The 288,358-nt window shown below is 43.6% G+C and overlaps 1 pseudogene; it reads left to right on the forward strand.

Moving 5' to 3' along the window:
• Positions 1–126,154: 126,154 nt before the first annotated feature.
• Positions 126,155–127,187, forward strand: LOC147722997 (armadillo repeat-containing protein 10-like; annotated as a pseudogene).
• The last annotated feature ends 161,171 nt before the right edge of the window (positions 127,188–288,358 follow it).

Here is a 288,358-nt window from a genome sequence, read left to right on the forward strand (position 1 = left end):
ATCACAACCCAGGCCATTACCACAATTAGTGAATATTTTCTGATCCTCAGCTATTGTTGCCTAGCACAGCTTGTGGCTGACTCTAATATGGTAATGATGTAATGAGACTTTGGCAGTCCACGTTGTTTGTGCTCTGGCTTTTGGGACTCTGAGCATATGCTTCTCCTCTAAACATGGCAACAGTGGTGTATACACAACAAGCATCTTTAGTTTACTTATATCTCCCTAGTAATGTGGTCCATGGCTTGTAAAGTCCATGGCTTGTAAATGAAAGGCTACTAGTGGAGCTGCAGTATTGATTATACCACCCACACAATTAGCCTTTCAAGCCTGTCTCAGGACTGCTACTGCATGGCCTGTGTGTGCAGTTCACTGCCACGTTCACTTGTCATTTAAAACCCTTTGCCAAGTTTTGATCTCCCCGTTTATTATACAGTAGTCACCTCTTAGGTTTGCCCTAGGTAATCCACATGGCAGGGTGCTGTGTAACTAAAAGGTAGAACATATGCTTTTAAGTTTGCATGTCCCGGTAGTGACTAACACCTACATTTGTTTTTCGTTACTGCGAGGCCTACTCACCCCAGAGGTTAACAGTGGGAATTCCTTAATGCACTTTTAAACTGTAATTCCTGATCATAAAGTAGTAAATTGTGAATTTTGTAATATACTTTCAAGATTTAATTCCTAAACAGAAAGGAGTAGCTGCATTATGTTTTATATCTTTGAAATGGTAATGATTCATCCTCTTTAATGGTAACGTTAGATTTAACCGTACCTTTTTAGACATGTTACTTTTAGAAAGTGGGCATTTCTCTGCTCGTACTGCCCTGTGCACCTGCAGCCTGTCTCCAATACACAGTCAAGAATCTTTATTTGATTTAGTTAAAAATCATACAAAGAGATAAAAACATTAAAATACAAATAAAGACTATTTACAATATCATACAAATCAGTGCATACAATGGGGTACAGTTCCATTCTATGTATGAAAGGAGCGAGATAATTCATTTTATACAAAATTTGTCTCCAATACACATTTGGGCTGAGTATACACAACTGGCATATTTAGTTTACTTATAAGTCCCTTGTAAACTGGTATACCATATACCCAAGGACTGTAAATGAAATGCCAGCAGTGGGCCTGCAGCATTGATTGTGCAACCCACAAAAGAGGCCTTTTAAACCTATTTCAGGCCTGCCCCTGCAGGTCCTGTGTTCAGTTTACTGCCATTTCGACTTGACATTCAAAACCATTTCATAAGCCTTAAGCTCCACTTTTATTACACATAATTCACCCCTAAGGTAGGCCCAAGGTAGCCAATAGGCAGGGTGCAGGGTAAGTAAAAGTTAGGACATGTACTTTTATGTTTTGCATGTCCTGGTAGCGATTAATACCCAAAAAATAATTTTTCAATATTGTGAGGCCCACTCCTCTCATAGGTTAGCATTGGGAATTCCTTAATGCTCTTTTAAGCTGTAATGTATGTTCAGAAAGGAGTAACTGCTAAGCTGTAATGTATGTTCAGAAAGGAGTAACTGCATCATGTTTTAAACCTATATAATGGCAATGATAAATCATCTTCATTGGTAAAGTTGGATTTAGCCTTAATATTTTAGAAAGGCCACTTTTAGAAAGTGGGCATTTCTGTGCTTTTACTGCCCTGTGTGCCTGCAGCCTGCCTTAAATACATGTTGGGGTGGGTGACATCTACACTTTTTGCATTCCCTCCAAACAGCCAGAAACACTGGAATGGTAGGTATGACAGAGAACTCGTCTGTATTCAGGTGTCATTTCCTGGCCAGGAAGAGAGGGGGGAGCTGACTACCCCTTAATGATAGTTTAGAGCCAGGGCAGGCATGAAAGGGTTGGTGTGCACTTCAAAGTCCCTTCTTTAAAGTCACCCACTTCAAAGGCGCAAGTGGGTATAAGTACTGGATCTCTGACACTAGCAAGACAGTACACTACTGGACTTTTGAAGAACTCTGCCAGAAGTATAGACTGCTGGCTACAAGGATTGCCAGTCTGCTTGACTACTGTTCTGGTAAAACTGCTTTTCTGCTTTGCTTTGCTGTGCTGCCCTGCTGATCTCTGCCCTGCCGATCTCTGCCCTGCTGAGGACAAGGACTAGACTCACCTCACTTGAACCCAGAGTGACTCAAAGGGATTGCTAACTTGCACCCTGTTCTGAAGTCCCAGGGCAATCAAATTATTATTTTTATTATTTTTACATTTATATGGCGCTGAGCTACCCGGAGCACTACAAGGAGAAAAAAAGGGGCCAAAAGCTCTTATGATTAAAAAGCCATGTTTTTAAATCTTTACGGAATTCGTGGCAACTCGTTTCTTGACGTAATAGAAACGGGAGTGAGTTCCATAGGGAAGGAGCCAGATAGGCAAATGAACGGCCGCCTATTCGAGCTCGTTTGATCCTAGGAATTTGGAATTTCAACTGGTTAGAGGATCGTAGGAGATGTGAGGGAATGTAAGGCTGTACCAAAGCACCAAGCTAGTGTGGCGCTAAGCCCATCTGAATCCTATGCATGTAACAAAGGACTTTAAATTTAGCACAATTATCTATCCTCAACCAATGAAGGTCACAAAGTGGACCTGTAATGGAGGCCATTCTGGTTAGTTGGCATAGAAGTCTGGGTGCAGAGTTCTGGACCACTTGCAGCTTTCGAAGCACCTCCTTACTTGCGCCCAGATACAGCACGTTGCTGTAGTCCAATCTGGACACGGTCGATGCCTGGGTGACAGTTTTTTGCGTGGAGGGTGGAAGCATCCAGGGAATTTTTCTGAGCTATTTTAAAATAGTAAAGCAAGTAGAGGCGACCTTAACAACTTGCTGCTTCATAGACAGCTGGTCGTCAATGACTATGCCGAGGTTGCGAGCTGATTGTGAAGGGATGGGAAGATCACCCGTTTGAGGAGGCCAATGTTGGGGGCCCCAGAAAGTTTTGTTTCCACCGTAAATGAGGAGTTCTTCTTTCCCACCATTTAACTTCAAATTTTTTTGTGCATCCATTCATCTATCTGTTTTAGCCCCAGCTGGAGAGATGATCCCTTTGAAGTCTCTTTGGAAGATAGAGAGAAAATAAGCTAGGTGTCATCCGCATAAGAATATATTGTTCAGCCCAGCTTCCTCTGCTATGAGACAGGGGGCTAACATAAATGTCAAAGAGAAATGGGCTGAGTATAGAACACTGAGGGACTCCATATGGTGAAGCACAGATCTGAGAACTAGTAATTGAAGAAGAGACCTTAAAGGTCCTGTTAGACAAAAAGTTGGACAGCCACTTATGTACTGGGCCAAAAATGCCCCTCAAATGTAAGATTTGTAAAAGAGACGTATGGGATACAGTGTCAAACGCAGCACTCACCTGCAGCAAAATGAGTGTCACAGTGTCTCCTATGTCGACATATTGGAGAATACTTTCTGTAACTCCCAGAAGTGTGGATTTTGTAGAAAAGCCTGCTCTAAATCCCAATTGAGAAGGATGTAAGATGTTCTGTGAATCAACAAACTTCGTCAGCTGAAGGTTAATGTATTTTTCCAGAATTTTAGTGAAAACTTGAAGTAGGGAAATAGGACAAAAGTTAGATAAAACCTCTGGATCAGCAAGGAAAGGACCATAGCATGTTTCCAGGTCGCTGGAACCTTCACTTTGCATAACGAAGCATTGAGGAGTTCCATAATGATACTAAGTAGTGGTAAGTCCAGCTTTTGTAGCACGGAAGTGGGAACTGGATCCTTAGGAGAACCAGATTTAATGCTGGTTAAAATACTACAAAAGGAAGAAATGTCAAGGTGTGTCCTTTTATCAAGCAAAATTGTCTTGCGGTCATGAAAATCCTCCTGTGATAGAACCAAGGAGATGCCATCACGTTGTACGGCAAAATTCTTAGGGTTACAACTCTTCATTTGTAGTAATATTATTGAATTCTGAATAAATGTTTTCAATTTTGTCGGCAAAAAGTTCAACCAGGTCTTCACAATGCTTAGAGTCAAGTCACAATGGTTCTGGTTGACAAGCAGCGCCTGACAATCCTCTTACCACTTTAAACACAACATTAGGGCAGTTTTGTGACAGTTAAATAGTGTGATTAGCGTGCTCAGCCCAAGCAGCGTTACACAGTACATGATAGCCGTTCAAAGCTAATTTATACATAGATTTAGCTGTTGGCTCATAATTTTTTTTTCTACTACATCTTTCAAAGACTTCCTTCAACCCTGTAACAGCAACTAGACTCTACCATTTGTGACTCCTGCCCTGCCAAGAAGTGCTCATTTAGTCTGGGGCCCTTGAAAATTAATTTCTGCTGTGGTGATCCATCAAAACGAACGCATCAACGACTTTGCGGGGATCAGAACCGAAGCATCACCGCTCGACACAGATGCAGCTGCCATTAGATGACATTGCTTCATCGGACTGCATGGCTCGACGATGACTGATTGCGTGACTCAACGATGTCACATTGCCTGCATCATACAGGGGTTAGTCGACAAAGCCTACATCAACTGCGTACATTGGAGCCGATGCATCACTGTATCCATGGGATCCAAGGGATCCTCAGCAAAGCATCACCTTCTCTGCTCCTCACATCGAATCTTCAACTTCGATGCTACCTCCATCCATGGTACTTTCTCAGCGGGTCCTGGCTGAGTCCTGTAGCCATCCTGTCCTCCATTGCAATTGGTCTGGTGTATGGATTTACCCCGGTCTAGCGTGATCAGATGTCCCTGGTTGGTGCCTTATAACTCCAGCACTGTATTTTGATCACAAAATCATTCCTCTGGTTTTACAGATTGAATTTTTGTCACTTTGGTCATGTTTTTATGGTGTTTTCCTTTGTTTCTGTGTGTGTGTGTGTGTACAACACAAAATCTTTAAAAATGACTCTTAGACAAGCCTGACTGCTCTGTGCCAATCTACCAGAGGGTGAGCACAAGTTATATCTTAGTATGTATCTAGCTTAACTTGACTAGAGTGGTGGTTCCTGCTTGTACAGGGTGCATACTCTGACAACCAGAAACCCCACTTCTAACAGGTGTTTCCTTGGTTCAGTCCCAAGCCATCAAAATATCCCTGGAGGATGGTCTGGTGCATGTAAAGCACGTCTATTGCCTGTTTTTTGTTCTGCTGCTTGCTCTTCCTTCCTAAAGTCTTATGAGGAGCACCTGATAGTATTTAGCAAGATTAGCACTAACAAACAAAAACAAAGAAACACATTCCAAATGTGTTTCCGAAGGAGACCAAAAGGCGTACTTACACTTTCTTCACTGGTAAATAAATATACCCAATCACCCCACTGAGCAGGTCCAAATGAGAAAGGAAGACAGGAAAAGTAGGTTTTCATAGGGAAGACTGAGCCTCGGACTAATGAACTTTACAAGTAAGTAAGCTGGTAATAAACTACTCATCCATCTTTCTCTTCTCAGCCATTATGAAATGATGATATACCCAAAGGGACACATCCCCAAACAGAAGGAACCAAAATAGTCCCAAAAAAATGGCCACAACCTTTTCCCTAGAGCCGACAGTTAGTCTGCAAGTTGGAATAGAGTTCTTAGTGCTTACCATGCTATAGCGTTTCTTCAATGGGTGTCTGAATGAAATATGCTGATACTGTGTGACATACATTTTCAATGAGTTAGTTGGCTGGCATCCTTTTGGAAAATATGTTGGTAATCGTAGTTAAGACTGACAAACACTGCAGGCATCACTATGTTACCTTCAGAAAGAATAGAAATTAACTCTTGAATTTATCGTTGGATATGTTGGAACACTTGTGGCCTGATTCACAAAGGTTACTCACACGTTTAGGGTATTAACATATTTTATAATTAAATATTAAATATGTACTTTTTTATTTGATACTTCAATTATATTTATTTATATTTGAAACTTATTAAATAACTTCATTTACTTTTGCATTATTTCCTACTGGGTTTTATTTCTAATTCCCCACTTTCATTATTTTCAATGGGAGGGTGGTACAGTACCAGTGGTTGCCCGTGTGTGGTGCTATACTTACTACTGTTTTTGTTTTAGGGAGGGCGATCCCTAATCAGAGTTCCACCCACTAGTCACCAGGAAGGGGGGAGCGGCCCCTTGGCCAAGGGCCTTTGTCCCCCCATAAAATGTTGCCAAACATCGTTTCTGCTCCCCCTGGGGGCAGGCAGGGGCAGATGCCCCCGGGGGCAGAAAGCACTCTAGAGGCCAGGGATTTATTTCTATAGGCCAGGGATGGGGGCTACCCAGAAAGGGCATGTCAATGCCCCCACCCTACCCCCCAAAGAAGGCATAAGACTTTCTGCCACCTCAGGAGGCAGATGGGGCAATAGCCCCTGATATGCCCCAAGGGGGGCAGAAAGCCCACTAGGCCCCAGGGAATTTTTTATATATACGTAGGTGTGGGGGCTGCCCAGAATGGGCATGCCATTGCTCCCAACCAAAAGAAAATACTACAGTCTTCTGGCCCCCCGGGAGGTAAATGGGGCAATAACCCCTAGGCACCAGGAATTGAATTCCCTCAAAATTTGGGGCAGGGAATGCCCAGAATGGGCATGCCTATTCTGCCAACCCCCCAAAAAATTCCACCTTATTTTTGCCCCCAGGAGGTCTATGGGGGGGTAGCCCGTGATCTTCCCCCAGGTGGCCAGAAAGCACACTAGGCACCAATGATTTGTTTCTTTATTTATACATAAGGGTGGGGGCTTCCCAGAATGAGCATGTCAATGCCCCTATACCCAAAACATCAAAACAGTCTTTCTGACCCCCCTGGGAGGCAGATGGGGGCAATAGCCCCTTATCTGCACCCTCGGGTAGGAGAAAGCCCCATACACAATACACAATACAAAGGAGCTCTCTACAAATTAACTCACCTCCAGATATAACACCACTATAACGTCCATTATGAACCAAAGAGCCCCCCTGAAGCTAAAAAGAACCAAAAACATACCATCCAGAACATGGTTCAACACAGAAATAAACTCCGAAAGAAGAGAATTAAGAGCAGCAGAAAGACCCATCCACAATCCTACCAACTAAACTCAAATCAAAACGCGGGACATACAAAAAACACATAAAAAATGAAAAAAACTCCTTCTTCTCCAATGCCCTTGCCAATGCAAAAAACAGGCCTGAAGAACTCTTTAATCTTATCAGGCAACAAACCTCAAAGCCCTCTTCGACACCAATGACTGTCTCCGAAGCTCTATGCAATAACTTTCTCAACTTCTTCAATGACAAAATAACCAAGATAGAACGTTCCCTGGACAGACACCACAGTCACCCGGATAAGAAATCACTAACTGGGAAAGTAGTTATCACACCCAAGCGCCCCTCATACGTATGGAATTCCTTAAATCCCGTCACTGAAACTGAGGTCATCAAAATGATTGCCAGCTCCAAACCCTCATCACACGACCTGGATCCCATACCCACCCAACTCGAAAAAAAGCTCAAACTTTCCCTAGCCCCACATTGGACCAAAATTATAAACAGCTCCCTGCACACTTAAATTATCCCAGATTGCCTCAAAATCAGCCAAGTGACACCTCTACTGAAAAAAACAGACTCCGATAAAAACGAACTGAATAACTTCAGACCTGTTTCCAGTCTCCCTCTCCTAGCAAAAATATTAGAAAAATGTGTTCTCCTCTAGCTCGCACAAGACCTTGACGGCATCAGCCTTCTAAACCCTCACCAATCGGGCTTCAGAAAAGGATGTAGCACAGAGACAGAGATCCCAAATGTAATAGATGACATGCACAAATCTCTAGATAAAGGCCAATGCTGCCTACTCATACTTCTGGACCTATCGGCAGCCTTCGACACGGTTGACCACAAACTACTCACCAAGGCACTGCAAGAAAGGGCGGGAAAGGAAGGTGTGGTCCTACAATGGTTCACCTCATTTCTACAGAACCGCACCCAAAGAATGAAAATCAAAAACTTCCTATCAAACCTAACACCCGTCAATCGAGGTGTCTCCCAAGGTTCAGTTATCTCCCCACAACTATTTAACATCTATATGGAACCCCTTGCCGCCATACTCAAAAGATCCAACATTCCCTTCCACCTCTATGCAGCGATACCCTAATCTATCGGGAAACCTCCTCCATTGACGATATTCAGAGACTGAATGACACGGTAAGGGAAATCCAACAATGAATATCCAGCAACCACCTGAAATTATACCAAGACAAAACGGAAATCTTCCTCATCTCACACAAGGAGAAGAACCCCCAAATCACAGAATGGCTAAAAGCTATTGACGCTCTCAATTACTACCCCACAGTAGCTGACTCTGAAATCACTTGAAATCACCCTGGACCCTAAACTAGACATAAAACAAACACATCAAGAACACTGCAAAGAGGGCCTTCAGCAACCTGAAACTACTTAACAAAATAAAACCCTTCATCCCACGGAACAACCTCAAACAAGCCACTCAAGTACTGGTGTTGTCAAGACTGGACTACGGTAATGCAACCCTCATGGGAGCAGCAAAATCACACCTAGCTCCTCTCAGAGCAACGCTTAATGCAGCAGCCAGAATGGTCAGTGGAATAAATAAATACGAACACATTTTGCCTGCTTTCAGCAAACTAAAATGGCTCCCAATCGAAATGCGGGCCAATTTCAGAACTGCTTGCCTCACCCACAAAGCACTGCACACAGGGAAACCTGCCTACTTGGCCTCCAAACTCATGAAAGCCAGACAGACAAGAAGCCTAAGCAGTACCAACACTCTACTCCTCATCCCTCCGAAAACCCACAAACAAAAAACAGCATCTCGATCCTTTCTTGGAAATACACCCAAAATATGGAACTCCATACCAGTCCATATCAGAACCAACCCCTCCTACCTAGAATTCAAAAACAGCTCAAATACCTCCTCATCAACAGATTTTTCACAAATGTACAGTCTTAATCAAACAACCGATTTATGCCCACAGTAGCATGGGCAACCTTAATAACAGGACATCTACCTCTGCCGCCTCATGACCACCTCCTTTTTTACCCCTCTCTGGTCTCATCCCGTCATGAGTCACTGAGCTCTCTACAAAACTGTAATGGAAGCAGCTTGAGTCAATGTACATACCAATGTGATACTATATCTTTCAAGTGACATTTTGTTTTATACAATGGTATTGTTTTATGCATCTTAATTCTCTGTATACTAAAACGTTAATGCTAACCTACAAGTGACAATGTTGTAAAGGGCTCTGATACCTTCGGGTCTGGCGAGCAATATAGAAAAATCCTGAAATAAAGTAAAATAAAAATAAAATAATGCCCCTGATCTGCCCCCCGGGGGGGGGGGGCGCAGAGAGCACACTAGGTGCCAGCGATTATGCTTGTCAGGTTAGAGCGAGTGATACTCTGACTAAAGCTGCTTTTCCCTCCTGAGGCCGAAGCCGGGAGGTCTCCCTCTTTACTTTATGCTAATTGAATCTTTTAGACTTCTGTCATAGCGTTTTGCAGACTTGATTTTAATAAGTGTGCTGAGACTTCTTTAGCGCTCCCTGGCGCTCTGTGTTCATTCCCCCCCTCCCTTCGCCTTCCAAAAGCTCTCGGCTGAGTATTGACGCCGAGGGCTGTATTCTTCGGTTTTGGCCGCCATATTGGGTGTGGGTCGGGCTGGTGATGCGCTCTAGCAACGCTTTAAAAGGGATTGTCAGGTTAGAGTGAGTGATACTCTGACTAAAGCTGCTTTTCCCTCCTGAGACGGAAGCCGGGAGGTCTCCCTCTTTACTTTATGCTAATTGCATCTTTTAGACTTCTGTCATAGCGTTTTGCAGACTTGATTTTAATAAGTGTGCTGAGACTTACTTAGCGCTCCCTGGCGCTCTGTGCTCATTCCCCCCCTCCCTTCGCCTTCCACCAGCTCTCGGCTGAGTATTGACGCCAAGGGCTGTATTCTTCGGTTTTGGCCGCCATATTGGGTGTGGGTTGGGCTGGTGACGCGCTCTAGCAGCGCTTTAAAAACGGACATAGATGACTCCGCGCAGCGGACGCGTACAGCGGACGCGCCGGACCTGCGCCGGAGTCATGCCAGAGTCGTGCCAGAGTCCTGCCCGTCTGCGCCACGGCAGCGGACGGCGCGACGGGGGTGTTGGCTCTAGGCTTACATATACCGCAGCTGAACTACTGTCTCACAGGAAAAGTTTTGACAACTGTCGGTCTGTCTTTCCAGGGCGGTATGAAGGTAAATGTTGTTGTCCTGGATGTGGGTGCCACCCAAATATTTTTTCGGTGCCTGAGGCATCTCGTCCTCTCCCTGCTGTCAACTATAAGTGCCTGTTACTTAATACCCGCTCTTTGGGTAGACATGCTCAGGACATCTTCGAGCTGTTGACAACGGAAAAACCATTATGCTTAATGCTCACCGAAACTTGGCTAAGTGAGTTCTCCAATCCGGATATTGCTACAGCTATCCCGCCGGAATATGTACTCTATAGACAGGACAGATCTATAGGTAGGGGTGGAGGGGTTGCAATTGTGGCCCAAAGATCTGCCACCTGTGTGGTCGTACCATCGACGCCCATTTCAGGTTGTGAATCCCTTGTTTTTTCCTTTGTTTTTTCCCCCATCAATCTTTCTCAGGGCTCTTGATTTACAGACCTCCTGGCCTGCGGGGTCCCTTTTTTGATAAGTTACAGACAGTAATTACAACACTTTGCCTGAAGACAGAACACTGCATAGTGCTAGGGGATTTCAATATACATATGGACGCTGAGATGGACGGTGATGCAATCAAAATCAATGACATCACCGCCCCTCTAGGTCTTACTCCCTATCTGTCGGGCGCGACCCATGACAAGGGCCACACTCTTGATCAAGTGTCTTCCACCATTCCTCTTGTCATGACCTGTCCCGTCCCTGTTCTGTGGTCGGACCATTTTCTGATCTGCTTCCAAATTCAGGGTACGAGCAAATCATCTTGTGTAAACTCTAATCATCTTAGGCACCCCAGTAGGCCATACCACCGTGTCACTCAAGTTTAGCCCAAGCCTGCCTGGAACACCCCTGCATTCTATCAGGTGATTTAGATAGCGACCTTGACACACTACAGAAATGGCTGATTGAGCGACTAGATGAACTTGCTCCACTCTCCACGCCCCGTTCATCTACTAAGCGGAGTTTATTACGAGTTTTCCGAGCCATGGGTCACCTCACTGGCTAACTTCTTTACAACAAAAATTAAACAGATCCAAGACTCCTTTCCCTCCTCTGGCCTTAGCACAGTTTCCAATCTTAGTAACCCATCAACTTTATCTATCGAGTCCAGTCCTATTCTCTCGGAGTTTCCAGCCATGTCTGCTTCCACCTCTCTGAATCTCTTTCTCAAGATCAAGTCAGGCTCCCCTCTGGACCCTTGTCCTGCTACCCTTTTGGCCAGTACCGCGAAGATTTTGAACCCTCTGATCAATCCTGTTCTCAATCTATCGCTGGCGTGTGGCACTGTCCCTCTGGCTTGGAAACAGGCAATGGTTGTTCCACTTCTTAAAAAGCCTGGCCTTGATCCTGAGAATCATGCAAATTATAGGCCAATATCTCTTCTACCGAGTTTGGCAAAGATTGTGGAAAAGCATGTCCATTCTGTGCTCTCCACTTTTCTTGAAAGTCATGGTTTGCTTCACTCCACCCAGTCAGGCTTTCGCTCCAATCTGAGCACTGAGACCGCTCTCTTGGAGGTAAATGAAGCCATCAAGGAAGTACTTGACTCAGGTGGAAGAGCTATGCTGGTGATGTTAGATCTGTCGGCGGCCTTCGACACCGTCCCTCATGAGGGTCTCCTCAGCAGACTCTATGAGGTCGGTCTGAGAGGGACGGTGTTGAGCTGGCTTAGATCTTACCTAGCGGGTCGTCGACAGGTGGTCTGGACCCCCTCGTACTCTGCCAAAGTGCCGCCTTTGGAGGTCGGAGTTCCTCAAGGGTCGGTGCTTAGCCCAACCCTTTTTAACATTTTATGACTTCCTTGGCGGTACTGGCAGAGTCTTTTGGAGCCCAGATCATATCATACGCTGATGACACCCAGCTTCTCTTCACCTGCAGAAAGGATGCTGAGTTTGACGGAGAGAGCATCCGCGGCTGTCTTGGGGCTGTTTTCGACTGGTTTCAGCGAAACAGCCTCAAGTGCAATCCTGATAAATCAGAGGTGCTTTTGTTTGGGTGTCAGGCAGACCCGCCATGGCAGGATTGGTGGCCTGTGAATATGTTTCCTCCCTCATCTTCCTCCTCGGTTGCTAAGAACCTTGGGGTTAAAATTGATAATAATCTATCATTGAAGTCCCAGATCATAGGCCTTACTGGCACCTGCTTCGGTTTCCTGAAAATGTTGCGTAAGTTCCTCCTTCTGCTTCCTCTGGTCCATAGGAAGACAACGGTTCAGGCCTTAATTTGTTCCAGGCTCGATTACTCTAATGTTTTATATTTGGGTCTTCCGGACTACCTATTGCAAAAACTTCAAGTGGTCCAAAACTCGGCTGCGAGGGCCATTTTTGGCCTTCCTCGCCATGCTAGAGCCTCGGATCTGTTACTCTCCCTTCACTGGCTTCCTGTCAGAAAACGTATTATCTTTAAGGCACTTACACTGGCTCACAAGGCACTCCATGCTGTTGGGGCTAAGTACATCCAGAAACGTCTTACCTTTTATAAGCCCACAAGATCTCTCAGATCAGAATCCCTTGGTCTGGCAACTGTCCCTATTATCAGGAAAGCTAGGATAGGGGGACGTTCTTTTAAACATCTCACTCCCAAGCTGTGTAACACCCTCCCCCTGGCACTCGGTGGTACTCCAAACTTGCTGGCCTTTAGGAAAGGTTTGAAGACTTTGCTCTACAGTCAATGATAGGTCTGCTTCTTTTCCTTTTTCCTTCTGTTTTAGCTATGGGTCAGAAAGCGCCGGGACACTCCCTGGAGTAGCCGAGCGCTATATAAGACACCCATAACATTAACATTAACAATTTTTATACATAGGTGTGGGGGCTGCCCAGAACGGGCTTCGCAATGTTCCCACCCACCAAAGAAAATAGCCACAGTCTTTACGCCCTCCTTGGGGGCATATTAGGGCAATAGCCCCTGATTTCCCTCCTCCCCAGGGCGGCAGAAAGCCCACTAGGCACAGACTTTTTTTCGGGATGTGCCTACCTGGTGATTTTGGCTCCTAGCACAGCTGGCACCAAAAGAAACCTAGCAAACCTATACATTTTTTAAAACTAGACACCATGGGGAATCCAGGATGAAGAGACTTGTGTGGCTCTCACTCGGTTCTGTTACCCAGAATCCCTTGCATACCTCAAACTTTATAAAACAATAACACATTTCCACCAAATTTCTATGATTGAAAAATCTGGAATCTGCACAGATCCCCAAACTTCCACCCACCCTGCATTCCCCAAAGTCTTCTAATAAAAATGATACCCCACTTGTGTGGGCAGTCCTAAAGAAACGGCCCAGACAACATCATGGACACACCAATTTTTTTTTTCAAAGTGCCTACTTGTAGATTTTGAACCATAGTTCGGCCGACACCTAGGGAAAACTAGCTAACCTATACATTTTTTTTTAAATAGACATCCAGGGGAATCCATGATCAGATGACTTGTGTGGCTCGCACCAGGTTCTCTTACACAGAATCCTTTGCAAACCTCAAACTTTGTCCAAAAAAGCCACATTTTCCTCAACATTTTTCTCAGGATACTTTGGGAAATGCGTGATGGGTGCAATTTTGTTGATCCACACAAATTCCAGAACTATCCACCACAGAAATGTGAGGAAAATGATTTTTTTAACAAAGTTTGAGGTTTACAAGGGACTCTGGGTAACAGAACCTGGTGACAGCCAGACAAGTTACCCCCGACTGGATTGCTCTAGCGGTCTAGTTATCAAAAATGTATGGTTTCAAAGATTTATTGCATAATTAATTAAAATTATTACAAATTCACATTATAAAATAACAAAGCAAATTGCTAACATTTCTTAAATTGCTACTTCTCAAGATTAAAATGACCTTAAAAGTGATACAAATTAAAAAGCCATAGGAGGAGCTTCCTCTGACATTAATCAGTCTATCTCCGGGTCTCTTTTTCTTTTCCCAGTACGGGACCCTGGAGTTAAGGTTTCCCTGATAGGCTTTCGTCACGATGTTCCCCCTGCTCACATTCTCTTAAGCATTTACTAGCCTCCGCCATAAATTTAACTCCCCGGCAAATCAAAATTGAGGAGGAACCTCCCAACCAGCTTGTAACTGCATGTCTGCATGAGCGAATGTTCATCTCTTTAAAAATGGATTTCAAATGTTGTCGTCTCTGTCCTATCAGTGCCAGACATAAGCAAAAAAGATGGGCTAAAGTTTCATATTTATACCCACAGAGACGACATTGCTCCGACTGATAGGCATGTTTCCAAGAGGGTAATAAGCCTTTTGAGACATGCAAGCCCATCCTATAGTTTGTGAAAGCTTTTTATAAATGGTCATTGAAGTGGGATGTAAGATATGCCTGAGGTTTTAGTATTGTGAAAGAGTTAATAATGGTCCAGCCATGACGACGATTTGCAAGGGAATATTTATCTTCCAAAAAGGATTTCTTTTTCACTGCCCCGTTGGCTAGTCTGCTTAGGGTTGATTTGTCTGTCCCGGCTTTCCAGGCTAGTTCCAGGTTCAGCTTTTCTACGCACAGTTTCAGGTACTTCCCCCATGTATTTCCAGAATCGGTCTCCGCCTGTTGTTTGATTTCTTCCCAGCTCAGCCAGTCCATTGTATCTGGGTCAGCAGATCGAAGTTTGTTACAGATTTTTACGAAGCCACTCATGCTCCGGAAATACTGATTTTGCAGTCCAAATTCCAGCCTGACTTGAGAAACTGAGGTGGATTTTGGGAGATTGAAAACTGCTTTATAGATTTTAATCTGTAGGTCGTTCAGAAAATCGGCCTCCTTACCACACCAAGTAACTAGGCCATAGGATAAGCAGGGCAAAATTTGAGCTGTCATGACTTTTAATAGGTGCTTGTGGTTTGGGCAGTCCATATTTCCTTTTAAAGATCGGTAGGCAAAGATCAAAGATTGGGCTTTTGCTTGAATTGCTGCTTTGTGCTCCTTATGAATTCCACCTTTTGATATTATTATTCCCAGGTGTTTGTATGAATTTTGTTCTTCCACTATGTCCCCCTTCGCCGTCCATTTGTACTTAAGTTTTTGCAGATCTACTAGGCGTACCACTTTTGTTTTGTCTTTATTTAATTCCAGCCGTTCCCGATCCAAGTAAGATGACAATTTAATAATGGCTCTTTGTAGGCTGATAGGTGTTTTACTCAACAGAACTATATCATCTGCATATTGCAAAAAATATATTGGATTGTTAGGTTTGCTAGGTTTCCCTATGTGGTGGTAGAGCTAGGGTTCAAAATCTAATGTTAGGCACTTTGTAAAAAAAAGGTTCAGGTTTCACTGTGAAAATGTGGTGTGCCCAGGTTACCTTTTGGGCCAGTTCCTGTCGTGGGTACTAGGCCTACCCACAAAAGTTAGGTACCATTTTCCTTAAAACACTTTGCTGAATGCTGGGTGGGAAAACATTTGTGAATCCACGCAGATTCCTGAACTTTCCACCACAGAAATGTGAGGAAAATTTGTTTTTTACAAAGTTTAGATGGATTTCTGGGTAACAGAACCTGGTGAGAGCCAGAAAATGTACCCCATCCCATAATCCCTTTGGTGTCTATTTTTGAAAAATGTTTGCTAGATTTTCCTAGGTGCTGGCAGAACTAGGGTTCAAAATCTACAGCTAGGCACTTTGCAAAATAGGGGTCCGTTTTCCCAGTGAAAATGTGGTGTGTCCACATTACGTTTTGGGTCATTTCCTGGCCTGGGCACTAGGCCTACTCACACAAGTGAGGTACCATTTTTCTCAGAAGAGTTTGGGAAATGTGGGGTGCATCGGATTTTGTAGCTCTACGCAAATTCCAGAACTTTCCATCACAGAAATGTGAGAAAAATTTGTTTTTATTGACAAATTTGAGGTTTGCAAGAGATTCTGTGTAACAGAACCTGGTGAGAGCCAGACAAGTAACCCCATCTTGGATTTCCCTGGGTGTCTAGTTTTCAAAAATGTGTAGGTTCGCTAAGTTTTCCTAGGTGTCAGCAGATCTAGGGTTCAAAATCTACAGTTAGGCACTTTGTAAAAAAAGGGTCAATTTTCACTGTAAAAATGTGGTGTGTTCAAGTTGCGTTTTGGGCCGTTTCCTGTCATGGGCACTATCCCTACCCACACCAGTGAGGTACAATTTTTCTCGGAAGACTTTGGAGAATGTGGGGAATGTGGAATTTTTGTGGATCCCCACAGATTCCAGAACTTTCCAGCACAGAAATGTGAGGAAAATGTGTTTTGTTTTACAAAGTTTGAGGTTTGCAAAGGATTCTGGGTAACAGACCCTGGCAAGAGCAAGACAAGTCACTGCATCCTGGATTCCCCTGGGTATCTAGTTTTCAAAAACTTATAGGTTTGCTGGGTTTCCTTAGGTGCAGGCAGAGCTAGAGTTCAAAATCTACAGCTAGGCACTTTGCAAAAAAATGGTCAGTTTTCACTGTAAAAATGCGGTGTGTCCACGTTGCTTTTTGGCCATTTCCTTTCATGGGCACTACACCAACCCGCACATGTGAGGTACCATTTTTATCGGGAGTCTTAGGGGAACACATAATTGTAGATCAACTGTGTTTACCTAATAACTTTCAATGCATTTCTGCCTTCCAAATGTAACATCATGTGTAAATAATAAGTCAATTTGAAAAATGTCGGATAATTCACCTGCTAGTATGGGTACCCACAAGTGCAGAGATATGCAAATAGCTACTATTTCTAAACTCTATATATTGTTTCCATTTCAGAAAAACATAGGTGTCTTTCATACTGATTTTATCCTGTTTATCTTTTCACAAATAAAGTGCTAAATACCCGTTGCACAATAAAAACCGTTGCAAGACACTGCTCAGTTATTGGCTCTGGTTTCCTCTGGTTCTTGTTGAACCTACAAGTCCTATATATATCCACAACCAGAAGTTCCACCGGATGTAATGGTATATTGCTTTCAAACATCTGTCATACTTAATAGAAGTTACAGGGGAAAACGTTGGCACAAATGGCTGTTTTCTTTTAACTATTTTTCAAATGTTCCTATTGTCAACTGGTAGTTTCTATTAGAAAACCTTGAAGGGTCTACACAAATGACCCCTGACTGAATTCAAAATGTTGCCTACTTTTCAGAAATGTTTAGCTTTCCATGATCTATCATTGCTTTCATACACATTTCTACCATTAACTTGAAGGAGGTTGAAAGCACCAAAAATAGGCTATGCCCTAGTAAAATTCCAAAACTGTGTAAAATATTGTGGTTTTCTGACAAAAGTCTGCTTGTCTCTGAAAGCTGGGACCATGGTGATTTCAGCACCACAACCCCTTTGTTGATACCATTTAAAGGGAAAAAATAGACACTTTCATCTGTAGCCCTTTTTTCCCATTTAAACAAAATAAATACATTTTGCTCTATTTTGGCTAATATCTGGGTCCCCTTTAGAGGAATAAAAAAACCTGGGGTACTTTTGAAATCCCTGTGATGCTGGGAGAAAAGGACACAAATTTAGCGAGGATACCTTATTACCTTATGTGCTGAAAATGTTACAGGGCCTTAAGCATGAACTACCCCAAAAGGCCGAGAAAAAAGGCTAAGCACAGAAGAGAGGTCAGCAGCGAAGGGGTTAAAGACTTTGAAAATATTTACAAACAAGTGGAAAGATACTTTTCCTCCGCCTATCATGAAACGGCAACATCTGAGTGACTGCTCTTTCCAAATGGAATATAACCTTTAAAAGTAGTGATTTATTGGCTACATTTGAAAGACTTTTGGATAGATGTTTGATTTATAATGTGTTTCTAAAAAGAAAAAGAAAGGAAAGCAAAAGGTTTTGTTAGATAGCTTTAACAATAGTCACAGCTTGACTACTTTATTGGACACTGTGATTATTCAATCTTTTCTGTTTTTTTATAATATGATTGATACCTGGATTGAACTGTACTCTTTGTATGAACGACCATTGTTTCTGCACGCATAAACCTGCTTTAGGCTAAATTAAAAAAAAGAGCATTAACAATGAAGTAATTTTGCACCACAGGTTTAATTAATACAACTTCAGCTAAAATGTGATCCCAGTCAACGATGAGGGGGGTATTGATGGGTACATTCTGGAACATTCTATTTCCAATCCTTTCATGAGGATCGACAATAATGATCGAAATTCGGGCTGTAACCGAAGGCCAAAATTGATTACCATGCGCCCTCTCCTGGTCTTCATTCTTATTCAGCGATTACTTGTCCCTACTGTACACACGTTTCTGTGTAAATATTTCTATACTTAGTGAAGCAAAAAAACAGGTTTCTTCTTTTTTCCCTCGGTTAGACTAAGATTATTGTTATTTTTCTGTTTCGGCCAAAGCATTGTGGAGGTCAGACAATGAATTCAGTAATCTATAGTGTGACACGATAACATACAGAAAACAAAACAGACACCTGGAGCAGGATGCATTAGCAGAGTTATGCAAGGACAGCCACAAAACCTGTCTCTAATTTGGTCTGTTAGACATGCAGGCATTAAAGATGTAATATCAATAAACCACCTGCCGTGTAATTGCGCGTTTTTATGTTCACTATAAAAGAAATTACAATCAAATGGTCTTTAATGTTGCCTTTAATCCAAATGCAAATGTTCAAGAACACTGGTCCAGAAAGCAGAGCGGGAGATACAAAGATTTACTTTTCAACCAGCAGAGATAATCACATTAAAGAAGGCCTGGTGCATAATGGAGGTGTGCGCACTGCCTGGTATTTCGGTGTTGTTTTTGCCGCTAATCTTGTTATCTGTCTGCGTTTCAGTGTACAAGTGTTTGCTTTTTGTATTGTTCTACCTAATTACTGAACTTTGAAAATACACGATGTGCCTTTACATGTGGTGAAGCTGCATTTCACACTTATTTCTCTTACTGGCCTGTTTCTTTTTTTAGTTAGCTGAAAATAAATTATTTCAAGGTTTGTTTTTTAAGGATAAAATACACATACGATACCATTGCAAGAAACTAATGAAGAAAAGCAATGCATGTGGCAAATTCGCAGCAAAGGTGCCACGGGCCTTAATACAACCAAGGAAAATGGGCCACTCCTTCCCATTTAATGGCAACTACAACTGAGGTGCAGAGGCCACCTCACACAAAAGGCCCCAGTGCAAAGGCACGTGCTACTTTAATGATACCCACACCACTGGCAGGTTCTATCACAAATGCTAAATTTCGAAAATAGTTGGAATAATAATAATTATAATAATAGTATTAATCTTATTAATATTATTATTATTATTATTATTATTATTATTATTATTATTATTATTATTATTATTATTATTATTATTATTGAAATCACATTGTTTTCCTAGATCACTGCGAGTGCTCCCGAATGGCACTTTTGCAAAATAAAAAAAAGTGCTTTTCTTCATTCCACCTCATGCCTCTTTCTTCCCCACTCAACACTGCACAGCTCTGCATCTCTCTTTCTTCAGATTAATCCCTGCTTCCTCCCATTGTCACTAAATTCCTATCTTTCTCTTTCCCTTTCTTTCTCTTTTTTTCTCAGTTGCTGTAAGTTAAAGAGACCTCATCACCATAAATGAAGAGGGTGGATGCAAATAACCAGCAACTACTGGCACAAATTAAGTACTAACTATCCTAAAAAATGTGAGAGACCGAGAAACAACTTAGTCCTTCCGTACAACTGTGTAGTAGCGGCTCCTGGAAGGAGTGCTGCGGGTTGGTGGGGCAGGATGACCATGGTGGGGGTAGTAAACTACGGCATACGGCCGAACTGAGGTAAGTAAACAAATAAACAAATAAAATGAATTTTGTTTTGCGCGCTGCATTGCATTTGGCAATGCGACCCTGAGAGACATCTACTCCTAGGTCTCGACATAGAGAGTTTGTACACCAGCCTGCCTCATAATGAGACACTTAACTTCATAGAAGAAGTCTAACCTATGGGAGTACCAAACACCGGAGAACCTAGTAATAGAATGCATTGCATCAGCCCTAACCAAAAACATTTTCTTGTATGAAAACACACTCTATGTTAAAAAACATGGGACCAGTATGGGGAGCACTTTCGCTCCATCTGGAGAGCAGCAAAATTCTCCATCAGGATAACAATTTCAGGTACAGCATCAGGATCTGGAAGTGATACATTGACGACGTGCTGATTATCTGGGAAGGAGACATTCTGTCAACCAAGCAATTCATAATATGGCTCAACCAGAAGAACCCCTTCCTAAAATTCACCAGCACTATTTCACTGGACCATTTGGTATTTCTGGACCTAAATCTATATCCAGGATGGAGCTTTAAAAACCACCACACATTTCAAACCTACGGCGAAAAACTGTCTGTTGCTTTATGACAGCTTTCACCCGCGTCATCTAAGTGACAATCTCCCGTCTGGACAGTTCCTCCGCCTCCGGCATAGCTGCACTAACCTTACAGACAACAAAAAACAAACCTCTGATCTAAAGACCAATTTGTCTCATAGAAACTATCCCATCCCCATCATAGACAAAGCCATGAAGAGGGCACGCAATAGCAACAGGGAAGCACTTATGGAAGACAAAGTTCCAAAAGATCCAGACGCTAGACCTATCTGCGTGACCACGTATAACACTCATTCCAATAGGATATCAAAAATTCGGAACAAACATTGGAAAATCCTTAACTGTGGAGATCTCAACATAGAAAACCCACTGTTCACACACAAAAGAGGCAAAAACCTCAAAGACATGATTGTCCACACACAGCCACAAGCCGACATAACAATGATTACAAAAACTCCCAGTTTGCAACCTATCCAAGGCCACCACCCATGTGGCAATTGTAGCACTTGCCATCTGACCAGAAAGAGCAGAAGGATCAAGTTCAGGAATGGCAGTGAATGGGAACAGAGGAAGTTTACCAACTGTAATAGTAGCAATGTCGTCTACATGATCACATGCTCCTGTGGGTTGGAATACGTTGGGATGACATCATGACCAGTCAAAGTCCGCATCGGAGAATATAAGAGCAACGTCCGATGTAAAAACAGTACCACGTAGATGGCGACATATTACCTGTCGGAAACCCATGGAGTAAATGACCTTCAATGGACAATCATAGAACAACTACCAACAGACACAGGCCTCCCCGAAAAAGAACAACGTTGGGTATTCATTCTGGGCACTAATACCACAGGTCTCAGCGACAATATTCCCTGGCGTCAGTTCACTTGATCACAACATCACCTTACCCTCTGGATGTTTTTAGCTAACGCCTCACTGACTGACCGATCATTCCCCCTAAGGAACTATCCTTCTGGCAAGAGTTTTCCTCCTTTATTTATATTTTCCTCCTTTTGGTAATTTGTAAACACTTAGCAAGATGCCTAATAATCATACTTGTGAGCACCCCTTTGCACAACTATCGTACTGAACAAGGGGCTTTAAGTGGGTAATGTGCTCCAAACTTTTTTCATTCAGCCGACTATACACTTTAACCTTGTATAACAAGGGACTTGAGATCGATATTTTTTGCGCCAAACACCCCTTGTGCAATATATCGCCCTGTCCAATATTTTTCTTTAGGATTCCATACCTATGACTTTTATTGAGGCTCTACAATTTAATGATAACACTTAAATGATTTTTAGCAGCTTTTAATGTTTTTTTTTCTTTTTTTCTTTTTTCTACCTTTTCACAATGATGGCACTAGTAGCAGTGCAGAGCTGGCACATGCGCATTCCTGGATTGAATGGCAGACTAGTTCTGGCACCACAGGCTACCTTCCGCCTATACCGGAACCACAGCCAATCTATTAGCCAGCGGTCTAGTCTTTACCGTGCTGCTTAAACTCCGCACAGAGTTAGCGCACGCGCATTTCCAGGATTAGGTAGCGGACTAGTTCTGTTACCACTTGCTACCTTCCGCTTATACCGGAACCACATCAAACCAAATAGTCAGTGGTCTAGTCATACCGCTATGCAGTACCCCCTTCCGTTTTCAGACTCTATCGGTCTCTGCTCATAGGGTTTTCTGTGGACATGCTGCCACACATGTACCTAAACTCAATTGGCCAATTAAGGGGAGTATAAAATGTCGACCTTCTCCCGGCTCCACACTATCCACGGAGCCACGGAGGGGACGGTCGGGTGAGGTAGTATCTTCACATATGTAAGTATGGCCCAGCCGCTTGCACGAGACCACTACTGCTCTTACCAAGTAAGTGACGAGTATTCTGCTGAATGCAATTCTTTCTCCTCCCAGAGTGCTTGATAGCACAGAGTCCCCTGCGTTTCTCTGAAGGCTCATGAGGCCTCGGACTTCTAGATAGCAAGTATGCCATATGTTTTCAGATGCTTACATTATTCCTGCCTTTTTAAAAAAGATAGAATTTTAAATGGATTACAGGAATAGTGCAACCTATTGTGTGTGCTTTATGTTACATGTTCGGTATGTCCAGTCTTTGCCCCTTTTTTACAGGAAACTGCACTTACACTATATAGTTTTTCCAGGATTTTATGGACACTGTATGTATCATTTGTACAGGTCATGATCTTCACGCATGCAATAACTTTATCCAGCTAAATGTATCTTTATACTTTTGTGTTTCTTTTCAGGAGGAGATACAGATATTACTTTGTCGCCACATCAATTGAGCATAATAGGCGCATTATACATTTAAATTAACACATAGTATTTCCTATGTTCTGGACGGTATTTTAGTGCCTTTTGTGAGTAGGGCAGGGATCTGTGTAAATGTCCTGAAGAAGAAGCATCTGGCTTCGAAGCATGTTGACACAGACATACACCAGGCATTGTACAATAATACATGAAACCCTCCACCTCACTGTTTTTACCAATACCAGCAGGGAGGTTTATTAAAAATCTTTCTAGTCCTCACTTGCCAGGTATATTTTTAACATTCACTGACTATTATTATTATTATTATAGAGGCTTTTGTAACGCGCTCTGTTACTAAATAGTATAGTATCCTGGCGCGAAGAGAAAAAAGAAGGGGACAGATCACAGTAAATGCCAAGGAGGAACAGTCTTTAGGCATTGGTGTTGAAGAGGTAGGTTTTTAGGCCTTTCCTGAAAGCCATGATGGAGGGGGCTGTTCTCAGTTGCAGAGGCAGGGTATTCCAAGCTCTCGCTGCTCTAACAGAAATGGATTGTCCACCAAGCCTACTATATTTGAACTTTGGTACAGTCATTTGATGAAGATTGCTTGATCTGAGAGGGCGGTTGGGGGCATAGAGAGAGAATCTTTTTCTCAAATAGGTTGGGCCTGTTAGATGGAGTGCTCGGTATGCTAGCACCAGGATCTTGAATAAGATCCTTTGAGCCACTGGGAGCCAGTGAAGGTCTCGGAGTGGTTGGCGGACGCTAGATCTTCTGGGGATGTTAAACAGCAGCCGGACCGCCGCATTTTGGATGACTTGGAGGCGGTGGATCAGATAGGCTGGGAGTCCGCAGTAGAGAGCATTCGCATAATCCAATCTGGATAATATCAGAGCGCGAATGACCGTCTCCTTAGCTGATCGCGGAAGCAATGACTATGCAGTGCTAACCCTACAACTCACACCCTCAATATACATGTTGGTTACATCAAGTGCTACCTCGTATCTGTTGGTTAGCAGCACGCCGGGCTCCGTAGAGGGGTGCAAAGACCCCTATGATGAAGCATGACACCAAGGGTCCTTTGGTGTGTGAGGGTATTTAAAGAACAAAATGTGCTTCCCACCACTGTAGGAAACACATCACCCCCAAGAGCATACATCTTATTTCACTTACTGCCTTGTGGGTGGATTCCATTTGTTTATGAATTTTAGTTAGGGCAGTTTGAATCCACTCCCTGTGTCCCTCCGGACACTTCCTCTCTCCACTTCCTCCTTTGATATTTATGGTAGTTTACTTCCCCCACCTTGCTCCACCCCGCCCAACCTCACAGCCCTGCAGTACTCCCTCCAGGAACCGCTACTGCAAATGTGGAAAGCAACGCCACTTTGTCACAATGAAAAGGATCAGAAAATGTCAGATGTTAGCAGCATGTGTCCAAGTGTAAAAAGGAACATCATAACAAAGGTCTCAGATACCTTTGCTGACCTAATATATGTTTTGATGATAATGACAATCATTAAGATAAATCTGTCAATACAGTAAATTAGAGGTAGACGAGCCTGAAATCTGGCTCTGGCTCAGCTCAAAGTACTGGTTGGAACCTCAAACCCATAACGAGCTAAGCTTTTATAGGGCTTCTTCCAGTCTGCCTACCTCCTAATACGCTGGATGTGACTTTACAGCCAGAGCTGTCAACGTTGGTACTAGCAAACCAGGTGCGCGACTGGGCATCGGCTCAACAGCCAATATCTTTAGGCATATAACTTAATCTCCCTGTGCCTACAAACAATAATCAGTTACCTTTTGTGATTAACTAAGATGTGGCTTTTCTCTGACTTTTATTCAAAACACAATTTTATTGAGTTTTCAAATATCTTAGTGCATACGTAATACGTACTTTGGCAAATAAGGAAACAGTGTGGAGAGGGCAATCCAAAATTCAAATGGTGCAGCCATGTTGTAAGCATAAAGATGGTTCCTTATACATAATGGCTCCAGATGATACAGCGGTCAATGCAATTGAAGATTTTTGAATCGCTCGTATAGATAAACCGCCAAATATTGTAGGATTTGTGTTCTCATAGTATTACAATAAAACAAAAACAAAAACTACCCCCGCCCCCGGTGCTCTGACGTTCTGATTGCATATGACTATAACAGCAGTTAGTACTCGTGTGTGAAATTAGATGTATATACAAAGCATATACATCTATAATTCCCTAGGCATGAGAAAACAATATTATAACATTAAACAGGTTGAGTCAGGTGAGCTAAAAGAGACACGTAAGGTGTGAGTTGGATGAACCTGACCTGAGGTGTCGTAGGATTTAAGGGATCAATGGCTTTAAATGCTTCCAGCATCTGATTCCACTCCATAGAGGTGGGGATCATATACAGTCCAAGAAATTCTTCGTGCCTGATAATTGCATTCTCGGCAGTGCCCCAACGTGTCAGTTCGGTGTGCCAAGAAAGCGCTGTAGGAAGAGAAGCAGATTTCCATCTTATGGTGATGGCACGTTTCGCCAGCAGCACAACCATGTCCGCAATTCTAAACTGAATCTTCTGCCCTTTTAGGCATCTATGCGGCCCCAACAGACAACTGTCTGCCGTCGTCCAGAAGTCCGTGCCAGTAACCTCTTGTACTCTGTAACTGACTGTGTGCCAAAGTACTCGCAGTAGCGGACACTCCCACAACATATGGAGTAGGTCCGTGGTGGCTTTTCTCTGACTTAATAAAGAAGGCTGTACTGGAGGCATACAAGGAAATGGTGTTAAAAGGGATACAGATTGTGAGTTACCAACAGCTGAAAACTCACACTAATCAAGATGTCTTGTTTCATTGTCATCATGCTGGATTACAGTTCCACCAGATTGTCTTTTTGCCCAATGAACAGCAGCAAACTCCATCAGTAAGAACCATTTTGAAGGCAATAGTAGGATTGAAAAGAATAATTTGTTTAAATACAGGTACTCACAATCTGACTTCCATGCCCTCGATTGTGCTTGTTTAGGAAATAATGATGAACCCTTTAGCACTTGCTCAAAATCGAGTGATTTAAACTGGAAGCCAGGCCCACTGTGCAAATTTATAATGAACACCTTGGTTGTTCATGGCCTAGGAAGAATATTAGAGACAAAGGACCTCAACAGGGCTTTATATGATACCAGAATTAAATGTTTCCAGGAGAAGTGGTTGGGGAGAATTACTTATAATAAAATTATTAATTCAGTCACAGAAATCGCCTTCGACTAATCCGTTAGGTTGTCCTTCGGGACAATTGTTAACCTTTGCTTCCACAAGAATATGAAGAGATATAACTACTCTACCCACAAGGTACAATTGGATTTAAGTTAGCCTTACTCATCACTGTACGAATGGGGCTTATTAAAATTTGGTTATAGTAATTAATTTATATATGAATAGACTTAATACATCTAAACATCAGCAAATATTGCTCTTCAAATGGGATTTAACAAAAGTCATGCCATCTTATAAAATAACTTGTGATAAATGACACATTGGTTACTGGGTATACCACCCCTCAAGCAGTCTTTCCAGAATCTGAGTTTCTCCCTCTGATAAAAAGCATTATCACTTACATCCTCCTAGGAAATGCTCTCATAAAATGAAAATGTTGTACTTGACTCTCCAGCCCAAAAACATTTTTTCATGGGAATCAAAAATGTCCAATCAATTCCATTTTTGTACATGCTTGGAACGTTAATTGGTTTTCAGATTTTCAAGCTTTATATGTGGAGGGTAGCCATCATCAACATTTGCATGCAATATTAGACTTCGTAAACTGGAATCAAAGAAGACAAGTTCGCAATCTAGAGATGGGTTTCCCTAAAAGATGGACTACCTGCATTACTGAAGAACAACAACTGATCCTTTCTAACTACCAAGCCAAAAAATAATTTCCTAGCCAAAACCTGACAGACAATAATGTAACAGAGGGTGTTCGAGCTGGCATCATTGGCTTGGGTTTCCCCTGTATTTTGCCTATGTCTCCTGTTTTTTTGCTGTGTGTTGGAGTTTGTTTTTGCTGGTCTAAATTCTTTGGGCACTTTGCCACTGCTGTTAAGTACCAAAGTACAAGTGCTCCCTATGTAAATTGTTCTTATGGATTGGTGATTCCATGATTCCAATATCTGATTTACTAGTAAGTCCCTAGTACAGTGCACTGTGTGTGCCTAGGGCCTGTAAACCTGTAAATCAAATACTGCTACTGGGCCTGCATTACTAATTGTGCCATCCACATGAGCAGCAAGTAAGTGTAACTCAGATCTGCCATTGAACTGTCTGTGCGCAGTTTGGTTCTACCATGTCGACCCGGTACGTCCACCCACTTGCCAGGCCCTAACCTTTCCTTTTCTAAAATGTGAGTCACCCCTAAGGTAGGCCCAAGGTACTCCTGTGGGCAGGGTGCAGTGTATGGGAAAGGTAGGACATGCCCTGATGTGCGTGGCATATCCTGATAGTGAAATACTACCAATTTCATTTTTTTATATTGAAAGGCTATCTGTCAAATAGGATAGAATGGGAGTTTATTTATATTATCTTATAAATATAACTTCCCATTGGGACAAGATAGAATGATCAAGTTTAGTATGCCTGAACTTAGAATATAAAGCTGCACCTTTTAGTGAGGATGATTTTTACAGTCTGTATTTGAAAATACCACTGTTAGAAAGTAGTTATTCTCTTGCTTGGCCATCCTGTGTGTCTCCTCTAGGTTTGTGTATTCACTGTCTGGCTTTAGATTGACAGGGGCTAGAAAATTGCATTCTGTACAGACAGCCACTTGAGGGGCTAAGGTGTGTCCTGCCTTCCAGTGTAAGTCAGGGCTCGACTGAATAGACCTGGGCTGCATTCAGAGTAGGAAGAAGAGATTTTTTACACACCTGAATGGGCCTGATCTGCCTTGGGCAATGTTGTCTCCTCCTCCTGCCAGGCAGCTGCACCAGAGAGGACAGAACTGGGTCTGGCCGGGCAAAGACACTCTGCCTCCAGAGAAAAAATGGTGTGGTACTATAAAAAGTGGGGCCCTGACCCCAGACTTTAGATTACTTCTGGAATTTAAGTAGAACCTTTGCCAAGGAGAAGAACAGAGGAAACTGATAAGAAGTAAGGACAAGGACTTTGCTTTTTGATGTGTCCCCTGCTTGAGGAAGGTGTCCGATGGCTTGAAGTAGAGCTTGCCTCCTGTTCTGAAGTCTCAGGGATTCAAAGACTTCACCCCCAGCTCCCCTGAACTTCCTTGCTGGGAGTTTGGACCTGCCAAGAGGTGCCTGTTCTGGGCCTCTGGAGGCTGTTCCTGCTGTTGGGAGCTGCAAAAGTAATGCAATGATGAGAAGCGCGACTCATCCGCACCTGTTTCTGATGCATCCATGAAGAAACTGACGCAGCGCCTGCCTGCGGGTGGAGAACCCGCCACATGCCACATCGAGTGCACCGATCTACGGAGCCTGAGATCCCTGCACCGATTCAGAGGCAGCCCCTGCTGTTTATTTATTTATTTATTTGGAGTTTTATATAGCGCATAGTTACCCTCGGGCATCCCAGCGCTTATCCAGACGCCAACAGTCAACAAGAGGCCGGTTCAGCAGCATCAAGCAGGAAACAGATGAGTTTTGAGAAGTTTGCGAAACCGAAGACTACAGGTCTCTGAGCGCAACTTCAGGGGAAGCGCGTTCCACAGGGTGGCTGTATTTACCGAAAATCTTCTCCCGCTGGTACGGGCCCTTTTCACTCTGGGAATTTGGAGCAGATGTTTCTGGTCAGAGCACAACGCTCTATTAGCCTTGTAGGGCACAGCTAAATTCCTCAGGATAGGAGGTCCCTTCCCCTGAAGAATTTTATGCGCTGTGCAAAGAGCCTTGAATTTGACCCTTCCCCACACCGGGAGCCAGTGCAGTGCTTTTAAGGCAGGTTTACCTGACTGCATCCATGGCACATTCGTAAGCAGCCTTGCAGCAGCATTTTGCACCTGCTGAAGTTTGTTAAACATTGCTTCAGGGGCACCCAGAAAGATAGCATTGCTATAGTCTAGTCTTGAAATAATAAGCCCCTGAATAAGCAACTTCCTTGATATCGGAGGAAGAAGAGGCAGGACTTTGCAAGCTGAACGGAGAAGACTAAAGCAGACTCCTGCCGTTTTTTTCCGCCTGAGTCCTGAAAGAGAGGTCTTGCTCTAACCAGACCCCCAAGCTCTTAATCTCCTCTTTAGGACTCGGGAGCTCTCCCAGACAGCTAGGCCAGATAGTCGAAGGGAGTGAGGGAATCATGCCCTAGCAACATTATTTCGGTCTTACAACCGTTCAACTTTAGAGCTGATTCACACACCCAGGTGTGAACTTTGGACATACAGGAATGCAGCGAATCAGGATTATCCACCAGTTGGGATAGAGCGACCACCAGCTGAGTATCGTCAGCATAGCTGACGATTTTGATGCAAAATGGGGCCACCACGTCCTCCAGGGGTGCCATATATACATTAAACAATGTAGGGCTGAGGGAAGAGCCCTGTGGCACACCACACTGGAGGGGGATAGATGCCGACCGTTCACTGCCTTCCCAAACCTGGTATGTCCGACCACAGAGAAATGACCGAAGCCACTGCAGAGCCACACCTGTAACCCCTACATCGGACAGTCGTTGAATCAGCACTTGATGGTTCACAGTGTCGAAAGCCGCACTGAAGTCCAAGAGGATCACTGCCACTGACCCTGCTGAATCCAGAATGCTCCTGGCTTCCTCAACGACTGCCAGAAGAGCTGTGTTGGTGCCCTGACCTGGCCGGAATCCAGTTTGTGAGTCTCGTAGCAGGCCATTGGACTCCAGGAAGCCTGACAACAGGCGGTTCACCGACCTTTCAGCGATCTTGCCGAGTCCAGGAAGCAGGGAGATGGGCCTGAAATTTGCCAAATCCGAAGGATCCAGATTTGGCTTCTTCAGGAGAGCCTTTACCGCTGCTCTCTTCCAGCTCGGTGGCACCAAACCCTGGGCAAAGGATGCATTAATTAGGTCCGTAACAGGGACCGCAATAGTAGTTGCTACCTGTTTCAGGAACCTCATAGGGACCGGATCCCTAGGGGAACCGCTCTTCATGGAACCCAATACCTTAAGGACTTCAACCCCTGATACTGGCCCAAAGGTGTCCAGATGGGCAAGAGCTCCTCCTGGCTGACTACCTGTGTCTATTTTCTGGACAGGCTGGGGCAAGGCGCTTAGTATGTTCTCTATTTTCATATGAAAATAGTCCGCCAGCTCCTTGCACTTCTCTCCTGGGCTGTCATGAGTTACCAGGGGCTCGGGAACTTTAAGAAGTTCCTTTACCACTCTGATAGTCTCTATGGAAGAGTTAGAGGAACTTTTTATTCTCTCCTCGAAGAATTGGGCTTTAGCATGAACAAGAGCGGATTTATACGCCTTAATTGCTGAGCGATACTCCTCTGGACTAGCTACCCCCCATTCTTTTCTCCAGGTCCTCTCCAACTTCTTACATCCCTTCCTAAGGATTCGTAACTCGGGGGTATACCTGTTCAGCTACAAGGTCCTATGCAATATGGGACCGTGGCTAAAGAAATCAATGCATGTACTGTTGCTGAATCAAGAACTGACGCATCCCCAATCCTCATGCATCGCACTGGGGTGCCAATTCCACATCAAAGCAGTCAGAAACCAACACATCACCTCACCGCACAATAAGAAACCGAAGCATCGCCTCCCCTTCAGTAAGGAACTGACGCATCACCTCACCTGCATGGCAGTAAGGAGTCAACGCATCACCTCCCCTGGAGTAAGGAACCGACACATCACCTTCCCTTCGTGTAAGGAACCGATGCATTACCTTTGTCTGCATATGTTTTTGTTTACGATTTTGACGCATCCAAGGTACTTTGGGGCATATTACAAAGCAATAGCGATAATTATCGCTATTGCTTGATTAGAGACAAAAATTTACCGCTGAGCTGCGGCGATTTTTATCGCAGATAAACCTTGGTATTACCAAGGTTTATCGCAAATGCGATAAAAATCGGCCGCAATGCATGAATATCGCTGAAAAGTCAGCGATATTCATGCATTAGCGAGCTAATGCTCTTAGCCATGTTATCCACCTCCCATTGGATAACATGGCTAAGAACTACTCAGGGGCAGGTGTTAGCTTTTGGAGATATTTGCGCTTAGCGCAAATATCTCCAAAAGTTGGTAATTGGAGATAGCGATGTTAGCGACTGTTTCCAGTCGCTAACATCTTGGCACGCCCACTTTGCATGTCATTAGTGATAAATATCACTGACATGAAAAGTGGGGCCCAAGACGGTCGCTATCTCCTACTAGCTGTCGCTAACTGGTGTTAGCGACAGCTAGGTAATAGGGAGATAATTTTATCTCCGCTTTCTTGGCTTTTAAAGCCAAAAAAGCAGAGATAAACCCCCTTGATAATATTCCCCTTTGTGTTCAAAGTGTTGCACCTATAGTTCTCTATGGACAGTACTGCTTCTACCTTTTAAAAGACAGATTTTAATGACTGTATTGTGATTTTTTGTCATTTTGATCTTGTTTGGTTTAGATAAAGATTACCTATTTTCTAAACTGATGTGGTGTCCATTTATAGTGTTTTCACTGTATTACCGTATGTGTGCGCAAATGCTTTACACACTGCCTCTGGGATAAGCCTGTCTGTTCGTGCCAAGCTACGAAGGGGTTAAGCAGGGGTTATTTTAGAAGTGTATGCCCCTTACTCTGAAAAGAAAGAAAGGTCCCTATTTGGACAAAGGTGCAGACCATTGCCATTTCTAACAGAGATCTATTCAAATGCAATCTTCAAAGTGGTCCAGTGTTTTAAAGTGTGGTTAAAAGCGTTCATATAAGGATACATTTAAATTGAAGAAAACATTCAAAAGTATGTTTCGGTAGAAACTGTCTACTTAATGAAAACTTGAGAAAAAAAGTGAAATACTAGAAGGGGCACACTGCAAAATGTCTAGCCTTGATAAATAATAGGAGAGAGTATAGAAAATTGCTACAGTGAAGGAAAGATACATTCTATGTAGATTGTTGGATTAATAAACCCATTCCAGAAAGTAGTAGGGCTAGGTCGGGAACCAACTAACAAAATCTCAAATATTTGGTTGAGGAGGAGGCATTGGTGAATTTTCTGGAACAGATATATACAGTCATTTACACCAAACAAGTATGGAAACAAGTAACTTTTGTTACCAAGTTATCACAGCTATTTTCCACTTCAGATGTACATAATAAAAAAAAACACTTTAAAAGGAAGTAAGAACAGTGGGTCCAGATAAGCTCACAGCAATTGGGATTAAAACGATTATAGGTTGGTGGGCCATGCTATTGGTTGTAGTATTCTATGTATCCCAAAAGGTACTCATGACAGAAAAATTTCAGAATCTCTAAAGGGTGCTATAATTAAACTGACATGAAACTGATCCTTTAAAATGTAGACCAAAAATGTAGACCATTTACAATAAAAAAATGCTGTTTAGTAAGTCACCTCGATCTCAAAGCCAAAATGTTCTCCAAAACGCCCAATAAATTGAAGAAATGATCTGTGCTGAGAATAACTTAATACCGAAGCAAGACGGAAGATTTAGATCACTGGCTTAGGCTGTGGCCACAAGTCAATAAAGTTAAGAGGGATTTTCTACTATTTTGTAAAGTTTAGAGCCGCTTTTGACTTGGTAAATTGTAATACATTATGGGTGAGGGTGAATTAGGGCTATTTTATCTCCTAAAAGGACCTTAGAGACAATTGGGCTTGAGTAGAACTTGATAAAGAAGAAGTGATGTTTTCAGGCACATTTGGATTAAAACTGGCCCAAAGCAGAACTGCGTATTTGCACCATTATTACTTAACCTTTTTCTAACAGATCTCCACCCAGTCTTTGCCAATGCATCCTCCTTATAACCAAAATTGGGCAGTACCCATATATCATGCTGGATGTATGCAGAGAGCCTAGTAATAATGGATACGTCCCAGCTTGTTCTACAATGGAATCTTACGACATTGTTTAACAATTGTCTTGAGAAGAAAATTGTAATAAATTAAATTAAAAGAAAAATAATGGTTTTCAGTAAGAAAAAGATAACAGTTTCCTGGCTTATGGGGTGTGCACAACTGGAGGAAGAGGATGTAACAAGTGGTTCCACAAAAGTGTAAGTTGGTCCCATCAAATCAATCAGTGGACACCAAAGCAATAACAACAATGTTGGGCTTAAAGAAGTTTAATAAAAATTATGCAGGCACATCAGAGAGGCCAGTATTGTAGGCATATTTCACAACAATGCAGCCTGAGATTTTGTATGGGGCCAAGATAATTTACAGGGTTACTGGAAATATGCAAGTGTGTGGCTATGATGTTTTTCGCATGATATATATGCTGCATTTACCACATAATTCATTATCTGCAGCATAATCTAAGACTTTACCGAAAAATAATTTTGCTTCTAACTCAAAGGGTCCATAAGTTACCAAAATGCAGTGGTGTGTTGCTACACAATGGAAAGTTGTTTGCACTGCTTGACTATCAATCAATCAATCAATCATGACACTTATAAAGCACACTACATACCCTTGAGGGTCTCAAGGTGCTGGGGGTTGGTGCTACTAGTGCTCGAAAAACCAGGTGTTGAGGAGTCTTCTGAAGGCTAGTAGGTCTTGAGTCTGCCATAGGTTGGTGGGGAGGGTGTTCCAGGTCTTGGCGGCGAGGTGGGAGAAGGATCTGCCGCCGGTGGTCGTTCTTTGGATGCGAGGGACTGTGGCGAGGGTAAGGCTGGCGGAGGGGTGCTGACGGGTGGGGGAGTAGAAGTTGAGTCGTCTGTTGAGGTGTGCTGGGCCGTCCTGTGGAGAGCTTTGTGAGCGTGGATGAGGAGTTTGAAGGTTATCCTCTTGTTGAAGGAGAGCCAGTGCAGGTCTCTCAGGTGGGGTGTGACGTGGCTGTGGCGGGGGATGTCGAGGATCAGACGTGCTGAGGCATTCTGGATGCGTTGCAATCGTCTCAGGAGCTTGGCTGACGTTCCTGCGTAGAGGGCGTTTCCGTAGTCCAGCCGGCTGGTGATGAGGGCCTGGGTGACTGTTCTTCTTGTCTCGGTGGTGATCCACTTGAAGATCCTGCGGAGCATTTCAGAGGGTGTTGAAGCAGGATGAGGAGACGGCGTTGACCTGCTTAGTCATGGAGAGGGTGGAGTCAAGGATGACCCCTTGGTTGCGTTCGTGGTCGGTGGGCGTCGGGGCTGTTCCTAGTGTTGTCGGCCACCAGGAGTCATCCCATTCTGAAGGGGTGGAGCCGAGGATGAGGACCTCCGTCTTGTCCGAGTTCAGCTTCAGTTGGCTGTTCCTCATCCATTCGGTGACGACCTTCATTCCTTCATGGAGGTTGGTTTTGGTGGTTTGAGTGTCTTCGGTGAGGTAGATGATCAGCTGGGTGTCGTCGGCATAGGAGAGGAAGTTAAGGTCGTGCTGTCGGACAACGTGGGTGAGGGGTGCCAGGTAGATGTTAAATAGCGTCGGGCTGAGGGAAGAGCCCTGGGGTACACCGCAGATGATTTTGGTGGTGATGGAACGGAAGGGGGAGGCGGACGCTCTGAGTTCTACCGGATAGGAAGGATGTGGTCCAGTCTAGGGCCTTATCTTGGATCCCAGCGTTGTGTAGGCGTGTTCGTAGTGTGCTACTCACCTTTCTGTTGCTTATTGCTATATTTTGGTACAAATGAGGTGCAACAAATGCCCAGACTGTGTTAACAAGTGTAAAAATATAAAATAATGCAGTATTATTTTCACAAAATGTGCTGTATTATGGTACATAATTTGCTCTTTTCTTGCCACATAATTTACTCAACTCTGATACATAATTTGACACTTCTCTGCCATATAATTCCAGTGGCCCTGATTATATGTCTAGATTCCAGGCCAAACTGAGATAATATTGAGGGCTGCTATTCAGAAAAACTATTTAGAAAAATATTAAACCTGCCAAAAATTTGCATGTTGCAGGTAATAAGAACCAAAGCAAATTTAACAGCTTGGGTATAGTTAATAGAATCACTTAGATCACTGACAGAATATCGACAGTCAAAATATCGACTTGCCAAAATATCGAGGTAAAAATATAGAATGCCAGAATATCGACTTCCTATCTACAAACAGGTAAGTACAAAAATATCGACTCCAAAATATCGATAAGAAAAAATATAGACAGTCAAAATATCGAATTTTTTAAATGTCTTAAAAGTAATTTAAAAGTAATATAATAATATAATTAATTTAAACATACTTAAAATAATTGAATAAACTTAAAATTAATAAATATTTAATGTAACTTTAAAAAAAATATATATTTTTTAAACATATATATATATATATTTATATATATATATATATATACATATTATTACCAAAACATATACAATATTTTTTCTGTAGGATAGCGAGAGGGTTAAATTTACTATTCACACTCCAGAGAGTGCAACAGTACGGAAAGCTTTGGATAGCGTAGGGCTAAAAATTACTATTCCTACTCCAGAGAGCGCAACAGTAGGGAAAGCGTTGGATAGCCTAAGGTTAAAAATTACTATTCCCACTCCAGTGAGCGGAACACTAGGGAAAGCGTTGGATAGCGTAGGGGTAAAAATTACTATTCCCACTCCAGTGAGTGCAACAGTAGAGAACATGTTGGATAGCGTAGGGGTAAAAATTACTATTCCCACTCCAGTGAGTGCAATAGTAGGGAAAGTAATTACTTCATATATAAATATAAATAACATTAATATTAATACCAATTACAAAATAATTAAAATATTTTACAATTTTATATAATATATTAATTAATCAATTAAAATTACAAATAAAAATTAACTAATAATAAAAATTACCTACTAATACTAATTATTTCACAATTACCAATAGATTAATTTACAATATAAAAATAAATAAAAATTAGACACAAAAAATTTTGAAAAATGTAATTACTTACAATTAAATTACTTCCCAAGCTATTCCCCCATAAACACACAACCCACTACAGAAAATAATGTAATAAAAGTAACATATTTATCAATTAATCAATTACAATAAATTACAAATTATATTTGAATTAATTACCAATTAATAAATAATTAACAATTCATTCTAAATAAATAACATTAAATAAAATAACTTATTTAATTAATCATAATTAAATTACTTCCCACCCTATTCCCCTATAAACCCACAAGCCGCTACGGAAAATAAATTACTAAAATTAACATATTTTTCAATTAATAAATTAAAATTAATTACTAATTATATTTTAATTAATTACCAATTAATAATTATTTAACAATTAATTCTAAATAAATAACAATAAATAAAATAACATATTTAATTAATTATAATTAAATCACTTCCCACCCTATTCCCCTATAAACCCACAACCCGCTACAGAATTATATCACACAAAAATTAAAAATTAATATTAACTTACCTTAAATCCGATATTTTTGTTGTCTATATTATGTCTAGTTGACATTATATCCATTCTATATTTTTGATTCGATATTATGTCCATTCTATTCGATATTAACATTTTCTAGTCGATATTTTGGTAGTCTATATTATGTCTAGTCGATATTATGTCTATTCTATATTTTTTACTCGATAATATGTCTAGTCGATAATAAAAACTCGATATTTTGACTTTATACAGAATCACTTATGATCAATTTGGAACATTTCAAAATATTGCCAAGAGGAAATTGTTCATAGAAAAATGTGTTAAGGACAATGGGTAAGGAACAACCCACGGCGGGCAAGGTTAGCTTTGGAATTAGAATTGTCTGTGCCCTCTCTCTTTTTTATCAACAAAAAAATTATGAATCAAAACAACCTTAGAAGTCAAAACCAGTGCCTTCTTTGATATATCCATGGCATGCTCATTAAATTATGAATACCTAGAATATTTGCCAGTTATGAAATTAGACTTGTGCTACTGAGGTTTAGAATAGAATGTGACCTACTCTTTGCAAATACTGAGATAGTGACTGTGATAGTGATCATAAATATATCTGTGGTTTGTTTTAAATGCAATATTCCCCATGTCTTACTTGAATGTTTATTTTTAAAAACAACTAAGAGTAACGTTTTTAAAACTTACATAAGGAATATGAAACCAGAAAGATGCAAGAAAAATACTATTTATGATATAAGCTGTGTGGTGGGTAGGTTTTTAATTGCTATTAATGTAATGAGGTCTAAGGTTTTTAAACTTGAAATTACAACATGGTTGTAAATTGTAACTTGCAATGTTGTTTTAGAATGTAGGAGTATTGCCTTGTTTAATGAACTACGGTCTAATTAAACTAACTTATGATCATGATGTTGTATACATCTTAGGAGGTATATATTGTGACAAACTATCCGAAACTCACAGTTTTAATTCTAATTTCAAGGCTTGTGCCACTGAATAAGTGAGTCTCCAACTTCAATACCTCCACTATCAAGTTATAGCAATTCAGCAGGATTGAGGGATTGTGGAATGATTTTACTCGCTACAGCCTGGGTCAATGACTTAGATGAATAACCACCATACTTTCTGCAAAACAACTTAGGCCACTAGTTGCTGCTTGAATCCTAATCGAGACTGTATGCATGGGAGCTTCACGTTACAGATTTATTGAAAATGTCAAGCCAGAATAATGTATAAGATACCACCTGCTGAAGCTTCTCCTTTGCTAGCCATAATACCAACTTCTAAAATTCTTGGAAAATGTGTATTGGTTTTTATTACCAATAATTAATAATTTATTAGAACCTCTATACTGTTAAAGAAATAGTACACTTCTTTTGTGGGCCTTCTGGACAGCAATCCATAATAAATAAGTCATTAGCATACAAATGATACCATATAAGCTAATTCTACCTTTTTGATGAAAATTATTTTGTCTTAGACAAGTTCTCCTCTAGATTTCCGGATAAAAGGCAAACGAGGCAGAGTAAGGACACGCACCTGCTTTAAATCATTTTCAACACAGGGAGTACACTGACCTCCCCTATTACATTTTACTTGGGCCCAATTAACAGTAAAGCAGTTTCTATCATTTTGCCAATAACCCCAAAGGATTACTCCAGTACTGTAATTTTGTCCACAAAATGTTACTGTCAACCAAACCAAACATGGACCTCAAATCTACATAGAAGCAGCTCAACACACCAACTATCTCAGTAGACTATTGAGCAATTGTCCATAGTGCAAAGCAATGATACTGAGTAGGTGATTTTCTCTAAACTCTCCTCGTTCAGAAGGCACTGTAGCCAACTCCATTGTCTAGTCCAGAAATGACTTCAATACTGTTTCTAAGTATATATTTGCTATAGTATCTAATAAATAATTAAATCTATAATTTCCTGTACCATTACTGTACTTCTAATTGTAGATGGGTTAAATAATCACCCTAACAAGGAATCAAGAATATTACGAGCTTAAATTACTCATTTAACAAGGTCAAAGACTATTCAGTCAGTAGGACTTCGACCAATTTTCTGCTGCTGAAATATTACCCAGCCCACTAGCTCTCAAGGTATTAGTATCCAATACAATCTCACTTATTACCTCAGTTTGGATTATTTCATTAACTCTGTTGAGTTTAAAATACACACAGTCCCGATTGGTTTCAGTAACATTTGTTCTTTCATATAAAAAGGTAAATAAAGCAATCCAAATGTATTCAGTGAGAATATGTTTAAGCGTTTGAGGTATTACCCTTGTATTCTAGTTAACTATAAGCAAACACTCTCTAATGTCATTGTTTTTAATTGCAGGCTTCACCTTCTGTCAGTTAAAGGTATGGTATTCATTTGAATTGTTCTATTTATAGTTCCTAACTTTAAAACATTTTCTTCAGTCTTATTCAAATATTGTAGCCTACAAGTTGTTTTTTATGGTGTTACAAATCCCTTGGTACATGAATACTTTCTGACATTATACACAGCCATTTGTATTGTCTCCATATTGTGGTAGCTTTTGTGAATTACGCTTTGGAATCTTTCTCAAACCAAAACGTTATGTAGGGCCTGTTGAGAATCTTTGTTAAAAAAAGCCATTTAAACAAATCAAATGATAAACCCATTCTCTTTGAATACTGCAAACAAGTCCTGTGTGAATACACTGCTTCTGGGGTATTAATATTCCACTGGTAGTAATTTAGGACTTGGACATTTTTCTATCATCTTATGTAAATCCTCCTCCAATGCTACTAAATTAAGGTCTCTACAATCAGACCCAGTATGTCTATACATTCTAACTAGGTACAATAGTATTCACTTTTGCAAAGCTTAACATGGCGAGCTAACATCCAATCACACTTTGTTACTACATATTCTGAAGAGATCAAATGTAAATGTAAATGTAAATGTAAATGTATTGCAACTTATATAGCGCACGTATCACCCGAAGGCATCAAGGCGCTTGCCTTGGGAGCCCGTCCTGCCTTTTCCCTGTGAGATAACCCCTACTGGGCATCCCCAAGGAGAAAGCCAGGCATCCCGCAGCGGGTGGGCCGCCGTAGTGGAGATTAAGCAGCTATTGCCCACAGTTGCAGCGTGGGACCCCATGATTAGAATAGGCACCGAGGCGAGAATTATCGAGTCCGTGGACATTTTTGGGTTCAGGACCCTGCCGCGTCGGGAATTGAACCCTGGTCCCGGGCCAGACCGCTGCATCAGGGTCTGCCGCTCTAATCAGTGAGCCACACTTCTCCACCTGAGAACATCAAATAAGTGTTAATAGACCAACTCTGCCAAGGCTGGTCCCAAGCCCAGCTGTGAATGTATGGGGCTAACTATCCCACCATGTACAAAAATTATAGCTACAGAGATGTGGACCAAAAAGCATCCTGGCCTTTGGCAAGAGAGGATTCTCCTTCACCAAGAGTTATGATGCCTTTTGGTGAAAGCCAGGGATCCTTGGAAGCCACAAAGCTGATCCACCTGCTTTTGACCAAAACCATCTCAATTGGGACATGGGACGTGGGGATCATGTGCGAGACAGGCAAGGAACCACAAGTGGCAGGGAATATCAAAAGATACAACCTTGCCCTATTTGGCATCAGTGAGATCAGATGGACACAGTCCAGACAGAAAGGACTGGTTCCTGGAGAAATTCTGCTGTGTTCTGGACACAAGGACAAGAAAGCCCAACATAGTCAGGGAGTAGCACTGATGCTAACTCCAGCAGTCAACAGGGTCATGATTGGAAGGGAATCCCACTGTCCCCAAATCATCACAACGCCCTTCTGCACAAAGAAAAAGAGGATCAACATGAATGTTTTCCAGTGCTATGCACCTGCAAATGACAGCAAGGACGAGGAAAACGAACAGTTTAACAATAGACCCCAGTCCATCCTGGAGCAATGCCTTGAGCAAGACATCAGCATACAGCCAAGATGAGATTCAGCAACACTGGGCACAAAGAAGCGACGGAAAGTCATTCTCTTGGTTAAATGAGCAAGAATGGTGAAAGGCTTGCAGATCTCTGTGCCCTGAACAGTTTTGTGATAGGTGGTAGTGTATTGCCACACATAAGAATACACAAGGCAACATGGGTATCACCAGACCATTGGACAGAGAATTAGTTTGACCAAATCTGCATTGCCAAGAAGATCCAGTGGTCCCTGCAGGATGTGAAATGATGCATGGAGTGGACATGGTGTCAGACCATCACCTTATAGTGGCCAGGCTAAATCTCAAACTAAAGAAAGCATAGATGGAACTGACAAATAAGTATGGCGTAAAATCCGTTTCGCGGGCAAATTTGCGGATTTTTGACGATTTCGCGATCCGCGAATCTCGCGAATTCACCCAAAAATCCACAAATTAGCAAGCTACAAATTCTTTTGCTTGGTCACGCTTGAAAAATACAATCTCGCGCGCGGAGTTGTTTTTTTTTGCGTGTGCTGCGCCATTTTCGATCTTGCTGCGTGATTGCGCGAGAGTTTTTCAAACGCAATTATGTTATCGCGGGTTGCCATCTTGCACAGCGAGAGTTTGACAACGAGTGTACGTCATAAAGGCAGTAAACAATGCCGAACACGTAGTTACGGCACGCAGCTGACTTCCGGCGGGAGATTTGAACAGCTCGCGTTCCTGAAATTGCAAAAATTGCAATTCTGCACAAGAAATCCACCGCAGGAAGCATAAACCTTGTGAGAATGATGATTTTGATCAGAATAACTCCTCAGATTGACATTTGGTCGCACTTTTGGGTGCAGGAGTCCATTTTTTGAGGTGGGGTGGGAGGAAGGAAGTGCCCCAGAGTCTCCAACTTCCTGTTCCTGTCCAGCAGGCTCCCCCCAGTGCTTTGTCCATGTCATGGTCACTTTTCATTTGGCTGTGGAGCTGGAAGGATTACTTTTTGTGACTGCTGCTGGATATTTGTATTTGAGGACTTTTTGGACTTTGGAGTTTGGATCACTTTTGGACTTGAGATTTTACAAGTAAGTTGGTGTTGTTTGTTTGGGGCATTGCAGTTGAGGCAACTATAGTTCTAAAACTTTTTTCACAACTTTAACAAAATATATATTGTGGTGGGTAGCCACAGTATCCAGTAGGCCCAGGGTTAGTCATGGGTGCATGATACAACTGTTTCTGTGATTTTTTTAAAACTTAATTCTCATGTATGTCATGGAATTTTAGCTCACTGTTATATGTTGATTTTTTTTAAAAAAATTGGGGTGCCTGTAAAGCCTTACTAGCCAGCAGGCCGAGGTGTAGTGAGTGGTGCATGGGCCTAGTCTTTTTGTGGGGTGTCTTGATTTTAAACATCATTGAGGGCATGGATGGCATGGGATTGTGGTGATTTTTGAGTGTTTTTTTACTTTTTGGGGTGTTGTTGGGGTCTGGCCATGTGGGTGAGGGCCATTTTGAGGCCTGGTACAGGCAGGGCCTGGCCATGTGGTGGGGGTCAAGGGGCCATTTTGAAGCCAGGCAGTGTGCTCAGGCCTGCACCCAGTTTGCCTTGCTTTCAACCATTATGCCCAGGGGTACTCAGTGGTGCATGGGCCTAGTCTTTCTGTGGGGTGTCTTGAATTTAAACATCATTGAGGGCTGGCATGGGATTGTGGTGATTTTTGTGTGTTTTTTTGACTTTTTGGGGTGTATAATTGATGTTCCTCTGGCTTCCATTGCTTTTAGGTGCACAAGAGAACCACCAGTGCCAGGATGAAGTCCTGCAGTGGTGTGTGCAGCACAACGTCACGTGACATCCCGTGTGGTCACAGACAAGACAACTCTGCAACTCGTGCAACTGCGGCCTGCTGTTCTGACATCTCAAGAAGATGGCCCCAGAGAAAGTTGGCCGTTGCGCCTCAGCAAAAAAAGTTGCCACTGCCAGTAAGAAGGAGCAGAAAAAGCAAGTAGCACCACCTTCCAAGGAGACTGGTCTGCCCACTGACACCTTTTTTGGGAAAAAACTACACCTGCAGCAGCAGCGGTGTCCGCCGGGGACCAAGCGAGAAGCAGCACCTCCGCTTCATTGGGCTCAGTGCCACCACGCCAACTTAGGTCCAAAAAAATCAGTGCTGCTGCGGCAGCCACTTTGGTTGTTCAATCACCATCGACCAGTGATCTTGGCTCTTCACAAGAAAGTACCATCCAATCAACGCCGGGTGTAACTCAGCTGACGAGTGTTCAACAGCCACAAACACAGGTGCAACTAGTACAAGCGCAAGTACATGGGCAAGGAGAGGCGCAAGTAGAGCCGCATGGAGAGAAGCAAGTAGAGCCGCAAGGAGAGGCGCAAGTAAAGCCGCAAGGAGAGGTGCAAGTGGAGCCGCAAGGAGAGACGCAAGTAGAGCCGCAAGGAGAGGCGCATGGACAGGTGCATGGAGAGGTGTAACTAGAGGTTCATGGAGCGGCACAACTGCCTACAATGCTTGCTCCTCCAGAAATAGGGGCACATCAGGAAATTGAGGAAGCCACTCCTCCTGATGATGATTATTCATTGTCTTCCAGATGCCCAGCAAGAAAAAGGTCAAGGAGGGACACTACTACTACTACAAGTTCTTCTTCAAGTCCCCTTCATTCTGATGACCTTGATCGTGATTGGAACCCAGCCATGCAGTCTGAGAGTGAGTCACGCCATGAGCCGACAAAGGTAGCTAAGCCTAAAAGGAAGGCTCCCGCAAAGCTTCGACTTATGGGTGATGAAGACGAACAAGAAGTAGTGTCTTCTGCTGCTGATGAACTGTCTGACGACGACCCAGTCATAACAGTCGTCACTCCAGCCCCAGCGGGCATGCAGCAGACACACATTTTGACCCTATCCCGAATGGCTGGTGAGCGGGATATCGGTGGCGTGGCACTGGTACCACCACCGTTAACTACAACACCAACACGACCTACAGCTTCCATCTTTTTTAGTCAGAAGGGCCGGCATGGACCTCCATCCAGCTCAACCTCAAGTAGTGGTGCTGTAAGTGAACAACAGAAACGAATTCAGCCACGCCCATCCTCCACTTCATCTGGCATTGAAAGTCAAAGTAGCACCTCCACCTTTAGCAGACATCAACAGTCCCAAGTTTGGGACTTCTTTACTGTTAGCGCAAAGACGGAAAACATGGTCGTTTGTTCGATTTGTAAAGTATCCGATAGTCGGGGTAAGCTTGGTACCAACTATGGTACCGGAGGCCAGAGAGGTCATCTCAAGCAACACCACACTATCATTTGGGAAGCACACATGAGGAAGATCGAGGAAGGCAAAAGAAAAACAAATCCAAATGTATCCATTGATATTGCATCTGATGATGACGAGAGGCTGATCGTGCAGTGGGGAAGTGAATAAGTGACAGACATTTTTTCTGGTACACCCAGTGCCCCTGGCAGCAGCACTGCAGTGGTATCACCCACACCCTCTACCCCTGCAACATTTATGAGGCACGCTAACAGTGTTGGAGAGACACCAATACGAAAAACTACATCACTGGACCTAACTTGTTTGAAGACGTCATCATCATCATCACGTAGAAAGATCCAGCCCACCATTTGCGGAATGTTGTGGTCGGAGGCGCAATTTGAATGCAACCACCCAACGGTACGTCTGTATAGTGCATGGCTGGCTAAAATGCTAGTGCTGGACCTTCTCCCTTTTTCTTTTGTGGAAGGGGTGGGGTTTCTAGAATTAGTGTCAACAGTCTGCCCTAAATGGAAGGTTCCTAGCCGGTCCTATTTTGCCAGAGTTGCGGTTCCAGCACTACATCAAGATTTGCTGGAGGTGATTGGGGCAGCTTTGCAGAAGAGTGCTGTTCACACTATCCACTTGACAACAGACATGTGGACCAGTTGCCAAGCCCTTGATTACATGTGCATCACTGCACACTGGGTCTCTTTTGCAGGGTCTTTTGCAGGGGTTAGAGACAAGTCAAGTGCAGTTGTTGACCTGGACACAGTTTTTCAAGCTACTCGGAAACATGCAACATTAGCCATGTTTGCCATGGAGAAAGTTCATACTGCAAAAATCATTTTGGAGGAGTTTAACAGTAAGGTCTCTGAATGGCTGCAACCAAGAAATCACATAGTTGGTTATGTTTCCACGGATAATGGCAGTAATATAATAAAGGCCATGCAGGACGGTGAATATTTCGGAGTGCCGTGTTTGGCGCACTGTATAAACCTGGCTGTTCAAGATTTTTTGAAAAATGAAAACCAAGTCAAGAAGTTACTGACCACCTGCCGAAGAATCGGCACACATTTCAGCCATTCTTTTAAGGCCCAGAAGGAGCTGAGGAGTATTCAACATGTATGTAAAGTGCCAGTGAAAGGACTCATCCAGGAGGTGGCAACACGTTGGAACTCAACCTTTTACACGCTTGAGCATCTGTTTGAGCAGTGCATGGTAATCAATGACTATATCTTTAAACTAGGTTCTGCTATGAAAGACATGAGGCTAGAGTTGGAGGAATGGCAGCTAGTTAAAAGCCTGACAGACATGCTTCGTCCTTTTGAGGTCTTCACGCGTGAAGTCAGCAGGGAGGACTGTTCTTTGAGCAAAGCTATCCCATTGTTGGTCATGCTAGAGCACCAACTGAAGGCAGTGTCTTCAACGTTCAGAGATGATGTTTGAAAGCAAGATGCATATCTGTTGGTGGAGAACTTATTAAGCTGCCTAATTGCCAATGAAAGGCTTCAAAACATACATACAGAACAACATTACATTTGTGCCACTATTCTGGATCCACGGTACAAAAAGGCAGTGGCCAGGAAAGCATTCATTCCTTTTGATGAAGCAGATGTTTCAAAGTACAAAGATTGGCTAGCTGTGTCAGCCAGTCAGTGCAAAAAAGATCAGCAGAAAATTCAAGGAGCCGTCAGAAGTCCAACTAAATCAGCAGGCGATCCAGCGTCAAGTTCCACTTCTGAATCTGTGGGCGAAGGGAGTCACTTTCCCTCACAGCCGTTAACGACACCAGCAGCAACCGTATCATCATCCTCACCTGCACCAGGCCCAGCCATAATATAGTCGGAAGAGGATTGGCTAACTCATCAAGGGTTTGCTCATTCCAGTGCTGAGAAGGCCACAGATGGTACGCAAAGTAGAGCAACCATGGAGAACCTTGAGTTGATGGTGCAGGCCTATCTGGATGACCCAACACAGGTCTTTGTTAATACAAACCCATTGCTGTATTGGTACAGGAAAATGGCTCTATGGCCACTGATCACCAACCTGGCTATAAATTATTTATCTTGCCCACTCGCAAGCGTGTCTTCTGAACTTATTTTCAGTGCTGCTGGTGCTATTTTATTTTAAAAAAGGACCCACCTCTCGGCCAAAAATGTGGAGAGGTTAACACTGATCAAGATGAATCAGCACTTGATACCACCAGATTACAAAGTATGTGAATGCACGCAGGAAGAAGAGGACACCGACTTAGGTGACGGAAGTTCTTCTCTGTTACCTGACCTACTCCCGTCTCAATTCATGGAGTTTGAGGACGAGCTCTTCTTCCATGACACCGAGCCCTGAAAATGACTTCCTTTTTTCGTCCTTATTCACTTTTATTCGTGTGTGTCTTTGTTTTGCAACTTTTACCACAACAAAACTCTAATCCCCTAATCACAACAAGTCCATCAGCAGCACTGTCTTCATCTTATATTCTTTATTGATTTGAAGGTGCCGCAGTCTGCAATCCTGAGGTTCACAAGTTCACAACTCAATCATGCTTCTTTATACTCCTCCTCCAGACTCCCCCTATCCATTTCTCTCAAGGCAGATGGATGGATTACGACGAGTCCCCTCAAGTGGGACTGAAATTACTGACTGACTATATGCTTGCTGATTGCTGACAGAGTTACTTCTGATATTGACAGGAGAGGCTGCCCCGTGGGCCCTCACTTTCCGAAGAAGATGCAGAAAAAAAGTAGAACAGGTAATGAATAATTGAGAAGATGGCATGCAGTGGAAGGCAATGGCTGTCTGGCTCAGATGAAACCAATTGCTGTTTGTTTTTTTGTGCATGAAATGATGATTCATATGTCTTGTCTTGGTTATTATTTAATCTTTCACACAGTAATTGTAACTCATGTCAACAACTCTGTTTTTTTACCTTGTTTAATTAAAATTGTACTTCAAATTCAGGGGCCACTATATTAAATTTCACAAAATATGCAAAATGTCCTTGGAGCAGACTCACTTGCCAATATACCATGATGATTGATTAAATAATATATCTTTTTTCTTTACAGTCACTCACTGGGATGGATGGATCATCAGCGTCGGTTTACGGAAGAACTATGGCCAATTCGTGAGTGGCAAACAGGTAAACCAGTCTACAACAACTACTACAGCAGGACTACATGTCTGTCTATTCTTGGTATGTACTGGTCGAGGGCGAGGCAGTGTTCTTTTGTTGTTATGCCAGGCATAGTCCACTCCAGACAGCAGTTCATGTAAAATTGAGGCTATGTGGCTTGCTGCAGACAATTAGATATGCTTTGTCTGTCTGACAAAGAGCCTAGGTATGCTACATCAGGTTGCTTCACTCAGTGGTGCCTGCCTTGACCCTCTGGTTTAAATTGGTATGGTTCACGCTGATTCTAGGGCTCGGGCCCGATGCAGGCTCGTTCATAATGATGTTGGCAATGTTTTAGGGGGGTTTGGTGTTCTTTGGTCTAGAATTGGCAGAATTTTGGTCTTTTTGGGTGTTTTGCGGGTGCGTGTGTTTGGGTGAAAACTAAGTGAAAACTAGTCGTAGACCTTCTCCTTCTTCTTCTTCTTCAAAGAGGGCAGTGGTTCGATTTTGTTCTGCCTTGCTGAGATTCTTGTGAATCGCTGGAACAAGTGACTGTCCAGGTGAGTTTCAAGAGGATCGAAGTAGTTGAAGTGCTAAAAACAGCAATGTTTTGTGAACAGCGCAATTTGCCATGTTTTGAATATACCAGTATTGCATGTTTTTGGGGGGCTGTTTGGGGGTGTTGTAGATTTGTGGGGGAGGGTGTGGGGATCTGGGAGCACTGCTGGAATGGCATAATTTTTATTGGAAGTGATTTGAAGAAAATCCATGGTGGGAAAGAGGAGTTAGGGCCTAACTGCACAGCGCATTTGGACTGAATTCCAGGTAGGCCCGAAATTTGCTAAGTCTCACTTTTTGCGGTTTTGGTTTTTGGCTGTTTGGGGGTGTTAAACTTGTTTCTGCCTGGGTTGACAGGTCTGGGGGCATTGCTGTGAAGGTCTTATACCGGATAAAAGTGGTTTGGAGAAAATCGGAGGCGAAAATGTTTTTCCATTTTCAGGCATTTTGCTCACTTTAGCGTTTTCGGGGGGCTGTTTGGGGGGTTCCTGGTGTTTGTGGGTGGGTTTTGGGGTCTTGGAGCAATGCTGGGTATGTATACTTTTGATTACAAGAGGTTTGAAGAAAATCCATGGTGGCAAAGGGGAGTCAGGGCCTAGCTGCAGAGCGCGCAGCGAGTGACCTGGGAACTATACAGAAATTATTCAAAGTCCCCATTTTTGCTTTTTGCCTGTTTGTGGGGTTAAACTTGTTTTCGCCTGTGTTGACGGGTCTGGGGGCCTTGCTGTGAAGGTCTAATACCAGATAAAAGTGTTTTGGATAAAATCCAAGGTGAAAAAGTTTTTAACTTTTTAGAGTTTTCGCTCACTTTAGCGTTTTTGGGGGCCTGAGTGTGGGGGTTCCTGGAGTTTGTGGAGGATTTTGAGGTCTTGGACCAACGCTGGGTATAGATACTTTTGATTGCAAGTGGTTTAGAGAAAATCCATGGTGGCAAAAGGGAGTTAGGGCCTAGTTGAAGAAAGCGTTTGACACTATTTTTTAACTTAGGGCTCGTTAGGGTTAGCAGTATTGCATGTGTTTGGGGGTGTTCGAGATTTTGGCAACTGGGTCCTGGGGTCTACTCTTGGAGCTCTTGTCGAGAAATGTCTAATTTTAGTTGCAAGTGAAACAACTGCTGGGGGTCCCAAGGGGAACTGCCAGCTTTATAGTGCACGAAGAATTAGGCATTCCCTTTTTATGTGATGCTATAGCACTACGGCCACTAACTTGCTGGTTAAAATGCTGGCTAAATAAACACCGGCCTCTAAATCACCAACTTCTGAGAGAAGCCTTATCCTGGGATAATATGCTTAAAATCCCATCTTTTTAGGCCCAGACTCTATCACTACAGCTGATGTAGAGTTTGTGAGGAAAACTTTCTCCCTCTCACAACACTTGCATCGTGAGGAGGTGAAATTAAATAAATGTAGTGTCCGGAAATATGTTGTCTTGAAAACCATATTAAGTATGGAACCTTATTTGTCCTGGCCGATGTCGGGCTTTAATCGTTTCTTGTTAACTAGGTTCCGTTTGGACCTCTTTCATCTATCGTTAGCTGTTCCAAAAGGTAGCCACCGAGGTCAAGTGCTACCGCCCTGCGGCTGCGACAATGTGTCTCCGCAGGATCTTGTGCACTTTTTATTTATTTGTCCTTTTTATGATATACCTCGGTGGTGTTATCTCAAGCCCCTTCTTAAAAAAACTGAATTTTACTCAGGTTAGACCTGCACTCTGTTACTTGCAGCTGCTAACTCACGAATGCACTTTATTTGTAATTGGCTTTTTAAAATCAGCCCTAAAATTTAGAAATAGTATGGAGGGTTAATTGGTCAGAATTGCTGTTAATACTATACTTGACTAACTGTGACTGTTGCTTTTAGATATGTGGTTTTAGATCTCTTATTTTATCTGTGTTTTTATCAAATGTACTTTTATGGTTGTTTTGTATGAATAACCGAATAAAGATCTTTGAAGTTGAAGTTTGAAGTTGGTTGCAAGTGGTTTGAGGAAAATCCATGGTGGGAAAGGGGGGATTTGGGCCTACTTTACTTTCAAAGTACGTTTTGTCACCATTTTCCACTAGGCCTCAGACAGGTAGCAGTATCGCACTTTTTTTGGGGTCTGATTGGGGGTATTCTACATTTTAGCGTCTGTGTTTAAGGGCCTGGAAGCACTGCTGGGAAGGTCTAACTTTGTTCTAAATTCGTAGTTTGCACCACACCTAGCTTGAGGGGAAAGATCCGCAAAATTCGCCCATACTTATTTATCCTTCAAAAGGAGACTCAGAGTACGCCCTTTCCAATCTATTGTACTGTCGATTCTGAAACTGAAAGTGTGACTTTTTGCACTACACAGGGTACGTACCTTATATTTTTTTCTCAGTGGTGTTTTAATATCACTTCCTGTTTTTCCATCAACATTTACAGGGCGGCTTTCACCCTGTGCAATGGAAAAAAGGATGAAGTCGGGCTTCACATTAGCGACCTGCAATTCAGCATCCGCCAGGCAGGCAGTGGACAGGGTGTCTTCTGGTCACCAACATTGATCGACGGAGCGTCAGATGGAACGGAGGAGTACCGCAAATAGAAAGAATGGCTTGATGCATGCAACTTCCCAAATTCAACAGGACAAGTACAACAACATATAGTAACAGTATCCATTCATTTCTACTTATCTTTGAAGTAGTGTTATTGCTGTGAACTTCTATGAGTGTGACTCTGCATTTCTTTGCTCTCTGCTTCTAAATTCATCCCTCCAGCCATTGTATAGTTTTTCTTTGCTATTTTTCAAACTAATTTAATTAACAAAGTGTTTCTCTGAGTGCAGAGATAGGCAAGTGAAAACGCATAATTACTGCAGCCCTGTACTGTTGCATTCTTTCATTCATTAGAAAGTACTACTTAGTTTAAGTAACCTAACCATCCATTTAGCAATCAACTTCATGCCTGCAGAAGTGCATGCACTTCCTTCATGTCCCTTAAAATATTTATGGATATCTTCGTATCCAAAGATTTGTTTATCTTCATTTGTTGTTTGCCCATGCTGTGTTTTTTTCCTCTCTCAACAAAACTTTCCCAAAAAAAACCATTCCCATCCAATTTCCAAACCCTAACCCTCTCCTCCGGGCTCTGTGGTTTTCATTGACGTGTGAGTAAATGACAGCAATAATTCCACACACTTGCTGGGGAGGATAAGGTCATAGCAACTGAAAATGAATTACATTTCAAGGCTGGTGAAGGAATCAAAGGATATATTCTTACTCAGCTTGACACAGACCCATGACTATTGGCAAATCAAAGCAGATTTTCATGGGTGCCATCAACTGGATTGATCATGTAGAACATCCTCCTCCTACATGTGGCAAATGATTACACTGCTGTGTACTTCACCTTCAGTACTATTTCTTGTAGTAGTAGCCAATGTAAAATTCCACACAAGTAGTAGTTATACTTTCAATACTTTAGCATTTGTAAGGCTACATTTTAGCACAGTTCTAGTGTACTGTCACGTGCTATAGTATCTATTGTACCGTTCTAATGCTCCGCTCAGGCCAATCAAGGTTTCAATTTCTTTTTTTCATATGCTGCAACTGCCACTGTGTACCACCACTAGTACCACTGCAATGATGCCATTTCAACCGCACAGGATTGCCAACCTTAATCGCCATGCAGCCAGCCCTGTGCCTAGCCCTATTTTTAAACATGAATTACAGGTAAGATAAGTGTTTGGGGGGAGGAAGAATAATGGAGTAGTATGAGAGACGAGAGACTGGCGGTAGTACTAGTAAAGTGCTAGGACCATTGAATTCACTAACTCTGTGAGAGGCACTTACTTTTGTAAACATTTGGGCAATTACTTACACAATTTTAATCAAGAAGCCACTTAAGTTTCAGGAAAACAAACTTACAGTTAACCCCCCTCCACCCTCAACTGCAGTAAAAGCACGTATGCTATGTTTAAATTGAAAGTAATAATTATTTATATCCCTAACAAAAATAAACTATCCCCCAAGACCCGACCCACCCCCCTACCTAACCCCAAAGAATGTCCGTGAAATATAATGTCCCCAAAGTCCAAAAAACCCAACTCCCAATTCCCACCCCCCAAAAGTCTTTAAAAAAAGGGGTCAAGGGACAGTCTCTCCTCCTCTAATGCCGACGGCGGTGAATTTTTCGGGCCAGGTGGTCATGCTCCTTGCGGAGGTTCTTGAGCAGGATTCTCAGTGTCTTCTGCTCCTGCTCAAGGTAGGACACCTTGAGGGTTAGGCGGTGCACGGGTGCCTTGCACCTGCTGTGGGGGACAGCTGATTTTTTGGCTGCTTGGCGGTGGTGGGTGGCTGCGGTACCATCGCTCCGTACCTCTGGAGGCCTGCGCTGACTGGCTGACCCAGGGAGCGCGGAGGAGGATACAGCTGTCCCTTTGGATGTTGTGGTGGTCTACGACTGCGTGTCCTCCTCCTCCTGGGCCACCAGCTGCCGGGCCCGTCTAGCCAGCTCCTTCTGTGACAGTTTGGAAGGAGCACCTATATGAAGAAAGAAAAACATAGTCTGTAACCAATACTCTTTAAGATTAACACAAAATAATTCAGCAGAAAGTTATGTCACAGTAGAACTAGCAACTTGCAAGCACAGTACATAACATTTGTGGCCTGTATCTATCTAACCTCCCACTTCTTCAGCCTTGCTCTAACATTAGTGGGAGTTTCAGGAATCAGTTCTATGAGCACTATGGACTCACTACATTAGAGATGCACAGGGTAATTAGCGAAGCCTTCGCTATTGCATCTATACATCATCACTTTTAGGATGCGTTCCTGCGCAGGAACGCACTCCCTTGCGCCGGAACGCCCCCTGATGGCGCAGGGCTTTACAACGTGATGCATCTTCCACCATGGCGCCTCTTTAGCGTTGCCGCTGCGTCACAAAAGTCACGCAACGACAGAGCAAAAGAGCCGCAAGGGACTTGTAAATCTGCCCCTAGAGATTCAAGTCCAGTCCTTCCTTTGTACACCTGCCACTAAGAAGAGATAGTGGTGGTGGATTGATAGTTTGAGTATTTTAATGACTGGTTATGTAGTAGGAAACTTACTTTTCAGTGTTCTCACTGGTCTGCAATCAAGATGGACTTTGTCTGTTACTTCGCGTGCTGCGTGGTGCTGCCTGCCAATCCTAGTCGAACCTTTTTATAGTTGGTTTAGTGAGTTACATAACTTTCCAAGTCGACGGTCCGCGAATCCAGCAATACTAATATCCCAGTAGACCACATCAGATAGGTCAATAAATGTAGTGCAATTGTTGTCTATTTGCTATTTCCCCGAAATAATTTGTTATTGTTCTTTTGAAATGTTTGATTTGGTTAACAACAATCATCCATGTTTGGGTCTTTCTTTCATGTTGTACATCAGCTCCCCCCGGGGCAAGAGGACAGCGGAGGAGGTAGCGGCGCCGGCGGATGAGGACCAGGAAGGCCAGGATCGGTCCGGCGAGGGCTCCTCTGCTGGCCCCAGTAGGTTTTCCTGTTAATAATAATATTTATACTTTTCTATCTTTTACAGCACCTGTAATTTTTTCCAAACGTTCCTCATTCTATTTTTTACTAAATCGTCTTTGATCTTTTTGTAAACTGTTTCTAAATTCTTATCCTGCCTCTATTATGACTCACTGTGGTACTACTAGATTATTATTAGTCTGTCTGTGTAGCTAACTAAGCTTGCACAGTTGGCAAAAGGTGATAAACGAAACTCCCATTCTATTCAGCAATAGCTCTATGCACTGAGTGCAGTCCTCTGAGTTGTCCTTACTGTCCATTGAAGTCTTCTAAATGTTTATGCTTTGACAATTCCCAACAATAAACTGTCAATGACCACCAAGAAAGAATAAGATACTAGTTTAATTTTTGATTGGATAGGAGGACAATCCATACTACTACTGTTGCAGGGACTATTCTGCACAAACAGAACTATGGAAAAGAAATAGGGCATTGGTTATGAATTATAATTGCCGCAGTTAGACTTTCCACATACCTCAGTCATAACGGAAGTTGATTCCCCCAATCTCCTTACTGACTAGCTAGTGTGTCAGAGTCATTATTTGAGCTCCCGAATGCAGCGATGAATGATCCCCCATGATTATACAACCCAGGACATAAGACTATGGAGTCAGAGTCCCGACCACTCAGAGCCACGGACTCATGCTTGCAAATTGATAAACCCTTTCACTCACTCACTCATGACCAAAAACAATAGAGTCTATGTAAGTTTTAAAGCGTTATTAAAAGTAAAAACATTTATTAAAATCAACTTCATCATATAAGATAAACAGTGAAGGATTCAAAACTGAAAAGTGGCTGATTTCACACATTAATTGTGGCAGAGCCCTCACCTGGTTGGAACTTCAAATCTTCTTTGTGGGGATGAATCGTTGCTGACTACAAGTGATGATGATCTGATCTTGCTCTTGTTCTTAGAAAGGAAGCTTCTGTCTGGTATGAGAAAAATGGTGCGTGTTAAAAAGCAAGCATTCATCAGTTGTGCCAAAAAGTGTAGCAAGACATGTTACGACTTAGCATAAAATTAAAAAAAGCCTTCCCTGAAGAAAGGGAAAATTGTAGTTTCGAGACTAGAGAGTCACAAATTATTAAATTTGTTTATGTAGTACTAGTAACTTTTTTTAATTCCTAGAAAAAATAGGGAATGGTGTATATGGCATCTAAGAATATGAAATGTATTTTCTAGGCGGAAAATCACACAACCATCCACTATTACGGGGGCCAGCGCGGAGGTGGGCACTCCTGGGGCGGAGGCGGTGGAACAGCCTTCAGGAACTGCTGTGGGGGATGCCACGGTAGTGGCCGGCAGTGGTAAGCTATTATATTCCTTACTTATTGAGATTGCAGACTGCAGAGTGTGCTCTCTGCACGGGTATATATGTTGTACAGTACAAGTACACTTTACTGTTAAGAAAACGTACTCATTTAGAAGTAAGTTTTTGTCAACCAGGTAGAAGACATTCACCCTTGACTTCGCATGAGCAATAGCATTAGCGGCAGGAGTTGACGAGTAACCAATGGCCTCCTCTAAATTTGACTTCAACTCAGCTGTGAAAGTTTTATCGAGAAGCCAAGTCAGATCAGTGATAAAGTTGATGGATGGGATGAACGAAAAGGGAAAGAAGGGCGTTAGGAAGGACGAGCGAGTTAAAAGTAATGACTGGCAAAGAATGATACATGTTTTTGAATGCTGCCCAAGGTGGCTGGGAATATGATGCATGGCCGGTTGAAGGCTGAAGCAAGGATGGGTGGAAGGAGAAAGGGAAGAGGACTGCCTGGGTGGGTGAAACAGAAACTGTATGTGTGCGCAATATATCCTTTGGTTCAAATTCAAATTCAAGTCAAGCAGGGGTACATGGATGGCGGTTTCCCAAAAAAAAGAAAAAGATTTTTCTGTGAGAAAAACTAAGGTTTGTCCAGTTGAGACATTAAGAAGAATGATTGACATTTAACTTTGAATGGATGGATGCCTAGATCATGGTACTACCTTACTCAAAGATAGCATAGGTGTATGTAGACAGAGTAGACGGTCACTGGATGAAGTGTTACTTTGAAGAGCATTTTAAACCGCACCAGCACGTCCGTTCCAGTCTGGCAAAGGCGAGGAAAAGAAGATGTAATTTATCAGAATACTACCATGACTAGTAACAGTAGTTTGCAAGCACAGCATATATCCTGCCATTACAGGGGCCACTCACTACCTCTGTTAATAGTTTTATTACAACTCTGTAATTCATGTGTGGCCTATCAGTGTTCACTCAATAAAAAACAAAGCATCCCATATGTAAGCAAATATTCTTTGAAGGGAAAGATAATCATATTATTTCTCTTCTTCATTTTCCTTTTCTAGTAGTCATTGGCACTGCAGTGTGAAAGTTAAATTAATCAAGCGCTGGGATGCCACCGGGTAGCCATGCGCTATATAAATGCTTCTCACAATGACAATCACAGTAGCTCTTGTAACAGAGTATGGCCAGTGCCACCCATAATAGAAAAGTAAGAGCTTCACCACCTGCATGTACTAGAGTGGTACAGTAACGCAAGTCTGTGTCATCATGGCTTGCGTCTGTTTTTCTCGGGTGCAAGTTGAATGCCCTGGCATTATGCCGGCCTCCACAAGTTTACGTACCAATTTCGCTAAACGAGAGAAGAAGAAGACTGGTGTACTGTCTGAGTCTAATGTAGTGAGTCAATATAGTGCTATTAGTATTCCTGAAACTCCCACTAATGTTAGAGCAGAGGCCAACGAAGTGGGAGGTTAGATAGATACAGGCCACAAATGTTATGTATTGTGCTTGCAAGTTGCTAGTGCTACTGTGACACAACTTTCTGCTGAATTATTTTGTGTTAATCTTAAAGAGCATTGGTTACAGTATGTTTTTCTTTCTACATATAGATGCTCCTTCCAAACCAAACATGGAAGGAGCTGACTAGACTGGCCCGGCAAAGGAAGCTGGAGGCAATTGTCACCGAATATCGGTGGCTGGTGGCCCAGGAGGAGGAGGACACACAGTTGCAGTCCACAACATCATCCACCACGACAGCTGCATCCTCCTCTGCGCACCCTGAGACAGCCAGTCAGTGCAAGCCTCCAGTGGTACGAGCTGTGGTACCGCAGCCACCCGCCACCACCAAGCAGCCCAAAAAATCAGCTGCCCCCACAGCAGGTGCAAGGCACGCATCCACCGCCTAACCTTTAGGGTGTCCAACCTTGAGCAGGAGATGGAGAGAGTGAAAACCCTGGTCAAGAAGAACCTCAGCAGGGAGCAGCAGGACCACCTGGCCAAAGGACACCGCTGGTGGCAGTAGAGGAGGAGAGACTGTCCCTTGCCCCTTTTTTAAAGACTTTTGGGGGTGGGAATTGGGAGTTGGGTTTTTGGACTTTGGGGACATTTTATATCATGGACATTCTTTTGTGCTAGGGAAGGGGATGGGTCGGGTCTTGCGGGATAGTTTATTTTTGTTAGAGATAAAAATAATTATTTACTTTCAACTTAAACATGGCATACACGTTTTTGCTGTTTTGCGGGGTAGGCAGGGGGGTAACTGAACGTTTGTTTTCCTGAAACTTAACTGGCTGCTTGATTCAAATTGTCTAAGTAATCGCCCAAATGTTTACAAAAGTAAGTGCCACTCACAGAGTTAGTGAATTCAATTGTCCTACTACTTTACTAGTACTACCGTCAGTCTCTCCTCGCTCCTCCTACTCCATTATTCTTCCTCCCCAAACGCTTATCTTACCTGTGTTTCATGTTTGAGAATAGGTCTAGGCACAGGGCTGGCTGTATGGCAAATGGCGATGAAGGTTGGCAATCCTGGGCGGATGAAATGGCATTGTTGTGATGGTAGTAGTGTTGGTTCACAGTGGCAGTAGCAGCATATGAAAAAAACGAAATTGAAACCTTGAGTGGCCTGAGCGGAGCATTAGAACAGTATGATGGATAGCACAGTACACATGAACAGTGCCATAATTTAACCTAACAAATTCTAAAGTATTTAATTCAAAGTATAACTACTAGTTGCGAGGAATATCGATTTGGCTACTACAAGAAATCGTACTGAAGGTGAAGGACACAGCAGCGTAATCATTCGCCACGTGTAGGAGGAGGATGTTCTTGATAATCAATCCAGTTGATGGCGCACATGAAAATCAGATTTGATTTGCAAATAGTCATGGGTGTGTGTCAAGCTGAGTAAGAATATATCCTTGGATTCCTTCACTAGCCTTGAAATTAATTTTCTGTTGCTTTGACCTTATCCTCCCCAGCAAATGTGTAGAATTATTGTTGTCATTTAGTCACACCTTAATGACAGCCACACAGCCCAGGGGAAGAGGGTTAGGGTTTAAAAATTGGATGGGAATTGGGTTTTTGGGGAAAGTGTTGTGGAGAGAGAAAAAAAAACACAGCATGTACAAACAACAAATGAAGATAAACAAATCTTTGAACATGAAGATATCCATAAATCTTTTAAGGGACATAAAGGAAGTGCATGCACTACTGCATGCATGAAGTTGTTTGCTAAATGGATAGGTTACTGAAAAGTAAGGAGTACTTTCTACAATATACTAACTATGAAGAAACAATGTGACTGTACAGGGCTGCAGTAATTATGCAATTTGACTTGCCTATCTACCCCCAGAGAGAAGAGCCACTTAGTACATTAAATTAGTTTAAAAAATAGCAAAGAATAAAGTATACAATGGCTGGAGGGATGAATTGGAGCGGAGAGCAAACAAATGCACAGAGTCACACTCATAAAAGTTCAAAGCAATAAAATTACTTAAAAGATAAGTAGAAATGAAGATAGATACTGTAACTGTATGTTGTTGTAGTTGTCCTGTTGAATTTGGGAAGTTGCATGCATCCAGCCAATCCTCTTTTTCACGGTACTCCTCCATTCCATCTGCAGCTCCGTTGATCAATGTTAGGGACCAGAAGATACCTTGTCCACTGCCTGCCTGGTGGATGCTGAATTGCGGCTCGCTAATGGTAAGCCTGAGTTCATTCTTAAAAGCCGGCCTGTAATTGTTGATGGAAAAACAGGAAGTGATATTAAAACACCACGGGGAAAAAAATATAAGGTACGCTGTGTAGTGCAAAATAACTCTTTCAGTTTCAGAGTGGACAGTATTACAATACATAGAAGCATCATTTCGAAAGTCCGTACTCTGAGTCTCCTTTTCAAGGATAAATAAGTGTGGGCAAAATTTGCGGATATTTCCCCTCAAGCTTGGTGTAAAGTGCAAACTGCGATTTCAGAACATAATTAGACCTTCCCAGCAGTGCCTCCAGAACTCTCAGCCCACCCCCAGAAATGGAGAACACCCCCAAACAACCCCCCAAAAACACGCAGGAGTGCTATCCTCAGCGAGGCCTACCTTTAAATTGCTCCAAACGCACTCTGCAGCTAGGTCCTAACCCCCCTTTTCCACCATGGATTTTCTTCAAACTACTTGCAGTCCAAATTAGACCTTCCCAGCAGTGCTCCCACCCCCAGAAACCTAGAACCCCCCCAAAAACACACAAGTGAGCTAAAAAAGAAAAACTTTATCACCATGGATTTTCTCCAAACCACTTGCATCCAATATTGGACCTTCCCAGCAGTGCCCCAGACCCCTCAACCCACTCCCAAAAAAGTAGAACACCTGCAAACAAGCCAAAAGCAAAAATGGAAAATGCCACACTTAGAAAATCTAGAGGCCTACCTGAAAATCGCTCCAAAGGCGCTCTGCAGCTTGGCCCTAACCCCCCACCCTTTTCCACCATGGATTTGCTGCAAACAAGTTGCATCCAATATTAGACCTTCCCAGCAGTGCCCCCAGACCCCTCAACCCACCACCAAAAAAGTAGAACACCCCCAAACAAGCCAAAAGCAAAAATGGAAAATGCCACACTTAGAAAATCTAGAGGCCTACCTGAAAATCGCTCCAAACGCGCTCTGCAGCTAGGCCCTAACCCCCCCCCCCCTTTCCACCATGGATTTTCTTCAAACCACTTGCAATCAAAATTAGACCTTCCCAGTAGTGCCCCAGACCCCTCAACCCACCCCCAGAAATAGAGAACACCCCCAAACAGCACCCCAAAAACACGCAGGAGTGCTATCCTCAGCGAGGCCTACCTTTAAATCGCTCCAAACGCGCTCGGCAGCTAGGCCCTAACCCCCCTTTTCCACCATGGATTTTCTTCAAACCACTTGCAATCAAAATTAGACCTTCCCAGCAGTGCTCCCAGCCCCCCCAGCACCACCCCCAGAAACCTAGAACCCCCCCAAACTGCCCCCAAAAACATTCAATACTGCTAGACCTCAGTGTAAATTGTTCCGAAACGCTGTCTGCAACTAGGCCCAACCCCCCCTTTTCCACCATGGATTTTCTTCAAACCACTTGCAATCAAAATTAGACCTTCCCAGCACTGCTCCCAGACCCCTTAACCCACTCCCACACATCTAGAATCCCCCCCAAGCAGCCCCCCAAACACATGCAATACTGCTGTCCCCAAAACATGGGAAATCGCAAATCGTGCCTTGACAAAAAGGTGCTGTTTTTAGCACTTCCACTACTTCGATCCTCTTGAAACTTACCAGGACACTTGTTCAAGTGATTCTCAAGAATCTCAGCAAGGTAGAACAAAATTGATCCACTGTAAGGTGTACGACTAGTTCACCCAAACACACTCGCCCGCAAAACTCCCAAAAAGGCCACAATTCGTCCAATTCTGAAAAAACGCCAAACCCCCCTAAAACTCGCCAACATCATTCTGAAAGAGCCTGCATCGGGCCCTGAGCCCTAGACTCCAGGACCCTACCAAATTATTCATTAAACCCAAAAACCCTATAAAACCGCACTGAACCCTAAATCCTAGATATGCTTTGTCTGTCTGTGTCAAAGAGCCTAGGTATGCTACACCAGGTTGCTTCACTCAGTGGTGCGTGCCTTGACTGTCTGCATGGCCCTGCTGCAAGCATGGGCCAAAAACAAAAATCCGTTCCGCTCGCAAAAATGTACTGTTTTTCGGCGGCAAATTCACAATCCGAGAATCTCGCGAAAATGCAGAAAATTCGCAAACGCTTGATCGGAACAGATTTTTGGGCCATGCTTGCAGCAGGGCCATGTAGACGGTCAAGGCAGGCACCACTGAGTGAAGCAACCCGATGTAGCATACCTAGGCTCTTTGACACAGACAGACAAAGCATATCTCATTGTACGCAACAAGCCACATAGCCCCAATTTTACATGAATTGCTGTACTCTGTAATCTGCCTGGCATAACAACACTACACTGCCTCGACCACTCCATACCACTACTAGACAGACATGTAGTTCTGCTGTAGTAGTTGTTGTAGACTGGTTTACCTCTTTGCCACTCACGAACTGGCTATAATTCTTCCCTAAACCGAGGCTGTTGATCCATCCATCCCATTGAGTAACTGTAAAGAAAAAATATATAATATTTAATCAATCATCATGGTATATTCGCAAAGAGTAAGTCCAAGGACATTTGGCATATTCGAAAATGCAACGTAGTGGCCCCTGCAGTTGAAGTACAATTTGAATCAAACAAGGTAAAAAAAAGCAGAGTAGACTTGAGTCACATTTAGTGTGTAAAAGATTAAATAATAACAGAAGACATATGATTCATTTCATGCACAACAAAACAACAGCAATTGCTTTCATCAGAGCCAGACAGCCATTGATGTCCACTGCATGCCATCTTCTTCTCATTATTCATTACCGGTTCCACTTTTTGTCCGCATCTTCTTCTGAAAGTGCGGGACCACAGGACAGCCTCTCCTGTCAATCAATTTCAGAAGTAACTGTCAGCAATCAGCAAGCATGTAGTCAGTATTTCCAGTCCCACTTGAGAGGACTCGTCTACGAGAACGAAGACAAAGTTTCTTCTTTATTCTGGGTAATCCAGCCATCTGCCTTGAGGGAAATGGATAGGGGGAGTCTGGAGGAGGAGCATAGAGGAGCATGATTGAGTTGTGAATTTGTGAACCTCAGGAATGCAGACTGCGCCACCTTCAAATCAATAAGGAAAGAAGATGAAGACAGTGCTGCTGATGGACTTATTGTGATTAGGTGATTAGAGTTTTGTTGTGGTAACAGTTGTAAAACAAAGAAAGACACACAGGAATAAAAGTGAATAAGGACGAAAAAAAGGAAGTCATTTTCAGGCGTCGGTGTCAGGGAAGTAGAGCTCGTCCTCAAACTCTCTGAATTGAGACGGGAGTAGGTAAGCTAACAGAGAAGAACTTCCGTCACCTAAGTTGGTGTCATCTTCTTCCTGTGTGCATTCACGTATTTTGTAATCTGGTGGTATGAAGTGCTGATTCATCTTTATCAGTGTTAACCTCTCCACATTTTTGGTTGAGAGGTGGGTCCTTTTTGAAGTTAGAATGGCACCAGCAGCACTGAAAACACATTCAGCAGACACGCTTGCGAGTGGGCAAGACAAATAATTTAGAGCCAGGTTGGTGACCAGTGGCCATAGAGCCCTTTTCCTATACCAATACAGCAATGGGTTCTGATTAACAAAGACCTCTGTTGGGTCATCCAGATAGGCCTGCACCATTGACTGAAGGTTCTCCAGGGTTGCTCCACTTTGTGTACCATCTGTGGCCTTTGCATCACTGGAACTAGCAAACCCTTGATGAGTTAGCCAATCCGCTTCCGACAATATTATGGCTGGGGCTGGGCCTGGTGCAGCTGAGGATGATGATATGGTTGCTGGTGTCGTTAACGGCTGTGAGAGAAAGTGACTCCCTTCGGCCACAGATTCAGAAGTGGAACTTGACGCTGGATGGCCTGCTGATTCAGTTGTACTTCTGACGGCTTCTTCAATTTTCTGCCACTCTTTTTCAAACCGGGTGGCTGACACAGCTAGCCAATGTTTGTACTTTGAAACATCTGCTTCATCAAAAGGAATGAATGCTTTGCTGGCCACTGCCTTTTTGTACCGTGGATCCAGAATAGTGGCACAAATGTAATGTTGTTCTATATGTATGTTTTGAAGCCTTTCATTGGCAACTAGGCGGCTTAATAACCTCTCCGCCAACTGATATGCGTCTTGCTTTTCAGCATCATCTCAGAACGTTGAAGACACCTCCTTCAGCTGGTGCTCAAGCATGCGCAACAATGGGATAGCTTTGCCCTAAGAACAGTCCTCCCTGCTGACTTCACGCGTGAAGACCTCAAAAGGACGAAGCATGTCTGTCAGGCTTTTAACTAGCTTCCATTCCTCCAACTCTAGCCTCATGTATTTCATAGTAGAACCCAGTTTATAGACATACTCATTTATTACCCCCCACTGCTCAGACAGATGCTCAAACATGTAAAAGGTTGAGTTCTAACTTGTTGGCACCTCCTGGATGAGTCCTTTGACTGGCAGTCTACGTTCATGCTGAATGCTCCTCAGCTCCTTCCGGGCCTTAAAAGAATGGCTGAAATGTGTGCAGATTCTTCGGCAGGTGGTCAGTAACTTGCTAACTGTGTTTTCTTTTTTCAAGAAATCTTACACCACAATGTTAATACTGTGCGCCAAACACAGCACTCTGAAGTATTTACCATCTTGCATGGCCTTAACTATATAACTGCCATTATCCATGGAAACATAACCAATTATGCGATTTCTTGGAGGCAGCCATTCATTGACCTTCCTATCAAACTCCTCCAAAGGGTTAGGTGCAGTATGAGTTTTCTCCATGGCAAACATGGCTATTGTTGCATGTTTCTGAGTAGTTTGAAAAACTGTGTCCGTGTCAACGCCTACTTTGAACTTGTCTTTAACCCCTGCAAAAGAGACCCAGTGTGCAGTGATGCACATGTAATCAAGGGCTTGGCAACTGGTCCACATGTCTGTTGTTAGGTGGATAGTGTGAACAGCACTCTTCTGAATAGCTGCGCCAATCACCTCCAGCACATCTTTATGTAGTGCTGGAACAGCAACCCTGGCAAAATAGGACCGGCTAGGAACCTTCCATTTAGGGCAGACTGTTGCCACAAATTCTAGAAAACCCACCCCTTCCACGAAAGAAAAAGGGAGAAGGTCCAGCGCTAGCATTTTAACCAGCTTTGCATTATACAGACGTACCGTTGGGTTTTTGCGTTCAAATGGCGCATCCGACCAAAACATTCTGCTAATGGTGGTCTGGACCGTTTTACTTGATGATGATGATGCAGACTTCTTCAAACCAGTTAGGCTTATTGATGTACTTTTTTGCATTGGTGTCTCTCCAAGACTTAGTGTGCCTCATACATGTTGCAGGGTTAGAGGGTGTGGGAGCTACCACTGCAGTGCTGCTGCCAGGGGTACTGGGTGTATCAGAAAAAATTTCTATCGCTTTTTCACTTCCCCCCTGCATGATCAGCCCCTCGTCATCATCAGATGCAATATGAATGGATACATTTGGATTTGTTGTACTTTTGGCTCCCTGGATCTTCCTTAGGTGCGCCTCCCAAATGAGAGTGTGGTGTTTTTGGAGAAGACCTCTCTGGCCTCCGGTACCATAGTTGGTACCAAGCTTACCCCGACTAACTACAGTTCTACAAATCGAACAAAAGACCATGTGTTCCGCCTTTGGGCTAACACTAAAGAAGTCCCAAACTGGGGACTGGAATTGTCTGCTGGTGATGGAGGTGCTACTTTCAGTTTCAATGCCAGATGAAGTGGAGGATGGGCGTGGCCGAATTAGACTCTGTTGTGCACTTACAGCACCACTACTTGAGGTAATGGAGGTCAAGCTGGATGGAGGTCCCTGCCGGCCCTTCTGAAGAGAAAATATGGAAGCTGTAGGTCGTTTTGGTGTAGTAGTTAAATGCGTTGTTGGTGGTACCAGTGCCACGCCGCCCACATACCTCTCAGCAGCAATTCGGGATAGGGTAAAAAAGTCTGTCTGCTGCATGCCCGCTGGGGCTGGAGTCATGTCTGTGATGACTGGGTCGTCTCTATCCGTGGAAGATCGATGTGACGATTTATGCGTTTTTTGGAGCAGCACCATCTTGCTGGTCCGCTCATTCCGTGTCTCGAATAAGATATATTTTTACCTATCTTCACATCGCCAAATCTACTCTATTGAAATCAGGAACCCTCTACGATATTATCTATACTAACACAAAAGTCACATTGGCCACATCATCATCAAATCGTTGTACTTTATAAACTACGTTTTAAGAATCCCGATTGAAATATCCTTTTGTGAAAGCAAAAGCTATAAACCAGCTGCCTCTCTTGACAATATCAGCTTTCATGGCAAGAAACTTGCATTTTCATCATTAAAATTTTAGAGGTATCAGCCTTTATCGAGTGGCTCTGACTTTATATATATATTAAGATATCTACGACTGCTAGAATAATACCTCAATATTATCAGCAGAGACTCCTGAAGAAGGCAGTTTTCTGCCGAAACGCGCGTCGAGTTGTCTCACAATTGTATTCCAATGTCATTGAAGTATATGAATGTATTGTTCTCTACCATGTATATGATTTTTAGTAACTGTATTGCATTATGATGTGTGTTGTCTGTTTTTAATGAACTGCATTTTTACTTCATCATATAGTTTGCGTCTCTATATGATTTTTATTTAACCCTTATTAAATATATTTTTGTATACAAGTTGATTTTTTCGTTTTTCCTTCACACCTACTGATTTATGTTAATTGGTCACTCACACTTGCTGATGTCCTAGGTTTTTACCCACATAGATGACTGGGTCGTCGTCAGACTTTTCATCAGCAGCATACACCACTTCTTGCTCGTCATCATCATCAGCCATAAGTGAAAGCCTTGCGTGAACCTTCCTTTTAGGCTTAGCTACCTTTGTCGTCTCATGGCGTGCCTCCCCCTCTGACTGGATTTGTGGGTTCCAATCAAGATCAAGATCATCAGAAGGAAGGGTGCTTGAAGAAGAACTTCTAGTAGTTCTCCTTGACCTTTTTCTTACTGAGGATCTGGAAGACAATGGATCATCCTCAGGAGGAGTAGCTTCCTCGGATGATACCTCCGCTTGAATCTCGATTTCCTGATGTGCCCCTACTTCTGGAGGAACAAGCATTGTGGGCAGTTGTGCCGCTCCATGCGCCTCTCGTTGCGCCTCTCGTTGCGCCTCTCCTTGCGCCTCTCCTTGCACCTCTCCTTGCACCTCTCCTTACGCATGTACTTGCGCCTATCCTTGCGCATGTACTTGCGCTTGTACTAGTTGCACCTGTGGTTGTCGTTGCGGCTGTGGTTGTTGAACACTCAGCTGAGTTACACCCTGCATTGATTGGGTGCTACTTTCTTGCGATGAGCCAACATCACTGGTTGATGGTGATTGAAAAACCAAAGTGGCTGCCTCTGCAGCACTCATGGACTTGGACCTAACTTGGTGTGGTGGCACTGAGCCCAATGAAGCGGAGGTGCTGCTCCCAGCTTGGTCCCCGGCGGACCCCGCTGGTGCAGGCATTGGTTTTTTTCCCAAAAAAAGTGTCTGTAGGCACGCCAGTCTCCTTGGTAAGTGGCACCACTTGCTTCTTCTGCTCCTTCTTACTGGCAGTGGCAACGTTCTTTGTAGAGGAGCTATGGCCACCTTTATTTGGGCCCATCTTCTTAAGATGTCAGAACAGCAGGCCGCAGTTGCACGAGTTGCAGAGTTGTCTGTGGCCACACGTGACGTTGTGCTGCACACACTGCTGAAGGACTTCTTCCTGGCACTGGTGGTTCTCTTGTGCACCTAAAAGCAAAGGAAGCCAGAGGAACATCAGTTAAACACCCCAAAAAGTCAAAAAACACACACAAATCAACACAATCCAATTCCATCTATGCCCTCAATGATGTTTAAATTCAAGAGGCCCCACAGAAAGCCTTGGTTCCCCTGGGCATAATGGGTGAAAGCAGGGCAGGCTGGGTGCAGGCCTATGGCTCAAAGCACACTGCCTGGCTTCAAAATTTCCCCTTGTCCCCCAGCCACATGGCCAGGTCCTGCCTGGACCAGGCCTCAAAATGGCCCTCACCCACATGGTCAGGCCCCAACAGAACCCACAAAAAGTTGAAAAACATACAAAAACACTGCAATCCAATGCCATCAATGCCCTCAATGATGTTTAAATTCAGGAGGCCCCATAGAAAGCCTTGGTCCATGCACCACTCACTACTCCTGGGCATAACGGGTGAAAGCAGGGCAGGCTGGGTGCAGGCCTATGGCTCAAAGCACACTGCCTGTCTTCAAAATGGCACCTTGTCCCCTGGCCACATGGCCAGGCTCTGCCTGAACCAGGCCTCAAAATTGCCCCCACCCACTTGGCCAGGCCCCAACAACACCCAAAAAGTCGAAAAACACACAAAAATCACCACGATCCAATGCCATCCATGCCCTCAATGATGTTTAAATTCAATAGACTCCACAGAAAGACTTGGTCCATGCACCACTGAGTACCTCTGGCATAATGGATGAAGCAAGGCAAACTGGTTTCAGGCCTGAGCACACTGTGTGGCTCCAAAATGGCCCCTTGAGCCTTGACCCCACCACATGGCCAGGCCCTGCATGGACCAGGCCTCAAAATGGCCCCCACCCACATGGCCAGGCCCCAACAACACCCCAAAAAGTCGGAAAAAAACATAAAAATCGCCACAATCCAATGCCATCCATGCCCTCAATGATGTCGAAATTCAAGACACCCCAAAGAAAGACGTGGAACGAACTGGAACGAACTGCCTCAAAATATTAGACTGACCGATACCCTGCTAGAATTTAAAAAGAGTCTAAAGACATGGCTCTTTGTTAAAACCTGAAGACCTACTTTCCGGCTCATTCAAACAGCATTGACTGTCGTTTCCATCTGACACAAACATTTCTGTATTGTGTTTTCCATCTGAATTTTCCTTTCTGGCGCCAGGATACCCGTAGGGTGACAGATGCGCGGTATAAATATTAAATACAATTCAATACAATGCACCACTCACTACCCCTGGGCCTACTGGCTAGTGAGGCTTTATAGGCACCCCAAAATTAAAAAAAACAAAACAACATATAACAGTGAGCTAAAATTCCCTGATATAAATGAGAATTAAATTTAAAAAAAATCACAGAAACAGTTGTATCATGCACCCATGACTAACCCTGGGCCTACTGGATACTGTGGCTACCCACAATATATATATTTTTTAAGTTGTGAAAAAATTTTTACAACTGTAGTTACAGCAACTGCAATGCCCCAAAGAAACAACACCAACTTACTTGTAAAATCTCAAGTCCAAAAGTGATCAAAGTACAAAGTTCAAAAAGTCCTCAAATACAAATATCCAGCAGCAGCCACAAAAATGAATCCTTCCAGCTCCAAATCAAAAGTGACCAGGCCAAGGAAAAAGCACTGGGAAGAGCCTGCTGTACAGGAACAGGAAGTTGAAGACTCTGGGGCACTTCCTTCCTCCGACCACGCCCCCAAAATGGACTCCTTGCACCAAAAAGTACAGCCAAATGTCAATCTGAGGAGTTATTCTGATCAAAATCATCATTTTCGGAAGGTTTATGCTGCCTGCAGTGGATTTCTTGTGCAGAATTGCAATTTTTGCAATTTCGGGAAAGTGAGCTGTTCAAATCTCCCGCCGGAAATCAAAAGTGACCAGGCCAAGGACAAAGTACTGGGAGGAGCCTGCTGGTCAGCAACAGGAAGTTGAAGACTCTGGGGCACTTCCTTCCTCCCACCCCCCCAAAAATGGACTCCTTACACCAAAATGTGCAGCCAAATGTCAATCTTAGGAGTTATTCTGATCAAAATCATCATTTTACGAAGGTTTATGCTGTCTGTGGTGGATTTCTTGTGCAGAATTGCAATTTTTGCAATTTCGGGAAAGCGAGCTGTTTAAATCTCTGGCCGGAAGTCAGCTGCGTGCTGCATCTACATGTTCGGCATAGTTTACTCCCGCGATGCGTGATCGCGGGACCTTATGACGTACTCGCGTTGTCAAACTCTTGCTGTGCAAGATGGCGGGCCGTGATGACGTAATCGTGGTTGAAAAACTCTCTCGCGATCACGCAGCAAGATCCAAAATGGCGCAGCACACGCAAACCGGGAGAAAAACAACTCAGCGAACACAGAATCACGGTGAGTCAATACCGCGCGTGCGATATTGTATTTTTCAAGCGCGACCAAGCAAAAAAAATCTGTCAGCTTGCGAATTTACGGATTTTTGGGCAAATTCGTGGGATTCGCGGCCCGCGAAATTGCCAAAAATCCGCAAATTCGGAAACGAAACGGATTTTACGCCCACGCTTAGTGCCAGTCTCACCCAGATCGTCAACTGCAAGAAACAAGTGGTGGTGTTCGCTTCTCACGCCCTTATAGGAGCAGAGGTAAATTACTCCGTAGTCGAAAAATAAGTGCTTGCATGTGCATGGGCCATCAAACACTTACGCTTCTTTCTGTTTGGCATTCCCTTCACCGTGAAAAACGACCACAAATCCCTCATGTATGCATTCACAACTAAGGGGCCTGAAAATACCACACCCAGGATAGCAAGGTGGATTTTGGGGCTGGAAGGGTACAATTACAATGTTAAGTATATGCCAGGTTCAAAAAAATGTGGTGGTGGATTTCCTCTCTCGCTCACCTATGGATGTTGAAGACAGTTTATCTCATTTTGAAACTGATGATGTAATTTTGAAGGTATCTTGCCTAGAAAAAGAAGAATGGGAAGAGTGTGTACGCAATGATGAGGAAATGAAGATCCTTAAAGGCTTTATTGTTAAAGGGTGGCCCAATGAGAAATGTAAAGTAGCCACTTCATTGAGCAGGTTCTGGGATGTAAAACTGGAATTAAACATCCAAGAGGGGACGGTTTGCAGGAGAGAGAAAATTGTTCCACCTGTAGCACTTAGACAGAAAACTGTGGACCTAGCCTATATTGGTCACCTTGGGCGCAACCTCACAAAAAACAAAATAGGTTGGACTACTGGTGGCCGGGGATGAATACCATGGCGGAGCAAACTGTGAGGGACTGTCTCAAATGTAGCCATTCAGACAAAATACAAAAGACAAGGAAACCTCCCCTATCCCCTGAAGCCAGATAAACCATGGTCCAAATTAGCACTGGACATTATTGGTCCCCTCAACCTTAAGTCCTTGAAAGAACGTTTATCTTTGGTCATGGTGGACTACCACACAGGTGGGTCGGCTACAAGTACGTGCACCAGATTGACACGAAAGTAATGATAAAATTCCTGAGGGGCGTATTTTTTGAGGAGGGGATCCCGGATACTTTGGTAACCGACAATGGGGTACAGTTTACCTCGGAGAACATGTCTGAATTCCTATCTGAAATGGGTATCACCCACCACAAGACTACCCTATATTGTCCCAGGGCCAACAGGTTGGTAGAATGCCTGAATCGCATGGTAAAATTATGCTTGCAGCGTGCTTAGATCTTAGGCATCTCAGCAGAGGCCACCTTGCAAGACAAACTTTGGGCCTATAGTACAACCCCGAACCTGGTCACAGGTGTGTCCCCATGCAGTTCGCTGAAGGGGAGGGTTCCCAAAACCAGACTCTCCCCTCCCCTAATAAGACAGAACACCTGTGCTGTCAATCGTGATAAGATTAGGGAATGTGTTGCCAGTCATCAAGCCAAGTACAAGGTCAGATATGACGCAGCTAAACAAGTGAAGACTCACACAGTTGAAGAAGGGGACTGGGCCTGTGTAGATCTTCCTAAACAATGCAGGAGGGAGGCCACAAGATTCTCAGAACCCATGAAAGCAATCAAGGTGCGAAAAAATTTAGTTATGCTTACCAATGGGCAAACTTGGAGCATGGACATCATTTTTGCTCACAGGGAGGCACCTATCCCCCAAGTAAACGCTCATATGGGGGTAATGCCAATGTGGCTCATTGGAGATCATTAAGACCTACGACTGCGCCTAGGTGGGCAAGAGATTATTGTTTCACATAGTTCTTCATATGTTGGTACTGCAATATAACAAGGTTGGAGTTCCTCTTGACCCACTGCATGTAAATACTGTTGCATCCTGAAAGTGCTTTGTTTTCACCTGGTACCCCTTCCTACCCACTGTGCCTCTTCCCTTCCCTATGTAAGGAGATGTGTTGTAATCTACACTTGGTACGCTCCACCCCCCCATGCACTCCCTCCCCTTGGTATGTGAAAGGCAAGAATGCATGAACCTTCCACAGCTGACTCTACCTGACTGGAACGTGTGATGGATTATAGACGCAATAAAGAAGAATTCTGTAATTACCGTGTGTGTCTCTACTTTGCAACACATGCTATCTCATGTTTGGAAGGATCTGGGAAGAGGAATGGGTTTCATCAAACAGGAAGAAGGGTTATCTGATCAAGATCCACAGGAAAGGTGACCTGACTAACCGCCCAAATTACAGAGAGGTAACACTTTTGTCAACCTCAGGCAATGTGATCAACGGATTTATCCTGCATAGAATGAAATAACAAGTCAGAGCTCTGTTGCAAGACCAGCAAGATAATTTCCACAAACAGAGATCCTGCAGAGACCAGATTGAAACATTATCATTGAGCAGTTGATGGAATGGAACTCCCCCCTGTATTTCAACTTTTTCAACTATGAAAAGCCATTTGACTCTGTGGATAGGGAGACACTTTGGAAACTCCTCCACCGCTAAAGTGTCTGAGGTACACTCATAAGAATAATCAGGAAGTCTTATGATGGAATGACCTAGAAGACAGTCCTTGGAAGACAACTCATGGAAGCCTTCGAAGTGAGTAAAGGAGCCCGCGAGGATTGTTTAGTCTCGCCTTTTCTCTGCCTGCTGGCCATAGACTAGATCATGAAGACATCCACAGCAAGAGGAAGAAAAGGGATCCAGTGGACACCTTGGACGCAGCTCGATGTTCTGGACTTTGTGGACCACCTGGCCCTACTCTCCCATACCCATCTGCAGTTGCAAGAGAAGACAAACAAAGTGGGAGCCACAGCAGGACATCTTGGTCTCAACATCCACTCAGTGGTGTAACAATAGTCTCTGGAGCCCCTGTGGTGTGGGGTCCTTGAGCTTTAAAGATCGCGGCATGGGCGGTGGCTGAGAGATCCTGGCTGGGTCTAGAGTGTGAGGGGCCCACTCTATGTACTTAACAGGGGGGACATCAACTTTCATTACCTCACTGAATCCACAGGGGAAAAAACAAGAGCTTTAAGAATACCATGGCCAGCACAACTGCAGTCACTCTTGCAGGCGAAGTACTGGAAGAGGTTGAGGCTTGCACGTACCTGGTCAGTGTCTCAGACAAGCTGGCTGGCACAGACACTGTTGTTGAGGCAAGAATAGGCAAAGTAAGGCCTGCCTTCATTCAGCTAATGTAGTTTTGGAGCACCAAGGACCCAATGCTGTAAACCAAGATCAGGCTTTTTAACTCTAACGTAAAACTGGACCTTCTTTATGGAGCAGAAAGCAGTGACCACCACCAACATGCTCCAGGCCTTTGTCACACCTGTCTGAGGAGAATACACTACTGCACTCTTGTTTGTACGGTTTTGACATAGTGAAATAGGCTCTTCTTCAGGTAGAGAGTGATATATTAATATTGCTTACTCAACTGAATTTGAACACATTGTGAGGGTTTTAGAGTAATTAATCATTCCTCTGACCAGTTATCCGGTACAAAAAAAAATTGAACATGCATCTGAATGTAATTAAAATGAAAGCACTAATTATCTGTTTTCCATTAAAACTAGTTTAATACATATTCCTCTACCACATTTCACATCAGCCTATTATATTTTGGAATCTCTGCTTAGTACTGGTCCTATTCTGTAACATGGTAAGAATTTTAAAGACATTGAAAAAAAGAGTGTTCAGATACAGAATATGCTTTGGAATTTAAACTCCATTTCCTCTAAATTATTGGTTCTGACTCACTTGCTAATAACTCTACTAGAATAGTCTACAATACTAAGACTGAAGTTTACAATGCAAACTATTTTCCTGCCAGTCACTTGGCCAGAATTATTACTAATGGGTCTCCCATGCAAAATGTTCCTCCTTCAAATTGTAGAGTGGAGGTCAGACTGTAATCCATAAAGGCTCTGTAATGAACTAGGGCACACATCCATAGTATTTACAACATAAATTGCACATCCTACCATGAAACCTTCCCTGGCTCCATTTCCTACGTATACCTCACATTGCCAATAATTGGAACAAAATCGTGGGTGTTCTAAATGTGCTCTAAGTGTGGTTATCATTGTCTCATTGTAAGATGGCAACAGTGGACAAGAATTGAAAAAGACATAAAGCAATGCCTTACATTGGTTCAAAAATATTTGATTAAAATATCAATCAACTTGGACCAGATGCGTTATCTTTCCTGAGATTCATAACTGCCTGCCTGATTAGTGCAATCATGATTTCCCTATTAAAATCTGTTTCTGAGATAAGAAATGTTAGGGCGCTCAATTCAATGCTTCAGTGCAAGGTTTTTGCTCTTTCAGTTAATCCTATTGAAACCTTCTGTCTATAGATTTTCCTATAACAACAAACAAGGCATCTTTAATTTTGCATTATGATAATCTAGATTGTCTTGCCAGTTGAGGAAACCTGAATGTTTCCTTTTTTCTCAGAGAAAAGTAAAGCTAAACAACAGTCAACTCATAGTGACACTATGTCGCACTAGCTATCTATTATATCCAAGATCTTACTGGGCAGGAGACTGGGGGTGCAGAATTCAGCTGACAGGGCTATAATGGGAAAAGCTATATATACAACATATCTTGGATACTCTGTTCTCTTCAGCAGCTAACTTTAGCCTGAGCATACTCACTTCCAAAGCGGGTGAAAAACATTCAGATGTTTAAGGCACTCTGCTCAGAGTTCTTATCAGTTAACATCATCTCCCACCTACCTTAGCAATCCCTAGCTGCAAACACAAAGCCTTATTAAAGGATCCTAAATTATCTACAGCATGTCTTTCCAGTATCAGATCCTGGAACCTCGATGGCAATACCACTAGACATTAGGGGCCTTATTTATGAGGCTTTGCTTCACATTTACGCCCCCGTTGCGTTACTTTTAGTGATGCTGCGGCAACATAATTAATATGCATGTTGTGCCATAATTACGAAGTGACGCATCTAGGCAGATGCGTCACTTCATAAGCCCCTGCGCTACATTATACCTGCATCAGGTATAATGTAGCCTACATTATACCTGCGTCAGGTTTAATGTATACCTGACACAGGTATAATGTATGCTGGGTGGGCGTTCCCCGCAATAAAGGGTTGTAGGAGTGGCGCAGTGAAATCAATGAGATTTCGCTGCACTACTTCAAGAACGCCAAAGCGACAAAACCTTATGCCTGCCTCATGACGCAGGCTCTTTCCCATTGCTGGACTTTCGTCTGTTTTCAGACACACCCTAGCAATGTGCCACTTTTGGGCCGTCAGATATGTCAATCTTACTGACATATCTGTCATTCCTTGCGAAATGATGGGCCATACAGTAAATATGACGCATCATTCGTGTCGCAAGGAGGGCGCACTGAGAAGTGGTGCATTGCTGCTTTGTCGCAGCGATGAAACACTTCTCATAAATGAGGGTCTAGACTTGCAATCTCAACTTCTAGAAAACGCTGAAGACTTGCCTGTTTGGTTAGGTAGCCTTACAAGTTCAGCATCTAGAGACCCTTGTGCATGAGGCATTCTTTGCAAGTGCAGTTAATCAGTCACCAATGTCTGCCCTGGAATCATAAAGAGAATCTCTCCTGCTTTGGTCTCCGAACTCTGCTGGAAGCTGGTACACTTGACAAAAGTAACATTCCCAAACCACAGTGGGATCTACATGGGTCAAAGCAAGATGGGTTCAGCACAGCGCTGAATGCCAGTTTTTACGCACATGCGGAGCAGTGCTTAATTTGAGCTGGTGGTTTTCAGTGCTCCGCACCGCCACTTAATTGGTTTCCAGTGCTCGGTACCCGCACCTAATTCTCAACACCATACATTGAACAGTCTACCACATGGTGGCACTGCTCATCGAATTTAGAGATGAGCAGAAGTATGGTTGTTTAGTAACACAATATAAATTAAAAAATTGCTAGCACCTATCTCCCCATTTATTCCTTTAGCTTTGGGGACCTGGAATAATTTGAACTGTCGCATTGACATGCAAGAGAGATGGTTAGTAGTTGTTTTGGCAGCAATGACAAGGGTGACGGGTGGTGCAAGCTGCAGTTGCCTCTTGGTTAGAGCCCTGGCACTTAATATTTTTCAAATTAAGCACTACTGCAGATAGAAAATTACATCGATTTCACCCCGCTGTTAACCGAGTTAGAGGTACATTTCCAGACAGTACCACTCAGAATCAGTGAGTAGGGATTGACTCCTTCACTTCCTGAGGAGTGCTGTGTAATCATAAAGCACCATCGCAGAGAAATATTGGCCACTGTCGAATTGGTCAGTCATTTTGGTGGTGCGAGCTGACCATCTACAACTGCCTTTTTGGGAGTACTGAGGGGGCAGGGAGGTGTAGCAGCAGACCTGAAAATAGGGTCACTCGGCACCTTGGTTTTTTAGGCCCCAATGTCACAGAAGGAGTAGTGGTAATTACGCCATCTAATGGGTGGCATGGAATAATCTATGCTTACTCTAAATGTTGAACTGGCACTCCCCCGGGGCCAAAAATCATTGAATGTTCTGGAATAATATTTTATTTTCAGGTTCTTGCGACATTCATGGATTGGCTGAAATTGCTATTTCTTTAGGAAGCATGTATCAAGAAATCATGCATGGCTGCTGATACGGTTAAAATATTGATTTCATATTTCTGCCTTCAGACCCCTTAGTAATGCATTTGTAACTTCTGTAAATAGGTAATGTTACTTTATGACAGCTGATTTATTTAGAATGGTGTAATGAGACCCGGCTGTAGTGTATTCTGTTTCAAGCATCACAACCCATGGCTACGGCTCTCAATGAGAAAGATAATGTTTGTTTTATAAATGCATTTAGAGCACCAAAATCAATAATCAGCTATTAATTTCCAGTTTTTCATAGATGTTTTTTTCACCAACTATCTGTCTAGTGGGAGGAATAATTAATGTGCGCTTTGGAATGCCTGATAAGATGGCCTTTGTTGGTGTGCCTTTCTTTATTTTTTGACACTCATCAGTGTAAAGTAAGACCCATAAATATAAACTAAGGGCATGCACTTTACCTTTGTTAGAAGTTGTTCGCTAATATTTCCATAATACTTATTACATTATAAGCCACGGGGAAATATTTGATTGGACTGATTCGTGGTTCGATGATGAAAATAATTATGATTACAAATCCAAAATAAGGTGGCATATTATATAGAATTTAGGTAGAATATTAGCAGAGCATTAAAACCATCATATGTTAATGTTAATGTTAATAAGGATTTATAAAGCGCAAGTACACCGGGTGCCTTCATGGCGCTGCCAGGCTCAGAATGCTGTCACTGAATTACCTAATTGTAGGCTTGCAAAAATAGCCATGTTTTAAGGGACTTTCTAAATTGTAGAAGGTCATATGCCCTATGCCACGTGTATATCTGTAGGAGTTTTGTATTTTTAATAGGAGGACAGATTTTCTGCCTGAGGTTCCCTAAAATTACAAGCACTCTGAAGGTTTTTTAATAGATTTTGCACGTACATCATTAGGTAGAACATTGCCTCATTGCAGAGTTACAGTATGTCTGGATAGTGGCGAGCATTACTCGCCTACATTTGCTGCAAGTGTCTTTAATATCTCTTGGTTTGTGCTAGAAATAACTTGTGTCTTGCGTACTGTAATGGCAGAGTGTCTAAGTTTCTTGGCATTAGTTTTCAGTGGCAGCTCGCAGAGGTAAGAGCGGTGAGCGGTGGGGTGGGCTGGGGGTTGGCGGAAGTCGACAGATGACCGGAAAAGTAATATTACATTTTTTCAAAAAACACTTATTTTGCGGGTGCCGCATCGGCGACGCTGCGATGCGGTGAGCGCAAAGTATGTGTGAATTTGAATACCTTGTTTTTCTAACGCTTTAAAAACCAAATATGATGCACTTCTGTCTTTTTTTGCTGCTAGAGGGGTTCGCTTTCTCTGATGCCGCCTGGGCCGTCTGAGCACTAAGATCACGTCACCGACCACTGGAATTTTTTACACCACTATTTGCGCCGTATCATTGTCTATAAGGGCTTGGTATTGGCTAGTGGGCGGTGCAAATTGAGGTACGAGAGCTACGTCAGACTGGAAAGACGCCCTCTAATGGCTGTAAGCAATAAGGGGGAGGAGTCTGCCACTCCTATTTTAGTATGGCGGCAGTTTGGCCTAAGTCAAGCTGATCTACCTCTGTCCGCGACTTGACCCGACTGCGGCCAAAGCCAGCCATTATGCCAGGTTGGCCCAGACAAAAGCCAAAGAATAGGATGTTTGGCATCTGCATTAACCCCTTCGATGCTTGTGACAAGGTCAACTCGTCATGGGTGTTACCTGCACTGTGCGTTTGACGAGTTGACCTTGTCACAAACAATGGGATTTTAAAAATTGCAGCGCACCACGGGAATATGCTGTAGCACTGATGCGGTTAAAAGGTATGAGGAGGAGTGGATTACAGGGTGTTCCCCTTTCCTCCTTGACTGTGAGGGCCCTATCACTTGTGCTTATTGTAGTCAGAGTTTGCCTCTCGCCACTGACAAGAGTTTCCACACTGGGACTCAAGCTCCGATCCAGTCTGGCTTCAAGGCTGCCTTGATTAATGTGCCTTCTGTACACAATCATGCATTAGACATCTTTAACTTGTTAGAATAGAACACATGGGATGCACTTTTCCTGACAGAAACTTGTATGAATGAGGAGTATTGTCCAAACCTACAGCTAGCCATCTGGGATAACTTAATTTGTTTGGATGTGGACAGGGTGGGCAAGAGAGAGTGGGGTTTGATATCATTTTTAAGAAGTCCTTCAAGTGTAGAACCTTTGGTCTGGAAGAACCTAAGGCGGTTTCATTTCCTGGAAGCCCGGCCCTCTTTTACCCTAAAGCATGTGTAAATGGGCCCGAGCATAAAGCAGATCATGTTGCAGGTGGTTTTATTTCCAATGTAGCGGTACAGGGCCATATGAGGGCTCAGTGGCTCGAAGAACTTCCACCCTGGATCAAAGACTAAGACATTGGAATAAGGTCTCAGTTATGGATCTTAAAAAGGCCCTTGTTGAGTCAAGAACTTTGCTTTCGGGTAACGTAAATGGCTGTGGCCCGCCCACCAGTACCCATGAGGGCTACTAGGAAGGGGCTCAAAGTCGGCTTAACCAGATGGTTTACACAGGATCTGGCCCTGGAGAGAGCGGCTTGTAAAAAGCTTGAGATACTGTAGCATCATCATTACATACAAGAGGATAAAATCTGCCATAAAAGGCCATTGTGTACCACAGGAATATTAAAATAGCACACCAGTCTTTTTATACTCAGCAAATTACAGAAGCTGACAATGATAGCTGGAAATCTTTAAGATTGTCCCTTGTTTTGCTGACCCCAAAGCAAATACCCCCTGTTGGAACTAGGTAGCCTGGCCTAGGGCAAGACTAACATTTAGAGGCACAGTGTAAAGGTTGCAGACCACCCAAAAGTAACTTCACGCAATAGCACTCAAAAAGAAAAACACTACACCAAAATTATATGAAAATACGTACTGCTTTATATAAAAATAATATTCTCTTTGTTGTCAAGTATTCGTAGCTCACATATCAATAGTTCAAAACATTTCAAATCACTTTTAGAATCGGCAGTTACACTTTTGAATTTAATAGCAGATTATCACGTTGTCTTTAAAGCAGTTGCTATACCCTTGAACTCCTACTACACTTGTACATTAGGATAAACTGTGCCTTAGAATCAACCCGGTTATTTATCACTCTGCTAGAACCTTGGGAGGAAAAACCCCAGCGCCACCTAAATACAAGCAGATTACCTTTCGAGATTAAAGCACAAATCTTATTAGTAAGGGAAATTACTAGAGTCCCTGCTAAGGCGCTACTTAAGTCACCAATTTTTACATTATATCACTTGAGGTTCCAGCATTTAACTAGGCATAGTTTTTAAACAGGTTTCAACAAGGTTTATACTTTATAACTAAACTCCGTACTTGCAATAACACCTTTGACCTGTATTACAAGTTATCACCAGCTCTTGTAGTTGATTACCTCTAGATAAGCACTAACAATATCTGGCAGGTGACCCTTGTACCTACTCAGGCCAGTTAAGTACCAGGTGTATTTCTCTTTTGCTCCTCAGAGCTTCGATTCCACTCAAGGAGGGGCAAACTGTCTTGCACTGTCAAGAGCCCTTGAAGTTAGTGCTGCCCTGTGGGGGAAGAAAGCAGACGAACAGGAGGCCTAGTCAGTTCTCCTGCGCCACCCCTCACTCTCCCCAGCTTACTTGGTTGCACAGGCAGCAGGCCAGTCCTTCGCTCTCCTGCCGGGCCCTGAAAACGCTCCTTCCTCGGTGGCTGGCCTCCCCGCCCCCTTTCTCACCAGAGAAGGCTCAGTCACTTAAGCGGCGGCTCCTCATCTGGAGGGATCTGTCCCTCGGCGCGCAATGGAGACGCTTCTCCTCAGCAACGAAGCCCTCGTCTTCCTCCACACGCGAGGCTTCCGCGCATGCGCGAGGGTATAGTGTTCCTGCACTGGGCCTGCTCGGTCTTAGGCCCCTCCTGGGAGATCGAACAACGCGGATTGCTCATGCGCGAAGGCGCCCTTGGGTAGCGGTTCGCCTTGGCTTTTCCCCTGATACCGGGACGCTCCTCCACAGCGCGGCAGAAGCGCGGAAGGCGCCCCTGGGGTCCCGCTCGCAAAAGGGAAGCCTTGCCAGTCTTTCCAGACTCAGTGGATCCCGGGGGGCGCTATTCCATAGAAACTGGCACCCCACACCAGGGCTTCTCAGGACACAATCCTTCCTCAGCACCCAGAAAGGTAGGAACAGCGCTATTTCGCTTTTGCACCCAGTTCCTTCATCGCAAAGTCCTTTTCCTTGCTTAATCTGGTTGGAGACTGGGGTTTAGGGATGAGGGATGTCCTTTCTGAGTCTCTTTCTGCTGGGCAGAGGACTGCGCACCGCAGCACTGCAGTCTCCTTCTCCTCAAACTTCCCCTGTACAGTTTGGACAAGGGGCAAGCTAGGCGCCCAGGGTCTCCAGTAATCCTTCACAGCGGGGTCAGGACAAATAACCCAAAAGGGGGATTTTGAGGTGACAACCCAAGGCAGCGTCCCTATCTAGGAGGTCAACCCTATGTCTAACCTCTCCCACCCGTGGCTACAGCCTGTCCTCCAGCTGACTTCCACAGGTAGACAAAATGGCTGCCCCGCATTCCGCCTTATATAGGCTGCCCTTCAGTGGTCCAGAATGGACCAGAAGGTTCTGGAATGCCCTATGTTAGGCTATGGCCAGGTTCTGTTGGTGACAGTTGGGGCAGTTGGTGGCCACCATTTTAGGTGGTGCCAACTTTCCTGTCAGAACAGGCCTCTGGGCCTAAGGTAAAAGATTATGAGGGGGGAAGAAAACACCTATCCCCCTGACCAACACCTACAAAAAGTCAGTAGACACAAAAATTAACAAGGGTATGAGGGGCAAAAAGGGGACAAAATAAATAATAATTAGGAGGGACTTCGCCAAAAAGCCAGACAGGTCTAACACGCGTCCCCCCCAGCTGAAAGTGGGGAGAACTACCCAACCCCTTGGGAGTCCTCTTCACTAAGGCGGAAATACCTGGAGAGACCGTCTGCATTGGCGTGGTCCACTCCAGGCCGATGTTCCACCCGGAAGTCCATTCCCTGTAGGGAGATGGACCATCTCAACAACTTGGGATTTTCCCCCTTCATTTGCATCAGCCAACGAAGGGGTCGGTGGTCGGTCTGAACCAGGAAGTGCGAGCCAAAGAGGTATGGCCGCAGCTTCTTCAGAGCCCACACCACCGCAAAAGCTTCCCTTTCAATGGCACTCCACTTCTGTTCCCGGGGAAGCAGCCTCCTGGATAAGAAGACTACAGGTTGATCCAGGCCCTCTTCGTTGAGTTGCGATAACACTGCCCCAATGCCATGTTCTGATGCATCCGTTTGGACAATGAACTCCTTGGAGAAGTCTGGGGCCCTCAGGACCGGTGCCGCACACATTGCCTGTTTCAACTTTTCAAAGGCTTGCTGACAAGCCTTTGTCCAAACTACCCGTCGAGGTTGTTTCTTGGAGGTGAGCTCTGTGAGGGGCGCTACAATAGTGCCATACCCCTTCACAAAGTGACGGTAGTATCCTGTGAGGCCCAGGAAAGCTCGGACCTCAGTCTGTGTCTTGGGGGGTTCCCAGGCCATGATTGCCTCAATCTTCGCCTGTAGGGGCTGCACAGTCCCCCTACCCACCAAGTGTCCAAGGTACACAACCGACCCCTGCCCAATCTGGCATTTGCTGGCTTTGATGGTCAATCCAGCTTGTCTCAGGGCCTGGAGAACGGCCTGCAAATGCTGCAGATGGTCCTCCCAGCTGCTACTGAAGACAGCAATGTCATCCAAGTAGGCAGCAGAGAAACTCTCCAATCCAGAGAGGACCTGGTTCACCAGCCGCTGAAATGTGGCAGGGGCGTTCTTGAGCCCAAAGGGCATCACACAGAACTGGTAGTGTCCCTCAGGCGTGGAGAAGGCTGACCTTTCCCTGGCTCCATCTGTCAAGGAGATCTGCCAGTACCCTGAAGTGAGGTCAAAGGTACTCAGATATTGGGCAGCTCCTAGCCGGTCAATCAATTCATCCGCCCTAGGGATCGGATGAGCATCAGTCCTTGTCACTGAATTCAGTCCTCGGTAATCCACACAGAACCTCAGTTCAGGTGTGGTGCCTGGGGGTGCGGCTTTTGGCACGAGCACCACCGGACTGGACCAAGGGCTGTTGGAAGGTTCAATTACTCCCAGCTCTAGCATCTTGGCAACTTCTCCATGTATGCTAGCCTTCACCTTGTCAGACAGCCGGTAGGTCTTGGACTTCACTGGTGGGCTGTCTCCTGTGTCCACATCATGGGTACACAGGTGGGTCCTTCCCGGGACAAGGGAGAACAACGAAGAGTACTGCTCCAGTATCTGGCGGCAGTCTTCCCGCCCAAATTACAGAGAGGTAACACTTTTGTCAACCTCAGGCAATGTGATCAACGGATTTATCCTGCATAGAATGAAATAACAAGTCAGAGCTCTGTTGCAAGACCAGCAAGATAATTTCCACAAACAGAGATCCTGCAGAGACCAGATTGAAACATTATCATTGAGCAGTTGATGGAATGGAACTCCCCCCTGTATTTCAACTTTTTCAACTATGAAAAGCCATTTGACTCTGTGGATAGGGAGACACTTTGGAAACTCCTCCACCGCTAAAGTGTCTGAGGTACACTCATAAGAATAATCAGGAAGTCTTATGATGGAATGACCTAGAAGACAGTCCTTGGAAGACAACTCATGGAAGCCTTCGAAGTGAGTAAAGGAGCCCGCGAGGATTGTTTAGTCTCGCCTTTTCTCTGCCTGCTGGCCATAGACTAGATCATGAAGACATCCACAGCAAGAGGAAGAAAAGGGATCCAGTGGACACCTTGGACGCAGCTCGATGTTCTGGACTTTGTGGACCACCTGGCCCTACTCTCCCATACCCATCTGCAGTTGCAAGAGAAGACAAACAAAGTGGGAGCCACAGCAGGACATCTTGGTCTCAACATCCACTCAGTGGTGTAACAATAGTCTCTGGAGCCCCTGTGGTGTGGGGTCCTTGAGCTTTAAAGATCGCGGCATGGGCGGTGGCTGAGAGATCCTGGCTGGGTCTAGAGTGTGAGGGGCCCACTCTATGTACTTAACAGGGGGGACATCAACTTTCATTACCTCACTGAATCCACAGGGGAAAAAACAAGAGCTTTAAGAATACCATGGCCAGCACAACTGCAGTCACTCTTGCAGGCGAAGTACTGGAAGAGGTTGAGGCTTGCACGTACCTGGTCAGTGTCTCAGACAAGCTGGCTGGCACAGACACTGTTGTTGAGGCAAGAATAGGCAAAGTAAGGCCTGCCTTCATTCAGCTAATGTAGTTTTGGAGCACCAAGGACCCAATGCTGTAAACCAAGATCAGGCTTTTTAACTCTAACGTAAAACTGGACCTTCTTTATGGAGCAGAAAGCAGTGACCACCACCAACATGCTCCAGGCCTTTGTCACACCTGTCTGAGGAGAATACACTACTGCACTCTTGTTTGTACGGTTTTGACATAGTGAAATAGGCTCTTCTTCAGGTAGAGAGTGATATATTAATATTGCTTACTCAACTGAATTTGAACACGTTGTGAGGGTTTTAGAGTAATTAATCATTCCTCTGACCAGTTATCCGGTACAAAAAAAAATTGAACATGCATCTGAATGTAATTAAAATGAAAGCACTAATTATCTGTTTTCCATTAAAACTAGTTTAATACATATTCCTCTACCACATTTCACATCAGCCTATTATATTTTGGAATCTCTGCTTAGTACTGGTCCTATTCTGTAACATGGTAAGAATTTTAAAGACATTGAAAAAAAGAGTGTTCAGATACAGAATATGCTTTGGAATTTAAACTCCATTTCCTCTAAATTATTGGTTCTGACTCACTTGCTAATAACTCTACTAGAATAGTCTACAATACTAAGACTGAAGTTTACAATGCAAACTATTTTCCTGCCAGTCACTTGGCCAGAATTATTACTAATGGGTCTCCCATGCAAAATGTTCCTCCTTCAAATTGTAGAGTGGAGGTCAGACTGTAATCCATAAAGGCTCTGTAATGAACTAGGGCACACATCCATAGTATTTACAACATAAATTGCACATCCTACCATGAAACCTTCCCTGGCTCCATTTCCTACGTATACCTCACATTGCCAATAATTGGAACAAAATCGTGGGTGTTCTAAATGTGCTCTAAGTGTGGTTATCATTGTCTCATTGTAAGATGGCAACAGTGGACAAGAATTGAAAAAGACATAAAGCCATGCCTTACATTGGTTCAAAAATATTTCATTAAAATATCAATCAACTTGGACCAGATGCGTTATCTTTCCTGAGATTCATAACTGCCTGCCTGATTAGTGCAATCATGATTTCCCTATTAAAATCTGTTTCTGAGATAAGAAATGTTAGGGCGCTCAATTCAATGCTTCAGTGCAAGGTTTTTGCTCTTTCAGTTAATCCTATTGAAACCTTCTGTCTATAGATTTTCCTATAACAACAAACAAGGCATCTTGAATTTTGCATTATGATAATCTAGATTGTCTTGCCAGTTGAGGAAACCTGAATGTTTCCTTTTTTCTCAGAGAAAAGTAAAGCTAAACAACAGTCAACTCATAGTGACACTATGTCGCACTAGCTATCTATTATATCCAAGATCTTACTGGGCAGGAGACTGGGGGTGCAGAATTCAGCTGACAGGGCTATAATGGGAAAAGCTATATATACAACATATCTTGGATACTCTGTTCTCTTCAGCAGCTAACTTTAGCCTGAGCATACTCACTTCCAAAGCGGGTGAAAAACATTCAGATGTTTAAGGCACTCTGCTCAGAGTTCTTATCAGTTAACATCATCTCCCACCTACCTTAGCAATCCCTAGCTGCAAACACAAAGCCTTATTAAAGGATCCTAAATTATCTACAGCATGTCTTTCCAGTATCAGATCCTGGAACCTCGATGGCAATACCACTAGACATTAGGGGCCTTATTTATGAGGCTTTGCTTCACATTTACGCCCCCGTTGCGTTACTTTTAGTGATGCTGCGGCAACATAATTAATATGCATGTTGTGCCATAATTACGAAGTGACGCATCTAGGCAGATGCGTCACTTCATAAACCCCTGCGCTACATTATACCTGCATCAGGTATAATGTAGCCTACATTATACCTGCGTCAGGTTTAATGTATACCTGACACAGGTATAATGTATGCTGGGTGGGCGTTCCCCGCAAGAAAGGGTTGTAGGAGTGGCGCAGTGAAATCAATGAGATTTCGCTGCACTACTTCAAGAACGCCAAAGCGACAAAACCTTATGCCTGCCTCATGACACAGGCTCTTTCCCATTGCTGGACTTTCGTCTGTTTTCAGACACACCCTAGCAATGTGCCACTTTTGGGCCGTCAGATATGTCAATCTTACTGACATATCTGTCATTCCTTTGCGAAATGATGGGCCATACAGTAAATATGACGCATCATTCGTGTCGCAAGGAGGGCGCACTGAGAAGTGGTGCATTGCTGCTTTGTCGCAGCGATGAAACACTTCTCATAAATGAGGGTCTAGACTTGCAATCTCAACTTCTAGAAAACGCTGAAGACTTGCCTGTTTGGTTAGGTAGCCTTACAAGTTCAGCATCTAGAGACCCTTGTGCATGAGGCATTCTTTGCAAGTGCAGTTAATCAGTCACCAATGTCTGCCCTGGAATCATAAAGAGAATCTCTCCTGCTTTGGTCTCCGAACTCTGCTGGAAGCTGGTACACTTGACAAAAGTAACATTCCCAAACCACAGTGGGATCTACATGGGTCAAAGCAAGATGGGTTCAGCACAGCGCTGAATGCCAGTTTTTACGCACATGCGGAGCAGTGCTTAATTTGAGCTGGTGGTTTTCAGTGCTCCGCACCGCCACTTAATTGGTTTCCAGTGCTCGGTACCCGCACCTAATTCTCAACACCATACATTGAACAGTCTACCACATGGTGGCACTGCTCATCGAATTTAGAGATGAGCAGAAGTATGGTTGTTTAGTAACACAATATACATTAAAAAATTGCTAACACCTATCTCCCCATTTATTCCTTTAGCTTTGGGGACCTGGAATAATTTGAACTGTCGCATTGACATGCAAGAGAGATGGTTAGTAGTTGTTTTGGCAGCAATGACAAGGGTGACGGGTGGTGCAAGCTGCAGTTGCCTCTTGGTTAGAGCCCTGGCACTTAATATTTTTCAAATTAAGCACTACTGCAGATAGAAAATTACATCGATTTCACCCCGCTGTTAACCGAGTTAGAGGTACATTTCCAGACAGTACCACTCAGAATCAGTGAGTAGGGATTGACTCCTTCACTTCCTGAGGAGTGCTGTGTAATCATAAAGCACCATCGCAGAGAAATATTGGCCACTGTCGAATTGGTCAGTCATTTTGGTGGTGCGAGCTGACCATCTACAACTGCCTTTTTGGGAGTACTGAGGGGGCAGGGAGGTGTAGCAGCAGACCTGAAAATAGGGTCACTCGGCACCTTGGTTTTTTAGGCCCCAATGTCACAGAAGGAGTAGTGGTAATTACGCCATCTAATGGGTGGCATGGAATAATCTATGCTTACTCTAAATGTTGAACTGGCACTCCCCCGGGGCCAAAAATCATTGAATGTTCTGGAATAATATTTTATTTTCAGGTTCTTGCGACATTCATGGATTGGCTGAAATTGCTATTTCTTTAGGAAGCATGTATCAAGAAATCATGCATGGCTGCTGATACGGTTAAAATATTGATTTCATATTTCTGCCTTCAGACCCCTTAGTAATGCATTTGTAACTTCTGTAAATAGGTAATGTTACTTTATGACAGCTGATTTATTTAGAATGGTGTAATGAGACCCGGCTGTAGTGTATTCTGTTTCAAGCATCACAACCCATGGCTACGGCTCTCAATGAGAAAGATAATGTTTGTTTTATAAATGCATTTAGAGCACCAAAATCAATAATCAGCTATTAATTTCCAGTTTTTCATAGATGTTTTTTTCACCAACTATCTGTCTAGTGGGAGGAATAATTAATGTGCGCTTTGGAATGCCTGATAAGATGGCCTTTGTTGGTGTGCCTTTCTTTATTTTTTGACACTCATCAGTGTAAAGTAAGACCCATAAATATAAACTAAGGGCATGCACTTTACCTTTGTTAGAAGTTGTTCGCTAATATTTCCATAATACTTATTACATTATAAGCCACGGGGAAATATTTGATTGGACTGATTCGTGGTTCGATGATGAAAATAATTATGATTACAAATCCAAAATAAGGTGGCATATTATATAGAATTTAGGTAGAATATTAGCAGAGCATTAAAACCATCATATGTTAATGTTAATGTTAATAAGGATTTATAAAGCGCAAGTACACCGGGTGCCTTCATGGCGCTGCCAGGCTCAGAATGCTGTCACTGAATTACCTAATTGTAGGCTTGCAAAAATAGCCATGTTTTAAGGGACTTTCTAAATTGTAGAAGGTCATATGCCCTATGCCACGTGTATATCTGTAGGAGTTTTGTATTTTTAATAGGAGGACAGATTTTCTGCCTGAGGTTCCCTAAAATTACAAGCACTCTGAAGGTTTTTTAATAGATTTTGCACGTACATCATTAGGTAGAACATTGCCTCATTGCAGAGTTACAGTATGTCTGGATAGTGGCGAGCATTACTCGCCTACATTTGCTGCAAGTGTCTTTAATATCTCTTGGTTTGTGCTAGAAATAACTTGTGTCTTGCGTACTGTAATGGCAGAGTGTCTAAGTTTCTTGGCATTAGTTTTCAGTGGCAGCTCGCAGAGGTAAGAGCGGTGAGCGGTGGGGTGGGCTGGGGGTTGGCGGAAGTCGACAGATGACCGGAAAAGTAATATTACATTTTTTCAAAAAACACTTATTTTGCGGGTGCCGCATCGGCGACGCTGCGATGCGGTGAGCGCAAAGTATGTGTGAATTTGAATACCTTGTTTTTCTAACGCTTTAAAAACCAAATATGATGCACTTCTGTCTTTTTTTGCTGCTAGAGGGGTTCGCTTTCTCTGATGCCGCCTGGGCCGTCTGAGCACTAAGATCACGTCACCGACCACTGGAATTTTTTACACCACTATTTGCGCCGTATCATTGTCTATAAGGGCTTGGTATTGGCTAGTGGGCGGTGCAAATTGAGGTACGAGAGCTACGTCAGACTGGAAAGACGCCCTCTAATGGCTGTAAGCAATAAGGGGGAGGAGTCTGCCACTCCTATTTTAGTATGGCGGCAGTTTGGCCTAAGTCAAGCTGATCTACCTCTGTCCGCGACTTGACCCGACTGCGGCCAAAGCCAGCCATTATGCCAGGTTGGCCCAGACAAAAGCCAAAGAATAGGATGTTTGGCATCTGCATTAACCCCTTCGATGCTTGTGACAAGGTCAACTCGTCATGGGTGTTACCTGCACTGTGCGTTTGACGAGTTGACCTTGTCACAAACAATGGGATTTTAAAAATTGCAGCGCACCACGGGAATATGCTGTAGCACTGATGCGGTTAAAAGGTATGAGGAGGAGTGGATTACAGGGTGTTCCCCTTTCCTCCTTGACTGTGAGGGCCCTATCACTTGTGCTTATTGTAGTCAGAGTTTGCCTCTCGCCACTGACAAGAGTTTCCACACTGGGACTCAAGCTCCGATCCAGTCTGGCTTCAAGGCTGCCTTGATTAATGTGCCTTCTGTACACAATCATGCATTAGACATCTTTAACTTGTTAGAATAGAACACATGGGATGCACTTTTCCTGACAGAAACTTGTATGAATGAGGAGTATTGTCCAAACCTACAGCTAGCCATCTGGGATAACTTAATTTGTTTGGATGTGGACAGGGTGGGCAAGAGAGAGTGGGGTTTGATATCATTTTTAAGAAGTCCTTCAAGTGTAGAACCTTTGGTCTGGAAGAACCTAAGGCGGTTTCATTTCCTGGAAGCCCGGCCCTCTTTTACCCTAAAGCATGTGTAAATGGGCCCGAGCATAAAGCAGATCATGTTGCAGGTGGTTTTATTTCCAATGTAGCGGTACAGGGCCATATGAGGGCTCAGTGGCTCGAAGAACTTCCACCCTGGATCAAAGACTAAGACATTGGAATAAGGTCTCAGTTATGGATCTTAAAAAGGCCCTTGTTGAGTCAAGAACTTTGCTTTCGGGTAACGTAAATGGCTGTGGCCCGCCCACCAGTACCCATGAGGGCTACTAGGAAGGGGCTCAAAGTCGGCTTAACCAGATGGTTTACACAGGATCTGGCCCTGGAGAGAGCGGCTTGTAAAAAGCTTGAGATACTGTAGCATCATCATTACATACAAGAGGATAAAATCTGCCATAAAAGGCCATTGTGTACCACAGGAATATTAAAATAGCACACCAGTCTTTTTATACTCAGCAAATTACAGAAGCTGACAATGATAGCTGGAAATCTTTAAGATTGTCCCTTGTTTTGCTGACCCCAAAGCAAATACCCCCTGTTGGAACTAGGTAGCCTGGCCTAGGGCAAGACTAACATTTAGAGGCACAGTGTAAAGGTTGCAGACCACCCAAAAGTAACTTCACGCAATAGCACTCAAAAAGAAAAACACTACACCAAAATTATATGAAAATACGTACTGCTTTATATAAAAATAATATTCTCTTTGTTGTCAAGTATTCGTAGCTCACATATCAATAGTTCAAAACATTTCAAATCACTTTTAGAATCGGCAGTTACACTTTTGAATTTAATAGCAGATTATCACGTTGTCTTTAAAGCAGTTGCTATACCCTTGAACTCCTACTACACTTGTACATTAGGATAAACTGTGCCTTAGAATCAACCCGGTTATTTATCACTCTGCTAGAACCTTGGGAGGAAAAACCCCAGCGCCACCTAAATACAAGCAGATTACCTTTCGAGATTAAAGCACAAATCTTATTAGTAAGGGAAATTACTAGAGTCCCTGCTAAGGCGCTACTTAAGTCACCAACTTTTACATTATATCACTTGAGGTTCCAGCATTTAACTAGGCATAGTTTTTAAACAGGTTTCAACAAGGTTTATACTTTATAACTAAACTCCGTACTTGCAATAACACCTTTGACCTGTATTACAAGTTATCACCAGCTCTTGTAGTTGATTACCTCTAGATAAGCACTAACAATATCTGGCAGGTGACCCTTGTACCTACTCAGGCCAGTTAAGTACCAGGTGTATTTCTCTTTTGCTCCTCAGAGCTTCGATTCCACTCAAGGAGGGGCAAACTGTCTTGCACTGTCAAGAGCCCTTGAAGTTAGTGCTGCCCTGTGGGGGAAGAAAGCAGACGAACAGGAGGCCTAGTCAGTTCTCCTGCGCCACCCCTCACTCTCCCCAGCTTACTTGGTTGCACAGGCAGCAGGCCAGTCCTTCGCTCTCCTGCCGGGCCCTGAAAACGCTCCTTCCTCGGTGGCTGGCCTCCCCGCCCCCTTTCTCACCAGAGAAGGCTCAGTCACTTAAGCGGCGGCTCCTCATCTGGAGGGATCTGTCCCTCGGCGCGCAATGGAGACGCTTCTCCTCAGCAACGAAGCCCTCGTCTTCCTCCACACGCGAGGCTTCCGCGCATGCGCGAGGGTATAGTGTTCCTGCACTGGGCCTGCTCGGTCTTAGGCCCCTCCTGGGAGATCGAACAACGCGGATTGCTCATGCGCGAAGGCGCCCTTGGGTAGCGGTTCGCCTTGGCTTTTCCCCTGATACCGGGACGCTCCTCCACAGCGCGGCAGAAGCGCGGAAGGCGCCCCTGGGGTCCCGCTCGCAAAAGGGAAGCCTTGCCAGTCTTTCCAGACTCAGTGGATCCCGGGGGGCGCTATTCCATAGAAACTGGCACCCCACACCAGGGCTTCTCAGGACACAATCCTTCCTCAGCACCCAGAAAGGTAGGAACAGCGCTATTTCGCTTTTGCACCCAGTTCCTTCATCGCAAAGTCCTTTTCCTTGCTTAATCTGGTTGGAGACTGGGGTTTAGGGATGAGGGATGTCCTTTCTGAGTCTCTTTCTGCTGGGCAGAGGACTGCGCACCGCAGCACTGCAGTCTCCTTCTCCTCAAACTTCCCCTGTACAGTTTGGACAAGGGGCAAGCTAGGCGCCCAGGGTCTCCAGTAATCCTTCACAGCGGGGTCAGGACAAATAACCCAAAAGGGGGATTTTGAGGTGACAACCCAAGGCAGCGTCCCTATCTAGGAGGTCAACCCTATGTCTAACCTCTCCCACCCGTGGCTACAGCCTGTCCTCCAGCTGACTTCCACAGGTAGACAAAATGGCTGCCCCGCATTCCGCCTTATATAGGCTGCCCTTCAGTGGTCCAGAATGGACCAGAAGGTTCTGGAATGCCCTATGTTAGGCTATGGCCAGGTTCTGTTGGTGACAGTTGGGGCAGTTGGTGGCCACCATTTTAGGTGGTGCCAACTTTCCTGTCAGAACAGGCCTCTGGGCCTAAGGTAAAAGATTATGAGGGGGGAAGAAAACACCTATCCCCCTGACCAACACCTACAAAAAGTCAGTAGACACAAAAATTAACAAGGGTATGAGGGGCAAAAAGGGGACAAAATAAATAATAATTAGGAGGGACTTCGCCAAAAAGCCAGACAGGTCTAACACGCGTCCCCCCCAGCTGAAAGTGGGGAGAACTACCCAACCCCTTGGGAGTCCTCTTCACTAAGGCGGAAATACCTGGAGAGACCGTCTGCATTGGCGTGGTCCACTCCAGGCCGATGTTCCACCCGGAAGTCCATTCCCTGTAGGGAGATGGACCATCTCAACAACTTGGGATTTTCCCCCTTCATTTGCATCAGCCAACGAAGGGGTCGGTGGTCGGTCTGAACCAGGAAGTGCGAGCCAAAGAGGTATGGCCGCAGCTTCTTCAGAGCCCACACCACCGCAAAAGCTTCCCTTTCAATGGCACTCCACTTCTGTTCCCGGGGAAGCAGCCTCCTGGATAAGAAGACTACAGGTTGATCCAGGCCCTCTTCGTTGAGTTGCGATAACACTGCCCCAATGCCATGTTCTGATGCATCCGTTTGGACAATGAACTCCTTGGAGAAGTCTGGGGCCCTCAGGACCGGTGCCGCACACATTGCCTGTTTCAACTTTTCAAAGGCTTGCTGACAAGCCTTTGTCCAAACTACCCGTCGAGGTTGTTTCTTGGAGGTGAGCTCTGTGAGGGGCGCTACAATAGTGCCATACCCCTTCACAAAGTGACGGTAGTATCCTGTGAGGCCCAGGAAAGCTCGGACCTCAGTCTGTGTCTTGGGGGGTTCCCAGGCCATGATTGCCTCAATCTTCGCCTGTAGGGGCTGCACAGTCCCCCTACCCACCAAGTGTCCAAGGTACACAACCGACCCCTGCCCAATCTGGCATTTGCTGGCTTTGATGGTCAATCCAGCTTGTCTCAGGGCCTGGAGAACGGCCTGCAAATGCTGCAGATGGTCCTCCCAGCTGCTACTGAAGACAGCAATGTCATCCAAGTAGGCAGCAGAGAAACTCTCCAATCCAGAGAGGACCTGGTTCACCAGCCGCTGAAATGTGGCAGGGGCGTTCTTGAGCCCAAAGGGCATCACACAGAACTGGTAGTGTCCCTCAGGCGTGGAGAAGGCTGACCTTTCCCTGGCTCCATCTGTCAAGGAGATCTGCCAGTACCCTGAAGTGAGGTCAAAGGTACTCAGATATTGGGCAGCTCCTAGCCGGTCAATCAATTCATCCGCCCTAGGGATCGGATGAGCATCAGTCCTTGTCACTGAATTCAGTCCTCGGTAATCCACACAGAACCTCAGTTCAGGTGTGGTGCCTGGGGGTGCGGCTTTTGGCACGAGCACCACCGGACTGGACCAAGGGCTGTTGGAAGGTTCAATTACTCCCAGCTCTAGCATCTTGGCAACTTCTCCATGTATGCTAGCCTTCACCTTGTCAGACAGCCGGTAGGTCTTGGACTTCACTGGTGGGCTGTCTCCTGTGTCCACATCATTGGTACACAGGTGGGTCCTTCCCGGGACAAGGGAGAACAACGAAGAGTACTGCTCCAGTATCTGGCGGCAGTCTTCCCGCCCAAATTACAGAGAGGTAACACTTTTGTCAACCTCAGGCAATGTGATCAACGGATTTATCCTGCATAGAATGAAATAACAAGTCAGAGCTCTGTTGCAAGACCAGCAAGATAATTTCCACAAACAGAGATCCTGCAGAGACCAGATTGAAACATTATCATTGAGCAGTTGATGGAATGGAACTCCCCCCTGTATTTCAACTTTTTCAACTATGAAAAGCCATTTGACTCTGTGGATAGGGAGACACTTTGGAAACTCCTCCACCGCTAAAGTGTCTGAGGTACACTCATAAGAATAATCAGGAAGTCTTATGATGGAATGACCTAGAAGACAGTCCTTGGAAGACAACTCATGGAAGCCTTCGAAGTGAGTAAAGGAGCCCGCGAGGATTGTTTAGTCTCGCCTTTTCTCTGCCTGCTGGCCATAGACTAGATCATGAAGACATCCACAGCAAGAGGAAGAAAAGGGATCCAGTGGACACCTTGGACGCAGCTCGATGTTCTGGACTTTGTGGACCACCTGGCCCTACTCTCCCATACCCATCTGCAGTTGCAAGAGAAGACAAACAAAGTGGGAGCCACAGCAGGACATCTTGGTCTCAACATCCACTCAGTGGTGTAACAATAGTCTCTGGAGCCCCTGTGGTGTGGGGTCCTTGAGCTTTAAAGATCGCGGCATGGGCGGTGGCTGAGAGATCCTGGCTGGGTCTAGAGTGTGAGGGGCCCACTCTATGTACTTAACAGGGGGGACATCAACTTTCATTACCTCACTGAATCCACAGGGGAAAAAACAAGAGCTTTAAGAATACCATGGCCAGCACAACTGCAGTCACTCTTGCAGGCGAAGTACTGGAAGAGGTTGAGGCTTGCACGTACCTGGTCAGTGTCTCAGACAAGCTGGCTGGCACAGACACTGTTGTTGAGGCAAGAATAGGCAAAGTAAGGCCTGCCTTCATTCAGCTAATGTAGTTTTGGAGCACCAAGGACCCAATGCTGTAAACCAAGATCAGGCTTTTTAACTCTAACGTAAAACTGGACCTTCTTTATGGAGCAGAAAGCAGTGACCACCACCAACATGCTCCAGGCCTTTGTCACACCTGTCTGAGGAGAATACACTACTGCACTCTTGTTTGTACGGTTTTGACATAGTGAAATAGGCTCTTCTTCAGGTAGAGAGTGATATATTAATATTGCTTACTCAACTGAATTTGAACACGTTGTGAGGGTTTTAGAGTAATTAATCATTCCTCTGACCAGTTATCCGGTACAAAAAAAAATTGAACATGCATCTGAATGTAATTAAAATGAAAGCACTAATTATCTGTTTTCCATTAAAACTAGTTTAATACATATTCCTCTACCACATTTCACATCAGCCTATTATATTTTGGAATCTCTGCTTAGTACTGGTCCTATTCTGTAACATGGTAAGAATTTTAAAGACATTGAAAAAAAGAGTGTTCAGATACAGAATATGCTTTGGAATTTAAACTCCATTTCCTCTAAATTATTGGTTCTGACTCACTTGCTAATAACTCTACTAGAATAGTCTACAATACTAAGACTGAAGTTTACAATGCAAACTATTTTCCTGCCAGTCACTTGGCCAGAATTATTACTAATGGGTCTCCCATGCAAAATGTTCCTCCTTCAAATTGTAGAGTGGAGGTCAGACTGTAATCCATAAAGGCTCTGTAATGAACTAGGGCACACATCCATAGTATTTACAACATAAATTGCACATCCTACCATGAAACCTTCCCTGGCTCCATTTCCTACGTATACCTCACATTGCCAATAATTGGAACAAAATCGTGGGTGTTCTAAATGTGCTCTAAGTGTGGTTATCATTGTCTCATTGTAAGATGGCAACAGTGGACAAGAATTGAAAAAGACATAAAGCCATGCCTTACATTGGTTCAAAAATATTTCATTAAAATATCAATCAACTTGGACCAGATGCGTTATCTTTCCTGAGATTCATAACTGCCTGCCTGATTAGTGCAATCATGATTTCCCTATTAAAATCTGTTTCTGAGATAAGAAATGTTAGGGCGCTCAATTCAATGCTTCAGTGCAAGGTTTTTGCTCTTTCAGTTAATCCTATTGAAACCTTCTGTCTATAGATTTTCCTATAACAACAAACAAGGCATCTTGAATTTTGCATTATGATAATCTAGATTGTCTTGCCAGTTGAGGAAACCTGAATGTTTCCTTTTTTCTCAGAGAAAAGTAAAGCTAAACAACAGTCAACTCATAGTGACACTATGTCGCACTAGCTATCTATTATATCCAAGATCTTACTGGGCAGGAGACTGGGGGTGCAGAATTCAGCTGACAGGGCTATAATGGGAAAAGCTATATATACAACATATCTTGGATACTCTGTTCTCTTCAGCAGCTAACTTTAGCCTGAGCATACTCACTTCCAAAGCGGGTGAAAAACATTCAGATGTTTAAGGCACTCTGCTCAGAGTTCTTATCAGTTAACATCATCTCCCACCTACCTTAGCAATCCCTAGCTGCAAACACAAAGCCTTATTAAAGGATCCTAAATTATCTACAGCATGTCTTTCCAGTATCAGATCCTGGAACCTCGATGGCAATACCACTAGACATTAGGGGCCTTATTTATGAGGCTTTGCTTCACATTTACGCCCCCGTTGCGTTACTTTTAGTGATGCTGCGGCAACATAATTAATATGCATGTTGTGCCATAATTACGAAGTGACGCATCTAGGCAGATGCGTCACTTCATAAACCCCTGCGCTACATTATACCTGCATCAGGTATAATGTAGCCTACATTATACCTGCGTCAGGTTTAATGTATACCTGACACAGGTATAATGTATGCTGGGTGGGCGTTCCCCGCAAGAAAGGGTTGTAGGAGTGGCGCAGTGAAATCAATGAGATTTCGCTGCACTACTTCAAGAACGCCAAAGCGACAAAACCTTATGCCTGCCTCATGACACAGGCTCTTTCCCATTGCTGGACTTTCGTCTGTTTTCAGACACACCCTAGCAATGTGCCACTTTTGGGCCGTCAGATATGTCAATCTTACTGACATATCTGTCATTCCTTTGCGAAATGATGGGCCATACAGTAAATATGACGCATCATTCGTGTCGCAAGGAGGGCGCACTGAGAAGTGGTGCATTGCTGCTTTGTCGCAGCGATGAAACACTTCTCATAAATGAGGGTCTAGACTTGCAATCTCAACTTCTAGAAAACGCTGAAGACTTGCCTGTTTGGTTAGGTAGCCTTACAAGTTCAGCATCTAGAGACCCTTGTGCATGAGGCATTCTTTGCAAGTGCAGTTAATCAGTCACCAATGTCTGCCCTGGAATCATAAAGAGAATCTCTCCTGCTTTGGTCTCCGAACTCTGCTGGAAGCTGGTACACTTGACAAAAGTAACATTCCCAAACCACAGTGGGATCTACATGGGTCAAAGCAAGATGGGTTCAGCACAGCGCTGAATGCCAGTTTTTACGCACATGCGGAGCAGTGCTTAATTTGAGCTGGTGGTTTTCAGTGCTCCGCACCGCCACTTAATTGGTTTCCAGTGCTCGGTACCCGCACCTAATTCTCAACACCATACATTGAACAGTCTACCACATGGTGGCACTGCTCATCGAATTTAGAGATGAGCAGAAGTATGGTTGTTTAGTAACACAATATACATTAAAAAATTGCTAACACCTATCTCCCCATTTATTCCTTTAGCTTTGGGGACCTGGAATAATTTGAACTGTCGCATTGACATGCAAGAGAGATGGTTAGTAGTTGTTTTGGCAGCAATGACAAGGGTGACGGGTGGTGCAAGCTGCAGTTGCCTCTTGGTTAGAGCCCTGGCACTTAATATTTTTCAAATTAAGCACTACTGCAGATAGAAAATTACATCGATTTCACCCCGCTGTTAACCGAATTAGAGGTACATTTCCAGACAGTACCACTCAGAATCAGTGAGTAGGGATTGACTCCTTCACTTCCTGAGGAGTGCTGTGTAATCATAAAGCACCATCGCAGAGAAATATTGGCCACTGTCGAATTGGTCAGTCATTTTGGTGGTGCGAGCTGACCATCTACAACTGCCTTTTTGGGAGTACTGAGGGGGCAGGGAGGTGTAGCAGCAGACCTGAAAATAGGGTCACTCGGCACCTTGGTTTTTTAGGCCCCAATGTCACAGAAGGAGTAGTGGTAATTACGCCATCTAATGGGTGGCATGGAATAATCTATGCTTACTCTAAATGTTGAACTGGCACTCCCCCGGGGCCAAAAATCATTGAATGTTCTGGAATAATATTTTATTTTCAGGTTCTTGCGACATTCATGGATTGGCTGAAATTGCTATTTCTTTAGGAAGCATGTATCAAGAAATCATGCATGGCTGCTGATACGGTTAAAATATTGATTTCATATTTCTGCCTTCAGACCCCTTAGTAATGCATTTGTAACTTCTGTAAATAGGTAATGTTACTTTATGACAGCTGATTTATTTAGAATGGTGTAATGAGACCCGGCTGTAGTGTATTCTGTTTCAAGCATCACAACCCATGGCTACGGCTCTCAATGAGAAAGATAATGTTTGTTTTATAAATGCATTTAGAGCACCAAAATCAATAATCAGCTATTAATTTCCAGTTTTTCATAGATGTTTTTTTCACCAACTATCTGTCTAGTGGGAGGAATAATTAATGTGCGCTTTGGAATGCCTGATAAGATGGCCTTTGTTGGTGTGCCTTTCTTTATTTTTTGACACTCATCAGTGTAAAGTAAGACCCATAAATATAAACTAAGGGCATGCATTTTACCTTTGTTAGAAGTTGTTCGCTAATATTTCCATAATACTTATTACATTATAAGCCACGGGGAAATATTTGATTGGACTGATTCGTGGTTCGATGATGAAAATAATTATGATTACAAATCCAAAATAAGGTGGCATATTATATAGAATTTAGGTAGAATATTAGCAGAGCATTAAAACCATCATATGTTAATGTTAATGTTAATAAGGATTTATAAAGCGCAAGTACACCGGGTGCCTTCATGGCGCTGCCAGGCTCAGAATGCTGTCACTGAATTACCTAATTGTAGGCTTGCAAAAATAGCCATGTTTTAAGGGACTTTCTAAATTGTAGAAGGTCATATGCCCTATGCCACGTGTATATCTGTAGGAGTTTTGTATTTTTAATAGGAGGACAGATTTTCTGCCTGAGGTTCCCTAAAATTACAAGCACTCTGAAGGTTTTTTAATAGATTTTGCACGTACATCATTAGGTAGAACATTGCCTCATTGCAGAGTTACAGTATGTCTGGATAGTGGCGAGCATTACTCGCCTACATTTGCTGCAAGTGTCTTTAATATCTCTTGGTTTGTGCTAGAAATAACTTGTGTCTTGCGTACTGTAATGGCAGAGTGTCTAAGTTTCTTGGCATTAGTTTTCAGTGGCAGCTCGCAGAGGTAAGAGCGGTGAGCGGTGGGGTGGGCTGGGGGTTGGCGGAAGTCGACAGATGACCGGAAAAGTAATATTACATTTTTTCAAAAAACACTTATTTTGCGGGTGCCGCATCGGCGACGCTGCGATGCGGTGAGCGCAAAGTAAGTGGTTTTACTTCTTAATTGTTTAATATTACTTATCGTCCCCGCCCCACCGCTCTTGCCTGTACGAGCCTCTTCTGTTAGTTTTTTTGATTAATTCTATTATGATGACCGGAGCCATTTTTGTTATTTTGTTTTACTTCTTACTCATCTCTGTTTGTATATCCTGGTCTTTTATCACTATGGCCTCAACTACATGTGCCAACGTGTTGCCCAACGCGCCTGTAATTGGAAATAATGGCTCTAATTGGATTGTGACCTCAAGGGGCATAACAGGGCTTTGTGGTGATTCAGCAGCCAAGATCTGCAGGTGGAACTCCAGGGGGAATTTGAGTTTTACAAAGAGAACCGGAAGCTGAATGACCTTTTCCGTCAGTAATACCTCATCTCTCAGCAGCCCACCAGGTCCCAATTGTAATGCCCAATAATTGTGCCCTCTGGATTTACAGTGAACCACAGTATTGGTAACGCTGGGAGGCTGATTTCTCATCAAACTCTTACGCTCCACCCAATGGTGCCTCCAACAACTTTCTATGTGTAGAATAGAGTCATCTCTGTGGAATACATTTCTATTTTAGGACTGTTTTTCAGGCATGAAACTTCTTACTGGGTATCACTGGCATTTCTATTTTATTGTAACTTTTTTGAGCTTTGTTATCCTGGGCGTGGCATAATCCCTCTGCCATTTATTACAATGCTCTAGTGTTTGCACACTTCCCAACAGACACATTTTGTTAGTTTCTAGTTGCACTACAGTGTTCTAGCACAAGCACTTAACCTTTGTGTGTTCTTTAACGTTGCCATAGAAGGCCTGTCTCCCACGTAAACCACAAATGTAACTGTTCCTTTAGTGAATCATTCCTAGTGGCACTGTAGGAATGCGTTAATTCATCGGATTTCCTTTGTATTATCAGGATGTTGCATGTCACTTCTTTGAAACAGGCGGAGATCACGAACTGTGTATGCCCCCTGAGAAATATTAATTCCCACATATGTTTGTGTACCCGCCCTTTGACGAATTAAGAACTGTTTTTAATATGTACTTCTTGGAATTGCCTGAATTAAATGATATGTGAATTTGAATACCTTGTTTTTCTAACGCTTTAAAAACCAAATATGATGCACTTCTGTCTTTTTTTGCTGCTAGAGGGGTTCGCTTTCTCTGATGCCGCCTGGGCCGTCTGAGCACTAAGATCACGTCACCGACCACTGGAATTTTTTACACCACTATTTGCGCCGTATCATTGTCTATAAGGGCTTGGTATTGGCTAGTGGGCGGTGCAAATTGAGGTACGAGAGCTACGTCAGACTGGAAAGACGCCCTCTAATGGCTGTAAGCAATAAGGGGGAGGAGTCTGCCACTCCTATTTTAGTATGGCGGCAGTTTGGCCTAAGTCAAGCTGATCTACCTCTGTCCGCGACTTGACCCGACTGCGGCCAAAGCCAGCCATTATGCCAGGTTGGCCCAGACAAAAGCCAAAGAATAGGATGTTTGGCATCTGCATTAACCCCTTCGATGCTTGTGACAAGGTCAACTCGTCATGGGTGTTACCTGCACTGTGCGTTTGACGAGTTGACCTTGTCACAAACAATGGGATTTTAAAAATTGCAGCGCACCACGGGAATATGCTGTAGCACTGATGCAGTTAAAAGGTATGAGGAGGAGTGGATTACAGGGTGTTCCCCTTTCCTCCTTGACTGTGAGGGCCCTATCACTTGTGCTTATTGTAGTCAGAGTTTGCCTCTCGCCACTGACAAGAGTTTCCACACTGGGACTCAAGCTCCGATCCAGTCTGGCTTCAAGGCTGCCTTGATTAATGTGCCTTCTGTACACAATCATGCATTAGACATCTTTAACTTGTTAGAATAGAACACATGGGATGCACTTTTCCTGACAGAAACTTGTATGAATGAGGAGTATTGTCCAAACCTACAGCTAGCCATCTGGGATAACTTAATTTGTTTGGATGTGGACAGGGTGGGCAAGAGAGAGTGGGGTTTGATATCATTTTTAAGAAGTCCTTCAAGTGTAGAACCTTTGGTCTGGAAGAACCTAAGGCGGTTTCATTTCCTGGAAGCCCGGCCCTCTTTCACCCTAAAGCATGTGTAAATGGGCCCGAGCATAAAGCAGATCATGTTGCAGGTGGTTTTATTTCCAATGTAGCGGTACAGGGCCATATGAGGGCTCAGTGGCTCGAAGAACTTCCACCCTGGATCAAAGACTAAGACATTGGAATAAGGTCTCAGTTATGGATCTTAAAAAGGCCCTTGTTGAGTCAAGAACTTTGCTTTCGGGTAACGTAAATGGCTGTGGCCCGCCCACCAGTACCCATGAGGGCTACTAGGAAGGGGCTCAAAGTCGGCTTAACCAGATGGTTTACACAGGATCTGGCCCTGGAGAGAGCGGCTTGTAAAAAGCTTGAGATACTGTAGCATCATCATTACATACAAGAGGATAAAATCTGCCATAAAAGGCCATTGTGTACCACAGGAATATTAATATAGCACACGAGTCTTATTATACTCAGCAAATTACAGAAGCTGACAATGATAGCTGGAAATCTTTAAGATTGTCCCTTGTTTTGCTGACCCCAAAGCAAATACCCCCTGTTGGAACTAGGTAGCCTGGCCTAGGGCAAGACTAACATTTAGAGGCACAGTGTAAAGGTTGCAGACCACCCAAAAGTAACTTCACGCAATAGCACTCAAAAAGAAAAACACTACACCAAAATTATATGAAAATACGTACTGCTTTATATAAAAATAATATTCTCTTTGTTGTCAAGTATTCGTAGCTCACATATCAATAGTTCAAAACATTTCAAATCACTTTTAGAATCGGCAGTTACACTTTTGAATTTAATAGCAGATTATCACGTTGTCTTTAAAGCAGTTGCTATACCCTTGAACTCCTACTACACTTGTACATTAGGATAAACTGTGCCTTAGAATCAACCCGGTTATTTATCACTCTGCTAGAACCTTGGGAGGAAAAACCCCAGCGCCACCTAAATACAAGCAGATTACCTTTCGAGATTAAAGCACAAATCTTATTAGTAAGGGAAATTACTAGAGTCCCTGCTAAGGCGCTACTTAAGTCACCAACTTTTACATTATATCACTTGAGGTTCCAGCATTTAACTAGGCATCGTTTTTAAACAGGTTTCAACAAGGTTTATACTTTATAACTAAACTCCGTACTTGCAATAACACCTTTGACCTGTATTACAAGTTATCACCAGCTCTTGTAGTTGATTACCTCTAGATAAGCACTAACAATATCTGGCAGGTGACCCTTGTACCTACTCAGGCCAGTTAAGTACCAGGTGTATTTCTCTTTTGCTCCTCAGAGCTTCGATTCCACTCAAGGAGGGGCAAACTGTCTTGCACTGTCAAGAGCCCTTGAAGTTAGTGCTGCCCTGTGGGGGAAGAAAGCAGACGAACAGGAGGCCTAGTCAGTTCTCCTGCGCCACCCCTCACTCTCCCCAGCTTACTTGGTTGCACAGGCAGCAGGCCAGTCCTTCGCTCTCCTGCCGGGCCCTGAAAACGCTCCTTCCTCGGTGGCTGGCCTCCCCGCCCCCTTTCTCACCAGAGAAGGCTCAGTCACTTAAGCGGCGGCTCCTCATCTGGAGGGATCTGTCCCTCGGCGCGCAATGGAGACGCTTCTCCTCAGCAACGAAGCCCTCGTCTTCCTCCACACGCGAGGCTTCCGCGCATGCGCGAGGGTATAGTGTTCCTGCACTGGGCCTGCTCGGTCTTAGGCCCCTCCTGGGAGATCGAACAACGCGGATTGCTCATGCGCGAAGGCGCCCTTGGGTAGCGGTTCGCCTTGGCTTTTCCCCTGATACCGGGACGCTCCTCCACAGCGCGGCAGAAGCGCGGAAGGCGCCCCTGGGGTCCCGCTCGCAAAAGGGAAGCCTTGCCAGTCTTTCCAGACTCAGTGGATCCCGGGGGGCGCTATTCCATAGAAACTGGCACCCCACACCAGGGCTTCTCAGGACACAATCCTTCCTCAGCACCCAGAAAGGTAGGAACAGCGCTATTTCGCTTTTGCACCCAGTTCCTTCATCGCAAAGTCCTTTTCCTTGCTTAATCTGGTTGGAGACTGGGGTTTAGGGATGAGGGATGTCCTTTCTGAGTCTCTTTCTGCTGGGCAGAGGACTGCGCACCGCAGCACTGCAGTCTCCTTCTCCTCAAACTTCCCCTGTACAGTTTGGACAAGGGGCAAGCTAGGCGCCCAGGGTCTCCAGTAATCCTTCACAGTGGGGTCAGGACAAATAACCCAAAAGGGGGATTTTGAGGTGACAACCCAAGGCAGCGTCCCTATCTAGGAGGTCAACCCTATGTCTAACCTCTCCCACCCTTGGCTACAGCCTGTCCTCCAGCTGACTTCCACAGGTAGACAAAATGGCTGCCCCGCATTCCGCCTTATATAGGCAGCCCTTCAGTGGTCCAGAATGGACCAGAAGGTTCTGGAATGCCCTATGTTAGGCTATGGCCAGGTTCTGTTGGTGACAGTTGGGGCAGTTGGTGGCCACCATTTTAGGTGGTGCCAACTTTCCTGTCGGAACAGGCCTCTGGGCCTAAGGTAAAAGATTATGAGGGGGGGAAGAAAACACCTATCCCCCTGACCAACACCTACAAAAAGTCAGTAGACACAAAAATTAACAAGGGTATGAGGGGCAAAAAGGGGACAAAATAAATAATAATTAGGAGGGACTTCGCCAAAAAGCCAGACAGGTCTAACACGCGTCCCCCCCAGCTGAAAGTGGGGAGAATTACCCAACCCCTTGGGAGTCCTCTTCACTAAGGCGGAAATACCTGGAGAGACCGTCTGCATTGGCGTGGTCCACTCCAGGCCGATGTTCCACCCGGAAGTCCATTCCCTGTAGGGAGATGGACCATCTCAACAACTTGGGATTTTCCCCCTTCATTTGCATCAGCCAACGAAGGGGTCGGTGGTCGGTCTGAACCAGGAAGTGCGAGCCAAAGAGGTATGGCCGCAGCTTCTTCAGAGCCCACACCACCGCAAAAGCTTCCCTTTCAATGGCACTCCACTTCTGTTCCCGGGGAAGCAGCCTCCTGGATAAGAAGACTACAGGTTGATCCAGGCCCTCTTCGTTGAGTTGCGATAACACTGCCCCAATGCCATGTTCTGATGCATCCGTTTGGACAATGAACTCCTTGGAGAAGTCTTGGGCCCTCAGGACCGGTGCCGCACACATTGCCTGTTTCAACTTTTCAAAGGCTTGCTGACAAGCCTTTGTCCAAACTACCCGGCGAGGTTGTTTCTTGGAGGTGAGCTCTGTGAGGGGCGCTACAATAGTGCCATACCCCTTCACAAAGCGACGGTAGTATCCTGTGAGGCCCAGGAAAGCTCGGACCTCAGTCTGTGTCTTGGGGGGTTCCCAGGCCATGATTGCCTCAATCTTCGCCTGTAGGGGCTGCACAGTCCCCCTACCCACCAAGTGTCCAAGGTACACAACCGACGCCTGCCCAATCTGGCATTTGCTGGCTTTGATGGTCAATCCAGCTTGCCTCAGGGCCTGGAGAACGGCCTGCAAATGCTGCAGATGGTCCTCCCAGCTGCTACTGAAGACAGCAATGTCATCCAAGTAGGCAGCAGAGAAACTCTCCAATCCAGAGAGGACCTGGTTCACCAGCCGCTGAAATGTGGCAGGGGCGTTCTTGAGCCCAAAGGGCATCACACAGAACTGGTAGTGTCCCTCAGGCGTGGAGAAGGCTGACCTTTCCCTGGCTCCATCTGTCAAGGAGATCTGCCAGTACCCTGAAGTGAGGTCAAAGGTACTCAGATATTGGGCAGCTCCTAGCCGGTCAATCAATTCATCCGCCCTAGGGATCGGATGAGCATCAGTCCTTGTCACTGAATTCAGTCCTCGGTAATCCACACAGAACCTCAGTTCAGGTGTGGTGCCTGGGGGTGCGGCTTTTGGCACGAGCACCACCGGACTGGACCAAGGGCTGTTGGAAGGTTCAATTACTCCCAGCTCTAGCATCTTGGCAACTTCTCCATGTATGCTAGCCTTCACCTTGTCAGACAGCCGGTAGGTCTTGGACTTCACTGGTGGGCTGTCTCCTGTCTCCACATCATGGGTACACAGGTGGGTCCTTCCCGGGACAAGGGAGAACAACGAAGAGTACTGCTCCAGTATCTGGCGGCAGTCTTCCCGTTGCTCAGGAGTGAGAGTGGGAGAGAGATTCACTCCCTCCACTGACCCATCCTTCTCTTGGGACGAAAAGAGATCTGGGAGAGGATCGCTTTCTGCTTCCTCTCCCCCGTCAGTCACCATCATCAGCATGACTTCGGGCCTCTCATGGTGGGGCTTGGGTCGGTTGGCGTGTAGCACCCGTAGGGGCTGTCGAGGGGTCTTAAGGTCCACCAGGTATGTGGCCTTACCCTTCTTTTCCAACACCTCAAAGGGGCCTGTCCAGCGATCCTGGAGGGCGCTAAGCTCTCCAGGCTCCATCACCCACACTTTCTGTCCAGGCTCCAGTTCCACCTGGTGAGCGTTGTGGTCGTACCACTCCTTCATGACTGCCTGGCTGGCCTCCAAGTTGTCAGAAGCTTGCTTCCACAACTTCGCCATTTGGCTCCTGAAGGCCAGCATGTAGCTCACCACATCCTGGGGGGGTTTCCTGGGAGATTTCTCCCAACCATCCTTCACCAGGCTGAGAGGACCGCGTACAGGGTGCCCATACAGAAGCTCAAAGGGGCTGAAGCCCACTCCCTTCTGGGGCACTTCCCTGTAGGAAAAGAGTAAACAGGGTAGGAGGACATCCCATTTCCTCCGCAGGCTCTCGGGCAGACTTCTGATCATGCCCTTCAAGGTCTTATTGAACCTCTCAACCAGTCCATTTGACTGGGGGTGATAAGGAGTGGTGAACCGGTAGGTCACTCCACACTCCTTCCACATTGCCCGCATGTAAGCTGACAGGCAGTTGGTCCCCCTGTCGGACACAACTTCCTTGGGAAATCCCACTCGGGTAAAGATTCCCATTAGGGCTCTTGCCACTACAGGTGCAGTGACTGTCCTCAGAGGTATTGCCTCTGGGTACCGTGTGGCATGATCCACCAGTACCAGGATAAACCTGTGACCAGCTGCTGTTGGTGGATCCAAAGGCCCTACAATGTCGATGCCCACCCTCTCAAAGGGGGTGCTAACGACTGGAAGTGGTTCCAGGGGAGCTTTTAGCTTCACCCCTGTTTTCCCACTGGCCTGGCAGGTTACACATGTCCTACAGTATGTGTTGGACGCCGCTTTCATCTGAGGCCAGTAAAAGTGGAGAACAAGCCGTGCAAAGGTCTTGTCCTGGCCTAAGTGTCCTGCCAGGGGTATGGCATGAGCCAATTCCAAAAGAAAGGCTCGGTACTGTTGCGGGACTACCAAGGCCCTCGATGAACCAGGCGAGGGTACCTTGGGTTCACTGTAGAGGAGTCCATCCTCCCAGTAAATATGGTAATGTCCCGTAACATCACCTGCTGCTTGGGCTTCAGCCTGTCGCCTCAGTCCCTCAAGGGTGGGGCACTCCCTCTGCCCCTTACAGAATTCCTCTCTGGTAGGACCTCCCTCCACATGCCACTCCGCAGGGATGGGTAAATCCTCCAGAGAGTCTACTTCCCCCTCCACGGACTCCTGGTCCACCACCGCAGGTGGCCGATCTGTCTCATGGGGTGTGGAAGCCGGAGCAGGCTTTCTCTGTCTCCGGGTCTGTCCCTTCTTAGCAGCGGGTTGGGCCATTGTTCCAGGCTCCAACCCAGGCGAACTCCCTCTCCGGGCAGTCGCAGACCGTGTGCTGACACAGGCCCAGTCAGGTGTACCCAGCATCGCAGAATGCGTCCGGTATTCCACCTCTCTCCAAGTGTTGTGTTCCATGTCATTCCCCAACAGACAATCGACTGGCACGGCAGGGCTTACGGCAACTCGAAGTGAACCTGCAACCCCCTCCCACTCAAAGGGAACCTCAGCCACTGGATAGTGGCCCATTCTGCCGTCAGCCATCGCGGCGGGGTGGAGTACATTAGGAACAACCTGCTCTGGGGACACCAGCTGACTTCTCACCATAGTCATGCTGGCTCCTGTATCCCTCAGAGCCTCCCCTCTCTGGCCATTGATGGTAACCCATTGCCCATACTTTGTAGTATTTGGGGGCACCTGGATCTTTGGCACCATCTCCCGCTCTCCCAGGGACACTAAGGTGACACCCGCCCACTCACCCCCCTTATCTAAGGGCATCTCCTCCCCGAGCGCTACACTAGCTACTCCCGGTGACTTTCCTCCGGTGGGAGGGGGTGGTCTCTTTGGGCATCTGACATCTCCCTTATAATGTCCAACACCACCGCATTCAAAACAGTGGAGAACCCTGGGCTGCTGGCTCTGGCCAGGATGAGGGTTCCGGGGCGGGTTTGCCCTAGGGGTGAAACCTGCTCCCTTCCCTTGGAAGTTATTTTGGGGACCTTTAGAGAACTCTTTCTTTTTCTCCCCCCCCTCCTTCTTCTGGGGGGCGCCCTGTCCGGCTTTTTGAGATTCCCCTCCAGTCCCCTTGGTGGACACCCGGGTACTTGTCCAGATGTCCGCCTCCTCTGCAAGCTTCCGGGGATTGGTCAGCTTGCTGTCTACCAGGTGTTGGCGCAGCTCGGGAAAACATTTCTCGAGGAGGTGTTCTCTCAAAAACAGATCGTACAGCCCCTCATAATCCTTTACCTCACTGCCCTTGACCCAACCCTCTAAGGCCTTTCTGGCGTAATCAAGGAAGTCCACCCAGTTCTGAGTACCCATCTTGTGGCTCCCCCTAAACTTCTGTCGGTACCTTTCTGGGGTGAGCCCGAACTTCCTCAATAACGCCAGCTTCATGGTGGGGTAGTTTGTCTGTTCCTCTGGATCCAGGGCCAGCAAGGTGTCCCGACCAGCAGGAGGAAGGAGAAACTTGGGGGAGGCTTGGGCCCTGTCACTGACCGGCCTAGGCCACTAGCAATTTGAACAACAAAACAATGACCGGACAGTATTCGTTTAGCGTCAAAGTACACAACCCTAATGTAATAAATCACTGGGTTGGACAACCATTTGTATTGATTGACTTATTTTTTTATATAAAATCTTTTTGCAGAGACATTTTTGGCATCAAAAGTTACACCACAACATTACATGAATTTACAAACAACACATTCTGTGAACTCAACAAAAGATCAGAACATTACAAAAAACAAAGAAATTGTCATCATTAATAACAAAGACAACTGTGAAAAGGCCTCAAATTAATCACTTTACAGAGGCTCCAATCCTGAATTTCTAATGGACAAGGGGAATATTCTAAAAGTAAACCTCCTTGTTACAACCATCACGAGACACATAGAAAGGATACCACATCAGGTGCTTAGGCTAGGAAAAACATAGGAACAGTGAAACAATTCCAAAATGGTTTTTTCTGTTAAATCCTAGCATGCCCTAATAGTTTCGTGTCTCGGAGGTGAAAACGTCGACGCGTTTCGAACCCAATGTCATTCAACGGGTTCTCCTCAGGACAGGGACTGGGGGGTCGTTGTCACTTATTTGTGAAACGGGGAACCTCTCCCTTGACAGTGGGCGGATTCGCCGCTATACAAGAACGTTGTGCCGGCCGTGGGTTGAATCTCTCCGTGTTAATCTGGGGACTTTAAGCGTAGCAGATAGATCGAATTAGGCGCGTGGGAGGCGGCGGCCCCCGCACGGGCTGGCGTGTTTTCAGCGCTAGATACTGGCTGCAGCGGTCCGGCACACGATGACTTCCAAGAGACTGCTTGTGGTATCCTTTCTATGTGTCTCGTGATGGTTGTAACAAGGAGGTTTACTTTTAGAATATTCCCCTTGTCCATTAGAAATTCAGGATTGGAGCCTCTGTAAAGTGATTAATTTGAGGCCTTTTCACAGTTGTCTTTGTTATTAATGATGACAATTTCTTTGTTTTTTGTAATGTTCTGATCTTTTGTTGAGTTCACAGAATGTGTTGTTTGTAAATTCATGTAATGTTGTGGTGTAACTTTTGATGCCAAAAATGTCTCTGCAAAAAGATTTTATATAAAAAAATAAGTCAATCAATACAAATGGTTGTCCAACCCAGTGATTTATTACATTAGGGTTGTGTACTTTGACGCTAAACGAATACTGTCCGACCAGCAGGAGGCATGTACTTGTACAAACTACCCCCCCAGTGCTTCTCCTGCACTCCATGAACCTTCAAAGAAACCTCATAAGCGGCCAGCCACTTAGCAACATCATCCCCCTGACTGAAGCTCGCTATCAGGTCCTTTGGGATATAGGGTTTGGTCTCCCTGGCTGACTCTTTCGGTTCGCTGCCACCATTCCTAACAGGAGAGGACCCCCGTTGTAGACTTTGGAGCTCCAGTTCCTTCAGCCTAAACTCGTGGACCATCCTCCTCTCCTCTTTCTCCTGTTCCAACTTAGCCAGCTCCCACTTTAGCTGTCTTTTCTCCCTCCTATCGGTGAGCTCGGCTTCTGTTAGGCTTTTCCCAGAAATGCTACTGCCCTTTCTGGAATAGGACACTGGTCCGGTGAGCAAGTTTTCCCCCTCATGGCGGAATAACTCCTCCACCCCCCCTTCTGTGCCCTGGTCAACCTCTTCATCCTCCTCCTTTGTCTCTTGGTGTGCCTCCACCCAGGCCCTAAGGCTAGTCTGGAGCTCCCCCCTTCCTAGCACCATGTTTGAAAAAGACCCCCATTCGTTGGCAGAACATTCTCAATTGGGGCACGGAATAGACTTCCAGGTTTTCCATCGCAAACTCCATTGTGAGTCTGGCAAACCTGGATACACACCAGAAATTTCAGAGGGGTGAGGGTAACCTAAAACCAACTCCGCCCACCACCAGGAATAAATTTAGAAAAAACAAAAAGACTAATTGGGAGGGCCGCAAGGAGAAAACTCCTGGTGTAGGTTGGGTGTATTACGCCAAATTACTAGTAAGTAGCTGCAACCAAGTCCGCAATCCCACCGCTAGGCACCAATATGTTGGAACTAGGTAGCCTGGCCTAGGGCAAGACTAACATTTAGAGGCACAGTGTAAAGGTTGCAGACCACCCAAAAGTAACTTCACGCAATAGCACTCAAAAAGAAAAACACTACACCAAAATTATATGAAAATACGTACTGCTTTATATAAAAATAATATTCTCTTTGTTGTCAAGTATTCGTAGCTCACATATCAATAGTTCAAAAGATTTCAAATCACTTTTAGAATCGGCAGTTACACTTTTGAATTTAATAGCAGATTATCACGTTGTCTTTAAAGCAGTTGCTATACCCTTGAACTCCTACTACACTTGTACATTAGGATAAACTGTGCCTTAGAATCAACCCGGTTATTTATCACTCTGCTAGAACCTTGGGAGGAAAAACCCCAGCGCCACCTAAATACAAGCAGATTACCTTTCGAGATTAAAGCACAAATCTTATTAGTAAGGGAAATTACTAGAGTCCCTGCTAAGGCGCTACTTAAGTCACCAACTTTTACATTATATCACTTGAGGTTCCAGCATTTAACTAGGCATAGTTTTTAAACAGGTTTCAACAAGGTTTATACTTTATAACTAAACTCCGTACTTGCAATAACACCTTTGACCTGTATTACAAGTTATCACCAGCTCTTGTAGTTGATTACCTCTAGATAAGCACTAACAATATCTGGCAGGTGACCCTTGTACCTACTCAGGCCAGTTAAGTACCAGGTGTATTTCTCTTTTGCTCCTCAGAGCTTCGATTCCACTCAAGGAGGGGCAAACTGTCTTGCACTGTCAAGAGCCCTTGAAGTTAGTGCTGCCCTGTGGGGGAAGAAAGCAGACGAACAGGAGGCCTAGTCAGTTCTCCTGCGCCACCCCTCACTCTCCCCAGCTTACTTGGTTGCACAGGCAGCAGGCCAGTCCTTCGCTCTCCTGCCGGGCCCTGAAAACGCTCCTTCCTCGGTGGCTGGCCTCCCCGCCCCCTTTCTCACCAGAGAAGGCTCAGTCACTTAAGCGGCGGCTCCTCATCTGGAGGGATCTGTCCCTCGGCGCGCAATGGAGACGCTTCTCCTCAGCAACGAAGCCCTCGTCTTCCTCCACACGCGAGGCTTCCGCGCATGCGCGAGGGTATAGTGTTCCTGCACTGGGCCTGCTCGGTCTTAGGCCCCTCCTGGGAGATCGAACAACGCGGATTGCTCATGCGCGAAGGCGCCCTTGGGTAGCGGTTCGCCTTGGCTTTTCCCCTGATACCGGGACGCTCCTCCACAGCGCGGCAGAAGCGCGGAAGGCGCCCCTGGGGTCCCGCTCGCAAAAGGGAAGCCTTGCCAGTCTTTCCAGACTCAGTGGATCCCGGGGGGCGCTATTCCATAGAAACTGGCACCCCACACCAGGGCTTCTCAAGACACAATCCTTCCTCAGCACCCAGAAAGGTAGGAACAGCGCTATTTCGCTTTTGCACCCAGTTCCTTCATCGCAAAGTCCTTTTCCTTGCTTAATCTGGTTGGAGACTGGGGTTTAGGGATGAGGGATGTCCTTTCTGAGTCTCTTTCTGCTGGGCAGAGGACTGCGCACCGCAGCACTGCAGTCTCCTTCTCCTCAAACTTCCCCTGTACAGTTTGGACAAGGGGCAAGCTAGGCGCCCAGGGTCTCCAGTAATCCTTCACAGCGGGGTCAGGACAAATAACCCAAAAGGGGGATTTTGAGGTGACAACCCAAGGCAGCGTCCCTATCTAGGAGGTCAACCCTATGTCTAACCTCTCCCACCCTTGGCTACAGCCTGTCCTCCAGCTGACTTCCACAGGTAGACAAAACGGCTGCCCCGCATTCCGCCTTATATAGGCTGCCCTTCAGTGGTCCAGAATGGACCAGAAGGTTCTGGAATGCCCTATGTTAGGCTATGGCCAGGTTCTGTTGGTGACAGTTGGGGCAGTTGGTGGCCACCATTTTAGGTGGTGCCAACTTTCCTGTCAGAACAGGCCTCTGGGCCTAAGGTAAAAGATTATGAGGGGGGAAGAAAACACCTATCCCCCTGACCAACACCTACAAAACGTCAGTAGACACAAAAATTAACAAGGGTATGAGGGGCAAAAAGGGGACAAAATAAATAATAATTAGGAGGGACTTCGCCAAAAAGCCAGACAGGTCTAACACCCCCCCTTATGGTGTGCGATCAAGATATGAGCACTAGACTAGGGGATTTCTTTGAAGAGAACATTCTTAAAATCCAGGCCAATATGAGAAGTCTCAATTCCCTGTTCATTGCCACAAAGTACAATGATTCTGAGGGGCTGTAAGCAGATACTGAGCTGACAATATTCATTTCTCCACAGTGCAAGACCTAAAGATGCAGATATTGAGGTGCAAATCTGGAACAGCTGAGGATCCATCCCCCTGCATATTTTGGCATCTGTATTTGACACTATTACTCGTACATAAATGCCAACACAGACCTAGAAGTTTTGGCCAATTTTGTGCAAATACCCAAATGAGCACTTTCCTTGCTAACAATAATCTACTACACCCGTTCCAGTCCAGTTTCTGCACCCGCCATAGCACTGAGGCAGTGCTACTAGAAATTATATCAACAAATAAGCTGAGTCTGGTTCCGGTCTTAACGTGGCCATGGTGCTGTTAGATCCATCTGCAGCATTTGATACTGTGGACCACAGCATCTTGTTAAAAAGTCCGGAACACCTATGTGTGGCAGACGCTACCTTTAGTTGGTTGGGCTCGTTTCTGGAGGATAGAAAACAGGTCATCTGGATGAAACCATTCCCCTCAAAAGCTAAAAAGCTGAGATGGGGGGGTACCTCAGGGAGCTGTCCAGCGCCCAACCCTCTTGAACCTTTACTGGGCCCCCTTGCATATCTGGTGGAATCATGCGTATTAGGATAATTTCCTTTGCAGATGATACACAGTTATTATTTACCTACAAAGGAGACTCAGCCACCACCAAGGAAATCTTTCCTCGCTGCTTAACTTGACTGGCTTAGGAAGAACAAACTCCAGTGCAACCCAGATAGGACTGAGGTCTTATTGGTTGGGCCAAATTCATCTCCTGGTTGGTCGTGGGCCTGGCCTAACAATGTTTCACTTGCACCTCACCCCACAGAGTTAGCAAGAATATCTAGGTGTATGGATTGACACTAAGCTATCCTTTAAGGCCAAAGCCTTCTCAGTGGTGAAATTCTGTGTGTGGTTTCTGCATATGCCTCAGAAATGTTTACATCTGATCCCCTGAGAGGCACAGGTTATAGTGGTTAAAGCACTAATATTATCCTGACTATGCCAATGTCCTGTATTTGGGCATTCCAGAATTTCTAACTCCGTGAATACAGGCACTACAAATCATGGTGACTTGCATGTATAAACTCCCTAAACACTCATCTGTATCGCCTTTTTTACTTGAGAGACTGCATTTGTTACCTGTGCCTAAGGGGATACTATTAAAGGCATTAGCCCTGCCTCACCAAGCCTTCTACTGTAGGAGCCCGACCTACCCGAATGAAAGGATTTAGTCTTATAGACCCGGATCAAATGTTGTGCTCTAGTCACGTTGGGCTGCTAACAATTCCCTGTTACAAAAAACAATATAAAGGGGGAGTCTTCCTTTATGTTATTGGCCGCAGGTCTGTGGAACCAGCTATTGAGACAGATGAGAACAATAACAGAAGAAATATATTTCAAACAATCAATATAATCATATGTATTCAGTAAGTAGGGTAGTGGGGACTCTAGTTCAGGTATCAGCCTCTGCTCATCACTTGAAGCTTAGATCACCGGGACACTATGGGAGTAGCTGTGCGCTATATATAATCTCAGAATTTGAAATCTGGATCCTCTGCCATGAAAATTTCTTTCTATATATAACAATGTACACTTCCTTCAGGGAAATGGAATGCAGGGCAGCTTGGTATCTGAAGGCATCTGTGTTATGGTCATGTAAGCCGCCACCCTATAAATTAATAAACAACATAGGTTTGGTTTACATGTCTAAAAATACAATATGCTGTATAAGCATGGCAAACTGACAAGCTTGGGGACTGAGTCATAATGTCCTCTGTCCCCTCCTCCAAACTTGAAACAGACCCACTAGTCAGCAGTGGCACGTGGCTGTGTTGTTTTAGTTTGTTTATTACATTAGAGAACCTTTGAAGGTGGGCATGCAGTAGTAATACTATGTGGCAAAACATTTGTTGCCCTTCTGTGAGAGGATTCAATTGCATGGGAGAACAATGTGTGTTTCCCATTGGGTTTTAAAATCAGGCGAAATTGTACCTAAATTCCCAGGTGGCCAATTGACCAAGATTCCCAATGGCACAGTCAGGCATCCCTCTGCACCTGCGGGCCGAAGTTAAGGTCTGCAAACTGTTTCGTATGTAATGTTTACATGTGTGAGCCTAAAAAATGCAATCTTTCTTTCAGTCAGACACAATTCCTCAACATGTAAGATTTAGTCCACCCGGTCACTCCACTCTTTCACAAAAAAAAAGAGACTGTTAGAAAGACTGCAAAAGCACCAGAATTAAGGGGGATACGTGCTAATCCTAAAAACGTGCCGAACGATTATACATAAATCTAAGCAGCTAGAAAAACAGAGGGACCTTCATGTGGTATTTACAGTTTTCCGACTGGATCCACTTCGTTTTGATGTCAAGGTCACAACTTATACCATCATATGCATGATCAGGATATAAACATCAAATCTAACATATTGTTTACAAAAATAGCATCCTATCGGTGTAGCTTTTCTGTTAATAGCTCTAATCGAGCAATACTTTTTTTATGCAATATTCAAATTTCTCTAAGTGTGCAATATATATTATTTGATATTGGCATTTCAATCGATAGCGTGCCACTGCCACTCTAAAAAAGTAAACCATGTTATTTCCTTTTAGACTTTTTTTGTACATTCAAACATACATAAGTACTGGTTAAATAGAAATACGACAACATGTAATATTGGTCGTGCTTGCTGTGATGTTGACGTAGGTGATGCTGCAGTTGGACTACATCATTTTTGTACCCATCAGTCTCATTATCATTCGTGTCAGTGGTTGCAGGAAGAAGTGCTCCAGGTCCATTTTTCTTTTCTGCGAGAATGAAGCTGTTTCAGAAGTGTTGCTTACCAGACCGTGGTGCCCTCTCAATGTCTCGAGAAGCGTGTTAGAGGCTTTTGTGCAGCCTTGTTCTTTAACTTCTGTCCTTGACATCGCATTGCCCATCTGATGCAGCCTGGTTAAAGTTCTTATATTAACTTTATCTGCTACCTCAAAAAGAATAAGGTGGCAAGGACTTTTTTTTTAATTCAGACTTCAGAAATGATACATTTATCTTACTATTTGTACTGGTGAAGATATCATAACTCGGATTTTATTGATATGCATAAATGTAATCCTTGTTTTGAATTTGTGTTGCAGATAAGCGGAAAAAGAGAGAGCGAGTGACTCTGTCAGTGAGTGAGTCAGTTAGTTATTAAGAGAATAAGTGATTGACTGTGAATTCGGGGGTAAGAATAACAAGTGAATCACCATTAATACTCCAAACATTCTCAAGGCATTTGAATCCTAAAAATAGAAAATCATAGTAGGAGCAAGCCAGGTTGTTAAGACAAGGGAGAAAGTTCTAAAAAATGTGGATCCATGTTTTCGAATGGTAACCTTGGACTCACAAATTGGTGGACTTAGGGCCATATGTATCATCATGCCAATTTGCGATTTCTAAATAGCAATTTTTAAGGAATCGCTATTTAGAAATCGCAAAATGGTATGTATGTAGGAAAACGCGTCTTTTTAGCGATTCCTTAACATTCCTAAATTGCGATTAGCAAATTGCTAATCGCAATTTTCCCATTCATTTCTATGAGCCAGGAGGCCCATAGGAATGAAGGGGAAAATTGCGATTAGCAATTTGCTAATCGCAATTTATGAATATTTTCAAGGGTGCAGGGGTGTCATAAGAACACCCTGCTGCACCGCTGAAAATGACATGTGTGGGCATATGGCGCACATACATGCCCTAAGGGCATGTATGAGCGTCATATGCCACCTTTGTTTTTTAAATAAAATGCTTTTTCAAAATAATTCGTAACTTACTACCAACTAGAAGTTGGTGGTAATTTGCGATTCCTTATGGGCATTTTTGCATTAATCTTTTATTTGATACATTGCATTTAAGTAATCGCTAAATTTGTGATTCCTTAAGTGCAATCGCAAAATAAGGAATGGCAAATTTTGCGATTCCTTATTTTGCTGCGAAAATGTTTCATACCATTTAGCAAATTGCGAATGCTAATTTGCTTGATACATATGTCCCTTATTTATTTAACTGCAGGTTCGATAACGGGAGGCTTGGGAGTGAATGCAGAAGTAGCATGAGGTTGTTACTGCCTATTTTACCTGTCCCATATACTACCACAGACATTTCCCTTTCGCTAATCCCTATCCCTGAAACTTGGTATAAGAAGAAAAAACTACACAACCTTGAGTTAGTCAGGTAAGCGTCTTAATGAAGGAACCAACAGTAGTCCTTCCCAGCCCCTTATCATCACAAAATATAATTTCTTAATCAACAACTGCAATGTTGTTTCTTAAGGAAAGGTTAGGTCTACCGTTCAAGTCTGCAGGCCTTATTCTGACACCTGATATTGGCCATTGACCAGAAGAAAAAGTGAAGGTGGCTGTCAGAACAGCAAGCAGAGTCCTGGATTTTCTGCTCATGATCCCTCTTCTCCTCCAACATTCCATGTGTGTTCAGTTCTCACACCCTTGCCTTAGCTTACGTACTTGCCTTCGAAAGAAGGCAGTAGTCAGAATAGCAAGAAGAGTTTTGGATGTTCTTAATGCCTTTTGCGCTTCCATGGCTTATACCTGGGGCCGTACAGTTAAGACTTTCTTGTAATGCTGCCTCCAACTATTTCATTGGCTTTTAATTTCTGGGGAGTGGTGTGGGCTGGTAAGTATTTACTCTACCAGTAGGCAGCATGAACATAGACTATTTGGTCACTCCCTCTACAAAACTGTGGTCCTTCCTTCCTCCACAATTGTCCTTCATCTTAGTAACTGCTCTGCATCACAGAAGCACAGATTACAGTAAATGAGGTTATGATACCTCACCCTTCTGATCTTGGCACCTGCCTTGGTGCAAGCGAAAGAGTCAGCCTTATTCTCTCCTTACACCTGTCCACCCTTACTCATGGCCCAAGTTTGAAATCTCACGATAATGGGAGACCCACATTAAAAATAAAGCCAGGATGTGGGACTGCAGGTTATATGAGTCACCTAGCCCCGGCTGTAGCCATTCGAGTGCAGGCTTGTGAAATTGTCTGTGATTCGGGAAAGAGGCAATCATGAACCCAAGGGAGGCTGTGTTTTTATGTAGCACAACAACATTGATCCAGCAATGGAAGAATGAATTGAAATCACAGTTACTCCAATTGAAATTATTGAATGACTTTTACTGTGACCTAGAATATGAATCAGTGTAATCTGATCTGGTATTATATCCGGGCATTGAAATTATAGAAACCAAAAATGAAAACAATGATAACAAAGAAGAAGAAATTAAGTTGTTTAATTCCCCAAAAATAGCCGCTCGCAAGCCGTTACTGCCGGATTTACACTGCTGGGATTTTTATCACGGAGCCCATACTTTCCCTGACACTGGACTTTGGGAATTGGAAATAACTCCAAGTCAGAGGCAGAACCTCACCACCTGCAGGGGCCGGGACTGCAAGACCCAGCGAGCATCGCGCATCCATCAACTGAGCGCAGCTGGTGTCTCTTCCCGCCCCCTGCTCCTTGCTCCACCCTACAAAACACGCATCTTGACCCGCGGGACGCGCGCTGGGTGAATACCGGGCCAAGGGCGGGCCCATTTGTGCCCATTCGTGACCGGTCAAGACCGGACCGGGCCATCCCTCTTATTTTTGGCCTTTTGAATCTTTTTACTGCTAACCCGGTACCACATGGCTGGACGCAAAACCAGGAATAAGACGTCGTTTGCCGGAGGGTCTACAGTAGCAGGTATGGAAAAATTCCTGATTAGAGCTAAATCTATTATTGACACCGAAATTACTGTATTGGAAAAACGACTGTCTCAAGAAATATCGGCTATTAAAAGATCCTCCCTGGGGACAATTGCTAATGCCAAAACGCCAGAAAGGCTTCTAGATACTGTTACTGCTGCTCCCTGTGTGGCTGGTCAAGTTACTATCCCCGAAGTAGATGAACATGTTACTCAGGACTTGGACATTTTAGTCAATGAGATACTCCCCGAAATTAATCTAATTCTTGATAATCATGTATCTAATTCTTCTGATCAAGATGTTATTGTTAATAATACTTTGTCAGAGGGGGTTAAAGAAGGAGCTCTCTCCAAAAGAAAGAGGGCTTACAATAAGAAAGATGGAAGCAAGGCAAAATCAGCTAAGGTACAGCATGATATTACTTCTCCTCCAATCGTCTTAACCCAATCCCCTTCCCTTAACCTGCCTAGCAAAGATCTATCAATTGAAAGTATGGGTGCTTTATTAAAATCAATTCTATTTCCCCTAGAAGCCAAACTGGAGCGAATTGAACTTAGACTGTCAAATGTATGAAGGTCACAGCCGCCATATTAGCGAATTCCAATAAGTCTTGCAAGCCGACTACCATCCCTGTCCCTGTACCCCATCAAGGGGGGGTTGCCGTCCAATCAGATAGTGAGGCCCAAAAACTTACCAGTAGATCCCCTGGCTCTCAGGGCCCTAACCCGGTGAATACCGTACCCTCTCAGCAAATACCTGCGCCTCCACCGGGTGATGGCAAAGCCCATGGGATAACCAATGATGGTCAAGTAGGCTCACCAGTAAAAGAGCATAGAGCCTCCAGACCACGCTTGCCAGATCTCCCACCGGAAGCAAATCGCTTTATGGTTGTCTTAGCGGGAGCCCCCACTTTGGAAGTAGGGGAAGTTGAAACTTTTCACGCGCTAAAAAGTAAGGTAGTCAGGTGGCTCAACTGGAATAGACCTTTGCCAGTCCACCTTCATAATGAAATTATCATGGTAAGAAGGGTGCCCTGGCTGGGTAGAACCGTTAAGACCATAAATGGGGACTGTATAACTGTTAATTTTAGAGACCCCAGAACCGTTTCCCACATCTGTGAGGGTTTTAATTGATCAGTTGATTCCACCATCCAGACCCTTCCCTTTTCCTTCTTCTTTCCACCCAATTGTATGAACTATGGTAGAGGAAGGGATGACTGGATCAGGATTGAGCGGAGGGGTAGAAATAGAAGACATGAAGTAAGACCAGCTCACATGCCCCTGAATGCCCCCTTTTGTGACTATAACCGGTTCAGTTGTCTGGATGCAGTCGACTGACTACCCACAGCTACCCAGCCATTAACAATGACACGATCCTCCGCTTCTGACCTGAGTAAAGTATTAACGGTCGAAGTGGCTGAGCCTAACGGAAACACCCTTGTAGAGTGCATGCCAGTGCTTGTAGACCCCTCGGAGCTATCTCATCCCGTGCTCCTTACTACCATTAATCCCATAGAGCAAACACAGGATGTAGACCAACCGGACATGCCCCACTCACTGGTCTCCTCTTTTAACTATGAGGAGTCACTATTAAACCCAGTACCCCAAGTGATCCTGTGATCCCTGAGGCTGTCCTCTGTGATCTTGGCTATAAAATATTGAGTGGGAATATTGCCGGTTGGCGCCAGAAGGTGTCGTCTCTTGGTTGGAGGGAATCCATTTCCAACTATGACATCCTCTGTCTACAAGAGACTTGGTCTACGGCCGAGATTCATTTTGATGGCTTTGTGTCCTACAACTGTCTAGCGCAAGAGTCCACTATGGGCAGGGCAAAAGGCGGGCTCGTGATTCTACTGTCTGTTAACTTTCCAGTACGTGTGAAGTCCCATTCTACCGTAGGATCACATTCGCAAATATTATGGCTGGAACAAAGAGGGGGTCGTGATATTTTGTTAATTAATCACTATAACAATATGTTTGATCACACGAGCACTTGTGTTGTTAATGATCTTGAGACAGCTGTTATGAAAACTGGTAGGGATATCCATAATCCTTATGATATCATTTGGGGAGGGGATTTTAATATTCCTACTTGTCCCCACTCTTTTACAAATGTATGTGGTTTTGACGGGGCTAATGGGGAGGACCGGGATCATTTTATCCATACCACTTATGGTGACTCCCTTAATACTTTTATGCTCAATTTTGATTTGTTAATTCATCAGCCTGCTGAAGATAGAGAAGGTAACATTGTACCGACTTTTGTAGGGAGGAACTCAGCCTCTGTTATTGATTATTTGTTGGTTTCAGTCTACATTGCCCCTTATTGTGCTGTTTCAGAAATTGTTGATTTAGGCCTCAGTGACCATAATGCCATTACCATGTCGACATCCACTTGGGGGACTAAGTCTACATCTAAGCGTAGGATTGTTGATGAAATTATCCCTTGCAGGCAGAATGGTATTAGGATCAAATGGTGCGGGGAAAACTCCGATAAGTGCAGCGAAAAATAGTGGTAGCTGGCTCTGATGAGCTGCTTCGCAGTCTTGATGATGATGCAGCTCCATCGTGCACTATCGCTGAATTTGAAAAACTTGGCGATATTATTAAAAGGACCCTAACTAGTTCTAATGCTAACACTAAGAGGGCAACTGTAGGATGGTTTGACAGAGCCTGCACGAACTCTTTACAAGAACTAAAGAGGGCACTCTCAAACCATCCTAGAGATAGGGAAGCCGTAAAACTTCTTAGGGCAACTTACAAACTCCATCTGACCCGTAGAAAACAGGAGCTTAGGGAACAAGCGTCGGACAATCTGACTAAAGCGGCGGAGCTGCGAGATAGTAAATTATTCTGGAGTACTGTTAATAGCCCATTCCTCCAAAAGGAGGAATTCCCAGTTTTAACAGCTCAGGTCAGCGAGGATAGCTGGGTCCAATATTTTACCGGTATCTTTGACCCGGCCGGGGAGGACCATGTTAGTTTAAGTGCCGACATTACTAGGTCTAAGTTACCCCTGGAAATTACATTACTAGAAGTTGATAATGCTATCCGTAACAGCAAGTGAGGGAAGTCCCCAGGACCGGACGGAGTTTCGGTCGACCTGTATAAAACTGATTTATCGTTATGGAGCCCCCCTCCTGACCCAGGTCTTTAATGCCTCCGTCAAAGAAAGTACACCCTCTACATGGGGTGAATCCATAATTTTGCCGATTTACAAGAAGGGAGATAGAGGAGAGGCCAAGAACTACCGCCCTATCTCCCTTCTAGATTCTTCGTTGAAAATTATGAGTAGGGTCCTATTACTATGTCTGGAGGAATGGGCTGAAGCTAACAGTATCCTTGCGGATTCCCAATTTGGTTTCTGCAAGGGTCTTGGCACTATTGAGCAGTGTATCAATTTAGATCTAATCATTGGGAAATACACTAAAGCTAAACAGGGCTCTTTATTTCTCTGCTTCGCAGAGCTTACCAGTGCTTTTGACCTGGTGGATCACGCTCTTTTGTGGTCCACATTACTAGAAATGGGAGCCCCCGCTGCAATTATTTATTTTTTGGCCAGATTATATAACAAGTTGTCAGCGCAGATTCGCTTTGGCCAAGCAGGGGAATGCACAAAGAAGATCAAGGTCAAATCTGGTATCAGGCAAGGATGTGTTTTAGCCCCGTTACTTTTCTCCCTTTTTATAAATGCCATGGACTCTGATTTGAAGAAGGTCCAAGCAGATGCTCCCCAAGTAGAGGGTCAAGCAATTCCGGTACTGCTTTACATAGACGACACTGTCCTACTCTCGAGAACACCTATTGGTCTGCAAAGATTAATGAACCATTTTTATGATTTTATAAAGGGGAGGAAATTAAAAATTAATAATTCTAAAACTTTTATCATGGCTTGCGGGAAAAAGGTGAAACAGCTTTAACCGTTCCAGTTTAAGGATCACAGAATTGAAGTGGTGGATAAATTCTGCTCTTTAGGAATTACATGCAGCAACAGTGGCTCGTGGGCCCCAGAGTTACTTAACATTAAGGCCAAGATGGGCAAGGGGTCCTCAGGAGTTTTTCGATTTGCCTCAAAACTAGGCAGTCGTCGCATACCTGATATGCTAAAGGTCTACCGGCATAGATGCGCTTCAGTTGCTCTTTACGGCTCGGGTGTATGGGGACACTGCCAACAAGGGGAATTGCAAGTTGCCGAAAATACATTTTTAAAGAGGCTCCTTTGTCTCCCAATATCGGCATCTACCGAACTGATTCATAATGAGGTGGGGTTGGAGTATCTGACTGATCTAACTGGATTGAGGTCCCTCATGGCCTGGAGGTCAATCTGGACCAAGGATGAAACAGGCTTTACCAGGCGAATAATACAAGATTGTCTTCGCCTGGATAAAGTCAGTCAGATCCCCTGGTTAAAATATGTTCTGACTTCTTATAAAGAAGTGTTTGATCTGGATGTTTTTAGTGACCCTGTAAGTGCCACCAATATATCTAAACAGGAGGTTAAACGTGTCTTTTTGGGGGATAAATCCAAACTACGTAAAGAACTCTGTAGCCACTTTACCACTCATTTATTTTATATTTCTAACAATGTGGTAGGTTATGGCATTCCAAAGTACCTAAAAATAATTTGCTAAGCAATCTCACCAGTTTGTTCTCACTAGGTTGAGATTAGGTATTGTTCATAACCTCCTGGCATTCCCCCGGATGAAAAAACATACGTCAACTCCCTGCCCATGTGACGGAACCACTAAACAGAGCACGCTGCACTTTATGCTAATATGCCCCTTGTATTTGCATCTCCGTATTTTCTATCTTAAACCCCTTTTTAAGAAATACTCTGTGTTCACAGTTACAACTGCTATGAGACTCTTATTTGCACTCGATGTTCCGGATGTCTGTTTTTATACTGCGACCTTTATTCTAAAATCAATGTCCACTAGAAAAAGCCTAGAATTCTAATTGTGCCTTCCTGTATTAATTGCTGCCATGTCTATTATATTTTTTCTCCTTGAATTGTCTTAAATCTTGTATTATACTGTAATTGTTTAAATTTTTTTTATTGGTGCTGTATTTATTATTCTGTGTGCTTTTATGATTGTTTATTTAATAATTGAATAAAGCTTTCAAATTGAATTGGAATGACTTTTACTGTGACCTAGAATATGAATCAGTATAATCTGATCTGGTAATATATCCGGGCATCTTAAATAACATTTAATTTGCAGTACTTTAGTTGAATTTCTTCTTGCATTGAAATTATAGAACCCAGAAATGAAAACAATGATAACAAAGAAGAAGAAATTAAGTTGTTTAATTCCACAAAAATAGTATGACATTTCACTATAAACCTGCAAAAAAATGTAACTTTTTACAAAATTGATCAAGGTTTCGGGTTACAAAAGTTTTATACTTAATTGGAATGTAACAAGAGGGCACACTCAGAAAGAGCACATAGAAGTCGAGCAAATTAGAAAAAGTCTTATAACTCAAAGGGAATGTAAAACATCAGATTGTATGGGCATGATCGAAAAAGCACGGTCATTTTATTGCACTGCTGCTAGAATGCAACACCAATTTTGCTCAGCAGATTAGTCATGCATTAAGGCTTTGTTGAAACCTTCAAGAAAGTAGCGTTGACAATAGACTATGGTAGTCCCCTTCCCCTTGAAATGCATTGGCTACTGAGAAGAAGCAGTTTATCTTTGTGTGCTACTTTCACTTATAATTTAGTTACTTACTTTCAGAATCTGAAGAGCAATGTGATACTTTGTGGTGAACACATGAAGCAGAACATGGTGGATTGATCACCTATAAGGTGAAAAATTTCGATCCTTAGGGATCACAGCAAATGAATGTATCACACATAATGATGATGGTAAATTACAGCAGTTCTTGCTCTATCCACCTTCCACCACCATATTTTTTTCTGGAGTTTTATATAGCGGGAAAGTGACCCAAAGGTATCAGAAAACTTTACATGAGCACCATTTGCATTGCACGAGGACACATGTGTTTTTTTCTTTTTTTTGGCTAGGCACCAGGAGATTAAGTGATTTGCCCAGTATCACACAATGTTGAGCATCATTCCCAGGACTTGAACCGGGTTCCCCAGGATTTGAGGTTGACTGCCCTAGCTTGAGGCCACATCTTCTCCCCATTGTGAAAAGAAGTTCCTGGAGGTGGCAATGTGACAATAATGTTAGTGCACATTTATTGTGTGGTGTTTTGTTGTGGTGGTGACATGTTCTATTGTTTTTCCTGCCCTTGTGATTTTGCGCTCTATTACTGACATGTGATTTTGCTGTGCTGTACTGTGGTTGTTGCGTTGCATTCTGCTTTTGCCTGTTTTTTGTGATGTACCCTGTTTTATTTTAATTGTGTTGTTATGTTGCATTGCATGTATTAATGCCTTATAGTCAGTTGTTTACTTTAGTTGTATTATTAAATCATGCAAAATCCCCCTCCAAAGTAACTAATCCATTGAACTTTTCTTTCACAAAAAGGTACTTTCCACCATTTAAGGTAGTAAAATAAAGTTGCTCCCACTATTCAATACAGAAGGCACCATTCAGCCGAAATTGAGGCGTAAATTTGTGTCTCAATTTAGCACTCACAGAACTCACTTTATGTGAAACGGACCTTGATTTATGCTTTGCGCATGCATTCTTTTGGCTCCTCAGGCCAAGATGTACTAGGGGCTTGTGTTGCTCTTGCATCACGCAGGGTGATGAAATGGGAGCGCAAGCTCTTAAGTGAGACATAATACATCACGCAGACCCACGTTCCATGGCTCTGCATGGCATAGTAAATGTGGAGCCACATAATACAGTGCAAGTTGCTGCCTGGTGTTACTCTGCCTTAAGAAGGTGTTCTATGGGCGAAGTGTGGGTGTTCCCACAAATCCACAGATGGTTTTTGGTGCATTAAGTAACACTAGTAAACCTGGGAATGGGCAAAAATGGCATGCCATCCCTAGGAATATGTTTATTTCTCCTCGTCATTTCCTCTTTTTATGTGTGCTACATTCTGCAGTACACATAAAAGCTTGTTTTGTACAGGAAGGTGTCTCTTCCTGCAGAGAAACAATCCTGCCTGCAAAGCAGGGCAAGGGTGGCTGCATTAGCTCTTGTCAGACACTAGTGCATCAGCAGAGAGAGAGAGAGCAGGAATGCCCTATTTCACAGCAGATATAGGGCCTGCCGACCCTCCCTATTTGACATAGTGCAGCACAGCAAGTTGTCTGGCTGATTTACGCTGCATCAAGTTAGTAAATACGCCCCTAAATGTATTAAAACATGTTATGCAGATTACAACAGCCTTTTCTATGTGCATGCAGATCATGAAAATATTCGTAGTTTCACTCCCGTTCTTTATGTGGCTGAGAAAGAGGGATTCTCTTTATACACGAAACATCCAAAAATTGTTGTTCAGAAGTATTTGAAAGAATGAGTAAACAATGCTACACAAACCAGGCCTTGTAAGTTTTACTTTAAGCCACAGAGGCAAAAATCCGAATCGTTGTGTTTAATGTGCCATGCAGCCAGCAGCGATAATCGTAATGATTATCAAACAAAGTCATAAGCAGCGACATCACAGAGAACCTCATGTCTCTATTAAGGCAGCTGGCACCAAAGGGTCTGTGTTTTGAGATGCCTGCTCAACCACCAGATACATACCTTCCAGCTTCCTTGCAGCAATTTTAATTTCCATTTAATGATGTAGTTATTCTCTGCCCTGACTCTGTTCCCTTCTCTTTCCATCCTTTGCACTCTAGAGCAGCCCCTGGTGCTATTTATTTTTCCGTTTCTGTGCACAGCTCTTCGACTTTTTAAAATTAATTATTGCTTAGATTCTTTTAATATTAATTAATTCGTTAATCCCTTTTATTATTCTCCTTCCAGCCTTCACTGCAGCACTCTGTGTCTTGAACTCTATTACTTTGTACATCCGCTCCCACTGTAACTCCGTAAGAATAAACAATATTTCTCCCCCCCCTATAGTTGCCAGATTGGGTATGCCAGCTGCGTCTCGAAGGTTTTTTTTTAATAAACTTTACTTTATAGGAGAGTAGCATAAAAAAAAGAAAATCGAATTATTCAAATAAAACTTAGCGCATTGGAGATGTGATACCTTGATGTTAGAGGCTCTCCTTACTCCTAAAAGCCTCCTTGTTCTTGCCAAGTTACCTTTCCCTCAGTACACAACTTTGATTTCACTCCTTAGCCTTTGGTAGCTCAATTTAAATGCACTGTGTTGTCATCATCCTTGACTGTTGATTTTTATATCTCCTCTTGTCTGATGTTTTCTTCATATAAACCCTGCTCCTTGGGAGGGCTTAACCCCTCCCCAATATTGATACCTCTATTCATTAAGCCCTGCAAAGGGCCTTTGCAGTATACACTCTGGGGATTTTCTGCCCTTCCTGTAGAAACTGTTTAGACTTAGTCTATCCTATCTCATGGTTATGCCCACTGTTTTCGAGAGTGGGCTGTGAGAAAGTGGCTCTATATATACTGGACTAGAATGCAGTAAAGTGTGTATAAAGTCCACCAACCCCAGAGGTATAACAGAAGTTAAAGTCAGAACTGACCGCACACTCCAAAGTGGCAGCTTGGTCGAGCAGTAAGGCAGTACCAGAGGACAGTGTAAAGCATGGGTACTCACAAACTTTCTCTCAGGGGCCAAAATTACAGTGTGGTTTGTGGCCGAGGGCCGCAACAGTGGGGGTGGGGTCAGTGAGAGAGGGGGCGGGGCTAGAGCCAAAAAAACTGTGACCATGAGGTTGAACACAGGCCCCTGCAGTGGACGTCTTCGTCCACTGACCCACTAGATCCAGCATACACACATCTCTCTCTCTCTCCCTCTCCCTCTCCCTCTCTCTCTCTTCCTCTCCCTCCCTCCCTATCTTTCTCTCCCTCCCTCTGTCTCCCTCCCTTGTCTCCCTCCCTCTCTCTGTCTTCCTCCCTCCCTCTGTCTCCCTCCCTCTGTCTGTCTCCCTCCCTCTCTCTGTCTCCCTCCCTCTCTCTGTCTCCCTCCCTCTCTCTGTCTCCCTCCCTCTCTCTGTCTCCCTCCTTCTGTCTCCCTCTCTCTGTCTCCCTCTCTCTGTCTCCCTTCCTCCCTTTCTCTGTCTGTCTCCCTCCCTCCCTCCCTGTCTCCCTCCCTCACTCTGTTTCCCCCTCTCCCTCCCTTTCTCTCCCTCTCTTCGTCTCCCTCCCTCTTTCCGTCACCCTCCCTCCCACTTTCTCTCCATCTCCATCCCTCCCTCCCTCTGTCTCCCTCCCTCCCTGTCTCTCTCCCTCCCTCCCTCCCTCCCTGTCTCCCTGTCTCCCTCCCTCCCCCTCTCTGTCTCCCTCCCTCTGTCTCACTCCCTCTGTCTCCCTCCCTCTCTCTGTATCCCTCTCTCTGTCTCCCTCTCTCTGTCTCCCTCCATCCCTCTCTCTGTCTGTCTCCCTCCCTCCCTCCCTGTCTCCCTCCCTCACTCTGTTTCCCTCCCTCCCTCTCCCTCCCTTTCTCGCCCTCTCTTCGTCTCCCTCCCTCTTTCCGTCACCCTCCCTCCCACTTTTTCTCCCTCTCTCCATCTCCATCTCCATCCCTCCCTCCCTCTGTCTCCCTCCCTCCCTGTCTCTCTCCTTCCCTGTCTCCCTCCTTCCCTCTCTGTCTCCCTCCCTGTCTCCCTCCCTCCATGTCTCCCTGTCTCCTTCCCTGTCTCCCTCACTGTCTCCGTCCCTCACTGTCTCCCTCCCTCCCTGTCTCCCTCCTGCCTCCCTTCCTGTCTCCCTCCCTCTCTCTCTCTGTCTCTGTCTCCCTCCCTCTCTGTCTCCCTCCCTCCCTGTCTTCCTCCCTCTCTGTCTCTCTCCCTCCCCTCTCTCACCCTCTTTCTCCCTCCCCTGTCTCTCCCTCTCTCTCCATCCCCTGACACTCCCTCTCTCTCCCTCTCTCTCCCTCCCCTGACACTCCCTCTCTCTCCCTCTCTCTCCTTCCCCTGTCTCTCGCTCTCTCTCCCTCCCCTGACTTTCCCTCTCTCTCCCTCCCCTGACTTTCCCTCCCTCGTCCTCCCCTTTGCACACTGTTAAAAGTAGGTTGTGAAGGATGCAGCTTCGCCCGTCATGGGCCCTCACGGTAGGACTCTTCTTGGATCCCTGCTTGGGTTGGTGGTCGGCTCCAGCGTATGCTACTGGCTGTACAAACGCCTGTTACGCAGTGAGCCGTCTAAACCGGGGTCTTACACAGGGGACGGTGCGGGGGCAACACAGGACAGAGATGAGGCAGATTCCAAGAGCCTGATTTGGGCCCCTGAGGCAGGGTGTCCGGAATGACTTTGGTGGCCAAAGTGAGGGAGAACCCCACAGATGTTCTAATAAATCCATCAAGCAATTTGGATGCTCAACGTCTACAAAGAGTTATTGAACTGCTTGAAGCCACAGAAGAATCGTCAGTTCGAAAACAAGCCTTTATTACTCTTAGTAACAGTGCTGCATTTTCAGTTAATCGAGATCTTATTCGTAATTTAGGTGCTCTTCCAGTAGTTGGAAACATGCTTTCAGATCCTGTTCCTGAAGTCCAGGCACAGGCTTTAAATGCGCTTAACAACTTGAGTATGAACTTGAGCAATCAGGAACAGTTAAAGATTTATATTGAACCTATTTGTGCAGCTGTTGAAGTTGCTCCACTGAACTCTGACCTGCAGTTAGCAGCAGTTAGGCTGATAACTAACATGTCTGTTAGAAACGAGTACCAAGACATGATCGTAAAATCCTTACCTTGCTTTCTTCGTCTGTGGTCTCATGGAAATGAAAAGACGCAGATTCATGTTTTGAAGGCGCTTGTGAATTTGTCTGCAAACCCATTGCTCACAACAGATCTTCTGAGTACTCAAGTACCTTCCTCGTTGGCATCCTTCTTCCACACATGCACAAATGATAACATCTCCTACGGGGGCTCACCTTTGTGGCAAATCTGAATGAAAATATGGACAGTGGAGCTGCTCTCCATCAGTACCACGAAGGCTGGCTCTTCTCTTTGTTGTTCGGAGATTCAAGGCAAAGCTTCTTGGTATCCTTGTTACAGCATCGGGATGAGGAAGTGAAAAAGCAAATAGAAAGAATCATGACTAAACAGCAAACATAAAGTAATTCCTTCCGAAGAGGGAAGCACAATAAGTTGACGTCCCTGTGGTCTGAATTAAAGTCAGTTCATTGCTTCGGTGTGGCACAGTACTACTGCTTTACCTGCCGAGGTTGCTCCTTCCGTGTTTGTTGCTTGGATCATACCGTTGCAAGTCTCCCTTGCCACTTTTGAACCTGCACCGCTATACAGAGCGTCATAGCATGCCGCCTGATCCAGAGTTTCTGCCAAGCACTCGAATGGTATTGACTGCAACAGACACAGCATCTGAAAGATCACACGGGCTAAAGTCAGAAGTAATAAATCGGTTTTGTTTCGAAACTCGACTTGAGTGAGAATCCGTTAACATATTGAACAAAATTTCTTTGCATTCTAGACCATTTGTTCCTCATCTACAGAGCAGTCACTGCATCTTTAGAAAAGCTCCCAATGGAACGCGGTCCTCCTTTAAAAGTCTGAAATCTTGCATGCTCCTGGTTGCGCACTGCTTTTCGTAGGCGGTATCTTTGCGTAAGCCTGCCATTCCGGACGTATGAATGGACACTACAAAGACGACACTGGAAGAGGCATGTGACATAGCAGGACATATTCTCCCCGCCGAAAATATTGAAAGTTTTTAGCAAACATACAGGTGTGCAACATCCATTGAGTTTAAAATCGCCCCCACCCCCTTGTCAGCCCGGGATGAGACAGCTTGCCTGGCGCGCGCACAGCCGAGCCGGAGCTTTTCACAGGTCTTTAAAGACCATTAACTTTTTAATGAGGCATTGTTCTGCTTCACCTCTTCTGAGGCCCCTGCAGCTTCACTCTATGGCTGGAATCTCTCAGCCCCCAGAGAGCAGAGCCTCTCCGAGTCCCGGCTGCTGCAGCCGGTGGTATTCACTGACACTCGAGATTTTTTTTTTTTAAACTAATACATGTCTGTAAGGTCCGCGGGCCGCCAAGGAAGGCTTGCCGGGCCGTACTATGAGTACCCCTGGTGTAAACCATTTGTTGTACACACTCAGCAAAAGGTTTCACGCACTCAAGAACTGAACTCCAGGCCAATTATAATTACAGTAGATTACTTTATGGATTACTCTGGAGGTTCCAGGACTAGCTTTTAGATTCAGTCCTGGGGTCTAGGCTGAAACCAGATTAGCAAAAACGTTTTAGTTACTGTAGTGAATTTTCATGAATATAAAGCTGTTTTAAAAGTTCACACTTAGAAACTTGTCCATGTAAATCTCTCAATGTTATTCAATGGGAGGAAATTCAGGTTGCAGGTAAAGTACGATCGCGTTACTTTTGTAACCCAGCACTGGTCTCCTAGGGCCAGCTCTGGGGGCTTAACTCAAAACAGGTAGGTAATTGCGTTTCAGTATTTCGTATGATTTTTTAAGAATATTTGCAGTTTTCAAAAGTAGACAAGAAATTTCATAGAAAAGCAGACAATGGGTTCCTATGGAGAAAATACAGATTACTAGTAAACCCGCTAGGGATTACTTTTACGGTTCAGTACTGGGCTGAAAGGTACAGTACTGGCTTCTCCCCTGATCCCAGGTGAGTACTTTGGAATTCGGGTTTTGGCTGATTTAATAGGAATATTTTCGGTATTCAAAACTTCACACTTAGAACATTTTTGAGTCAAAATGGGTCAATGTTATCCAATGGCAGGCAAGTGAATTACCGGTTTCCAGGTGAGTACTTGGTTGTTAAAGTCAAGGTTCTGGGCATAGACTCAGGGGTCCCCCAGGGTCCAGTAAGTACAGTTAGATTAGTCCCAGCGGCACAGGGGCGGCTGGGTGCAGAGGTAGGTAGGCCCAATGATATCCAATGAGGGAAAGGGGGCCTTCAGTTGGTGGCTGCTGGCTAGCAGGCCACGTGGCTCTGGGAGCTGGGCTCCTGGTCACTTGCTCAGGGCAAGGGGGGAAGTAGGATAGGACAAAGAGGTCACAGCCAGCGGCACTCGGGCGGCTGGGTGCAGGGTGCTTTTGGGCCGTCGGGCGCTCAATGTTATCCAACAAGGATCTTGAAAAGGGAACAAAGGCTGCAGGCTTGGGGACGGAGACTCTCCAGGGGCGGAGTTGGCATAGGTTTGCACAGTCAGTCTTCAGTGTAGCCATTATGGAGCACCATATACTCTTAAATGGCATCACTGGACTTACAGTGCCCAGGAGTGGCCCTGGGTACTGTAGGGGCACAGGGCGCATGCACCTGTGCCATTACCTCTGGAATAGGGCACCCAGCTAGAGGGGTGACTGAAGTATGCCAGGGCAGTGGGGTCTGTGGGCATGGTACACAGGGATGGTACACAGGGATGTCAATCCTAGAAATGCTCTGTGATAAAAACAACAATGCGGAACAGATTCTGTTCAAGAAGGAACAGAGGTGGGTGAATCGGCTCAGGACCCAAATAATAGGGATGAACGATAATATCCCATGGCACCAATTTTACTAATTGAGTAGAGTACGGTAACTGGGTACCATGTGAGTTATTCACCTGGACTCCCAGGTTAGAAAAAACGTGTAGATGCTCACATTATGAATAGATGTGCGATATGTCACCGTACGCACACACCTAAATGTCTCCAGGTATTTGAACTGCATACCAATCCCTATACCGGAGACACTGCAGAGAGTTTCATTTCATTTTATGAATGTACACACCAACATTCTGCCCTACTCTAATGAACTCATTGCAATTCCGTATGATCAATAAATGTAACAAAATATGAACTCCATTACTGCGTTCTGCCCCAGCACCCACCGCCAGAGTTATGTAGTTATATATATACCTACTTCTGTTAACAACTTTAGCATTGCATCGGCCCCTTAAAAACATGTTTTTTTAAAATGTATTTATCGCAATATCTTAATCAACTAATTGTGATCTTTTGTCGAAGGTAACGTTCTCCAAAATACAACAGCAGTGCCTAATACGAGTCCTTTTTTCATTTTCAAACCACCCTCCAAAAACCAGGAAGAGTGGGTCGGCCCCCATCCAGGGCCAGAGTCAGCACAGGGAGTGTAGTGTCCTCCCACGTGGGTAAGAATGGCGTCTCGGGATCCTGCTAGTAAAGTTCTATAATTAGCAGAGACACAGGTGTCCGCTTTACGAATGTTTTGTGCTTTTTGTTTAGCATGGACCACTGAAAGCGGCCCTGAACACCCTGTTGAAGCGAGTCTAATTCTGCTACAAGGTATTTGCGTTTTGCTTGGTATGAAAATCTACTGGGGGCGAAGGGTCCGTACACGGCAGGCAACATCTGTTTTCTCTCGAGCGAGAATTAATCACACTTTAACACTGAACACGTCGACCTAAAATATTTGAACTGACGTGGTGCTTAATCCCCTGGAGGCAAGTGTCCGTACACGGGCAGCGACCTTTGTGTGTTTTTCTTGTGTTTTCTTGAGCGATAGCTTGAAATGCCGAGCATGTCGACTTAGTGAAAATAGTAACATTATACGAGCTGGGTGAAAAAACAAATACTACCATCCTGATTTTATTCAAGCATAATTCGAGGGGTGGATTTTGTGGAACAATCCATTTTGACACTCTGATATGTGAAATAAAAAACAGGGGACCACACTCTTTCCCCCTTTTACCAAACAACCCTAAGATTCTAATTATGACCATTCATCAATCTATGAATTTTACATAAGTTTAAGACTACCACAATTTTTTAGTAGTTCCATAACGAATAAAAACCACCTTTTCTGACCTAAGATCCTACCATGATTCATATCATGTACTCCACAACCGTTATGAGGATTAAACAGCAGATGTCATTATCCAGTGTCCTATACCTGGATCACTAGTAGTTCTTCTCTTCCTCCCTCTATACTGTTTTAGTGCATACAATTAGATGCACGCTCCAGATTGCGAGCTTCAATGTAGTGCTGTATGTATACTCAGGTTACATTTACATTGCCTAATGATATATATTATGTTGATTTTTGTTTCCACAGTGCAGGAAAATAAGTATGAGACTTCCATATTTTAATTTTGGATAACTACACAAGTTGTGTGAGTACCTTTATCGTTTTTTGTTTTTTGTCCTGACAAAAGCTCCATAGACCCTGCTGGGCCAAAAGGAGCTGAAACATGTTGACCTACCCGTATAGATATATGGGAATCTAGTTGCACGGTTACCCTATATATCACTAATTTTTTTTAATTAAAGTGCCTACTTTCCTAAATAAACTTCCCCATTGGTGAGACACTTGTTTTAACTTTTGTTTTTCTATCTCCTTCCTCTGTTGAGGTCCCTAAAATTTCTGGACACTTCTACCTTGACCAGAGGTTGCCTCGGGTGAGGCAGGCATATAACACGACATTTTGATTACCCGATGACTATGCCATGACGCCGGATGGGGCGGAGAAAAAATATACACCGCATCGATAAAATCAGGGCGTCTATGAGGGTTACCAAAAATAACCAATGGTTATAGTAGATACCAGTGTCCATTCCTTTTTTGATTACACAGGGATGTGTGCCATGTTGACTCTTGTTTTAGTTCTGCACTTAGGCACTCAGCCTGCAAAGGCAGCATGTGGGTGCCCGGGTACAAGGCCCCTGAGGGTGGCACAATAAGTGCTGCAGCCCTCAGGGGTCTTCTCTGATCACCATGCCCTTTTTACCTATGGTATGTGTACAAAAACTAAAAATCATATAAAGAACAATTGGTTCAAGTTATATGACACACAATTACATAAAATGACACAATATACAATCTTCATAAATAAAAAGACACCAACATGGACCTAATGGTGTCTACAAGATAAAATATAATGGCAAATTACTCGACGCGCATTTCGGCGAAAACGCCTTCATCAGGAGCCGCAAGTTACAATCTGTAATTACATATAAAAAGAAGATTTATTACACATATGGCTCTAGAGAATGTACATATTAGCGTTATAGAATTACATATACATGAAATTTATTTATCACATTACATTTATATAATACACTACATATATATCTGTATATTAAAATGTAGCCTATAACCTAGAAGTAAAAGGTCCAATTAATATATCTTGTGTCCGGCTTGTCATATGATAGACATATAAATAGAAAAGGAAAATTGTGCAGTACTCCTTCTCCTACGGTAGTATATAGAGAGATAGAATGATAGACCTCTCTATATATGACATAATCAAAGCAACAGCATTGTAGAAGTTAAGATACCAAAAGATACAGAGAACACATACGGATATGGATGGTTTCTCTCAGAATCACGTATTGATAACTTGGCATTGATGTATTGATTAACTAAGATACTGACATGAGGTAATTATAACTTGCCAAGCCAATGTTATTCTCTGGTAGATGACAAAATGGCATTATTTAACATGGGTAATGATATATCATAGATATGTTCATAACTTACTCGACAAAACAAACAGGATAGTGTTGTCTTCAGATGGATGACACGGAAACAAGGTACCTAATACACAAGCAATAATGTGTGATATAAAATAAACATATAGAAAATACCAAACCAATAATATATCATAGTAAGGCAAGTCATTAATTAAATGAACACACTGATTCCATATAGATGCAAAACCCATGAAAAATGTCATCTCTTCAGGTAAAAATTACATTGATGTAAGATTACAGAACTCACTATAGAAGCAATGTCTTAATTCACAGAATTAGATGGAATTAACAGATTCCTATCTATCATACCTGTGTAACTAGGAAAGGATTCCTCTACTCGAAGTGATTTAAAAAGACGGGGCGTATGGATGAATGGAATCCTGTTGCTATACCAGCAGAGGTTCTGAAAAATAAAGGGGCGTCTATAAGTTGGAAAAAGTGAACAGATTCACGTGGTGAGTAAAGGTGCTAGCATCCATGTAGCTAACACTGGTATGCTTCGCTGTTTACCTTTAAAAATATATTCAGGTGCCGGCATGCACTCCAAAGGACATGAGGATAAAACGGTAAGCAGCAATATGTATATTTGCACGATGAGTCGGAAATTCTAAAGGATCTACGAATATAGCCGGAAAAGGAAATGAGCAAAATAGATCCAACATTTGTATGTGTCACAGATAAAACGTAAACAGGTTATAACAATTACCTGAACAGTCCGATAAATGTCTGTGATGATGGTTAGAGTGACGCTATGTGGGTCCGCTAATACTCAGTATTAGTAGAATAATGGCAAGATACCAAAAGAAGCAACTGAAAAGAGATAAAATATGCTCATGTGACATGTGTTATCATTACATGAGAAGAAAAAAATATAAGGGAAAAACGAAGCATTTCTGAATGACCAGAACGATACACAAAAAGTGGGCTCTCCTCTTTGTTTGTAATGATGACCGAGCATTGACCGTTAAACACACATAAACAGAGCAATGCGTGATGATAGCTAGCAAACGCCGTTCTATAGTTATGCAGATATGAACAGCTAAATTATCGGAACGGACAAACGGTACATGGACCGTGTGGTAACGTAAACAAAGCATCGAGCATAGATAAGCTTGCTAAAAACGTCACGGAACCGTGCATTAATACCGAACTAAAACATAAATGAGAAGTGGGCTGCCGTATGGAATTCGAGAACACTAGGTCAGAACATCATACCTGATAAAAAGAATAGCCCCGAGGTAATGGTGGTTTCTGCGGCGGTACCGGGATATGGCGTGCCGTCGATCGGGTGGAAAATCAATTAGGTAGCGCTGGCCAATCCCTTTAAATATCGCACTAGGCGGGACTGATGGCCGGGACTTTGTTAATAGGTAAAGGTAAACAGAGGACTACACCTGACTAGGAAGGTGAATAGTTCCAAATGGAACGGGTAGCAGATGTAAACATAGAGATAGGACTGCAACAGTAAATACGTACAGCCCTGGTCTTAGATATAGTGAGTGGGACACATCATTTGCATCTCACAAATAATGACTAGACCAAAGAAATATAATATATAAAGATCGGTACCTGAAAAATTCTAAGTAAAATGAAGTAAAAAAGATATCCTGAAAGGAAAAGGACAATGTGCCCTGTCAATGATGCTCAAATTCAGCAGTGTTAGCCAACGGTGTGAACCAGTATATAAAAAATGCAAACAGAAATAAGTAAAAGAAGTTTATAAGCAAATAAAACTTCAGCAAAGACAACCATCATTATATAAATACAGAGCTGGTCGTGATCTATATTGAGAATAAATGTTTATAACGGAAGGTAGGGCTACTAAAAAATGTTATGTTAAAAATGACAATGATGGGGAATTGATGACTAGGGATAAAGTAATACAAAATATATAAGTATATCTCATAATGACACATACCATCACTAGTTAGTTCAACAAGTACAACGGTGGGTGAGAGCAGAAAGTCTGACAATGCAGAAAGCAGATTTGCTGTTAGCAAAAAGAATCGCGAGGGGTATTTTTAAGTAATAGCGTTTTCCCAGGGCAATTCGGAATTTAATCCGTTCTTAAAGGTGCCAAGTGAGAAGATCCAAAAAACTTCTCGTTTTTTTCTTACTGTGTTGCCACCTTTGCTTTCCGGAAGCCTGATCTTTTCAATAATGCGCCACTTGAATTAATCCGGCGCATGTCCTTTCTCAAGAAAGTGTTTCACTAATGGTGCTGCATGTTTCTTGGTGCGGATAGCTGAACGATGTTCCGTGAGCCTTACCTGTACAAATCTTGATGTTTCGCCCACATACCCTAGTTGACATGGGCATAGAATAAAGTATATGCAATTCGCAGTTTTACAATTCCACATGTCTTTTGCATCAACATGGCAACCATTATGTTCGAATGACTCACCTGCCATGATATTTACACATGATTTGCAGGTGGAACACTTCACGGTACCTTTAACAGGGAAATTATTGTCTATCGATCTTTGAACAAATTCAGATCTAGGTTGGTTAACTGTAAATCGCGAATGTACAATAAGATCTTTTAAGTTTTTATTTCATTTATGAGCAAACAAAGGTTTGTCCAGCTTGATTTCTGATGTCGGATTGGAGTTTAGAATATGCCAATTAGTGTTCATGATGTGTTTCACTGTGTTATCTAGAGTGGAATGCTTAGTCACACAGACAAGTTTGGTATTATCTTTTGCTGCTTGTTTTCTAAGGAGAGCATCACGATCGTAAAATCGTGCTCGTTTGAATGAATCTCTCACTAACCTGTGAGGATATCCTCGGTTCAGAAATTTTTGACGCATGATGTTTGCTTGGGCATCGTAGTCAGCTAAGTTGGTGCAGTTTCTCCTAACACGGAGAAATTGAGAAAAGGGAATACTTTCGCGTTGACAGCGAGGATGCAAACTATTAAAATGAAGAAGGGTATTCCTAGCGGTAGGCTTCACGAAAAGGTCAACAAACAATTTGTCATTCTGGTGTTTAATAATTAAATCAAGAAATTCCACTTGTTCTGTATCATAGTGGGCTGTGAATTTCAAATTATCATCAGTGAGATTAATCCACTCGAGAAACTCCATAAGAGTATCTTCCCCATTGGTCCAGATAAAAAAGATGTCATCGATATATCTGGACCAATGGGAAATTGACTCAAAAAAGGGGGCTACCTCATTGTAGATGAACTTTGTTTCGAATGCTGCCATATAAATGTTGGCAATCGAGGGCGCTACCGAGGCCCCCATGCTGACTCCCCTTATTTGGCGATATAGAGTACCACCAAATTCGAAGATGTTCTCTGTGAGCACTATATGCAGAAGGTCTAAGATGAATGCCTTCGGGCACATGATATTAAATTGATCAATAAACCAACTAGTGGCAAGAAGCGCTTCTGTCTGTGGTATATTACTATACAGCGCTTCGATATCCATGGTTACCAGGATATCGGTATTGGGATTAAAAGCTAAATTCTCTACTCTATTTATCATATCACTGGTGTCTTTGACGTAGGATCTAATTTTTGATATATGTGGGCGCAGAAAAAAATCTATAAATTTGGAAAGGGGTTCAGTGTTTGTACCGATAGTCGATACAATAGGCCTGTAAGGGGGATCTGAGATACTCTTATGAATTTTAGGCATGCCGTAGATACATGCAGTTTTACCCTGATGGAAGTTTAGAAAGTCAAAATCTTTTTGATTTATATCACCGGATGAAAGGGCTCTATTTGTAAGGCTAAGGATTCTACTGGATATCTTACCCAGAGAGTTTACTCTAATTTGTGAATAGGTAGTGTTATCAGCCAACAGAGTGTTCATTTTAGATTCATAAAGATTTGAATCTAACAGTACGATACCTCCACCTTTATCGCAGCTCTTAATCACTAATTTGTCATTGTTTTTTAGAGTTTTCAACGAATTGGATTCTTCCTTACTAAGATTGTAAATGGGTTTAGGTATAAACCTGAGTGCCCTTTCTAGCTGTTGAAGAACCACTAATTCAAATGTTGCTACTTCAGGGCCTAGTTGGTCCAATGTAGGGTAGAAGGTCGAGGGAAGGGAAGGACGTCTATCTAAGACAAGGGTCTCATTGGAGTCAGACATTGATGCAAAGAATTTTTTAAGCCTAATTCGTCTAAAGAAGGAAATTATGTCTGATTGTAATTCAAAGATGTTGGCATATGTATGTGGGACAAATGAAAGGCCTTTGGATAGCAGAGACTCTACTTGGGGATCAATAATAGAAGATGAGAGGTTAAATATTGGATTCACATCCCCTGGCCCCAATATTGGCGATTGCGTGTTTCGCGAATAAACTGGGGTTCCTGTTGTTGATGTTGTTGGTGTTGGGGCTGGTGTTGGTGATGTGATTGCTGGAAAGTTCCTCTGTTGTGGTTCTGAAAATGAACCCGAGGGCGGCCCCGACGGAGGCCCCTGTTGGATAAAAAAGGTTTAGATCGGGGGCCATTGTATTGATTATAATTACCCTCTCTTTCATATAGTGTATTGGCCCCTTCGTTTTCAGAGTCCGAGGAATCTGTGAAGTTAATAACTCGTTGAGGGGTGGACCTCATCTCATCTATAAAATGATTTTGTTTGTAAAAATCCTGTTTTAGATATGGATAGGTACCTTCTAATGTATAATAGCGTTTATCTTTAATCAGTTTATCACTTTTACGTTTATCTAGATAGGCACTAAAAGACTCTAATTCTTTATTCGCTTCTTCTATTTTCTTCAATGCTTCTTCCATATTCCCTGCTGCTTTAATTTTGGTTTCAAGTTCCTCAATCTCGGTCTTAATTGCCAATGCCAGCTCTTTGGCGGTTTCGACAATTAAGAGCATAAGATCTCGGGAACATCTGTTGGCGATAAAACTCCATTTCTCGAGAAATGGTCTGTGATGGACGAAGAGCCCTGGGATGTTTCGGACTTTCAGACCCATGGGGATGATGCCATTTCTGAGATATGCCACCATGAATTCCCCATGAGCCTCCATCCGTTTAAGTTTCTTTTTTAGTTCTAATAATTTGTGGCTATCTTCGTTCCTCTGATTACCCGTGTTGCCAGTATTGGCCGAGGTGCTATTAGTTCCTACAAGTAACGCAAATTCCTCCTCTGAAAAACCAAATGTTTTAAATTGGTCCATAGTAATCTCTTATATATAACTATACTGTAGACAAATTGATAGATGGGAGTACTCACAATTTATGATATAGTATGTACTGATACAAAAAAGGAACAGCCCTACACAGACAAGCTGTGGGTAAACAGTGTGTGAGAAAACAAGGACCCCCTGGGTAGTGATAATAAAGACTCCTAGGGCAGGGTAAACAAGGTATGTGTACAAAAACTTCCTAGGCAATCTAAATGACAGACTACAGATAATGGGACCAATTAGGACTAGGAGTAGGCAAACAATACAAGAAAAAAACATTAATAAAAATGAATCATGATTTTAATCGACATGTTAAAAATCATATAAAGAACAATTGGTTCAAGTTATATGACACACAATTACATAAAATGACACAATATACAATCTTCATAAATAAAAAGACACCAACATGGACCTAATGGTGTCTACAAGATAAAATATAATGGCAAATTACTCGACGCGCGTTTCGGCGAAAACGCCTTCATCAGGAGCCGCAAGTTACAATCTGTAATTACATATAAAAAGAAGATTTATTACACATATGGCTCTAGAGAATGTACATATTAGCGTTATAGAATTACATATACATGAAATTTATTTATCACATTACATTTATATTATACACTACATATATATCTGTATATTAAAATGTAGCCTATAACCTAGAAGTAAAAGGTCCAATTAATATATCTTGTGTCCGGCTTGTCATATGATAGACATATAAATAGAAAAGGAAAATTGTGCAGTACTCCTTCTCCTACGGTAGTATATAGAGAGATAGAATGATAGACCTCTCTATATATGACATAATCAAAGCAACAGCATTGTAGAAGTTAAGATACCAAAAGATACAGAGAACACATACGGATATGGATGGTTTCTCTCAGAATCACGTATTGATAACTTGGCATTGATGTATTGATTAACTAAGATACTGACATGAGGTAATTATAACTTGCCAAGCCAATGTTATTCTCTGGTAGATGACAAAATGGCATTATTTAACATGGGTAATGATATATCATAGATATGTTCATAACTTACTCGACAAAACAAACAGGATAGTGTTGTCTTCAGATGGATGACACGGAAACAACGTACCTAATACACGAGCAATAATGTGTGATATAAAATAAACATATAGAAAATACCAAACCAATAATATATCATAGTAAGGCAAGTCATTAATTAAATGAACACACTGATTCCATATAGATGCAAAACCCATGAAAAATGTCATCTCTTCAGGTAAAAATTACATTGATGTAAGATTACAGAACTCACTATAGAAGCAATGTCTTAATTCACAGAATTAGATGGAATTAACAGATTCCTATCTATCATACCTGTGTAACTAGGAAAGGATTCCTCTACTCGAAGTGATTTAAAAAGACGGGGCGTATGGATGAATGGAATCCTGTTGCTATACCAGCAGAGGTTCTGAAAAATAAAGGGGCGTCTATAAGTTGGAAAAAGTGAACAGATTCACGTGGTGAGTAAAGGTGCTAGCATCCATGTAGCTAACACTGGTATGCTTCGCTGTTTACCTTTAAAAATATATTCAGGTGCCGGCATGCACTCCAAAGGACATGAGGATAAAACGGTAAGCAACAATATGTATATTTGCACGATGAGTCGGAAATTCTAAAGGATCTACGAATATAGACGGAAAAGGAAATGAGCAAAATAGATCCAACATTTGTATGTGTCACAGATAAAACGTAAACAGGTTATAACAATTACCTGAACAGTCCGATAAATGTCTGTGATGATGGTTAGAGTGACGCTATGTGGGTCCGCTAATACTCAGTATTAGTAGAATAATGGCAAGATACCAAAAGAAGCAACTGAAAAGAGATAAAATATGCTCATGTGACATGTGTTATCATTACATGAGAAGAAAAAAATATAAGGGAAAAACGAAGCATTTCTGAATGACCGGAACGATACACAAAAAGTGGGCTCTCCTCTTTGTTTGTAACGATGACCGAGCATTGACCGTTAAACACACATAAACAGAGCAATGCGCGATGATAGCTAGCAAACGCCGTTCTATAGTTATGCAGATATGAACAGCAAAATTATCGGAACGGACAAACGGTACATGGACCGTGTGGTAACGTAAACAAAGCATCGAGCATAGATAAGCTTGCTAAAAACGTCACGGAACCGTGCATTAATACCGAACTAAAACATAAATGAGAAGTGGGCTGCCGTATGGAATTCGAGAACACTAGGTCAGAACATCATACCTGATAAAAAGAATAGCCCCGAGGTAATGGTGGTTTCTGCGGCGGTACCGGGATATGGCGTGCCGTCGATCGGGTGGAAAATCAATTAGGTAGCGCTGGCCAATCCCTTTAAATATCGCACTAGGCGGGACTGATGGCCGGGACTTTGTTAATAGGTAAAGGTAAACAGAGGACTACACCTGACTAGGAAGGTGAATAGTTCCAAATGGAACGGGTAGCAGATGTAAACATAGAGATAGGACTGCAACAGTAAATACGTACAGCCCTGGTTTTAGATATAGTGAGTGGGACACATCATTTGCATCTCACAAATAATGACTAGAACAAAGAAATATAATATATAAAGATCGGTACCTGAAAAATTCTAAGTAAAATGAAGTAAAAAAGATATCCTGAAAGGAAAAGTACCATTTACTAGGGGCTGACAGGTGGCCAGAGATGCCAATTGGGTATTTTGTTTCAGCATAGCTTTTATTTTTAGGGAAGGAACACAGGCCCTGGGTACCTGATTGGCAGGGACCCAGGGCACACTCAGTCAAAGCACATCAGCAGTTCAGAAAAAAGTAGGGGCATACCAAGGCAAGAACGATGGCACTTTCTCACATGGGCTCATATTGCTGTTTGCACTGTTTAGCATGTGTATTTACCACCTCCCACTCCACACCCTCTCTCCTATTATGGACCCTAGCCCTTCTATGTTCTGTCCCCCTTTTCTTCTGTCAAGATCCATTTTGTGATTGTGGTGCTGTGAAACCCTAGAAAGTATCTTGATGTAATACATTCAGGTTTGCAAAGATAATCAGACCCATCTCCCTCCCCCCTTGGGACTTTACTCCCATAATGTAATCTGTGTATTTCCAATGCCTCCACTTAAAAAGACACCTGGATCCTAGTCAGTCCTTTCCCTCAGAGATATTTGGAGTATGTATAATCTGGTGGACTCAGGAACATCTTCCTTTAGGGATAACTACTTCATCTTGGTTTTGGGCTATAATCCTTTGTAATGACCCATACGCTTCCTATCCCATTAGCCCTATAAGGGTTCAGATAAGGTGGTAAGACCTTCTCCAAATCAACACCTGAGGATTCTAGTGGTAACATGTTTCTCGGCCCCATGACAATTCAACACCTTTTTAATGAAGTATGTCTTGTGTCAAAGTGCATAGCTACTATATGGATTGCTGGATGTGGAGAGCTTTTCATAATGAGTAACACATTGGAATTTACTCCAAGAGCCAGTGCCTCTTTTAGAAATCTAAGGTCCTGGAAACAACAGAACATGAAGCCATGAATCTGTCTGAGGTTTTGAGAAAAGTCTTGATAAAAGGCTAAAGGCCTGGTATCACAAGCTACTTGTTGTAGCTGGTCGTATTTCTAAGGTCTGAGATTTTGGAGGATTGCTCCTCCCTTGGCTAGATCACCTAGAATGTGAAACCATTAAGGGGTGGCTTAATTCTTGGCATTTTGGGCAGTATAATCACAGACACCTCTAGAGAGAGAACAACTTTATTCTGAAGCAACTTAACACCAGATTAACTGAGTTCCCAAGCTCTGAAGTGGGCTCAGTATCTTAGAATAAGCTTTTTGGGATTACCTTTATCATGGTGTTCTTCAAATACTTTGGGGCGTTTACCCACAAAATTCAGCTTGATATGCATAGTGTTTTCCTTGATTGTGTTTTTCCATGGTCTGCTTCCATGCCTGACAATCATCATTTTTTCCAAGTCCTTTATGTGGTTGTGTAAAGACTGGAAGGAGGTGAGCTCACATCTCCTCAGACTGACACACTCTGGAAACCATCAAAGGCTTTTGTAAAGATGTACTTGGCTGTCTTCTCTTGTGCTGAGTTTCACCTTCTGATGTCGTGGTGACCCTGGTAACAGACTTAGGACTTTGCCCACTCTGAGAGTTGCCCCCTTCATAGATGACCGCACCGTAACACTGCTCTTCAGCAGCTTGCCAATGTCAAGCCCCGTTTCAGATCCAGCTTGCAGCTTGCACCCTTGATGACCAATCGATGACCACTTTTTCTCCATAAAGGTTTCTAAGTCAGAAGGTAAAGCTTCCCCCGGGATGGAAGTGGTCCCTTTAGCGCAAACAGATAACTGCTCTTAGTGCTTTGTTCTTTTTGGCTTTATTTATTAAAAAAATGTATTCTATTTTTCTAATTTGGTATGAGACTTTTATTGTGTTGTGTGTTCACTTTATTTCTGTTTGAGTACTGTATAAATCCTGTAAACATTGGCTCTAAGTTAAGGGTGACTGTTTTGGTACAAATCTAGCAGAGAATTGAATGCAGGTTTATCTAGTGACTTTTATTTTTCACCCTGACAAAGATTGTGGTTAATATTTGAAATGGGCTTTCGCCTCCCTCGCCCTAAACTAATATTGCAATTTCTTACATAAATACACACCCACAATCATAAGAATTAGCAGAAATGCCCAAAGATTTTCCTCCAATCTACCTCATGAGTCAAGCTACTACGATCATTTGATCAGAGAAAATAGTTGGTAGAGAGCCCTAAACCCCTTGGATATTCCACTGTTTTTTTATACTGGCTGCATCCTCTCTGAGTAATTGATTAGTACGCTTTAAACAGTACATGACATTACCACAAAAAGTTAGTAGCATGCAGGCTAAAAATTAGCCAACCACATCCTACACTATATACTGGCCCATTCTTAGCTGTGCAGTAATCTTATTTACTGTACAAAAAGTAAAAATAGATAAACTCGATACCAATGTTTATAGTGCTGCACTTGCATATACTAGCGGAAATCTCATCACTGTTAACAAATTCACCCGTCATGAACTCTCTGTCAACCCAGACTCAAAAATACATGGTCAGACAGGCTCTTCAAAAATACACCTGAGATTACTGGTTGACACATCACAGGTAGGGTGGCACGTAGTCAGCAGACAACGCACAAACAGGAAACTCAGGTCCATCTCCAATATAAGCACAATGACTCCACAATAGTCCACGGAAATTGGCACCAAAAAAGCACATATGGCTGGATGGGTACACACATTCACAAAATATCATGCAAACAGATGCCACAAGATGTTAGGAACTCATAGTCAATCAGGACACAGCATACACAGTACTGGCAGTGATCACACACCCATCATGGCTGACATTTGGCTTCACAGACAAGACCTGCATTCTTTTACCAAAAAAGGTTTGTCTGAAGTATTTTTATGACACCCAAAAACTGTATAAAGACTCATGCAGATTGATTGTATTTTGAGACAGTCCTCAGACCCTCTTCTGTTACTGTGCTATAGGCCAAAATGTTTAATTAAACCAACTGTTTCTGTTTTACCCAACACCTCTTGTCTTTTGTTTTTTTAAGAAAATTCATAATCAAGCAACATTACCAGCTGTTGCAAATCATTAAACCCGGTGAGTGCAGGGCCAGCAAGTTCCAGTGTTTCCCCTCATCACAGTGCAATAACTGGATCTGGAACCAAAGTGGTAGGTGGTGGGATGACGTAGCCATGCCATTGCATACCAGCCGAGAGAGAGAGAGACAAAGAGAGAAGCAAAACAGTGAAGTTGACAGAAACATGGAGGATACAAGAGCAAAAGAATATTAATAAATATATGGAGAAGAAGAGGAAAAATAGGGACAGGAAGGCGAAGAGAAGAAAAATAGCAACATGTGAAGCAGAAGAACCAAAAAAAATCAATGTTTCAACCAAGATCAATAACCAAGATGCAGACTGATTTTGTGCCTGGTTTAAGTAAATGGATTTTCTCCAAACATACATGATTCAAGAACTCACTTAATTCATTAAAGGTATCTGAGGTCTTCAAAAATTGGTGAGACAACATTCAACATATTTCATACAACTAAAGGACTTGATTTAGAGATTGGCCGAAGGGTTACTAAGTCAAAAACATGCCAGGTATCTACTTTATTAAAAGCGCCTTATATCCTTTAAACTAAAAAGCACTGAGACTTATACCCATTGAGATAGCTTTGTCACAAAAATCAGCATCCTGGGAGTTATCAAGGGCTAAACACTGGATTACACTATATTCACCTTAGCTAGCAATCAACTATTGAACAAAGGTGACTGCCGAAGGGATACCTCAGAGGGCATCTTATGACTGATGCAGTTGAGACTAACAACATAGGTAATATGCCTGACCCTGTCTGTGGCAGGGAGCCCGGCCTTTCATTCCACTCTTCTCCCTAATTTGCCATATGCCAAATGTTTTAGACTATGTTTTAGATTTGGATGTAGCCTCTTATCCTGTGATCCAGGATGGACCCTTGCCCCAGGGATTCAGTAGAACTTTATACCAATTGCATTGCCTGCCCACCTTTTTTGTTGCACAACGAGAATCTGTCTGGGGGTCACCTTCCTTTGGCTGCAGTGGGCTACGAGATCCAAATCCTCCTAGGTTCGCTCACCAAAATGTTGATCTGGTTTGAATTCCTTATGAAAAACAGTAGACAAGAGGCACTTGCCAAACAAGGAATAGTTGGTTTGATTAAACTGTCCGGTCAGGAGAACAGCTGCAGACATTTCGTCTGATGACTGTCTCAATTTACATTGGGTTTGTGCTCTAATTATATGCAAAATTACAACATGCAATAACAGTTTCTGCCTTACCATATATGGAGAGGAAAGTTGAATGTAGCCTCAGAGTCACAAATTAATGGTCAAATGGTTACTACAGCTGGGACTCGCCCTTGCATGGACACAGTGTGGCCAGTGGTGAACGTATTCCGATGCCTGGCATGGGAGCACGTGATCACTATGTGTGATAGATCCTGATTGGCTATGTGCTCCTAGCTCATGTGACATCTGACTTTAAAGTGTTTTTAGAAGAGCTCATACCTCTTCCAACCATGTGTGCTTTATTGGTGCAATCTTCTCTGGCCAGTGTAATGTCGCTGCGCCTATCTGTGTAGTTGATCAGAGTTTCCTGCTGAGCGTTTGTCTACCAGTTATGCACTCTCTCACCTGTGATCCATCAAGCAGTAATCCCAGGCCTAGGTCGCAAGGCCTGCCCGAATACATACTTGCGTTTCAAGGTAAATGTGGAGTTCAGAATGAGCAATTCTAATAATGAGGATCATAGTTTCATTATATCGATAAACGCATCGATATCCATATTAGCACTTCCATTCAAGAAGTACAAGATGTTGTCCCCTCTTGTCCAGGGATATGACTTACACGACCTGCCAGGAGATTTGATCTTCAGTGTTCTCACACTCCTCAAAATGTCGTACAAGAGGGGCTCCTTCCACTTTGCATTTGTTCCGACTTCTGTGTTGGCCTATAGGCTGTTTAGTGTTGTATTCATACGGGGGCATATAATGTCTTTTAACTTTCACTTTCCCCACACAAACAATCCCTTTGTTTTTCCTCTCCGCTGTAACAACAAGCGTAGAAGCACACCAGGGAGGAATTAGGCCCTCCTGGTGGAACCCCATGATGAAGCATGTCACCGACTAGGTCGGTGAGTGAGGGTTCTTTAAAAAACACTGGTTTGTGCCCCGAGCTGTTTTGATGTGTCAGATCAGGGGTTTCCTGGTCTGGATTTAGTCACTCCTTTGTTGTTGTTTATCATATAATGACATATACATCATTACGAGTATTGCTGTTTGAAAAGTATCGTAAATTGAAAATTCTATTTTTGATTGCAAGGGTATTATTGTCAGAAGTAACTGGGGCAGCATTACAATCAGTGGCGGCTGGTATGGAAGGGGCGTGGTCAGGCAGGGGAAGGGGGAGATGAGGAGAAAAAAAAGAAATAATAATTAAAATTCACTTATCTCAGCATGCTGCCTCTCCCACATTGCCTCTCCTCCATCCTCTACATCCTCTTCCTCATTTATGTGTGAGCAGTAGACATCCAGGATCTCTTAAGCCAATCACAGCGCTGCAATGCAGCATTGTGATTGGTATGAGCACCATGGTTGGGTGCTCAGATGGGGCCTGGGATCCTGTGCATGTTCCCCACCAGGCTGTGTATTACAACCTGGTGGGTAACATGCACAGAGCACAGGACTGTTTAGCCGGTCCAAGACGGCCGGCCAAACTGTCATGCGCACTTTAGAATGCAGCAACCACTGCTCCTCCCCGACATCATGGGAGCCCTTCCCCTCCCTGCCCTAACCTAGCTGATTCTTAAAAAAATCTATAGTATATTTTGTTATTATCATTCTACTTTTCTTTTTACACTGCTCCAAGAGCAGTGGGGCGGTCAGCCATAGCATAGGAGCCACTACTGATTGCAATGCTTGTTGTGCAGCAGTTTCACCCAAGGCTGATGCTAACTGCCCTACCACTATTTACTATGTTCAGTCAATCAGGGCAGATCAGAGGCCAGTCCTATTTTAGAAGTTCTACGTTAAGGTGCTACAAGTTGTTTCACCAGAAAATAAACATTTAAGACATTAACTTTCACTTTTACTATTTTGCCAGAGAAGAATGTAAGCGATGTACATTTTTTGTGTTTCACAAAATATCTAATAATGGCTAAAAAGGAGGGACTTTCAATCGCCTACATATGCGTTCAGTATCATCTCTAATTCTGAACAGGGCTTGTTAGTGCCGAACAAATTGTAAAAGGCCAGCAAATCTGAATTCTTTTGTCAAATAGGTGGCAATTTTCAAGTTTTAATATGACCTTTTTTGCACCATTAGATCCGGATGCCAACGCTTTTGGCTTGCCAAGTCGAGGGCCAAGCTGAGACTTAATTTTAGACAACATCGACTGGCAAGGGAGGTTGTCAAATGAATTATTTTCACCCACCTGTATGCACGCTTTCTACAGTCCACAAACATGTGCACTGGATTGGCATCTCCAGAAGACATGTCTATAAAACAGAGTTTGAATAGTTTGCTAGGAGACCAGTAAGACTGCAATACCATTCCATGCTGTGTGTAAGCTGTTAACATATTAATTTTGTTAGACATTGTTTGTAGTAGATTGTAATTGTCCTTCTATTCTATAGACAAATGGCTGTGTATAGACAAATGGTTCTGTGCTATAGACAAATGGTGTGTAAAGTCATATAGGCAGAAAAAACAGTAATTGCCCACTAGCTGGCAGACAGAAAACATATCAAGACGTATTTTATTAGATCAGCAAAGGCGTTTGCTATCAATTTGAATATGGGGGTTTTATCATAACCGTGCCCTGAGGATTACACTATATATTGCTTGCTCTCTAAACTCAGGTGTTGAAAATACTGATTTCATGAAGAGCATAGCATCAATTTTGGTGTGTTTTAACTTGGGTCTTTCTGAATTTAGCAACAATTTAAGGCATTGGCAGCAGCGGTCGGTGCAGGTAAGCGCAGTGGGGTGGTGGTGCGGGTCGGAGGGATCATTTTTTTATTCATTTTTCCCTTTTCCGTCGTCTGTCGACATCACACACCCCGCCTCACCGTGCTTACTTGCATCAGCCACTGCTAGGCATTGGTCTTTGCCACCCTTCTTTCTCTTTCACTCATCTCAAAAGGTCTGGTGAATTATTCAGCAACCAAAGCTGAGTTTGTAGTAGTATAAATACTCATTTTGAAAATGTGATTTTCACATTTTCTTTGCTTATTCATGCTTTCTTCTATATGGGCCATGAAAATTCTTTCATCTTGATTTTGAAGCACACGCACAGATGATTTTTCATTGAAAAGCTTCATTTCAAAATAAAACGTAATTTAGATGACTTTTTCAACATTATTGCATTCATCCTTGTCCATGCACTTATGTGTAGACGCCGCGAATGTTGAATGTTTTGAATATTAGTTTGTTAGACTTTTTTTTAGATTACTTTTAATAAAGCTTTTCGCATTATATTTGATGACCAATCAGTTGGTATGATAACATTTTCTTCCCATTTAAAAGAAAGTGACTCATTTACCTAGTTTTGAAATTTGCAAATAATATTGGGACCTGGGAGCCTGTGTATGTTTCTGTTAGTATGGGTAAAGTGGGCAATTGCCCAGGGCACTAGAGAATGTAAACCTTCGTTAATTTTTCACATTTTCCCATATCTTAATGTCTTTCCCTCCTCTCTGCCTACCTCCAACTCTAACTCTGCCTTTCACTACCCAGTGTCATCTTAAGGAGTTTTTTTCTAAGAATACATCATATTGTAACTGTTTTATGTGACCCTTTTACTAAATGTTTACATACCATTAAGTATTGTTTGGCCTCATGCAGGTTTGATTTAGCCAAAAATGTGTAATAAAAGTTATAGTTGTTCTTGACAGGTGCTACCAAAGTATACCTTTCCTAGGGCCCCTAAATCCTTAACATGTCACTGGCCAGAGTAAACAATAAAGGAGAAAGTGGCCATCCCTGTTTTGCTCCTCTTTCAATTCATATTATAACATAAAGAGGGAAAAGTAGCTGATCAATTTTTAAGTACATTGCAGATACTTACCGTCATGGTTTTCAGGTGTTCGTGTCTCCTAGTACACCCTTTACCAGTGTCTTTACATTGTGCTTTAAAAGTGCTAATTGTTACGAAGAAAAAGTTCCTATTTACTGTGGTTACTTTTTCCCTCCTTTGAAGTAAAATTGATTTGGAAAAATGATCAATTTTTAGAGGATCATACATGAATGATACAATGATAACACCTGCCATATGAATATGCCAGGGTGATAAAACCGATATGTTGTTATACTCAGCAGGCTACAGGTTATGTTTTCTTTAAGTGATATCTGTGTATACAAATGTTTGTCAGTGACAACTGTCTGGTTGTGTTGCTTCCTCTATAACTTAAGTTTGCAAGCTACAAAGATGACTAGTTGTCTTTTGTATGTTTAAAAGAAACAGTTTATGTAATGGAATGCCAAGTAACCGGTTTATTTTTTAGTGTGCTGGGTTTTTGCAGGTTGGATGAGTTGGAGAAGAAAGAGGAATTAATCGACTATCGTCAGTAGCAGTTGATGATTAGGGCAGGGGACCATGCCATGTAATTTCTTTACAAATGTGGAGTGCCAATCCTAGGTATTTATTGATTTAAATAGACAGCCATTGCCTGGAATCTACTAATTTTGACAAACTGTTATTCCAGTGTGAGTGGCAGGAAAAGACTTGCATGCTTTGCAATTAGTGATTATGACAAGTTCCCTATGTCCCAGTATAGCTGTGCCCTTGCCATAAAGCTACGAACATTTAATTCAGACCTGGGAGAATCAGAGAATCTCCTCACTGGAAAGATGCAAAGGATTGTGCATGTTGGGGTGTTGAGGAAGGTAGAGAATAAGAAAAATGGCACAATCTGATTCTCCCATTTTCAACCACATCCCTACCATGCTCATAATTTATCCGTGCTGTTGTTGGATCACATACTTACCTGGGTGTAGACATTTTCAGCCTCACCAGATGAGAAACAATATAAAGGCTTAGAGTACTGAAAGTTTAGAACTGCCTTCCCTGGAATCAAAGGCTTTCAGAACGTATCTCTCATTAATCCGTTCATAGCTCCCCCCTTGAACTCTGATGGTTCTGTTTTCTTACATAGCAAAAAGTTCAGTGTTCGAGAATGCACTCCTTCCCTTGTAGAGTTCATTTTTTACTTGTATCCTCCATTTATAATTGCGTGCGAACGGGTGCTGTGTACCGTCCCACGGCACAGCCTTAGATTGCATACCAAGTTTGTCTGTAAAATGTGCGATGCCTGTAAGAAAACAGATCGACAGAAATGTTGCACGTGTGCGCGCCCCTCCCGTCACACTGCGAGTGTGGGAAAACTTCCCTCTTTTTTAATCATGTATTCCAACTTCTTCAATGGTAATCTTGTTTATCCATAGTAATCAAACTTTTAAATGTAGTTTTCCATGTTTCATTAACACACCGCTGAGACAGCATACTTTCACCTCCCATTTTATTTTTTCATTTTTTAGCGTCTTTCAATGTATACTAAGTGCCATAGGCTTTTTCACAGCAACATACTCAATAAAAGGTGAAGCAGAGTGAGCTCATCAATATTTTACCCAATGCATTTCGAGCCTCGTGGGCTCTTCGTCAGGGGTTCCTACAAAATAAGAAACAATTCAGCCAGTTGTTCCCTGTTAACCTTCACTGTTCAATTTGCAATCAGAAACAAGAAAAACTTATCTTCCTAAAGTGCTTCTGTGATCCCCACCTCCCTACCTAACGTATCATCCCAGTGCTAAACCATATGGCCGTGTTATCCTCTAAAAGTGTAAAATAAAAATACAAATAAACCAACATTCAAACCCTTCCCCTCCTCTGCAACAGTGCGTCCCATCTCTCGGTAAATTAAGCAAACAACTGAATGTATATCCCATTCCCGACCCAAGTGCTCAAAATAACCGATGTCTTTAACTAAAAACCATGATTTATTACTATTTCCCCTTCTCCCAGAGTAATTCTCAATACCTTGATAAAGCCACGGACAGCGACCTGACCTCCTCATCCACCTTCCCCAAAGTGTCTAATCTCTACTTAAACCGTTGGATTTTAACCGCCTCTTTACCTAGCATCACCCAATCCTGACAAGAATCGTAACCATCTGACGTTTTGTCATGCCTACGTCAGGTTGTCTGAGTACTACTCTCGAACTACAACTACCACAATTCAAACCTCTCTACCCTATCCCCAGTGCATATACTATCACAATCAGGACCCCACACCTTCACATTGATAATTCTTACTTTATGTGCGATACGATTGTGAACAGATAAATAATAATATCAGTAACATAACGGTATTTAACATAAATAAATCAATTTCACCATACTGACATATACCAACATTCTTTTGGAAATGTGTGTATTAATAAATGATGCATGATTCAAGGTCAACAGTTCAAAAACAGTTCCTCTGTTGTTCGGATGTTAAAAGATTGCACTTCAGTCCTTCGCTGCCGCAGAAGTGTGTTTATTGTTCCGAAATCTAATTGTATCTTCTCTATGAATCATCGGGGTGCAAACTACCATCGGGACGATAATATTGCATAGCAAAAAGTTCAGTGTTCGAGAATGCACTCCTTCCCTTGTATTATTATATTTTCTAGCAACACTCACATAGCACACTACGCTATTTGTAACGCATGACCTTAATATTATTTTTTCTAGCAACAATCACATAGCACTCTATGCTATTTTTAACGCATTTCACGTTTTGAGACACCAAAGCCTACCTAATTAGGCACGGGTGCCACACTGTTTTTATAGGGGTCCAAACACTCAAGAATAAAGTCTTGAAGTGAGTAGTTTTGGCCCTTTTTAACACACTTGTCACTGTAATCTTTATGCACATATAAAAGAAAAAGAAACCCGCTCCACTGTAATCAGGTGTCGCAGCACACCCTAGGGGCACTCGGCCTATAGGGTGGGACCCCGATGATGAAGCATGTCACCAACTAGGTTGGTGAGTGAGGGTTCTTCTAGTAGGACATGCACTGTCGGGTAACAGGTTGGGGCATACTGTGCTGACCTGAGCTTTAAGCTCTAGAAGCAGAGAACTTTCTCTCTTCTGTTTTTCCCAGGGGGTACTCCTCCATTGTTGTTACAATTAATCCCGGGGACCAGGAGTTCCCACCTCACATAGTTGTTGTAATTTCCCTGACTCTCTCCTTTTGTTATATAAACTTGGTATGCATGCAGCAGTCTGACAGCTTGCTTTCATCACAAGATCTCAAGTAAATGGTATTGATGGAAACATGCATGACCAAACTCCATCTAACTTCCCTGTTATAAGACGTGTCATCCTTGGGTGTGTTTTTTGCTAAACGTTTTTGCGTTTACTTCTCCTGTTTTTGAAACGTTGCTTTTGTTGGCATTAAGGGACTGTGTACTTTAGGACTGCTAACCACTAAGAAAAAGGCATGTGCTCTCTCCCTAAACATGGTATAACTGACTTACACCTGATAAGTATATGTAATTAACTTATCAGTCCCTAGTATTTGGTACTGCATATTCCCAGGGCCTGTACAATAAGTGCTCCCTGTGGGCCTGTAATGGGGTGAATGTGTGACATTGTTCGACATTCTGTCCATCAATTGTTATTTTTGTCTTTGTCACCCCAAGTGGGATGAGTATGCCCAGACCTGGGCCCTGTGCTCTCCATGCCACTGGGGTCAAACTACCCTGGCTGATGAGGGATGAAACCGCGAAAATGGAGCCAGGATCCTTGTTTCTGGTCCTGTGTTCAGCAGTTCGGGCTGGACTGTTCCCACGGGGAGCAGGATCAAGACTGATTGGAATATTTCTGGGTTTAAACTGGAATGACATGGGGAGCAAAAGAAACTATGCATGTAGTCCCAGATCTCTGTACTAGGGTGCATGTGTGACATTGGTTAACATTCTGATCAATAATTGTTCTTTTTGCATTTGTGATCCAAAGTGGGACAGGTATGCCCAGACGTGGATCCTGTGCTCTTTATGCCACTGGAGTAAAGCTAGTGTGGCTGATGAGAGGTGAAACCCTGAAACCGGTCCAAGGATGCTTAATTCCGATCCGGCGAGAACCTGGCCTTGGAGTTCGGGTTGGAATGTTCCTATTGGGAGTAGGGTCAAAACTAATTTGCATATGGCTGGGTTTAAACTGGAATGTCATGGGGAGCAAAAAATGATGGATTTATGCCCAGATCTCTGTACTGGGGTGAATGTGTGACATTGTCCAACATTCTGTCCGCAATTGTCCCTTTTGCCTTGGTAACGTGAGTGGGAAGGGCACGCTGAGACGTGGGTTCTACGCTCTCCATGCCATTGGAGTCAAGCTAGTCTGGCTGATGAGGTGAAAAACCCCGAAAACTATCCTAGGATGTTTGTTTCTGGTCTAGGGAAAATCTGTCCTTGCAGCTCGGACTAGACCGTTCCCATGGGGAGCACGGTCAACACTGATTTGCACTTGGCTGGGTTTAAACTGGAATGGCTTGGGGAGCAAAAAACAATAGATTTAGGCACAGTTCTCTGTACTGGTGTGAATGTGCCACCTTGTTCAACATTCTGTCTATCACTCGTGGGTCCTGTGCTCTCCATGCGAATTGGAGTCAAGCTAGCCTGGGTGATGAGGGGTGAAACCCTGAAACCGGTCTCAGGAGGCTTCTCTCTGGTCCATGGAGGACATGGTCTTGTAGTTCGTGCTGGACTGTACCCATGGGGAGCACGGTCAAGACTAATTTGCACATGGCTAGGGTTATACTGGAATGGCATGGAGAGCAAAAGTATGATGGATTTAGGCCCCAAACTCTCTGTACTGGGGTGAATGTGTGATATTGTTCAACATTCTGTCCATCAATTGTTCTTTTTACCAGATGGCCCGCAGGACTCATTGTGCCACCTACTGTAGTCGCCCATTAAAACATGTATCAGGCTTGCCACTGCAGCCTGTAGTGCAGTTTAAAACTGCCAATTCAACTTGCTGATTTAAAACGTTTGTCAGGTCTAAACCTTCCTTTTTAAAATATATGTCATCCCTAAGATAGGCTGTAAACAGTGCACAATGCAGGGTACATTGTATTTAAAAGGTAGGGTATGTATATTTAGGTTTTACATGTCCTGGCAGAGATGTCTTGTACTAATACAAGGCCTATCTCTCCCATCGCGTAACATTGGGTTACATTATTATATGTTATGAGTGCTAAGTGCTAACTTTTGATTGCGGACAGATAGGAAAGTGAGCTACAGGGACATAACAAGCTCCTCATATCTGCCCTGTACATGCAAAGCTGACCAAACCCAACTGGACCTTCCTGGGCCTGCTGTTGGCCTCTGCTGGAGTGAGTCCTGGCCTCCATCAAGACCAAAATTGAAAACACTGCGCAAATATTAAAATATATTTTGGGGGCGTGGTTAGCAGCCTGACAAAATGGCCACAGTTTAACTGAGCTTCATGGTAGACGGGGCCTTCCCATATAAATCCGTTCACTTATCCTGCACAGAGACGGTGTTGCACTAGAGATCCCTGAACGGCGGTGCTCCCAACGCCAGATGGGCTGATCCTGATCCTCGGAATCAACATGACCGCCGAGATCTGACGGTGGAGATATCGCAGCCTGGGAGGCACGCCGAAGCCGGAATCTCGAGTGGAGGTTAACCCTGAGGGCGAGAGGACAGGCGCAGGGCAGAGATTGGAGACGGCGGCCGGAGCGGGAACGGACACCACGGTCAGAGGCACCTTAGATCCACCACACAAGGCAAGCTGACAGAAAGTGGCATCATCCGGTGTCCCTGAAGTAACTGGCGCACAATTGTAGCGGGAAGGACCGCTGATGCCCGTCGGAACTCCCGAACCTCTGGGACACAATAGGGCAGTAGGAGCGGACCCAGGGACCACAAGGTACCAGAGGAAGGGGCGCAGGCACGAGTGCCATGCGGGTCATAGCTGATACTGAGACTGCCAGAGCGGACACACGCTACTTGTAAACTGACGGAGGGGGCATACAGCACTTCACACAGGCCCATCGGTGGATTGAGGCCCCAGGCGGGCGGTGGGAGACTAACGCAGCAGATTATACGCCCCACTGCCTCCCATTTACAGACCGCAGCAACAGTGCCTGCGGTGCAGAGAGCGACGAAGGGCCACAGGCGTAGACACCCTCACGCAGAGTGCAACAGAGAACACTGCGCAGTGATATCACACCGGGCATATACGGTTTGGGAAGATGAGTGGCAGAGGATCCAGAGTACAGCAGACCCCCAGGCTGGACAAATATGCTATAAAAAAGACCCCTCAGAACCCTCTAAGGGAGACGGAATGCAATCTACCGCCCGGACGGCCGACAAACCAGATGTCACTGAGGAAGTGATCCTCCAGGATGTGATGGCGGCCCTACGAACACTGCAGTCCTCGATGGGCATGATCTCTACTGACATCTCCCTTATACGGGCGGGCTTTACTAAAATGACAGACAGACTGGTGGATGTGGAGAAGATGACGGTGAGGCTGTCCGTGGATACTGTGACATTGCGACAAGTACAGAGACTAGAAGAAGACAACAAAATGATATAGGCCAAACTTGATGACTAGGAAGGCCGCTCCCGGCGTAATAACGTACACCTAGTAGGTGTGCCGGAAAAAGGTAGGTGGACCAGCCCTAGATCTTTTTGAAGAAGACCTGATCCAGAACCAGCTCCAGCCACGAGGGCTGCCCAATTATTTCTCAGTGGAGAGGGCACACCGCGTACTAGGGGGCAAACCGCGTCCGGGAGCACTGCCGCGACCAATTTTGGCACGCATCTTCAACTTATGGGACTGCCACGCCATCTTACAGGCAGCACGCATCGCCCCGCTGATAAAAATTGACAACTCTGAAATCACTTTCCACCCTGACTACACAGCAGCTTTCACACAACAAAGGCGTAATTTTACTGAGGTCAAGAAAGAAGTGCATGCCAGAGAGCTGACATACTTTATGCTTTTCCAGGCGAAGCTGCAAATTGAATCTGAAGGGAAGACGTGGTTCTTCGAGACACCAGCAGGGGCACGAGACTGGCTAGAGGGATGGTGGCCGGCCAGAGGATCCAAGACCGGGGAGAATACACAGAATACTCTCTGTGGAGAGAGGGTGGAATCCAAAAAGATGGTGCTTTAATGCGAACCTGGTACCATGGACACCTGCAGGGCAAAGAACACGAAGACAGGAGCTAATGGAATGAACATCGAACCTGTACTACTGACGAGAGACCACTGTTGGGAGCCGGAGCTCGAGATGAAACACTGTCCACTATTGGACTGAGACACAGAATTTTGATTAAAAAGGACACTGACCGGGGGATCGGGGCCCCTGCAGGTAGGATCTAACAGACTAAATGCAACACTGAACAGATGTTTTTTTGATGCAAGGGCCTTGTTCTGATCACGGGAAGACTCAGCCCCACATGAGATTAGGTTTGTTTGGGAATTCAAGCACTCTGCTCAGTTGGGGTGGCGGGCAGTTCTAGAACCACCGGGCAGGGAGGCAGGGTGGGGGGTACAAGTTGGGGGAACAAGGAAAATTGACTGGTTACGTTGTATATTCATTGTTATGATATTTCTCCATGAAAGGTTGATAACAAACACACAGTGTTCTTATACACACAGCTTCTATTTTTATTCTGATATTAGTAAAAGTGTTGCAGTTACCCATGGCACATACTGTGACATGACGTGAAGATCCAAACGCTGACTCCCAGATGTCACGAACACCGGGGCCTCCCCTGTCGATCATATCATGGAACATGAACGGGTTAGGGCATAAGATAAAGAGGGGGTTGGTTGTTCAGTATTTAAAATGCAAAGGCCCTACTGTGGCACTACTCCAGGAGAGACATCTAGTGGGGACGGCCTGTAAAGCGTTGGACCGCTGGGGTTCAAAATGGTGACTCATTCGGAGTTCACCTCTGGTTCCCTGGGAGTAAGTATATTGGTTCATAAAAGCTCGCCCTTGATACTGAAGGGGACTTGGACGGATGATCAGGGACGCTTCGCAGCATTGTCTTGCCAATGGGAAGGGAAGATGTACAATATGGTTTCAGTATATGTCCCCCCTACGCTCCATCATGCTGCCTTCCAGGATCTTGGGAAATTCCTGCTGGGATTTCCAGAAGGGGAACTGAACATGGGTGGGGATTTTAACGCAGTAATAGACACCGCCATAGAGCGCAGCCCGCCCAGAGAATCTGCTAGACCAAATCAGACTCTGAGGGAATTTATAGATGCAATGGGACTGACTGACATATGGCGGGTGAGAAACCCCACTGAGCACCAATACACCTTTCACTCCAGGGTGCACAACAACCTTTCACAGATTGATTATATCTTGACCCTAGCGATAAATCCGGAAAGGATAAGTGATATATCGCATTTCCCAAGGGGCATCTCAGACCACTCCCCAATACAATTTACATATTCGCCACAGGTCCCTGGAAGGAAACAAATGTTCCCGCTCTACCCAGGTTACCTGAAGGTCCCTAAGATCGGTACGGTACTTGTGAAAGCCACTGGACAATACTTTACAGAGAATGTACAATCAGTGGAGTCACCAGGCATTTTATGGGAGGCGTAAAAATCAGTGATTAGGGGCCAAGCCATATCTATTATTACCAGACACAAAAGGGAACAAAGGCAACACCTAGATATCCTGGAAGAGGAAGTGCAGAGGGCGGAGGTAGCACAAGCTGCAAACACTAACGATACCACAGCGCAAGCCCTGACATTAGCAACTCGGGAATATAGAACATATGCTTGGGAAGATTCGAAAGCCAAACATTCAGATACCCTGCATAGGCTATATGAATTAGGAGATGAGACTGTGAGACTGCTCGCATGTATAGAAAGGAATGAGAGGGCGAGCAGATGGATTGCCCAACTGACGTTGGAGGAGGACACTACCACAACAGATTCACAACTCACAGTGGAGGGGTTGGCCACTCATTATGAAAAGATATATACACCGCCAGCCACAGCCACAGTGGAGGTGAACGTACAGTTTCTTTGAGACATTAAAATACCCACACTAACACAGGAAGCAATGTTGGACTTAGAAGCAGCAATTACGGCTGAGGAATTGGGGGTGGCGCTATCAGCGCTTCCCACAGGGAAAGCGATGGGGCCAAATGGCCTGTCGGTGGAACTATACAAAGAAGTGTCGGGATTGATCCTACCCCACCTACTCAATATGTACAATGAGAGTCTGGAGAAGGGGATGTTACCAAAAGATCAAAGACTGGCTACAATTGTAGAAATACATAAACCAGGTTAACTCACACTAACTAGCTCATCCTACCGCCCAATATCTCTGATAAATGCAGAAGCCAAGATACTAGCCAAAGCATTAGCACTCCGTTTGCAGCCACACCTTAAGACACTAATTCACCCAGACCAATCTGGGTTTATGATGGGGGACAATACCTCCCTTAACTTAAGACGCCTACATGGAGTATTGGCCCGGATATCAATGATCCAAGAAGACGCGGCTATCTTCTCATTAGACGCCACAATGGCGTTTGACCTCCAAAAGATGGGGTTTGACTCAAAATACTGTGAATGGATTAAATTATTATACACAGCACCCCTAGCAAAAGTGGTAGCAAATGGCCGTATAGCACAGGAGTTTGCATTGGGAAGGGGCACGAGACAGGGCTGCCCACTGTCACCACTCCTCTTCGCGTTAATACTGGAACCACTTGCTGCCTGGATAAGACAAGATCTGTTGATCCGGGGATGAGATGGGAGGCAGGCTGGGAAGATCAGATTTCGCTATACGCAGATGACATGTTAATATATTTAACGTCCCCTTCAAGGTCATTGATATTCTTATTGGATATTTGCAATGCATACGGGAGAGTATCAGGATATACCATAAACTGGAAAAAATCACTACTTTATGTTGTACATGGTCTCACTCCTAAGCTCCCACGGGGATGTGAGCTGCAAATTGCGACCAGAGTGTTCAGATACTTAGGAATCTATGCTACACAGCAGGCGCCACTTTTTGTAGAAGAAAACCTAATGCGGCCACTAGCAAAGTTTCGTGCTGATGTCAAACATTGGAAGTCCCTTCCCTTGTCATTGCTGGGGAGGGCAGCACTCTTCAAGATGATGGCCCTGCCTAGGTTTTTATATACCCTTCAAAATACCCCATTCCCAGTCCCCCCCACTTATTTTAAAGCAATTGAAGCTGAAGTCTCCCACTGCAGTGGGATGGGAAACCGGCACGCATAGCGCAACAAATACAAGTCCGTAGCTGGTATGATGGGGGAATCGCATTGCCTAACATGAAATTGTACTATTGGGCTTCGTAGCTAGTGGTGATAAACCAGTGGTTACACGCCCGCAGGAAGAACCGGCATTCAGACTAGATAGGTACATCTTAACCGCGGATCACCTGATGAAAGCCCTCTACACCAATAAGAGACGGAGCACACTCACAGGACCGACTGCTCACACAATTAAAATATGGCACACAGCGCAAAGAGCGTTGGGTTGGGATGGAGTGCTGACACAGGCCACCCCTGCTGGGAGAGCCAGCGTTTGGGCACCTTGACCAATACCAAGGGATTCAGGCAATGGGACCTCATTAGTATTACCAAAATAGGAGATCTATGGGTAAAAGGGGAGGTCCTGCCCTTCGCAAAATTGTGAGACACGTACGGAATGGCAGAGACAGAACTCTACCGCTATATATAAATCAGACACACGCTCAAAAGTGCTATCCCCCCAGACACCCAACTGGTTGAGGCCTCGCCCTTGGAGGACAGACTTCTCACCAACTATATGGAAAAAAAGCCATTTCCCAGATTTATCGTAAGTTAGTAAACAACCAACTAGTAGACCCCACGATAACATTGAGGGAGCGGTGGAAGGCAGATTTAGGAGAGTTGGAAGATTCGGACTGGCAGGGTGTTGGCCCGAGAAGCAGCAAACCCATCTAGGCTCAAACTAATACAACTCAAGGTGCTTCACCGCATATATTATTCAAGCACTACACTACATAAGCTTGGGCACACACCTGACTCATTATGTCTGAGAAACTGTGGACGCAAGGGAACATTTTACCTCATAATATAGGACTGTCCACATATACAATCCTACTGGGAACGGGTGATGAATGTGATCTCAGAGGTGGGGGAGGCGGAGATTCCGCTGGATCCCAAGAGATGCCTCCTAAACACTTGGGAACCTACAGATTTACACTTGGCACTGCAAAACTGACCCACGCTCTGGATGACAATTGCAAAAAGAAAGATAGCCAGGAACTGGGGCTCAGGAGTGCTCCCCACATACCAGCAATGAGGAGGAGACATGGATGACGCTATGGTGGCTGAAAGGGCGGTATACACCCATAGAGGATGCCCTAAGAAATGGTTTAGAATCTGGGGAAAGTGGAACAAATTCCGGGAAATATATGCGAACCTCCACAAATTGACTCAACCCCTGAAACCAGCTCATGAACACTGACAGGGTATGATTGAAAGACGACGTAGATAAAGGGTGCTGATAATGGGAGGGAGGGTAATGGGATTAACGTCAAATGATGTACTGTATTCTGTTAAGCTATAATGCAATAAATGTGTCTACCGTGATGTATGATATGTTCAACCCAGACACATAAGACAGCCATATATGTCTTTATCCGATTGTAATCTGTTTGAATCATTGTTTGAGGAACATGATTTTCCCACATTATCATCATCTACAGTATATCAGATTAAGTCCTTAATTTACATCAACGCATTTCAGGGAATAATAGAAATAAATATTAGCCACCTACTTCAGGACAGAATGATACTCCCACACACATGTATAAAAACAATTTGAACCTGCATTGAAAATAAACCATAATTACGGAAATATTCAAAAGGGTGTTTATACAATAGGGGACAGTACATTCCTGCCCAATCAAAAGTCTGCCCTACCTCACGCAAAGTGGTACTGGGTGTAAAAATGAATGGGTATTCCAACTGGCCTAGTCACTGCCCACAATCAGACTCTATTATCCATTCACTCATCATACACATTTCATCCATCCTCCTGAAGATACCATAACTCACTCAGTGAGTCCTTCTCACTCATTGATCACAATTATGCTTAAGGCAACCCACAATCAATCCATTAGGTTCACCCACCTTCTATATATTAGATTTTAGCTAAGGGTGCATTTTCACCTATGGAACTTTCTGACAGAACTGAATGTATTCACGTTTTGTAGGATTTAAGATTTCAGAAGTGAAGCTTAGGCCACTACTACAATTAAAAGAAGGAAACAAATGATTTCTTACTCTACCCACCTTTTCCACTTATACCTCAAATTATAATAATCTCCAAGTGTCTCCTCATGTTCCACCTTATCCTGATAAACAGTTGTCCCAGGTACCTACTGGGTGCATGAGACTGTTGCCCTATGCGATATAAAGTCACCAGTGGATGGATAATCCCCTGTGGAGAAAAAAAAGAGGGATTTCCAATTGTATCCTATACTATGTATCTACAGCAATCATCTGCAGCTACTATTTTGACCTCTTCTTTGAAGTTAAGTGGGTAACGAATACTCTGATCCCCCAAGGTCTTAGACCCTTGGCTGGCCTCAGAGTGTACTGCTCTTTGTCCCACTAAGGTTTCCATAAAACTGAAGTAGTGTGACACAATTCATTGCATTCCCTTGCATTGCAGCACTGCACAGATCCTGATAATTTGGCCTCATCAGAAACGACTCAGCACGATGCAGTTCATTGCAGGATCTCTCATCCCAGCACCTCACAGCTCCTGATCGCCAGCCTCCATGGTACAGACACAGCGCAATATTACTCGACACGGCACAACGTAGGACCTCGCATTTCAGACCAAGAACAACCATGTATACTGTTCACCGGGCTGAACATATTCTTGTATTTGACCTATACTCCCTCATGGTTAACCTGAAATAATGACTTTGTGCCAGCCGGGCATGACCTGATAGCTGCAGGTGGCACTTTTTGCTTTTTGGAGGTACTTTTACTTAAGGCTTTGTAATTGCATATGTCCATTTCTACTGATTGGATTTAATTTGTGTTGATGTCAGTTTATTTATTAAAATGTACTCTATTTTTCTAAATTGGTTTGGGAATATTCTTGCGTTGTGTTTTTAGTTTGTTACAGTTTGTGTGTTCCATTAATACTATACGCTTTGCCTTTAAGTTAAATCTTACTGTTAGAGAATGTTGATGTGTACGAGGGAAGGGTGCAAAAGGGTAATATCCAAATATGGGACTAGGAGAACTGTGGAAATGTTTGTATATCTAATACTGTGATCTATGTACACGCCATGCCAATTATATTGTCTTGGAAATGCATTGATTATCTAAATAAAAATTGTTAAAAAACCTTACTGCTTTTGTGTCAAACTGGTACCAGAGTGTTAGGCACAGGATAACTTATTGATTTTTGTGGATTACCCTGACAAGGATTGTGGCTGTTGCTTGAGTAGGATTTTCACCCCCTTTAATCAAAAACACATTTCTTACACCTGTCCATCGAAATAACCAACAAACAACCAACCATCATTTATCTACAGAGCAGGACATCAAACATCAGTAGGAGGCTATGAAAGTGACAGATTTTGCACTGTACAAAAAATGTATAACATAACACGAAATCTTTTCAGGGTGAATGGAAAAATGCTACAGCTTAACTTTACAACGTAGTGAACGAATAGACTAGTTGCTGATATTGTCCCCAAGTGCATCCCATACCTGAATGTAGTTATCAATGCACACTGATGATATTTATGTTGTCAGCATAATGTCATTGATGATGTATTTCTGATTCAAATTTCTTTTCGGGCGTAACATACTCAAAATGTAACAAGATCTGTGATTCTATTAATGATGTGTTTTCTGATATCATAACTCATTCTTCGGAAGTGAATTGATGAGTGGCTGACACGTGGCCACCTAACAGACACATTATAACTTTTCAGACAAAGCATGAAACTGTTCATTCAGTGTTTCAATTGAATATTAAATGAAGGTAGTGTGTGGAAAATGTGTAGTGCTCAAGAGATGCACAATGTATACAGTTTGTAACTATTTCTGACTATTCAAAAGATCCTGAACAAACTGTCACATAGGAACCTATAAGCTAAATATTCCACTTTGTACTTTACAATCTTAATAACTGAGTGTTTCTTTTTAGTAGCAAGTTCTGTCAGGAGTTGACAAGAACACAGTGGTCTTTTCACCCTTCCATACACTTTGGAAAGTTTTCAGACATATAAAATGCACTTTCAGCTTGCCACTGTCAATAGGCTACATTTTCTTTATCTCCTGGGAAATTCAAACGATTTCTTATTTTGAAAACTGGACTGAAACTATGATTCAGAAACCTGCATGTGTTGCAATTACTGTTAAAATGTTTAAGTTTTAACAAAGTGCTACAGTTATTCTGACAAAAGGTTAATTCGAGAGTAAATGTAGAGCAAGTGTCAGCGGTTCTTTTGCAAAACGCAGACGGTGGTATTTTTTGACATTGATGACTTTGTTATTATCGTTATTTTCATCCTACAACTTTAACAAGTGTGACTTTACAAAAAAAGGCGATGCAATAAGATAAGGTAGAAAGTTTGAATTTGTGTGTGTGAAGCAGGCTACATATTCTTTTCCTACTCTGGCATGATGTGCAGTTACCACTAGTATTTAGTGACATTTGTAGTATAATGCGCTTAAATTCTGTAAAACCTTTCCTTTGTTCTTGAATTTGTGACTCTTTTCTTACCAGGTACAAAGTGACTGAAACACAAAACATGAAGATACTAAATAATATTTTGATGTGCTGGGGAGTTCTCCTAATGTGCTGGGAACATATTAGTATTTTTCAGGTGCTGTAATGCCATGCTGTCTGTGCTGGTTCCAGACACCAAGGGGCATATTTATGAGAGGTTTGCATCATGTTTGCACCACACAAAGTGTAACAAGCATGACGCAAGCCTCTAAGTCATATCTATGAAGCCATGCAAAGCCACATTGAGTGGCTATGAATGACTTCATACATCTGGAGTAAGTCAACGCAGAGCAAATCACTGTGTTTCTTTACTCATTGGAAGGGAAGCTTCCATGGGCGTAGCAGGAGATGTTCCAATGCAAATCCCATGGTTTTTTACATATTTTCAGATTTACCAAACCTAGTGAGCCTGAATATGAGCCGAAAAGATGCACTTCCCCAGGTGAGGCATAACAAAGAGACATATGTTTATTTCTTCTCGTTTTTTCATCTTTATATGTGTGCTGTATTCTGCACCATACATAGAAAGAGAACAATGCCTCATTGGATTTTTTTGTGAAAGAAGGTCTAAATTCCTGCACAAAAACAATCATGCCTACAAACCAGGAGTTATTCTTGGTGTGCAGAGGAGTTATAATCTGTTCACTGCCTGGACCAAATCCAACACAAGCCCACTCAGAAATACCCCATGAAGCATTCATCTTTACAAAACGATTCACTGGTGAACTTCAGCCCACATTTGTGACACATTCTGGACAGTCTTAGGCCATGACCTGTCCTCCCAACAACACAGCAACTGTGAGAAAACATAAACAGAGTGGAAGAAAAGTGAAAATCAAAAAAGTCATAGGTCAGCGTCTGCTACATGAAAAATGCCAGGCGGTGTCACTCATTGACGCAGCACATGGTTCTTTTTTTAACACAGGTGGGACGGCAAAATGCATTTTACCTTTAACACTGCCTGAGAACAAATGGATGGCTGAACACAGGAACGCTCTACAAAGTATATTTTCACTCACAACTTGTTCCAAGTGATGTCAAATGTAAACTGTTGTATATCAGAATATCGATAACAAAAACATTAACTGAAATACATTTTGTGGACTAAATATAATTAAAAATAATGTTCCACATGGTGTAGATTTTCTATGATCAACTTGTTTTGTTCAGATGCTCCGTCCATCACCACCCCCTTTTGCACCAACTTGTTTTGTAAACAATATTTAGGACATGATTTTTTTTTGTTCAGAGGATGTGGGCCATGATATTTTGGTGCCATTGTAAACATGAGAGCTTTAATGAAAATAAAATTGACATGGCTTACTATGTGATACAGGACTGTAATAAATTTACTTCAAAGTCTTGTCTGTAGATATATTGTAGTTTAATCCAGATTCATTCACCCACAGCAATTAAAGCATCCTGTCAACCCGGAGTTCGTTCAGCAACTGCTGTCACTGAACGAACCTCGAGCCCAGAACAAACAAATAGATTCAAAGCAATACAATACAACTTAAAGGTACATCATACAGAATTCTTCTAAACATTCTATTACATCACCTTCCCCCTTATCAGAACAAAACAACAACAAAACAAAACCTAAATATTAAAACTAATATCTAATAAATTCACTGAACCTTGTCGGATCTCTTATCTGTCTTCCATTCCGACTGAAAGAAGAGGAAGGCAAACTGGAAGGGGCATCTATATTAAAATTACACCAACCCCCAGCCTTTTCATCCTCATTGGTTTGTAACCAGTGACTCCAACCACAGTTATCAGAAACATTTTTGTTTTTAACTCTATTGACCACCATGGCTTGGTCCCTGGACATTTTCACCAGTTGCCTCACGTTTCACCAGCCCTTTTCTCATAAGAAAGCAGCTCCTTTACCTACTTTAACCACTTGCACTGGGTTAGAAAAAATGGAATTCCCTTTGGTTATTTTAAAAGGTTTTTTAATCATCACCCAGTCCCCCACTGAAATACCTGAAAAATGTGAGCACTTTTTCCCATCAAAATGTTTCTTCATTATCTCTTGTTTTCCCTTCACCACCTCAGTCAAATTTTTACGCGGACCTTCCCACCCAACTTCAGGGCATTTCTTATCCAACCAAGCTGGGAACAAAGCTGAGTGAACCTTCCTACCTCTCAGCAATTCAAAAGGTGTCACCTCCATCGTACAATGAGGAGTGGTGTTGTACTTCCAAATCTTCTCTTCAATAAAGGACCCAACATCCAGACCAGACGCAATAGCTGTCTGAATACCCTCTTTCACCACTTTATTACCACGTTCGACCTGACCATTTGAGGCAGGGGAATAAAGAGCCACTATAAGTTGTGTCACATCTTGAGATGTTAAAAATGTACAAATCTTTCAGAAACAAAGTGCGTACCATTATCTGTCACCAAAAACTTAGGCGCACCTTCCAACATGAATAACTTTTTCAAAAACCCAATGGCATTATCAGAATTAGGTGCGTCTACGAACTTGTAATACAACCATTTGGAAAAGTAGTCCACAGCCAAAATCAAGAATCTCATTTTCTCTGGTAAGACATTACAGGGTCCCGAAAAATCCAACCCAACCTTTTCCCAAGGAAAACTTGGAAAAACTGTAGGGTGTAAAGGAACACTAGGAGACTTCCAATGCTTATCTGAAAGTAAACATTCTTCACAATTGTCAACCACTGACTTAACCTGTGCGTCCAGACCTGGCCACCAATAATGTAATTTAATCCTCATGCTTGTTTTAGTCACCCCTAAATGACCACTATGCGCCAGCCTTATAATATTACCTTTTACAGACAACTCCTCTGCAGCTTGAGCCATAGTTCTCAGATCCCCGGATAAATTCCTCACATCTGGCCATCTCCCAGATGCAAATTCCATCACCTTGGACAGAACTGTATCCTTCTCTCCTGCCTTTTTCCAATCATTTTCTGAAACTGAAAGTTTTAAATCCTCGATGGCATCCACCAAAGTCACACATTCCACATTCCACCAAATCATCAAGCTCCTCTTTATCCAGTGACATTCTAGATAGAAAGTCCGCCCTAAAATTTCTGCCACCAGGAATGTGCCTCAAATCAAAATTGTACTCCTCCAATTTTGAAACTAGTCTTGTCAACCTAGGTGAGAAATTATTACTTCCGGACACCTTACTGAAAATAAAGGACAGAGGTTTGTGGTCTGACAACATCATAAACCTACGACCCCAGACGTACATTTTGAACTTTTGAGCCGCCCAAATTCAGGCTAACGCCTCTCGTTCTATGGTACTATAACGCTTCTCAAAATCCCTTAGGGATCTTGAAGCAAACGCAATCGATCTTTCAGTACCATTAACCTCTTGACTTAAAACAGCTCCTAAGCCACTCATACTTGCATCTACTGCAATCGTAGACATACAGTCATCACGGAAAGCATGCAAAGGTTGAGCTGAAACAATCAAATCTTTCACACTATTAAAAGTTGCCATTAAATCCTCTGACCACACACATTTCTGACCTTTCTTCATCAAAGCTCTAAGAGGCTCCACCACCATAGCATAGTTACTAACAAACCTCCCATAGTATTTTGCTAGCCCTAAGAAAGAACGTAGCGAATACTTGGCAGTGGGAGCTTTAGCTTCTTTAAACGCCTTAATCAGGGAAAATTTAGGTCTAATAGCAGCACTTGAAATAGAGTGTCCTAGATACTCCAGCTCTTCCACTCCAAACTTGCATTTATCTTCTCTAATAGTCATTCCCCGTCCTCCTAACAAAGAAAGGACCTTCCGCAACAAAATGTTGTGCTCATCCAAACTATTTGAAAAAATTAGAATATCGTCCAGGTATTTGAAAAAAGGAGATAAGGAGGGTCTAAAGGGGTTCACTTTAACGACCCCGACATCGCCACACCCCAGCTCAAATGTAATAACAGCGAAAAAGAGATGTCTGGTCAAAAAAATGTGTGCTGTAATGGAAACTAAAGACAAAATGGGGTTTGTATAGCAACAAAATGAAATAACACAGGGCTGAGAACTCCCATCAGACCACCCTTATGGCGGAATATCATCATGTGGGATACAGATAGTAAATCCAAACCTCGCCCAACCCATCAATTGATGGTGCAGAGATGGATTTCTGAGGTGGAATCTCTAGACACAGTGTGATTCAGATGATGCTGATGGTGTGCAGTGCTGTGAAAATGTGAGTGAATGATAAAATTGGCTACTAGGGCAAAACATGAAGTTTAATAGGTATTGTCCTAGTGTCAAGGTTAAAATGACGCCAAATAGTCTGAAAGTATGACTATGTTGTGGTGCTGTGCAGTGAGGTCATCATGTTTCAGCCATATCAAACAAACTGTCCGAATAAACGCCCCAAACGGAGTGACAAAAGTGGACAACTCTTGAGATTCTTTAGACAAAGGAACCTGGTGGTAGGCGGATCTGAGGTCTATTAAAGAAAAACACTTTGCCCCTCCCAGGTTGGCCAATATCTCCTGAATCTTTGGTAGAGGGTGACAATCCACCTTAATATTCTTGTTCAAGCCTCTGAGGTGCGCACACAACCTAATTTCGTTATTTTTTTTCGAGCGACCACAATGGGGTCGATCCATTGTGATGACTCAGTAGGTTGTATAATCCCTTGTGTACATAAATCTTCCAATATTTTTTTAAGTTCAGTTCTTACACTTAAAGGAACATTGCGAACCTTATGAGCAACAGGGGAAACATTAGAAAGGAGTCCAATTTTATGCTCCACCCCTTTTACAAGGCCCACTTTGTCACAGAAAACATTTTTAAACTCTTTTACAAGATCACCACGATCAATTTTGAATCCTCAATACAACAAATTGGTAATTCTCTAGCCCTTATGGAATTTTTGTCTCCATGGACCAAATATAATCCCATTCTGGCCAGATCTTTCCATCCCACGATATTCTTTCCTTTTATTGCTACATATATTTTTGTACATATAGATCTTTCTAAAACTTCCAAACTACCCAAGAAGGACCCCAGCATATCAATGTCTTTTTCTCTGAACGCTTTAGGGTTTACATCCATTTCCAAAAGAACTATTTCCTTGCCCCATTTCTCATAGAATGTAGAATCCCGAAGAATAGTGATGGGCGAACCAGAGTCCACCATCACTTGCAACTGCACACCGTTGATAATTGAAGAACATAAAGGACCTTCAATCTCTTCTTCGCCAGTGTCCAATAGATTGTCCATAGATTCAGAACAACCCTCCCAATCCACATTGTTAATTTTTACACTCTTCTTCTGAAATCTACATACTTTTTGGAAATGGCCTACTCTCTTACAAACTGAGCACCGTTTACTTAAAGCTGGACAGCCTTTGAAATTACCTATATGGAATTTCGAACCACATCTGAAGCAAAAATGTAGACTTCTTTGTTGCATGGGTTTTACTCCTTTATCTTTAGACCCAACCGCATACAGACCCTCATCCTCACCTTCATCTAAAACTAAATAACCTTTAGAAGATGCTTGTGACATCATAGATTTAGTTGATAAAACTGACCTTTCAATACTTAGAGCTAGGTCAATAACTTCTGAAAGTGAAGGGTTCTTACAGCTAAGAATTCTTTCTTTAATTTTCGCAGAAGCGCAATCAAACACCAACTGGTCTTTAATATAATTATCTAAAAGAGGACCAAAATCACAAGAAATAGCTAATACTCTTAATGCAGCTACATACTCTTCGATCTTCTCATCTTCTTTTTGTTTGTACTTATAAAAATTATGCCTTTCAAGCATAGTATTAGGTGATTCATCAAATTGTTTTTTTAACCTAGCTAAACCCTCAAGAAAAACATTCCATTGTCTATCCCCTGATTGACCAGCAAGAGGAGGTATGGGAGTAAGACTGTTAAAGATACATTGAGCCGCTAACCCCAAACTTCCAAATAATAATCCAAACTTGCGAGGTGGGGAATATTCACTCGCATCTATGGCAACCAGATGATTTTGAAATAAACCTTATCACTCCGACCATAACAGGGCAGGTTTACCAGGTTTGTCAAGAAATGGAGGGGGTTGAGTGATGTCTTTAGCTGAAGACATGCTTGGAAAACAAAAAAAACAATAATAATAATTGGCCAAGAAAATGTACAATATCAATATCAACCCCCAACTTGGTTCTTACAATAAAAATGCATATTAGAAATTATCCCCAAAATGTGCACATAAGAGTATTTCACTACAAACGGAGCAACTCCATGAAGGGTCTTATATCGATTTGTAGGTAGACTGATGGTTAAAGTACAAATCCCATTTCATTGAAAACAGTGTGTGTCTCCGTGAAAGATCTGAAAATCTGGAAATCTGGAAATCCCCACTATAAAAAAAGTCAGACAAGGTGGACGTGCCCTATCATTTATAGGCCCTACCATGTGGAACAAGCTTCCATTTGACCTAAGACACAACGCCAACCATCTGTGCTTTGGGAAAGCCTTAAAAACTCATCTGTTTCAGGAAGCATAACTCACCCTGTGGTACTCCACACAGACAACATATCCCAGTACTTATGCGAGCAAAGCGCGGAGATACCTCATGGGTCGATTCTGGCGCGATACAAGCAATTAAATAAATAAACAAATAAACAAATCGACTTGCAGGCAGACGGAAGAAAATGCAAATCACATTTAGCCGTCGAAAGTTACCTTATAGGTGCACACTCCCAAATGCGTAATACAGCAGCACCATTTGAATCGGTAATCCTTAAAATGAAAACCTGAACCAGTTAGCCATTTAGTTATGCTCCGATCTCCGATTTCATTTCCTTAAAAAAAAAAAATGGTTGCACATTGAAAATGCGTAGCTGGGTGGTTCACGGCACGCACGAAGAGCACCAGCGCTGCCGGAATGTCTTATGTAAGACCTCTTCCGACCCAGAATTCTCAACACCACATAGATTCCGGAGCGTTGAGTTGCTGCCAGCCAGAGGAACGCAAGTAAGTCAAATGTCTTCGTGGATTCAGAAAATGCACATTCCTTAGCCACCTCTAATTGACGATGATCATTTGAAGCAAGATGATCAAAATTCACACGTTGAATGAAATTCACCACTCCGTGACAATTCAATAGCGATGCAAATAGTTGACAGCAGGGGCCCGATTCACAGAATGAACTTAAGACTCAATCCTAAACTTACTACTATTTTGGTATTCACAGAATGCACTTACTACTTTTGGCATTCACAGAATGCACTTACTACTTTTGGTATTCACAGAATGAACTTACTTCTTTTGGTATTCACAGAAGTTAGGATTTTGTCTTAAGTCTGTCTTAAGTCTGTCTTAAGTTTGTCTTAAGTCTGTCTTAAGTCTGTCTTAAGACAAACTTAAGACAAAATCCTAACTTCTGTGAATACCAAAAGTAGTAAGTTCATTCTGTGAATGCCAAAGGTAGTAAGTGCTTTCTGTGAATGCCAAAAGTAGTAAGTGCATTCTGTGAATACCAAAATAGTAGTAAATTTAGGATTGAGTCTTAAGTTCATTCTGTGAATCGGGTCCCAGGACTCTCTCTGCGCAAAGTCAACTAACTTTAAAAGAAAAATATTGCTCCTTTACTCCAGCTCTGGGTTGTAAGATCAAACAGCCACACCAAAATAATGAATCCTACCATAAACCGACCAAAGTCCCGAATCTGAAGAGAACTAAACGTCGATACTGGCATAGGAAAAAAATGGTGCTATCGGCAGAATCTCTTAACCCCTCGTAGCGTAAAAAAAATAAAAATATATTCTGGCGTCGGTCGGTGGGTGAATAAAATTATCCCAATCGTCGCCAATCAGTAATAAAGGTACTTCAAAGTCTTGTCTGTAGATATATTGTATTTTAATCCAGACTTATTCACCCACAGCAATTAAAGCATCCTGTCAACCCAGAGTTCGTTCAGCAACTGCTGTCACTGAACGAACCTTGAGCCCAGAGCACACAAATAGATTCAAAGCAATACAATACAACTTAAAGGTACATCATACAGAATTCTTCTAAACATTCTATTACAAGGACACTTTGAACTGGTAAGTTAAAAACCAGAGCTAAATTAGACTAAGAACCTGGAACACCAAACTTCAGATTGAAAGTATCTACGTATCTAAGAGTAAGGCAGGACAAGGACAGGCACTGACCCCTGGTTCCTTCTATTGGACATCATACACATATGTGACTAGTGGCTTAGCATAGGATGGAAAAGCACAGCCAAGTACCCATTGCCAGTAGCAAATCAAGGCCTCCATATCCTGTATGGGAAATGTTGGCTAAAAACCAATTACCTGAGCATTTTCCCAACCAATGCAACTGTGGGGTATTTATGGATCAGAAATGCTAAGACAGTAAAAGTGGGCAAATGCTTATTGTGTTGGTTTAATTCTTATGGCGGGTTACAGGATAATTAATGAAGCATGTTTTAAAGCTTCTAATAGCCTCAGGAAGAAGTCAGACTGAAGTTACCGGACTTTGGAAAGAGAAGTGGGTTCACAGACACACATTTAAGTTGCAAGGATATCCACAATAGGGACAATAGAAAGGACTGAAATCAGTATTTGAATTGACCCCGCATTGAAGAGGAAATGGTGCTGTGTATATAAACGAGCATTCTCATAGCTCCAAAAGAGAATTCCAACCCACTCATATCACTTCGCCTTGAGTAACACTGCACCAGACCTAAGCAAGTGTCTGTGTGCATCCTTTGTTGGTAACCAACTGTGACACTTTCAACACATAAGAGGAATGGCAATGGGTACCATCCTTCTACTGATGCCAATACCCCGTGGATTAGTGATGCTTCTTGTTAGTTTTTGTAATTCAATGGGAAAAAAACTGTAATACTCTTCCTAAGAATAGAATAGAATGAGGGTTCCGTTTTCCAACAGCATAGGTCATATATTTGATGGCTTGTATGCCACATGTGTTGATAGCATATTGCGCTACTGGTAGGTGGAAGACTTTGGTGGTCTGCCAGACTACTTTACAGTCCAATGAATGGCAAAGGTAGAGGGTCTCTGAGGTCACTCATGGAGTAATATCAGGGGCCTAGTAGCACAATGTGAATATGAGCCTAAAATCAGACAGCATTGCTTCAGTGGTGTTGTCATAATTAAATCCATACACGAAGGATCTTGTTCCAGTGGAAAATATTTAATTATAAAATAGCTTGAAAGCAACAGCCGTCTTGCCAGGCACGCAAGTAAACTCCAACTGCTGAAACCCCGGCAACTCCATTACCTCATCGTGGAAAACAATGACATCATAATGAACTGCAGTCTTAGTCTAGCTGAGACTGCCTAAGCTCATTAGGTACATGACAACACATCTCCCTCCCTTACCCATTACAATGACGTGTTGTAATGCATGAATGAAGTTACAGTGGCTGTGCAAGATAAACAAATGATAAATAAAATGGCATATATGAATGACATGCTAACTACTAGCAAAGGAGAAAATGAAACTAAGACACCTAGTAAGATATCACAGATACCAAAGAGAGCAGAAGACCTGCAAGAAACAAAATGCGATTATTCACAAACATATTCATTTAAGTAGGCAGGAGGCCTTCTTGCAATTACCTCCCTCTCAACCTGTGGCATTGAATTGGAATTATCTTCACTCCTTGCAACAATTTCATTACAACAATGGATAGGACCTCCAAATTGCTGACCAGTTGCCGCCTGATGTGGTTTTGGAAATTCATTTTCATTCATCAACAACCAAGGCGAACAAGTGCTAACTACACTATGCTTTATCTGCTCATGTTCAAGAACACAACCTTTCTTCTGGTATACAGCAACATGCGTTAGATTCGGTTTTCTTGTGGGGCTTGACTTCAGGCTCAAATTACGGGATTGCTGCAGATGTTCCTGTTCTGTGTACTCATCGATAATAGTTCTGTCCCTGAATGTACTTGTGTGCGGTGTCCGAGTCATGAAGTGTAGCACCTTTGTGACTATATACAGCAGGTACTGGGCATACGTAAGGTATAAACAACTTGATAAGTGATTTAGTCGATTGAGACATAACAAGAGACACCGGTTTGTATGGTGAAGATAATATATTAAACTTTATATACGTCTTCTTTCTTTTGAGTGTTAACAGAACGCCAGCCGACACGTGTTTCATCAACAGGGCAGTGCTTGTGACTCATCAGGGCTGTGAGTGGCGCTTGTGTTCAGGGTGGTGTGAAAATTGGTAGAGGTCGAAATCACGGGTTTAAAGTCGAGGGTAATGGTCACAAGTGTGACCGGTAAGTAACCGCACAGTCGTTTGTGACTGTCGCATTGTCTCCTTCGGAAGAACGATGTCGCTAAACGTCCAGTCGGGCAGTTTCTGCCCGACTGGACGTTTAGCGACATCGTTCTTCCGAAGGTATAACTTCCACCTTTGTGACTTTTTCTTCCATCTGTACCATAGCAACCCATTTCTACATTCATTTAGAGGCAAAATGCCTTCTCAGGGTAATGACACAATTTGTGCATGCCCTGCTCAGGAGTTATGCACATACATGCCCTAAGGGCATACATGCCCTTAGGGCATGTATGTGCACCACATGTGCACCCATACTTATTTCAGGGGTGCAACAGAGCGTCCTTTGGACACCCCTGCACCCTTGAAATTATTCTCAATTTGAGATTAGCAAATTGCGAATCGCAAATTGAGAATACATTCCCATTCCTTCATATGGGCCAGGAGGCCCATAGAAAGAAGGGGAAAGCATTCCTTAATTACGAATTCATAATTTGTGAATTCGCAATTAAGGAATATCAAGAAATTGCTAAATAATTGTGATTTTCTTGATACATACCAATTAGCGATTCTGAAATAGCTATTTATTAAAAATCGCTATTACAGAATCGCTAATTGGTGTATTGATACATATGGCCCTTGGTGAATAAACCATCCTCACAAAGTTAGAATGTGTGTACTTTAGAAACGATAATTGTTTATGTAATGTGTGCACAAATGTTTCATATATTTATTTGCAGATGTAGACCTTAGCAAACGCACACTCGTGTATGAAAGATTTTACTGTATGCCACCTGAAATATGTACTGACAAGTTTATATTTATTTGTGTTTGAAAGTGCATACACCGATTAAAAAGTGCACCATTGATTTAATATTCTAAAGTTGCATTAACTAAGCCTGTTTTCCATTCTGCATAAAACACGGTTTTCCCTGTCTGCTTCCATGACTATTCTTTGTAGGTGCATTCACATGCATTGTTAGTGTGAGAATAGATACAACACTGTACTAGTGATAGAGAGAGAGCCTGAGAAGACCTTGACAAAAGAACATGGAGAGCCAGACCATTAACTGAAGACCCATATTCAACATTTTTACAACATGGATTGGTTGAACAAGGACAGTGTTTTTGCCACGTTGAGTGTGGGACATTTTTTTAATGTTGCAGGTTAAAATGTGAGAATGGAAAAGGACAATAGAACCTTGATGATGCAAATAGAGGTGTGGTACCTGAGTGATCTTAGTGCAAATAACTAGTCTACATTGTTGGAGACAGCCACCACTTTTTCCTTGGACTTTTAGAGGTTTAGATCTCTATGCTTATTCCCTTTGATTCTTGCTGAGTGTGGATTAGGCTATGACGCAAATTCCCCTGACCCAAGAAGGCTCTTGAGAAGCTTCTGAAATGCTGCCACCTTACCTTCTTCCTTTTACTTCCCAAACTTAACCGTATTTTCCTATTTTTCTGCATTTCCTCGAACAAGGAGATTCCTTAGACCATCGAACCATTGTTTTCATTTCATTTGGACTTTAAACTAAATAATTCTAGATTTTACTCATGTGTAGGAAAGAGAACCAGAAACACTTCTCTGAGCACCATATCTTGTTATTGATCTTTTGTATTGCTAGGACTGAACTTCTTGTTTGTCTCTTACTGGAACACTTAATCTTCTTTTTGGAGGTTGGGTTTTCCAGTGGCTATTCTGTCTCTTTATAGTATGTTGCTAAGATTTGTGTACCTTAATTTGGCTGCTAACTTGTACTAAGCATTCTTAACTACAGTCAGTGATTCCTGGTCCTTATTGTGTAGTCAAATGGGTTAAACTGTTAATTAAAATTGATCTTAGGTGGGAAACAAAAGGTAGATCAGAGGAAAAATGGTAAGAGGGTTGGCCCAGAGCATGTCAGAAGATTTTCCACTGACATGAGGGAGTTGGGGTGTCCCATTTAGAAATTGCCATGTCATGTCCAAAGCCCAAAAGCTTATGGTGTTTTCCATTCTTGAAATTGAAGGATTGATGGAGTTCCAGCAGTTCAGAAACTATCAGTAGCTGTGGAGAAGTGTGAGTACCAATAGAGTTCAGCATTGTGATAGAGCGCGCACGTCGGCGCGCAGGTCACCCGACTCAATTTTACCATACTCACCTGGGCCCATAAAACAACATATAATGAGTTTTAATCAAGTAACCTGTGCACTTTCCTCTAATCAGAGATTTATATAAATACATTATTAGGACCTATACCAATGACTTACCAATCCTTGTCACCAGTACCTAAAAGTCCTAAAGGATCAGGGAGTTAGCAAGAAAATAAGTAGAAAAATAACATTTGCACTCATATAATAACCACAAACTCAGGTACGGTTTAAACCCTTTATCTAGAATTCTTAGTCATAATCCAAACATTTTTAACCAGAAACATTTCGAATAGGAAAATAACGATTAGAATGAGAATATGCAAAGAATTTATAAGGCAGTCTTTACGCATTTGACATTAGGGTGGGAAGAGAGAAGGAAACAGTACAATGACATACCCAGATAGTATATTTACCTAGAATATTGTGAAGAAATAACCCTCGGCACCGGTCAGTTAGAAGATAGAACCTCAAAAGTGCAAGTGCCAGAAATACAACAGGTGCCAACCAGAAATCAGGACAGGTGCAGCCAAATTGGATCAGGACAGGACCACCACAGGCTAAGACCGGCACTCACAGTTAAGGTTGATAAGCCAGCACTACAACCCTCTCTACAGCTAACAGCCTAACCCAGATTGGGTTATCGAATCTTCCGTCAGATTGCTCCGCCAGCACCTCTGTTCTCGATCACCTATTGAGTGCGTTGGGTCAGTGACACGTCAGCTATTCGGACAAGTTGGACAAATTAGCTAACTAAGCCTTCACTAGTTATACTATTTTCCATGTCAGTGTACCATCCCCCAATGTTGCAAGTGTAAAGATCCCCAATTTTGATTGGACAAGGAGAGAGGAGAGGTCATCACACCATACCAAAATGAAACTTTTCTTGATGATCTTAAAATTAACGTTCCCGCCCATAACTTTATTTTCCCATGCACTTTTATTCCACCCGGCAATGAATGTATCAATCAGTAACAATAGCGTTCAGTATTGTACAGTCCAGCTTCCTCTCCTGGGGTTGAAAGTTCACACTCCCAGGCACATCTTCTTCCAAGTTTTAACTTGGCTTCCATTCAATTCCAATTACTCTTGAGCTTTTTGGAGTCTTGTGCGCATGTTCAAAATGGGTGCAGTGGGGTTTCATCAGGCCCTAAATGTTACATGTAAAAAATAAAAGACAAACAGTTTTAGAACAAAGAATAAATGAATGTTCTGTATACCACGTATCACTACTCTATTCCCATTATTTTATTTTAACTATTGCATTAGAAATTAGGCAGAACAAACAGCTTAGCAAAAGCAGCTATGCAAGCTTCTTGCACATTAATAACACATAGCAGCCATCTTAGTTGTAGTGCGCACAAGCAAAAGTTTCCCTTCAAGCAATAGATACTTCATGTCACGTGATGTGACAGACGCCTGCGCAGTAAGAAATCCCCCGTAGCAGCAACCATTTTAGTGGAAGCGGATTATGGTTAGTAAAAGCACATAGACAAGCTTCCTCTAGATACCTAATATGTTGTGTAATGCAATATTAATAAGACAAAACATGTTAGTTAGTACATTATGAGTTAAATTCAATTCAATTCCTTTATTCGGTTTTCAAGAGTTACGAGTTATTAGAGAGGGGTGAATACATGCAAGTCGCTTTACATGCGTAACCTTGCTCCATCAATTGCAATTGCTTATGCTTAGCTTGCAATCATTTTCAGTGGCTGTGTGGTGTGCTGCGGAGATGTTCTAAGTTCTTGTGTGAATGTGCTGCTTGATTCAGAGATGTCAAAGTGGTTACTGGGTCCATCGTGGGCTAAGATCCCAGGATAGACAAAGCATAAGTTGCCAGTGTAGAAGACCCTGGGTGTAGTTGTCTACTGTGTTGTAGTGCTAGTCATGAAATGTCATCAAAGCATTATTGAGATAAGGACTTTATCTTTGCGTGATTGTGAGAAGTGGTTGTTATAGTGAATTTCAGTGCACGAGGTGAACTGCATCAATCTGGATGAGATATCACTGGTTGAGGTTTGATTTGAAGTGAATTTCAAAGTAGGTCAGAAAGTGTTGCTCTGAACTGTTTCTTGTGTGTATGAAACTCTTTAATTTCATTACAGGAGCAGAAAAAGATAGTTACTGAAATTGCTTGCATTTGTTTTGGGTGTAAATTGCTCATGAGATTTGGAAAGAGAGTGAGCTTCAAGGAGTGAGATTGACGTCGCAGGGTGCCAAGCTAGTATTGGCTGTGCTGACATTTTTGGGATAGCTGATAGAGAGCCGCACTGAGATTGCTTGTGACCGCTGAACATTGAATTATTATGCGAACAATCATTTCCTGGTTTATTCGAAAATTCATTTTTGAATCTTGCATATTTTGATCGAAAAAATAAAATTATTTAAATCACTACAAAGTCAAATGAAAGGAGATGTGACTGCAGAAATTGGGAAGAGTCACCACCAGAAGGTAAATCAGGTCACAAATAACCCTGGGTGTAGTTTGCTTAGTCGCGATACGCGTAGTTACGCAAAGTACACTTCGCCCTACACACACTACGCGTAGCTACGCGAACTGCATAGTGTGCTAGGGAAATGCTGTTTGCAATGATTGCACAGTGCCGATGCTTGTCCGCACATTGCAATCATTGAGAATGGCATCATGCACAGTGCAAACGGTTGTTTTCTGCCGCTCGAGTAGATTTGTACTCGAGCTGCAGCTTTCTCAATGCGGACTGGTAGTTTCTCAACTAAAGCGGTCGCGAGCATACATGACCACTTGCAGTGAGAAACCTGACCTCCCCGCATTGAGAATCTTGCCGGAAGGTTTATTTTCTACACTCGCGAGCGGCAACTTGATGTTGCCGATCCTGAACGAGGAAAAAGTCTCACCGGGATGTTGATTTTGTTCGCTTGCAGCCGCCAACTTGACGTTGAGGACCGCGAGCGAGCAAATAATTCCTGCAACGCTATGCGTTTTTGCACTGTGGTACGTGCGATGCGCTTAGTTGCGCAAACTTCACACTCTATGCGAGCATAGCATAGTTTTCCACCCAGGGATACTCACAATATGGAAATAGACGTGGGCCTTCACGTGTATTTGTCTCGAACAATGGCATAAGATCACTGAAAAACATGGTCCATTGACATTTTCTCATTATCGCACATTTAACTTGAGAATGATTACAGATTTACGTAGGACTTTGTATGACATGAAACTGTCTCCTAGACCTACACAATATGAAGCACTTAATACATGGAAACATACAGCTCATGTTGGGAAGAGAGAGAAATTTCAAGGGAGGGTAAAGTAACCCAATCACACTTGTGTGAATGCAAGATGAGATAAAGAATAGAAATCTTGGAGAACTAACATGATTGATGGAGCTAGAGTATAGCTTGTGTTAATGAGTGAAGAAAAAAGGGAAAGGTAAACAAAAGGATAAGAATAAGAGGAAATAAGTAGATAATACAGAGAACGCAGCTGAGGACAATGTTGTTGATTCAAATTAGGATTTTTATAACCAAATTATTGTTAAACCAACCACCCCCATACAATGTGACCCAAACTGGAGGAGTGACTACTGTACCTACTGGTGGGACGTTTGATGTGCCTACGGCACCAGTAAATGCATATTCTAATCCAACGTAAGAGAGTTCAGGAACAACAGCTACTTCAAATTCACTTGCTTTAAATCTCCCAGATGCACTGCATGATCCAGTTACAATTGAGCCTGTAGTTTCCTTGGATAACACTGGAGTGTCAAGAAGTGCTACACATACTTTAGTTGTTCCTAATGGGATACGTACCATAAGTAGCAATTCTGTAGGTTTGACAATGATACTAAGTCCTCAAAGTCCTTTGGTTCTAGCACAAGGGAATATCCCATGTGCCCACAGCGAGGACTCTACATTAAATCAGACAGAATTTGACCCAACTGGAAGGTTTTCTGAAAGATCACCGCTCTTTTTCATGCCCAACACGAATGTGCTTCCAAACGGTAATAACAGTACCCCCAGTACCCATGGGTTTGCCAAATTCTGACATTTCCCTTTTCATTTCACCACCTAATGCAAATTGCAGTTTCTTTAGCAGAAAGATAATTCTTAATACTCCAGTAGAACAGCAAGGTCTTACTTCCGGAGAACTCAATGATTGGTTCAGAGGTATAGAAACCCTGACGAGTTGTTGTAAAATACCAGAACAAGTGGAAGGAATACTCAGATCACACAGAATTAAAGAACAATAGATGTAGCCAAACTGAAAATAGAATTGGTAGAAATAATACTTGTAACTCTTGACATGTCTCAATTAAATGTTTACCAAGATGATGAGATATTGTTCATGTGCAAATATGATTGTAGACATGCTGGACAAGCTCATGGAAGAGTGTTCTAATTGGCACACAGTTATTAAATTGACTTGCAGAAATCTAAAGCCCTACAGAGAAGTTACAGTTTAAGCTTTATTGACAGGGAGTTTGCTAATATGAGACCATCATTAATTTAGTTACAGTTCGAAGAATTAATTTTCCATGTTTGAAAATGGAGGGAGCTGGATAAGTGGGAAGGTAGTCGGGCAAAAAAAAGGACCCAAAGAAGGTTAGATTAGAATTACCTCTATCTGGAGCTAAGGAAAAGGAGAAGGATACAGACTTGCTTCCAATGTGAGAAGTGCCTGTTGGAGGTTATGTCCACCTACCTTGGAGCAGGATTGATCGTGCGTCATTCACAAAGTATTTTCCAAAATTGAGAGAACAAAGTGGAACGGTACAGACAGGTTGGTCCATTTGTAAATATATCAAAAGTTCCGTGGAATGATTTGAACACCTTATTTGAAACTGAGGTTTCAGGTAATTTGTGGGTCAAATGCACATTTGCTGTGGATTGAACTGAAGAGAGCTGATGAAACAAACCATACCTTCTCTCCCACCCTGATTCTGTGGACATGCATGGACAGGTCAGCTGGGTTAGCGCATCCAATCAGCGCGCTTCTGGGAGCATAAAAGAAGCCGACAGCTGATCCTCATTGCTTGGTTTCTTTTCCCGGTCCGGTGACCCGGAAGGACTTCGCCTTTGGATCCGGTTTCCCCTGCTGCCTGGAATTCGTTTTGACTCGCGTTCAGGATTCAGTGTCTGCAGGCTTGCTGGCATTTGTTTTTTGCTGGGACTCTACCTTTGTGTTGACTTTCCTGGATTCTTTGACCTTCCCTCTTCCTGGCTTCCTTTTTGGGTTCGCTATACCAGTCCTTGAGTGTCTGTTTCCTCGGCTGAGGATTGCATAGAAGCACTTCCTGGACACATGCAGCCTATCCACGTCGTTTTGGGATTTTTGGTGTGTTTTCTATTTCCCTTAGCTTCCCAATAGCATTGTTCGTATACGTGGCCATGGTGTAGTTCAATTACTGGGAAGTTTCTTGTTTTTTTCAAAGTTCTGGAGAGTGTTTTTTTTATGTCGTAAGACTTTTTCCCCCTGGTCTTTCCTGCCTATTGGTATATATATATATTTATAGGATGTTTGGGGAATACCTTTTTTCACCTTGTCACCCTGCACTCTGCCAAATGTACAAGAAACATGAACATAGAAGAGGTGATAAAGGCTTCTAATATGGGTAAGGATGTGTATTAGTACGATCCATGCAGGGTCTGTTGATGCATGTCCCAGAATGATTATATTGATTACCTGTTTTTTTGTTGTTTGTTCTTTGATACAGGTACAGGAGCTGCTACTTACCTGTAATAATTGGAACGACTGAGCCCAGGGGTGCTTTCCTTGTATTCTTTTCCCCTTTTATCCCTACCCTCTCCCTGTGTTATGGTAGTGAGTTTGCTGTGTTGTATTCAGTGTCTACTGCCATGGCTGGGGTAGTGGACTGGGCATATCCTCGTTCCTGCAGTGTTGGGCATAACTTGGTGGTATCAGAAACATAGCAGGTGGTTGCAAATAAATTGAAAGAGAAGCTGATGATGGCATAGATGAAAGTTGCACAGCAAGGTCTGAATAAACAGTTTCTTGGGAATGCTGGTCTCATGCAGGAAGTTCCTGTGAGGCAAGGTGGAAATGGGTTTCAACTACAACGTAGAGGTCTTGGTGTTCCAATTGACCAGAGTACAGAGTTTGATGTGGCGACTTTGAAAAAGTTGAATCCTTGTCACTCATGCAACAAGTTGGGGCATTGGAAGCAGGAATGTCAATTTAGTGCTGATAACATGGCAAATAGAAATCAGGTTTAAGATGGTGGATTTGTGCAATTTTAAGGTAATATCACAGCTCAGGAAGCACAGAGACCAAGAGTACCAACTTACAATGTGCTCCAAGCTCAGGTAATGTTGTTTCCACAAACCCAATGGCACAACAAAATGCAAATGTCCAAAGGTTTATTACAAATGAAGCTCCCAATGTAAACACCAATCTTTTTGTGACTCAGGGTACATCTCAACAGTAAAAATCTGTAGGAACACAATGCTTGCATGCAACAGTGTCATTACCCCCATAGCACCTTGGTAGCTGTAGTTCAATTCTTCACACAAAGTTCGTTTTTATTTTTCAGCTAATGCCATCTTTCGAAATGGTATCTCTAGACACCACTGTTTTGGGATTCATCCTTTATCAGTACAGAATATTTATGGGCTGCTGGACATGCTGCCAAATTTCTCAGTTATAATCCCACTCATCACGTGCAGGCGTCCAAAGCTCATCAGCTTAGAGGTGGGTCATGAGAAGCATTTATCAGTGAAAGTAGGTAGGAACGCAATCCATGTTGTATGAGTTACAATCAAACAAATGTCTAACCGCATTTCATAAGTAGTACCTAGAGTAAATTTACCTAAATCACCAATTTATGGTGTGTGACTCGAGTCATGTAAATCTGCTTGGAGGAAACCTCATGTGCAAACTAAATTGTTCCATACATTGTACCTCAAATGGCATAGAATTCTAGACTCATGATATAGACAGTATCTTTAAACATTTTAATCAGATGACAGGGATCAGACTTAACCCCATGTTGACAAACAATTTTTTATCCTCAGAGCTTAGAGACATGGTGTTACCTGAAGTCTGGGATGTTTCAGGGAAAGAAAAAATCTATTGGAATATAAATGGTAAGAGGGTTGGCCCAGAGCACTGGATCATAATAAGTCTTTGTAAATCTGGTTTTGGATAAAAATATATGGGTGGATCGATGGGAATTCCCATGATCCACACATGTAACACTTGCCTGTGCACTGCCTTGTGCTAGTTTGTATTTAGTAAACTAGGCATGGTTTAGTAAATGCCCAAAATAGTTTTTGGTCTGGGCTGTGCTTTAATAGTGACGGAACCTTGATGCAAAAGTATAATAAATCTGTGCCTGAATAGTATTTGGACATATGCAGCCAGGATGATGATTTCTTTCTTTTGGCATTGGTTCTCTCATTCGTTGAGTTATATATCATGAGAGAAGCTTATTGTGTCAAGAGGTGCAGTTCTATGAAATTTCATAGCAGTGCAATGTCGAGACTGTTGCTAATAATTGTTACTGTAGTTTAAAGAGCAAGGAAGTCAGCCCAATTTTGTAATGCGTGCTCGTAATCACATGTGAAATCCATAACATCTAAGCAAAAAAGATTAACACTGGTGTGTGATCCATCACACTGGAAGCTTAAATACTGCAATGACGTCTCCAGCTCTTTATCTGTGAATGGCAATCTGAAATTTGTGGAGACATGCAGCGATGTAAGTATTGCCTTCTGAATTTCAAATTCTCTTGCTAATATGGTGGCTAATAACTTCGTCAGAGTCCCTTCTGTGGTATCAATAAATATTTGATGCTTTCACCCTGAAGTCCCTAATATTTTGAGTCAAATTTTAGTGAATGTCTGACATTTTTTAATCTAAGCAATTTGTGGAAAATTAATCATTCACTTATTTTTGATTTTTCTTTTTCTCTTTTGGATCCATAAACTATGTTTATCTGCACAGATGAAAAGTGGTTTAAAAGGAATTTCATAAAACATATTTATTTCAAAATAGCTCTGGTCCAGTATTGGCCACACAATAAACGATGCAAAATTGACAGTGAAAAGTTGCCATATTTATGAATTTTGTGGTGCAGGGCAGCACAGCTAGATAACTTGCTGTACTCCCCTGTGCCCCAGGGAAAGGGAAGAAATGCACAGTATTTACCCAGTAAAAGAAAACCTGCACCTACAGATTGAAGGGGTAGCAATGGGGTGTAATTTTGCCACTGAAGTGGTCAACCCAATCATGTCATACTTCAAAATAGAAATGGATTTACGCCAACCCATAGAGTACATATATTACACATTGGTTCCAATACAATGTTTTTATGTTTTGGGAAGAAGAAAAACAAACTATTCCACGGACGGCTGAGCTAAAGGACAGCAGACCTTAAGTTCACTATGTCAAGTAACACAGAGAAATACCAATTTGCGTTGGTTCGTTAATCATCAAACAGGTTTAGTGTTGGGTGTGTGTTGAAAAAGCAATGCTAAACCTTTGTGAATCTTGGCCTTAGTCTTGATGATGATCTTATGTACTCTTGACCTAGGAAACCGAAACATTGACAAAGTGTCCACAATAGCCTTCTATGTCAAATCGCAATCCGTTTATTACAAGGAATGCAAAGATGACTTAACTGACTTTATATGACTGACAGAACTTTCCACTGGCAAAGGCCTTTCATCATATCAATTCTTGTTTTTAATTATGACGCTGTATGTCAGTGTGTGTGCCTTTACTGCGACCCTATGATCATGATGTTTTATAACTATATGTTTTTACTTTGAGTGCACTTCATCAGCACCATGCATGCTGCATTCATATTTTCTTTTCTTCAATTAAAGTAAATGTTGGATTCATTTATTAGTAAACAGAGAACTTAAAGTACTTATTTTGAAATTACTCTTTCATGAGTCTTTAGTGTTTTGAAAATGACCGCATTTAAGCATTGAAACTCAAATGCTATGATAAGTTTTCCCCGGATGAGTATTAATACCAATCTTATTAGTAATTCCCTGGGGAAACTTACACAACAGTTTTCTGGCATTACAGGTGATGGACCCCTTATTGACAGTATAATTGGAGCAAAGCAAAGCCACGTTGGGTTACTCTGATGTCATGGATCCAGTGAAACTAGAGATGTGGTGTGCAAGAGTTCTAACCCACCTTTTGGACAGTTGGGGCATAGAAGCAAAACAAGAGTGGGCTGCTGCTGCATTAGATGATGATTGTTAAAGTGGAAACAAGCACTATTCTATCTTTATGACCTCACCAGGATGAGGTGGAGACTAAAGAGAAGGCTGATGGGCAACAGATTAAGCAGCAGGGCAATCCAATGTATCCTTATTCTCAATTTCTTTTTTTGTTTATTTGAACTTTTTTTATTAGTTTTTTACGTTCATACATCCAACAGTAAAGGCATCATCATATACATATATCAACACAGTTGGCCATAACAGCAGTCAAGGGATACTTAGCTGTAGAGTCTTGAAAACAACTAAACAGTATACTTCAGCGTGTCATCCAATAATCAAGAGGCAGGTGTGCAAGTGACAACTTAACTTACATATTTCACATTTTCCAGCGTTCGCAGGCATTACAGCAGGATCCCAGCCTATCCCATAAGCATGACAAATCGGCACTTGTCAACATATGATTCTCAGAGTTCTCCATTGCATAGTGGTCTCTACGCTAGCATGCTACAGGTCTCGCGGGTGAGCTAGGAGGTAACACGTCAAGGGGGCCCATATGTCCCTAGGGCGGGATGCGCTCGGCAGCAGTTCGGCATACGTAGCCAGACGTTCCTGGCAGTGAACTAAATCATCAATCCACTCCTTAAATGTGGGTGCCCGCCCTCTACCCTAGTGGCAAGCCATGTGTCTCTTAGCCATAAGTAGCACAAGAGCAACATATTTATGATGTTATGCCTGCAGCGGCTTGACGTAGCCCAGTAGCGCCATAAGTGGGGTGGGCTCAACTTGTGTATTCACCATCTCTGACAAGGCTGCAAACACTTGCTCCCAAAATTTGTTCACCCCCAGGCATTCCCAAGCCAGATGCAGAAAACCCACTCCAAGGGCCCTACATCTGTCACATCTGTCTGAGTCCCGTAGGTGGTATCTATGCAGTCTGACTGGGGTGTAGTAAATTCTATGTAGTAATTTATAGGGAATAATGCGGAGCCTGCTGCTGGCCGATACCCGCTCTGTTTGTGAGCAGCAGAATTCCCACTGATCATGCGTCAGATCACACCCTAGTTCCTCATTCCACCAAGCACGAGAGGTCGTAGCTGGTAATTCCCTCTGTGTGTGAACTGTCTTGTATATCAAGGAGACAAGGCGTTTAGCTAATGTGTTTTTGAGTGCTACCTGCAGTGGCGCCAGAACCTATGTCTCCCTTGGGAATTCTGGGGTGAGGGATCGCATCCCCTGCCTAAGACGGATGTATTAAAAAATGTCAAGTGGCGAATGTTGTCTACCTTGCAATATGTGCTTGGCTGTGTGAAAAAAGCCATCTTGGTATAGGTCCCCCCAGGCACTGATGTGATTACGCTCTTTGAATTTTTGGAAGATTGCCTCCTGAAGGAGAGGCATATCAGGGGGATAAGTAAGCGGCAGTAGTGGAGAATATAGAAAAGTGGTATTCAGCATGTGCCCTATGCGTTGCCACGCCACAGTGGTACAAATTATGGTAGTCGGCCTACTCTCTCTAGCATTGACAGGTTCATACAGCACGCCATCAATGGGAATGGGGTGCGCCAGCCAATGCACTGCCACGACTTGAGGGGCGTACCGTGGCTGCGTCACCCAAAACCAAGCATAGTGGGCCTGAGCGCTAGTGTAATAAAGTTCAAAGTTTGGGATCCCAACCCCCCCTACGAGTACGGCCTGATAAGGACTTTCAATTTCAGCGGCAGCTGTTTACCTCCCCACTACAAGTCTGGTCAGTTCCGCCTGTAATGTCTTAAAAAAGAAAACCCTGGGATAGTATGGAATGTTTAAAAAGAGATACAGCAGTTGGGGAAGCACCACCATTTTGATTAAGGACGCCCTTCCTGCCATGGATAAAGGCAATGAGATCCAGCGGGTCATACTGTCCACTATACGAGACATAGTAGTGCCATAGTTCATCCACATAAGCTCCTCTCTATCTTTAGTGATGCGAATACCTAGGTATTTTAACTAATCGCACCATTTTAGAGGATAGTCCATTGGGAATCAAGTGGTCGCGCTCGTCAGCGGAAAGATACTCGACTTCCCCCAGTTTATCTGGATCCCCAATAGTCTCCCGAAAACTATAAATTCTCGGAGGAGCGGATTAAGGTTTTGCTGAGGCTCATGGACGTACAGAGTAATATCATCAACATATAATGATATAAGTATCTGTCGCATGTTACAGCGCAGTGCTTTTTCTTTATGGTGCTGTGGCAGTTTTGCCACCAATGGTTCTACTGCAATGGCGAACAGCAAGGGGGAGAGCGGGCACCCCTGCTGCGTACCTCTTGAAATTCGGAACGTTTTAGATGTGTGCCCATTAATAAGGATCTTAGCAACTGGCGATTGGTATAAGAGATTGATCCAGGAAAAAAGAGTGGCAGGAACCCCATTCGCATTATCACCCCAAATATGTAATCCCACTCAATCGCATTGAAAGCCTTTGTGGGGTCTTAAAAAAACGCTGCCATGTGTAGGTATGGCGAAACATTATTTAGGATAGGAAAAAGTGTTTGTAAGTTATGGGATGTGGCTTTCCTGGGCACAAATTCTGACGGATCAGGTAGAATAAGATGTTCCATCAACAGGCTCAATCTGTTAACAATGATTTTCGCTAAAATTTTGGCATCGCAATTAAGTAGCGAAAGTGGCCTATACGAGTCGCAATGTCGGGGGATTTCTCTGGCTTCAGCAGTGAAATTATGGGTGCCTCCCTCATGAAAGCAGGGAGAGCCCCCACCTCGAGCGACTCTTCATAGACTTCACGTAAAATAGCGGCCATTAAGTCAATATATGTTTTATAGAATTCCACCGGAATACCATCTGTCCCAGTGGCTTTACCCAATTGCATACCCATTATTGCACCTCTGACCTCATCCAATTCAAATGGGGCACACAAGAAAGTTTGTTTTACATCGCTGAGCCAGCCCAGTGCCATGTCACACAGGTAGCTGTCTAGATCTAAGTCATACCTCCTCTGTGTGGTGTATAAGCGGGTATAGTGCTGCGTAAAGATGTTCAGTATATTGGCCGTATCTCAATAAACCATCCCATCAAGTTCCTCTATTTCAAGCACATACCCAGAGTGTCGAGGTTGTCTGACCAGTTGTGCTGAAGCCCTGCCAGGTCTCTCCCGCTGCCCATATTTGTGAGCCACCCAGTATTTATTTCTAAATCTTGCCTCCCGCTGTGATGTGTCCATGTATTCCATAAGTGTGTCCCGAAAGTGAGTTTGTGCAGCAGGGCACGGACGTGAGGCTAGCTACGTCTCCAGCATCTTAAATTGTATCTCCAATTTACTTAGCGTGTTAGTGATATCTTTAACCCCTTCGACGCTCATGACGAGCTCAGCTCATCATGAGTTACGCCTGTCGTATGCTCATGACAAGCTGAGCTCGTCATGAACCGTGGGTTTTTTAAAAACTCAGTGCACAGTTGGAAAAGCCGCCGCACGCATGCTGTTAAGGACCCCCGATCCCTTCGCAATACAAATCAGCGAAGTGCGACCTTAAATGCCTCCCAAATAATTTCCACACTGTCTACCATTCCCTTACTGAGTGTAAAGAAATCCTGCACTTCTTCCCGTAGTTCTTCTTGAAAAACAGCGTCTAATACGCTAGAGGCATACAGAAGACAGGGAGTGCGTGATGCAAAAATTTGTAGTATGCTAGAGTAACCTCCACTGGTGCGTGGTCAGAATAAGTTCTGGCCAAATGTCGCGCCCGGGTTTCGGCCGGACCTAGTCCTCTGGACAGAAGTACATAGTCTAACCTCGCCCAAGATGCTGCCTGCGCAGTGAAGTGTGTTCCCTCATGAGTATGCGGGTGTATATGTCGCCATGCATCTATCAACTGATATGTAGTCATAGTGTCCTGTAGTACGTCCCGCACTTTGGTATAGTGATGTGGGCCCGGCTGTGACTAGTCCACTCCAGAATTGTATGTTACATTAAAATCGCCACCCCAGATAATGTGACTAGAGCACACTTGAAATATCCTTGCACACAGTGAGGTGAAAAAATCTTTGTCATCGACATTTGGCCCATAGCAACAGGCCAGTGTGACAGAAACTGTCCCCAGTCTACCCCAAGTAAGACAATAGCAGCCCTGTGAATCACATGCTGTCCCCGCCATATGGAATGGTACCCGCTTTCTTACAAGGATCGCTGTACCCCTCGCATACGATGAATATGAGGAGAAAATTCTATGATCTGCCCACCAACTAGCAAAGTTAGTGGGTCTCTGAGGTGCAAAATGTGCTTCCTGTAGCATAGCTATATGCGCATGATGTCTATCCAAGTGAACCAGGATTTGTCGCTTTTTTCTAGGGTCCCCCAACTCACGAACGTTCCACGTCATAGTGTTCAGTGCCTCTACATCCATGTCAGCCATAATCGCTAGCTCCTGTCACTATCCTGCATGTTATCCAATGAATGCAGCCTTTCCTGTGTTCTCCGTAACCTAATGGAGGAGTAATATACCCATGATGTTCCACCATGAACTCGTCATCAGCTCTCATATTAACATTATGACAGTGACAGTGTCTGTTTACTTCTTGCTGCCTGTAGGTGTACATCACGGACTCTATAATTTAATAACCTCGCTATGACTGGTCGTGGGGTGCTCCCCGGGGGCGGACGTGGTCCAAGGAATCTATGGGCCCGCTCCACTATGAACTGGTTTAAAAATGATTCAGCCCCCATCGCCGCCAGGAGCTTTTTTTAGACATATTCCTCCATTGGCCCTGTATTTGTGGACTCTGGAATGCCAATCACGCGAATATTATTGCGCCTACTGTGTGCTTCTAAGTCCTCATTTTTTGCGGTGATTATTTTAAGCAGTTTATCCATGTGGGCAATCTGTGTAGTATTCCTGGACGTCGAGTCTTCTGCGTCTGAGATTCACCTTTCTGTTTCTTTAATGCGTTCATCATGTCCCTCCAGCTTGTGAGCTATGGCGTCCATGCGGGAAGACATACGGTCAACTTTATCCACTATTGTGGCGAATCCTTGCTGGACTTCCTGTAGTATGCTCTGCACATCAGCAGCTTGTGTTGTGGTAGTACTCTGAGCCTCTCCTCCTCCATCCAGGTCTCGCTCATCCTGAGTGCCTCGTGCCCCCCTTCCTTGCAGCTTCAAAATTCACCTTCGGCTGCCTAGTGTCTGGTTTCCCCATGATATCACAATGGTGGCGGGTCCAGTTAGTCACACCTTCGCCCACTCACTACCCGTCCTGTGGACCAGCCGCGTCTAAATCCGCCCCCGCTCTCCAAGGTGCTAGGTCGGATGCAAAGGCGCCCCACAGCAAGCAGCGCACAGCTCCCTTCTGCGTATATACACTATCAAGGATGCTTTGGTCAGCGGGGGTCTTCCATTACAGTATAGCGCAGCAGTTTCAGCTCCAGATCCCTATACACCGTAATCTCCAGCAGCAGAGGGAGATAAAGCAGCAGTACAGTAGCAGCACTCCAATCATAAAGGGCGCCAGGCTTCGTGCTAGCGCCTTATATTTCCAAGCTGGAAAGACTAAGCATCAGACTCTGTGCTACCAGTCGCAAATGTGCCCTCTCCTACCACAATGTCTCTATCAGGGGTCTGCCGCCTCACTCCCCACACAGTACAGCGGTGTGTAGTACCTCTACGTGTTCTTCCCTCTTCTGCTCCGCAAATATATAACCCCGCAGCAATCCAATGGGGTAACACACCGATATCTTCTCTGCAGCAGCCCCCAGGCGCTCAGTCAGCTGTATGCGCGCCACTAAGGGACTTGTACCTCTTCACTCGTCAGTCGGGGGCCCCCCACCACGTCCCACAGTCACAAACTTGGGGAGGCAGCAGTGGGGGGGGGGGGGAGAGGCCGCAGCATTACTCACAGCTTTAGCTGCCTACTCGGCCCACTACAGTTCACAGCAATGACTATTCCAGCCAGCAGCTGCACAGGGAGGGGTCGATGACTCCTCTGTAGCTCCTCCGATGCCCGTTACCGCTCTGCCCTCAGCCCGCCACTTATAATTAACCGCATCAGCAGCAGGCCCGTAGCCTCACACAGCACTCTTTAGTCACACGGCCGCCACAGCGCCGTTCTACTTTTCCCACCAGCCATTGTCGCTCCCTGCCAGATGCCGCCTACTCTGTGCTCGAACAGACGCCACGGGGATGCCGCTCCATTCACCGTCTCGCGTCCCGCGTCGCCTGGCCCAGACACCTACGGAGCAGCAGCAGCCTCAATTAGGTGCGGTGGACGCGGCAGGCTTCCATGCTGGTCTACTCAGTGCTCCGGCCGGAGTTCCATGAGCAAGATCAAGAGCAAGGTATGTCCGTTTTCCCTGATTTTCACAGAGAGTCTAGTGAGGAACTTCTTTTATCTGGTGAATTTTGGGGCTCTGGATGTGGCATTGAACTGGATAAATTCAGGATCAGAACACTGGGCTTCAGGAGTCTCACAGGTGTGCGGCCATCTTGCGTGTGCGCCACCTTGCGCCGCCATCCTTATTCTCAATTTCACCTAGAATCTTGTACCTAACTTATTGGGGTGTGCTGGACTGAGCCTCAATGATTTTACAGCTCCTGTGCTTCTGAAAAGTGCCCATAAAGTATCAGTTAATACAATTGTGGCTGTGTTGAGGTGGGCTGAATCTGATGTAGTGGTTCTATGATATGATATGACATGATGTATTTATTTATTTATTTGAGTCTTATAGCACAACTCCAACAAAGTACAATATGTGCGGCACTTTGTTCAAAAGCTATAGCTTTTAACAGAGCAGGCATTATCTGTTCAACTATTTTCATTATGTGCCAAACCAATGAAACATGAAGCTCTCAATGAGTTGTCCTAATTTTTTACAGAACATACTATGGGCCAATCAATATGTCAAACATTACCTCCATTGTGCCAAGGACAGTATTTAGTCATGAATGCCGCTTACACCGAAAGGTATTGACGAGTATGGTGGTCAGCTAGGTGACATCTGTGGGTCAGCACTGTGGGGGAAAGCACAACTTGAGAATTGTCCCACTAGTAAACAGCAAGGATTGAGGATTCCGCCTTATTCTGACCACCTCCACCACTCCCCTCCCCCTGCAGACATATCAGTAGAGCAGTTCCACCGTTGTAGCTGGAGGCAGATGCACACAAAGTTTGATTGGGGTAGACAAACTGTGTGAAACTTAATTCAGACAAAACTGAGGTGCTGTTTCTCAGTACTAAGGTACATGCATCAACCCAAAAAAAATGTGAATCGCAAAAATATCCCAATTGCGACCGCAAACTACCCTACAGCAATGCATGAACAAAAATATTTAAAACAGGTTTTTGGTAAAATAAGGAATAAAACAAAATCGGAGAATTTTTTAGCGATTCTGTAATTGCGTCTTCCAATTAGCGAATCGCAAATAAAGCATCGCGATTCTATGCATGAAAAATCGCAAATTGCGATTTGGATGGAAATCGCATTTTAGCAAGTGCAAAATAAGAAGAATCACAACCAGGTGGTAATCATGAGTGCAAATTAGATACAGCTGATATTCAACAGAAACTTATTTAAACACACCCAGAATGACCCTGAACATTTCACAATGGCAGGGCTTTACCTGATGGTGAGGAGGATTTGGCTCCAGGCTGCAACACACTGAAGAAGGAGCGCATCTTCAGAGTCCGCATTACGTTGCTAGGACAGACATAAGAGGAGACGTAAAACAAGTTTAGGCTCAATGCTGCAATGATCATTGATTTAATCAATGAATTGGATCCCATTCTGCAACGTCAGACATGCAGGACCAATGCAATACCCACACATGTGCAGGTCCTATGTTGCCTGCACCTACTGGCATCAGACAGTTTTCAGAGGGTCATAGCAGCAGCTGGAGGTGTGTCTCCAAGCGCACTTTCATGGGTCTTTAAAGCATTCCCTAATGCCATGATGTCCCGGATCAATTACCACATTAGCTTCCCCACAACCGCACATGACCTGACCAAGATCCAACAGGAATTTTATCAGATAGCTGCTTCCCACAAGTCTTAGGTTGTATTGATTGAACCCATGCAGCTATATGTCCCCCTGCAGGTAATGAATAGATATATAGGATTAGGAAATGATATAATTCCCTAAACATACAGGTAGAATGCAATGAAAAAAACATAATAACTGGCATTGTGAATCAATACCCAGGAAGCGACCATGATTCCTATATATTTCGCCAGAATGGTGTACACACTTGTCTTGTCAGTGGTGAATTTCGAGAGGAACATCTGCTTGGTAAACATGTGTTTATACTTCTCACAGACATTGTACGTATGCCAATTTATTACCGCCACGGATCATTTGCTTACTTCCATGTAGGTGAGAGCGCATATGCCTTGCGGAATTACATCATGACGCCATACCTAAATCCTACAACCCCCAACGAACAGAGGTACAATGCTGCGCATATCTCCACCCGCAACTTAATTGAGCGCACATTTGGGCTGTTGAAGAGCCGCTTCAGATGCCTACACAAAACATCTGGAGCATTACAATACAACCCTGAACAATGCTGCAGGATAGTGGCTGCATGTGACATTTTACACATTATAGCCACAAGGGGAGGTATACCTATAGAGGTGTCTGACAGTGACACGGATGATGACAACCAGCAAGGGGCACACCGACTGCAGCACATGGGGCAGGAGCAGCAGAAGGGCGCAGGAGATGCACAGAAATCACACAAAATTATTTCTGAGGTGAGTAATGATGAGACAATACAGGGCTATTGTGATCAAAGATTGTTTATCGTAAATTATCAGGACTGTAGTGTTGAAGCACACATTTCATGTGCCCAGTAGCACAGTAATAGCATTAATTACAAAAATAAATGGAATTAATATCATGACTTGAAAATCAATCACAACTGTTGTCTCCGTCAATAGTTACCACACCATGTCGGAATGTCAGTGAACATGCCAGTCTATCTCTTCCTCCCAAGCACACCCAGATGCCTTTTGGATGCTGCATCTTCATCCCTCATGTTGGCAGCGGAGGGTATACTGCTGTGTGTGTTGCGCCTTCTTGCTGTGGTGACAGGCATAGATAGACTGCTGAGGCTTGAGGCCTCCTCACTCCCCTCTTATAGCGTGACAACGTTAGAGCCAAGTGTGGCAGCATTTATTACTTCCACTGCAATCGACACCTGGCCCAGGGACTTTGCCACATCCCCACTCCAATGGGACATCTCAACCTGTATTGTCACAGATCTATGTTCCATCAGTGCAGTGGTGGTGGCCAGCCTCTTATTTTATTTGGCATATATATGTGCGTGGCGATGGTGTCTCGTCTGTAACACATGTCCCTCCTTTATCACCCTGGTCAGTTCCCTCACCCAATCTGTCAGAACTGCGATGTTCCCTGACATCTCTCCTATTTGTGCCTGCACTAAGCGCATGTTTTTCGCCTGCAGACGCTGCACCCGGAGCATCTGGCCCTCCAGACCACCCCAGACATCAGTATGTTGGTTTTCCTGCCGTGCAATTTGTGGCCTGGCTCTTTGCCGCCAGATTCGGACTGTGCTACTCCGGACCTGTGCTTGGGGAGTCGGCGTGGGTGTTCCTTGAGGCAAGCTGGTCACTGGTGTTACTTGTGCCTCATCCTCTGTTTCCATTGTTACAAGTGGTCGGACTGTTGCCTTGCGTGTGGTAGGGGCATGTGATGGTTTTTGTGGGACCACAGATGTGTTTGTCTCATCTACAGCGGTAGTTTCCTGTGTGTCTATTGGAAATGGCCCTTTTTGCAGGGTTATCCCTAAAATGTTGCTTTTTCCTCCTATGGTTTCCTGACCTGTGTATTTTGGTTTTAGGACTCTGGGCACTTTACCACTGCTAATCAGTGCTAAAGTGCATATGCTCTCTGTGTAAACTGTGTTATGGATTGGTATTTCCATGATTGGCTAATTTGATTTATGTGTCAGTCCCTAGTAAAGTGCACTGCGTGTGCCAGGGCCTACAAATTGAATGCTGTTGGTGGGCTGCAGCACTGGATTGTGCCACCCATGTAAACAGGCCACAAAGTGTAACTCAGGCCTGCCATTGTAGAGCCTGTGCACAGCCTGGAGATGCTGTGATGATTTGGCGAGTGCACACACTTGCAAGTCCCTAAACCTTTCCTTTACTACATGTGAGTTGCCCCTAAAATAGGCCCAAGGTACCCCCATGGGCAGGGTGCATTGTATGTGAAAGGTAGGGCATGCCCTGGTGTGTGTGGCATGTCCTGATAGTGAATTACAGCCTACTTCGTTTTTCCACTATTGCAAGGCTACCTGTTCTCCATAGGCCAGAAAGGGCAGTTTGATCATTACATCCTATGATCCTAACTAACTGAGGAAACATGGTAGAAATTCGAGTTTAGTATGCCTGATCTCAGATTGATAAAATACATCTATTTGCGAAGTTGCTTTTAACATTCTGTGTTTCTTTTAGAAAGTAGGTATTTTCTGAACTTACCATCCAGTATTAGCTGTCTGGTTTGTGAGCGACAGGGTCTGGGGGAAGAGAGGGTGAGTCAGCAGGGCTGAATAGCCACATCTACACATAGATGGTGGGAGGAGTCTCACCTGGGTCTGAATAGGGCTGTGGCTGCCTCCCACAATGCTGGCTCCAACCCCTGTGGTGTGTCTGATGACCCTGGCCTATACTGACAAAGGAAGAATGTGCACACTGGCAGAATGCACCCACAACTGGTTTGAACTAGGTCCAGGCCCCTCTACCTTCATAGGACAAAGTATTTGCTGGTATAAATATTGGGGCCCAAACCCCAGAGATTTAGATTACTTCTGAACTAAGGAACCTGCCAGGAAGAAGGACCGTGAAAGCTGAAGGAGGAGTACTGCCCCTTTGCTGCGTGTTGAGGGGTTGGCATGCAGTGGTTGCTTCTGTCCTGGGTTGGGAAAGGACTGGACTGTGCTTTCATCATCCTGGTGATAGAATTTTCTCCAAGGGCTTGAAGTAAAGCTTGCCTCCTGTTGGAAGTCTCAGTGATAGAAAAGACTTCTGAGAATTCGCTTGAATCAAGGAACCTGCCAAGAAGAAGAGCTGGAAGAGCTGCCAGGAGGAGGACTGCCCCTTTGCTGAGTTGTTGCTTTGTTCGGATGGCCTGCAGTTGCTGCTTCTGCCTTGGGCAGTAAAAGGACTGGACTGAACTTTCTCTACTTGTGCCTAGTATCTCCAAGGGCTTGAGGTAGAGCTTCACCCTGTTTACAAAGTCTCAGGAACTTCAAGCCTGACGCCGTCTATGATGCCGCTGCCGTGTCCTGAAGGCATAGCGGAGAGCACTGCTGCAACGCTGCACCGTGACCCTGGTCTCACCGACGACACCTGCTAATGCCACCACCGAGCCACTGCTCGCACTGTGACCTGTGGGCACCGCACTCCGCACCAACTCGCTTCACGATGACGCCTTGGTATCCCCGATGGCGCCACTCCACACTGGACTTGACGCCGCTGCTCACACTGTGGTCCGGGGGCAACGCTCGTAAAGGCATACAATGCACCACCTTCATTCCGCACCACAGCCTTGGCGTACCGAAGACGGTATCAGGCTACGACAGCGCTTCAGCGACAGTGATGCTGCTGCACCGCAACCTGCCAGCACTGTGATGAGCACTGCCTTCACTTCATACTGGGACCCTGGTCCCACAGACAACGCCATCTGACACCGCCACAGAGGCACTGCTCGCACTGCGGCCTGAGGGCACCGCACGCCGCACCGCTGCACTTTGCACTGCAGCACCCAATGCCTGCCCATGCCAGCGCTCGTGATTCTATCAGAGAGGACATCGACCTGCAACGGGCTTGACAATGAGAGGTCATTGACGACCTGCATCCCTGAAAGGTACTGTTGGCAGGTCTTTCCGACACCGCAGCTGACCCGTGACGCCACGGCCAGACAGAACTGTTTGGACTTGCTTGTTCACGACACCGTGATAGCCCGACGGAGCTATCAAGATCAAAGAACTGTGTTTTCAAGACATCTTGCAACACAACTATTTTAAAAGTAGTGTACTGTGGATTCTTATCGTAATTGGTCTTGCCTGAGTATATAAAAATATTGGATATTTTTCTAAACTCGTGTGGTGTCCGTTTGTAGTGCTTACACTGTGTTACTGTTGGTTATGTTCAAATGCTTTACACAGTACCTCTGAGATAAGCCTGATTGCTCATGCCAAGCTACCAAGGAGTTGAGCAGGGGTTATTTTAGGAGTGTAACTCCCTTACCCCAACTAGAGTGGTGCTTCCGGCCTGGCTTCGATGCAAACCTTAGCCAACCCAAAATCCCATTTCTAACAATGGTTGTCAGCGGTGAGGATAGGACTTGTGTTTGCACTTGACTTACAGTGATTGGTGTGCACTACTACCATATCGCAGACCATTATGTACCACGTACAGGTTCTCTTTTTTTTGCCTATTTTTGATCTTGCCAGTTTGAACTTGCTACTTCAACATACCTGAATCAATTGCATCATCTGTTGCATCCTTGGAAATTGCCTTTGAGGAGGATAGGTTGGAATCCTACAATGTTAAGGAATTGAGAGCGATTTGCAAACACCTAAGAATCAAAATCAGAGGCCTCACTAAGAAGGAAAAGCTATAAAAGGCGCTGAGGGCCTGGGTAGCAGCCAGACATGTCAGTGGGCAATCTGGTGATCTAAGTGGAGAGGCACAGGAGCCTATTTCTTGGGTGGATGTGCTTTTGGGAGGGGGGGACCCTCCAGGCGAGGCAGCAGTGGCTTGTCCCCAGAGGAGCTGGGGGACAGGCAGGAAGGAAGGAAGTTTGAGTTGGAAAAGCTCTGTATAGAGAAGGAAATGGAAGGCAAAAGAATGGCCATGGAGGAAAAGAAGATGATCTTGGATCATGAGCTTAAAATGAGAGAGCTGGAGCTGTATTGGGAAGCCGGTGGGGCTTTGTCCAGCCGAGATGGTGGCAGCAAAAATGTAGTACCCAGCACGAGGGGTGAGGTACACGCACACACAGGTCTGGGGTCCTGCTTCAAGGAGGGGGTTGACGTACACCAGGTGGTTCAGGATTGTGAGGTTACTCCAGCGGTACACAGTGTCCCTGGATTGGGGAACTGACACAGGGGATCATATTTCTGGTAATGGGAGGGACACTCTACTAACTCTAGATGAGAGGTTCAGGGAGAGGTGTTCCCCCAAGATAGAAGCCCTGGTAAGTGAGTATGGATACCAGCCAGAAGAGCATGGGTGGAGAGATAGCAAGAGTCAGACAGTGTCTCACCAGTCTTGTGAAAATTATGTGAGGTACTTGTCTGAGGCACTGGACGGTTGGGTGAAGGGTAGTTTGGTTAATACCTGCATGGGGCTGTGGGATTCAATTGTTGGAAAGCATATTTTAGGTTCCTGTCTTCCAGAGCTATGCCAACACCCGGTGGAGTGTGAGTTCTCTGACCCCAGGGAGCTTGCACTGGAGGCAGACCTTTTGGTGGATTACAGAGGGTCTGGAGAAGCATCTGGGGTGACATGGAAGGACGTGCCTTATGTATTTCCTAACCAAGGGTGGTGGGAAAGGTTTGTGGTAGCCCGATAGGTCCCTGTGTCGTGGGAAGGTGTAGGGACTCACGTTCTGTCTCTGCAGAGGAGTGGGAAGGGGCTGCGACCCAAGGTGCCTGAAACCTGGTCCCAGAACCTGGTTGGGTCCATGAGGGGACACCAGGTAAGGAACCTACGCTGTACTGACAGGTCACCCATTAAGGGGAATCCTCTAGTGCTTGGGGAACTGGGGGGGACTGCTGTATTGAGCATCCCACTGGTTCTGGTGTCTGGCAACACCGCTCCAGTAGGGAGTGTGCCGAAGTCGAGATGGAGGGGTGAGAGGGGGATGTGTTCCCCACTGGGAGAACCAGTGGGTCAGGGGCCAGCCAGAAGGGCTGAACCTCCTAGCAGTGACCATGGTGACACCACCTCTGACCTGGGGGATCTTCACACGCTGTCCGATTGACAGAGGTCAAGAGATCTGCGCCAGGAAGACTATCACACAACACATGAGTCATGTGTTACCCTCGGGGGGCATGCGTACTCCCAAGAAAGTCCTGGTGTGCTGGGCAAGTGCTCAGCTGCAGGGTTTAGTCCCTGGGTTGGGAAGCCAGGTTCAGGTCCTGACTGACCTGGAGGGAAGGACGACTGTAAGCAGTGTCCTGATCAGGTTGCCTTCTAGGGGTACCACTTTAGGTGGGATGGTGCAAACCTTTGGATGGGGGTGCAGAGGGAGGGGGCCCTCGCCTCTGACCCAAGTTCAACCTGACGGTTTAGACCCTAGGTTGGCAAACCAGTTGCTGGAGATAGGTTCTGAACTGGTGGGCGTATTGGGCAGGACACGTGCCACAGGTGCCCTGACAATTCTGGCAGGACCAGTGGGTCTGGGGTTGGCAGCTCTGAGGTCAGAGCACCCCAGGACTGACCCTGATGAGGCCACTTCTGGCCTGGGGGTCCTTCAGGCTCTGTCAGGTGGATAGGAGGCTGGAGACCTGCGCCAGGCAGACTCTAGCATAACTCAAGAGGAGTGTGCTTGTCTTTGGGGGATTGTTATATTCCCCCGGAAGTCCTGGGTTGCCAGGCACAGGTCCAGCCTAAGGGTACAGACCCTGGGTTGAAGGGCCAGGTTCAGGGTGTCCCCCCTGACCTGGAGGGAGGGGTTACTGCTAACAGTCCCCCTACCAGTTTGTCTTCTGGGGGTGCCACTCCAGGTGGGAGGGTACAGACCCCCATGGTGGTGGACCGGGTGTGGGAGAGTCCACCCCAGTCCCTTGTTCAGCCCAAGGGTACAGACCCTGGGCTGGGGTACCAGTTGCAGGATAGCACCCCTGAACTGGTGGGCGAATTCTACAGGACACCTGCCACAGATGGGCTGACAATTCTGGAAGGGGGTACCACTCCAGGTAGGAGGGTACAGAGCCCCAGGGAGGTGGACAGGGTATGGGAGAGCCCACTTCAGTATCCTGTCCAGCCGCAGGGTACAGACCCTGTGCTGGTGGGTCAGTGCCTGGATGTCCTCCCTGACCTGACAAAGGGGAGTGTGGACAAAGTGTGCCAGGTACCTGGGGCAACCACCCCCACTCTCTGGTACCACAGAGGTTAGAGAGCCATGAAAGGCATAAGGCCTGGGTCTTCCCACTGACAACTGTCAGTAGCCACTTTGGCTTGCTGTCCTGGTGGACAGGGTTGCCCCTGAGAAGTGGACAGGAGTCACACCCCTGGCATGGACTGGGCCACACCACTGTGTTGGCCATGAGGGTACTGTCAGCTTGTTGGGACACAGCTGTGAGCAAAGTAAGTTTAGGCACTGCACAGATGGTGTTCACAGATGAGAGGGGCCCCATGGGTCAGCTTAGTGGGCCCTGAGAGTATGGATAGAGGGATCCAACTAGGTTCAGGAAGGCATAGAACTGGAATGAAACCCTGCTGTTGCGGGCCAAGTTCCATGTTCTATCGCCCCAAGCCGGGAAGTCCATCGAGGTATCGATTGGTGTACCCTGGCTTTAGGCTGGAAGGGGATGGGCTGCTTTTGCTTTGTTGGGATGGCCTGTAGTTGCTGCTACTGCCTTGGTACAGTCAAAGGACTGGACTGAAATTTATATACTTGTGATTAGTATCTCCAAGGGCTTGAGGTAGAGTTTTCCCCCTGTTCACAAAGTCTCAGGAACATCAAACACTTTAAGCCCGATGCCGTCTACGACGCCACTGCAATTTCCTAAAGGCACTGCAGAGAGCACCGCCGCAACGCTTCACCGCGAACCTGGTCTCACCGACAACGCCAGCTGACGTCGCCACCGAGCCGCTACTCGCACGGCGACCTGTGGGCACCACACTCCGCAGGTATCCCCAATGGCGCTGCTCCACACCAGACTCGACGTCTCTGCTTGCACCGTGGATCAGGTGCACCACTCGTAAAGCTATACTGCACACCGCCCTCATTCCACACCACAGCCTTGGCCTACCAACGCCGGTATCATCGACACCAGTTGTCAGCCAACAACAGTGCTTCAGCGACAGCAATGCCGCTGCTGCACCGCAACCTGCCTGCACGTGACGAACACAGCCTTCACCTCACACCGTGACCCTGGTCTCATCGACGATGCCATCGGACTCCACCACCAATCCGCTGCTCGCACTGCGACCTGAGGGCACCACATGCCGCACGCCGCACTTTGCACTTTGCACCTGACGCCTCTCCACTCCAGCGCTTCTGACTCCATCAGCGAGGAGATCGACCTGCAACGGGCGTGACCACAAAGGTCATTGACGACCAGCATCTCTGAATGGTACTGTTGGCGGTCCTTCCCTACACTGCAGCTGACCCGCTACGCCGCAGCAAGCCAGAACTGTTTGGACTTGCTTGTTCACAACACCGTGATAGCCGGACGGAGCAATCAACATCAAAGAACTGTGTCTTCAAGACATCGTGCAACGCAACTAATTTAAAAGTACTGTACTGTGGATTCTTATTGTAATTGGTCTTGTTTGAGTATATAAAAATATTGGATATTTTTCTAAACTTGTGTGGTGTCCGTTTGAACTGCATACACTGTGTTACTGTTGGTTATGTGCAAATGCTTTACACACTGTCTCTGAGATAAGCCTGACCGCTTGTGCCAAGCTACCAAGAGGGTGAGTAGGGGTTATTTTAGGAGTGTAACTCCCTTATCCTGAGTAGAGTGGTGGTTCTGGCCTGGCTTCGTTGCAAACCTTAGCCAACCCAAAATCCCATTTCTAGCTGTGTCCATGCAGTCACTGTCCTCTGCCTCTTCCCGTTCTCCATCTGTGATGTTGAACAGTGCAAATCAGCATCAATTTATGTCTGTGATGTGATGTCACAATAACCATTATTTTCCTGCAATTAAATAATTTGCTGTTACACTATTTTTGAGTTGTTTTAATACTTTTTATGTGTTTGCCATAGCGCCTGCCAGACCTTGCTGCATCTCCCATAATGCAACAATGATGTGCTTGGAAAATGTGGACTGGATTTGCATTATGGACACTTGTGCTGTACTGAGCTGCTGTGATACCTTTAATATGTATACAATTGTTCACTTGCATGCTTCTAACCTTAAGATGTCTTGGCCACTCCCGAGGTGTCCAGCTGCGTCACCCTAACAACAGCTTCAGGCTGGAGTGTGAACTCCACCATGTCCTCAATAGGTGTGTTTCCAGTCTGTGCCGGAGTTCCCCCTCCTGTCTTTCTGGCTTCCTTCAGCCCCTCGGCAATGCGTTCTTTTGCTAGACTGCGCAGGTCGTACCATCGTTTTTTAAATTTGTCAATGGAGCGGTGTGTGACCCCAACAGCATATACTTTATTTTGAATCTGGATTCATATTTTCTTTTTTTCTTGCTCTGGTATTTTCAGAGACAATTTCCCAAACAGCTTGTCATTGCTGGTTACAACATCCTCAATTAATGTTTCTATTTCCTCCTCAGAACATTTCTTTTTCTGGCTGTCTTCTGCTGTGGTTGCATCCATTTTTGCCAATGTACAGGTCTTGTTCAATGGTTTTATTTCACTCCTGTTCCGCTCCTGCAGTCAGCTCCCTCCTCTCACTGTGATTGTGCACTGAATGAGGCATGGGCGCTAACTTCCTCGTTTTGATGTCATCAATATGCATCAACCAAGCGACTTCACTATTAGCGATTTGCCTAATTGCGATTTTGCTATTTACGATATCGTAAACGGCGATATCGCAAACTGCGATTGTGATTTCCTGCGATTCTGTATAAATGTGCACATTTTTTTAGTATTGCTATTTTGCGATTCATTATTTGCAATTCCTTATTTCTCCCAAATAAGAAACCGCAAATTGTTGATTTGATGCATGTGCCTGTAAGTCCCCCCCTTAACCCAGTCTTTGTGGCCATCAGAGCTAGGGGCCTCCCGCAACCCTGCCCCCGTGGTTAGGAACCTTGTCGTGAAATTTGGTTCATGCTTGACTTTTGAGTCCCAGGTTAAGGCTTTATCCTCTTCCTATTTTTTTTACCCTGAGGTCTTTGAGAAGGATGCTGCATCTCATCCCAATAGAGTATCGCAAGACAATTGTTCACACCTTACTAACCTCCAGTCTTGACATTTTGATTCAGCACTCTCAGACCATTCAAAGTCATGCTTTTCAGTGGATTTTGAAGATCCTGTATCAATTTCTGGTATTGAGTAACTTACATGCCCTACATTGGCTTCTGCACCTTAAGAGTATCCAGTTAAAAGCTTTGACCTTAGCTTTCAGAGCCTACTATAAGGGTCCTCTTTACCTTAGGTACTATTTTAAATCATATTCGCAGAAGAGATGATTAGGATGTAATAATCTTAAACTTTTCTACATCCCTACATTCACATGGCCGGTAGAAGAGCCAGATGCTTTACCTTTCTGACAACAAAGCTGTGGAATGCTCTTTCTCTGAATTTGAGAAGTTTTTCATATGAACCTGCTTTTTGAAAGATGTTAAAACCTTTCTTTTTGATTTTTGTTAAGGCTGCTGTCAGTCCCTTTTTGCCCCCTTCCCTTGGTGATCCTTAACGCAAGTGCCGGGACACCTACAAAGAGGTAATTGTGCGCTTTATAAATAAGCATATATTGTAGAGCAGCATCTGAGATTATCAAAGGAGGCAGAGCTAGTGCATGAATCAAATTAAGCGGCGTAGGCATAGTCAGCACAAGCTGCTACTCACTTTCTGGGGCACTGCGTGGGACCTGGCACTTTTTTCTAGGATAATCCCTAAACCTTTTGCCTTCTTCCTCCTACTAATTTTTCTAACTGTTTTTGTAGCCTCTAGAACTCTGGGTACTTCACCACTCCAGTTCAAATGCTACTAGTGGGCCTGCAGCACTGGTTGTGCCACCCACATGAGTAGCCTTGTAAACGTAACTCAGAGCTGCAATTGCAGTGTCTGTAAGTGTAGTTTTAAACTACCATGTTGATGCAGCAGAAAGCTTACCAAATGTCATTACTATGCAAACGTTACAATTCATTATCACCAACTGGGCCCATAAACTTACAGATCAATATCACTATCCTAGTTATTAAACCTTGGTCCTCCAATGAATCTTTTTGTTGAGCTAAAAGGGACTTGGATATTTGGAAACAAGAGGCAATTCCCTTATGAGGTCCTGCAATAAAGAATTGCCAAAAACATCCCAATATATCATCACCTTTCTACTTGTCATCAAATCACATACCTAGAGACAACAATGTTTTGACCCAAAGAAATGACACGCATACAATAATGATTACTCATGAAAAATATTTATCAATAAGCCTCAATTTGAATGGTCAGAGCAAGAAATCACATTTCACATCAGATTTAAAATTATATATTAGTGCAAAATAGCAATACAGTACATTACAGATTTAATAAAACATTTGCTGATATGCCTAGAGAGAGAAAGAGTGAAAACATAGAAAATTCAACATTCATTGTCACATGGGCCATGGGGACATTGTTGTCTTCACTAAGTTAGCAGGAGCATGCTGCAGACTGTCAGCTGCTTTGCACACATTACTACATGAGTTTATTTTGCAAATGCTTCTTTTGAACAATGGGAACAAGGTCTAACAACAATACCCCTTGTTGTTCTGTTCTGGTCATGCCCTAGCACATAGACAAAACATACAGATGCAGCTGTTGTTTGGGAATATGAATTTTGGTCTTATTGGAATACACGGATAGGTAGCACACACTTGGAGAGGGACCTTTCCTGGTATAAGAGCATGACAGCACCTATGATGTAGAACTACCATCTACACGCGAAGTTACGGGGTCTGCAGATAACACCCAGATATCTTCTAATATATAATCATCCTACATCAGTGCAAGGGTGAGTGCTTGTATTGTCAACGCTCCGTCCATCATTTCCTTTGGTTTTTCTTTGTTCGCCATAAGTTGGCAGGGTATGCTCAGACGTGAGTCCCTTGCTCACTTTGCCATTGGGTTCAAGCAAGCCGGGCTGAAGACGGCTGAAATGCCGGAAACTGGTCCTCGGTAGCTTGTTCCCGGTCCAGGGAAGGCATGGCTTGGCAGTTTGGGTTGGACTGTTCCCATGACGCACAGGGTCAGACTGATTTGCATATGGCCATGTCTGAACTGGGGTGGCAGAGCGGGCTAAAGAACGGTGATGGATTAAACCCAGATCAGTTGACTGGGGGTGAGTGCATGTATTGTCAACGTTCCGTCCATCATTTCCTTTGGTTTTTCTGTCTCACTATGACAGCTCCTTTTATGATCTACAGACTACTTGCTATGCTGACCGAATTTGTGTTATGCTTTTTTCTGCTTATTGTGGCACATATACTGCATATTAGAACACGTTAGTTAAAAAAAATATTTTAAACTTGCTTTTGTCTTTGTCAGATCGTATTGTGGACAAGTACAAAGGTATGAGCGAAAGGGTGTGTCTGGTAACAGGATTCCTGAGAGAGTCTGGAGTGTTATGTTCTGGGGTGTCTAATCGCTTGTTGCTCTGTGAGTGAGTATGAGGGCAAGTGATACACTATAGCTAGTATGTCTTGGGCTCATGGGTTCTCCGGTGGTAGGATGAATCAGTCCCTATATACTAAGGTCCCATAATCATAGGCATAGTTCTGTGTCTGCGTGAATACCTGCAACAATATAGTCCATTTTCGAGAAAGAACTGATCAAGTCAGAACTGCAATACAGCATGCAACAGAAGGAGTCAGTTAACCCTTCAGCTGAAAGGTTATTTCCTGCTCAACTTTGCCAGCTGGCAAAGTGTAGGTTCTGGAAAGTCAGAAAAGTTCAGTTTAATTGTTTAGCATTGAGGGAAATCAAAAGTCAGTCCAACAGCATGCCAGGCAGGGAAAATAGAAATGACAGCCAGCCCTGAATCCTCCTCCAGGGGTAAATGATACTTTCAAAAATTCATGGTTTACACCCACAAAGTTTCTTTTCTGTCAGCTCATATGGCTTCCATTGGCTACTCACAGTGGGCTGCTCATTGTGTGATCAATACCTCACCAAAAAACCAGAAACATTAAGTAATACTTTTCCAAATTCATTAAGATCCAAATTGTATATAGTTCCATCCTTTCCAGGGAAATGAGAAAACTTCGCTTTACTCACAGTCCATCCATTCCCAGACGTTTTCTCTAGGTTTGCAATCATATTGGTACATTTCTTCCAAAAGTGCTGCTAAAGTAAAAGTGAACTCATTGTTTTAGAGTACAGAAAAGAAACTTCAGGAAACGTTTCCACAGGGTCCAAAGTGACTACTTCAGCTACATTCTGAGTTTTGAGCAAGAAAGAAACTGCATCTGAGGCCTACATAAAATTCTGCTGAATAATTTTCATGTTATTAATTGCTATTAATCATAAATTATTAATAGTATTTCGAGTTTTCTTGATTAATTCAATTATTCTTCTTCTTGAGCAGTTATATGTCAACATTAGGCACTACTAAAAGAAATCATTTGAACATATGTCATTTTTCAAATCAATATTTTCGTGTCATTTCTGAAATACATGCTTATCATATAACGTTTGAGGAAGCTGTAGTTTTCCATTCCATCGAGTATTATTAAATTAAGCATATTAATCATTTCAGGAGTTTCAGTATGTAGACATTATTTCATTTCAATACATATTAGAAGTTATCGCCACCAAAATCTCAATGTTAACTAAGGTTTGTTTCTCAAAACATGTTTACATGCATTTATAAGATTATTGTTTCTCTCTCTTTGTTGGCATTTTTCAGGTTTACACATTATCAAACACTCCTGCATGCTTTTATGATGCAGTATGAAACCTCATGTTTTTCTACTTAACTTGTTTACATGTTTTCATCAAGAAATATTTATCAATAATCTCTTTTGATAGCGAGAATTGGTGGAGGCAAACGTCATTTAACTTTTATGCTCCATCCATGTTGACCTGGCAAGTGCACCCATTTGGCAGGCCCAAACCTTCCCTATTACTAGATGTAAGGCACCTTGGGAAGTCTCTATAATTGTGGCTGCAGGCACCTTCATGCTCCTGTGAGTGTGAAAGCCATCTACCAATGTCACTGACTGCTGTTGAAACATTTTTTTAATTGTACCAATGTACTAAGTAATCGATCATTATTCATTGTTGGTATAATAAGGATGGGCGAGAAAATAAGGAAGACATATACCTGAGGCCCATAAATGCCCGTTGCCACTCGCTATTTTGTTTTCGTTTTTTTGCAGAGGCCATTCTAGAGGTTAATATCTTGGATGCAATACTGTTTTATGAGAAACCTTAAACGCATTTAGGCTTGCTGCCAGTCGAGCTTGTTGGGATTCTGCTCTGCATTTCTAATCTCATGTTAACTGCAAACCCTGTTACCATAATTGCATTGGACAAGAAGTGAGCTCTTTTGGACACTCCTCTGGTGTCCGCTTTCTGGTAGCTAGTCCAAGTGTGCTTGGATTCGTTGCACTTTTTTTTGTTTACAATTGTCCTCTGGATGGGGAAAAACATGATATTTCTTTAGCCCTTCCCCTTCCTTTGTTGAGTGGTGATCTGTTCTGTTGTGTAGAATGTTATGGGTCTGCTTAGTTGTAGGTTCGAACTGTGGCAGGTATTGTGGAGCCATTTGCAGTTGGGGTGCATATAATAAGCTTTTCAACTAATTGTGCATTCATGCTCAAATTTTGAATCTCACAGTAGCCATTTGGCTTTCATTTATCAACCATTAGAGTTGATAAATGAACTGAATTAAGGTGTTCCACCAGATTACATGAAGGAGAATGATGTCAACCTGTGCCTATCCTCAGAAATTTGATTACCAATGTAGGGCCTCATTATGATGCTGGTCATACCGGCTTCTGTGGTCTTGTCAGTGGCGGTTGGACCTCTGCAGTACTGTCAGAAACGGTTGGCCCAACCGCCGTATTTCAATGCAAGCAAACAGGCCGTTTTCTGACTGCCAAGGACCCTCCGACTCCGACAGGAAATTATGACTGTGGTGGTGTCGGAAAGGACGAATGGAGGATGTCAGAAAGCAGCATGCCTCACAATCCGACTGCCAAATTACTGTGCATCATTCTGATGACGTCATTATGGCGATTCAACTGGCCCATAATAGCTGGTGGAAAAGGAGGGGGATGAGGGTCAAACCCACCTGTTCACATGTCTGCATGACCCGTGCCACCATGGAGCCCATCGTACAGGTCCTAACGCTGCTGTACAGGCTCGATGTCTTTCAAAATACACACTGTTATCGACACAACTGCTGGTGAGTCTCACACTTACCCCTTTACAGTCAGTCCACAGCCAAGCGATGCACCGCCATGGAGAAGCAGGGGTGGAGCTTGTTCAATATGAGTGGTGGGGTGGTGTGACCAACATGTTCCCAAGTTATCACGCTGGGAAATCTTTGCAATACATATTGTATGAGAACCAGGACGTTAGGGGGCCTGAAGAGACAGTTCAGAGTGCGAGCAGTGAAATTAGCCTGGCATGGCTTGAAGAGGTTGGGGGTCTGCTGGCGGTTACCGCTTGCAGGCAGAGTTGGATTAGGAAGGCGGGCAGTGAGGCAGTCTGGGATGGGCCAGTGCTTCAGGGTCATCTGTGGGCCGGTTTATTCGGGGCTCTGTAAACCGGCCCACAGAAAATGTACAGTCTTTCCTGATCCCCACCATAGCACTGTAAAGTGTCACCAGTTTCATGGGAACTCCCCTGCCTTGCTGTCAAACAGAGCCTGGGTGCCAGGTGTTGGTCTAGCACATATGACATTCTCCACTCGACCTCATGCGGCCGGCCCAGCCCAGAAGCAGCGTTATTCTCCTGTTGAGCCATTCTTAGCTAAGCCCTCCAGGAGTAGCAGCAGCAGCCCTGTGCTGTTCTGGAACCCTTCCCCATCCAGGGCATACACTGAGGCTATAATGGGATAGAGAGGGGGGTGGGTAAGAGTAGTGGCTTCACTAGGGGCCAGATGTTGGCACCTGGTCCCCAGTGTCTTTTAGACTTTGGTGGAGGGATGGGGAAGTGTTTGCCTATGACTCGCTGTGAAGGCACCTTCCTCAGAGGAAAAAGAACACAGGACATAGCATTATGGTCTGAAAACTGCTGACATTGGAACAGGGGTCTGATTACAAGTTTGGTGGTGCTGCAGTGGGCTGCCACACCAGCGGCCTGCTACAACAATGCCAACCCTGTAGTCGGCCCACTGTATTCTGACTGGAATAAAGGTGGGGTGATCCTGCAGCAGCGATCCCACGGGATACCTTACTAATGCTCATGAGAGAGCCTTAGAAAGGCACCACCATGGAACCACCACAAAACATTCCTGCACAAATTAAAATGCACAATATTGTGCATCAGTTCCAGGCAGGAACACGGGGTGTATACAGACAGGGGGCACACCATGTTCCTCCCTGCATGTACCCCCATTCATGGAGACAAAAGTGGTCATGTAGGTCCCCTTAGTTTCCTCAGCACCACCCTTTTCATTGTGGGCTCACCGCCATAAAAAGGGTCACAGTGAGAAAACTTGTGATATGCTTGGCGGTACCGCAGCGGCACAGTCAGCATATTAAAGCCTCACACCTCTGTGCCACTGCCATGGGATCAGGGTTCCCCGATGGTTGCGGAGGTCCAACCACAGCAGTTCTAATATGGTGGGTGGACTACCAGTCAGGCGGTTCAGGGACTAACACCACAGGTTTGGCGGCCCCATGGACAACAAAACTCATAATAATGCCCTTAAAATCCCTACCGAAAATCAAAATGAATTTGATCTTGTGCAATTTAGCTCGTCCTCATGGTAATTGCTCCAATGACTTTGGATCGAGTTCTCGCTAAATAAAACTACAAAAAAATATTAACCATATATGAATATGTGCCACTTTTGTTGGGAGCGCCAAGGCCAAATTGTGATCCTAATCTGACCCTGCCTGCAGGCTTAAAAGTCTGAAATGGCTCCCATCGTACTCTCCATATTTGCTCTCACCCTCAAAACGCTACATAAAATCAACTCTGCAGCCGAACTTCTAAAGCAGCTGTAACGGCAAAGACACTTGCAATACTCCATTCCCAGGGTTGGCCGCTCAGTACTGAGGCAGTATCATAATTCAATGCAATGATGCCAGAGTTGTGTATGTTTAATGCAACTCCTATTATCTCATACCCTGATGTTGTGCAATGACAAAAGGAGAACAAATTAGCGATCATCTCTGAAGCTTGTGTACTGATGTGTGCAATAACTATTGTTACTAAACAGCACTTTCTTATCAATGATACAGCAATCAACTTCTGTGACAAGCTCACATTGCTCATAAGCTCGATCATGTCACTTCGAACATACATCAGTGTGGATGTCTCAGAAACATAAAAAACACCTCTACTGCTAAAGCACTGCAATGGGCCTTCACACATTGGGCCTTCACACATCACCCACATGAAAAAGGAAAGGCAGGGAAATGAAATTCACTCAGACCATGGTGTAAAACACTTTACATTCAAAATGTAAAGACTTGCCGTAGAAATTGGTTACTCAAACCAGGAACACTCATGGTGGATGAGGTATTCCTCCAAAGCTACTCTATGCTATTATATTCTTGTACACAAACACTTGGGATCAGGTTATGTTCTGTGATGGTTCTTCTAGCTTGTCTCTGAGAATTAAAACCTGCAATGGCCTCAAACAAGGCTGTGTATTGGTTTCATGCCTTTTTAACCTTTTTATGTCAGATTAGTCACATAATTTTGAATCTGCTATCGCCCACCCTCCCAAACTTGGAAATGAACATCTTAAATATCTTCATTATGCTGATGATATAATTTTACTGATTCAAACCCCAATAGGACAATAACGACCAATCACTGCTTTTAGGAATACATTACAGTGAACCTTTTTGGAGATGAACATCAAGAAAATTAAGATTATGAAAATTGGCCAGGTGAATTCTAAGACACATCCCTGGAAAATGAGAGGTGGGCCAATAGAGGTTGTGAAACCTTACAGGTATTATGGGCAATGTATTTGATAATAACATTTTGTTTGAAAATCTATTTTCTTTTAAGAGCACAAACATCATCTCTCATATATATGTTTTAAGCCACTATATAACTCATTAAGATGCCAGTCACATGAACATCTTCTTGAAGTTCTTAGTGCCAATGTATTACTGACCATTGCATATGGCTCAGCCATCACCAAGGGAAAAGACTTTAAATGAATGGATCTATTGTTAGTCAAGGCTTGCAATCCGTCTTTAAAATTCCTACATTCATTGGACAAGCAGAAATCCACTTGGAGTTTGGTTTTGGAAGACAGCCCTTGGTGGCTAAAGATCATTTTTTGAAATGCATACATTCACATTTCCTATCTGAACCTGGCTCCTTAGCAAGTAACTGTTGGTGCAAAATAAATCACTCTGAATTTGCTGGGGATTTAAGATACCACATTTTAACATGTTTCAAAAGCTTTGATCTGCAGCAGGGGTCTCTGAAAATGAAGAAGCTCAGTTTTAAACAGAAAGATAGCAAGCATTTGAAATGCAATAGATCTCGCATTTATGCAAGTTTGAGCTATTGACATTGCAAATAACAATGGGCCCGATGTAGATGGCTAAATACCGGTTGGTAACGGTGAAAATCGTTAAATTTCACTGTTACTGACCGGTATTTAGCCAATTGCAATTTTCATAATACCAAATGGATTCGGTAATAAGGAATCAGTAGAATAAGGAAAACCAGTTACCGATTCCTTATTACTGAATTGGAGATACCCAAAACCCCAAATACCGGTTCGGTAAATAAGAATCGGTAACTGTCTCAACACAATGGTGGCCCTCTACATTATTGTAAGGCAGCTAAGACTACAGGCAGCAGGAATTAGGATCTGGAGAAGGGAGGAGCGCATATACAGACAGCGCATCACACTATTTCAACTCACTGAGGCAAAAATTCATGAAAGGTACAAGCTACACCCCCAAATTATCCTGGATCTGATTCTGGACCTGCACCCACTACTGGAGCATCTTACACCAAGGGCTCATGCTATACCTCCACATGTCCAGGTGCTCTGTAGCCTCCACCTATTAGCATCAGGAAGTTACCAGGGGGTGATAGCTGCAGCAGGTGGTGTCTCGCAGAGCTGCCTGTCTCGGTTCCTTAACAATTTTCAGGATGCCATGATGCAAAGGATGCATTACTAAATACGCTTCCCCACCACGGAGGCCGAACTGCAGAAAACAAAAACAGATTTCTACCAAAAGGCACAGTTCCAGCTTGTTATAGGGTGCATTGATGGGACACACATACCTATCTGCCCACCTGCAGCCAGCGAGTACATCTACAGTAACAGAAAATCCACCCACTCCATCAACGTGCAGGTCATCTGCGATGCCATCATCACCGACATCGTGGCAACGTTTCCTGGGAGCACCCATGACTCCAACATATTCCGCAACAGTGGGATATACACATGTCAGGCTGGGGAAGAATTTGGATAAGGATACCTGCTAGGTATTCACTTGTCTGACTTTACAGACCCCCATCGAGGTGGAGCCTGTTCTCTTTGCCGGTTTCACCAGGTATCACCAAGACCGGCAACAGACCGTTTTTTGGGGACCTGTTTCCCAATTGCGAAGATTCAATTGGTCTCCATATGCTTCAGTTATTTTAAATTTGACGACCCTGTCATTTCGCTTGACTTCGAGGCATGCATTTATAAGTCCTGAAGATGATCCCATACTAACAGGGATCAAAACGTCGTCGACAATATACACTTGATGATTTATATATTGTATTGACTAGATCACACAAAGAGTATTTTTACCATTGTCTGTCACAAAATTGAAGTATTTACAGACTGCCCTTCCTTTTTGCCTTATATGTATGTCATATGTTTTCACATATGTGATAGCAGGACATAGCATGTGTCTCGCTTGGTAATTGTTTTACATCTTTTGTCATATACATTCCATGCATTGGGTGGTAGGATATTGGTTATTTGATCGTATAAGAAACGTGCCTTTAAATATAGTAAGGGGTAACCTTTGCAGACTGAACAGTATAAATCTCTCCACAATGGGAACCCTTCAGTATGACATATTTACTGAAACATACAAATGCACAGAAACATTGAATAGCCTCATTGTTTTGTACAAAAATCTACAGAAGGGAACAACAATAAACCAGCATAGGATTGCTCAGTGATTTGAAGCACTGCTGGCAAAATATGATGAGCGGCATGCAGGTGGTGAGGCTGAATCTTGGCAGGGTCAATTTGCCTTTTTTCATACGAGATCAAAAACTGGTTAGTTAACATGCTTAGAAATTGCAAACACTGTGACAATACAAAGCATATTCAATTGTATAGTTTTTTTTATTATGGCAGCGACCCCAGAAAGGACATTTATATGAGCAATATATCACTTTTAAACTGATCGTATACCATATCTGTAGACCTAAGAAAGAGAACTTTGGAGTTCCTCCTATAACTTATCAGAGATAGAGGTAGGAAATGGTCTCAAACTAAGGCTGGAAGTTAAGCACAAGTTGACAGTACTCTAAACACTTTGAACAGTTTTAGAAACAAATGTTTGCTTGCGTAGGACGCCAGTGTATTAGCCTCAGACAGGCCGAGCTGGAATTGAGGGAGTTAAGAAACAAAAGGAAACAAGTACATACTGAAAGAGGGTAGGTATGTTAACGCTTGGATTTACATTACCACCTCGATTTTAGGAATGTCAATGTAAAGATACACCCCATTGAACAGAAGTTCCCTCACTTACTGGAATACATTTGATCAACTTTGAAAGAATAAAAGGATGAGCTGGTCTGCCGCGGAGAGCAACACACCAGCTACAATTTGATGGCTACAGGTGCATAAAGCCACTGAGCAATCTTCCATTGTTGCTAGTGGAGCGTTTAGTGTCATTGCTGGCAGTGATATGCAAGGGTATATCCTCTGCCCTCTTCGTCCTTCCCACTTCTTTTCATATCACTGAATGTTTATTTGTCTTATTCTGTCCGGACTTTTATAAATTCTACTGTTCATGTCTTGCGGGCGATCATAGAAGGGTTGTCTCCAGTTACTCCCAGCCCAAAAAAGTAAAGTTCTAGCAAACGAGAGACAAGTGCATGACATCAGACAGAAGTTGAAGGGAGTCCCGAATGAGCTAAATAGGAGTAAAATAACTTCCGGCCCTCTGACCACGCCCTGACTGCTCTTTACTCTATTTCAAGCAGTGCTTTCAATTGGGGTGGGGCAGAGCAGGGAGGAGGAGCAGCATACCTTCAGAAGCCCATTTAGACATACATTTGAGAGCAGCTCCTTTGTTTGCCGAGGTGGTGGTTGTGACATGCTTGGAATTGACAAGAACGACATAGACGCTGGGTTAAGGCATGTGGCAGGATCGTTAGTGACAGAAAATAGTACCGGCACCTAAATAAAAGAGGCCCCTTTAGTGAAGGTGACATCAAGATCCGTAGTGTTTGAGTAAATTATGAATCCTGAATATTTAGAATGTCAAAGAAAGATGCCAGCACTTTTCCAGACACCGGACCTTGTTTACACGCTCACTATACGCACATCCTCCGTGACTGAGAGAAAGGGAGGTGGGCGAGAGAGGGGTGGAGGAGCAGTGGAGGAAAAGACATGAGAATAAAAGCAAAACCAGTGCGGCGCTCGTGAAAGGGTGCTGCGCTGATAGAAAGAACTTCTGTATTTCTCTGCAACGAGTAAATAACAAGCGCTTGCCATTCCTGCTCTTTATTTTTACATTGCGCTTACACTTAAAGCGAAAGCGCAATCGAAAAATAACCACGGGGTGCCCTGTAAAACATTGCTTCCACTCTGCCCTAGTTCGCGGCGGGAGAGCCGTCGCGGAGCTGTCCAGCTCATCACAAAGAAAACATTGCTTCCACTCCGCTCTTCAAGACAGCTTTTCTGTTTATTTGTTAGGAGCATATTTTAGAAGAGCTTGTTTAATAATAAACCTGCTTCATCGCTTGTCAAGTCTGACCGGAAAAAAGAACAATCGCTCACTCTTACAGCTGTTGTGAAGCCAGCGTGGTTGCAGGACGCCTGGCGCATGCTCCTTGACGGTTCTCGTTCACAGAAAACCCTCATTTCCTATGACAGGCCACCGTTTAGCATAAATGGTGACGCCAGCCAATGGAAATGAGGGGCGGGGCTTATAGCCCTCTTCTGAAAGTCCTCTCTTACTAAATCTCTTGCGGAGCTGGGCTCTGAACTGCAACACCACGCGAGACCTAAAAACAAATTCATTTATTGCAGAAGAAGAGGCTTTATCTGCACAGAAGCACACCCGGACAGTGATCAATTGCTTCAGAGCATCAGAAATCACCCTAATTTACCACTTATGTTTCATCTCTTTAAAGGGAAAGATATTTAAAATTACGACTTGACAGGTATACCACTAAGGACGGCACGCCAAAATAGACCCAGCAATAGTCAGCAAGTTATTGTAGACTGTGTGGGCTTTCACAAGAAACTCTATAGTACATTTTTTGTGTCTGCCCAATCCTGATTAATGCAGAGCGTATTCTTTTAAATCCCTCCTTTCTTAATGTTGCGGAGGGATCCGCTCGCCAGGCCCTTATTTTATGTGTATCTGATGCATACATTTCACTAACTTGTTGGTTTATAAAAATTAATGACAATTGCAGAAAAAATGCTTGCATCAGCAGTTTAAACACTGTTTTTTAACAATGAGTGTTTCCTATGTTACTATGGGGTTTAACCTTTGCTTTACCTTTTTTAATTGTATGCATCTGGCACTTTTCTGGCTAAAGCCTGGATAAATTAAATGACTGGATATTTACATTTCTATATTGTACCAAGGCAAATGGCACTTTTAATGTGGACTAACGTATTCTTATGCCCAAAGTTGTAGTATTTTTTACGACTGCAGGTTTTTTTTGTATTGCATATGCCCCTTTGTTGGTACTGTATAATGTCATCTTGTGTGTGTTGTGGAGCCCTGCCTTTCAGGTGTTATTAAAACCTTAGCTTCTCCTACACGTCCTTGTTTCTACCCCTTGGTACATGAGCTCTGTGAGTCAACTGCCCTCCTTCTACACCTTTGATATTAGCGTGTCAAAATGTGTATTAGTGTCTCATGGGAAGCTGACAATTCGGACACAACGAAACCGTTAACTATAAATAGATTTAAAAAAGGTTGTATATGTCCACCACAATTTTTCTTCAGGGCAGTAGTGGTACAATTAAGACGCAGCCTGTCATAAGAGGGCTTGTTATTGGGTAACTCCTCCCTTAAGAGCCCAGCACTGGAAAAGTCTGCCATTTTATAGCGCGGTATCGTACATGAAGGAAAGCATTGAGGGATTTAATGGGTAAATATATGTCAACATTCCCCTGTGATAATACAATTAATTCACACCCTACACATACACAGTCTTCGGGAGAAAAACCAAAAATAGCGAAAAGAAAAACGTCACGTGTTCATGTGTATTACACAGAAATTAATTGGGTTGCATCGGATTGACGCTGTAGAAAATAAATTGCTATGCTGGCATCATATCCCATAACTATTAAAATTCTTTTTTTTATTATAATTAGAACTCAAGTCACCTTGGCCTTTCCTGCCGTAAAGTGGCGCGCGCCTACGCACAAAGGCGGCGTCCGCATCACCGTTCCAGTTTAATCAGAGCCTCAATTTGGGGCTGCCATGTTCCTGCAATCAGTGCATTGCAGAGCGCACAACCAGCAGAGGCAAATGAGATGTTGCTCTGCTCTGGTTGATTAAAACATGATTCAAGGTGACTCTTAGGTGACAGTGCCTGCCATCAAAGCAGCCTTTTACCTCCCTCCATGCGCTGTGTGTGTGTGTGTGTGGGGGGAGGGGGGGGGGGGTGTTTATGCCTCCCTTTTCAACAGCTTCCCTGATAAGTGGCGAGCGAAATTAGAGAGCTGGTAGAACCGCAAATATATCAGTGTTTAAAGAAGCCTATTACTGGGCACAGTGGAAGCTACATCTTCGATAAGCCTCCCATACTGCGGGTAATTATCACAAGCCAGAATGCTAATTGCTTTTCGATCTGCAGCCTGTGCCTGCGGTGAGGCCTACTGAGGCCACACCATGTACGGCTACTTAATGAGACTTCCTTTTTGTGTTAGCCAAGTGCAGAATAAGCTATTATTAGGTGCGAAAACAAAGCCAGACAGGAGCTGCTTGTTTTACAATATGCAAAAGCTGAGGGTAGGAGATTTTTTGGCACTGTACAAGGTGGAAGATTGTGGATTTTTACAAGTAGTGCAAGCATTATTATTTGCAAAGTCTCAGGTGAGTAAAAATAGCCCCTGTACTTCCCTATTGTGCTCACAGATTTACAGCTATTGCTTTACTTTAAATTATGGCCAGCTTTAGCGCTGGTGGCGCCTAGTCTGACAGTCTATTTTAGTGAACCCCCATGACCACCTCCTCGGGTTCTTTCCCTACCATCCGTCAAAAGTTATACTCATCTCTCCATAGCCTTCTCTCACATACGTTTCATTTGTTTTAAAACACTGATAACGGCCGGCCTAACTAATCCACACAGCTACCCACGTAAAATACAGATCTGTTCTTTGCAGCAGGCATATCATCTGCACTACTTTATAGTGAGTCGAAAAACTGCCTCTTGAAAAAACTCAGCTCTCTAACTCTCTAGCAGGAACATTAATCACACGAGTTACCTTGCTATTTTTATTGCTGCCTGGACGCTGGACCCATTAGGAACTCTGCAACAGGTGCTTTCAAATCGGAAGTTATTGTTAAACACAGCGCCCCACTGAGGTCAGTGCCCTGCCTCCAGATCAGCGCCCAGAGCGACTAGACCAGTCGCGATGGCCTCAAGCCAGCCATGCTTTAAATCAAATCATAACAATACTACAAATGTGAGTTTGTGGTTATTAAAAGCGCAAGCCGGTACTGTGGAGCCAACAGAGTTTTCAGACTTCTGCTCTTCTCTTACCTCACATGACTCAAGAGTGAGAAAGATATGGAATTATTACTACAAAATAGCAAAAGCAGCCTAAACGTACCCCGTCCAACTCTTATTCTGATACACATTACATGCCATGGGGTCAAAAAATTGGTACATGAATAGTGCCTTTAGTTCTAACGCAAGCAACGAAAATGGCACCAACACCCTGTTTTAGTAGTAGAAGAAAAACAAATTTGAAGTGAAACTTACAAGGAGGTGCATGTCTATCTTTCATTGGTTAGGACCTTGTGAAAAATTCACTCTACCTTCTCCCCAAGAAGAAATATGCTACTCAGAGACTTCTATTATAGAGGAGTATATTTATTTAAACAAGCATTTGCAATGCAATAGGTCTCGTATTAGGAAAGTTTGAGCTATTGGTATTGTAAATGACATTTTTTTTTTAGGGTTTGTTTTTGAAAATAGCGAAATTAATAGCTTTGTCATTTACCATGCCAATAGTTATAACTTTCGCAAATGTGACACCTTTAGCATTTGTAATGCAGTATGTGTTGTATTTACGTGACTTACATGTATTGATATTACAAATAACAATGGTTTATATTTTTTTTAATATTTAATACTTAAATGAAAGTTATTGTAATTTATAATGGCAATAGTTTAAACTTTTGTAAATAACATTTGTGAAGATTATGTTCAGTATATTTTATTGTGACGAAAATCCAAGAACATATGTCAAATATTAACATCTTTTTCTTACATTTGTAATAAAGCTTGAAACATTGAGATAACATATTTGAACCAGTTGTTGTTGAATGGTTGCACAGATTGATGCTGTGGTGGAGCTCAGTGATGTTGTGGTGCCACAGAGTGATGCTGTGGTGGTGCTGAGTGATGCTGTATGCTACGCTATGTTTTGTTTTGCTATCCTATGTTTTGTTTTGTTATGCTATGCTATGCTGTTTTGTTATGCTATGCTATGTTTTGGTATGCTATGCTATGCCATGTTTTGCTATGCTATGCTATGTTATGCTATGCTATGTTTTGTTATGCTATGCTATGCTCTGTTATGCTATGCTATGTTTTGCACTGCTATGCTTTGTTATGCTATGCTATGTTTTGTTGTGTTTTATTATGCTATGCTCGTTTTGCTATGCTATGATTTGTTATGCTATGCTATGTTTTGCTGTGTTTGGTATGCTATGCTGTGTTTTGCTATGCTATTATATGTTTTGTTATGTTTTGTTAAGCCATGCTATGTTTTGCTGTGTTTTGTTATGCTATGCTATGTCTTGTTGTGTTTTGCTAGGCTATGCTTTGTTATGAGATGTTTTGCTATGCTATGCTTTGTTATGCTATGCTTTGTTTTGGTATGCTATGTTTTGTTATGCTATGTAAATGTATGTAAATGTAAATGTATTGCGATTTATATATCGCACGTATCACCCGAAGGCATCAAGGCGCTTGCCTTGGGAACCCGTCCTGGTATTCCCCTGTGAAATAACCCCAGCAGGGTATCCACAAGGTGAAAGCCAGGCATTCTATGTTTTGTTATGCTATGTTTTGTTATGCTACGCTAAGCTTTGTTTTGTTATGCTATGCTATGTTGTGTTTTGTTATGCTATGCTATGCTTTGTTGTGTTTTGTTATGCTATGCTACGCTATGTTTTGTTATGTATGCTATGGTTTGTTGTGTTTTGCTATGTTTTGTTTTGCTATGTTTTGTTATGCTATGCTTTGTTATACTATGCTTTGTTATGCTATGCTTTGTTGTGTTTTGCTATGTTTTGTTTTGCAATGCTATGCTTTGTTATACTATTCTATGTTTTGTTCTGCTATGCTTTGTTTTGGTATGCTATGTTTTGTTATGCTATGGTATGTTTTGTTGTGTTTTGTTATGCTATGCTTTGTTATGCTTCGCTATGTTTTCCTATCCTATGCTTTGTTTTGTTATGCAATGCTATGTTTTGTTATGCTATGCTGGTGAGGGTGAGTGAGGGTGGGTGGGTGAGTGAGGGTGAGTGTGTTAGAGCGAGGGTGAGGGTGAGAGGGTTGTGAGGTTATGTATCCTAGGCTTTTTTTGTTATGCCATGCTATGTTTTGTTATGCTATGCTGATGAGGGTGTATGAGGGTGAGTGAGTAAGGGTGAGTGAGGGGATGTGAGGGGGTGTGAGGGTGAGGGCAAGGGTGTGATGGTGTGTGAGGGTGAGAGGGTTGGGAGGGTGAGGGGGTGTGAGGGTGAGGGTGTGAGGGTGAGTGAGGGTGTGTGCGGGTGAGGGTGTGTGCGGGTGAGGGGGTGTGAGGGTGAGTGAGGGTGTGGGTGTGTGCGGGTGAGGGGGTGTGAGGGTGAGGGGGTGAGGGTGTGAGGGTAAGGGTGTGTGAGGGTGTGAGAGGGGGTGTGAGGGGGTGAGGTTGAGTGAGGGTGCGTGAGGGTGTGAAAGAGGGTGTGAGGGTGTGTGATGGTGAGGAGGTGTGAGGGTGAGTGAGGGGGGTGAGGGTGTGTTAGGGTGGGTGAGGGTGTGTGAGGGTGAGAGGGTGTGAGGATGTGTGAGGGTGAGAGGGTGTGAGGATGTGTGAGGGTGAGTGAGGGTGAGTGAGGGTGAGTGAGGGTGAGTGAGGGTGAGTGAGGATGGGTGAGGGTGAGCGAGGGTGTGTGAGGGTGAGGGTGTGTGAGGGGTGAAGGTGAGTGAGGGTGTGAGGGTGAGTGAGGGTGTGTGAGGGTGAAAGGGTGTGTGAGGTGAGAGGGTGTGTGAGGGGGTGTAATGGTGTGTGAGGGGGTGTGATGGTGAGTGAGGGTGTGAGAGGTGAGGGTTGTAAGGGTGGTGCGGGTGTGATGGTGTGTGAGGATGAGGGGTTGTAAAGGTGGGTGAGGGGCTGTGAAGGTGAGTGAGGGTGTGAGGGTGGGTGAGGGTGAGGGTGTGAGTGAGGGTGTGAGGATGTGAGGGTGTGTGATGGTGAGGGTGGGTGAGGGTGAGTGAGGGTGGGTGAGGGTGTGAGGGTGGGTGAGGGTGTGAGAGGGTGTGAGGATGTGTGAGGGTGAGTGAGGGTGGGTGAGGGGGTGAGTGAGGGTGGGTGAAGGTGTGTGAGGGGTGAAGGTGAGTGAGGAGTTTGAGACTAGACAGTTGCACGATCTCACTGAATGCAACTTCTCCACTAGAAATGGGGGTGTGGAGGTAAACCAGACTGACAGTTTGCGCACTTTGATAGGAGGATAGAATGAATGTGTATTGAAAGCTGCCAATACCAAGTGTAAATAGCAACTGAATGATACTTTAGTGAGAGCCCTTGGGATGATGAGATCTATTCTTACAGCGCCACTAAAGGCAATAGCGGGGCAGCAAGACTCTGTTTTAACAATTGTGTGCACTGTCTAATATATTACAAAAATGATAAATGAACGTGCCCGGAAAGCATAGGGTAAAAAAAAAAATACCCAGTTGCCTTTTCAGGTGACTGTAACAGATTCCTCCCCGCCTGTTTGTGGCCTTTTTGGAGCAATGCATACTTGTATTTGCGAAAGGAGATGGAGCCCTTTTTATTACTCATGTCTTGACTTCTGTTTACATTTTGGATACCTTTCTATGATGTTATTTCAGTTGGAGAAGCAGTGCTGTGCCCTGTTGAGACTGTTTTGCTCTGCCTGTGAGCGCTAGACAGATGTTAACAGCTCGAGGTGTAAAAATCAACTACTGGTGAAGATCTGCAGCTACACTATTTTAATACATGTATGTGGTTGGGAAGTAGCGTGTTAGATAGCAATGCTCATTCTCTAGCTATTGGGGTCAAGCTGGCTCTCCCACGGGAGGGGGTGGATGGAAACCTTGGCAGGGTAGGTGTGAGAACTTAAAATAACGATGGGAGAGTGGATTAGAATTGTAAACAATGGGAGGGTGAGGAGAACTGATAACGACAGGAGTGTGAAGATTGAAATCAGTCTGCTATAAACTCATCTCAAGCATTTGGTGAAAGGGAGGGACCATGTGCAAATAACTGGTGATCACGTGAAGTGGTCCAATATATTCGGATCAAATTAGCACTATATAAAGCTGTAAAATAAATGTTCTAAAAGCACTGCCAATGTTTTTCTAATGAGTTGGGAGGACAGTAAGAAACGATGGAAGGCTATTTGGGAAAAGGACGGACAGCAGAAGGGGGAGGGAAACAGCAAGTTGGGGGAAAGGCAAGGAATAGCGGGAGGAAGGGGATTGTGTTTTGGAGAAACACAAATACGAGAGAGAAGTGTGATTGCGTATGTGGTATTCAAACATTTGACCTGCTTAAATATGCCAGGCAACAACCACAAGTTAATAGCCTCCCATTTCTTCCCCTCCAAGGTTGTGCTACAGTTAAGCTAGGGCGAGGGGAGCCAGGCAAATACGTTGTAATTAAATAAATCATGTGCCCCGCGTCCCAAAGGGCGCATTTAAAAAACATCAGGAAAATTAAAGATGGTGATGTGATTGCTGTCCTCCCCTCCGACAAGCATAAACCAGGGCGAGGGGAGGAACATTGGTTGAATAAACGCACAAGCTCCTGCCATGGATGTTTCTTCTCAATGAGAAGCCAGATCAACTTAATAACAAGGAGGGGGCTGCTGGGGGGGGGGCTAACAAGATCAGGCGGGCGAGTGGGCGGTGAGAGAAGGTCAGTGAGCCCCGGGGGTAGTGGGAGAGAGCGTTTCAGACGCAGCTAGGAAAACAGTGCATCACAGGGAATGGAAACGGAAGGGCATACGTAAAGGAAGAGATCAAATAAGGGAGGGAGTGGGTGGCATGCTAGCAATACAGCAGCAGATGCAGTGGTACTGGGCTCACTGAAACGGCTCTAACCCGTTTGTAATGCCCGCTCTATTTAAATCTGCGTAACTAAGGCTGTATTTTCTTTTTTTTAAACCACAAACAGAGTGGGCGGGGCTTGGTTGCACCAGGTTTTGCAGCAGCCATACTGGCCACAGGTAGAAGATGGGTTGATAAGGGATTAAGGGGATAAAAAGGGTATAGAACAGAAGTAATGACTTAAGTAACATTGAAAAGCAAGGAAACTGGAAGACGAATGCTGTGAGGAGGACCGCGAATAAGCAATCAAAAAGATAGGGAAGAATACAAAATACACAGCTCCAGTCAGGCGTGCACGGAGCAAAAGAGGAAAACAAACCATTTTGTCAGAGAGGCCAAACTGCTGATCGGCCCCCTGTGGGGTGGGAGTAGGGACAAGCTGCGGCCGTGAATAAGTGACGGCGGGGGGGGGGGGAGGGTTGGTCGGCAGCGGAAGCCTTTAGCTGGGGAAGTAGAAGGGAGGCATGGCCGTGCAGCAGGGGGCGGAGAGCAGGGGGCGGAGCGGGAAGAGCTGCTGGTGTGGGAGGGTGATTGATGGGGGGGGAGCAGATCCCTTTGAAGCTGCTGCCTGCTTGTGGGGACTGGGAGGAAGGGTGACGATATGGGAGGAGAGATGCTGGCCTGAGGCAGAGCGCACCATATGGAGAGGGAGGGGAGTGGGCCGAGTGCAGGAGAAATGCTGCTGGCAGAGGTAAGCCTGTGGGGAAATGCAAGCTCGGGCACGAAGGAGCTTGTGGTCACGTTATTTCACGTGAACTGTTGAGAATCCTACTCATAAAAAAGTGGATGGATAGGAAAAGGTCTCTCCACGAGACCTAAAAAAAACTAGAATTGGAAAGGATATTCATAAATATATGGCATACGATTTCATGGAATTAGCGAACATGAAAGTAAATTGTAACCAAACATGCGTAGTGCTTTGACGGAAATGCCTCAAAAGAACCTGTTTGGCATATAATCATGGCCAGCCACCGAATCGGACTCACAGACTTCAATCCCTCCCTGATCCAATTGAAATGACAGGATCAACTCAGATGACTCTGCAACAAGAGCTGCTTACCGTGGAAATAAACCTGGTGACCTGCAGCTGCGGCCATGCAGGTAAGAGCAGCCGGGCCAATTGGGGTGTGGATTCAACAGAGGACCACAAGGGAAAAGTAAAGAAATAATTAATTTTCCCTCATGTTCGTATATGTCCAACTCACTCCCACTCAGATCCACTATTCTTATCTGCACGGGCCATGGCCGTTAACCTCTCTTCATACCATACCATAGGGGAAACCCATGTTGATGAACAGAGGGGATCATCGTCTAAAAAAAATCATTCAAATCTGAGCAAAGCATTTGTGAAGGAGGAGCTTTAGGCAAATGATTCATTCTTTTTACTAAAGTTATAAACAGCAAAAAGTACTCTAATGGATAGTTTGCAGACACAATTTTATTATGATAGTAGCTATCCCTGCAGGGTTTCACAAGGCCATTATATATCCGAGGTTCCGAATTCCCGAGCTCTCTGCCGGTCTCTGAATAATTTTGCCTCCAGACTTTCTCAATCCTTTTACAATTCCTTTTGGCTTTAGTCAGTTCTTGGGTGCCCCTGGGAGCCAAAGACAGTTTGTAATGAACAGTCCTTGTTTTATGTGGCAGCTCTTTGTCAAGAGGACCCGCAATCCTCTAGTTAAACTGATCAATGGACTCATCAGAATTGGTTATCATACTATATATTTGGTTTGGATTTTTCCAAACAGTCTCTTAATCTAGCATTGGTCACATTTGTCCAGGCGCAATAGTGAGTGCTCCTGGGAGGTTATAATAGAAGAGTGCCTCCTGCCTCGTGCAAGTGAAAATAAATGATCCTATAGTCGGTCCATAACGCCTGGAAAGAGAATTTTGCTAAAATACAAAAATAAAAATAGTTAATGTCACATGTGATATGCTGATGTGTAATTTAAACTGAACTGAAGCAACTTTTAAAATGTGTAAATGCAGTATGTAGATATACCTATTTGTACTACGTCCCAAAATGCTTAAAGCAACTTTACATTACTAGTGGCTTAACTAAATGAGCTAAGAGGTGCATTCAATGTTTAAAAAGTGGAGCTTACTATGACATGCCTTTAATTAAAGCTTCACATAACACTGCAGAATGATTCTGATTAATAATGTTTTCAAAATGCTTGCTAGAAACTCTTTATCATTGAATAAAATAGTTCACACAAAAATACAATGCAATATTAGAAAATGTTGACCATTTTTACATACTTTCCTCATTGTATAATGAAAAGATGTGGTGCAGAATAATAATTCATTGCAGCTGATGTTTCTAATTCACAGAGTTCATTGTTTAGCTAACCTACAATTTATTTTATTAGAAGATTAGAAATGTTCATGGGAAAAGAAGTCTAGAATCGAAAGGCCTCATATGGAGTTCTCATTTTAATATTGTTTGACGCTTCATGATAATTGTTTGTAGCCTATTGTGTAAAAGTGTGGGAAAGGAAAAGGAGAGTCTCTCCTCAGAAAAATACAGACAGCAGATTGGATGAGAGGAGACGAAGATACGGCTTGAACTGAAAAATGTATTTTGACTGTTTATATTAGTCTGTGTTTCTAGAGCAGGTATTTTTTTTCCATACCTTTACTCCAATTGCTTTCTATTTTTCCCTTACGCTATTACGCATTCCACACTGAAGCTGAATGGTAATGGTTTAGTGCTGAAGGCTGAACGCTAATTTGCCCTCCTTTTCCAAACCTGTTGCTAATTGCAGGTTGCTACTGCTAGTGCATTTTGCTTGAGACTTTACTTAGTTTTATGAACCTCTGTTTATGGTAATTTCTGCTGATATTGATTTATTACATTTGAGTTGTATGCTCTATCTCACTCTTTACCCTAAAATTAGAACTCTTTATGGGTTTCCTGCTAACACATGTGTAGCCCCATTCTTAGATTAGGGATTCTTTCCTTTATGGAATGTGTTTGATGCATTGTTGAATATGATTTGTTCTAACCTTCTTTTTATTGTCAATTCTGTTACTTGACTGATATAATTGAACTTACTGAATAAAGAGAATTGACTAAACTCTGAATGAAAATAAATCCTTCAAAACTTATACTTAAGTCTCTTTAAAACATTGGAATGTTGAGAGCTCCATTCAAGATAATCGAGCAGCATTTGCTTATATGGCCTGGTATAGGCCTCTACTCTCGACATTTCGATGTACTAATACACAGCCTCTGCCTTTTCCTTTTCCCTGGCTCTTGAAAATATAGTAATTTGACAGAAGAAAAAAAAGGCAGAGGCCATGCAGGAGGACGCATGTAGCCTTCACCCATCCCTAAGTTAGCTTAGTGATATCAGGGCTTCAGATGGAGGGTCGGGTGAATACTGCTCAGCTCCTGGGTCTCCATGTCTTGGCTGAACTACAAAAAGCCGTTCAGCCAAGCCAGGGAGAGCCAGTGGCTAACTTCAGTCCCTTTTGTCAGATCTTGCTGTGAATGTTTGAATGCTAACATCCGTTCCCTGCGCCTGGCTGTTAGCTGTAGAACATTCAATGCAGCAGTTGTGACTAAAGGCTTTTGAGCCAGGGGAATATAAACCCCCTCAGGCTCCGTGAGGTCGTTGTTTTACTAATTAGAACATTCTGCCCTGATTGAACAGAATGTTCTAATAGCTTTATAGCCCAGTGTGGCTCGGCTATATCATCCATTTAAGGCCTGTTCCCTTGTTAAATGCTGGAGCAGCCTTTAATGGCCAATATTGCCCACTATGGTGGACTATGAAGCTATATTATTCACTGAATTTAGAATAGTTATTGTGATTTTAATTTATGTAAGGCATAGCTCCTGATCTTCTCATAGATGAAGGCAAGGTCTGTTGCAGAGAAGCAGGCATACACCCCACCGAGCGGGGATCAACCCTGTTTGAGTAAGACAGAGATGATAAACCCATTTCTGTAAATGGATTTTTACTCCCACAGCCTTTTTCATGGCCTCTACAGTTATCAGTGACTCTCCGGCATAAATCTGATCTAATATATGGCCTATCGAATGAGTTGGGTGTTGGACAAATTGTTTTTAGATTTTGGTGGGACTCCCGTTGTCCCACCATGAAAGAGTATCCAAGTTCTCCACCAAGCTGATGGTATCGCGCCCCCCATATTAGATGTGTGTTGGCTGAACTGCCATCCACGTCAACAGACTGTTTTCCATTGTGCAAGCAGTGTATCATCGTTGAGGCCACGGACTCCTCAGCTGGCTAATAGCACTCTATTGTAGTCAGGTCAGCAGGTTTGTGCCAAGCCTATTTCAATACCCCCATTTTGCTGGCCTTGTCCTAGCAGAGAGTTCATGATGGAATGAGTCCCTGGTGGAGTGGAGACTGGCAAGTGCCACTAAGTTATGTGTCAAGACACATAGATATGTTATGTTTTCATCTAAAATATATGTAGGTAATGTGTTATGCCCCTTTTCTTCTATTCTGCATTGCATACAAACAAAACACACAACCTCCACAACTTTTTTTTTAAGTGTCAATACAGTTTTGTTTATTTTATCTTAATAAGTCGTAAAATGTACACTAATGCATTACACATTCAATAATGCATGAAAGAGCAATGTAAAAAAACTTGAGACTAAAGCAATTGTCAATACACTAGTCATAGTAAGACAAGTGTAAAAGAAGCTTACCTCAGATCCCAACAACAACGGACTTTATGAACGTCATAGTCATGTTGCAGCAACAAAGGGAGGACCTGTACAACGAGGTTCAAGATGGAAACGGTGTGGCGAACAGAAAAAAAGTTATGTTTCTACCTCATTCCTTTGATTCCACCAACTCAAAAAAGAAGGCTTCCCTGCCACAGTTTCCACAACAGAAAAGCACATCATGATTGGCCAGGCGGTAACCTTGGCTGAATCCTACCGGCAGCCGCTTCTGCCTATGACGCTGTTCATGTGGGAGAAAATTCCTGGTGGAGTCGGTGGCACTAGGGCAGTATTTCATCCATGGACTGCTAACATCTAAATAGAGTGGGCAGACAGCCATGTAGGGGGGTGGTGAAACATTGGAAAAAAGTGACAGCAGGATCAGATCCACCAATATTTAAATCAGGCCCTTAGCCTCCAAATAAACAGTCAAGGCTACCTCTTGGAATGAGCTAATAAAGTTCTTTGTAGAAGCCTGAGCATTAAGTGAAACTTCACTGAATTTATGATTTATAGAAACTTCCCTGAACATTTAAGATGTATAGTTAATGATTAGGCAAATGATTCTGAACCCTAAATATGTAATACAAGTGAAGGGGAGCCTACAAATATCTCTTTACAGATCAAAGTGACCCCTCTGTTTACCTTATTTTTTCTGTTCACAATATGAATAAAATATCCAGGCAGTACATGTTTTGGTGAGGAAAATAGATTTCAATTTTTTATCTTCGAACAACATGCAATCCTCCACTGCATGCATTAACATTGACCTTGCATTGCTAAGAGCAAGTTTTATGTCATACATAGACTTGATCTCAATTTGTTCCAGAACAATATGGGAAGAGACCACTACACAATTTGCAGACTGTTTCCTTACCTCGCTGATTAACTAAGTTTTGAACCTATTAACATCATCACCTACCACAACAGTCTGGAAATATTTTGAGGAGGATTAAGATTATGAAGGACCACCGGAAAAACAGTACTAGATGTGGCAAACCTTACTGAAGGAAGAAACTCACATGTAAAACTCTGTTGTTGGCCCTCTGAAGCAAAAAAAGGGAACATGATAAGCCCTGGGACTGGAGCAGGCACAGGGGAGCACACACTGGCTTGTCTTGGGCACCCCAGATGCACAGCAGATGTGAATCATCCATTTTACTATGGCTCAGCTCTACACGTGGCATAAAGAAAAGGAAAAAATACTAGAGCATCTCAAACCAAAATCGCACACCAGAGACCAGACCAGTGCTCTACATTACAGTAGAGCACTGGTCATATTCCCCCTTTACAGAGTAATTCAAAGAGTACTCATATGTCCAATAAAGAAAAAGACAAACCCAGGAAGTGTAAAGCACTAATGTGCAAAAATTCTAAGGATCACAATTAAGGCATTATACATACAGATTCATACAACGTAAAACAGGTGATATAAGCCCATGCAAACCTTTGATTTAAACTTGTTAGGAAATATAAATATTGTATCCAGGTAAATCATAAAAAGAATAAAAAGGCGCAGAGTGCTTAGTGGCACAGATGCAAAGCATCCGTAACATTACAGCTCAGCCTCAAAAATAGAATCAAGAAGAGAACCTTGCTTTACAGTTCCCACAGGGGCAGGGTCAAAACAGTTATGCATATGGCTGAGTCCAAACTGAGGTGACATTGTGTGCAAATTAAAAATGAACTGGGATATAGCCGGAGTATTCACAACTGTCTGAGATTAATTCAAGCATTCCATCCATCACTTCAGTGTGGTGCCCTAAGTGGCATGACCAGGTCATGGGCTGCTTATGTTCCATTTCAGGGAGGCCCTGTCCTGGCAGTTTAGGCTGGACTGTTCCCATTGCAGTAGGGTCAAGATTAAGATGCACATGGCTGAGTCCAAACTGAGGTGGCATCATGTACAAAAGAATTATGGCATGGCATGCAGCCTGAATATTTACCAGTGGCTGAGATTAATTGTGCATTCCATCCATCACTTTTTGTATATTTAAGTGTCTCGCCCTAAGTGGGACAGGTATGAACAGACTTGGGTCTCAGGCACACTGTGCCACTGGAACCAAGCTATTCGTGGTTGCTGAGTGGAGTGAAACCAGTCATAGGTTGCTTGTGTGCCAGTTTAAGAAGGACCTGGTTGGACAGTCCCTGTTGGACTGTTCCCATTGGAGCTGGTTCAAAACTGATAATTCAAATGGCTGGTTTTAAACTGAATTGATATGGTGTGCAAAATAACGATGGCCTGGTATGCAGTTTGAGTAATTACCAGTGGATGGGATTAAGTCAAGCAATCCATCCATCACTTTTTTATACTTCAATATGTTACCCTAAATGAGATGGGTATATCCAGACGTGGATGCTGTGCATGCAGTGCCACTAGCACCAAGCTATACCTGACCAATGAGCTCTAAAGTTAGCAAAACTGGTCCTGAATTGCTTGTGTTCTGCTTTAGGGAGGCCTTGGCAGTCCAGGTCAGACTGTTCCCACTGGAGCACGGTCAAGATTGCTTTGCATATGACTGGGTCCAAATTGAGGAGCCATGGTGTACTAAATAACAATTGACTGGGATGTGGCAGTGAGAAGTTACCAGGCTGAGATTAATTCAAGTATTCATAAATACCTTTTTTGAAACACATCAGTATGTTGCCCTAAGTTGGACAGGTACATACAGACTTGGGTTCCATGCACATTGTGCCACTGGAACCAAGCTATGCGTGGCTGGTGAGCTCTAATTAGAGCAAAACAGGCCCTGAGTTGCTTATGCTCTGGTTAAGGGAGGAACTTGCCTGGAATACTCCCATTGGAGCACAGTAAAGATATGCATATGGCTGGGCCCAAACTGAGGTGGCATGGTGTGCAAAATAATGATGAACTGGGATAGAGCCTGAGAAATTACCAGTAGATGATACTAATTCAAGAATTTCATCCATCACAGTTTTTTGTATATTTCAGTGTGTCGTCCTAGGTGGGATAGTTATGACTAAATGTGGGATACGGGCACACTGTTCCACTGTAACCAAGCTATACCAGGCTAAAGAGTACTAATAGTAGCTAAACCAGTCCTAGGTTGCTTGTGTTCCGGTTCAGGAGGACCTGGTGTGGCAGTCCGGGCTGGACAGTTTTATTTATTTATTAGTCTGTAAAGTGCTCCATTACACACCGGGCATCCTGGAGCTGGCAGACCAATAAACTCTGTACACCAGCTCGCATACTCAGATATTTATGCAAAGCCTAGTACAAAGTATACAAGGTATACACTTTGTGCACCAGCTCGCATTCACTCTGAATGAGTCTAACCTCCTAATCAGGTAATCTGGAATCCCAACATAAAAAAATTATAGTTGAGCAGTCTGCTTAAGACCTGGGCTTGCACAAGCAGCTGTCTAGAATATTGAGGAACAAACAGAATGATCTTCCTGAGTTATTTCAAGAGCAGGAAGCATATGGACATCATGTTTGTTATCAAACATCATACCAACATTACTTGCAGTGAATGCTGGTTCAGGGCATTCCCCCATGATCGGGGCCCCACATAGAAGACCAAATCAAGGAGTTTCCAAAAATCAGAACCTCTGTTTTGTCTGTGTTTAGGCTGAGCAAATTTTCATTCATCTAGTTGGCTACAGTAATCATGCAGCCTTTAATTTCCTCCTGGAGTTGGGAGATATTACGCTCCATGCTGATGATAATTCAGGTATCCTCTGCACAGCCATTACATTGAAAACTAAAAAAGACAATCAGATTTGCCTTGAGGTCATATATAGATTAAAGAGCATAGGACTAGGAGCAGACCCATGTGAGACAGGTAATGTCTTTAAAAAAAGGAGTGAAAAGTTGCCATCTGAACCGCCGCATTCTGTTTTCCAGAAAGGATTCAAACCATCTGAGAGGCTTATCTCTCAGGACAATAGTGACTGGTCTTTCCAATAAGATAGTCTAGTAAACCATATTGAAAGTGGCTGACAAGTTAAGAAGGATAAGTGCTGGTGAAGTTTTTGCATCCAAAATCATGTGAATGTCATTAGTGGCCACCTTAAGTATGGTTTCCATGTTGAACCAGGATCTAAATCCAGATTGTTGCCCATTAAATACACAATTTTCCTCACAATGAGAGGCTAACTATGCATTAAGCTAGCTCTACAGGATGTTTGAGAAAGAGAGAGAAAGGCTGATAGTTGGAGGAAATACTACGGTCTAGAGTTTCATTCTTCAAAAGCAAAGTAACTAATGCTGATTTGCAAAAAGTAGGTACAACACCACTCAAGAAAGTACGCCAGCTCTTTGAAAATTTTAATAGGATAGGAGAGGAGAGTCTGAACTGATCATAGTATTTTCGAAACACCTCCTCCTCAGTAGAAAAGCTAAAATTGACCACCAATTGAAAATGTTGATAAAATAGAGGATATCTTCGTCTAAAATAAATCAGCCAAATCTGAGCAGAGCATTTGTGTAACAGGATCTTTAGGTAAATTATTCATACCTTTTGCGAAAGAGTTATAAGCTGCAAAAAGTTATCTAGCGTGATTGTTTGCTGACAAAACTTTGTTATGATAATAGCTATCCCTTCAGGCCAGCAAAAGCCCTTTTTATATACTAAATTCTGATTTATAAGCCTCACTCCATGCTTCTGAATATTTTTGGTCTCCAGAACCTTTCAAGCCTTTCAAATGAGCCAACAGCATTTTGCAATAAATAGTCCTTGTTTTAAGCGTCAGCACCTCAAGAGTCCAACGCAATCTAATAATTAAACTGATCAATAGACTTATCAGCGTTGGTTGCCCAACTATATATTTGGTTTGGACCTTTCTAAGCAGTCCTTTAACCCCTGTAGGTGGGTTTTGGCCATGGACCGACACCCTCCCCACTCCTCAGTGCATCTGTTGGCCGTTGGCCAACACTTGGAGGGCTACAAAGGATCCTCCAGTGCTCACCCTGGATGATTCCTGTTCCAAAAACAAAGGGTGGTGAGATGTACAATCAGTTCCCCGTCAGACCCTGCCCGCCCATCTGTGACAGCAGTGCGCTACAAAGAACACTGATGTCACAAATTCCCCAGCAGAGTGCCTACCAGGAGCAGGTTACTGCTCTCTCCTGTCCCGGTTGGAAAAGAATTGCCTAAACAGCCTCTCCAGTTTTCAGAGAGTCCTTGTGGAAAGGGGTGAGTCTCCCCTTTCTAATGAGGCCTTCCGGAAACGGTTTCCTGGCTGTGGGTTGCAGTCGTTCCATGTGGTTGTGCTGCAAGCCACAGCCAGGAACCCCTCTAGGCCACCAGAGACCAGTGTTTGAGGGTCAGCCCTTGTGCAGAAATGGGCGACCCCACTAGGCCGACCCCAATGGGGACAATATTAAAAAAAGTGTTTTTATTTACTGGAAGTTGTGATTGTGCCGCAGGGGAAGGTTGGCCCTCCTGGCATGTGGTCTGACCCCCTATTTGGCCCTCATTTTTTCAGAGATTTGTGATTTTCCAATGGGGGTGAACGTTGCCCCCTCAGGACAAAACACACATTTCCCTAAAATATATAAAGGAAATGTAGGTGGTGATCGCCCTTTGGCCTTGAGTCAAGACCCTTCGGGGGTCAAGTAAGAAATAAAGTGAAATTCTCTGGGGGTTGGCCCACATGGTATATGATGCAACCCTCTGTGGGCCCACTTTTGTTTGAAAATATGTTTTAGGCCCCTAGGGAAAAATACACATTTCTAAAAAAAGAATATATAAAAGAAATGTAAAGGGTGGGTCAGCCCAGCCCTGTAGACATGGGTCGACCTCCTTTGGGGCTCATGATTTTTTCTAATAAATTAGTTTTTTCCCTGATGCATTGATTGCAACCCCCAGAGGAAATCACACATATATACAAACAAGTGACTCTGCACATACATGTCAATAGGGTAGAAGAGGAAAGTAAGAAAGTAGAGATGCTGTCTTGGTGGATGACTGCTGCCCAAGCTCTAACTCGGCTTATGGAGAAAGGATGTGGACTAATGGCTTGAGTGGTCAACCTCCAAGCTCGGGAACCTTGTTTGAGTCGCAGCAGGGGCGCTCAGCAACCTGTGATTCTTGGAAAATCACTAAATCTCCCCATGCCCATCAAAAAATTAATGCTCCCATCTGTAATGTAATTGGTGCTCATGTAAAGTGCTCTGATACCTTCAGGCCAAGTTTGTGCTATATATAAAAAAAAAAAAAGCTCTAAGGCAGGATCAGATACTGAGACAGCAGTTGCTGAGACAGCATCTGAGGCAGAGGATAATAGGGGAAGATTCTGAAAGTGAAGTCGGCAGTGCTCCATACGATGACTAATCTTCCAGTGATTTTAAGGGACATGATGATGGCAGTCATGCTGTCCTTTTGCCAGCATAGTCTATGGAGTTTTACTATCTGTGAATACGCAATTTCAATGTGCACTACAAGCACACAATGTCAATTTTAATAATGTCAATACCAGTAAAAGCAATGTCGATGTACGCTATGCCAAATGTACACATATTAATGAGAATGTTGGTAAATATAACATTAGTGACCGCCATGTTATATGTCCAAATCATAACAAACTATTATCATTGCTGTTGAATTAACCCAAGATTACCTCCCCATCAACCCAGAGTCAGATATACAAAGTCAGACAGGCCCTGCGGTGCGAACCCAAGTCTACCAATTCATAGGTCACAGATGGGGTTGCACATAGCCTGAACACAAATGCGTAAACATGGAAAACCCTGATGAATCCCACAGATAGACAGTTACATCACAGGTCCAAGGAGATTGGCAACTATACACGTTTGGCCAAAGGCGAGTATTCCCAGAATACCAAAAAGTCAGATGCCACATGTAGTTAGGAACACTCAATCAGGTCACGGCATGCACACCATATGCAGTGGTCACATGCTTCCCATACTGGACATCTGGACACATACACGCTGGCCCACACTAGCTCTCCCTAAGGTTGAGAGCCACTTGTGTCCCCCATATCAGATGGTTGTATTTATGGTTTATGACTAGGTCCTCTTGAACTGTTTATATTACTGGCCAAACCTTTTTACATTGAAACTGTCGATGCTCTCCCGGCTACAGCGGTTAATTAAACCAAGGTGTTCCTGTTTTGCCAAATGTCTCTTGTCTTTTAATTTTTCAAGGTAAATTCCTATCCGAGCATTATTTTGGCGAGCCAGCCAGGAGAGATTGATTTATCGAGCCCGACTGCTGCCAAAAGACCAGGGTTCTTGCCGGAACGGATTCATATACGCGCAACAAGACCGCTAATCAGATGCCATAATTTTATGAAAGTTCTGCTAAATACGCAGGGTGGAGGTCCAGCCGGAGTCTGCCGTCATAGGGTAGGAGACTACATCTGATCCTTAATCCCAGCACATGGCGTGTGGCAAACTAGGAAACGCATGTACATCACATTTTCTCTAGTCAGCACATTTGCAGTTTCCTAACCCCCCCCCTCCAAACGCCCTAGAGTCAGAGGGAGCTTCATAGCAGTTTTGGAGGAGGATATCCCTATTGGAGGAGAAGCTAGGGGTCCCATCCCTCAGAGTTCTGACACTGAGGGGGAGCCATAGGATATGCTCCTCAGGGGTTTGCTCAGGCAGTGGAGTAAGCATCAGGGAGTGAGCATGAGGTCAAAACGATACCAAGAAGATCAGCACACAGCACTGAGCGAAGGAGGCAGCCAAGGTTGGAGTTAGAGGAGAGGTGTATGTTGAGGTTAGAGAGAGAAAGAGCTCTCGCTGGGAAGCTCAACTGGAAGGGAGAACTATGCTACTATTTCCAATCTTTATTTCAGCCATTTGGCCATAAAAGATAAACAGTACACATATACAATCACAAGTAAATCAGTACATAGAAGATAAAACATTGGAAATGCGTATGCTAAAAATGCTATATAAACTATACATCTAGAATTTTAGGAGGGACCCAACACCTTTAACATGCGGTTACGCGTGTGCCAAACATTGGTAAGAAATTTTGTTAATGCGAAGACAGTTGGGCCAGAGACATCAGATTTTAAAATCCTATACATTGGTGCATATTTCCTGCAGCCCATATTCCTTATCAAAGGGAGGAGCCAGTATTTTCTCGCTACCATATAGGCTGGGCAGAAGAAAGCCACGTGCAAGTCGGTTTCCTCCATGGTATCACAGGCCGGACACTGCTTTGTAGTGGGAGGCGATGACCAGGTACTTGTAAAGGACCGAAAGGGCAAAGTGCCGTATCTCCATTGGAGAAACAGCTTTCTAGCAAGTACGGGGGAAATAGGATCCAATACCCTCTCAAACCTATAAAGGTCCTTGCTTTGCAAGAACACAGAGGATAGAGACCCTTCTGCCTGGGCAGCTCGGGCCCTAGCTAATTTCTGTTCATGGTATACATTAGCCAGGGACTTTTTGGAGATGATTAGTGCGGCATTCGCTGGCTCAGTCCATAAATCAGGGAGCCCTAGTTCCATACAAGTGGATTGGATATTTTTGACCCAGGGAATACGGAGCGCTTTTGGGTGGTTCAATAATTCGACCAATTCCGCCCTGTATTCTGCAAGGTCATTACTGCTCCACAGCCTACGCCAGAAGGCTATGGGTCTGAGACTTATTTCATCAGCTAATGGTCGTAGGCCCAAGTCAAGCCTGAGGGGGAGGAGCGGGGTGCTGGGCGGAAGTGCGGCTATCTGTCTTATAAACTTGTTTTCCGTTAGTGACAGACTCCTGCAGGGTGTGTGTCCCCACAATTCCGCCCCATACATGATCGCTCCCCTAGCCTGGGCCTTGTATATCTGGATTAGCGCCCCCAACGGGCGGTATGAGGATCCGGTCATCATCCGGGCGATACCCCCAGTAGTTTGTGTAAGTTTGAGGTTCGCCCTACTCTGTTGGGATCCCCAAGACATGGTTTTGTTAAGAGTCACACCAAGGTATTCAAAGGTGGCTATTCTCTCGAGCCGTACAGGTCCCAATTGCGGATTCGGCCGCAATTTTTGGCTCGGGTTCAAAACCATGAATTTGGTATTTGCCGCATTAAATTCTAGCCCCCTGTCAGTACAGAAGGCTACAAATGAATCAAGGATCCTCTGTATCCCCATAGGGGTTTTGGATAGCAGCAGGGTGTCGTCCGCAAACATGATCGCGGGCACCCCGCTGCCATTCAGTTTGGGGGCGTCAGTATAGTCGGTGGCATTCAGGTGGGCGATTACCCCGTTGACGAAGAGGCAAAACAGGGTCGGTGCCAACACACAACCCTGTCTTACCCCTTGGTCAACGGGGAATCTATCGGTCAGTTCCCCCGACCTCCCACACCTCACTCGGGCGTAATTATTATGATGCAGCCTCTGTAAGATTAATAGGATGTCCGGGGGAATGCCCATCTCTGCCAGGACGCTCCAGAGTTTCCCCCTGGGCACCAGATCGAAGGCGGCCCGTAAGTCCACAAAAATTGTGTACAGGCTACCGCCCTCGAATATTGCTGCCCTCCAATAGATAAGGTTCAATCGAAAAACCTGGTCCACTGTAGATATTCCCTTCCTGAATCCCGCCTGGTAGGGACTAAGGGCGCCCACCTCTTCCATCCAATTCTGGAGCCGATTCAGCAAAACCCTGCCAAACAGTTTCTGTGCTACGTCAATTAAACGGATGGGTCTGTAGTTGGCTTGGAGGAGAGGCGAGCCCGTTTTGAAGATAGGGACCACCTCTGCCCCCAGCCAAGTACTAGGGATTTCCATGCCGCTAAGAACTCAGTTGAAAAGGGCGGTAAGGTAGGGCGCCCAAACAATGGGCTCCTGTTTAAACATGTCCCCAGGTAAGCCATCCAGTCCCGGCGCCTTTCCAGAGGCAAGACCTGAAATGGCAGCAGTGACCTCGCCCAGCGTTATTGGCTCCCCTTCATAACCTGGCCAACCCACCTCGGTGACAGCAGGAGACTCTCCCGGCTCAGAACTATATAAAGACTGGAAGTGTGACTGCCACACCTCAGGAGCAATGTTGGGCTCTAATGCCGATTGGAGATTCCCCGACCCCCCGCTCACTATCCTCCAAAACAAACAATGGTTTTGGATCGCTAGGGCCTTGGTAAGTTCTTCCCACTGATTTTCCTCTAGAACTATGCACCCTCCCCCAGAAGAAGCCAGAGCTATGGTCTGGACTCCACCTGAGGATTAGGCCAGGGAGGAATTAGAAGAGAGACCCGTAATAGAAATCTACACTCCACCTAGCTATCAGAGTAGGACAGGGGCCGACCAAGAAGTAGAAAATCAGGAAAGCCTAACTGATGCACAATTATGACATTGGAAGAGCAGAGTGGCAGCTTTATGCATGCACTAGGAGAGCAACAATGAGGACATCCGCCGTTCCCTCCAAATGCGCTGGTCAGGCAAACTTACCCCTAGAGAGACGGTGTCCAGAGAAGAAGCGAGGCTTTCGCACAGTAATTTTGCTATTTGCTGGCCTACTGGACCTAAAGGAAGTGTCAGTATAATTGACCTTGGCTGCTAGAGGGATCCTTTGAACCAGAGGACATGGCTGGCGCAGAAGACTACATCTGGCACAGGGGGGGGGGATCCACAATGGAACTTCTTCAACATGCAGGATTGTCCAAGATGATAGGAGCACTACGTTGGGGATAAACTGACAGAGCAGCTCTATGGCAACATATGTGTACTGCTACAGAAGGGTGTGTCAGTTGGCATCTATGTGCCATGGGCAAAGATGGACCAAAAATGTCTCAGGAACAAACTGCCCCCATTAATAGATGGGGCAGGAAAGTGGCTCTCATGTTTTGAGAAAAACATAGTAGGAACCATCTTAGCTATAGGTGACATCAAAAAGCTGCTCAGCATCCTCATCAGTGAGCAGACTGACAATGTTTTCCCAAGCCCTTTTCCCCGCAGTCACCCTGATCAACACCAAGCATGCCGGTCTGCATTCAACTAATTTAGATACCATATATGGATGGCCCTGAGGGAGATATTCCCCAGACCACCCAGATGTAGGAGGATTGATGGCAGAAAGAATGAAACCTGGGAAGACCCTGAATAGGATCCAAATGTACAAATGGCACCAGTCTTAAAGGGAGCACCACCTCAGGACCCCAGGGTGTATCAACTCAGTCCTAACGCCAGCTGTCATTTAAGCTGGCTGCAGCCAGGCCTCATAAGTGCTACTATTGTCACTGAATGGGCTAGATGTCCGCCCGATGCCTTCTAAAAACACGTCCCGAGCAGAAAGGAATTGTCCCAGGACAGTCCCCATGGAATACCAATCCCCAAAACCAAGCCCAGAGCAGCACAATTGCATCGTAAAATCAGCCTCAAGGAAATCAGGCAACAGCCACCTCATCGCAGCATGGGTAGAGTGGTTAGCCAAGCACAAGGCAACAGTTGCAGCAGACAGGGAGGCCATCCCATGAGTGACCAGACCACAGCCACGCCAGGGAGGGATGATTCTCTGGGGTGGCAGTTTCCTAGCACAATTGCAGAATACAAACACGAAGTAAGTCCGAAGCCACCCCCTAACATGACCTATCACATTCATACTGCATCCAAATACATTTCCTTATCTGCATTCACAACCAGCTTTTTGGGCTGCCTAATTATATTGATTGGGATTTCACGCTAAAGTTCACCATCCAGGGGCATGGGGCTCTCTCTGCTATATATCCCTGGGGCCGGGTTGGCTGACCTGACGAGGGAGCAGGGCGGCCCCCAACTGGTACATAAAGACCAGCACCCAGGTACAGTCATCTAAGTCCAGCCCTGGGCGAACTATGTAGGTCCCACCAACCCCAGGTTATCCACCAAAGGGAGGCCCCCCACAGTTCCAAAATGAAACCAATGCTCCAGTGTCGGGAGTCAGGTTTTCACACACAAAGGACAAGGATGCCCTCAAAACTCCAAAGCAAGCGATCACGTGACCCACAGTCTGTAGGGAAAAATACATTGAACCCCCCTCTCTCCATTAGCATTACCCACATCAGACCAATCCTGACCGACTCTCATCACAAACACAATAAACAAGCACAATCCTAGTCACTCCTCTGCAGAGCCATACAGTGGCCATGAACAACTAACTGACTACCCCCGGTATGCTATGTTAGGAGCAGGATCGCCCAAAACCATAGGTAAACACCCAACAGAACCCACACAAAGAAGCCCATAAGTAGCTAAAAACCCCAACCTTCCAGAAATAGTGTGTAACTGAATCACCCAACTCCATTAGGGAGAACCTCATTATACGCCACATGCATAGACCAGAGAGACATTTATCTGACAATGAAAACATTGCCATTACCCACAAAATCTACCAAATATTATTAAACATCCACCTTACATGCAGCCGATGCAGGTCAAAAGGACACCCTTGCACCAGTAAAATTTCACATACACGCAAATATTAAACATAGGCAGCCACAGAGGAAACTACTCTCCCCGCTATAGCGAGGAGAGGGGGATCAAAGTACTCACAAAATAACGCTAAAACAACTTAAATTCACCATTCCCAAAAGGTGCTGCCACCTGCTTCGAGTGCTCCACTAAATAGTTTTGTACACAGTGAAGCTATAGAGTGTACCCCTAAAAAAAAGGCACAGGAGTATTCCGAAAAATATCTAACAATTTGGGTTTTTCAAGCTAACCTACAACCCACAACTCCCATTCAACAGGTCTGCAATCAAGCCGTATGTACACCACTGAAACAGCGGCCCTCCACTCCTTCAATTGAAGCTCCCAAATAAACTTCAACAAGGCCTACTTCTCAAGAACACAGACCTCAAGTTAACTTTAAGGAAGACACTTTTTGATAAAAAGACTCTTTTTTGAATGGCACCAGACAAGACACCCCTGGGGGCCCAGACAACAGATATCTCCCCTGAAGACATCCCAAGACCTATGAATCTTTCCCAGGTTATGCATTTGTTTACTCTTGTACACTTTCCGTTCAGTATGGGAGCTCTTGCACCCCTCCAAAGCCAGATATTTGCCTAGTTTCATAGATCCTACTTTGACATTTTTGCAATGCTTACATAGGGACCTCTCCCACCTTACTTACACCTATATAGAACCAAACACTATCAATCCTCACACACTAAACAGCATACTCCTACACAACACGCAGCATCAACACATGTCCACCATGGACACTCAAACCATGAACAGGTCATGGTTAACTCATACCCCAACCATAGGCGCATACAGGTTTTACTTATGTCTCATCTATGTAAGATTACAGGCAAAATACAACCCAATAGATTAGAACCCCATAAAACAGGAGTAAACATCATCCGGTATAAGATCAAACCAACAGGACTGTACCACTTTACCGAACCTATCAAATTCAAATCAAGCTAAGATGATTTACCAAACCTAGTGACATTCACAACAAGCAAAGCAGGATGCGCAGAAGGGGCACTATAGGGAAGGCCACTGTTTGGCCCGAGACTTCATAGAAAAGAGGTTCCTGGAGGTAGCAAGATCACCGCACCAGTGCACAAATGCGTCTGCTCCTGTCCCCATCTGTGGTCCCAGGATGGCCCTTAACATATTTGGGGATTCCTTTTTTAATGACAAGTGGATCCCTGATTAGTAATGTCAGTGCATGGCCATTCACCTCGACAATGCTAGGTGAATTGAGTCCCATGGGAGTGGGCAAACCCCAGCAAAGACACCCTATGCCAGGAAATCTAGGATACCGAGACAAATAGGTACACATGGTTGGAAGCGAATTGTACGTAAATTTACACAGTATTTTTTGTGTTTCAGACGCAAAGGAACCATACCGCTTGGTTCATATTTGAAGAGTGAAGCAATACTGCATATGTCACCCATGCAATTGGGCACCTCCACATTTATGAATATGTACTGGCAGTGTGGCAACCTTGACTATACCCAACTCACCCAAAATGGTGTTGCCTCTGCACCATTGTGACTATACATACCTCAACCCTGTTCATATCTGGAGAATATCTTTCTAATTTGCCTGAGCATCCACTACAGAAGAAAACAACTCTGTAGCATCAGGCTTGAAGGAGAACTGCTGATTATTTTGGCTGAGCTTTGCTGAAGGACATTCTGGAAGAATCTAGATTTTTCTGAAACTCAAGTAAAGTCATGAGGGTCCATACCTTTCTTCACCTTGCAAAAGTGAACGCCCACTGATTACAAATCACCAGGTGGGATGATCAATGGCACTGAGCTCGGCCTAAACGCTATCAAAGAAGAACTAAGCGCATTCTGCCTCATGGTGATGCAACATCAGTATGTGTTTGAGATGATGACCCTGATGGAGGGTGGGATGTGTGCCAATATTGGTGCTTTCTGTTGTACTTTTAATACTGGAAATGATCTAAAAAATTGATCTCTCGCTCTTGTCATCCAAGCACTGCATTGTCTTCAAGCTGACATGACGAAGGAGTGAGGTTCCCCTGAACAGGAATGGTTTCATAGTATTTTTCCTGGCTCCCCTTATGGGTGTCCAAACTGCTCACATCATTGCTTCCGGTTGTCATTTTTGTACTACTGTTTTGTGGTTTCCTACAAATGTTTTCCTTCCGTAAAGATGCAGTCCTCAAATGAGGTAGTATGCAGATAGCTAGGGAAAGGATAGCAGACACTGCAGAAACACACACCGCTTTGAATATTTTGACTGTCATGCCGTATGAGAAAAATTATGCAGTTGCAAATTCAACTAGAGGGGGAATGTTCATATCAGGGAATGTGATGTCAATGTACACCTTGATATACGCGAGCGTAATAATGCCAATACCAGTAAATCCAATGTCGATGTACACTATGACAAATGTATGCATAGTAATGAGAACGTCGGTAAATTGGATATCAATGACTGTCATGTTATGTTATATAAATAACAAAATTGTATCATTGCTTTTGAATCTTCCCAAAATGACCTCCCCATCCCTGAGTCAGAGATACGTGGTCAGGCAGGCCCTGCAACCCAAACCCAAGCCTTCCGATTGATAGGTCACAGGTGGGGTTACACCTAATCCAAAGACAAACTTGCCAAAAAGGAAATCCCTGATCAATTCCACTGATAGGCAGTTACACCACACACAGGCCCGAGGAGATTGGCCCCAATAAAACCCGATTGACCAAAGGTGCACATTCCTCAAATACCATAAAGTCAGATACCATATGTAGTTAGGAACACTCACCCAATCAGGACACAGCATGGACATCACATGCAGTGATCATGCGCTCCCCATGCTGAACATCTGGACATATACACACTGGCCCACACTAGCTCTCCCCGAGGTCAAAAGCCACCTGTGTCCTCCATATCAGTATGCCTGGCAAACTTCACCTGCATGCAGAACTCCACTTAGCACAATTAAGTTCTTTAGCCAATTTGTGGGGTTTCGCTTAGCAAAACTCCTTAAACTCCACCTAGACCTAGAAAGAATGTCTCTTAAAAATGAAGTTACGAAGACAGTTGAACTCTGAAATACTTAAGCAACTGGTCTTTTGAAAGTCTTTTGAGAGTCCTGAAAAAAGGAATGATGGACTGCAGCAATGTTGGTGCCCTTACAGTTGATCGCTCACCTGCCAGGTAAGAGCTGTGGGTTGTAGTTTAACATGGAAAAACACATTTGTTATGCAATTTATTGGAACATTCCAGTTTCATCTCTAAAACGATCATGCTATATGGTTTTACTGAGTGCTATGTTGTTTTATTGAGGAGCATATTTCCCTATTGGGATTAAATGGAGATGATAGAGTTTGTAATGGCATTGGAGAGGTTTTTAAACTAATTTCAATGAGTGTTAGAATTTGTGGGATGACCAGGATTTTAAAACAAATTTTAATGTGATTCGTATTTTGGGTCCCCCCTCTACATGCTACAGCGGGGTCAATATTTTCTCTGCAGGCTAATATGTTCAGAGATGGATGCTTTCACAGGTGTCGAGAAGTCCTTTTGACCTATTAGGGCTGCTTTTCATTGTGAGGAAAGGCAGAAGTTTAATTTTCAGGTTTCCGTTTCCGTTGACATGTGCGTGCCCCTTGGGTATTTGCACGCGTTGTGGAACAAGCTTTCTCTAATGTAAGCTACATTTACGGGTCCAACACTACTTCTGGAAAGTTTGAGAAACCTTTGGGCTCTTTTGTGTTTGCCCTAGTGGGCTGTTCTATTTTCTTGGGCATTGTCACTTTTAATAAAGGATACTAGAGGAGGTAGAGTCTTACATAGCACACCCAAAGTTGGGTTTGGGTGAGCGGTCCTCGGTGAACACTTTTGTGCACCAGTGGGGGCCTTACTTCTCTCTCATCAGTCTGCCTTCCAGGGGCACATATGCCAACCTCACCTCAGGGATCAGCAGCAGGGGGTCCCTGGGGCCCCTGTAGGCATCCAGATACCAAACTCTAGTGGGGTTTTCTGCTCGACATAGCATGGTCGTCCTGAAGACTGGACATGGGGGCAGGTAAGGGAGTTTGACAAGAGTGATATGAAGAGGTGGATTGTCTCAGGGAATACATTTGTACTATGGTGCATTTCCATTTTTAGATTGTATTTGGGCATTGTTAACCCAGATGGTCACCCCACCTTGTTGTGAGTGTGGCTCTAGCCCTTGCTGGACTGAGTTCATTGGTTTTTGCAGCGATTGCTATGTATTCAACCATGGCCTGACTTCCTTGGGGCTGGTTGCGCGATGTGTGTGTGTTGTCCTGTGCTTGGTTTTTGGGGTGGATGCACTATGGGGGCTGGCCCTGTGCTATTCCAATTTGATCATGGTATAGTTTTAGATGGCATTGGCTGGCCATGTGCCCCATTCTGTGACAGTAGTAGCATTGTATTGAGCCAGTGTGGGCCCAGCCCCCTTGGCCTTGGCCCCTAGGACTGAGTATATACCATCTATGGTCCATGAGGGGAGCTACCCTTAAGACGGGGGCCATCTGAAGCTTGCAACATACACAGCCCCCTCAAGGGCCGTCCTTTACAACTTATGTTGGACCAATTTAGCGGTGTCTCTCTGTGACTGCTCCTGCTTTTCCCTGTCCTTTTCCTGTCTCTTCCAGGAATAGTGTAGTGTGAGGGCATGCATTTCCTGCCAAGGCTCAGTGCCTAGCCCTAATACACTATCTAATCTTGTCTGGATATCAGTAGCTTGTCCTTCTTGAGGATGTTACAAAATAATGCAACCTGGGGATCTGTATCAGTCCAGGGCTGTCCTGTCTCCTGCCCTTGTCGTTCTCTCATTCTGTCTAGGAATTCGGTCATGGTCTCCCCAGGCTTCATGCTTTCTGCCATCAGTCCTCCTGCATCTGGGTGGTCAGGGAGCAGCTCTCTCAGGGCTGTTTAGATCTGGTGTCTGAATGAATTAAATACAGCCTGTACTGCTCGGTGTTGCTGAGCATGACTGCGGGGATATGGGCTCAGGAGAAAACTGTGTCGTTCTGCTCCTCATTGAGGCAACTGAGCAGAATTTTGATTTCTTATGTTTATTCCTGTGGCAGTTTATTCTTGAGCGCTTCTTTGTCCATCTGTGCCCCTTTTCAGAGCAATGGGCAAATCCTGCCTTGGGGCTGCTCAGTCGGTTTCTTCCTGACATAGCACTCCCAACACCTCAGTCATTCCTGTATGAAGGGGTAGTTTCATTTCAGGTCACGCCCTCCATGCCGAATGCAATCCTCTGGCATGCCCATGTCCTTGCTTTCAAAGGATCCCTCGCTTGCCAAGGGCGATCATACTGTTGGCCCTTTCATTCGGTCCACAAAACCTGCAGGTGGCAAAAAGGCCACAAGAATATCTCACCCTCTACTCTGGACATTATTTTGATAGGCGTCGTTCTGTCTGGACAGCATTTTTGGGGGTAGTAGGGGCGCTTTCATAGTTGCTCTCCTTGTGCAAAAGTAAAGGTACCATGTTACTCCTTATGCCTCTCAATTGTGTCTCTGTCATGATCTCATGACTACTTATTTCCTGGTCTGCCTTCGCGGATGGCCTAGTGATGTGTGCGATTCTGTTAAGGACCTTCCTCCCAACTCGGCCCTAGGCTCATCTCTGTGTGGGAGTTGAGGCCAAGATCCTGTTCTCTCTGGGGAAGGGAACATTGACCCCTCTCCCTGATGGGCTTCCCAGGTGAGTACTCTCTCTCCTTCCATCTTGAATTCTTACCTATTTTCTACCTACCACCGTAGTTTAATTTTATGTGTGCCGCGCTTCATACTTATTTGGTGCTTAAGCGAGCTCATTAGCAAGTAGAAACGCGATTTTAAACGCAATTTTAAAATACTCCCGTTTTTTTTCAGTAAAGTGTTTAATATTGCTTAATAGATCCCGTATCTTATCAGGACCATTGCCCACACACTTGCACTATAATTGTGCCCCCACCGCTCTTTTAGTGGGCCGAGTTGACCGGTGGATCCTCGTGTAGCCGCCATCTTGGGTGTAGTTGGGGAGGTCTGCCTGTGGCATCACGCTGAGCACTCTAGTGCTCAGGCGGCCAGGTCAGGTGAGCCCTATTTAAACCTACCATGCATACGCGCAGCGGGCGCGCCCGACTCGAGCCGAAGTCGAGCCAGAGTCCTGCCCGTCTGCGCTCGTCAGCGCTAAGGTGGCGCTCGAGGCGGGGGACTCTGTGCAGCTTCATGGCCCTCGTAAGGCTCTCATAGGTATGTCCAGGGAGTTACTATATTCCTATAATATGACTAATCAGCACTGTCATGGCTTTTTAACCCCTGACAACTGGTATGGACCCGTGTGCTGTGGTCAGTGTAAGCTTACGCTGACCCCAGAGCCTGTCCCGGACGTTCCCTCTCACAATTCCGTGCTGCGAGGAGGACTCATTAATGCCCGTTCACTCTGTAGAAACGCCCAGAACATAAACGACCTGATCGTAGAGACCAATCTGGAGTGGCTCTTAGTCACGGAAACCTGGTTAAGACCTTGGTCCAATCCTGATTTGGCTATAGCTCTTCCTCATAATTATCAGATACAGTGCCTGGATAGGAGTGAACAACGAGGAGGAGGGCTGGCTATAATCTATCGCAACTCACTTAAATGTTCCACCTACGAATTGGCGGTCATTAAATGTGCTGAAGCTTTAGCCTTTTGTTTAGGTATCCATGATCCCTTCCCTTTTCCGGCGCCCTCATCTACCGTCCCCCTGGCTCTCCTACTGAGTTCCTTGAAACTGTGGGAGATGCACTGAGTGATTTGGTGCTCAGATATTCACACTTTATGGTGTTAGGAGACCTAAACCTGCACTTAGACTCCCCCAAAGAGCCAGGAGTGGGTGGCTTTACAGATATCATTGACATTCTTGGTCTCACTCTTCGAAATCGAGAACCGACCAATGTAGCTGGACACTTGCTGGTCTGTATTTGCTCCAATTCCGCTAGGTTAATGGTTAAATCGCCGCGCCCTCAAATTTGGTCCGACCACTTTTTCATTCCTTTTGATATTGCACTAAATAACAACGCCTTAGCTGACACCATGAAAAATAGAAGATCTGACAACACGTACAAACCTAACTGGAAGAAATTTTCCAGCAGACCTGATCTGATAGGAATGTTAAAAGAAGGCCCACCCGCTCTAACAGGCAATACTTCAATAGACAATCAGAAATTCTGTGACTGGATAGGTACGGCTGGCGCTCTATTAGGACCAGCTAGTAGGAAAAATTCAGCTGCCATTAAGGGCAAAAGGAATGCACCATGGTTCTCGCCTGCCCTGAAGTTAGAGCTGGGAGAAGTGAGAGCACTTGAGCGGAGATGGCGTGGGAAATACGAGTGGGCCGCTCGTAATATCTACAAATCAGCCAAAAGGCACTACCATGAAGGGATTAAACTAGCTAAGAAAGCCCATTACCTACAGGCCATATCCACGGCGGGCTCTGGACAAAAAGAAATCTTTAAAATAGTAAAGGATTTCACTAACCCATCGGCCCTGTCACAAGAGATTCCTCCATCTCAAAACCTTTGCAATTTGATCGCTGATTACTTTGAAAATAAGATCCTCGACATTGTGAAGACCTTTTCCCCCGACACCTTCTACTACAGGAAACTTAGAACAGGTTGAAGGAGGTAAGACATTAATGAGGATCCCTTGCCTCGAGTCTTTTGCGCCTGTCTCCCTTGCGGAGACCTCTAAAGCCATTCTGGCTAGTAAATCTGGATCTCCTTTTGACCCATGCCCCCCTTTGGTTTTGCAGGCATTGGTGGAGGTTGTTAATCCTACCATTAACAACATTATAAATTAATCGCTAGCCACAGCAGCAATCCCCAGTGAATGGAAGCTCGCAGCAGTTAAGCCCCTCCACAAAAAGGCCCTAGCTGACCCAACGACCCTCTCTAACATGCGGCCTATATCCCTGCAACCATTGGTGTTCAAACTGGTGGAAAAGTTCATTAACAGTCAACTTACGAGCTTTCTGGAGGAGAATAACATCCTACATCCCAACCAGTCAGGGTTTCCGTCGAAACACTCTACCGAGTCTGCCCTGCTGTTCGCAGCAGAGACCCAACGAATGGCCATAGACCAGGAAAAGAAGGCTGTCCTGATTTTATTAGATCTGTTGGCAGCCTTCGACACGGTTTCACAAAACATCTTGTGGACCGGTTGGTGGCCGCAGGAATAGGAGGAACAGTCTTGGGTTGGCTCAGGAACTTTCTAAACAACAGACGCCAAATTACAGTTTAGGGCAAATTCCAGTCGGAAGCTAAGGTCATCAGCTCCGGGGTCCCTCAGGGCTCGAGGTTAAGCCCTGTTCTCTTTGATCCATATATGGTACCCCTGATTGAGCTAATTGCATCATTTCATATCAGTACAATATCATATGCAGATGACACCCAGCTCATTCTGGTACTGGATGGGGAACTGCCTGGGGCGGAGGAAAACCTGAAAAATTGCTTAACAGCCACATTTAAATGGATGACTGAGAACCATCTCAAATGCAATTCCGGCAAGACGGAGATCTTGCCTTTCGGAAATCAACATCTGTTTTCCCCGAAAAACTGGTGGCCGGACGATGCTGAAGCCCCCCCTAATACCATCTTGTCTGCTCGAAACCTGGGCATTACATTTGATGACGTAAATGTAAATGTAAATGTAAATGTATAGGCATTTATATAGCGCACTACTTACCCGGAGGGTCCCAAGGCGCTTCGACCGCTGCGAAACCCTTCCTGGCTTCCCTGAGAGATGGTCCCTTAATGGGTATCTCCAGGGTGAGACCAGGCATCCCCGGCGGTCTGGTGGGGCCGTTAGTGAAGATGAGGCAAGCTGATGCCCAGAGTTGCCGAGTGTGATCGCTGATCAGAGTGGGCACCGAGGCGAGAGAATTATCGAGTCCGCTGACCCTGGTCCAGAAACCTGCCGCGCCGGGAATCAAACCCTGGTCCCGGGCCGTCCTCTGCTCTCGGGTCTGCCGCCTCTAACCAGTGAGCCACACTACTTCACCAACTGTGCTTTAAACAGCAAGCGGTGGCCGTAGCTGGTATGTGTTTCCACATAATTAAATCTCTGAGGAAGTTTTTTGACCTTCTTCCTCTGTCAGCCAGAATATCAGTTGCAGTTGCCTTAATAACTTCGAGGCTGGATTACTGTAATAGCCTATATGCTGGAGTCAATAAGTCCATACTCCATAGGCTACGGATGGTCCAACATGCTGCTGCCCGACTGGTGCTACGCTGGCCCCGTAAGTCATTTGCGTCAGCTGCACTTAAAGCGCTGCATTGGCTACCAATTGGCAAAAGGATCCTATTTAAGATCTTGCTGATCACATTTAGAGCCTTTCAACAGCAAGGGCCTAAATATCTGTGTAACGGTTTTAAAAGGTACCATCCCACCCGTTGCCTGAGGTCTGCTAGTCAGAACCTGCTAATAATCCCCAGATTCAGACTGGCTACCAAAGGAGGAAAATCAATCTTCTTCCTCGGTGCTAGGGCTTGGAACAAGCTTCCACCTTACCTTAGGTCATTGTCCCACGTAACTCAGTTTAGGAAAGCTTTAAAAACTTGGGTGTTTTCTCTTACAGATGTGGCCTGCAGAGCGTTAGTGTAAAGTGTAAAGCATTTTCCATCGAGTTGATCTCTTTCCCTCAACCTTGTCATCTGGTTGTTTGAGCGCCAAGATACTCCTTGGAGTGATAGGTGCGCTATAAAAGTGTCCTTTACGTTACATTACATTACAGTTGCCTTTTTCTCTCCATGCCTGTTTTTCTAGGCAATGATTTGTGCTCAACCTCACTCTATGATGCTTTCTCTCTGCGGTAGGGCTGTCCAAGTGAAGTGGAGCATGCCTCCCACCCCTTCGGAGTCGGATCTTGTGGGGCTGACACTCCTTTCTTTCACTGAACTAGTGGAGTCACCTCCCAGGAGGGCCACAAACTTCCCTCTGACCTTATGGCACCCAGTGGGATGCTCAAGAACATGTGCTCCCTGTTTGGCTCCATCCCTATGGGTCACACCCAATGAGTAAGGGGTCAAGCCCCGATGGGGCTTGGTACTTGGCTGATGCAGGGCTGATCGTACTTGGGCTGATGGGACCTGATAGCCTCTTTCCCAACCTCTGGCTTGCCAGAGGTCTCCTCGAATGGTGGATTTATGTAGCCCAGTACAGCAGCAACTGGGATACCTGGAATTAGTGACAGTACATCCCAGCTGATGTCTGGTGGGGAGGTGCAGATGCCTTACTCATGGGTTATGGGATAGTTTTGTAGGCTGGGCTTGCCTCGAAAATAGCACATAATTCTAGTAGGGCCTCCTGCTTTGCCTTCTTATGTCCTCTATACCTGATCTATATGTGAGTATTTTTGTGCTCTATGGTGTTGGTAACAAATGCATGTGTCTTTTGTATTGGTGTGCCACTCACAGCAGTGTTTCTCTAGTTTCCTGTCCTGGGTAGGGAACCTCGTTTTCAAGTGGTCTAGTGGAGTCTCTATGATGGAGTGGGAAGCTTAATTGTTTACAGATTTGCACAATTTTGGTTATCTCGAGGTTTTGTTAAAATTAGTTACAAATTCTAATCTTATTTGGGGGAATTCTGTACATGGGGGTGGTAACAAAATTGTATTTTACGGGTTACAAGCTCAAAAACAATCTGATGTTAAAAAAAAATTGGTTAACATTAAAATAGAGACAATAATGCAATGAAGCAATAACAACTTGTAACAAAAGTGCAATGGTTAGTTCAGAGGATTGTGGATCGTTTTGCAGCAGAAAACTTCTGATTTGGAAAAGATGGTTATTATCACCTCAAAGCATAGCATTACTAACACAGCATAACATTTAAACCTTTGGCATGATTTGAAAAATGTCAACAGGACACAGCATCAATAAATGCATAAAAATTAAAAATATCTAATTGAGACTAAAAAGGCTGACAGAAAAAAATCTAATTTTGTCCAAGAAAACTGAGTCTTTTCCTAGTGCCTATAGCCCATGGAGAGGGGAAGTACACAGAGCTAGGTGAGCCTGATGGTCTGTCACTATCAGCTAGGTGGACAAAAACTTGCAATGATCTAAGGGAGAAAAGGGAATAACCTGATAACTATATACCTTCTGTGACCTGACACAACCTGCACTTGATTCACCAAGGTCCAAATAGCCTATAATTTCCGAATTACACCCGATATCATACCCAGGGATTGTGCGAATCACTGCCTAAGGCCCAGTGATCCAAGCTGAGAGAAAAAGGAAAGCATCTCTCACTACTTTCAGGTGCTATCAGTGTTGAAATCAATAGCCCTAAGAACCTTTGTAGCTCCAAAATCAAGTTAGAGATGTTAGCTCTATATCACACCCAGAACCTATTCCAATAGACCTGCCAGCAAGCCCAACAGTTCAAGCTATCCCTTGATTTTGCCCGGGGATGAGATAAAGCCTGTTCTTTGCCCAAGGTCATGCTATCCCTAGCTAACACCTGGGGATGAGGTGAACCCTGTTCCACACCCAAGGCCAGGATATTTCTTGCTAAGATAAGGAGACACGATAGAATCTGTTTGTAGGCCCAAGGTCAGGCTATCCCTTGTTAACACCCAGGGAAAAGGAGAACACTGTGATCTACTTCCTAGTTCAGGTAGCTACTTTTGCCTTCTTCTAGCCTGCTACTAGGAGAAAAACAAAATCAGTCTACATGCTTGTCTGAGTTTTCCATACGCTGCGGGTTGGGACTTAGGAAAAATGGTCAGGAACAAAATAGAAGGAACAAGCAAAAAGTTTGGGGATAACCCCGCAAGAAGGGCTAAGTCCAACAGGGGCTTATACTCCCAGCAATGTAGAGCCAATTGGGGTGTGGGGGGTTAATACAGCAATGTAGTGCCAAATTAGGGGCATGGAGGCTAATACTCCCATCAATGTGTCTTGGAATAATTGTACTGGTGCTTATGCAAAGTGCCTCAATACCTCCGAATGGAGTACAAGCTACAGAAAACTGTAAAAGAAACAAAGCCTAAGGTTACTTGGCAGGAAAAGCATTTTCACACTATATCAGTAAAAGAAATTGCCAACTTTAAGGAAGGGGCAGAATGGAGATGCTGGTGCTCTAGGGAAGAATGTTAAAAAACAAAAAAAGCCTCATCATCAAGTAAATGGTCCCTTAAAAACCTGGGAAATACTCGGTGCTGTCACGCAAAAATGACAGACCAGACACCCATAGGAGGTCAAGAACTGTCTGTGTGTGGGGAAGCTGTCTCAGCCTGGGCTGACACACAAAACGGGGGAGGGGCGGAAGCCCATTGAACCCTATGGATGAGGAGTTCTATCAGAAAATGATCTGTGTAGGTTTGGATTGAAAATGCGGGCAATCTGGCATTGGTTGCTGGGCTGCTGCACCAGGGCCACCAGTGGGCCGATTTTTTGGGGCCTCTGTAAACCACCCCAAGAGAACGACTTACATCCCCAGTCCCTACCAGCCCACTGCAATGTGGTGCCAGTATGTTCACCTCTCCCCAGCTCTGCTGTGAATTGAGGCTGGGGGGCAGCCTTTGGGGCATACTCACCTTGGCATCCTGCAATGCGTGCCTTGCCAGAAGCAGTGACATTCATTCAAACAACAATGGTCCCGTACGTATTCAAATGTAGAACCAATAAATATAGACGGAATCAAATCTATATTTTAGAATGACATGTCCGGCCGGACAGAGGTCATTCGAGTTTTACTCAATAAACAATTTTTCTGAATACCATAAAGATACCTTCCACAAAAGCACCGTGTGGTACACAAGCCTGTGCCCAACACTTAGCGGGGTGATTACAGTTGGTGGAAAGTTAGACAGGTTTTTAAGGCAAAACAAGCGTTGTTCTGTTCAAATACTGATTATACAGAAAATTACAAACAGCACCATTACAACAGTTTAGTAATCAAAATTGTGTATAGGGTGCTTAAGCAAGTCGGCGGCGTTTCGGTCCCCCTAAACAATAACGGGGACCATCATCAGGACAAAACATATATTGCCTTTTATCGCTAAAACCTCAAAATGCCTGAAAGGAAAAGAAGGAAAAATACATACTTTAAAAACAGAGCACTAATTATTTAGCAAAAGGGACTCTCTGTGCAGTGCGTATTCAGACGTTACCATGGTGGAGGTGTTTGCAAGGTTTCCACGAGAGGCCAGTGAAGAGGTGGAATTAACTTGGTTGAGTAAGGATTCAATTACACGACGCCGGAGTGAGCCAAGGCTAGTGGGCGTTCTGACAACGGGTGTGATGAAGTTTTCGGTACACGAGCTAATACTCGAAGTGGGTTTGGTGATAGCTAGTGCCTAATGCGATGGTGTACATTCAAGGCGGCGATAGGTGGGATGAATTGAATACCGTGCCTATATCGCGAATGGTCGTGGAGTTCGTGAACTCAGTAAGCTTACCGAGGTGACATAAGAATAGTATCTAGTCGTCTTGGAGAGCGAGGTTGCCCGGACCAGCAATTCTATATTGAAAAGTAATTTAAAAGTTACCAGGAGGTTAACATGTAAGTGCTACCTAAGCTGCCAGACCCATGGCAGTGCGTAATTCTTACCTAATTAGAATATGGGTTGCCGCGTTACTCAATCGTAACCGGGCGACGCCAGAGTAAGCCTGTGGAAATAAGGACGGATTTAGGAACCTTGGGATTCGGTGTTCCGATAAGGAAACCACCTAAGACTGCTAGCTTACTCACCGATATGGACGGTCTTGGAATTCTTCACTGGCGTGCTAGTGCAATCAACCCAGGAGGTTTAAAAAGGGGCGGGTGTGCAGTGATTGGCCAAGACAAGTGAGGCTTGAGACATAGAAATAAACGAGGGGTGCATTTTGTGGCGGGCATTTTGAGTGAGTCATATTTACAGTGAAGTTGCATGCAAAGTGACAATTTACCACAGCATTCAACAGTGCATTTCACGTAGTATGATTTAAAAACAGTACAATTCCAAGGGTATTTTAGAATGAAAGTGGATGCTTGGCTTTTTTCAGAGTCTCTCATCACTTTGGTGGAATCAGGTTAGTGCAGTCCATTCATCCTGCAAATTCAAACCAGAGTTCAAACTGTCTGTTTTCAGAATCCATTTCAATTCTTCTCTGTTAAGCATACGAGTCAGGTCGCCTCCTCTAGGTGGTATGATGATTTGTGTAATCACTGTCCATCGGATCTCATTTTCAGTATGCCCTTTCCCCAAAAAATGTTCCACCAAAGGAGAGTTCAATGTTTTGCACCTAATGCGGCTGCGATGTTGGGATATTCGCAGCTTGATTTTTTGTTTTGTCTGGCCAACATAAATAAGATTGCAGGGACAAAAGATTGCATAGATGAGGTTTGCCAGAAGCAGTGCTATCTCCCCCACCCACCCCTCACTTTCAGGTCATAGCAGGTGTAGGGAGGTTGCATTGTACGTAGAGGCTTAGCAGGGTGGCAAGTTTCATTTGGCAATTCTAACCTACCCCCCACCCCTTGATCAGCAGCAGTCTTCTTTTGAAACCTCCCTTGCCATGTACATGCACTGAGGCTACAATGAAAGGGATGATTACGGAATGTGGGCCAATAATTTTTAGAGTGCCCAAGCATCATTGTGATCCAAATCGGACCCTGCCTTCAAAGCATGTTGTGTCTGTCAAATGAGGGAATGTCATTATCAGGTAGGTACAGTCAGACCACTAAATACTAGGAGAAACAAACATTTGATGTTGGAACTGGAATGCCCATAGGCACATATATATATATGTATCACTCAGCGAATGCATGAGTTCACCACAGCACACAATGAAACATCACAGGGAAACAGAACTCCAATGTACTCACAAAAGTATGTCCAGAGAGACATATTTACTGGCACCATGCCTGCACCTACATGCATCTGTTAGACAGGCAAAATCATATTATCTGACACGCATACAAAAACCACTTCATCTTATGTCATAGGAAGTCACAATGCAGGAAGTGATATAATTTATCCATATTACCGTGCCATTTACCAAACACCCTAGAAGAAGTACATCGTTTACTCTGGATAGCTGCCAAAGAAAATGCCACATGTCGACCGGGCAGAAAAGCAGCGGATGGTCTTTACGTCTGCCACGGACCCCCAGCCATTGTAATATGGCGGGGGTCATTACTAATCCTACTCCAAAAGTTGTTTGCCTCAGAAAAAATGCTGGTTAGTGTTTAAGTTAAAATAACTATTCCAACTCCGAAAGATATTTTCCTAAGAGAAACTGATGGATAATGCTTAAGTTAACATTACTATTCTAACTCCAAGAGGTGCTTGATTGTAAAAATATGCAGGATAGTAGTGTGTTAAAATTACTAATCCTACTCCAAAGGGCATTTGCCTCAGAGAAAATGATTGATAGTGTTTAGTTTAAAATAACTATTCCAAATCCACAATGCACTTGCCTAACAGAAAGTGCTGGATAGTACTTAGATTAAAAGTACTATTCCAACTCCAAGAGATGCTAGATTGTAAAAATGTGCAGGATAGTAGTAAGATAAATTTACTATTCCTACTCCAAAGGGTGTTTACCTCAGAAAAATGCTGCATAGTGTTGAGGTTAAAATGACTATTCCACTCCAAAAGACACTTGCCTAAAAGAAAGTGCTGGACAGTGTGTAGGTTACAATAACTATTCCAACTCCAAAAGATACTTGCATAATAGAGAGTGCTGGATAGTGCTTAGGTTAAAATAACTATTCCAACTCCAAGAGGTGTTTGATTTTAAAAATATGCAGGATTGTAGCATGTGTAAATTACTATTCCTACTCCAAAGGATGTTTGCCTCAGAGAAAATGCTGGATAGACTTTTGGTTAAAATAACTATTCCAACTCCAAAAGACACTTGCCTTAGAGAAAGCGCTGGACAGTGTGTAGGTTACAATAACTATTACAACTCCAAAATATGCTTGCCTAAAAGAAAGTGCTGGAAAGTGCTCAGTTTAAAATGACTATTCCAACTCCAAGAGGTGCTTGATTTTAAAAATGTGCAGGATAGCAGTATGTTAAAATTACTATTCCTACTCCAAAAGACACTTGCCTAAGTGAAAGTGCTGGACAATTTTTAGGTTGCAATAACTATTCCAACTCCAAAAGATGCCTACCTACTAGGAAGTGCTGGATAGTGCTTAGGATAAATGACTATTCCAACTCCAAGAGGTGCTTTGTTGTAAAGAAATGCAGATTAGTAGTATGTTTAAATTACTATTCCTACTCCAAAGCGTGCTTGCCTCAGAGAAAATGCTGGATAGTGTTTAGGTTAAAATAACTATTCCAACGCTAAAATTCACTTGCCTAAGAGAAAGTGCTGGATAGTGTGTATGTTAAAATACTCCATTCCAACTCCAAAATATGCTTGCCTAATAGAAAGTGCTGGATAGTGCTTAAATTAAAATTACTATTCCAACTCCAAGAAGTGCTTAGTTGTAAAAATATGCAGGATGGAAGTCTGTTAAAAGTACTATTCCTACTCCAAAAGGTGTTTGCTTCAGAGAAAATGTTGGATAGTGTTTAGATTAAAATAACTATTTCAACTCCATAAGACACTTGCTTAAGAGAGAGTGCTGGATGGTGTGTTGCTTAAAATACCTATTCCAACTCCAAAATATGCTTGCCTAATAGAAAGTTCTGGATACTGCTTGAAATAAAATGACTATTTCAACTCCAATAGGTGCTTGATTGTAAAAATATGCAGGATAGTAGTATGTTAAAATTACTATTACTACTCCAAAGGGTGTTTTCCTCTGAGAAAATGCTGGATAGTGCTTAGGTTCAAATACCTATTCCAACTTCAAAATGAACTTGCCTAGGAGAAAGTGCTGGGTGGTGTGTATGTTAAAATAACTATCTCAACTCCAAAATATGCTTGCCTAATAGGAAGTGCTGGATAGTGCTAAAATTACAATGACTATTCCCACTCCAAGAGGTTATTGATTGTAAAAATATGCAGGATAGTAGTATGTTAGAAAGTACTATTCCTATCCAAAGGGTGTTTGCCTCAGAGAAAATGCTGGATAGTGTTTAGAATAAAATACCTATTCCAACTCCAAAATACACTTGCTAGGAGAAAGTGCTGGATAGTGTGAAGGTTAATTTAACTATTTCAACTCTATACCTTCTTGTCTAATAGAACGTTCTGGATAGTGCTTAAAGTAAAATGACTATTCGAGCTCCAAAAGGTGCCTGATTGAAAAAATATATAGAATAATAGTATGTTAAAATTACTATTCCAACTCCAAAGGTTGTTTGCTTCTGAGAAAATGCAGAATAGTGCTTAGGTTAAAATAACTATTCCAACTCCAAAATACACTTGCATAAGAGAAAGTGCTCGATAGTGTGTAGGTTAAAATAACTATTCCAACTCCAAGAGGTGCTTGATTGTAAAAATATGCAGGATAGTAGTATGTTAAAATTACTATTCCTACTCCAAATGGTGTTTGCCTGAGAGAAAATACTGCATAGTTTTTAGGTTAAAATAACTTATCCTACTCCAAAAGACACTTGCCTAAGTGAAAGTGCTGGAGAATTTGTAGGTTACAATAACTATTCCAACTCCAAAAGATGCCTACCTACTAGGAAGTGCTGGAAAGTGCTTAGGATAAATGACTATTCCAACTCCAAGAAGTGCTTTGTTGTAAAAATATGCAGGATAGTAGTATGTTTAAATTACTATTCCTACTCCAAGGGGTGTTTGCCTCAGAGAAAATGCTGGATAGTGTTTAGGTTAAAATAACTATTACAACGCCAAAATTCACTTGCCTAAGAGAAAGTGCTGAATAGTGTGTATGTTAAAGTACTCTATTCCAAATCCAAAATATGCTTGCCTAATAGAAAGTGCTGGATATTGCTTACATTAAAATTACTATTCCAACTCCAAGAAGTGCTTGGTCATAAAAATATGCAGGATAGTAGTATGTTAAACGCACTAGTCCTACTCCAAAAGGTGTTTGCTTCAGAGAAAATGTTGAACAGTGTTTAGATTAAAATAACTATTCCGACTCCAAAAGACACTTGCTTAAGAGAGAGTGCTGGATAGTGTGTTGGTTAAAATAACTATTCCAACTCCAAAATATGCTTGCCTAATTGAAAGTTCTGGATAGTGCTTAAAATAAAATGACTATTCCAACCCCAAGAGGTGCTTCATTGTAAAAATATGCAGGATAGTAGTATGTTAAAATTACTATTAATACTCCAAAGGGTGTTTTCCTCAGAGAAAATGCTGGATAATGCTTAGGTTCAAATACCTATTCCAACTTCAAAATGCACTTGCCTAGGACAAAGTGCTGGATGGTGTGTATGTTAAAATAACTATTCCAACTCCAAAATATGCTTCCCTAATAGAAAGTGCTGGATAGTGCTTAAATTAAAATGACTATTCCAACTCCAAGAGGTTATTGTTTGTAAAAATATGCAGGATAGTAGTATGTTAAAAGTACTATTCCTATCCAAAGGGTGTTTGCCTCAGAGAAAATGCTGGATAGTGTTTAGAATAAAATAACTATTCCAACTCCAAAATACACTTGCCTAAGAGAAAGTGCTGGATAGTGTGAAGGTTAAAATAACTATTTAAACTCCAAAACCTGCTTGCCTAATTGAACGTTCAGAATAGTGCTTAAAGTAAAATGACTATTTCAACTCCAAAAGGAGCCTGATTGAAAAATTATTTAGAATAGTAGTATGTTAAAATTACTATGCCTACTCCAAAGGGTGTTTACCTGGGAGAAAATGCTGGATAGTGCTTAGGTTAAAATAACTATTCCAACTCCAAAATACACTTGCATAAGAGAAAGTGCTGGGTAGTATGTAGGCTAAAATAACTAATTCAACTCCAAAAGATGCTTACCTAATAGAAAGTGATGGATAGTAAATAGATAAAAATTACTATTCAAACTCCAAGAGATGCTTGATTGTGAACATATGCAGGATAGTAGTATGTTAAAATTACTATTCCTACTCCAAAGGGTTTTTGCCTGAGAGAAAACACTGGATAGTGTTAAAGTTAAAATAACTATTGCAACTCCAAAAGACACTTGCCCAACAGAAAGTGCTGGATAGTGCTTAGGTTAAAATAAATATTTTAACTCCAAAAGATGTTAGATTGCCTAAATGTGCATAATACTACTACATTCACACGCCAATACCTACTCAAAAATAGGCTTACCTAAAAAAAAAAGGTGGATAGTGAGGAGATTAAAACAAATAATCTTACTCCAAAAGTTGCTTCTACAAAAAAACATGCATAGTGTTGAAAAGTTTAATCTTCTCTTGACACTCTAATTTTATGTTTATATCAACAGATTACTACAATACATCCTCAAAGTAAAACAACACCTGAACAAAGAAATCGCAAAATACACTGTACAACAGAAAATTCATATTACAAGGTAATGCTCTCACATACAACTAAGTAAGAAAAATAAATGCTGGATAGTTATTAAATTAAAACAAATATTCTTACTCCAAGAACTGCTTTTTTCAGAAAACGTAGAAAGTTTAAAAAAGTTACAACTACTATTCTTACTCTAATTTTCTTTTTATATCAACAGATTACTTCAAACCAACTTCTAAAGTCAAGAAGATCACAACAAATACATTACAAAATACACTATACAGCAGCAAAACCATATACCAAGGTAATTCGTTCTAATATAGCAAAACCTTGTAAAAAAACACACAAAAACACAAAACACATTATCAAAATAAAATATAAAAAATTTTGAATTTGTCTCTTTCAGCTTTCAAACTTTCAAACAAAACAAAACAAAGGAAAGGTAATTAACACATCACTAATTATTATAATTTAAAAACTGTACAGAAATTATATTCCAGAACATAATATGTTCTCTTCTGCAAAAAAAGATATTAATAATAACTAAATGTATTATCCTCGATTATAAAATATTTACAGAAAAACACAAATGTTAGTATAAGCATGAAAAATGTTGTTTTGATATAATAATAAAACAGAATAGTACTGCTCCTTAACCAAGGAAATGCTAATCATTTTCAGAGATCTTATGTAAACAACAATTCACACAGTAACATTATTTTTCTTTCATCTTTTACAGACCACAAAACAACTAAAAAAACTAAATAAAAGAACAAACAACCACCACTATTTTCTAAAAGTAAGATATGAAAAACACAAACCAACTAATCTGAACAACAATGTTAATCTCACTAGGAAACTTCACCAATAAAATACAAATCCCTAATAAAACTGAAAAAAATGTTTTTTTTCAGAAACACAGACAACAACAGCTAAATTGGCAAAAGTAAAGAACATTACAAGATCTAATTGAAAGGTAAGAAAAATTATTTTATTTCACTGTACAACTAACTAATGTTTCTTCCTCCCAACAAAGCAGGATTGTTTATATCCAAATACAACAGAAATTAGAGGTGCTTCAAATGAAACATTTCCAAAATATAGCAAATGCATGCATTGTCAACTGTGAAAATAATTTAAACATACTGTCATTTTCCCTCTAAACAGGTATACTTCACTAATTTTCGAATAAATAACATTGTTGGGTTTTTTTCTTTGCTTTATAGCAAAAAAAATTGCAACACCATCCAAAGAAGCTAAATACCTACAAAGCAAAAGAGGGAACAGACTACGGAACTATAGTGGGTATGTTTATTGTAAGAAGAGACTATCTGAACCCAGATCTCCTCAGCGAAAAGCAATGGGATCTTGTTTTTCTCACCGAGAATCTATATCCCGGGAATTAGAACACCGGAACAGGTAGTACTACATCACCCCAGGCGGAGATGGGCTAACTTTTCCCAAGATAGATTCAATGAGGCACTCATGAGGGAAGGTGACCCGGGGGGCGAGGATGCAGAGACAGCCAATAAGAATCTGAACAAGTGCATCGTGGCTGCCTTAGATCAGGTTGCCCCACTTGCCCCGGCTAGATCAGAGGGACGTGCCCTGAAATCGGCACCTTGGTACACAGACGAGGTGCGTATGGCTAAGAGCGCATGTAAGCGCGCAGAAAGACAGTGGAGATTAGATTATGCCGCTCAATCCAGGATGAACTATCTTGCAAGCAGGTGTAACTATCACAGACTGATTAGAAAGGCCAAAAAGCTGTATTTTAACACTAGGATTAAGGAGGCAGAAAATTCCTCGAAGGAACTGTTTTTAATTTATAAATCTCTTTCGCTCGGAAAGCCCGCAGCAGTCCCTGAGGAATTTTGCACAGTGGATAGCTGCAACCGAGTAGCAGAGTTCTTTGCTAATAAAGTGGCCACTATCTACTCGGCCTTTCCTAGTCAAACCATCATTCCCGCTAAGACTGCAGAGGACTGTAGTGTAAGGGTGGGGCGTAGGATGTTAACTGAATTTGTTACACCACCCACTGAAAATCTTATTCAGATCTGTCGTTCGATAAAATCAGGCTCCCCGAAAGATCCTACCACCCCTAGGCGGTTGCTGGGCAATCTGCCCACTTTAGAGCCATACATTCGACATCTTTTGAACACCTCTTTTAGGACTCACTCCGTCCCTGAGGCCTGGAAGCAAGCGGTAGTCCTTCCGCTACAAAAGAAGCCCAATATTAGCTATGATAGGCTGGACAACCTTCGCCCTATTTCTCTTTTGCCATATATGGCAAAGGTTGCTGAGAAAATCGCAAACCTTCAACTAATGCGCTTTGTAGAGGAAGCCTCCTTGCTTCATGACTCGCAGTTTGGATTCCGTCCGCGGCATTCAACAGAGTCAGCATTGCTGATGGCAGTTGAATCTTTACGGCAAGGAGTGGATGAGGGCCAGACTATGGCTCTGATCCTCTTGGACCTAAGCGCAGCATTCGACACTGTAGCTCATTCCATCTTGCTACAGTGTCTGAGGGATGGTGGAGTATCAGGACCTGCGCTTGGGTGGATCCAGTCTTTCCTGACAGGCAGATGCTTCCAGGTCCGCCAGGGAGAGTGTTACTCTAGGGAGATTGGGCTGGGACAGGGTGTGCCGCAAGGCTCGTCCCTGAGCCCGACCCTGTTCAATCTGTATGTCTCCCCGCTGGCGGCCATAGTGGAAAGCTATGGCCTGCGTCTGGTGTCCTACGCCGACGACACGCAGCTGGTCATCTCCCTTTCGCGCGCGCCCGGTTTGGTGGCGGACAATTTCAGAGCTTGCATGCAAGAACTGGCAGCCTGGATGTCCGCCAACTGCCTGAAACTTAATGGCAGTAAAACCGAGGTGCTCGTGGTGGGGGGATGTCCGTCTGTGTGGACGTCGGCATGGTGGCCATCCTGCCTCGGAAAGACACCGGTTCCCTGCCAGGAAGCCAGGAATCTTGGGATGTGGCTAGATACCAACCTTGCCTTTGAATCCCAGATTGGTCGTGTGGTGGGGACATGCTTTGGAGTTCTAAGAACTCTGAGAAAGGTCTTGGATTTCCTGCCCACTTCCGCTCGTCGGACGCTGGTGCATGCCTTATTCACCTCACGCCTAGACTACGGCAATTTGCTGTATCTGGGGGCCACGGGAAAGGCTCTCAATCGCCTACAGGTGCTGCAAAATGCTGCCGCTCGCCTTATCTTGAGGCTCCCAAGAAGATCTTCCTCTAGGGCAGCACTTCAGGTTCTGCACTGGCTGCCTGTGAGGAGTAGGGTGGAATTCAAAGCCCTTGCCACGTGTCACCGGATTCTGGGTGGCAAAGCCCCTGCCCCGCTCAGAGTCTGGTGACCAGGTATGAGCCCACAAGGACTCTGCGCTCCTCCTGTACAGGCCTCCTGAAAATTCCTAGAATTAGGAAAGCGCGTATGGGGGGAAGGTCGTTCAGATTCCTGGCACCGAAGCACTGGAATGACCTTCCGTCTGAGATACGCCTGGAGTCATCAGAATCTGTGTTTAGAAGGAAACTTAAGACCTACCTATTCAAACGGTAGCCAGTTGCGCTTGCTGTTAACTGCTTACCCCACTTTTATAGCGCGGGGACACGCCTGTAGGCGTACACCAGGCGCTTTACAAATGCCCCTAATAATAATAATAATAAATAAGATGTCATTGAAGGTGTGTGCAATATTACTCAACCCATTGCCCAGACAGAATGGTTACCCTTGGTGACACTGTTTTAAAAACCACAGACCTCTGCAATGGAGATTGAAGTTCGCGAAAGAATAAATGAAATCAATGATGTTGCATCCACCTCCGATGAACCCTGTGGTTCACTTTTAAGGGAGGTATCACAACAAATACCCCCACATGTTGCAAGTAGTATGCCCACAATACCTAATTTGAGAAGAACTATACAATGTCAAAAACAGACAAGTAACCCACAAAGAGTAACACCCCAAACATACTCTGACATTATAATTCCACCTGAACTCTCTGTTACTTCTTCAAATGAACCTTTCCTATTGCATGATAACGAAAACCCTCAAAAAAGAATATCAATATTCAGCACAAAATTTTGTACGGTTAGAAAACAGTGATATTTGTATGATGGATGGAACGTTTAACCCCTTGCATGCTTGTGATGGAACCGCTCCGTCACAAGCCACGGGTAAGCTGTGTTTGTGATGGAACGGTTCCGTCACGGCCCGTTCTCCGCGCCTGCGCAGCGAGAATTCCGCGCCTGCGCTGACGCTTTAATGGGCGGGCGGGTTCGTGACGGAACTGTTCCGTCACAAGTACAGCACAGCTAGTATGGAGCCGCTGCGCGGCCGCCCCACCTCCTTAGCGCTGCGGCGGAATAGCCACAGCAGCGAAGGGGTTAAAAGCACGCCCATTAATTCAACCAAATATGCACTGGCCACGCAAACATTAACAATACAGTAATTCCCTTAATATACAGTATACTACCTGATGAACAATCCTCAACATACACTGAATTTTTATAAGTGATAAAATCAAAAACATCGAACAAAAGCCCTAGAAAAGTAATAAATGACTTTGAAATTTCTATGATTAATACAATTACAAAAACATATCCAGAAACCCAAATTCAAGGATGTTTTTTCACTTTTCTCATGCATATTGGCGCAAAATTAAAAAAAACATCCTTAATTGAGGATTATATATCAGACAGTAAACTAGTTTGAACTTAAAAAACTAACTACCGTTTGCTTTGTTCCTACTGATAGTGTAGACAAATACTACACCTCAATTACTGATTCTGAGTATTTTCCAGCAAATGAAGAAAAATTTGCACCTATACTAAATTATTTTGAAGACACATGGATATGCCATTTAAGCAGGTCGGGTCACAGAAGGATACCACGTTTCCATGTAGAGTGGTAGAAATGTTACTCAATCTGCTTAGAGGGAGGAGCAAAGACAAACAATGCCATAGAGAGATGGCACAACTCCTTCAATAAAGCAATTGGAAAACCTCATCCTAATTTCTATAATTTTGGGACATTTTGAAGAAGGAGCAAAGTTTCCAAGAAATGAGAATGGCACAATCATTAACCCCTTCTATGCTCATGACGAGCTGAGCCTGTCATGGCATACAGTCGCGATGTGCTCATGACAAGCTCAGCTCGTCATGAGACCTACCCACAGGGGAAGCGCTGGCGCTCACCCCGTGGGTGCGCGATCCTAAGATTTTTTACGAGAAAGGCAGCAGAAGACCTTCCCCTGCCTCCATCCGCGTCATCAATGACGTCAGCGCTGGAGGGTCATTGGGGGTTCCCTTTTTTTACCGACGCACAGGGAAGCCATTTGCTTCCAGCGCGTTGGTGGTGAAAGCGTGAGTTCTGGGGCTAGGGAGGGGGGATTTCAAAGAAAGAGGCATCAGGGGAAAGAAAAGGGTTTTCCTTTCCCTCAATGCCTCTTTTGAGCATTCCTGCTGCACGATCATGCAGCAGGAATGCCCCCTAGACACCAGGGATTTTTTATTTTTGACAATGTTTGTTAGTTCGGGGAGCAGCACCTTGGGCAAGGGTGGTTCCCCATTTTGGGGCATTTTGAATTGCGTTGCCTGTCCCCGGGGGGGCAGAATTTTAATTATTTTATAACAAAATCGGCGCACATTCGGCCTTTGTTCAGGAGAGTGGCCCCTTGGGCAAGGGTCACTCCCATTGGGGCCATTTTAGGGAGCCCATATTTTAAAATTTAGTCTTGGGGGACCACCCCTCAGGCAAGGGTCGCTTCCCTTTTGGGGGCAATATAAATCGCTTTGTGTGCCCCCTGGGGGTGCATAATTTTAATTCATTTTTTTAATTGGTCCAATGTGCTGGATTGTGGTCGCTTGGGCAAGGGTCGCTCCCATGGGGGGCATTTTAGGGAGCCCATATTATAAAATGTAGTCTTGGAGAGCAATCCCTTAGGCAAGGATCACTCCCCTTTTAGGGGCCTATACATTTTCTTTGTTTGCCCCCGTGGGGGGGGGGCTTATTTAAATGTTAATATATGTATTCAGCTTACTGGGCCTATTGAATAAATGTAGCGGGGAGTGGCCACTTGGGCAAGTGTCATTTCCCTTTTGGGGGCATGCATTTTGGCTTTGTCTGTCCCCTTTGGGGTGGGGGGGCAGATTTAATTACTCTTCCATCAGCATGCTTTAGCTCACTCCACCACCCCAGTTTAGACATGGCTGTATGCAAATGAGTGTGACCCTGTGCCTCATGGGGACAGTCCTGCTAAGCCATGTTTTTCCTGGCCCGGAAACACCCATCCTGGGTCCAGTTTCTGGCTAATCAGCAGTCATCAGCCAGGCTAGCTTGAGTCCAGTGGCAAAGGGACCCATGTCTGGTCATACCCTACCAACTTAGGGCAATCAAAGTGCACTGGGTCAGACTGATTTGCATATGGCCATGTCTGAACTGGGGTGGTGGAATGAGCTAAAGAATGATGATGGATTAAACTTGGATCAGTTGACGGGGGTGAGAGTTAGATTTGCTGAAGCGCTCCGTCCATCATGCCTTTTGATATCACCCGGAGGGGCAGTTCAGCATATTTTTAAAAAAAATTTGTAGGGCCAGTAGCCCACCACGGTTTTATTTCAATGGTGGGGAGCCACCCCTTGGGAGGATGAATGTGACCATTTCTGCCCTCTTTGGGTGGCAGAGTAGCAGTATGTTTTTAGGCCCATCTTCCCCTAAGGGGGGCAGAAGCCACTAGACACCAGAGTTTTTTTCATTTTTGTTTTGGGGGGTGGCCTCAAGGACAAGGCTTGCTCCCCTTTTACGTGGGGAATATTTAATTTATACTCTTAGGCCCACCTACCCCTTAGCTTGGATGGTGGTTTGGTGCATTGTTTGCATATGTGATTGTGAAGTTTTTGTCTCCTTTTTATTCTAGTATAAAGCTTTTGATTCCTGTTTGTGGTTTCGACAGTGGTTGTTGTGCAGTTTTGCGTACTTGCAGTTTTTTGGTAAGTAAAACATTTGTGTTGTATTTGCTCCAAATTAGTGATATTGTAATGTAGGAATTAATTTTTTTTGCAAGTGGTCTCATACTGACAGCATATTTAGTTGGTAATTTGAGCAAGAAATTCTTTGTGATGTGTTTTGCATTGTCTTATGTGTATTTTTCTTTTGTCTTTCTTTTTTAGTGGGATATTGTTGATCCATACTGTGTCTGTGCAGAGTACGTAGTGGTGAGTTTAGTTGCTTCTGGCAAGTGAGTGGCATCGTTTTGGAGTGTATAGATTTTTTTGATAAGGTGAATTTTGTTCATTACTTATTTTACATAGTATTTGTTGTTGTTGACTTGTTTGAAAAGTTACCTTTATTAGTAATCATTGTGGCTTGCCGTAGAATGACTGCTCAGCAGGTGGTTGGTATGCTCTTGGATCTTCCTCTGAGCCGGATTATGAGACTGACAGTGCGTCTGAGGGAGAGGAAGGAGGGGAAGATTCTGGCAGTGAGTTTTCTCCCCACTTGAAATCATCGGATGATGAAGGTTCTCTCAGTGCAGATTAAGTGCCTGTTTTAGAGGAGGATACTGATGTGCCGATGGTGCAAGAGGCATCTGGATTGCAGCCTGAGGCTACTAGGCTTCCTACTGGAAGTGCTGGACTCTGGGTTTATTGCAAACATGGTGCAGCCGGTGTTGTCTGCCTTTAGCAGTGATGCAGAGTGTAGAGTGGATTGTGAAATATTTTGCCTATACAGTATTTCCAGTTATTTATGGATGATGTATTTTTGGGTGAGATTGTTGAGCAGACAAATTTGTATGCTGAACAGTTTTTGAGGGACAACAGTGACAAATGTAGGCCCCAATCTAGAGCTACCCGGTGAACTCCCACAAATCTGGAAGAGCTGAAGTAGTTTTTGGGTGTGACTTTATTGATGGGTTTGCTAAGGAAGCCGAACCTGGCTTCATATTGGTCTTCCAGTCCTAGCCATAGTTCCTGTAGTTATGACTCGTGATTGGTATTTACTTTTGCTATGCATGCTGCATTTTGTGGATAATTCTTTGGCGTTGCCACGCAGTCACCCTGACTGTGACCTTCTTTTTAAGATTCAGCCTGTTCTTGATCACTTTGTGGATCGAATTTCAGAGATCTACATTCCAGGGAAAGAAATATCTATTGATGAATCTTAGGTTTTGTTCAACGGTCGTTTGGTGTTTAGGCAGTACATACCTAGCAAGAGGGCATGATATGGAATTAAGCTGTATATGTTGTCTGAGAGTAAGACAGGATATGTTTTTAATTTTAATGTGTACACTGGTAGAGATTCCACTATTGAGCCCCCTGGTTGTCTGTCAACTTTTGGAGTTTCAGAGAAAATTGTATGGGATCTTGCTAGAAGACTGCTCAACAGTTGACACCATTTGTACCTTGATAACTTCTACACTGCTGTGCAATTGTTTAAGGAATTGTTTAAAGTGGACACTTTTGCATGTGGCACAATCCGCTCCACCCGCAAAGGTTATCCGAAAGAGCTTGTTTGCAAAAAACTTCAGAGGGGTCAGTGCAGTTCCTTGAGTAGTGAAGAAGTACTAGCTGTGAAATTTGTGGACAGGAGGTATGTGTACATGCTGACTTCCATCCATGATGAGAGTACTTCACCTGTGCCTGTTTGAGGTCAGAATGCTGAAGTGCAAAAACCTGTGTGCATTCTGGACTACAATAAGCACATGGGTGGTGTTGACAGAGTAGATCAGAGGTTGGAACCTTACACTGATATTCGGAAGGCTTTTGTTTGGTATAAGAAGTTGGCCATCCATTTTTTCAACTTAGAAACTTTCAATGCTTTTAAGTGTTCAAGGAGTGTTCTCCTGCATCAAAGTTTGCATTTAGTCAGTTTCAGCACTCTGTGATAGCTAGCCTTGTTGTTGTGGAACAGGTAAGTGTTCCTAGATTTGGAGTGGTGGAAGATGTGGCTCGTTACATTCCTCCCACATCTACAAAAGACTTTCCCACTAGAAAATGTAGAGTCTATTGGCGAAGAGGTTTGTGGAAGGAGGCTCGTCTTTTCTGCCCTGGGTGTCCTTCTAACCCTGGGCTGTGTGTGCCTGCTTGTTATAGAGCTTACCACATGCAAAACAAATTGGGGAGTATCGATGAGTGGTAAAATGAACTGCCTGGTCTGTATTGTTTAAAAAATAGTATTCTGTTTTAAGGTTGGCATTAGTGCAATGTATTTATTTTCAGATCTTGTGTTGGTAAATTTGTGACCTAAATTTGCAAAAGCAGGTGTTTTTGACATAGGCTACTTTGATGTCGCCTCACTACATTTTGGACCCTTGCCTGTCGCGGGTACTTGGGCCTCCCACACAAGTGACGAACCATTTTTATCAGGAGACCTGGAGAAACGCTGGGTGGTAGGAAATTTGTGTAAGCCCGGTGATGCCACACTTCCCCACACAAAAATGTGTGAAAACTAATTTTTTCAGCTAAAATTGAGGTTTACAAGGGATTCTGGGTAAGGGAACGTTGGGGGATCCATGCAAGCCATACCTCATTGGAAGCCCCCAGGTGTCCACATTTTAGAAAGGTTTGGGTTTGGCAAGTTTTCCTAGATGGCCGTCAAGCACAGGGCCAAAAACCCAGGTGACCCCCCTTGCAAAAGCAGGTGGTTTTGAGATAGGCAATTTTGATGTCGCCTCACTACGTTTGGGGCCCTTGCCTGTTGCGGGTACTTGCGCCTCCCACACAAGTGAGGCACTATTTTTATTGGGAGACCTGGGGGAACGCTGGTTGGTAGGAAATTTGTGTGAGCCTGGTGATGCCACACTTTCCCACACAACAATGTGTGAAAAAACGATTTGTTAAGCTAAAATTGAGGTTTACAAGGGTTTCTGGGTATGGGAACTTTGGGGGGTCCACGCAAACCATACCTCTTTGGAAGCCCCGGGTGTTTAATTTTTAGAAATGTGTGGGTTTGGTAGGTTTTCCTAGAAGGCCATCGAGCACGGGGCCAAAAACCCAGGTGATCACCCTTGCAAAAGCTGGTGGTTTTGACATAGGCCATTTTGATGTTGCCTCACTATGTTTGGGGCCCTTGCCTGTCAAGGGTTCTTGCGCCTTCCACACAAGTGAGGCAATATTTTCATCAGGAGACCTGGAGGAACGCTGGGAAAAACGCAGGTGATCACCCTTGCAAAAGCTGGTGGTTTTGACATAGGCCATTTTGATGTTGCCTCACTATGTTTGGGGCCCTTGCCTGTCGAGCGTTCTTGCGCCTTCCACACAAGTGAGGCACCATTTTTATCAGGAGACCTGGAGGAACGCTGGGTGGTAGGAAATTTGTGTGTGCCCGGCGATGCCACACTTTCCCACACAAAAAGGTGCGCCGTTTCCGGTCGCAGGCACTAGGCCGACCCACACAAGTGGGATACCATTTTTCTCAAAAGACTTTGGGGAACGCGGGAATGGGTGGAAATTTGTATATCCATGCAGATTCCAGAACTTTCCACCACAGAAATGTGGGGACATTTTGTTTTTTTTTTGTCAATTTTTTATGTTTGCAAGGGATTCTGGGTAACAGAACCTGCTGGGAGTCAGTCAAGTCACCCCATCCTGGATTTCCCTGGGTGTCTAGCTTTCAAACATGTATAGGTTTGCTAGGTTTCCTTACGTGCGGCAGAGCTAGGGTTCAAAAACTACAGCTAGGCACTTTGTCAAAAAAGGGTCATTTTTCACTGCAAAATTGAGGCGTGACCACATTGTGTTTTGTGCAGTTTCCTGTTGCAGGCACTAGGCCGACCCACGCAAGTGAGGTACCATTTTTCTCGAAATACTTTGGGGGACGCGGGGTGGGTGGAAATTTGTGGATCCATGCAGATTCCAGAACTTTCCACCACAGAAATGTGGGGAAAATATGTTTTTTTTGTAAATTGTTTAGGTTTGCAAAGGTTTATGGGTAACAGAACCTACTGGGAGGCAGTCAGGTCACCCTATCCTGGATTTCCATATGTGTCTAGTTTTCATAAATGTATAGGTTTCTTAGGTTTCCTTAGGTGCCGGCAGAGCTAGGGTTAAAAAACTACAGCTAGGCACTTTGCCAAAAAAGGGTAATTTTTCACTGCAAAATTGAGGTGTGACCACTGTGTGTTTTGTGCAGTTTCCTGTCGCAGGCACTAGGCCGACCCACACAAGTGAGGTACCATTTCTCTCGGAAGACTTTGGGAAAGGCGGGGTGGAAGGAAATTTGTGGATCCCCATAGATTCCAGTACTTTCCACCACAGAAATGTGGTAAACATGTGTTTTTTGGACACATTTTTTGGTTTGCAAGGGATTCTGGGTAACAGATCCTGGTGGGAGGCAGTCAAGTCACCCCATACTGGATTTCCCTGGATGTATAGTTTTCAGAAATGTATAGCTTTGCTAGGTTTCTCTAGGTGCCGGCAGAGCTAGGGTACAAAAAATTACAGCTAGGCACTTTGCCAAAAAATGGTCATTTTTCTCTGCAAGATTGAGGTGTGACCACGTTGCGTTTTGCGCCGTTTCCTGTCACGGACACTAGGCTGACCCACACAAGTGAGGTACAGCATTTCTCGTAAGACTTTGGAAAACGCATGGTGGGTAGAAATCTGTGGGTCCACGCAGATTACACACTTTTCACCACAGAAATGTTAGGGAAAATGTGGCTTTTTTGACAATTTGTTAGGTTTGCAAGGGATTCTGGGTAGCAGAACATGGTGGCAGGCAGTGAAATCACCCCATCCTGGATTCCCCTGTGTGTCTAGTTAAAAAAAATATATGGGTTTGCTAGGTTTCCCTAGGTGCCGGCAGAGCTAGGGTTAAAAAACGACAGCTACACACTTCGCAAACAAAGGGTAAATTTTCATTGTGAAAATGTGGTGTGTTCACGTTGGGTTTTGAGCCCTTTCTGGTCATGGACACTATGCCTACCCACACGAGTGAGGTACCAATTTTATCGGGAGACTTAGGGTAATTAAGATTTGTTAAGCAACTGGTATTACCTATAGAGTTTTGATGTATTTCTGCCTTCCAAATGAAAGACATTGTGTAAAAAAGAAGTTATTTTGAACAATGACCAATAACTCTCATGCTAGTATGAGTATTCCCAATTTTGAAAATGTGCAAATATGTACTGTTTCTAATCTCTATAATTTGTACCCATTTTTGAAATGCCTGCCACCTCGGAAAGCTGTGCAGAATCTGCTTGGGGCGTCCCGTTGCGGGCCCCCAGGGATTCTGGGGGGGAGGGGGGTGCACATGGGGGTACCTATGGTACCTCCCTGCAGTTCCATGCACAAAATGGCAGGCACCGAGCGGTTCTTGTCGTGTTGTGCATGGAAGTGCACAACATACCTTCATGGCATTGTGGTGGGCGGTGCTGAGTGTACCGCCCGCCACAATGTTAGGAATTCAGGATGCGCCCGCCACTGTGGTTGGGCGCATCCTAATGGCAACCACGGGACCTCCGCCCTTATTGCGGGTGGTCCCTTTTTATGATGGGATGGAAGGCGGACAAAGTCCGCCCGCCATCCTAATGTGCCCCTAAGTTGTTAGCATATCCAAAAGATGTTACATTTTAAACAATGTATAAATGCATTTAACCGCGAATATAATAAAAATGTGTTACTTATTAAACAACGTACCTCTAAACCAATAAAGTACACATCTTCAAAAACTTTTCTTAAATTGAGTACTTCAAATGTATAACATAAAGTACTTAACTAACATAAACTATTCCAGAAAAAACAAGACCCGACGTGGGCCTACTACTGCAACATGTATTAGCGGGAATCAATTTGTGAAAACGCAACAAACTTACATAAAAACCATTTACTAACTAAATATACCTCCCTCCTCTCTCCTTACCATAAACAATGCCACTACACTTTGTATTTTAATAATGTAAATGTATCTTACCTTAACACAGCTCTCCCTTTCTTCTGTTCTCTCCAGCGACGCACTCCGTAATGATGAAAATCATGTCTACGCGCCGACGTCACATATTTCTGGAAAAACAAAAAAGGACAATTTCTCTCGTTGAAACCAATGCAAAAGTGTTAGAAAACTTATTAAAAAGTGTATTTTAAAATGTTACAATACTGAATAAAATGTAAAAATAATTTTGTTAAATATTATTAAGTATAACTGATTTGTTTATATTTTTTTCTGAATTTATTACAAATATGCTAAAAATGTGTAATAATCAATATTTTTTTTTAAAAGTTAACTGTTTTCTATTGCTATATACATGTGTATTAATGTTTATTGTAAATTAAAATTGAAAATGTATTTTGTGTTATTTAAAATATGTCATATATATACATAATATTTTTTTCTTTTATTAATGATTTACATATGCTTTACATTGTTAGATATATAATATAATTCACAATTTACTTTTAACAATAACAACTCTTTACCTTACAATTAAATAATTTGTAAATTTTTTTAAAAAGCTACATTTTTATACATTTATATATTTAAAATAAAGTGTATATAAAAAAAAATCATTTTTAACCTAAAAATGAAGGGGTCATTACTATGGCGGCCCCGGGAATCGGGACCGCCCGCAATGCTAGCGGTGGTCTCCACCCTCCATTAGGATGCAGCCGCCACACTGGCGGGCGCATCCCGCATTTGAAACATTGCAGCACCGCCCACCGCAATGCCACAAAGGCAGGTTGTGCCTTTCAATGCACAACGTGAGAGGCACCACGTGGTGTCTGCCACGTTGTACAGTGAAATGCAGGGGTTACCATAGTTACCCCCCATGTGCACCCCCACCCCCCAGAGTGCCTGGGGGCCGCAACAGGCTCCCGTAGGTAAACTCTACATGATTTTCTGTGGCGGCAAGGCCTCCCCGGAAAAGCATGTTTCCACTCCCATTGTAATATGGATGGCGGTGTCTAACAGACATCACCACCATATTGAACGCTTTTCCGCCCGGTCTACTTATCTACTAGGCGGAAAAGTAGCTGATGTTCTTTCCTTCTGTCCCAGACCCCCATCCATAGTAATATGGTGGGGGGGTCTTTGATGCATGGATGGCGGGGGCGATCCACCCACCATCCTAATGGGGCCCCAAATATTTACCTTCATATTTAATACCTGAGTAATTTTTTATATCTTAATTATTAATAAATATTTTTATAACTTATCTATTTATTAATACATCCGTATTAATTTTAATAGTAGAATTGTTATTAATACCTGATTATTATTTACAAAAACATTGTAGTCTACACCTAATTTTTTTTAAAGTTCCCCTAAAAATAATATATCTACTAATATTTGAAAATTAATTTATTAATACAAAAGCTAAAACATGTTTTAATTTTTTAAAAATAAACTGTACATCAAAATATCTAATTTTTAACCTAAACATCAAATATTTACCTACATAATTAATAACTGAGTACTTTTTATATCATAATTAATATTAAATATTTCTATAAATAAACACCTATGAATTATAATAGTTGCATTAGTATTAATACCTGAGTATTAATTTTACTAAAATATTTAGCCTCCACCTTAAAAATACATTCTAAAATATTCCTCTAAAAATATTATATTTACCAACTAAATTAATATTTGGATTTTTTCTTTTTTACTAGAACAATCAAATTATTTCTAAAAACAAATCCATATTAATTTCTACTGCAGTAATAATATTAATACCTGTGTATTATTAATACTATAAATAACTATTACCAAATATCTAAATATATTTTTATATTTTGTAAATAAATAAAACTTACATTTTTCCACATCATTCATATAAAAGGTGCAACAAAAACTTTCCATACTATACTTACCAATGCTTTGTAAAAGCATGCGTTGTATCTACATATGCGTAGTTATAGAATGCATTGTAAATTCCTGTGATGTAATTGTTCCTGTGTTGTAAAAGTTGCATTGTAAAGGCATTGCATTGTAATGCCTGCGTTGTATAGGATGTTTCCCGTCCACGTTTGACAGAGTGGCAAACAGGTACAGACAATCAACGGGATTGTATGCTTTTACCTATCCTAGCACCAAGCAGGCTTCTTAGGGACAACTCACATGGACCAGCTACAGTACACTATTTTGCATAATAATTTCTAGCATTGTGGATCTATCAGGAATTGAATCCTTTTGGACACCATGCACTAGATGCCGATGGTGTACCAGCAGCTGAGGCACCATTACTATACTAAGGATTAACAATTCCTGGCAAGTGGGGTCAAAGGAGTGTGTGGCCATAGACCCAGCTAGGTCACTGCTGTGTTGTAACAAGCTACACTGCGTAAATTGCCACATGGCTTGTGGGTGACTCCAATCACTGAAGGTGCCCCAAGAGAGACACAGTCACCTGTTTTCATGTACTAGCTCATAGGCATCTTTGAGACTGTCTGTGAGGCTGTTATATGCCTGAGTAGCTAGATAAAGTTCAGATAGATTGAATCCAGTCATGAATCAGGAAACTTCTAACTTGCTTTTAGAATAGGGGGAATGTGTGGGCCACAATAATAGTCTGTGAACTATTCATGGATGGTTGTATGACTAGTTTGCCTCTAGGGCAGGTGATCCATAATCAGCAACATCTGCTGGGTTGTTGTTAAGCAACAGAGAAGGGAAGAACAGGAGTTGACTTGACTTATTACACACTGTGTGCAGCACAGTTCATCATGTTGCAAAGTAAAAGTAACAAAGTTGCTCAATCAGATTGTTGAGGTGTGTTTGAGCATCTGTCAGCATGGCTAGCATCACAGCCTGCAACTGAACTGTAGTCAATTGATGACATGTTGATGCCTCTGTGTACAGTATAACCCTGAGGATATTCGTCCAGACAACACAAAAGTCACCAGACCACTCAGTACTGATTTCAGTGCCTCCCACTCCAACAATGTAGAAGTGGTTTTGTCCCAGTTGTCAGTGAAATATTTGGAGATTAAATCGCTCAGGAATTAGGAAAAAGCATGGCCAACAACAATGTAGGCTACAGTCACCATGTGTGGACTGAGGGTGTTGCGCACAACACCCAATCTGTATGTGTATAGGGTCATCTACTGAGAATGTTATTCACAGCAATTCAGCATCTCTCGCTCTTCAGGGTTTAGTATGTGCTCCATAATAATATTTCCATTCTGACAGTGCATATTGTGTACTGCAGAGTAACAGGAGATCTCATGAGTCTCAGGACGTAGGATCCATTGATAGTGTTGCAGTGACCAGTGCGCAGCACATTCTCTAAGCTAAGCTGTCACCTCTGGAGAGGATGCCGGGTGGGAGGGGGGCTTAACCTGTGGCTCTTGGACACAAATGAAATAGACATCCTCAAGCCAGGGGATATAGGTACACCCTGTGAGGATGAAGGGTATGTGTAGAGTGAAGCTTTCTTAGTCCAAATTTGGTGATGAAACACTGCACCCTCACATATTGCCCTCAAGCTCTGTGGCATTTTTCAATGCGGTAAATGTTACCTTGTATGGACGCACATAAGGGCTAATCTTGCCAAACCCGATATTGACAATGCAAACACTTATGCAATTGGGTGTAATGTTCTAGTGTCACATGTGTATTTATTTACAGTACAATATGTTTTCATCAGCACAACTAGAGACATCATCACAATGAGTCCATCTCCCTTGGTGTTCCCATACCTCTGAAATTCAAAGTCAGAATGCCATTAGTACCCATGTGTGTGTAGTCTACTGGGAAGTGTGGGAATACATTTCTGCAGTAATCTCACCCCAGGTGGCCAAGCAACACACATCCATAACTTTTCACTTAGGGCACCATGGACATCCAAGCAATGGACAGACTTCAATGCTAATGCATCATGAAAGTTCAATATAAGCAACCAACACCTCCATCCCAGGGCAGTATCCAAGGCAAAGAATACTCAGTCAGTGATAATATCTACCTACAAATGGTAATTTGCCACGGATGGCCACACACAACTCAGGCAAGGCAAGGCTAGGTGGAGGCAAACTGTCATATTAGGACAATAGGTTTTGCATATGCCAGTGTACTCAAAGCGGCCATCTTAACAATCAGTCATTAACATTCAGTGGCAGACAGCAAGCTGCAGCAAACACATACTACATCATCATATTTCCTCTTGTATCTTTTTTGCCTACTTACATCCACATAATCCACACATATGTACATGTTACCATTACCTATTGGCCTGCATAATCTCTACTTGTGCAGGTATGACCCCTCTCACATCCACCTCAAAGTACATGCGCATCTCTACGAACTATCATACATACACAAGCACATCATAATCCGTTTTGGTGCAACTATCCAGAAAGGCATAACTGCCCCACAATCTCCAGCCTTGTACTCAAACTATTCCAAGCAGAATCTCAACATCTCATACTGATGCTGTCCTTCTTACATCCACACCTACATTTACAGCACCACTCTTCATCACTATGTACTCACATATATGACATGTACTCAATGTACTGTACCCCTCACCTCCTCAATAGGAGTTAAATGAAAAATGTCAAATAGACAACTCTCATCACCAGTTTCACGCTTAGTAATGTCTAGGACTGCACTCATATTACAATGTGCAGCATCACAGCCAACTCTGATATGCACACTTAACACATCACCACACCTCTCAACAAGACACTTACATTGCACATTGAATATGTACTCAGTCATTCACATCTTAATATTCACCATCCCTTCTCTGCTCAGGTTCTACAGATGGTCATTTCAAAAACAAATACATCCACAGAATAAAAGACATACATCAACTGGACAACACCTCACATTTCACCTAACAGCATACTAAATTACACAACTGGTGTATACCCTTGACAGACACTTATGCACTTTGTTAAAAAAGAGACGGGTAAGCTTGTCTCAATGTGGCCCTGTCACATCTACATCTCAGTTCCATGCTCCATACCTCCATTGTCAGTCAAAGAAACTTTATTCGGTTTCAGTTTCAAGAATCCATAAAAGCACATAAAAATATAAAACAAGCATTACAAAGCATTCGTATTTACATTAGATAAAAACCCATTTCATAAATACAGAGAGAAACATACCAAATTGCCACTAAATTTCAGTGTAAAAGAAAGTTAATTCATTGACAATCTAAAACGCATTAGGCTCTTTAAAAAAGTTGTCACGCTATACAAAGTGAAATCGTCCTCCAACATACCTCCATTGACTTCAGCACATTAACAACTATCCTTACTCAATGGCACTGCCCTGTCACAGTCATCTATCACCATAGTGCCACAGACAACAGCCCTCATCCCCTGCCAGATTCCAACCTTGACTACCAGGTTCTACCTCTATCACATCTACCTATTCCTAGCATGCCTTGCACAGGATTTAACCAGTCTAACAAGGTCGTACAGTCTGATTCACACCCCTGCATTTCAAACACTAGCTTTGAAACAAGGAGGATACTTAATGTCTCCTACAAAAGAACTGCCTCTGAACTTAACTTCTACCTAACACTTGTTTAGGCTACCTTAGCCCATGCAACATTAACCTTGCAAAACACATCTGCAGCTAGGCCTCACATTCCAAAATCCACCACCTCGCCTGTGGGGCAACTAAGAGCATGGGCCATGACTCAGGCTCCTGTAGCATCTGCACAGTAGACAGACCCACAACACGTCTGTGCACTCACAGTCGACTTGGCTTCCCACATGAGGCAAAGGGTAACACAATAGTCATGACAGCACTACCAGTTCCGCTCTGTGTGATCAGGAGGTTTTTACCATTACTTTGTATACGTGGATGTGTCCAAAGTCACTACCATTTAGCCAAACTCCATATCTATGCAGATGTATTGATGAGACTGTGGTCTTCCAGCACATTACAAACATATGCAGCATGCCTCTCCTGAACTGTTGCACTGCCCTGTCACAGTCATCTATCACCATAGTGCCACAGACAACAGCCCTCATCCCCTGCCAGATTCCAACCTTGACTACCAGGTTCTACCTCTATCACATCTACCTATTCCTAGCATGCCTTGCACAGGATTTAACCAGTCTAACAAGGTCGCACAGTCTGATTCACACCCCTGCATTTCAAACACTAGCTTTGAAACAAAGAGGATACTTAATGTCTCCTACAAAAGAACTGCCTCTGAACTTAACTTCTACCTAACACTTGTTTAAGCTACCTTAGCCCATGCAACATTAACCTTGCAAAACACATCTGCAGCTAGGCCTCACATTCCAAAATCCACCACTTCCCCTGTGGGGCAACTAAGAGCATGGGCCATGACTCAGGCTCCTGTAGCATCTGCACAGCAGACAGACCCACAACACGTCTGTGCACTCACAGTCCACTTGGGTTCCCACATGAGGCAAAGGGTAACACAATAGTCATGACAGCACTACCAGTTCCGCTCTGTGTGATCAGGAGGTTTTTACCATTACTTTGTATACGTGGGTGTGTCCAAAGTCACTACCATTTAGCCAAACTCCATATCTATGCAGATGTATTGATGAGACTGTGGTCTTCCTGCACATTACAAACATATGCAGCATGCCTTTCCTGAACTGTTGCACTTTGAGACACTTGCACTATGTTGACATTTGAAAGCATGATCTATGTGCAATTGCGATTTTAAATTGTGAAGGTTTGTGACTTCATGTCACACTCTTAGCCAAGACTGATGTGGATGATGACACCCAGCAAATGTAGACACCAAAATCTTGACTACATACTGTCAAAGGGCACATACTCCATGAACCATACACATTCCATGCCATACTAACATCATTGTACACTTACACTACTAATTGTACATGATTCACAGTTAACTAAAATACAATTTGGGGACACAGAAATCAGAAAAAAACTGCAAACATGCTTTATTCAGCTTTAAAATGCAGAATAATTAATGGAATAAGGCTGATGGGCAGTCAATAAATGTACATAGGCTTTATGGGCCCAGACATCTTACTCATCAACTTTTGCCTGCACAACTACTCCTAGGGTTCACCTCCCCTGGTAGGGACGTCTAGGGGGCATGCCAGGCACCAAAGGGACAAAACTAGGGATGATTGGGTTGGTTTTTTGGAAAGATGTGATCTGGGGGTGTGGGTGGTTCTACTGCTGTGGTTGGGTCAGGTAGAGGGGGCAGCGGATCCACTTCAGTGGTAGGCTCAGATTGAGTGGTGGTCATATGTTGTGGTTGGGCTAGATGAAGGGGGTGGGCAAGCTTCACACGTTTGAGAATTTCGTATTCTTGAATTGTGTGAACTGGAATAGGGAGGGATGGTGACTTTTTGGGATGGATTTCTTTGGGTCCGGAGGTACCGAGATGGTCTGGGAACGTATGGGTAACTGGAGGGGGTTTGGTTTTATGAGGCGGTGGGGACTTTGGGGAGAGGGCGATTTGGGCCTTTTTTCCTCTGGGTGGGGTCAGATATAGATGGCTGGGCCGAGGTGGTGGATTTCCTCATCTTGGGAGGGGATTGGTCGGTTTGGGAATGGAAGAGGTCAAGGGCAAAGAGGTGGAGTTTCTGGACAGAGTGGGTTCGAGTTGAGGCAAGGGAAGGGGTTGTGGAGGCAGAGGATTCTGAGGACTGTGGAGCATCTGTGGATGCATGTGTGTTGTCTGGTGGTATGTCTGTGGGTGTGGGTGAGTTGTCTGTCTTGGGAGTGTATGTGCATGTGAGTTTGTCCTTCTGTATGTATATTTGTGTGCTGCTTGCGGCTGTTGAGGTAGATGCACGCATTTGGTTGCATGTGCTTGGGTCAGAGAAGGTAGTTGGGACTGTGGATCGGGAAGAGGCAGGAGGTGGTGGTATAACTGGAGCTGGGACACTGCTGCCATCAGTGTGATTGCCACAGCATGATTGGATCTCTGTAGGGTAGATATGTCAGAGTGAATGCACTCCAGGAATTATACCATTTGTGTTAGAAGGGTGGGATGTACCTAGAGGACATTCAGCACTTCTTTCTGCCCCAGAGGAACCTGCCTCTGGACATTGATGGCCTCCACACTGAGGGCAGCAGGGGAGACAGTGGCAGGGGGTAAAGTGCCTGATTCCAAGGAGACTGGGATGGGAGCAGCTAGGAGGGTGGAGATGGTATGGGTGGTGGTGGACTGAGATGTAGTGGACTCTCTTCCTGGATCATCCACCTCCACTAGTGAGTCCTCACTGGAGCTTGGGCTGGCTGGTGATCCAGCTGATGTGACATCAGACGCAGCTTTGTGAGGCTCCCCTCACCCTCTGTGCCACTGGTTCCCTCCTGCTCAGATTCAACAGTGGAACCAGTCTTGCGAGCTGCTTCCACTTGGTCCATTAAAAAAAATGGGGTTAACCCTATAAGTCAAAGGACCTGGGTATCAATTAGTATAAGAAAACAAGGTGATCCTGGACATATTTAAAAAAAACTAATCCATGTATTAATCATTCATAGTACCCACATCCTAATTAAAGAATAAATCTTTTCATCAGTCACAATATTTAAAAAACAATTGGTTTTTGAATATTGTACGGGCAGGCCTCTTTGTAGTTCAACTAGAAGAATCACATTTTAGTTGAGCCTAAATTATCTGAATTTTCCCTCTTGAATTGTTCCTTCTTCTCCAAATCACGTGAGCACTTTCATTTCACAAACTTACTGCATCTGGCAGGTTCCTTCATTTTATTCAAATTTTAATTGTGTAAATATGTTTTATATATATTGTAAATAAATTGAAATATTGTGACCGATGAGAAGATTTATTCTTTAATAAGGATGTTGGGTACTATGAATGATTAATACATGTATCTGGCTGTTTATTGTCTTTCTATCTCCTTTTTCTTGCAGGATTTGTTCCTTTAAGTGTCAATAACAATTCATACATTGATTTGTGTTTTTTAAAATATGTCCAGGACAACCTTGTCTACTTGGTCCATGGCACTGCCTCCTCCGCTGGCTGGTGCTGGTGGTGTGAACAAGAAGGAAAAAGAATACCATGAGTGATCCGTATGTACTTGACACATAGGTATCATCACATATCTTCAAAGATCAACCAAATACATCAATTGTACTTGTGCTATTACATCTAAAGTTGTTTCAAACATGGCACTTGTCAGTATGCAAGATGACCTTTGCTTCCTCACACATGATATAATATGCAACATTGGGTGTATCAATTACCAGAAAACAACAACCACAATGTCAAGTACTTCACTATGTAGCAGGTGAAGCATTGTCTTTTGCTCCTGATGGGTTGGTGTCAAGACATAACTGTCTCATCTAATGCGAGGGAGTTTAGACCTCACAATGGAAAAAGGATTCACACAATTGAGTTGAGACATATTTATTCTGTAATCTCTAATCATCAATTTGTGAACAATTGGCTCTAATATTACAGGTCATATAACTTTATTGTCATACATCAAGCTGGCGTAGTCATTGCTTAAGTCATATCATACAGAAAACAGTGATTGTGCTCATTTATCCTGTAACTTAGGTTCTTTCCTGTCAGGTCACACATCTAGCTCTTATTGTGGAGACACCAAGGTAGTAGGCATAGCTAGGGCCACAGTCTTGTGTCATCTGTGAAGATGAATCAGAATTTTGTGCACATTTGAAACAGCTCACCAGTTTCAGATGTGAACAATGCCCAACACACTTCCAAGTCCAATGATTGCATCGTCACATAGCAAGTGCCATGATGACCCACCGTCACCATGCCAATGGGCTGTCTGGTTGCATCATCTATACAGACTATTATCAATGAACCTCTAATCTTTAAGAGTTCAGTCAACACTGTGCACCAATCCTGTCTAGACTGCAGTAGTCCCCATTTGTAGAGCCCAAGTCTGAATTTCACTTACTTCCTTTTGCCATTGTGCACACTTTATACACCTTATATTGCTCTGGTTGCCCATCTCAATTCATTAATTCACTAAGTGAATGATGCACATCTAACATCTCGGAATCTGACAGTTGTGCATCCAAGACATGGTTTTGAAAGCCATCAAGTATGTATAGACAAGAGCGTTTACACACAAGTGAATCATTGTGAGTGTGTATCAGATATCATACCTTACAATTGCAGCCATGTTTCCACCAGTGACCACCTGTTTTTGCCACTGAATGACATGTGTTGTCACTGTTACAGAGTCAGATACATACATGGATGCACTCTTTTGAATGGAGAGAATGGAATCTTACACTCAATAATGTGAATGGCCAGCGTGGCAGGTGACCTGAGTTAGCAAACCTGTAATTAGTTCATGGGATACATTTGACTACACTGAGCACCACGGCTGGGACCTAAAATTAGCACACTGATCAAGCAAAACTCAACAAGGCCTCAACATGGAAGTCACCTGCTGCCGGGATGTATAGAATGGGCTTTTCACATTTGAGTGCTCCAATAACAACATACTTCAAAGATTTTTTGAGCCCACACTGAGAACAATTCAGACATTACTCAATGTGCTGATGTCTGTTAAGCAATCACATTGTTACTCATGGTTATGCCCATGCACATGTTGTAATTTGTTCAGATCACATGAGCATGGCACTACCCCGAACATATCTTCCTCACATGTTCCTGATGAATGTGGCATAACCAGGCATCTAATTATCCTTGTGCCTATGCATCTTTTAACACTGAACAGTGGTTTTAGGTGTCATACAACTTGTAAAATGGGTAGCAGGCTAAGAGACTACAACATGCATAGTTGGAAAAGATGTGCAACAAGGCACATACTCACCCACCTTGCTGCTGTGTAGCTTTTAACTTTCCAACCAGGTCAAGGAAGACCATCACTATGATCTGGAGCATATGGGGGTTCAGTGTTCAGCGCCCACCCCTCTTGCCTGGAGGTGACTGGCCCAGCTGGACTTTGGCGATCTTCTTAATCCAGCCACGAAGGTCCTGCTACCGTTTGGGGCAATGATGGGCATGCAGATTAACAATCCCCTTGGAGCCAACCTTTTGGGCGATGGTTGTCCACAGCTTGGCCTTCTGATGAGAGTTGACCTGTTAGGATTACATGGTCACAGACCCTTAGTTCAAATGCAACATGTTTCTGAGGCAAACACTTGTACACATAGGTTATGGTCAGATTGGCAACACTGTCTAAGGGGTAGGCAAGTGGCATTATGTGCTGTTGTCCTGTGGTCAATGATGACTCCATCCCATGAGAACAGTGATAAGATGTTTATGTCAGTACACACACTTCTACAGCAGTGTACCTGCCCAAAACAGTTATCTATACACTTTTAAACTTACAAAAAACTTTTTACATGCTTGCCTATGAGATTCCTAATGCAAGTAGTGCATGGTAATTGCACATGTTCAATGAAAATTCTATGTAATCATCACTCACCCGCTCCTCTGGTTTGCCATAGAGCTGGCTGTACAGAGGCAAGAGGGTGTCCAGCAGGACCTGGTTCTCATCCTGGTTGAAAGCTGGGACCCTGCCATCTTTACATGCCATAGCAGCGCCCAGAGGATGTGGACACAGCAGTAGAAAGATGGGGAGGTGCAGGAATGATGCAGGTAGTGCAGACAAAGTGAAGTCTCGAGGGAACAGACACACTTATATCTAAACTGCAGAGGCGATCTTCATTCCATGCGGCCACAGCGATAGGTTTGCGTCGGTTACATTTCCCAAATTGGTCCAATGCATTACGTTGCTTGCAAATGACAAGCTTACCGCGTGGTCAGAATAGATATCATAGGACTGCGAGTGACTTTGATTATTTGGCAAAGGGAAGTTACTGAGTTGGGGTATTCCCTATTTGCGAATCTCAATTTGCGATTCGCAAATAAGGAATAAGTGGGATTTACAAAAAAATTTACTAATCCATCCTACATTTCATTTTGCGATTCTCTAGTTGCGATTCCCTAAAAATTACAATATGAGAATCGCAAAACGAAAATTACCTACATATGCCCCTTTGGTTTCCACGCGATTCAGACACAATCCGAAACCCTGTCTGTCACCATGACAACCAACAGACAATGGTTGTGTCCGATTGGGTCATGTTGCGTATACCGCGTCCTTTGAAAATACACCAGCATCTGTCATTATAACAACTTACAGCCTATAGCTCTGTTTGAATCGGTTAGGATGCAGCTACCGCGTCCTTTCAATATACACTAGCATCTGGCATCACAAATTGCAGACTATGGCTCTGTCCAAATCGGTTAGGATGCGGCTACAGCGTCCTTTGAATAATTGGTCGGCAGGGCAGATACTACTGTCATTGATGTATTGTTGTGTATTACATGGTTGCAGGCAGACATTTCATGAATAAATGGACATCTAAATGAATAGCTCACACTCCCATGAGGACCTAACCTTGAGGGGCACACAACACATTGATTGTGAGGCTAATACTGACATAAAACCAAAGTACTCCATTTAGTCTCTTAGGCTTGGTCACAGTCCCAATGGGTTTTTGGGTATGTGCAAGTGCATTTTTTACATATATTCACTGCATTGAAAGACTGTGTGACCCAGTGTGCAATCTGTGTGATTTGTGACTGTAAATGTTTTTTTAAAAGTCATTGATAATGCATTAACCTTGGAATGAGTAGACAGTGACATTAAGACGCTTGTGTTTGTTTTATGATTTACTGGTTATCTTTGTGACCCAAACTTAAGTGGGTGATGGTGCTATATGCAGTTCCTGCATAGTTAATGGTTTGTGTGTTATTGTATGTGTACTGCATACATGTCAACATGACAGTGTCCACCCTGTGACAGTAGTGTGCATAATTTATACTGTGAAAGGCTGTTTGTATTTGGCGTCCCACATATCTGGCATTACATGATCCTATTGTAGGTATATTTTAACCATGTAATTGTTCTCACAAACCTATACTCTGCTTATTCGGTGGGGAGTTGTTGAGCATGTGATGCTTGATTAACATGAACGGTGAAAGACGCAAGCGAATGTAACACTGCAGTACTCTAATTGCTGTGTCACCATACCTTGGTAACATATCTGGCATGGGTCCTAATGCTGTGATATGTATCTAAGGTCAACCTTGGTGCACAGACATAATATCAAGGTAATTTTTTTGACCTACAGAAATATTGAGTTGTAAATATCAGAGGGACAGAATATCTACATCAAGAATATCGGTGATGAGAATATCGAAGTGAAGGTAGGAAATAAAAATTTTGTTAATATTGAAGTTAGTAATAATGTTTGCAAAAATATCTTTGTTAATAATATCGATGTTTATATTAGTGTTATGTATTTTAGTATGTATTTTATATGTTTGTGCTCCACATTTTTTGTTAACTATTGTATTTTTTTTACCTATATGTATTACGTTTTTAGAAGTTAGTAATTTTTTTTCAAGTACATTTTGTGTTCAAGGGGTATATTAGGATGGCGGTCGGATGACCGCCGCTGGGCTGGCTGTGGCAAAGGCCGGGCCAACGCCGGTCATCGGCCCGCGAGCACAACCCAGAAAACCGCCGGTCCCATTAGCATTGCGGTGACGACCATGGCGTGAGCTTTTCCGCCCGCCACTTTTCCGCCAGTAGCAATATGCATACTTGCCTGGCTGGCAGAGCTGGACCGCTAAAATGGGGCTGTGCAGGGCCAGGGTCCGCCTGCATGATTATGATGCCAGCGGTAGCCAGCCTTTCTGCGGCAGTAGAACCACCATTGAAAGGCATAGGTAGAATGTCTCTGGGGCCCATTGTGGGCCCCATAGTGTTTTGGGGGTGTGTGGGTGCACGGGGGGTATCGATGGTACCCAACTACATGTCCTTGTACCAAGCACTGTGCAGTGCCTGCCACAGAGTGCAGGGATATGCAGGACATGCTTTTTTGGAAATTGCGCCGGTGCTGCTGGCAGCAGCAGCAGCCGCCACAATGTTAAATACCGCAATCTGACCGCCACGGTCAGATATTGACTGCAGAGCATACTAATTGGACAGTTGGTTATGCTGCGGTCCTAGGGGGCGGTGTTGTCCCGTTACCCTGCTGGTCGGAGTGATTTTCTGACCGCCATCCTAATAGACCCTTTAGTTCTGTAGTGGATTGTGGGTTTATAGGGGAATAGGGTGGGAAGTAATTTAATTATAATAAAGTAATTATTAATTTAAAATTTTTGGTATTGATAATTATTTTTTTGTTAATTAATTGTTAATTGTTCATTAATTTTTATTAATTGATAATTATATTAATTGTGTCAATTTAGTTTAGGAGTGGGTTGTGGGTTTATAGGGGAATAGGGTGCGAAGCAATTTATTATAATTTAGTAGTTATACATTTATATTTATTGGTATTGATAATTAATTTATTATTAATTAATTATTAATTGGTCATTTATTTTTATTCATTGATTCATTGATAATTATATTAATTGGGGAGGGCTGTTTGTTTCTAGGGGAAATAGGACGGGAAATAAAATAATTATAATATATTAATTATAAATGCTTATTTTTGAGTATTGATAAGGAATGTATTGTTTATTAGTTATTAATTGGTAATTAATTTTTATTAAATGATTAATTGATACATATATTAATTGTGATAATTTAGTTTAGGAGCGAGTTGTGTGTTGATAAGGGAATCTCTTATCTTATCTTAGGGGATTCTTGTATAGCGCACTGACACCGAAAGGTTTCCTGGCGCTGGCTGAGTGCCAATGAGATGAAGAGACGGGGGTCTAGCCAGTCTGTGTGAAGAGGTGAGTTTTCAGGAGTTTTCTGAAAGCCAGAAGGGAATTGGCAGATTTAAGAGGGAGAGGCAACTGGTTCCAGAAGGCGGGGGCAAGGTAGGCAAATCTGCGACCGCCGTTTTTTTTTTGTTTGGTAGCAGGGACAGCTAGCAAAAGGCGATGGGAGGAACGAAGATTGCGTACCGGACGGTAAGGAATGACCAGTGATTTGAGAAAGGCAGGGGAGGTCCCGAACACAGCTTTGAAGGTCAGGCAGCCGATCTTAAATGCAGTCCTCTGCTCCACCGGCAACCAGTGGAGTCTGTGAAGCAGTGGTCTCGCGGATTGCCACTTCGGGGTTTTATAGGCCAGCCTTGCTGCTTGATTTAGTACAATCTGGAGCCTATTAAGGAGGAATTTAGGTAGGCCGTAGTACAGGGAGTTTGAAAAATCCAGGCGGGAGAGCACCAGGGCAATCAGGACTTGTATCAGGGCTTCTGGTGTCAGGAGATGGGAAACCTTCCTGATTTTTCTGAGCTGGAACATACATGAGGACACAACCGCGCCAACCTGAGGCTTAAGAGAGAGCTCCGAGTCAATTATGACCCCGAGGCTCTTGCCGACTTAGACGGGCGGGGAGCCGAGCTCAGTTGGCCAGAATTGTGGGCCCCAGTGAGTGATACTGTTTCCTGGAAGGATTAACTCAGTCTTCCCCGGGTTCAATTTAAGCTGGTGGGAGTTCATCCAATGTTGGATGTGTAGCATCACTGCTTGACAATCGAGGGCTGCATTGGGGGTGTTAAGCGGGAAAATGATTTGCAGATCGTCTGCATAGTTGAATACGGTGATATTCCACCTCTTCAAGGAAAAAATGAGCGGCTGAAGATAGAGATTAAAAAGCAGAGGGGACAGGGACGAGCCAAGATCACAGCCTCGGTGGAATGGGCTGGTCTGAACCCAGCCTGATTAGGTTCGAGAAAGTTGGAACGCTCGATGAATTCAGGGAAGTGATTTAATGTTAATAAAGTAATTATTAATTTGAATTTATTGGTATTCATAAAAACATTATTGTTAATACATTATTAATTTGGTATTTCATTAAAAATATTTAATTCATAAGAATGTTAATTTTAACGCTCTGCTATCCAACACTTTCCCTACAGGTATACTCTCCGGAGTGGGAATAGTAATGTTTACCCCTACGGTATCCAACACTTTCCTTACTGTTGCACTCTCTGGAGTTGGAATAGTAATTTTACCCCTCTGCTATCCAAGTTTTCCCTACTCTTCTCTGGAGTAGGAATGGTAATTTTTACCCCTAAGCTATCCAACACTTTCCCTACTTTTGCACTCTCTGGAGTGGGAATAGTAATTTATCACACTTCTCCATATAATACTTTCCCTACTGTAGCACTCTCTGGAGTTAGAATTGTAATTTTAACCCCTACGCTATCTAACACTTTCCCCTACTGTTGCACTCTCTGGGATGGGAATAGTACTTTTTACCACTATGCTATCCAACAGTTTCCCTACTGTTACATTCAATGTAGTGGGAATAGTAATTTTTACCCCTTCGCTATCCAACACTTTCCCTATTGTTGCACTCTCTGAAGTTGGAATAGTAATTGTAACCACTATGCTATCCAATATTTTCCCCACAGTTGCACTCTCTGACGATGGAATGTTAATTTTAACTGCTAGGCTATCCATCACTTTCTCTACTGTTGCACTCTCTGGAGTGGGAATAGGATTTTTAAACCTTTTGCTATCCAACACTTTTCCTACTGTTGCACT

Source organism: Lissotriton vulgaris, chromosome 4_1 (genome assembly GCF_964263255.1).
Source record: "Lissotriton vulgaris chromosome 4_1, aLisVul1.2, whole genome shotgun sequence".
Lineage (NCBI taxonomy): Eukaryota > Metazoa > Chordata > Amphibia > Caudata > Salamandridae > Lissotriton > Lissotriton vulgaris.